Below are 243,793 nucleotides of genomic sequence, written 5' to 3' on the forward strand. Positions count from 1 at the left end.
GGTTGCCTGGCGGGGAAAGTAAAAATGATGCAGCCTATTAGAAGCTGGAACTTACTGTGAACTGTTTGCTGTAATTACATGGCAAGAGGGATATGTGTTAGTTAGTAAGGAACCATTTATTTCTACAGATTAACGTATGAGTCGCCTACAAAAGAAAATAGTGTTTAGCCAATGGTGCTTTTTGGTGATTTCATACAGTGAAGTTTGAAAACATGAAATGTTAATGACTCAGTCTTTCAGCTAATAACCAGGGGTTGGAATCTTTTTGAAAAGTTAACAGTCTCTATGGAGATCGTAACACTGGGCAGACCAGGGCTTTAATACTGTGTTTAGTTCTGGTCATCCCAGAGCACAGCACAAACATTCAAGCATTGGATGCAGCGTAGAAAACAATTATAAGGTTAATTCCTCATACTAAAGATCTGAATTATAAGAAAACACTAAGAAATGTATGCTAATCATTCTGTAAATGGTTATACAAGTTAGTAAATTAGATCTGGAAAAAGTAAATCAGTATATTACTTTAAAAAGTGCCAAATGTAAAATGAGGAGAAATATTTTAAGTAGTGAGTTAATATGATCTTAAATTTACTATCTGAAAGGGTGGTGGAAACAAAAAGGGATTGAATAAATACTTGAAAGGAGGAAAGATGCAGGGCTATGGGGAAAGAGCACAAGAGTAAGACTAACCTTTCAAAGAACATGGACATGATGGGCCAAATGGACTCTTTCTGTTTGCAAGATTCTGTGATCCAAAAGACAAGGGAAATAAAGACACAATGAGCTAAAGCTAAGTTTAAGACTAATATCAGGAAGATCATCTTTACACAAGGAGTAATTGATCCATGGTAAATGGACTTTTAGGAAGACAAGTGGAGGGAAATGTTGTGGTATAACTTTAAGGGCGTATCTACAACTGCTGTGGAGCACCAGACAGGATGTACTGTATATACTCATGTATCATCAGGCAGAAGATAGGAGCAGTCCTAGAGATGTTACGTTTGTATCATATGCCCATGAATGAACAAAGGCAACGAGCATTTTTTACTCTTTAATGGAGCATAGAGCATGGACAATTTACTGTGACAAAATGGAGTCCAACAGTGGGATTTTCTGCACTTGCCCGCCGCCGTCTAGTCAATGGGCTTCTGGCTGGGACGCTGCCTCGCCCATGGCGGGTCCTGCCTGCGAGGGGCCAGAAAATCCTGGCCCAAGGGTCAGGTGACTTCCTTGGTGTTTTCTGTACAGATAGAGACAGACATGTCCGAGCATATCTCTTGAACGTCACTTAAAATGCAAACTACCTACCCAGATGTTGATGACTGCCCTCTCCATTTCAGTTGAAGAACTTTAATGTAACAATGCCTATTAGATGTGTTAGCCCATGAATTTAGGATTACAAATAAAGATGTTTCAGAGGCTGTTCATAGCTGGAATGTTGATGAGATATCAAACATTCTTCATTGTGTGACCATTTGCTTAACCATCCACCTATTTGTGTGGATAATAGAAACATCGATACTGTGGTCACATGTCAGAAACTGGCTCATGAGATAAAATACCCTACTCATCCACAAGAGCAGCCCAGAAAAGCTAGTCTGGGATAAAAATATCAGAGGGGAGCTAACTCACCCAGTAAAAAGAAGGGCCTTGCTTCTAAATTCTACTCTAGGCAGAGAAGTGGGGAGAGTTAATTTTACCTACTAGATATAGCCTCACTTCAGAAGCTCATATACATCTTCAATTGGGGCAAAACCAGGAGCCTACTATTGTGAGTAATAAACCATTGTTAGTTCATCAGCAGAAACTTTCAACCTCCATTGTCTTTAGTGAACCAAGACAGAATTCTCAAGATGCAACGCTTTCACCTACCATCTTGTAGACTTAGAGTAATAGTGACTTCTGAACTCTTTTTAAAGATATCAGTACATGCTACGTCTTTAGAAATCATCTTTTATTGTGTTTTTGTGTGTGTCTATATGTGTGTGAATGAGGAGTGAATGATTGTTGTGATTACATTCCAGGTGTTATGAAAGTAAATGTTTATCCTTTCTTTTGATTTAAGCCTAGCAGAAAGCCTATTTTGTGTCTGTTCTTAAAAATTATAGCACTCAAGGGGTTAAAACACTCCTTCTTAAAAACACATCAGCCAAGAGGTGGGAAAAAGGGGAAATTATCCCATATCTTCTCCCTGTCCATCACAAAGATCAGATGTGTTAAATAATCCTCCCTAATATTGTTGTATATAATTTCATATCTTCAAAGAAAAGAACCAGCCTAATTGAGTTACCAATCCTCTCCATGTGGCTGGTGTGTATATGTATGGTAGAAAATACACCAGGAAATATCCCAGGAACAATTTCAGAAATTAGTAGGTGACATGATTGGGGAAAGTAAGTTTTAGCTGGATGGGGTAACTAAAATGGATGGTATGGCCTTCATTCTCATCTTGTGAAAGAGAAAGACAGGTTAACATTTCAAGGAGTATCATCTGTCAAGAATGGTTACAACATGGAATGGTTCTGATTATATCTGTAGATAGGATCTATAAGAGCTTTTTTGGAAGGAAAAGTGTAGCTTAAGAAAAAAAATAAATGAGGTCAGTCATTTTCTACTTCAGAACTCATGCAACAAAGTCTGCAGTAGGGTAATAATAAGTGAGACATTTTATGACTTCAGCCACTGCGTTTTCCCTCTATTTGCCAGGCTGAAGCATGAGTTATTATTTTGAAGATACTTATCTCATTTTTCTTACAAGAGCTCATATTGCCTAGGATTATTTACTTCACCACAACCCACAAAGGCAATCTGTTAAACAGGTCACTGTTATGCCTGTCTCAGCTTTCCTACCTCAACAAAGATCCCAAAAAAACAGGCTATCTAGTGATTCAATATTTTATTGTTTGAGAGGCCTTGCTGTTCACAAATTGGCTGCTGCTTTTACCTGCATAAGATCCACAGGTTGGATTTCAAAACTGGTTGATTAGTTGTGGAGTGCCTTTCAATATTCTGAGGGCAAGAAGGACATCAGATAATTGTCACTTTTTTATCATTATTCTCAGGGTAAACACTCAGGGTTGCATCAATGAAATTCTTGCAGTAGTAAAACGGACTTTGTATCGCATCTGAACGCATCTCCAAATGATCACACAGTAAATTACTTTGATGTTCAACACTTCCTCAGTATTACAATGGAATGGCAGGCTAGATTCAGGCCCTGGAATTCCGTGAGGTAGGGAGTTCTCCTGGTTTTTCACTGTGATTCCAAGTGAAATGGGTGTAAGTTGGCATTTCCAGCTGCCATGCCATCTTCATGGTTCCACCAGTCTCCCACTGTAACACTGAAGAAGATTCCAAAGGTAAGTCTGTCATGGTGGCACTCAACTTCAGCTCGGGCTTGTTCTCATCAGCCTCAGCTCCTCTCCTCTTCCTCCTCCTCCAGGGACCTCCTGGCAGTTATCACTTGTGTCCCAACTAACTGCCATCTCATTGTCCAAAACCACAGGCAACTCGTTTGGAGACCAGAACTCATAAGGTAGGTAGGAAAGGCCCACGCCTCAAAATCACTGGTGGGATGTTCACCCCTGAAAATCAAAACCTACCCTATTGGTTTCAACCATTCCAAGGAGCTGAAACAAATTCTGGAGTAGAATGCCACCCAACTACCGTGTCAACTGAAGTTCAAAGTTTGAAGCTCATGGGTCCAAAAGTTCAAAGACTTATGAACATATGAACATATGAATTAGGAGCAGGAGTAGGCCACTCAGCCCTTCGAGCCTGCTCTGCTATTCAATAAGATCACGGCTGATCTGACTGCAACCTCAACTTCACATTTCTGCCTAGCCCCAATAACCTTTCAACTCCTTGCTTATCAAGAACCTATTTCTTCTGCCTTTAAAATGTTCAAAGAACCTGGATGGAATTTTCCATGCCCGGTGGCATCAGGTGTGTTTGGCGGCATGAGCGGACAATGTGGCAATAAGGCCGAAGATTGGTTTCACAACGTTGTGAATTGTCCGCTCTGCCCGTCAACAGTGGGCCATATTTTCCGCTATCGGAGATTCGGAACTTCATTGTAATACACCTGCATATCATTGCAAGCCCGGCTCACCGGAATCAACCCCCCACGCTGGATCATCCGAGTACGTCGGCGGGAAAGCACACCGGCGCAGAACACGTCTTGACAAATTTGACGTGCAGAAGTTGGAAGGAATGTACATGGCATGCCGGGTGGATTCTCATGGACGTGGCTTTGCCGCAAAGCAGCTCATGGAAGGTGGAAAGTCACCGTTGAGGGTCTGCTCACAATGGCTGATGGTTGACAGGGTGGAGTGGAAAGCCCAGCTGTTTTTGGGAGAGGAAGATGTACCAGGGGGTGGGAGAGGATGCTCTAGTTTTGGCTGGGAGAGGAAGGTGTGTCGGGGGGATTGAGGTTAGGAAGGGGGGAAAGGAAGGTGTCAGGGAGAGTGAGGTTGGGAGGAGGGGAACAAACATGTCAGGGGTTGAGGTTGGGACGGTGGGAGGGAGTATGGGAGAGGAGGGGTTAACGGGGGAGAAGACGGCAACTGGGGAGGTAGGTGTAAATGGGGGAGGAAGATGAAAGGGAAGGAGTTTGGGGGGGGAAAGATCTGTTGAGGGGAAGGTGTCTGGTAGGAGGAAAGAGTCCGGAGAGGGGTAAGAGTAAGGACGGTGGAAGAAGGAAGGGTAGAGGAAAGAGTCAGGAAGGGGGAAGGACTAAGGGGGAGAGGGGAGTCATGGCAGGGTGGGGGGAGGGAAATCCGGGGGTGGTGGTTGGGGGAAAAGATAAAAACTGTAGCGCTACCAAGCTTGCTAAATCGAAAGTCAAATGAGAGTCATGGTGGGCGAGAACAGGTGCTGCATGGGAGTGGGATCAGTGGATGGACGGAGATGCAGGTCAGTTCAGATGGACAACTGAAAGCAAACCCCAGCAGGCCGGATTTAAAAAACTCAGGACATTGAGATGAGTGTGATGCAGAAAAGATCCGCGTGTGTGGGAGAGTGCTTGCACAAGGCTCCTAAAGGCCCTGCCACACACACACCTCTCCCTCCATAATCATTCATGGGCTGGTTGTGTGCAGCTAAACTGCTAGCTGGGGGGGGGAGGGGAGAGAAGCAGTGGGAGAACACACGGAGCCTGTATAATGAAGCTGAAAGACACTGCTACACACTATTCAGTGAAACTGAATATATTTTCAGATTGCAGAGTAAAAAAATGTGTTCACCATGCAACCAACTGTGATCAGAATTTCTTAACTTTTGACTGTCTTAGATTTCTGTTGCTTCCCTGACATCTGCAGGAGGGGTGGAGACAGCCTGTGTAATGCTTGGCCCGGCTCCCTCTGATGACTTTGGCATGGGTCCTCTGGAGAGGCCTTGGGGGTCCCGGCTTGCTTTTGCTGTCTTCCTGTGGGCCAGCTGCTCCTTCTGCGGTGATAGAGGATGAAGCTGAGGGGCTAGCAGGAAAAGGGGACTCAGAAGGAGAGAACAGCCTCTGAGGTTCCTGAGTGGATGGCCCAGGGGTGTCCAGCTGCTGCTCCTCCTCCCTTCGGGTGCCCAAGGGCCCTGTCCCAACTTGTTGAGGGGAAGGAGCACCTGGGGAGGCATTGAGGTGTCCCGTTTCCCTCTCACATTGCCACTGCAGGAACTCACACATGGCTGCCATTATGGAGTGCAGGTCTGCGCGTATCTCCGCGTTCTGCTGGGCCAGGATCTCCATGGCATCTGCCATCTTTCCCATAGAGACCTCCATATGTCTATATGTGAGCACCACTTCATCGGAGAGCAGGCAGACACACTCCTCTGACTTGTGTGCCACTCTGTTGAGGGCTTCCAGCAGCTCCACTTGATATTCCCCCATCTTCTGCTTACTCTTCACGCTGAGCTGTAAGGCCAAATCCAGAGGCTCATCACCTGACTCGGACCTCACAGGTGCCTCTTCCCCAGCTGTCCTCCAAGTGCCGAGGAGCTTGGCTGAACCTGCCTCCTCCTCCTCCTGCAGACATAAGTCCATTCGGTGACCACCAGCTTGTGAACCCGAGCCTGCTCTGGACCTGGGTCCCACCGAGGTGTGTGTCTCTATGCTGGTGGATGTTGTGCGTGACAGATCTTCCAGGCTGCTTATCTCCAGCTCTTCAATGGAGGAGGAGTCCTCTTGTCTGGAGGTGAGGGCGTCAATGGAGCTGAGGGACTAGCTGGCTGAGGGTGTCGGTTGCTTGGCAGAGCTCCGTGTGAACCAAAGAAGAGATAAGTAGTGCATGGCAGATGAGTCAAAAGCAGGAGAGAGAGCACTCACGGTTGTGTTGAGAGAGGGATGTTGTGGTGCAGGATCCTCATGAGGGTGTTTGCCTCCGACATCACCGTCACTGTAGCCACAGTCCACAACCTTACCAATCAGAACAATGGCACGCTCCTCAAAGTGAGTGAAGGGACGGATATGGGCCACTCCACCCTGGGTCTGGGACCTCTGCTGTTGTGAGCCAGCTTCGCCTGCATGAAAACAGATGGAGAAAGTATGAGCAGGACACATGGCACTGACTGGAATGTTTGTTTGGTGAGCTGAGCCATGGATGCAATGAGGATGTGAACTCGAGAGGGTATGAGCCTGATGGAGATGTGAAGGTGTGTGTGAGAGTTAGTGGTGTTGTCCCTTGAGATGTCAGATCCCTGTGGATGTGTGATGGGTTTTTGAGTATATGAGTTGAGAGTGATGAGGAGAGCGAGTTACCCTGGTGGAACGGATGAGACCATTCATCCTGTAGTGGCACTGGGTGGCTGTCCTCTTTTGCTGGGCATTGGCGCTGACCACTGGTGCCATCACCTCCCATTCTGGATTGGTGATGCTACTGCCCCTCATGTGGCCAGAGAGGTGGTACAGGATATCACAGCAGGCCTCCACTGTGTCCAAAAGGATGTGTCATTAAACCAGGGACTGTGGCCTGCGCGCCTTTTGGGACCATGTCTTCCTTGAGGCAGTCCTGGGCTGGAAGCACTGAGTGATGTTCACAGGGCTGCACTTTAAATATGGCGCCCAGAGTGATGAAGTAGCAAAGTGATTGCATGGCAGGCAAATGAGAGCCGACCTGGCCACCGTTGACACGGCATGTTTCCCAGGAATGCATGATTAATGAAGTGGGATTGGGACAAAAGCAAAGCAAAAGCTGCCATTGCGGCCAGTGGCTAAAACGTCCATTTTCCCTTCCGCCACCACACTTAGTGCAAATCTGGGATGATTCTGCCCTCTGTTTCCATTGCCTTTTGAGGAAGAGAGTTCCAAAGACTCACTACATTCTGTGAGACAAAAGTTCTCCTCATCCCTGTCTTAAGTGGGCAATCCTTTATTTTTAAACAGTGACCCCCTAATTCTAGATTCTCCCACAAAAGGAAACATCCTCTCCGCTTGAGCATGCAACCTAGGTTGGCAGCACAGCGCAGTACTGAGAGGGCAGTGCACTGTTGGCGATGCCATATTTTTGATAAGCCATTGAAATGAGACCGTGTCTCACCCAACAGGAGGGTGTAAAAGATCCACGACACTAATGGAGGAGTTGTGGAATTCTTCCTGGTGTCCTGGCCAATTTATCTCTTAATCAACGTCACCAAATTAGAATATCTGGTCCTTATCACAATGCAATTTTTGGGAGCTTGCTGTGCACAAATTGACTGCATTTCAGCAGCATCTATGATTCAAAACTACTTAATTCGCTAACATTGTGAAGGGTCCTAATTAAATGTAACTCTTGCCTTTTTGCAAACTTCTGACTAAGGCTTACTGACGCTAATTGAACCAATACTTTACTGCATCCTCCTATCTCACAATATTATACTCTGTAACTTGCTTTTTTATTTTCATTCCTACATAACAGCCAATAAAACTGCTCTATAATTTAAAACATGCGGACAAAAATGGGCTCACTCTGCACTGGAACGCAGCACGTTAAATTACACTCTTGTTTTTTCGTGTCACCTACAAAGTTATGCAATTATAAATGAATAGCAGATCAGTGCAGCACTGAATAATCCAAGTGCTCAGTGTTGGAACAATTATGCCATCAATGGGAATTGTGCGTATGTCTTATTTCCTTAATCTCTGGGGCAGTGAGAAAGACGGTAATGTGAAGCAGCCTAGCCATTTTGTGAACTCGCTATTCATTCATCGTTTCCCCCTGAGCACCTACCATCGTGACATAAGCATTTCCCAATTAAAGCAACATCATTGCTCGGAGGATTTCAGGTGAGATCTGGAACTTATTTCATGTGACCGTTTAAGACCGGTTCCCAGACAAAACCTTTTCCCATGGACTCCAAGCACATTTCTTTTTAAGCATTTCCCATGAGAAATGTACTAAATTGAAAAGCAACGCACATTCTGAAACTAAGTACCATAAAGATAAAGTCAAGTCACTTCACAAATTGTGTTTTTTTTTTATCTTACAATGAAGTCATTGAGGTTCGGCCATTTTTGTTTTCTTTATCCTTTGATGCCAATCTGATCCTGCCCATTCCTCCTTTGAAGCCTTATCAAAAGGATAATTTTGCTCTCCCTTGTCACCCCCATACTGGCTGTCAGGATGGCACAGCTTATCCGAAGCATGCTGGAGTTTCAGAAGCACCAGAAATTCCTGTCACATTCCTGCGCGGCAAGAGGTGAAGGGAGGGAGTGGGGAAGCCTCGAATGTCCAGCTGTGCTCACTTAATCCAAAGAGATATGGCCAAAGTATGGGTGAGTGGGACTACATGGAGAGTACTCTTAAAGAGTCAAAGTATAAACAGGATGACCAAAATGGCCTCCTTCAGCGCTGGAAGATCAATGAATCGATGATTATATAATAACTTGGCCTGGGTTCCCTTATCTCCTGGGGTAGGCCTGCCTTCCTACATCACAAACCATTCTCCCAACTGACAGGGCTTGTAAGGCCTATCATAGCACTCCTGGCTGTCAGCCTTTGGACCATCTTCCTGCAGCATCCAGAAGACCAGAGGCCTGTAGTTCATACGGGGGAGGGAAGACAATGAAGTTACCTGCTACCATTGACATCTTAGGTGTAGTATATTGCAATACCTGAGAATTTTGTTATATTGCCCTCTCAGTTGGGGAGTTGTAAATAAAGTTAGTTTAATAATGGCTGCCTGCTGCGGATCCACATTATGAGTTTTTCTCAGTGCAATATATAACGGAGAGATGATGACGAGGCTGGGATGGAATTTTCTTCTACATTTCATTTGAGAAACTCAGGATTGAAGAACATTGGGACACATTTTTGCTCCCGCTGCTGCTTAAATTGTCCAATGATTGAGCTGCCTCAACTCAAAATCTTACCTTTCGGGGGAGCTGCTGCTGGTAATTTACTCGAAGTGGCAAGCACTGTATGTGGGTCACAGGATGAGCTTTTGTAGCTTTTTGTTTAAGTTGTGATTGGTTTATTTGTGTGCCCATGCAAGGTTACAGACACCAAAATGGGGCACTCGTTAGCCAGCAGTAGAGCTTCTTCTGAACTGTGTCCTAAACCCGACCTCCCTCTTACAGCTTGTGTGTGGATTCATTCCTGGGTCACACCAGCCGTCTTTATGGCCTCTCCTGAATGGCCCTTCCATTGGCACATCATTGGCACATTCCGCAATTGTCACTTGGCTGCGAGGCACCGGGTTACGAATGGCCAACTATGTTTCCCATAAGAGTTTAACAGCCTTCGGAGAGAGGGAGTTGTTTTCATCAGTCGAGACTGGATTCATGCCCAGATCCCACGGTTGAGAGGTCAGTTTGCTAACCCATTATATTGCCTAGTCACCAAACAGACAAGCTTGCAGCCGAATCATTTTTAAGCAAACAAATATGAGGTTTTTTTTTTGCTTTAGAACAGCATATTGTTGCAATGAGGCTTTACCATCTGAATTTAACCCATTAAACAAGTTCTGTTGGTGCCACAGCCTTATATATGCAGTTATCTGCACAGAAGGTGTGAAATCATTATAATTTTTGCAATCCATGGGGACATTTTACACAGAGAATTTCTCATCTTATGAAATGCTGCTGCCTTTTATTCTCACGGCCTGAGAGTTATTGTCAAATATAATTACCGGGGCCATATTGATTGGACACAAAAGGCAATGGGGGTGAAAATCAACTTCAGCAGCAATGCAAAATTATAGATAACAAATGAGAAATCCTGCTGCACCTCATGCACTCAATTGTCTTTTCAATTTATCTCAAATCAGATGACATGCAAAATGGCTGCCCATTTGCCATTGTATATTATGATCTCCAGTCCAAAACCACTCCTAGCCCCAGTAAGTAGAAATTACTATTGCCAATGTTATTGTACAGCTGTTTAACTTGCCTCATCTAGAGAATTGTGTCCATTTCTGGGCATCGCATTTCAGGAAGGTTGTGAAGGCTTTAGAGAGGGTGCAGAAAAGATTTACAAGAATGGTTCCAGGTATGAGGGACTTCAGTTACGTGGACAGATTTTTGAAGAAACTGGAGTTGAACATTTTAGGGAAGTGAAGGTTAAGAAGAGATCTCATAGAGACATTCAAAATTATGAGAAGTCTAGACAGAGTGGCGAGAGAGAAAGCGTTCCCATTGGAAGAAGGGTCAAGAGCCAGAGGACATAGATTTAAAGTGAATTGAAAAAGAACCAGCGACAACATGAGGAAAAGCCTTTTGGCAATGCAGCTAGAATGTCATGCCTGAGAGTGAGGTGGAGGCAGATTCAATCTTGGCTTTCAAAAAGGATTTGGATAAGAACCTGAAGAGAAAGACTCTTCAAGATCACAGGGAAAGGGCAGGGGGGAATGGTCATTCTGGAAGAGATTTAGCATGGATATAGCAGGCCGAATGACCTCCTTCTGGGCTGGAACCATTTCACAATTCTACAATTTTGTGCTTGTACTAAATTAATCTCATTGCTGATCGAGGCACTAACATGAAGCACCTCAGTAGCAATTGTGGAGAGTGGAATTGGCTAAGAAGGCATTAAACATAACTTCTTCCCTAGTATACCACTAGGTTAACAGGGAAATGACCATATCACCCTAAAGCCCGCCACACACTTTACAGCGTAGATCTTGCAAATACACTGGATAAAATGTGAGAAACACAGGCATTCGCATGAGCAGGTCTGCTGAATTTCTTTTGTAGCACACAGGAGATCAACTGAGGAGTATTATTCCTATCTATGTTTAGTCACCATTTTGCTTTAATATGCTGATCCAGCAGATGGCACCTACTTTAATGAATCTACGGTTGGTCTCAGTGCTGGACTCGAAACTCTATATTGCTAGTGGCATACTCGAACAGAAATGATTCAGTGCGGTCTAATTGTACAGTCCACCCAAACACAATGGTTCTGAAAATCAGTGACCATTCTGTTGTGCTTTGACAGTACTTCATCAGTGGCTGACTGGGATAGGAAATTAGACCAGTACTAGCTTATGCTGGTTCAATTCCCACTTCAGCATCACCAGTTATGCCTGATACTTGGAGTTGGTCTGTTGAGGGTGAGCATTTTGATTTCTGGAACCCCCATTCCTGCCCATGAAGCTCACTGTCCCACCCCATACCCATCGAAATCAGGAAATCTCCTATGCTCGTCAATGAGATATTTTAATTCTAGCTTAGCCAGCAGGCGAGGCCTCGGTTTAATGTCTCACCTGAAAGAAGGCATTTCTGATAGTGCTGCACTCCCTCACCACTGCATTGGACTACCAGCCTGTGTGTTTCAGTATTGAATCCACAATCTTCTAATTCGGGGGAGAGAGTGGGGGCACCAGCAAGCCAAGCATACAGCATAGTGATGCCCTCCAAGGCCAAATAGCTTACCTTCGCGCACACAAGAAGAATGTACATATATCTCAGCAAGAGTGAGGAGGTGGGGAAGGCAATTGTCATGCCAGAATCAAAGATTCATCCCTTTAATTGTAAATATGTGTCAACAAACAAGCCGTAGAAACATGGATTTTTAACTGAAGTACTATCGTCACGATATTTCTCAGGGTGAATATTATTATCAAAGAACCTTATGTATATTAAACATTAGTTTCATAATGCTCAATGATGCCAGCAATACTCACTAACTTGGAAGCTGAATGTGTTCATGATTTGCTATCATGAGCATCCTGTAACTTTGAGCAGGCTGAACATTCAAAAGCTCGCAAGTTGCAGTTAAAAAAACATATTCTGTTTTTCTGGCCTGCGTCATTCCAATATCCACTTGCCAGAACATTCTTTCATCAGCAGTGACTTACTCTGTTAGTAACAATCATCATCCTGGTAATTGAGACAAATTCACACAGCCAGGATCTGGAATTGCTTCAGGTTCTAATTGCAGCACTAACGTTTTTTTGCACGTCTATTTGAATGCATTATAATCCAGGAATATTACAGGTACTAGCAAATCATTAGGAAATAACAGAAGCCATCAGTTCTTGTTGATAGGCATACACAGTAGGTGTCCTTTACAATTGATATGGCATGTCCAATGTTCAAAAGGTACCCTATTTGGGCCAAGGTTCCTATCTGTTTAAGGGTGGGCATTGGACTTTTGGCCACTCCACTGTTGATCCTGCTGTGACCCTGTCAATTATGCAAGGTTGGGCTTCCAGTGGGACCTCTGCTCTGCAAGACGAGACTGCCACAGTGGAGGGGGTGTGGGTTGGTGGGGTAAATGGCTCTACCCATTACTGTAATGTGTTTCAGCACTTTTGATTTTTGTTAACATTTCAGAAGCTGCATGTCTTAAGGATTTACAAGTTTCCAGGAACATTTCACAACCTCGAGCAGGCTGAACATGTTGAAGGCCTTAAAAGCTATAGTAACAAAATTATATTCTGTTTTTCCACCCAATGTCAGTCAAAGGTTAACTTGCCAGAGCATCAAGGGAGCACCAGTGCTTTTCAAAGCTTCAGATCTTCTTCTCCTTCAATAGCTTTGAAGGAAATACGGGCTTTGTATCATCCCACAGGCCTAATGTAACACCATATTGCTGTCAGAGGAGCTTCTCAGTTGGTACCACTCTTGCCTCTAACTCAGAAGATTGTGGGCTCAAGTCCAACTCCATAGGCCTGAGCACAAAAATCTAGGCCAACAGTTTAGAGCAGTACTGAGGCAATGCTGCAAAGTCTTAGACACCAACTTGAGATGTTGAACCAGTTCTTTCCCAGCTCTCTCAGGTAGACATAAAGATTCCAATGACACTATTTTGAAGAGCAGGGGAGTTCTCATGTTGATGGCCAATATTTGTCCATCACTCAACATCACTAGACCGCATCATCTGATCATTGCTGTTTGTGGGATCTTGCTGTGTAAAAAATTGCTGCTGCATTTCCTAAATTGTCAACACTTCAAAAAGCACTTAGTGCACTGGAACATCCTGAGGTCATGAAATGTGCTATGTAAATGCAAGTCTTTCTTTACTTCTGTCCTGCCACTGAATGGGCTGAATGGATCCACCATGTCAAACCAGCTCCAGAGAAGACCATATGCCAGTTAGGATTATTGCTCTTTGCCTCATTCTCCACCCCATCAGAACTCACCCATTTATCAACATTTGAGAGGCTAAAATTTGGCCCCCCTGCCCCTGGGTGGCAAAGAATTTGCATTTATATAGAGCCTTTTATAACCTTAAAATGTTCCAAAGCACTTTACAACTGGGAAAAAAAAAAACACTTTTGAAGTGCAGTCACTGTTTTAATGTTAAAAAAAAAGCAGCAGTCAGTTTGCACAAAGCAAGCTCCCACAAAGAACGATGTGATAATAGGATAAATATTGACCAGGACACTGGTCTTCTTCAAAATAGTGCCTTGGGATCTTCAACACCCATCTGAAAGGGTGGACAGGGCCTCGGTTTAACGTGTCATCCATGATACAGCATCTGCAACAGCACAATACTTCCTCCATATCACACCAGCACACCAGCTAAATTGCAAATTCAAGCCTTTAGAGTGGGGCTTGAACCCATAACATACTGACTCAGAGACATGAGTCAGTGAGCCGGTGTCAGGTGAAAATCAGCTTGGTTTTCTATTCCTGATTTACTCATTCCTGCTCAATGTTTATCCCCTCAGCCAACATCGCTAAATTATTTGATAGTGGTTACATAGTTTTACCTGGAAGAACAGGATGGGGGTGCATAATCTTTCCTTTTCTATTTTTTCATGGGATGTGATTATTGCTGGGAAGGCCAGCATTTTTTTCATCCTTAATTGCCCCTGAGAAGTCCATTTAGTGTCGATCCACCCGCAGTGCTGTTAGGGAGGGAGTTCCAGGTTTCTGACCCAGCAAAAGGGAAGGGATGACATGACTCCAAGTCAGAATGGTGTGTGACTCAGGGGGGAACTTGCAGATGATCGTGTTCCCACGCCTCTACTCTTGTCCTTCTCTATGGTAGAGGTCAGAGATTCAGAAGGTGCTATTGAAGAATGCTTGATAAGTCATATAAAGAGGTTTAACATCTTTTATTATAAGATGGCAGAGAGCCAAACAGATGCTGCTGATGCTCCAAACTGCCAACTCAAAGAGGACCATTCAGTTGGGCACAATATGTGTCTATCCTGTGCCAGGAAGATTCTGGAAATGCCTACATGCATGTTCACATTTTTTGGCGAGTTTTCCATATGATGCTTGGAGGAGAGTTCACTATATACACACCCTCCATGGTGCTCATTCAAAACTCTGCTGCCCTAATGTTAATTTGAACCAAATTCCATTCACACTTTCCCCTCTGTTTGTTGTTCTATGTTGGTTGTCAAATCGGCAATGCCTCAATTTTCAAATTCTCACCCTTGTTTTCAAATCTCTCCATGACCTCATCCCTCTTTGGGCAGAATTTTATGACAGCGGGATTTTATCTTCCCTCTGAAGTCAATGGGGTTTATAATGGCTCGCTGCCTTTTACAGCCCCGTCCCTGCTGAAATGGGGCCATAAAATTCTGCCCTTTATCTCTGTAACACTCTCCAGCCCTATAAACCTCCAACATCTCTGCATTCTTTAAATTCTGGGCCTCTTGAGCATTCCTGATGTTTATGTACTCCCCCCACTGATGGTCGTGCTTTCAGCAGCCTTGACCTCTGAAATTCTGTCTCGAAACATCTCTGCCTCTTGACCTCTCCTTCTTCAAATGAGACAAACCTTAAAACCGACCTCTTTGACCATGATTTTGTCCACCTGTCCTGATATCCTTTCCGTGGCTCAGTGCCAAATTTTGTCTGATAGCACTTGTGTGAACTGCCTTGGGATGTTTAAGGAGCTATATTAACGGAAGTTGTTGTTGGTCTTGTTGTTGTTTTAGCGGGGGCTCAGACTCATATGTGCCAGTTTCTCTCACGATCACCTAGTGACTGTACTCCTTGAGAAGTAAGTAAACTGCTCCACAAGTCAACTCCCAGTGGCAGACTTGGTACTTCAACCAGGCAGGTTTGCAATACTCCAGTGCAATGTTCATGATAGATCAGGCTCCAAGTGACCCTAAATGTCAATGCCCTGAGGGGTACATTAGCCTTAGTTGTACGAGCAGCTGGATGCTTTTACACCAAGACGGAGCTCCATCTTCATGATACAAATGCAGTTACAAAGATGTGGCCCAAAGCAATTGTCGTCAGCTGAAACACAGCCAGCAATGCACTCTCCAGAGGCCCAGGATCAGCAAGAGGCCTAGGCTACATGTGATTGAGGGCAGGGTGGGCATTGTGGGGAGGAGGTCGCCAGCTGTGGGGGGCAGGGAGTCAGAAGAATGGACAGGGGGCTGGCTCTCAGTGGGACACCCCCTGCATTCCCGATGCAGAGTCCCTCGATCAGGTTAAATAGCATGTTAACATTCATGACCTAAGGTCACACTTGAAGGATGGTAACTTGGTGAAGCGAATTGAGGATTATCAGTGGTGAGAGAGGTACTTTATCGAAACATGGAGACTCTAAGGTCAGTACTAACACCCCAGCTGGCTAACACAAATCACTAAATTAAAACCTGACATGCTCTGGCCACTACCACAGCAAGTACCAGCCAGAGAGATTAGTTTTAAAGGGAAAGGAAGTTATTTAATAAACCACAAAGTTTATAAGGTCAGTGACCCTCATGTCCTGGTTACCTCAGAGTTTGTGGCTGCAGCCTGGGGTTCTTTCTTGCCTGCCAATTTGAAACTCATTGAGCTTTCTAGTTTGCTTCACTTAGCCAAAACATTGGGGTTGCAAAGGTCAGCCAAAATGCCCAACCCAATGTGGGAAAAGTTCCCATTTGTACATTGAACGTCACCATTCTAAAGGAAACGAGTAAACAGGGGGAAGCAAATGCTGACTCTTCCTGGATTTCATAGTAATGTGGCTGGACCTAGGAGTCATCGCAGGTTTTTTCTAATAGACACCATCTGCTGCTCCTAACTAAAACCACTTCAAAGGATAGATATGAATTAAATTTAAATGGGAAGCTACACAGTTTTGATATTCTGTCAAAATGAACCCCTTGTTAAAACAAAACATTTAGAAGGAATGATCGTAACAAGGTTTCGATTTAATCCTTTGAGGTTGAAAATTCCCTTTGCAGGTTGGAATATATATTTTGTGAACTTACTTTCCGTTCCCTCATTACAGCGAGAGATGCTAGTGTCTACATTTCGCAGAGGGCAGATTTTAATCCAGGCGATGGGGGTTCTGCCCGCCGGTTGGAGGGTCAGCGAGAATCCCACATCGCCTCCTTTATGAAGGCCTACCTTATTAAGTGCCAGTCAGGCACCTAAATGGACAGCAGTGATCCTTCCCGGGATTGAGGATCCCTGGGGGGTGATGGGGGTGCCCAAGAGCTGCCAGCCCAGCTGAGGCCAGCAGCTCTCCGTTGCCATCAGCGTCATCGGGAGTGGTGGCAGCTGCCAGCAATGCACCTACCAGAGGCCCAGGATCAGTGAGGGACATAGGCCACAGGTGAGTTAGGGATGGGAGGCATGGAGAGGGAGTCGCTCGCTAGCTAGCTAGGGCAGGAGGATCAGAAGAAAGGAAAGGGGGGTGGCTCTCAGTGGGACCATGCCCCCTTCCCAATGCCAGGTGCCTTGGTCAGGCGCTGAGCACATTTTAATGAGGGACTCCCCCATGAGCCCACAAGAAAACCTGAGAGGGTTTACATTTCGAGTTCACCACATGGCGACTCTCATCGGCTACTGGTTGAGCACCAGTGGCGATGGAATGAGGCCATTAAGGTGGCAATTAATTGACCAATAAAAGACCTCAATTGACACCCAGGCAGGAAGGCCATCCACTTGCCTTCTCACCCTGGACTTACTCAGGGCAGAGCTGGGAAGGAGACAAGGTCTCCACCCCACATCCTCTAGCCTGGTTTAATGCCCCTCCTACCTCCAAACTCACCTAGGTGGAGGGCACTAATTTCCGTCCAGACGTTAAAAGTAGGACCTCAAAGGTGGTAAGTTCTGGATTACTCGCATTGGTGCTATTGAAGATAGGGAGGATATAGCTTGAGATATGGTGCAGGAGGGAAGGTTTCAGATTATTGGAGAATTCGGACCAGTTCTGAGGCAGAAGGCACATATTCAAAAGGGGCAGTATGCACTTCAACCTCCTCATGGGAAGGTTCACTAGTGTGGCTGAAACTAAATTGAAGGGTTGGGCACAGAGCCTTCAACATATAAAAGTAGAAAAGAGGAACAAGGCACATTAAGAAGTGAGAGTGTTGGATTGTATCAGAAAAGGAAGTCATACCATGTCAGAATGAATCAGACAACGGATACAAGAAATAAAAAGGCTGAGTTAGAATGCATATATGTGAACACACAAAATGCTGTGAATAAGGTTAGTAAGTTACAAGCAAAAATAGCTGTGTGGTAATATGATGCAGTTGCAATTCCAGAAATGTGGCTTAAAACGGGTGAGGGCTGGCTGTTTATTATTCACAGATGCAAAGTGTTCAGAAACGATAGGGAAGTATAAAAGGGGCGTAGAGTGGCAACAATGACTAGGAAAGAAACTGTACTGTTGGAAAGAGAGGAATTCTTTGAGGGGGCAGAAACATAATCCATTTAATTACAGCTGAGGAGCAAGATGGTACGATCATGCTACTGAGCTCCAAATAGCGAGTGTGTGAGACAGACAGACAGACAGACAGACAGACAGACAGACAGACAGACAGACAGACAGAGAAGCAAATCCGAAGGGAAATCACAAAGATGTGCAAGAACTATAGCATGGTGACATCAGGGGACTTTAATTACCCACGTAATGATTTGCATAATGTTAGAGTAAAGGGTAAGGAGGGGAAGGGATTTCTGAAATGCATTCAGAAGAGCTTCCTTGGCCAATATGTTCTTGGTCCAAGGAGGAGGCGTTGCTGGATTTGGTACGAGGGAATGAGGAGGCCCAAGTGGACCAGATGTAGGTGGAGTCCACTTGGGTAAGAGTGGTCATCGGATTATTTGAATAGTATTGGAGAGGAGCAAGGTACAAGCTAAAGTAAATTGGAAGAGGGCTCATTTCAGTACAAGGAGAAGGTAAAATGGAAATGGAGGTTGACAGGAAAAATTATAACTGAACAATGGGGGATCTTTAAGGAGGAGATGTTTAAGGTACATGATAGGTGCATTCCAACAAGAGGGAAAAGGCAGGGGAACCAAAGCCCAGTCTCCTTGGATGATGAGAGACACGGAGCAGGTGATGAAGCAAAAAAAGGTGTATGATGTGTCAGTTGAATTCTTCAAGCACGAACCAAGCCAAAAGAAATAAGTTGAGAGAGGAAGTGGATGAAAATAAGACTGGAAAAGAAAGAATATGAGAATAGAATAGCAGATGCAATAAAAGGGAATGCAAAACATTTCTACCGCATATAATTAATAAGAGGATAGCAAAACCAGGAGGGGGCCTATTAGGAACAAAGAGGGTGATAAAAGCTTAGGGGCCCAGGGCTAGAAGGTTAGAATATTCAATTAATGCTTTTCGTTGGTGCTTGCTTGAGACTGCCCAAACTGTAGAAGAAGCATCTACGACAGTGCAAACGATTTTGAGTATCTTCGTCAGACCCAGATGGAGGCCAAACACAAACAGCAGAAGGAGCGCACCAAAATCCGAGAATCCTCCCCACCCACCTCATCAAACACTATCTGCTCCGCCTGTGGCAGGGTGTGTGGATCCAGCATTGGACTTTTAAGTCACCTCACGACCCACAACCCTGGAGTAGAAGGAAGTCATCCTTGGTCCCGAGGGGCTGCCTAAGAAGAACTAAGGAAGAGGCTGTTGACAAAGTGTCAGTATAAATGGAGATGGTAGCTGTAATGGATGGGTGAAAATTGATAGACAGGATCTACTGGAAAGGCTGAGAGTGGATAACTCATCTGGTCCAGATGGCTTGCATCCCAGGTTGCTAAAAGAAATGGGGTAGAGATAGAAAAAGGGCTTTCCCTTATAATATTCCCAAATACCAGATAGGTATCAGAGGATTAGAAAGCAGCAAATGTGACACTCTTGGTCAAGAAAGAGTGTAAAGACATTCCTAGCAACTATAGGCTGATCGGTTTAACATAAGTGATGAGTAAGGTTTGGAAACATTAATCAGAGAAAAAATTAGCATGCGCTTAGAGAGGTCTGAGCTAACTAAAGAGAAGGAGCTTAGATTTGTAAAAGGCATATCGTGTTTGCCTAACCTAACAGAATTTTTTGACGAACAGAGAAGGCAAAGGTAATGCAATGGATGTTGTCTTTATGGATTCTAAGGAAGCGTTTGACAAAGCACGATGTAAAAGGCTGGTTGACAAAATTGACACTCATGGAATAGGAGGGTCATGTCATCTTGGATGAAATATTGGCTTCAGAACAGAAAACAGTGAGTCATGGTAAATATATATCTTTCAGGCTGGCGGATGGTAGATAGTGGATTCCTGATGGTCAGTGCTGGGACCACTGCTTTTTTAGATATGAATGATTTGGATATTGGAATACAGAGTAAAATTTCAAAATTTGTCAATGACGCCACTCTAGGAAGTGTGGCAAACAGTGTGAATAATACCAAATGCACACAACAGGATGTGGATAGGCTTGCAGAATGGGCAAACAAATTGTAGATGGAATTTAATACCGTCTGTGGTGGGGTGATCCATTTTGGACAAGAGCGTGCAGAGACTGAGAAACCTGGGGGTTCATACATATAGAATTTTGAAGGTGGCAGGACGTATTGAGAGAGTAAATGAGATCTCAGGCTTCACTAGTACAGCTATGGAGTACATAAGAAGGGAAGTTGTGCTGAATCTTTATAAAGTTCTGGTTAGGCCACATCTAGAGTATTTTGTCCAGTTCTGGTCACCACACTTTAGGAAGGATGTTTTGATCGTTGGAAGGCTGCAAAGGAGATTTACCAGAGTAGTTCCAGGGATGAAGGATTTTAGCTACAAGGTTAGGCTGGAGAAGCTGGGGTTTTCGTTGGAGCAGAGAGATGGAGAGGAGATCTGACAGGGGTGTACAAGATTATGATATGTTTAGATAAGGTAGACAAAGAACAGGTGTTCCCATTGGCTGATGATACAAGGACTAGGGGAGTCACGGATTTAAGGTTTTGGGTGGGAGATACAAGGGAGTAAGAGGAAGAGCTTCTTTATACAGTGAATACTAATGACCTGGAACATACGTCCTACAAGAGTGATGGAAGCAGAGTTGATGAATGATTTCAAAAGGAAGTTGGATGGGCACTTGAGGGAAATAAACTGGCAGAGCTATGGGAATAGAGAGAAGGAATGGGACTGACTTCCACAGACTGGATTGCCTTACAGAGAGCCTGCATGTGCTCAATGAGTCAACTGATCTTGTTCTGTGCTGTAATGACTCTATGGGCTAAATTTTCCCTCCACTGGGGGAAGAGGTTGATGGGTGCAGCACCATTTTACATGGGCAGACCAATTAAGGCCCGCCCAGCGTGACGTCCGCAGGAAAGCGCTATGCGCCCCCTGTGCAGGTGGGGGGAGAATCTCAAAACCGAGAGTATGCTTTTTCGCGCATGCACATGAAAGAGCGCACTCATCTCCCTGAAGCTAAGTGCAGCCTCAGGGCGATCAGCTGTACATGTAAAAAAGATAAAAATAGAAAAATAAAATTTCCCTTACATGTCCCCTCTTGTGACAATGTCACATGAGTTGGGACATGTCCATAATTGTTACACAATCTTTATTAAAAAAATTTTAAAGCCTACATGAAACCTCATTCTGTCCGTGGATGAGGTTTCATGTTTTTTCTAGTTCCCGCCGGGGCTCCTGGCCTGCTCACCAACCTTAAGATTAGAAGGGCGGGTCCCTTAATTGCTTAATTGACCCTGTCAGTGGCCTCAGTTGGCCATTGACAGTTCGGCGGGCGCACAGCTGATTTTGCTGCGCTCCTGCCTTCCTGAAAATTTAAATTGAGGATGGTGACATCAGGAGTTCCCCCCGACATCATCCCGTGTGCCATTGTATGCTCGCCAACTCGTAAAATTCTGCCCCATGACTTTATTCATGTCAATATTTCAGCAAAAATAGCAGAGTCAGGCAAATATACTCCAGTGTCATTATGAAATATTGTCATGAAAGGGCAGGCATAGAACGACCAGCTTCAAAGTATAGCCACTGATAATCTGCTTGAAGAGTGAGTTAACTCTCTTCCTACTTCCAAAAGCTTCCTAAAGATTAAATTATTTGAACCCGCTTTTCCAACACTTCCCTAAATTCCATCTCTCATCCTGCTTTTTGTCCTTTAATCACTTCATAAAGTGTTTTGGGATGCATTATTATGTAAGAGGCAGGAGTGAAAGTTGTATTTATTACAACTTCGCAATGATAGAAAGATTGTGTGGATTAGTGAGGAATGCCTGAGGCACTAATAACACTGCATCTGACCTTTAGGAATGACGTCTTTGAGAAAGGAACAAGAAAAAGAAAAAAAGAAAAACTTGCATTTATATAGTGCCCTTTTTGACCTCAGGACACCCAAAAGCAACTTAGAGTTAACTGAGTACTTCTGAAGTGCAATCCCTGTTGTAATATGGAAACATGGAAGCCAATTCACAGGCAGTCAGGTCCCACAAACAATGTGAGATAGCGGTCAAATAACCTAATTTGGTAAAGTTAGTGAAAGAATAAGTATTGGCCAGTACACTGAAGAGGATTCCACTAATGTTCTTCAAATAGTTTAGTGGATACATCCATCAGAGGGCACAACAGGGCTTCAGTTCAACATCTCATGTGAAAGACAATACCACTAATAGTACAGCACGTCAGTGGGGTATCAAGTGTTAATGTCTTGTCAATTACATTGTTAAGGTTTGTTAATGTCAATTATATTTTTATTGTTAAGAGAAACAGGCAATGGGTATTAATTGCCTTTGAGCACATGTAAATAGAGGATAGCTGGGGCACTAGGTTGTGTGGGAGGAGACCTGTGAGTTGAACAAGTTTATAAACTCTCTTAATAAAGATATATTTTGCGTCTTGCTTTTGGTTTCAACAACCAGCTTGGATCTGGTTAACATCAAACTGAAATTTGTTCTGCAGTCACTGAAGTGGGGCTTAAATCCACAACCTTTGACTCAGAAGTGAGAATGTAACAACTGGGCTAAGAACCGTAGCCCTTTCTAGTTCAGTCCTTCATTGTTGTTGGGTCAAGATCCTGCATTTCCTCACCTGGCACACTGCGGAATCACAGACAGCATTCGGACTACTCAAGAGATAGATCCACCATCACCTTCTCAAGGGCAACAAGCAGTGTCAGCAATGCCCATAACTCCAAGGCTGAACAAAAAGGAAATCAGAGTCGGTGCTTTCAGAAGAGGAGATGGAAATTTGGGCGGAAAAGACACTAATGAAAGTATTTGCATGAGTGAATAATAGTGTTTGCAGTGGTGAATCAGTTAGCAATACAGAATGTGCAGCATGGAAAATGTTAACAAATTGAACATTTTGAAAAAAAAAATGCTACAAAATGGAAATAAGTTCATTGAAACTAACAAATTCAATTCTTCAGGATTTCCTGTACCTTTTTTTGAAAAAAAATCTACTCCCAGTTTGAATTCCCAGTGAGATATTTGGCATTTACAATTAGTAATCCAGGATAAACTTGCCACCCTCTCTGAGCTCCCAGCTGTGACTTCCTGCATCCCTTCCCTTGAGTTGTGATCATCTCCAACACATAACGTCCACTCACACACATTAACCATCTGTGATATGAGGTTATGGCTGTGCAACCATTCACCCACTGCTATGGGAAATGACTGATGGAACTCAGGAAAATTATGAAAATACCCTCACCACTGTGCAGGAAGGAAGCATGTATTAACCATTACTTCTAGGATTAGATCAGCCGCAGTCTGACAGGATTTCCTCTTGGATTTAAACTCAACTTTTTTTTTTCCCCTCATACTTCTCAGTATAGAGGATTGCTGTACCAGAAAGAGCAGAGCAAAGTGGCCTCTCCAGCCTTTCGTAGGCACATACCTTACTGTAGTTCCCTGATTATAAACAGCATTCTGAATTTTCCAATGACACAAACACTGAGCATTTAGCCTTTAAGTTAGTTTTGCTGATGTGCATGAAACCTCTGGGATATCCATATGTAAAAGAAAAGAACTGGCATTTAGGTCAGGCCTTATCAAGTCTGTCTGAAACATCTCAAGACATGTTGCATACAGGGGACTCCTTTCAAGTTTGACCAGGGTACTGAGTGTTCAAAAACAAAAGATAAGATGATGGAGTTAAGATGATCAAATTGTTGTTTGGTAGTACAGAACTTGAGTATGAAAAAAGAGCCACATCAAAGCTTTTCATCTTGCACTCATCAGGACACTTTGCAAGAATACCAAAATAAGGGGAAAACAACAATTTATACTGTATGTGAAGAGAGTGCTTTGACATGTCTCTTTTTTCAGCAATGATCACGTTGATAAGTAGAACTGGGTTGAAGGGGCTGAATGACCTGCTCCTATTCTTATATTCCTATGATTTATGTTAGGTAGAGAAAAACATTTATTACACCCTTTTGCTGCATCCACCAAGATTCCATCATTCAGCATTGAGATGACCAGCCGCTTAATTTTGTTATGGTACTATTGGTTATTGGAGAATGTTAAGCAGAACAGCTTTATGTCCTTCTTCCAACCTGACCATGTGATCAATAATATAGGTAATATGGTAGATTTTGGTTTAACTGTTTTGTTTATGTTCTATGCTGAAGTGCCAAACTGTAAGTGCTTAATATTTAGAATGGATCTTAAACCCATAGATCTTAAAAGGCCAGTGTCTGGACCATGGGAAATTATTCTGTGGGCCGCAGTTGTACATTACCTGTGATTTACTTACATTCACTGGAATATCATCTGCGAGGCACTAGTCATGGCCTCAGAGGCAGCTCGCTGGTTGATAGGGGGAAATGAAGTGACAGCAGGTATATCTGGGGGGTATGTATGGAATGTAGAGATCACAGGCAGTATTGGTATAAGAGTTTTGAGTAAACTACTCAATGTTGTGACCAATGCTACATTGTGGAATATGTACCTGAATTCTCAGCGTGAATCATGACCTCAATAAAGGCTCATATATATGTAATGTATCATTAGAAACCTGATTCAGCGGTTGTTACAATTGATTCCTGTGAACTCCATTGTTTAAGGTAACAAAACAAATTAGAACAACTAAAGCATTCCTACTAGCAGCCACCAACGGTTCTTTTAAGGCACGCTGGGCTCAATCGCGGCTCCATAAGAGAAGGGGATGCTGAAGTGATAAGGCCTATGGCCCATTTCAGTAGGTGTACTGGACAACTAACCAATATGACATTGGCACACTTCCAGCAAAGACTGAGCACGTGCAAGCTGGATCCACATTTGACCCTTAATCTCCCAATTCATACTCAGAAAAAATCCTTCCAACCCAGAGGTAAGAGGAGGGGGTTGAAACTTCACTGATTTCCTTAATTAGGCCCCGCTCAAAATATCTTTTGTTTGCAGTGTGGCATCTCTTCCCTTTGACATGTGGTAACAGAATGTGCTCAACAGAACACATACATGCTCACACACAGCAACAAGAGCTATTGAAGGATTTCTGGATATCTGTCACATCAGCAGGCTGACACATCAGAAGTGAAGCTCAGCAGCTTTGTGCTGTAAATCAGATTTCCTGAACACAGGCTCCAGAGTATTGAAAGCTTCCAGTGTTACACCTCCACAGATCCACACAAATCATCGGGCTAATAAAAATGACCACAGCATCCTTTCACTGAAGGAGCAATGTCCCAGTAATTATAAAATTCACTGGGGACGGAAGAAAGGAAATTAACTAGTAGAAAAAAAGGTTTTCTTGTACATCTTATTTTTTTGCAAAGGAGCATATGCTTAAATTGACCTTTTCTATAATATTGACTTAAGCCTTTTCCACAAACAACATTAAGAAGCTGATTTCTCTAGACTGCTTTTATCTTCTGCTTCAGGTTGGGTCTGTGGGTTTATATTCTTTTTTGGCTCCTCTGTCGAGGGTAACTCAATGGAAGAACTCTCTTCTCTGAGTTTGAAGATCATGGGTTCAAGCCCCACTCCAGGGACTTGAGCTGTCTGATTTTCCAACTTCCAAATGATGCCGGCCATTTTTTTATGGCATTACCACCCTTCCGTAAGCTTCCTTACCTTGTTATAATTACATTTAGTGCTGCCTTTTCCTGGATGGAAGGGATAATTAATACAAGGGTCATCACCATCCTTCCATCTGTGTAAGATGATGGACATGCAGCAAATCCATTGGGGTGGGGTGGGGGGCGGGGGGGGGGGTAGCTTCATGTGGTGCACTTTTGCTGTTGGCTTAAGACACCAATCCATGAGCTGCAGGTTGTGTTACCTGTGCCACATATGAAGTGGTTATCGGGTGTCGTTATGGGTTGTTGTTTTGAGTGTTGGCACCTGTTGCTAAACCACTGTAGCCACTGATCGTCAGGGTGGCACAGGTCATCCCATAGGTGATGTCGCCATTTCCCGGTTGTGAAAATCGATGCTTAGGGCCTCCATGTCACGTTTGCAAGCATCCTATTGGCCTGGCTCCAGCTGCCTTGCCACACAGAAAATCTTTGCGTATCCAACCATCTTTCACCCTGTGAATGCCTTCGAGACAGCGGCGCCGCCTCTTCTTGGTGAGCGCCAATGTACTCAGGAGGTTTGCCTTTGAGAGGACTGCCGCATTCGTGATTTTGTTCATCCATGAGTTACCCAGGATGTGCCTCAAATAGCAAAGGTGAAAGTTGATGAAAGGGGTAAGGGAGCAATTCAGTAACCCCTGAGCATCTCGACGGCTCAGTGGGGGATACGTCTCTCATAAAGGCATAAACGGCACATAAGGTGGAACAGGCCAAGAGTCAACTTCTTGGGCCTATCAGAGGAAAAATGCAAATGGAGACAGTGCTTCTTTGGGCAAACTACTGTAGGCTTCCACAGCCTCTTGCAATGGGAGCTGAGGGATACTTGCTGAGGGAGGAGTGAGTGAGCATGCTTTTCCAGTAGCTCTCAAGGTCATAAGAGGCCTTTGTGTCTTTCACAGCTGGACTCTACAGGTGACACGGAGGTAGGGGTAGCCAACCCTCCAGGATTGCCCTGGAGTTTACAGGAAGCATCTCCAGTATCCCAGGAAAAAACACAAAGACCTGAATTTTGCCTTTGGTGGGAGCACGCAATCCTGGGAGCGACTGGGAAACAGACCGCGATTGGCCCCCGACTGCGATTTCATGTTGGCTGGCCAATTAACAGCCAGCCAGCATGAAGTGCACAATGAGAAGCTCAGCCGGAGTGGGGGCGGGGAGAGGGTGGGCGATGACATCACCTAGGGCATGGGTAAGCATTGCGAGGGAGCTCACTGAAGACAGGGAGCTGCCTCAGGGAGCTGCAGACCTTCAAATGATGAAATAAAGTTTAAAAAGCTGCAAAAAACAATGTCCATGTATCACAATCAAACCCCTGAAAATATACCTCAGATATTTATTTTTATTTTATTTCATAATGGAGATTTCATCCTGAACTTGGATGAGGTTTGGTGAAAAAAGTAAAAGGCGTCTGGCCGATTTGCCCATCCCACCAACCGTTAGGTTGGATGGGACACAGAAATTCGGAGACAATCGCGCTGTTAATGGGCTTAATTATCCTCTTCATTGTCCGCGGGTGTGCTTCCGACTTTTGCGCTCCCGCCGAGCGAAATATCGTGTGAGCGAGGGACGATGTTGGGACGCTTGCCTGACATCATCTGGCGCGATTTTATGCCCAATTGGGTCAGGCACATGCCCGCCCCAAAGAGGGCATCCGCCCACAGAGGCATTAAGGAAAAGAAAAGCTGTTAGTCAACTGGCTACAAACTATTGGAAAAGTGTAGGAAAAGCTGTTCAACCAGAATCAGGCAACAAAGACTGTTCAGCTTAGTGTGACAGGATGGCTTGCCATGAAGTTTGACATGTCAGACAGTCAATGGCGGAAGCATAGGGACGAGGTGTGAGGTCATGTGATGAAGGCTCCTGGAATACAACCAACTAGAGTTGACAAGCTCCAGGTAGGGCATCGTCATATTGAAATCAGGCCTGGGCCATTAAAAGGCCTGGGCTTCAAACTAAAAAAACGCCTTGAGGGTTTGTTGCCTAGCCCAAACTCCACCCACCTGATTCCTGCCCTTAGTAAAAACTGAGTTTAATTTTGCATCAAAGATCTCAAACTGGACCAAGACCTTCATTGGGTGAAGTTTCTTCTGGAGGGAGGTTTTGATTCCACCCAATGAAGTGGAAGATTTCCTGCTGAGGTCTAAATCTACCTCTCTCCTAGGTTCTGGTGCTAGCAGCAGTGGTTATTTTCATATATTGTGGCAAAGGCAGCCAAAGCTGATGAGTGCAAGACAAAAAACTTTGGCATCATGTCTCTCCTTTCAGCAATATTCAAGTTCTGTGCTGTAAAGGGTTAACATCAGAAGCACATGATGCTGATGTAATGAAGATGGAACACCACATGATTGAGTAACAAAGATCTGAAGGGAGGAGAAGTTCTAAGTTTGTACAGAGGCCCTAATATGTATATAGTAGCTGTAAATAAAGAGCAACGGTTTGAAAAAACTACAATTTAAAGCAGCTTACTTAGGGAGAATAGACAAGCCCCAATGTTCCCTGTATAGAGCCCGAACACATGACAAAACATGTACTACCAGGTGATTATTATTGTGTGCTTTATAGCTCGGATCTATACAGAAATGACTCTAGTTTCTATGTGTGTAACAGGTTTTATTCACAGTGCTTTATAATGTCTACTCCATGCTTCAGGTCTAGCTTCCAGCTCTTTCTACAGTTTTGTTTATTTTTCCTTGAGGCCATACTCAGGCTCAACCAATCAAGCACAGTGAGCATCAATAGTAAACAGACTCACACAATGAAACACAGAACAATTGAACACTACAGCTATATAGGTGAATAGGGTGACTTGTCAATGTTGATGAGGCTTCTCTGAGAATGCTGCACCGATGTGGCATAAATACCAACACTGAAGAGTGTAGGTGGCTACAGGATGCAGTGGGGGAGTTTGCGGTTCTTTCATCTCGAGAACTTGGTTTGAGTCCAGTCCTGGGGCAGCCAAATGTTCCACTAATAGGCCTGACATCCAAGAGAAAAAAAATCACTAAAAAGTACATGTTAGTTAAGAAAAGAAACTGCCAAAGCAAAGCCTTTGAACTTCTTTTGCTTCAAAATTTACTTAAGTGTTGGACCAGATCCTGGCCACCAATGCGCTTTGCTTTTGTTTGACTCCTCGGTATCAGATTGCAGTGGCTGTGCAGTGAATTTGAATGGATATCTCAGATGTTGAAATATACCTTGAGGGACAATCAGACACAGTTTCAGTTCAGCTTGAGGGATTCATAAACTATAAAAGCTACAATAATGATTAGAAAACTGAAATTCAAGACACAATCTTCTGTGGTATAACATACAAGGAATCCATGGTGACTAAAGATCTGAAATCGGGGCATGTTAATGAGCGGGGCCAAACTCCAAATGGCTCAGCTAATGGTTGTGTTTATTTATACAAGGGCTATAAACTATGTTGTAAAATCCAGCTGCTTAGAAGAGACAGCTTCTTTTAACGACTATTTAGTGTCACTATCAACAGGAAATGAAAGATTTAGGTGAGCCTGTGTTATAGTGGTCACTTATTGAAGCTTCCAGCATATTCTTTTTAACCTTCCTGCTTCCTGAAGGTCTTGACTGTTCTGTGGCCCTGGCAATTTTTCCTGCATCTTGCCCAAGATAACCTAGACAGTAACATTTATTGACAAGGTTTTAGGAGCACTTCTGAATCAGATATTTGTGGGATTTAATCACAACTCCTCAGACTTGACCAGATAATCTAAGCTAACGCCTAAAGTGTAGTACTGAGGGAGCACTGCGCAGTCGGAGGTGTCATCTTGAGGCATTGAATTAGGTCTCCATCTGCTCTCTCAGGCAAAAGTATAAGGTTCTACAACAATATTTTGAAAAGCACAAGAATTCTTCCAGCATTCTGGCCAATATTTATCTCTCAATCATGAAAACAGATTATTGGATTGCTGCCATGTAGGGGATCTTGCTGTGTGTAAATTGGCTATCACATTTCCTACATTACAACAGTGACTACCCTTCAGAAAGCAATTCATTGGCTATAAAGTGTATTGGGACATCCTGAGATCATGAACGGCGCTATATAAATGCAAGCCTTCCTTTATTTATTTCTTTTCACAGCGCGGACTAAATGTCTGTCAGATGTCAGAGGTGTCATCTTTCAGGTGAGATGTTAAACCAAGACGCTGACTGATCTCTCAGGCGTATGTAAATATTTTCAAGAAGAACAGGGGTCTACTACTAGTCATTATGAGCAAAATGTATTTGTCAACCTTATCCTATTCACTAAAACTGTTTATTTGGCCATCAACCTTATCCTATTCACTAAAACTGTTTATTTGGCCATCACCACATTGTCATTTGCTGCAATTTGCCATGCACAAATTAGCTGCTGCATTTCCTCAATTACAACTGCTTCAAAGTACTAGATTTATTTTGCAGACTGGCAGGACCCTGTAAATGGCGTTTTATGAAAGCAAGTTCTTTCTTTTGATTTGACCATCGATGACGCTAATGCTGGTTCTGAAGCTGTCCTCGCCTGACCTTCATCATGAGCACTTTCCAGAGGGGAGACACTCGATAGCAGATGAGAACAAAACACTGGGTGTTTTTTTTTTGCCTTCTGCGCCAAGTGACACTTGGGCCAATTGTAACACCCAACTCAGGCAACTTATCACAGACAGGGGACTGGTCATTCTGGTCCATATGAGTTCGTCCCACCCCTTGAGGTACGTTTACCTAATAAACACTGGGAGGACAAATAATCTATTCTATTCAGTACAGGTTTAAAAAACATTATATGGAACTTTCCTTCTTTTTCAGCATTAATTATCAGATATACAAGAGCCTCCAACTAAGCATTTCAAATGGAGAGAGAAACAAGAGTTAACATTTCAGGTCCATATGACCTTTCTTCAGAGCGCTGAAGAAAGGTCACATGGACTCGAAACGTTAACTCTGTTTCTCCCTCCACTGATGCTGACAAACCTGCTGAGTTTTTCTAGGATTTTTTGTTTCTGTCTCAGATTCCCAGCAGCTGCAGTATTTTGCTTTTATCTAACCATTTCAAATAATAGTTTGGTAAAATAATCATCAATCATGTTCACCATTTAAATTAGCTTCATTTCAATTAATAAGTTTCTAGTTCAAGCAGGTGATAATTTGGTAGAATTGATTCAGTTTGGGTTCCGCCAAGGCCACTCAGCTCCTGCCCTCATTACAGCCTTGGTTCATACACGGACAAAAGTGTTGAACTCCCGAGGTGAGGTGAGAGTGACTGACCTTGACATCAAGGCCACATTTGACTGAGTGCAGCATCAAGGCACCCATACAAAACTGGAGTCAATGGGAATCAGGGGGAAAACTCTCAGCTGGTTGGAGTCATACCTAGCACAAAAGAAGATGGTTGTGGTTGTTGGAGGTCAATCATTTTAGTTCCAGGACATCAGTGCGTGAGTTCCTCAGGGTAGTGTCTTAGGCCCAACCGTCTTCAGCTGCTTCATCAATGACCTTCCTTCCATCACCGATGATTTCACAACGTTCAGCACCATTTGCGACTCCTCAGATACAGAGGCAGTCCATGTCCAAGTGCAGTAAGAACTGGACAATGTCCAGGCTTGGGCTGACAAGTGGCAAGTAACATTGCTGCCACACAAGTGCCAGGCAATGACCATCTTCTACAAGAGAGAATCTAGCCATCACCCCTTGACACTCAATGGCATTACTATCCCTGAAACCCCACTATCAACACCCTGGGGATTACCATTGACCAGAAACTGAGCTGCACGAGCTGTATAAATACTATGGCTACAAGAGCAGGTCTCTCTCCATTTGCCTGGATGAGTACAGCTCCAATAACACTCAAGAAGCTTGACACCATCCAGAACAAAGAAGCCCGCTTGATTGGCACCCCTTCCTGAAACATTCACTCCTTCCACCACTGACGCATAGTAGCAGCAGTGTGTACCATCTACAAGATGCACTGCAGGAACTTACCAAGCCTCCTTCGACAGCACTTTCCAAACCGATGACCACTACCATCTAGAAGGACAAGGGCAGCAGATAGATGGGAACACCACCACCTGGAAGTTCCCCTCCAAGCCACTCACCATCCTGACTTGGAAATATGTTGCCGTTCCTTCACTGTTGCTGGGTCAAAATCCTGGAACTCCCTCCCTAACAGCACTGTGGGTGTACCTACACCACATGGAATCGAGCAGTTTAAGAAGGCAGCTCACCACCACCTTCTCAAGGGCAATTAAGAATATGCAAAAAATCCTGGCCTAGCCAGTAATGCCCCCACCCCATGAATGAATAATTTAAAAATGGGCAAAGTAAGTGGGTCCGTATTTTTAGGGCTTGGCTCGTAGTTTCCCCATCTGGAAATGGGCAGCCCTATTGTGTTAAAACATGGGGCTGAATTTTGACCCCAATTAAGGCCTGCCCAGAAGCACTGAGCACTCGCTGTACGGGCGGGGGGTTTCCCTGAGTCAGGAGTGCGCTCTTTCGCGTATGCGCACGAAAGAGCGCAGAGGTTCCTCAGGGAGATTTATTTAAGTTTAAAATTTCTAAATGAACTATTTGAAAACTTTTAAAACATGTCCCCTCATGTGACACAGTCACATGAGCTGGGACATAGCAATGATTTTTTAAAGAAATTTTATTGAATTTTTAAACACTTCATGAAACCTCATCCCGCCCGTGGATGAGGTTCCATGAAAAATGTGAAGGCCGCCTGGGCTCTTCGCCTTCCCCCCCGCCCCCACCACCGGGCAGCTCAGTTAATTGGTTAAATTAGTGCTTAACAGGTCTTAACAGGCCTTTGACAGTTCGGCAGGTGTGCAGCTGAGTTGGCAACGTGCCCGCCGAACTGAAAATCTAAGTGACGCTCGGTGACATCGGGATGCTCGCCTGACATGACCGCGCATCATTTTATGTGCTGGTGAGCAGGCCCCGCCTTCACTTTCCGACTGGAGAATTCAGCCCATGAAAGAAGGGAATACATTTCAATAGGCGCTGACTAGGTTTGCCCACGACACTATATCTTATGACTTTCTCAGCAACATCTTCACAATGAATTACTTGGGTGAATTTGGCAGCCATTTTTTACACAGTAAGATCCAAGATTAAAGAAATGAGTGACTGCGAAGCTATTGTTGTTGGTTGCATTGATTGAGATTGGCCGGGAGGGCCAGGGCAACTCCCTGATCTTAACTGAAGAGTGGCAATTTGAACTTCTATCTGGCCAGTAAGACTCATTCGCAGCTTAGTACTTCCAACATTGTTGCACTCGCTCAGTATCTCACTGGAGTCCCAGCCTGGGATATGCTCTCGTCCCAGAATGGAACTTGAATCTGCAATCAACTCAAGAGGTGTTTTGGCTTAAAATAAACTTCCATTTCCAACTTTTATTTGTGACGGGAGAGCATTAAACATGTGCTTTAAGGCACAGTTGAAGTGAGGATGTAATGCTTACTTCATTGTCAGACCAACACATAATCATAAATCTGCCATATATACTCTGCTAAATATGAAATTTCTATGATCTATAGAACTCTTGGGATTCATTCAGGGAGACCACAATGCAATTACAGAGGAGTCTTAGGTTTCAAGTCCAGTGTATGGTATTGAGAATCTGTGCACAGTGATTGCATTATATTTTGGCTTAAAAGAACAGTAGAAAATAATACATAAATAAAAATTGCTCTCCATTCAACAATTTCAGTCAGTTGCCTGGCACAAGTTAAGCAGGAATCTAATGCAAAATATCAAAGAAAAGGACCAACTGGATGAAAAAGACACAAGTGCCAAGCCATTTTAGAAACTGCACGTGTAAGGACAGGATCACCAAACAACACACCTCTCTGGGTTTGGTCCTCTCATTTACAGGCTTTCAAATGCCAAGGTAGATCTCACCTAATCTCAGCTTCACAGGAACTTGATTCCTCACCCAGCTTGGACGCAAAAGGGCTGGAATTTTTTAGGGCTTCTCTCAATCTTCTATCGTAACTTTGGCAGAGAACAAGTGGAAAACCCAAGGTAATGGTGTAAATGGCCAATTGCACCATTTCTCTTCTGTTTTCCTACCACAGTTACATCAGTAGATTGGGACAACACATTCAGGATTTATTGGGAGGGGTGACTGAAAGCTTGGTCAAAGAGCTGAGTTTAAAGCAAGGCTTTTTAAAAGAGGAGAGTGAGGATCAGAGGTGGAATGGTCGAGGTGAAAGGGGGTGGTTTCTCCGGAGCATGAGACTTGCCAGGTGAAGGCACAGCCTAGAATGATGGGCTGAAGGAAGTGAGAGGATTGATGCACAAAGCCCCAGAGCTGGAGGAACAGCGAGTTCTGGGGTTGAGCAGTAAGGCCAGAAGAGGTTACTGGGTTCGGGAGGAGCAAGGCCACAAAGAGATTTAAATATTTCAGAAATCAAAGTGATAGTACTGAATACTTTCAGATTATAATTTCAAATGACAAGCATTTATTCTCAGCTGACCCAATACAGAAAGGCCCCCTTTGTCTATTCTAGAAGTAATGGTCTTTTTTATTCATTCATGGATGTGGGCTTCGCTGGCTGGGCCAGCATATAGTGCTCATCCCTAGTCGCCCTTGAGGAGGTGGTGGTGAGCTGACTTCTTGAACCGCTGCAGTCCATGTGGTGTAGGTACACCCACAGTGCTGCCAGGAAGTGAGCACCAGGATTTTGACCAAGCGACACGTTTCCAAATCAGGATGGTGAGTGACTTGGAGGGCAATTTCCAGGTAGTGGTGTTCCCATCAATCTTCTGCCCTTGTCCTTCCAGATGATAGTGGTCATGGATTTAGATGGTGCTGCCTGAGGAGCCTTGGTGAGTCGCTGCAGTTCATCTTGTAGATGGTACACACTGCTCTTCTGCGAGTCGGTGGTAGAGGGAGTGAATGTTTGTGGATGTGGTGCCAATCAAACAGGCTGCTTGTTTAGCTAAAATTGCATCACTGAAGAATAAGGAATGCCCTGGTCAATATATCTCCCTCAACCAACAACTAAAACATATTAACTGATCATTCATCGTATTGTTGCCCATTTGTTGTTGCACGCAGTTACAGATTCCAACTACTTATGAGTGAAGAAGTGCTTTCCAACACCAAACCGAATGGCCTAGCTCTCGTTCCAATATGTTCGCTTGTTCTGGTCTCCCCCGCACCAGAAGAAATCAATATTTCTATCTAACCTATGAACTCATATAATTGTCCTAAACACCTCAAATAGATTACAAAAACAGAATTGTCTAGAAAAACTCAGCAGGTCTGGCAGCATCGGCGGAGAAGAAAAGAGTTGACGTTTCGAGTCCTCATGACCTTTCGACAGAACTAGGTGAATCCCAGGAAGGGGTGAAATATAAGCTGGTTTAAGGTGGTGGGGGGGGGGGGGGAGGGGGGGGGGGGGGTGGTTGGGTGTGGGGGAGAGAAGTGGGGGGGGTTGGTGTGGTTGTAGGCAAAAGCAGTGATAGAAGCAGATCATCAAAAGATGTCACAGACAGCAGAACAAAAGAACACATAGGTGTCGAAGTTGGTGATATTATCTAAACGAATGTGCTAATTAAGAATGGATGGTAGGGATGGATGGCCCTACCATCCATTCTTAATTAGCACATTCGTTTAGATAATATCACCAACTTCGACACCTATGTGTTCTTTTGTTCTGCTGTCTGTGACATCTTTTGATGATCTGCTTCTATCACTGCTTTTGCCTACAACCACACCAACCCCCTCCACTTCTCTCCCCCCACCCAACCCCCCCCCCCCCCCCCCCCCCCCCCACCACCTTAAACCAGCTTATATTTCACCCCTTCCTGGGATTCACCTAGTTCTGTCGAAGGGTCATGAGGACTTGAAACGTCAACTCTTTTCTTCTCCGCCGATGCTGCCAGACCTGCTGAGTTTTCCCAGGTAATTCTGTTTTTGTTTTGGATTTCCAGCATCCGCAGTTTGTTGTTTTTTTTTGGGGGTTTTTTTGTTTTTTTTTTATTTTTACCTCAAATAGATTGCCTCTTGATCTTCCACACTCAATACTTTCCATATCTTGAGACTTCATGCATTAGTCTGCTAGAGACAAATGACTAGTTATAGACAGGAACAAAAAGACAAACATAGCTAGGTTTGATCATTAGTTTCTGTTTTATTAGCTGGATTCAGATGGGATGCCATTGCGAGTTGAAAACAATTATCTGCAGCTAGAGGGAGCAAAAATAAAGGATCCAGTGTTTCAATTCCCGATGGCTAGCCAATGGTCTGCTTCTGGTTTGTATGTGTGAATATTGGATGGCAAGTGCAGAAAGGATTGGACTGTGATGTCACATAAACAAAAACATATTGCCTGCATTTCCTACCCAGGCACTCATGCATGACGGGCAGTATGTGGGTAAGATGCTGGAAGGCTTGATACGCTTGAAAGCAGAAAGAGAAGCAAACAATCAGGACATCCCAAAATACAGTAAAAACAACAGCAGCAGCTTATATTTATATAGCACCTTTACCATAATGCAACACCTCAGGACTCTTCAGGGGAGCACTATAAAACAAAATATGACATTAAACTACATGGGCAAAGATGAAGCCAGATATCCAAAAGGTTGGTTAATGGGTTAGGTTTTAGGGAGCGCCTTGAAGGAGGAAACATGAGGTAGAGAAGAGGAGAGGAGTAGAGAGGGAATCCCTGAGCCTAGGGCCTAGGCAACTGAACAACCAAGGAAGGACTTTTGATATCCAGATGCTCTTGTAATGTAGGAGACGGGGCAAACAGTTTGTGCATAGCAAGCTTCCTTGAACAGCTATTTGATAATAACCAGATAATCTGATTTTTGGTGGCATTGTTTGAGGGATTCACATTGGTTTGGGCACCAGGGAGAGCTCCCTGACTCCTTTTTTCATAATGTTGCCTTTTATGTCTACCTGGGATAGTAGGCAGGGCCTTGTTTTAAGCTCTCATCTTCCCTTAGTCTGCACTAGGAGTGCCTCAAGACTAGATTGTATACTCACCTTTCTGGAATGGAACTTAAGCCAATTCTGACTGAGACGTGAAAGGGCTACCCATCGAGACACAACTCATACATCAGGTGGTCAGGTCTATCAGAACAGAGAGTGCAATAGAGTAAAAAGAAAGCATTGTTTGATTTATTCACTCTGAGTGACTATGCTGAATAAAAACTGGGAATGCCAGATATTGTTGGAAATGGCGTCATAAAAGCTGACGGAAGGGCAGCCCTGCTCTTGATTCATCAAATGATCGCTACATGGTCAGCTCCAGATGCCCCCATTAAATATCCACATCAAAGATATGTGAGTTTCTTAAATCCTAACACTTCCTGAAAGCCACAAATCAAAGCTCCGCTCGTCCAGGATGTTCAGTTCTGTACTCCAACATCCTGGCTGCAATTGCCTGCTGTTTGTCATTGGGGAGCTGCCCCTCAGGAATCTGTGACTAATTTTACAAAACGTCGATGTTCTCTTATTTTCAGGTCAGATGCCATCTCAATTTGTTGAATGTAATGTGAATCATTCCGAGGTACCCGCTTCCAATTGTTACCACACCCTATGAAAGGAAAACACAAACGCAGTGTCGATCTGGTCAGCGATAGTCAGCTTTCACATGACATCCTCTTCTGGTGCATAATCGAGTGTGCTACCCATTTCTGAACCTGTGTGGGGAAAATAGATACTTAAGCCTTGCTTATTTTGTGTGTTCCTATGAATGGTACTCAGGGACGGAAGGTTGCTACTTGTTACTGTGCATGTGCTGACATCAACTTCCACATGGTGTCAGTTATGAAGAAATTTGACACTTCACCTTCAATGTAATTAGGTATAGAGTCAAGTGGGCCTACGTAATGCAACCAAGTGATCTTTTGACATGTCATCCCAAAAAATCATTCAGCAACCCTCATGCACAACATAGTAACATTGGGTGAAAATATTTTACTCTTTGTACACAAAACACTTGTGTTGCTTTGCCATAATCAGTATCATTGCCAATATTATTATAGAGGGAGGTGGAGGAGCAATGTTATATAGCACAGGATCTTGTTTCAATTCAATTTGCCTCTAAATTCTGTCTCCCCATTCCTTCCTTTATCCCACATAATTGGCTTCTGTGTTCATGCTCACAGTCCTAGACTCACTGGATTAGCTTTGGTTAAGTGTAATGGCATGGCCAAAGTTCTTGGAGGTCTCACCTGAGAACATTCTTATGCTCTTATTCAGGAGAGAGATCTTGGAATGAAAGAATATTCCAACCATTTGAGTCTTAACTCTGCATTGGTGTTTTTGCCCATGCTAGCCATCCACTGTAATCCTGTTCTCCTGCTCAATCCCCATACCCTTTAATATTCCTTTTCTTTAAGCAGTTGCTTACATAGGGGGAGATGGTGACCTAGCGGTAACATCACTGAACGAGTAATCCCGAGGCCCAGGTTAATGCTCTGGGGACACTGTTCAAATTAAGAATAAGAAATAAGAGCAGGAGTCGACTACAGGGCCCAGTGAGCCTGCTCCACCATTCAATATGATCATGGCTGACCTTGGACATCAAGTCCATTTTTTCACCCACTCCCCCTGTCCCTTAATTCCTTGAGACCCCAAAAATCTGTCTATCCCAACCTCAGATATATTCAATGATGGAGTATCCACAGTCCTCTGGGATAGAGAATTCCAAATATGCACAACCCTTTGAGTGAAGTAATGTCTCCTCATCTCAGTTCATAAATGATTGGCGCCTTATCCTGAGACTGAACCCCTGTGTTTCAGATTTTCCAACTAATAGAAACAATCTTTCAGCACGGCAGCTGATAGTAGTTAAATTAAATTAATTAATAAACCTGAAGTTGAAAGCTAGTCTCAGTAATGGTGACTGTAAAACTTTTGTCGATTATTGTAAAAACCCATCTGGTTCACTGATGTCTTTTAGGGAAGGAAAACTGCCTTCCTTACCTGGTTTGGCCTACATGTGACTTCAGAAATATGGTTGATTCCCTCTGAAATGGCCTAGCAAGCAGCTCAGTTCAAGAGTATTTAGAGATGAAGTAAATGTTGGCCTTCCCAGCAATGCCCACATCCTATGAAACAATAAACAAATTTAAAAACTCCCCTTTCGAGGAATCTACAGACTCGCAGAATGTACCATTGCAGCAATAGTTTGTGGCAGAGAATTCCAATTTCTAATAAAGAGAGGTGAGGAGTTCCACAGTTTTGAGGCCATGAGAGGGAATAGATTTGAATTTCTAACTTCTGTTTTAATTCTTCTTGCAATTAACTTAAAGTGCCCCACTGATACCATCTCGCAAAGCAGTGAAAGTAAGGATGTGAATTGAAAAGTCCTTTGTTAATGACTATAGAATGTCCCAAGGTGCTTTACAGTGAATGATGTGCTTCTGCACTGTAACCACTATTGTTGTGTAGGAAAGATGGCAGTCAATTTACGCCTAACAGGTTTCTACAAACACCGATGCGATAGTGACCAGATTAACTGTTTTAGTTATGTTGGTTGAGGGTTGAATATTGACCTGGACAGCAGGGATAACTCCTGCACTTCTTTGATATTGTATCACAGGATCTGTTACATAAATTTGAGAGACCAAACATGATTTAACGACGAATCTGAAAGAAGCAACCTGTACCTAGTTATCTAAATACCAACCTTCATGACTTCTTAAATTTGAGACAAAGGTTATTAAATGATTTGGAAATAGTTCAGAGGAAGTTCACTTGACTGATGCCTGGGATTTGGTGGTGGGGGTACCGGGTGGTGGAAGAGGATGGTTATTTTTTGAGGAAAGGTTGGATAGGCTGTGCCTGTATCCATTGGAGTTTATGAGAATGAGAGGTGATCTTATTGAAACATATAAGATCCTGAAGGGACTTGTCAGGGTGGATGCTGAGAGGATGTTTCCCCTAATGCGGGAGACTAGAACCAGGGGCCACAGTTTAAAAATAAGGGGTCTCCCATTTAAGATGGAGATGAGAAGATTTTTTTTTTCCCTCAGAGGGTAGTGAGCCTTTGGAACTCGCTTCCCTGGAGACCAGTGGTGGTTAGGTCACTGCATGTTTTTAAGGCAGAGGCAGATAAGATTCTTGACTATCAAGGGGGTCAAAGGTTACCAGGGTGGGGGTGGTGATGGTGGAGGCAGAATATGGAGTTGAGGCCACAGTCAGATCAGGCTTGACCTTGTTGAATGGCAGAGCAGGCTCAAGGGACCAAATGGTCTCCTCCTGTTCCTAATTTGTATGTTTGTATGTTTGTTTGTATGTAAATTTGAGACATAGTGCAGGATAACACTTAAATCAAAAAGGAAAGGCATTTCAAATCAGTAAGCAATAATTACACTATGCCAATTTGATTTGATTATGGAAAGGAGAGTCTGAGTTGGTGAGGAGTTCCATAGTTCTGAAATTGTTGGAATGGATGAGTTAGAGTAGGTTATGGTGGCCTGTGGTGAGAAAGTTTACTCCCCGCCCAACTCCACTCCTGCTTTATCCTATCTCAAGAATTCCCATTTGTCATGGTACATCATAATGGGTTCCTTACTGAAGAGAGATGCTAGAGAAATGTCAAGTTATAATTTGTGTGTTTAGTTAATATGTACCCCTACCCAAAGCTATGCATGGGCTATATAATACATTCAAAATCACCACATATGTTAATGAAGAATAATACAAAACAAAACTCCCTCCTTTGTCCAGAAGGAAAATAGAACTCCACATCTCCCAAACGTAAGGTTTGTTAACACTGAGAAAGCCAAAAGCATAGGAGCTAACTGCCTAGCTATGTATTTTAAAACATTTTGACAAACTTATGTGTAAATCCTATTAGGAGGAAAGTTTTTCTCAAAAACCAAAACAGTTGGACAAAAGCATCATTACTCAGTGCTTTCCAAGAACATGACACATGTTTGGAACCTGTTTAATGAAACTCCAGATATTATTGTGATAACAGATCATCAAAACTAAAACCCCCTAAGGAGCAAAGCTCTCATACAATCCTCACAGTTGAATAGGAAAGATCATGGATTCAAGACCCATTCCAGAGACTTGGGGTGGAAACGTCCGTGCCCGCTGGAGTCAGGTGTGGTCGGCGGTGTGAGCGGGCAATGTGACACGTAGGTCAGAAATCGGTTTCACGACATCCTGAAACCAGTTTGCTATCATTCGCACAGCCCAGGGAAGGTGGGCCGCGTTTGATGCCATCAGATGTTGGGAGCTTCATCGTAATATGTCGGCATTTCAAGGCCAGCCGGCCAGAATAATCCATTCTCCCCTAGCAGGATCATCCGCCCTCAGTTTTCCTGAGGAAGATTGAAGCGCTCTTTCTCTTGCATGGGCGAACTGCGCGCTAAAGCCGACTCTCCCTCCTCACCCCCCCCGCCCGCACAGGTAGTGCTGAGCGCTGCCGCTTGCAATCCACGCAGGGCAGGCCTTAATTGGAGTGAAATCGCGGCTCAGAGCCGATCGTGGGGGGGCGCTCGAGTCCCCGATTGCCCCCCACCGAGCCCACCCGAAGTGGGAAAAATTCAGGCCCTGGAACGATAAGCCTGATGATGACCATGAACCATTGCCAATTGTCATAAAACCCATCTGCTTCACTAATGTCAAGGAAGGAAAACTGCTGTCCTTACCTGGTCTGGTCAACATGTGACTCCAGCCCCACAGCAATGTGGTTGACTCTTAAATGCCCCCTAAACAAGGGCAGTTAGGGATGGGTAAATAATGCTGGCCTAGCCAGCAATGCCCACATCCCATGAACGAATAATAAAAAAGCTGCCATGCTTTAGGGAAATCTTATATAAAGTGACCAATCCTCTGCAGCTGAGACAGTTCAGGTGCAGCCACATTGACAAGCATGGAGTCGGGTCTCTAGCTTATCTGCCCACTCAAGCAATGCAGAGGTATCAAAGTGCCACCAACTGCTCTGGAGCTTTTCATCCCTCGGGAACTGACTGCAAACTAATGAACATTTTAGTGGACTGCAGAGCAGTTGAATAACTGCACTCGTTGTGCAATCTCCTTGCTAACGCTGGATATGGAGCAATCACTAGTGGAGGCGCTCACAGCCCCTTGCAATGTCATTGTCCCGGTTTGGACTTGTCTCCCCCATGGTTCAAGATGACAGAGCAGACTTGCAGCGCAGGATAGGAGAATGCCTGCTCCTGAGTGGGGAGCACGGCATGCAGTCCAATGGCCAAAGGTGTCGCCAATTGGTCAGGTGGAGTGGGGCGGAAGAGGGTGGGGTTTCAGGCAGCCATGCAGCGCATTAAACTTTGGCCATCCAAGTGGTGGCCAACTCTTTCATCCTGTAGGAGGATTATATCTAGAGCATGGAGCCTGGTGAACTAACTGTATACCTCATGGTGTACAGAGAGCAGAGACAATGGAGAAGAGAGCAACAGAGGCTCCTGGCTGTGCGGAGACAGGAGCAGTTCTCTGGAAGAAGGGGCAGCTGGGGCTCCTGCACACACTGCCAAAGAGCTACAGTGAGCCATCGCTGGTCGGTGCCTAGCGACACCCAGGGTCTATAAACACCGCCTTTCATTCCTGCAAATGACCAACAACCAGTGTTGCCGAAGACGGAACCGGTCAGTTACATTTGCCAGCTATTGCAGGATTTGGTGCCACGGGGACAATGAGGGCATCCACTGCCAGTAGCTGTGAAAGTGACCACAGCGCTCAATTTCTATGTCAGTGGCTCCTTTCAGGGCTCCATAGGTGACCTCTGTGGGGTATCACAAGCCTCCACCCACAAATGCATCCATGAGGTCAAGGATGACATCTTCATGAGGGCACACAGCTCTGTGCATTTCGCTCAGGGCCAAGAGAGCCAGGGTGCAAGGGCCATTGGATTTTTCCAGATCTCGGGTTTCCCACAGATGTAGGGTGTGTTCAACTGCACTCACGAGGTGCTCAGATCTCTGTCACAAAAAGGGGTCAACTATGTCAACCACAAGGGATTCCATTCACTGAATATGCAGCTGGTGTACGACCACCACAAACTCATCCTGCAGGTCTATGCAAGGTTTCCAGGAAGTGTCCATGACTCCTACATTCTAGGTCAGTCACAGATCCCTGACATCTTCCAGGGTCTACAGAGGCTTCAGGGATGGATCCTCGGGGACAAGGGCTACCCACAGAGGTCATGGCTGATGACACCCGTGCGGCAGCCTCAGGCTGCAGCAGAGTTAAGGTATAATGAGGCTCAAGCTGCAACTCGCACCTTGGTGGAGCAGACCATTGGGATGCTGAAGATGAGGTTCCAGTGCCTGGACTGGTCTGGTGGAGCCCTGCAATATAGTCTGCAGAGGGAGTCAAGCATCATCATCGTCTGCTGAGTCGTTTACAACTTGGTACTGCAACGGGTAGGGGAGCTGGCTGAGGAGGAGATGGGGGAGCTGGAGGTCTCCTCCAGTGAGTAGGACATTAATGGTGATGAGAACAAAGATGTCCTCAAAGGCAACAGCGATGAGGACCTTGCACTGGCCAGACGAGTTAGGCATGCATGGGAGGCCCTCCTAACTGCTCGATTTGTGGAAGATGATGACCACATGCAATTAGCAGAAACTATGGATCCTCACATTGCATCTATGAACTTTTGACTCTAGTCTGGCCTATGGCAACGCACATACCCTCTGTGATAATGTTCCTGTTATGGAGATGCAGTAGAGGCCCTAATAGTTGCTCAGTTGCAGGAGGATGATGATGAAATGCAGTGAGGACATTCCACAGATCTTTACATAGCCTCTGAGAATGTCTGATTCCTATATGGCCGAAGGCAGCTCGCTTGCGCTCTGTGATCAGGATCATATCATGAAGATGCAGCCAGGAAACTTTAAAAGCATCTGATCCTGTGTCCGCCTTCAGCACCTGACTTTTTCAGGAGCGCAGTGTCACTGGTCACAGATGCTGAAGAGATGGGGGCCAGCGTTATGGCACAGCCGATGGTAAATGCTGAGCTGCTCAAATCCAAAATGGAAACTTGAAACAACTGCCACAACTGTTTTGCAATTTGTATTTATTTTGAGATGCAGGTCTTGAATTCAGTAGTAATAAGACCACCGAGTCTTCTAGATTTCTTACAAAACTAAATAAAAACCTTAATTAATAGAAGAAATGATTTTGAGTATACACTTGGATCTACAAATTACTACTATGATAACTTCTAAATCCTTTAATTAATCTAATTCCCAGTTACATTTTGTTAAGGCAAAACTAAGACACATAAATTTTAAAAGACTCCGGCAAAGAAACATGATACTCCGAACAATCCAATTCAAAGCGAGTTTTCTTAAGTTCAGTTCTTTGAAGACAGCAGCTTGAGGCTTAGATGTTGAAGGTGTTTCACACTTTTTAGATCTTAGAACACCTGCCCTTGCACACAGCCATCACTCCTTTATACATATTTTCCCCTTTGAATGTAAATTCCCATTGTTTTAATTTGCCTTTGGACTTTACCTCTATGATAAAAAAAATCTCTCATAGTACCAATATTACCAGGAACCTTTGTAAAAAAAATAAACACGCTGCTTCTTACTTCTCCAGGCTGGGTGATACATTTCATCCCTCCTTTGACATCAAGCTGGTCTGGTTTATTTAAAAATGCAAATATTCCCTTTACCCCCTATGTTTACCTACTCAACATTTCAAACCTAACTTATCTTCTAATACATCAAAGCCTTCAGACCAGCTGCCTTTAATTCAATTAAGTCACCCACACCAACACACAGACCGGGTTTTTCTCGCTCCGTTGTGGGTGGGACCCACCATGGGTGAGGCAGCTCCCCAGCCAGAAGTCCATTGACTTGCGGTGGGACTGGAAGGTCGCAGCAGTGGGCTGGTGTGGAAAACCGCGCCGACAGGCATAGACTCATGGACACAGGCCTGACTATTGCTCTACTTTACAATAAATTCCAATAACACTATGATAATTATAATATATTCCTGACAGCCAGCCCCACATTAAAGGTGCTGAGGGCACACAGACAGAATCATGGAACTCTGTGACGCCTGCCCACGACATTCTGGCAGCAATGACCAGCATCGAGACGTGGGCAGCGCTAATGTGTCCAGGGAGTGTGAAGTCAGACCGTCACTTTGGTCTGAAGGCCGCACAGAGCCCAGGGAAGAGGCCCTGGACTGAGACACCCACATTTATCTTGTGCAGAATCAAGGTTTCACATCTGAGTGACACAAACACTGTTCATCAGAACAAGGAGCCATAGGCAGGGAGACCTTCTTGGGAGTTTAATGACAATAGTGAACAGTAAGCACCAGTGATTAACCCCCGTGCCCAGGCTGTGCAACTAATTCTTCTTAACTGTCCTAACCCTGCCGCTATGTCTTGGTGTTTCCCCAGAGGAGGTGGAGGCAGCTTGCAGACTGCTACGTCCTGTCTGTGATGACCTTGGCAGGCGTCCCCTGGAGGGCCGAGATCTGGAGTGCCCCAGCCTGATTTTGAGGTCCTGCTGTGTGGCAGTGGCACCCTCCACAGCCGGTGGAACTGGGGCTGCTGAGGTTACAGGAAGAAAGGATTTGGATGGCCCGGACACTCCAGAGTCAGCAGGATGGATGATCCCGGTGGGGTGCACCTGCTGATCCTCCTCCCTATGCGTGCCCAAGGGCTTCTGGCTGACTCCTTGAGGAGAAGGCTTAGCTGGGGTGAGGTCAAGCTGCCCTGCACCTCTCACACATACAAACTGTAGGAGGTCTACTATGGCATCAGCGAGGAAGTTCAGCCCATGCAACAGTGCAGGAGTGACATCCTGGACCAAGGTCTCCATGGCAGCCACCATCCGGCTAGTGTTGACCTCAATGCATTGGCATGCTGGTGCTATCACCTCAGCCTGAAGGCTGATGGACTCCTGCATCATGCCTGGAAATCTCAGGAGTGCAGCGGACCTCCTTTCCTGGTGTTCCTGACCTTGCCTTTGCAGCTCCAGAAACTGTGACATGACTGAGTCCAGAGGTTTGTCGTCTGTCTCAGACTCAGCAAATTTCTGGCCTCCAGCAGTCCCCCGAGCGCCGGGGACCTGGGAAGCCCCTGCTGCCGCCAGCTGTGGATCAGAAAGTGCGATGTGCTCATCAGATTGTGATCCTGAGGCTACTCTAAAGCTAAGTCCCACTGAGGTGCGTGTTTCTGCAATGGTGGAGGGTATGGGTGAGCACTGTGACGGGATTTCAAGGAGGGTGCCTTCAGATTCCTCTTCAAAGATTTTTTCAAGGCTTGATTGGAGACCCTAGGTCATGGAATCCATTGGCTGTTTGACAGATGTGCCTATGAAAGCAAGAGGAGATAATTAGTGCATGGCAGTGGCCTGTGAAAGAGGACACATCACTCACAGAATAGTTGTCTGATGGATGTTGCACTGCTGGATCCTCACTTGGTAGAGCGGCGCTGACCTCACTGTCAGCACAGGACTGGTCCAGATCCTTGCCAGCCAGCTGGATGACTCTGTTTTCAATGTCCGTGAGGACCCTGATTTCAGGCATTCCTCCACCAGTCTGCAACCTCTCCCTCTTGTGTGCCAATTTGCCCTGCATGGATAGGGATGGAGAGAGTGTAAGCAGGACACCTGCCAGGCCAGATGATAAGTATAAAAACAAAAAACTGCGGATGCTGGAAATCCAAAACAAAAACAGAATTACCTGGAAAAACTCAGCAGGTCTGGCAGCATCGGCGGAGAAGAAAAGTGTTGACGTTTCGAGTCCTCATGACCCTTCAGCCTGGCATGTGTGGATGTGCTGTCTTTTGTATGAGATGTTAATCCAAGGTCCCCACCTGCCTTCTCAGGTAGATGTAAAAGATTCCACAGAACTACATCGAAGTAGAGCAAGTAATTTTTCCCATTGACCTGGCCAATATCTATCCCTGAACCAATGTTACTAAAGAAGATTATCAGGTTATTATCACATTGCTGTTTGTGGTACTTTGCTCTGCGTAAATGTTAGCTTCCGCATTTCCTACATTACAATAGTGACTACGCTGTAATGTACTTAATAGGTTGTAAATCATTTTGGGATGTACTGATATCATGAAAGAAAATAGCAGAAAATGACACTACAAATCCAAGCAAGGGTGAAGATGATGATGTAATTTCCACCATCAATCATACCTGTAGACTACACTACTGGAAGTGCCTAGGATTCATTTCACATGCATCGGTTTATTAAGTACTTTTCCTCTGCTCACTGCATTTTGCTTGAATAAATAATTCTTTTATATTGTGTATCTATCCTCCACTCACTTCATTTTGCTGCAAAAATAATCCTGCTTTTATTGAGAGACTTTGCTGTATTTTCAGGCATTGGTTCTGTTTTGCTGTAGTTTCTAAAGACTCTTTTTTGATTAGACTCTGCTGAGTAAATACATAGTTTGCTATAGTGTGCTGCTTAAATAGACTGGAGCATGGGGACTGTTTGCTGTCAATCCTGCTGTTAGCCCTGCTTCACCTCTAATTCATTGAGTGTCAATCCTCACTTCAATGAAAGACAGCAGTGAGAAAAAGAAAAAAGAAAATGCTTCGAAAGAAGAAATAGGTTGCAACGTAACAGCAGCACAAATAGGCATCAGCCACAAACCACAGGACATGATTCTTTACATTAAGCTGAGTACATAACATGCCGCCAGTGTGTTACATACCTTCAGTCCTAACATGTAGAAATCTAACCACAATTACTGGCAACGAAAACGACACAGAATCCACAACAAAGGCACAATACAATTTGTTGTCTGTAAGTAAGAGACCTCTTGCTTTGGGGATTAGATTAGGGAGCCTTTTAAAGTGCAAAATGCAGTGATTGAGAAAGCAGAAGGAAGTCATAACCTGTTGAATTAATTGAGAGTACATGAAGGTTTATTATTTCCATAGTGACCAGGACAAATAACCTCACACAGTCACAGAGGACTCCAGGATATTCTTTCCCACTGAGATCCTATCAAAGAATAAGTAAAGCTAAAAAGGAAGGCACTTAATTAAAATATACACTCCGCTATATGTAAAGAATCTGTGCTATATTATCTGTAAGCTCCTGTCTGCTAAAAAACCCAGACCTATAAGTCAGTCAGGCCCCAGTGCAGAACTTGAACAATGTTGTCCCTGAAGATCATTATTCTTCCGCAGGAGATCAGAGACTTGGCAAAACATGGGCTTTGCAAGCCAAAGATCGAAGCCACTTCTGGTCCTATCAACACATTCACAAATCTTTCTCCCTCCATCCCCAAACCACTTCCTCCCTACACCCCCATCACCCCACCACCACACCCCCCCCCTTCCATTTTGAGGAAAGTGTATTTGTTCTTGAATTCTACCTGGAGACAACTAGGGTTCAGGAGGCCGAGGGAAAATCCCTTGACACATAATGTGCACTTAGCACCAAGTTCCCTTCTTTTTATGGCCTGTGCTGCCAACATGTGAGGAATGATGAATCTCTTGCTGTTCTTCCACTGGAGCAATTTCATTTTTCTCACCTCCTGAATAATGGGGCTGAATTTTTGCCATGGGAGGTGGAACAGGATTTGAGGTTGTCTTTGGGTCAGGAAGTCGTCTCCAGTGGGAAACTGAATAAAAGTCACAATTTTCACGGGGTTGGGGGTGGTGGGTGGACATTAATTCATATGGATATTTTAATAACTGAATACTTTAAAGGCAGACGTGGATAGATTCTTGATTAACAAGGGGGTGAAACGCTATTGGGAGTAGGCGGAATGATCTTATTGAATGGCAAAGCAGGTGCAAGGGGCTGACTGGCCTACTCCTGCTCCTACCTCGTATGTTCATATAGGGAGATGGGTTCCCTATCCAATTAGAGCCAGCAGGGTCAGGAATGGAGGTGGATCAGATGAAGTGTGGGCCTCATTTAGAGTTACCACAGCAGCCATCACTGAGGCTGATGGTTGTCCCAAAGGGAGATTAGCAGTTTGTGACAAAGCCTTATACTGCACCGGAGGGAAGTGAGATGTCACAAGGGCCTGAAGGCCTGGCATGCAGGGTACGACTGTCCCTCACTTCGTCAGTGCTGACGTGGTTGTAATTTTGGAGGCCCTGTGGGAGAAGAGGGAGGTTACATTCCAAGAGGGTGGCTGGGAGAGGCCACCTGCTGAAACCAAGGAGGCCGGGAGCCAGCAGCAGCAGGATCGAGACTAGAGGAGCCTGGATCCAGTGCCTTAAAAGGTTCAATGACCCCATATGCTCTGGAAAAGTACGTACAACCCCCAAGCCTCAGGACCGGTCATAGGGCCAGCACCCCCTAGCAGACAACCCATCTGAGAAGCATCTGGACACATGTTGGGATGTGCGCCCAGGGCCTTTACTGACTCCTCAGAAAGGTTCACAGACACAGTGCTGCTGACAACATGCCAGCACTGAGACATGCAGCTCCGAACGGATGTGGGCATTGATGGCATTGGACACAGAGGACAGCAATGCCTTATCTCGCTCTCTATCATCCTTGCAGGAGAAACGGGTGCACAATGTGAGGGAGAGGGAATAGAGGGGTGGAAGGATAATGTTCTTCAATAGAATTACCCCAACGGGTCAGGCAGTGACGGATATAGCCAGGATAGTGGAAGAGGAGGGCAGATGGGCCTGGCAAAACAAGAGCTCATGGTGGACTTGGTGATTATAGAGAGGGATGTGGTCATGAAAGAGGTGTACTGCATGCCAACCTGTTCAACAGCTTGGCACACAGAGGAGAAAGAAGGAGGTGAAGAAGAATCATCACATCTTACAAACACACCCCCCACCAGTGCAGATATTGTTACCTTGGTGAATCCTCATGCACAGTTAGACAGGGTGTCACTGGGTGATTAGCAAAGCATTAGTTTGCAGGAGGAGGTGCCAGAGATAGAGGCAGCTGTGGGCAGTTCCCCTTGGAGGATAAAAGACAGCTGGGCACAGACGCAGGGTCTCAGGAGTTACCGGAAAGGAGGTAGCAGAAGATGTGCTCCTGCGTGCCAGAGTTCCCTGAGGCAGCGCGGGCTCAGGGGCAGAGAATGGAGGACCCCATCCAGCCCATGTATGTCTCAATGTCTCAAGGCTATGAGTACATGAGTTCCTCGACTGAGAGAGTGGCCAACCTCTTGGAGGTCCATATACAGCAGCACTTGGAGTGCCTGCAGGAATTGCGCACTGATGTACACAGAAGGCATGAGATGCAGTGTTGCCTGAACCATTCAGTGGGGCTGCTGGCACCAAGGCTTTTGGAGGGGATGCTAATTGTGGCCCAGCGGGTGCCCCCTCCAGGTATCTGGAGTGCCAGGCAGGGGCTGAGGATGTCATCGAGGAGGATACGCTGCTACCTTTCATGGGTCACCCTCACCATCCTTGGCCTCCTTGACCCCTCCGTCTGAGGGACCATCTGTGCAGAAGGGCCTGGTAACAGATGCTGCTTATTGCTGAGGTGCAGTGGTCTCCGGAGATGCCTCTGAGATGAGGATAATCATCACATGTCTCTCAGCTAAGCCAAGTTTTCCTCTCTTTCCACTGCATGATTGATGACACTTTAAGTTGTGGTATAGGGTGATGAAAGGGATAATGTGATTCTCCATGCCAAAGGCAAAGCCTCTGAGAAGATGTCCTATCTTCATTGGTAGTAAGAAATGTGAAGTTCCAGGCCAATTCTTCATCAATGTGTTAGTATAGGTATCTCCAGCTGCCTTCCATGCAATGTCCCTCAATCTGGGAGACAGGGGCTCACTTGAATCAGGAGATCCCAGAAATTCATTGCATCCTCATGAGCTCTTCGCACCCCAAGCCATGCCTGGCCACCTTGTAGTGCAGCAGGGGCATGTTCCTCCACCTTCACTTCTTCCTCCTCTCTTACATACTGCTCCGACTCTTCCTCTGATGAGCTGCATCCTTTCAAGACCTCACCATCCTCAAGGTCCAGAACTCTCCACAGGGCCATGTGATGGAGAATGCAGCAGACCACCATAATGACCTAGATCCATGCATTGGAGGGTAGACTCCCAACCGGTCCAGGAACTAGGATTGCATCTTCGGAAGCCAATGGCCTGCTCAGTGGTTGTCCCAGTGAGAAGGTGGCATTGGTTGTAGCGCCACTGTGCCTCTGTCTGTGGCTCCCATGGAGAAATCAGTAGCCATCTCGACAAGGGATTTCCCTGCTCTCTGAGGATCTATCCACGCACTTTGAGGGTTGGAGTAAAGATCTGAGACCACATGGACTAGCAGAGGATGAAGAAGTCATGGCAGCTGCCAGGAAAGTGAGCTCACACATGGAGATAGCTCTTGTTGTGGTCACAGAGCAGCTAGACTTTGAGGGAGTAGGAGGCCTTCCTCTTGGTGGGTATGATTGGTCAGTCACTGAATGCCTTGATGGCCACATGGGTACAACTGATGATGCACCACATCCAGGCAAATCAAGCAATGGCAGCAAAAAGCCAATGCTCTCTATTCCAGGGAGGCTTTGTCTGCTGGTAAATTAATGCTCTGTCCAACTCTGGAAAAGAGGTATCAGTGACCAGTGAGATGCAGCGGTGAGCAGTTTCTGAGATTCTACTGAGCTCCACAGCTGATTCTTGGAAGGAGTCTGAAGTGAAGAATGTCAAGGCCATAGTGATTTTGATGGTTGCTGGCAGGTCACGGTGAGCAGTGCTGCAAGGGTAAATATCGTCGACAACCAGGGCACAGATGTTTATGTCTATTTACTTGGAGAGTCTCATTCTCCTACAGCACTGGATCTCATCATCTACATCATAGATCGTGTGTTGACGATATGCCCTTCATGCCCTTTCTGCATCTCTTTCCACTTCTATGCCCCACCCCCCCAAGATGTCTGGAATGTTGCCCCTCCTGTGGAGGGTGTTGACCCTCATCGCCATTGGATCCAAAATCTGACAATCTGCTACCAGGGAGCTGTTGGAAATCTTCAACTTGTCATAAAGAGATATTGATGTCTATAATGTTATTGGAAATTATTTTTTAAATAGAGATTAGTGATGTCTGTTTCTATGGGCAGAATTTTACGGCCCCGTTTTGGCAACGGCAGGGCCATAAAATGCGGTGAAACATTATAAATCCTATTGACTTCAGAGGGAAGGTGAAATCCTGCTGTCGTGAAATACTGCCCTGTGTGTGTGCATGTGTGTGTGTCTTAATTGGATTAAAGCCAGTTGGTATAGAGGCTTTGATGTATAGAAAGAAGTAGGTTTTAAATGGTAATTAGATAAACATGGTGGAGTTTAGAAACATCAGTGTCAAGGGGGCAATTTGCATTTTAAAACAAAGCATTCAAAAGCATGGGTGAAATCTTGCACCCAGCTAGAAGATGCCAAGCAATACCTTTTTTTTACAGCTTATTAATAAAATGGTGGAATGTTATTGTTAGAAGAGGTAAAACTAAAAGCCTAGTGATGCAATAGAAAATTCACATTCAAAGAGAGAGATATGTGTAAAGGAGAAAGGAGATTGTGAAATATAGAAGAGGCTTTTCTAAGATCCATCAAGGGTAAGAAGCCTCCAGCCTGTAAACCTCAAGTCTGTCAGCCAGGACCCAAGGCTGAAAGAAACTCATTTTGAATGTGACTTCCCAGGGTGTGCTCTGCCAGGTGAGTCTTTAAACCTATGAGTTTTACTGTTGCCTTACCAGGGGTGTAACTGGGAGTCAGATTAATTAGGGGATTTTTGCAGTTATTATAGTAGTAATTTTGTAGACCTATGTATGTGCTTACAATTTTTCATTGATTAATAAATTTTTAATTTAGTTTTATAAAAAACCCTTGAGACTCAGTGATCTTATTACTACTGAATTCAAAGCCTGCATCTCGAAACATACAAATTGCAAAAATGGGTTATGACAGTTGTTTCATGTTTCCCTCTGGGGTTTGAGAAACTCAGCCTTTAACTTCAGCTATAGCATAATAAACTACGGACTTAAATTTCCTCTATATTTCTTAATTCTGCCCATAAAGTATCTGCTGCATGCTTATCTTTCATTATGTCCTCACTTAAAATTGAATGTGCTTAGGATAGTAGTGCACAGAGTGGTGGTAAATAGGGTGGTGGTAAACTGAGCATAAAAGTTGGGGAGATGCTAAGAGTGGAAAGATGGCAAGAGTGGGAAGATGGTGAGAGGGGGAAAATGATGAGAGTGGGAAGGTGGTGAGTGTGAGAGGCTTGATTGAACAACAACAACATGCATTTATATAGCACCTTTAACATAGAGAGGGAGGGACCTTTCAGGAAGCTTGCTCACAATAACATCAACAGAATAAAAATTCTGCCCAAAATTTTTTTTTTATTTTTTTATTTAATTGTGGAAGCTTTACCTGCCTGTGGATAAGGTTTGCTAAAAAAATATATCAAAAGGCTGCGTGGCTAATTCGCTCACCTGCCAAACGTAAGGTTGGAAGGGCAGCAAAAAATATGTTTAAATTAATTGATGAAGGGCCTTAGTAGGCCTCTTAATTGCCGGCAGGCTAGCTGCCAACTCTTGCACGCGCCTGCCGACTGAAATATCGCGTGAGCCTCTGATAACATCGGGACGCTGGCCCAACCTCATCGTGCATTATTTTACGCCTGCTCGTGGGGTGTAACATCCTGCCCAATGACACTGGATAGTGGAGGGCAGGTTTCCCTCAGGTCAGTTCTTCCTGTGTGTCCAGCTAAGTTGTAATGGCCAAATTGGGATCAAATGGATGGTATATAAAGTAAGTGACCTCCCCGTGAGCAGAGAGCACACAGCCTGGTTCTTATGCTCACTGACCTGCATTGTCTCCCAGTCCAGCATCTCCTCTGTTTTGAAATTTTCATCTTAGCTCTCAAATCCTTTAATGCCCTTGCTCCCCCCACACCGCACCAACACCCAACCCCCATCCAGTCCCCACACCCCTACCACCTCATCTCTGCAACCTTCTCCAACCTCTCACATCTCTGCAATTCTGGTTTCTTGTCCATCGCCAATCTTACGTACCCCACCACTGATGGCCTTGCCTTCAGCTGCCTAAGCTCTAAGAACTGGAATACTCTCCGTAAACCACTTCACATGGCCACCTCTTCCTCCCCCTTTAAGTTGTTCTTTAAAACCTTCTTGCGTGAACAAGCTTCTGGATACCTGTCCTAATGTCGTCTTATGTGGCTGGTTGTTCAATTTTTGTCCGATAATGTTCTTGGGAAATACCTTGAGGTATTTTATAATGTTAAAGGTGCTATATAAATATATGTTGTTGTTGTTCAGTCAGGATTCTGAACTGCAGATTTATGGCGCCAGGTATTCACCCAAAATCAGAACTGGAAACCGGGAGGTAAAGGAGACCCTTATAGTGCTGACTCAGAGTGCCAAGACTGCACTTAATGGATTCAATGGCTTGTGAATACTTTCATTTCGTTGAGCAACTGGGAAGAGGTTTAAGAAATGGAGGACTGTTTGCAAAGATCAACTGGATAGACAAAAAGAACATTAGGTTAGATGTGAGGAAATTTCCCCACCCCTCACCCCACCAAGCAGCCACTCGCTTCTGAAACAGATGACCTGAATATGTCATGAGTTTTGGATTCCTGAGAGTCCATTCAAGGGAAACTTAACTGGGTTAGAAAGGCATGACTAGTCATAGAGGATGTGTTAATAGTCGGTTGCTTTTTGATGTTAGCGTCAGTGGCATGGCAGCAAATTGTTGGCCACCATTACTAGTCCTTTGACTCAACAGGATACAGTTAGCATCACGTATGAGCTCTTATTCCTGTAGGTCATTAATGAGCCAGTTGGGTTTTAGTCACCAGTAATTTATGCTTCTATCTCTCAAATTTCCAAAAGAATTGACCTTCAAAGCCTTGCTGGGATTTGAACTCACAACATTTGGGTCACTAGTCCAACATCATAACCATTAGGTTTCCACATCCATTGTGGCTGGGTGACACCATGGGTTACCACATCCCATAATGGCCTGACTAATTTTCCCTTAGCAAGTCAGAAAATTGTTTCCCAGACTTTTTTTTCCCCAGAATTAGCGGCAGGATTTGTTTTTCCCGGAGGATGTGAGGTTGGGAGGTGGAGGTATGTGGGTTTCACTGTCTGTGATGAGGAGTGGGGTGGAGATGGGATTAATGGCATTTAACCAACCAATACGATTGGTATTGCTAACAAAAAAGATATTTTTTGTCGAAGCTTTTCACCTTGTACTCATCAAGACAATTCGCAAGACTACCAATATAAAGGAAACGACAATTGTATACTGTATGAGAAGAGAGTGCTGATTGGTAGGCTAGTGGGCTCTGATTGGTTGAGGCATTGCCATAGAGAATGCACCAGTTGATGGTAACTGACAGTTTACTGCCAAGCATTGTTCAAACTTTAAACCAGGCAGTTTGATCCTGATTGGTCAAGGCATTACCAGCTGAGGAAGGAATCAGCTAATGACTGACACTTATTTCTTTTAGCTGAAACAGGCACAAACTTGTTGTTTCTTTTTGTTGGCCATATAGAAGGCCAGGTCCTAACAATATTACTCTTGAGCTAACCTCAGTTGGTGATTGGTAGCAATTGATCATATGTATTAAGCTGTATTAAACCTTTAAATTAATCTGTGCAAAATCATTTAAGTTACTCATGAAATTCCATTGATTCATTAAGTTCCTTATATTAAAATGATGGCTAGACTTTAGAAGTAGGCCATTGGCTGTAAAATACTTTGGGATGTCGTGAGGTCATGAAATACAAGACTTTCTTTCTTTTAGGTGGTATCAGTTGAATCATTTAAAGTGGGTTAAAAACTCAACTAAAATAATGAAGAGAGAAGTGTCCAGCAAATGTGTTAAGCCACCATCCATACATAGTCTAATATCCCGTGCTTTGTGTTCAAAATAACACTCCGCACTCCTCCAAGTTCAGATCGAGTTCAGAATAGTTGGCTAGCCAAGGAGAAAGCTCTTTGTTGTCATTTCTCTCTTCATGTGACAGAATATAGATTGTATTCTGCTGATAGTTTACTGTTTAAATGATGCGCACATGGTTTGACAGGTTTTAGATCACACTGATGTTACAGAACTGCTTCAAGTGGTTATCTCACAGACTTGGCCACTCATGCTGTGGAATTAATTCCATTTACAGGCAAACTGCTGCCCACACACAGGACAGGATATAGGTACTCATTGAATGGTTAGACAGTGCAGCCTGGAAAATCCCTGTCAGCTCTCCGAGCGAATAAAAGTTTGAAGTGCTTAAACAGCACTATTAGCAGAGATTCATTCATTCAAAGTAACCGAGTTAATGTTGGTGTTAAAATGACAAACAGGAATTGAAGAGAATAATGTAGACTTGTGACATTTATTTTAACATTTGGTTCTTTTCTACTCTAGGCTGTCCTGGCAGTGATGGGATGTCCCATTGCTGGTCTATATGGGCATCAGCAGATGCTCAGGTAGTTGTGTGAAATGAATTAACTGAAGAAGACCATTTCTGCCCAAAGTAGAATATCCTGGGGAATCTACTGTGGTAATTTTGTGTAGTGAAATCTCAGCCATGTTCCTTTTTGGATGTGCTCTCTGTACAGTTACACACACTGCCTACACTGATTCCTCCCTCACACACTTTATCTCAGCCTACAGCATCATTCAATGTTGCTCCCTTGATTTTTGCTCATGACACACTGCTGGTTTGTGAACGTTCATCACATTCAGAATGATTCATTTGCAAATTACATCAAGTGTTTGACTCTCATGACTTCATTTATTTGGGAGCGAAGCTGGAAAAGTAAAGTTGAAATATGTCCAGCGAATACTTACAAAGTCTCCCACTCTTACCGCCTGCCATTGGCATATACCGAAGGATTTGCAGTTTGATACTCAACCTGTTTGGCCACATTATGCAGGAAGGACACCTGAGGGCAGATCAGCCTCTGGCTTTCCTTGACTTCTTTTTGACTGGAGCAGTGGAACTGACAGTGACCAGTCTCCCTTCATCCAACTTCAAACCTGTCCCTGTCGCCTGGATAGGGAAAGGACCATTTTGTGGACTGGCAGACCCCCATTTTATATGGCAAAGTCCGCCAGTATAGTGGGAAAACATCACCTGTACGCTGTTTCTGACTCTGAAGAAGAAATGATTAGTGATGTTCATTTATGCATAGGCCTGCATGCAGAAGGGGATCTTTTGGAGACGGCTGGCAGTTTTCTCCGTTTCTTTAGGATTTTTCTATTCATTGGGTGAGGAATGTGAGTGAATGGAAATGGACCACTTTCCATTTCAGGCACCAGTGAAAACTGTCTCAACAACGTGCAACCCAGCTGCAGTAGTGTGGCATTTTCATATTTTCCGCAGCTCTCTGAGTTAGATAGCCAATAGTGTTAATTCAAGACTGGTTGTATACTTATGGAAGTCTTGTGGTGCATTGGGTAGTGTTCCTGCCTCTGAGCCAGAAGCTCCAGGTTCAAGTTCCACTTCAGGACCCGATGTGGCCAAACAGGTTGAGTATCAAACTGCAAATCCTTCTGGTACATGCCGATGGCAGGTGGTAAGAATGGGAGAGATTCCTGGTCAGCTATGTGATGGAAAGAAAATTGGAACCTCTGCTGTCACGATCCATAGTTCTGGACTACAACATGCATGGAAAGGTTGGGGGGGTGGGGAGGGAGGGGAGGGCGGTGATTGGCTCAGCTGGCTGGACACTCAGTGTGGGTCAGATTGATGCCAGCAGGACAGGGTTCGATTGCCGTTCAGACTGGGGTGGGTTCGGGACCTGTCTCCTTGTCCTACCCATGGAGGTCATGGTGCTGTGATATGCTTATGTCCCAGAGGATCTAATCTACATGGACCAAGTTCACTTCAACTGGGACATTGGCCATCCCACTCCATCTATCCTATTGGAGGAAACTCTGAGCTCATCAATCATGATGAAAAAGCCATGCCTACCTTCTTAAAGCACCAGTCACATCCAAACTTCTTCATCTAGTTAGCTGTTTAACATAACCAGGCTGGCATGGGTGCCACTAGAATAAGTATATGAGAACAAAGGAAATATGAGCCGGAATCGCTCATATGGCCCCTCAAGACTGCTTCACCATTGAATACGATAATAATTGATCTTTTGCCTCAACTCCACTTTCCTGTTGCTCTCCACACCCCTCGATTCTTTGAGAGAGCAAAATCTGTCCATTCTAGCCTTAAGTGTGCTCAACAATGGGGTGTCCATAACCCTCTGAGGTAGAGAATTCCAAAGATTCACAACGTTTTGAGTAAAGAAGTTTCTCCTCATTACAGTCTCCCTGTTGGCCCATGATCCTGAACTTCAATTTGGCCCTTTTTATACAAAGTTCTACCATGCTAACACTTGGCCCTTAACTGCAGTCATTAGTAAAGCAATAGCAACCACAATGGTCACTCTCCATAAAACTGCATCAAAATGTGCCTCGCGTCTGGCCTCCAAGGACTAAGCACTGACTGGCAGTGTTTAACAGCCCTCTGTCAAAATTGCATACTTTAAATATTTCCCATTGGAAGACTCGTCAATAGAACCATAAGGCAGGAGCAGCTGTTTCCTGGGAGCATTTATTCTCACAGAAACTCTTTCATGTTGGAATGTTAGGATGGATTTCAATACAAGAACTTGGAAACTTTAACTTTCCAACCAAATGAAATGTGCTTTGCTTTCTGTAAGAGTCAGAGGATTATAGGAAGGCGCAGCAAACCTCAGGCCTGGGATTCCCAAGTTGCTAAAATAATGCAATACCTTGCCCCTAATATACCCAAGAAGTGAGAGTAATGTCAAAATAAAACCAGGGAGTGATGATCTGTGTGCATGATCTGAGATTTTATTCCTGGCTCTAATTAACTCTGCATTCTGTTGCTGTGCCAGTCGATTCATTTCCTTAAGGAAAGTCCCTGATGCTGAACTCAGAAGGTTTCAACATCAGAATTGAAGCTTGTATATTGTCAGCCATGAAGGGCGTCCAGATATGAGTTCCAATTACTGACTCTCTCATCTCACCCACAACAACAATGCAAGCAACATGGAGGGGCCTCACTAGAAACAGTGAGGCTCCTGAGAGTGGGAGAGGAAGGGGAGGTGTGGCTGCAGCTTTTAAAGGGCCGCTGATTTCTTGATGGACGGACAGATTGTCTTAAAGTGAGAACAAAGCCTTGGGGTGTTGTGGGGAGCATTTGCCCCTTGTCGGAAAGAGATATTAGAGATGCCCCCACAGGACAGGTGGGTTAAAGGATCTTACGGGTCCTGAAGTGAAAGCTGAGTTGAGGACCTCCTGAGTGGAGGGATTAGTAAGGGTCACACAGGATATGGGTAAAAATAAAGAAAACCTTTAAGTGGGGATGCTAAAGGAAATGTTAATATATTTGCACCGTTCAGTGTTAATTGGGTGCTCTACACATTTCATAAAACAAGATCCTGGCTTGAACCAATCTCAGAAAAGACAAACACTTTCCTAGGCAATTGATAAGTTGTATGGGACAGTTAATTTCTGCGATGCACAAATAGCTTTCACAATAATTGATCATCTCTAGCTCCCACAAAAATTAATCACATAAATGGTTTTGGGGCAGTGCTTTTTTGCGTGGTCCCTTTAAGAAACGTCGATTCAGCTGTTGAACGATGCTACAAATGGGAAGAGTTTGCGGTGCAGATGCTCCACATGCTTGTGTCTCAATGTCATGATCGATGCCCCATTCCCTGACTCCCATGTTTAGGAGCAGCCCCCTGCCTGAACCCAGCTGGCAATCTGACCACCATCGAAAGGAAGCTGACCAACAGGGCAGTGGCCAGAGTGCGCCACCTAAATGGCCGGTGGGTGCCCTAAAACTTAGGCCACTCCATGCAACCATCCTCTCCCCACTCCTCCGTTCACACCCTCGAGACACAGTTAAAGTCGTCTCCAGTCTTGTGATGGCCCTTTAAGGAGCTTATCATAAACTGCTGCCTATTGCTATCCACCGAGACAGGATGTGGTGTATAATCCCATGACTCTGTAGATAGAACATAGCAACAGTGCTATAGGTCAGATGTGTTTACATATCCTCCCTGTTCCTATTATCTGTACATCGTCACATCTTCAAATGGGAAACTCATATGGTTGCTCCACTAATCCCTGTTGTATGATTGGTGCGTTTGGATCGGTAAGAAAAGGGAGAAAAATGCAACAAATCTGCATCTGGAGAAGATCAAAACATTCAATTGACTTTGGGAATGATATCCTAACTTCGGGAATTTAGCTCCAGTAGACTAACCATTTTATACGAGTGTATGGCAGACTGGGGATGGGGGGAGGGAGCAGAGTGCGAGAAGCCTCATTATCCTAACTCCACCTCCACAGGGAGGCTGGCGCTGTTTAGCAACAGAGTCTCCCTGTGAGCCTGGATTTTATTTGCTATGATCTTAAGCGCACGGTGACTCCGATGGACATAGAATTCCTGCTGGCATTGAGAGTCTCGTGATGTCTGAGCCACAGGTTGAGAGGGGCCAGTTCTTGTCTGGTTACACCTCTGCGGCCAGCCGCCTCTTAATATTTTTACTCGCAGTTTCAGAGGAACGAGCCCGTCAAATGATACGGTGTGTTCCATTTAAGATTGCGGCGCTTGGTGGTCAAGGGCAACCGTTAACTGTTAAGTTTAGTGGCGGGCACGAAAGCTTAATGGTGCTACAAAACCTTTTAGAATGTCCATGGACTAAGCGGTTCCATCTCTTGTTCTTAGACAGGTGCGGTGGTACTTTTAGGCTTTTCATATCTGTTAGTAGACGTTGATAAAATGTTTCCCCTACAATTATTTCTCAATTTTCTGGAGTTTAATTCACTTCAGGATCGACAGGGAGACGCCCGCAACTGAAGGTTAATTTCCTCGACGCTGCTGTGAGTGAAACCCGGGGAAATAACTATCATGGGCTCATGACCCAAAATTGTGTGGGGTCTTTTTGTTCCCCCCACCCCCTAACTTTTTCAGTCATTAATTTAAGAAATATTAGAGATGGGGGGTGGGGGGGAGGGGGGAAGAAAGGCTGCCTGGTTTGCAGTCAAGATTAACCCAGTTGGATAGCAGAGAGTCTGCTCGCTTTCCAATTGGCTGCGGGAAGGCAGTGGTACCTGGAGGGCGGGTGAATTGGAGAGTTGTGAGGTGGGTGCGGAGACATGAGATTGGGGCAGTTTGAGGTGAGAAGTCACATGACAAAGCCCCCAGGAATACATCCGATCTGGGTTGGCAACTTTACATTTAGCATCAATAAACATGGCAAGTCTAAGTCGCACTGGCGACTTATCCCTCTCACATCCCTCTCTCTCTCATAAGTAAGTCATCCTTTCTCGCCTCACTGTTAGGAAACACCGAGAATATCTCCCACAATATTTCCTCTGGTGGGCGAATTAACAGCAAGGGGACATCATCTTAAAAGTTCAGGCCGGGGCACTCAGAAGCGAAATCAGGAAGCGCTTTTCCTCACAGTGCAGCAGGAATCTGGAATTCTCCTCCCCCGTAGGCTGTAAATCCTGGGAGACAATTGGAAATTTCAAGAAGAGGAGATTGATCATTTCTCGTTGCCCAAGCGAATTAAAGAACATGGACCAAAGGCAGGTGAACGAAGCTGAGGTGCAAATCAGCCAAGGAAATGAGTTCTGTTCCTCATGTTCCTATCCGGCTGGGATTTAATTGGATTCTGATTGATAGTCAGTGTGGCAGAGGTTAAATGGACAATCTGCAGTCATTGCTGACAGGCTGGTGCCTTCACTTGTTTACGTGGTACTTTTCTGCCCTCCAGTGGGACCCGATTAGAATTGCAGGTTAAGGATCAATACGAAAAACACCTAAGACAGAATCTGGCATTGCACAGTTGAGAGTGGCGCAACATTAGCAATCCTCCTAGCACAGGGGCCAGGAGGCTCAATCCACCCACAGGCGGCAAATATCTACCACACTTAATAAGCTGAATATCTACACCTTCAACAGAATCAAAGAAGAGTTACAGCACAGATGGAGGCCATTCAGCCCATCAAGCTCTTGGTCGGCTGTCTTCAAGAGTAATCCAACTATAGTCTCACTGTCCACGCCATTCTCCATAGCACTGCAATTATTTTCCCTTCAAGCATTTGTCAAATTCCCCTTTGAAAGCCCAGGGATGTACCTGGATAATGATCAGTGTATCTGTACCTTTAAAGACGCGGGCATCTGTACACCAATGTCCATTTATTTGGCCATTCAATTTAAAATCTGGTCATTGATGAGGTGTTTCTTGGTCCTAACATGTATTCCTTCTGCACTGAATTGCACCTGTGACATTGCTGCCCACCTTGTTAGCTTATATTCCTTGTCAGATTTTAGTCACTCCCCATCAGCCCTCCAACTTGCTGCCATATGCAAATTTCAACATTGTTTCTACAATTTCTGACTCCAGAACACTTGTTTATGCTCCTGTGGAACACCATTTACCACATTAAGGCCCAGAAACAGACTGGGCCTCAGGGCTAAAGATGATATACCAATTTCCTGATTCAAAGAGGTGAAAGGACGAGGTCCCAACCCAATGCGTCATTCAGTCTCCAGTGTCCTTCTGTTATTAATCAAACACCACACATTAAAGAAAAACACCAACCCAACAAAATGTGTTTCTGATATTGTGTCTATTATTCACACATATAGAGCCCTGCTCTGCATAAATATAGACCTGGTGTTAATATGGAAAAATAGCAACGGCTTGACTTCAACCCGCTGGGACCGTAGTTGGCTCATTAACCAAGATCATTCTTGAACATTAGTAATGCGGTTGTCTTTCCTTCTATCCCTGATTGTAGTCATATGTAAACACACGCAAGGTCTAAAGAGCAGAGCAGCACTGAATGGGACCTGTGTTTGTTTGTACCCTGGGGAAAGAGTGACTTTGTCCACAGTGGCTCATCTCATTAGGGGCCACTGTTTGTCTCATCTAGTCATTCTCAGCATTTGGGTGTCGTATTTATTGCTCGTCCCTAGTTGCCTTTGAGAGTGTGATTGTCAGCCACCTTCCTGAGCTACTACCATCTGTGTGCCGAAGCCACAAGATATAAGAACTGTCTGAGCTGAACCAGATGGTTCACAAGCTTGAGGCAAAGTCTGACCCGGAGATGAGCTTCTAACCGCAGATCCACGCTGTCAATAAGGCCACCACAGTATTTATGTAGCTAGTCCAGTCTGGTTTCTGGTCAATGGTAACCCCCAGGATGTTGATAGTGGGGGATTCAGTGATGGTAATGCCATTGACCATCAAGGGGCAGTGGTTAAAGTCTCTCTTGTTGGAGATGGTCATTGCCTGGCACTTGTGTGGTTTTCACCCTGGGGAAAGAGTAACTTGTCCTGTTTCCATCTTTGTAACACCGCCCGACTCTGCGCATGGAGTCAATGGGAATCAGGGGGAAACCTCTCTGCTGGTTGGAGTTATACCTAGCACAAAGGAAGATGGTTGTTGGAGGTCAGTCATCTCACTTCCAGGACATCACTGCAGGAGTTCCTCAGGGTAGTGTCCTAGGCCCAACCATCTTCAACTGCTTCAACAATGACCTTCCTTCCATCATAAGGTCAGAAGCGGGGATGTTCACTGATGATTGCACAATGTTAACACCATTCGCAACTCTTCAGATACTGAAGCAGTCCATGTCCAAATACAGCAAGATCTGGACAATATCCAGGCTTGGGCTGACAGGTGGCAAGTAACATTTGCATGGTACCAGCAGTAAATCCCCAACTATCAACATCCTGGGGGTTACCATTGACCAGAAACTGAGCTGGACTAGCTATATAAATACTGTGGCTACAAGACCAGGTCAGAGGCTAGGTATCCTGCAGCGAGTAACTTACCTCCTGACTCCCCAAAGTCTGTCCACTATCTACAAGGCACAAGTCAGGAATGTGATGGAATATCCTCCACTTGCCTGGATGAGTGCAGCTCCCACAACACTCAAGAAGCTCAACACCATCCAGGACAAAGCAGCCTGCCTTGATTGGCACCACATCCATAAACATTCACACCCTTCACCATCGACACACAGTAACAGCAGTGTGTACCATCTACAAGATGTGCTGCAGCAACTCACCAAGCCTCCCTGGATAGCACCTTCCAAATGCACGACCACTCCCATCTAAAAGGACAAAGGCAGCAGATAGATGGGAACACCACCACATGGAAGTTCCCCTCTAAGCCACTCACCATCCTGACTTGGGAATATATTGGCGTTCCTTCACTGTCGCTGGGTCAAAATCCTGGAACTTCCTTCCTAACAGCACTGTGGGTGGACCTACACCACATGGACTGCCCACCACCTTCTGAAGGGCAATAAATTTTGGCCTAGCTAGCAACACCCACATCCCATGAATGAATAATTTTAGAAAATGATTCGACTCTTTGAAGCCTGAAACCCTCATTCATGCCTTATTACCTCCAGCGTCGAGTATTCCAATGCTCTCCTGCCTGCCCTCCCACATTCTACTCTCCATTAGCTTGAGGTCATCCAAAGCTTTGCTGTGCATGTTCTAACTTGAAGCAAATTCAACTCACCCATCACCCCCGTGCTCACAGACCTACATTAGCTCCCAGTTAAGTAACGTCTTGATTTCAAAACTCTCACTTTCTGTTTTCTCACCCCTCCATGGCCTCTCCTTCCCTATTTTTATAACCTCCTCCAGCCCCTGGGCTGCTCTAGTTCCAGCCGCTTGAGCATCCTAGCTTGGTCCCGACCTCTCCACCCTGCCTTCAGTTCCCTTTAGCTCCAAGCTCTGGAATTCCCTCCCTACGCCTCTCCGTCTCTCCACCTCGCTCTCCTCCCTGGAAAGCGCACCCCTTCCATGAGAGGTGATAAATAAAACCTGCACGCGGTTGCATTTTATGGGTGCAGTGGGGAAGTTCCAGGCGCCTGCTGACATTATCTCTGTGAGCGTGGGTTGAGCGTCAGTAAAACACACCCACCCATGTGAAGAGTCAGGACACGGGGCTCGATGTTGGCTCAGCAGCTGACAGGGTGAACCGGTTAGCTGCCCATTCCCTCAGCTCCAAAGCACCATTCAGCCGATCCCCTGCCATTTTGTGACCCCCGGCTCATTTAACATTGGCTGGTAAGGGGCAGGCCCACCTTCGGTGCTGCATAATCCTACGGGTTCAGTCAAGCCCCTGACAGGTTTGTTATTAATAATCCCGATTTTAGTCCAATACTAATTAACTCAAACCCCTGCCCCACTGTGGGAGGGAGGGAACAATCAATTCTCTTCACCGAAACCGGTGGGGGGCAGAGTTTTACGCCCCGTGGGCGGGCGTGTGCCCAACACAATCGGGCGTAAAATAGTGCACGATGATGCCGGGCGAGAGTCCCGACCTCATCCCTCATCGCACGCTCGCGAGATATTCCGCTCGGTGGCTGAGCGCAGGTGCCAGAGACACACCCACCATTAATTGACAGGCCACTTACAGCCACTAACAGTCCAGTCGATGGTGATTTTTCGTTGCCTGTGAGGTTTTGCGCTCGTCACCCGGGCAGGCGGCCGACATGCTAAAAAACCTCATCCAAGGGCGGGATAGCAAGGGTCAGCTGCATTGCCAGTGTGAGCGGGTGAGGGGTTTGGTAGGTAGTTTGCTGCTGGTGATTGCTGGTACTTGGCAGCTCCATCTCTGTTTGGGACTACGTTGTTAGCATTTCCAGGCTGCAGTTTAGGACTCACTGGCATCTGCAAGGGCCCTGGAGGATTCAGGCCATGTGGAGCCTTCCCGGTATCAGGCAGCCTTCCATTACCCTGGTAATGGGGATTGTGGTCTCCGCTGGAGGCACCTCCTCTGAGGAAGAGAGGGGCAGAAGGGAGAGGGGTCCAGATGTCCCAATGCAGCTTCCTGGGGAGGGACCAATGGGAGGAGAGGCGCAGGCACAAGGGGTGCAGGGCCAGCAGGAAGTCCAGGGCGGAAGGGGCTGCAGAAGATGCCACTATCCTGCTGCCTGAGTTTACAGGCGGCGAAGCAGCTACCTCAATATGTCTGAGGTGCAGTGCCGAAGGAGTCTCCGTCTCTCAAGGGAGACAGTCACCTCTATCTGTCAGATGATAGGGCCTCAGATCAGCTGCAACTGTGTGGGTGGACACCCCATGCCAGTGGCTCTGAAGGTCACAGTGGCCCTCAAATTCTATGCCTCTGGCTCTTTCCAGGGCTCAATGAGGAGTCTCCCAATCAGCTGTCCACAGTCACATCAAGCTGGTCACAGAAGATCTGTTCAGACGGGTACTGACCTTTATTCTTTACCGTATGGATGAGGGCAGCCAGGCTGAGCGACCCAGAGGCTTCACAGCCATTGCTGGCTTCCCCCATGTCCAGGGTGCTATAGACTGTACACATGTGGCCATCAAGGTGCCAGCAGGTGAGCCCGGTGCCTTCATCAACAGGAAGGGCTTCCACTCCATGAACGTGCAGATAGTGTGCGATTACAGGATGCTGATTCTACAAGTCTGTGCAAGGTACCCAGGCAGCTCCCACGATGCCTACATCCTCAGACACTCCCAGGTGCCGGGGCTCTTCAGTGCTCCAGCCCGGCTGGATGGATGGCTGCTGGGTGACAAGGGCTATTTATTGGAGAGATGGCTCATGATGCCTCTCCGCCACCCAAGAACAGAGGCCAGCAGCATTATAGTATGAGTATTGGCTCCACAGAGTGGTGGTACTGAGGACCATAGGTCTTCTCAAGATGTGCCTCTGATGCCTGGACCATTTGGGGGCACACTCCAATACCCCCCCAGAGTGGGAGTCACTGATAGTGGTTGCACGCTGCACTCCACACAATCTGGCACTGGCAAAGGGGGGGGACTCACTGGAGGAAGAGGATCTTGACACAGCTGCGCAGGCCACAGAGGATGAGTCCAGTGGTGATTCAGAAGAGGAGCACGGTGAGGCCAACAGTGAGGGCTCTCTCACTGAGAAAGCAGCCAGGGCTCACCCCCTTAGCCAGCTCTGGCATCATTGACACTTGGCACTCAGACTCTGACACCCCTGAGCTCCACAGAGGGGGTGACCACACCTTAACAACTCCTGCACACTGACCCATGCCAACGTGGCACAACTCACCCTTCCTGAGGGTAGCAGGTTGTTAAACTGCTTCTGGCGCTGCACCCAGATGCGCCGCACCACGTCGTGGCTGCTGACCAGCGCTGCCCCCTCCTCCCACATGCCCTCTTGCTGAGGTGCGGTGCCCTCCTTCTCCCATCTCTGGGGACAAGGTGTTCCTCCTGGCAGGAGGGTCATGAGGATTCGAAACGTCAACTCTTTTCTTCTCCGCCGATGCTGCCAGACCTGCTGAGTTTTTCCGGGTAACTCTGTTCTTGTTTTGGATTTGCAGCATCCGCAGTTTTTTTGTTTTTATCCCTTGAAAGACAGTTTGATTCTGGTGAGTAGCTAAGATTGCCAGAGGCAGACTTCATTTCCTCTCTCCTATGATGGACCTTTTCAGTTGGCTTTCGACACTGACCTCCTCTTCTTTAAGCCCTCCTTAAAACCCAGCTATTTGACCCAATTTTTGGTCATGTCAATATCCCTTTTTATTGGTTCAATACCCATTTTTGTCTAAATTTGCCTCCTTGAAGTGGCTTTGGGAGAGTTTCTCCATTAACAGTGCTTAATGTTGGTCAATATTTGGAAGAGGTCTCTGGGCGTGTATCATTCTTGCAGGAAGCACTCAGGAGTGTGTTAATGTCCGTAGGATGTCAATGTGACATCCCTGGATAGACATCCCTACATAGAAAAGTTTGGAAGGCACTTTCCTATAATAATGTCAGACATGGAACCACAGTGTAACACTCCAGGGATTATTCAGTTGAATCAATGATGATTTTCCCACACATTTGGCCCATTTAATTGAGAATCGATGACAGAATTAATCAAGGTAATGTCTGACCTTCATTGTTAACCATTTAAGATGCCTGCACTTACTGTTAAATCTTATGGTAGATATGCACATATGAGTTTGATCCAATCTCAGGAAAAGTAGTCTCTAGTAAATAAGGAAAGATATACTTGCCATAGAGGGAGTGCAACAAAGGTTCACCAAACTACTTCCTGTTCTGGAGGGATTATCCTATGGGAAAAGATTAGATAATCGGGGTTTTTATTCTCTGGAGTTCAGAGGAATGAGAGGTGATCTCATTCAAACATACAAAACTATTTCACGGCTCGACAGGGGAGATGTAGGAAGGAAGTTTCCCCCCTCCCCCCTCTCGGGCTGGGGGTCTAGAACCAGGGGACACACAGTCTCAGAATAAGAGGTAAACCTGAGGAGCCTTGAGAAGAGGAGGAATCTCTTCACTCAGAGAGCAGTGAATCTTTGCGATTCTCTCCCCCCAGAGGACTATGGAGGCTCAGTCATTGACGATGTTCAAGACAGAGATTGATAAGGGTTTCCTGATTCATTCATGGGATGTGGGGCCAAGGGAGTGATGTAGGAGATCAGCGATGACCTCCTTGGCCAGAATGTCATGCCCCACAGGTGTCTGGTCGGAAAGGGTGTAAAACCACACGAGGTGAGGCCAGGCCAGTGTCCCGGCATTATCGCCCACTCGAGCAATATTTCCCTTGGGTGGCACCTGCAAAAGTTGGAAGAGCAGCTGCCAACAATTCAGCGGGCGGTTAAGATCATTAAGGGCCCGATTGTGAACAAGTTTCTATGGCCCGCCCAACCTTACAGCTGGAGGACAGGCCAATCGGCTGGGTGGGATGGAATCTCCATCAGGAGATAAAATAAAAAGAAATACCCGGGGCAGCATCTTTATGAGGTCTGCTTTCAGGCGCTTGATTGTCCTGCGTGGACATTTTTCCACAGCTTTTTTGTGCTCCTTTATTATTCAGAGGCCCGCAGCTCCCTGGGGCAGCTGTCTGCCTTCAGCGAGCTCAGTGGAAGCGCTCACCAGTGCCCGCGGTGACATTGGCATCCGCCCTCTTCCTACCCTCCCCGCCCCCCCCCCCCCGCCACCGCCGGCAGTGCTGAGCCTTTCTTGGTGCACGTTTCACGCTGGCTGGTTGTTAATTGGCCAGCCAGGGTGAAATTGAGGTCAGGGACCGATCGCGGCCGGGGGGAACTCCTGGGCCCGCCGATCACAGCCGATGACGAGTACAAAATTCAGGCTCTTGAATGGCAGACAGGGCTTGAGGGGCTGAATGGCCTGCTTCTGCTCCTGTTTCTTATGTTCTTATGACGTTTCATTGACAATCCTGACTATTTATACTGTTGAGCTATTGAATTAAACAAAAGCATGGAGGGCAATAGTTCCCTAGTGCATTCCCCATGGCAACACTTTGACCAATCAGGGTTGACTTGCCAGCCAATCTGCACCCTTTTCTCATGCAGTATAAATTGTTGCTCCCTCTCTTGCATCTATCCTGATAAGTGCAAGGTGAAGCACTTAGACAGCATGTCTCTTTTTTCAGCAATATGCAAATTTCTCAAAACTTTTCTCCCTTAGTGGATCGAGGCTTCTCTTCTCGCTTTTTTTCCCACTCTCCTGGTTGCGAAGCAGATCCACAGAAAATACACCTTCAAGGTGACAGCCATTGCTCAATGTTAATGCTCTCACCCCCTTAACCAGAGTTAATGCTTCCAATTCCACTTCAGAGATTCGAACACACACTCTAAGCTGACACTTCATTGCAGTACTGAAGGGGATGCTGCATTGTCAAAAGTGCTGTCTTCTGGGTGGGATGTTGAACCACAGCCTTTTCTGCCGTCTCAGGCCATGTAAAGGATCCCATGGCACTATCTTGAAGAAGAGTAGAGGAGTTATTGCTGGTGTCCTGGCCAATATTTATCCCACAACCAGAATTATTAAATTCCGTTATCTGGTGAGAGTTTGTTGGCGGGAATCCTCCCAACCCCACAAAGGGGGGGTGGGATTGAAGGCAGGAAGAGAAGGAAAATTAGATACGAGGGAATTGGGTCAGTGGTTCAACATGTTCTCATCTCTGGGCAACTTTACAGCAACATCTTATCGGTCACCGCCACCAACCTGCTACCCACCCAGCGATGGCAATTGGTGAAATTGAATAAGTAAGTTTCCGACTGTGGGCTGATTGGGGACGCTGCTGGGGTCTTCCCAACAGCAGGTGGGTTCCGCTCTGAAGCCAAAGCCCGGGAGGCGCCCGGAGGCTCCTTGCCGGCGGATGGCCAAGGTAGGGCTGGGCAGTGGCCTCCTATCCTCCCACTCCACCGAAGCAGCTCGGATCGGCAGGCCGTCCTGTGGAGGGTCTTCACCTTCACAGGGGGGGAGCCTGGCAGCTGTGGCCAGAGGTAAGCTTGAAAAGAAGAGTCACAAACCCCTTCACTGGGCACCTCAAGATGGGCGCGCCCTCCCGGTCCCCTGCCTGCAGGGGGCAGCGCCCACCTCTGGCAGCACAGCTGCCATCCTTCCGAGGCAACAGGGTAGGTCTCCCCAGGGACTTCCCTGGCCGACCTTAGTCTCTCAACCAACATCACTAAATTAAGAGCGGTGGTGATGTTGCATTATAGTTCACTCAGGGGAGTCTGAGATTCTGCAGTAATATGCATTATTCCATGCGTGTTGTAGCCTGGAGCTATGAATAGTGATGGTGGAGGTTGCAATGTCCTTTCACATAGCTGACCAGGCATCTCTCCCGCTCTTACCACCTGCATTAACACCGTGGACATGTGTTGGAAAGACGTGTAGGTCGACGCTTAACTGGTCTGATTGCTTCGTGACGCCATCTTCCTTGGCCATCGAGTCCTCGGGTGGGACTTAAACCCAGAGCTTCGGGTTCAGAGACAGGGACGCTGGGCACAATTGCCCCAGGTCTGCACAGCGTGCAAAGGACATTTTCCCTGCCTGCCACAGTGGAGGGTTGTCGTGCTGTGCCGTCCCATTCCCAGAGCGTCCCGCCTCATTAATAACGCAGGCACATGAAACACGCTGAATGGCTGGTGGGCCGGCTGTGATTCACCCACCCCCCCCCACCCCCCACCTTGACATCGGCGCTTTCTTGCTCCGGACGCCATATTTAAAGCACCAGAGAGCGCGGCCTACTTCATGTCTTCAGACCAGGACTGTCCCAGGCGACAGATGGCCTTGAAAACAAAGAAGGTGGCAGCCCCCAAATTTAGTGATGTCTCTCTGGGGCACCTGCTGGACGCAGTGGAAAGTCGTCGGGATGTCCTCCACCCCCCGGCCCAGCTGCAGGAGGTCCATCAGACTCACCAGTCCAACCTGAGAGATGCTGGCAGCTGTGGTTAGCACTACTGGAGCACTGGAGAGATCAGCCGTCCAGTGCACAGAGGATGAATGGTCTCATCCGTTCCACCAGGGTAAGTCAACCACCTCATCACTCTCAACTCGCACACTCACAAACCCATCACACATCCACAGGGATCTCACACCTCAAGGGACAACACCACTGACTCTCACACGCTCCCTCACATCTCCATCAGGCTCATACCCTCTCGAGCTCGTGTTCTCACCCCGTCCATGGCTCCATTCACCACACAAACATTCCACGCAGTGTCATGTGTCCTGCTCACACTCTCTCCATCTGTCTTCATGCTGGAGAAGCCTGATCACATCAGCAGGGAGAGGTCCCAGACCAGGGGTGGAGTGACCCACGTTAGAAGCCTCCCCCACTTTGCCAAGTGTGCTATCGTGCTGACGGGTGAGGACATGGGCCGTGGCTACAGTGACGGCGAGATGGCGATGAACACCCACCTGAGCATTATCCCTCTCTCAACACAACTGTCAATGCACTCTCTCCTGCTTTTGACTCTGCTGCTGCGCACAGATTATCTCTGGTTCACAGGGGAGCTCTGCTGAACAACTGATGCCCTCAGCCAGCCAGTCCCTCAGCTCCACCCAAGTCATCACCTCCAGACAAGAGGTCTCCTCCTCCATTGGAGAGCTAGAAATAAGCAACCTGGAAGACCCAGCACAGTGTGAGTGTTCACTCACGCCCTCCACCAGCGCAGAGACACACACCTCGGTGGGCCCTAGGTCTAGAGCTGGCTCGGATTCACAATCTAGTGATCACTGCAAGGACATTTGTCAGCAGCAGGAGGAGGCAGGTTCAGCCGAGCTCCCCGGCACTCGGAGGACTGCTGGGGAAGAGACATCTGTGAGATCCGAGTCAGGTGATGAACCTCTGGATTTGGCCTTTGTTGTAGGGTGGCTGAGTTGCTGTAATAGTTGATCTGCAGACACTTCTTGAGTGGAAACATTAAGTTTATTTACAATATACACAGCAGCAACTACACATGTGCTTTCAACTCCAACTCTATCGCTACACCAACTGCTAAGGTAGCCCGCGGTACTCTCCTTTTGGTTACTACAGATCATGTGATCTTCCCTAACAAGTATTATTCTTAAAGGTACATTACAAACTAAATTAAACCATAATTACTACATTCCTCCCCATTTAACTCAGCCATACATATTACATCCACATGTACATATTTTTCAAGACAGCATAATAATTACACTGGGTAAGGAGTTTACACGTTCAGTCTTTCAGCTGGTTTCCTGGTACATGTGGAATGTCGCCGCTCCACAACATCAGATTCTTTTGTCAGGAACCTCCTTTTCTGGAATTGCCTGAACATCAGGTGCTTCGGTGAACACCTGCAGTTCTGTATCCTCAACTCTTACAGGAACATCAGACATGTCTGTCCTGGGTTGAGTATCCACAACAAGAAACACAGACCCGGTCATGATTACCGGTGGAACAATATCTTGGTGATTTGTCCCTCTCTTCCTAAAATGGTCCACATGTTTATGGATGATCTGGCCTTCCACCTCCACGTGATGAGAAAGGGGTCCAGTCACTGCGCTTATTTCACCCGGTAACCACTTTGGTCCTTCCCCAAATTTTTTCACATATACCATCTCTCCCATGGTAAATTTCCTCTGGCGACTATGCCAGTCGTGTCTAATTTTCTGGCTTCCCTGACTCCTTTCCAGCTTCCCCTCTAAATTAAGCTCAGTCTCATCCTGAGATGGAGTTTCAACAATAAGTCCATGGGTGTGACACCTGTTGTTGTGTGAGGGGGAGTCCTGTAATGAAAAAGAAAGCGTGCTAGCTGGGTTGCCAAGGAATCACCAGTTAGCTTTCTCATGCCTGCCTTGAACATTTGAACCGCCCTTTCGGCCAGTCCGTTTGAGGAAGGGTGGGTACAGTGCAGTTTTCACATACGTGACGCCATTGAGGCTGATAAACTGTTGAAACTCAGCACCCGTAAATGCCGTGCTGTTATCAGAAACGATTACTTCTGGCTGTCTGTGAAAGGCAAAACTCTGACATAGTTTCTCAATTGTAACATCCAACGCTGGTGACTTCACCTCATATATGTCCAACCATTTTGAATGGGCATCGACAATGAGCAGAAACGTTGTTGCCAGGAAAGGCCCAATGTAGTCGATGTGTAACCGCACCCAGGGTCTACTGAGCCGCTCCCATGGATGTAATGAAGCTGTCACTAGCAACTTATGCAGTGGCTGCCATTGCCTACAATGCTTTACCATACTCTATACCATACACCATGGCCAGAATTTTCCGTTTAGTGGGCGGGCGGAGCAGGAGCGGACGCAAGCGGGCACAGACCCAGTCAGCACCCACGATCGGGGCCGCGCCGCCATTTTGCGCGGGCGGGCTATTTCCGACTCCCGTGAATAGCAGGAGTGTGGGGGCTGTGGCGGGCGTGCACAGACCTCCGGGTCCAATGGCGACCCGGCCGTCTGTCTAAAAGAAGGCCTGGCAGTCTCCTGTAGGCTGCTTGTGATGGCCACCTGGAGATACAACCACAGGGGGTCTGGATGGAAGGGCAGAGGAGCAGGGCAGGCTGCAGGGTAGGCTAGCGGGGGCCAATGTGTCCCTCGTTCTTTGGATGACTGCCTTGCTGCCCTCCTCGAGGAGGTAGAAGCCCAACGGGAGGTGTTGGTTCCCCAGGATGGGAGAAGGAGGCCCCTCCACATTATAAGACATGCCTGGGAGGAGGTGGCGGGGATGGTGAGCTCCTGCGACATGGTGAGGCTCACCTGGATCCAGTATCGTAAGTGCTTCAACAATTTGTTGCGCTCTGGAAGGGTGAGGACCATATTGGCATTGGGCATTTAACCCAGCAGGTAGCCTTATCCTTTGAGGGCACCCCACCCCCCCAAGTCTCACTGTCATGACTGCATTGAATTATGTTGGGCATTTCTTGTATGCTGGGTTGGCAAGCAGATAGTGCCCATGCTTACATCAACCTGAGTGGTTCATGAGGGGATGGGTTCTCCCCCGCACCATGTGTTGCTCTCAGTCACACATGACTAGGCTGGGGGCAACCTGCAGGAGATGCAGCTCGGCGCATACTCAGACCTCCAACACATGTCCTATTCATAGTGATGAGATTGTGGAAGGGGAACCTCAAGGTCACATAGCCAAGAGCCATCTGTTGCCCTCGACACCACACCCATTTGCGCCTCCTTGCCATGGGAGTTAAGACCGTGTGTTTCCTAAAGTGATGGACGCAGAATGTGTCCAAGGTGGCCGTTGGGGGGGGTGGGGTTTGGGAGCAGGCGTACTATCTTTGTGTGACTGATCAGCAGTAGCGGGGAGAGGAGGCACTGGAGGCCTGAGATGGGCCACAGTTGTTTGGGTGCAGTGTGCGCATGCAGAGTCCATGTGCGATTAGCCGCAATGAATGGTCTTCTCTGCTTTTCAGGAGAAAAATGCTCACAATGCCTGAGGACTGGAGGTGGCCAGACCCAGCTGATGATTTTGAGCTGATTCAAGCAGGAGGCCCTGGAGCTTGAGAGGTGCCATGCGCCCAGGTCCACAGGTGTTGGTGAGGCTGGGGTGGAATGGCCAGGTATTTGAGGTCAACAGTGAGATCCGCTCTGTCTTCCCACCATCCATAGCACCAATGATTGTTTGAATCGTTAATATGGCAACGTTGCTCATTCACACATTGATAGAGTCAGATTGTGGGTCATAGCCAAAGATCCCTCGGCCCTTTGAAGATGTGCGTGTCAACCACCTTCCAAAGTCACCTTATCCCATTTCTGGCCACTATCCCCATGGCCTTGTATGCCATGGCATTGCAACTACACATCCAAATACTTAGTACATGTTAGGAGGGTTTCTGCATCCACCACCCTTTCAGGCAGTATGTCCCACATTACTGTGTGCATCACCTCACCTGTCAACCTCATGCCCCTTATCTTAAATCAATGCGACCAGGTTACTCTTCCCTCCGCCAAGAGGAAAAGTTTCTTTCTATCGACCCTATCTGTGCCCCTCATAATGTTATAAAGCTCAATAATGTCCCCCCTCAATCTCCTCTGCTCCAGGGGAAATATCCCCAGTCTATGCTATGTCTCCTCATAACTTCAACTCTCCAGCCCAGCCAGCATTCTGGTCAATGACATCTGCACTCTCTCCACTCCAATCACATCCCTCCCATGAAGCACATTTCAGAACTGCACACAGAACTATAGCTGTGGCCTAGGCAGTGTTTTCTGCACTTGCAACATGACCTCCCTGTTCCTATATTCTATTCCTCGGCTAATAAAGGCAAGTATGGCATTTACCTTCTTAGACACCTTATGTACCTGGCCCACTACCTTAGCCTGTTGACATGCACAACAAGGTCCCTCTGATCGTCCTTACTTTCCATAGTCCTATAATTCCTCGGGTATTCCCGGACCTTGTTTGTCCTGCCCAAGTGCATCTCTTCACACTTATCCACATAACATTCTATTTGGCATTCCTTAGACCATCTGACCAGCCCATCTGTATCCGTCAGTAATGTTTGGGTCTCCTCCTGACTATTTGCCACCCCAACCAATATTCGTCTCCGTTGGTTCTGGAAGGTTGAGCACATAATGAGCCGGGGGAAAGGGATGAAGCGCATCACTGACCATTGTCCTTGTTATTTTCAGCATCATCAGAGCCTGTCCACTAGAAGCAATTGCAGATGCCCCCTCTCACACCTGAGGGCCCTCAACTGTCACCTGAGTCGCACCATTTCTGCGAGGCAGGCACCAGCGCAGGTACTAGCACATTGGTGGGAATTGCAACACCGGCTAGTGTCCCGGGGCACAGTGGAGAGAGCACTTCACAATCGCTGGAGGAGCTGGCAGAGACAGAGTGCCGATGGTGCCAGCAGTCGGAGGACTGCAGGGGACCTGGCACATGATGAGTTGCTGCCTGATGATGTGCCTCTAGAGTCATCCGTGATGCAGCAGCTGCAGGAAATGCAGCCAGGTGTGCGGGAACATCTGGGAGTGATACATGAGGCTGTGCTTCGCTTGGTGTCCATGGTGGAGGAGTCCACGTGGAGAATCAGTGATGGAAGAGGCTCATGGCAGAGCGTCAGGCTTCCTCCATGGAGAGAGTGGCGACTGTCATGGAGAGGGGCTTCCAGGAAAACAAGCAGGTTCTCCGGGGGTTACGCTCCGTTTGAGGGCAACAGCTCCTCCGCCCCTCTCCCAGTAACTGCAGTATCCGGTGAGGCTGCGACGACTGGGGAGATGCCAGCTGTGGAACTGGCAGCTAACTCTCAGGTGGGCCCAGCACAGGCTCCACAGGCCAGAGGACGCCCGCCAAGGTCATCAAGGTCAACCGGACAGCAGAGTCAGCAGGATGTCTCAGATGCCACTCCCAGCAATGGGGCAGCACCAAGACGTAGCACCCGTAAACAAAAGCACGGGTTTCTCACTGCTGCTTTTGTGTTGGCCCGAGATTAGGGAATTATTATTTGTTATGGTTGAAAAACGTTTTGCTTTCATTTTATGTGACCTTATGATGGAGAAGCTTAAATCCAGATGTGTTACCATGGCTGAGGGTGGCTCCTTTGTTCTGCATTTGTATGGTTTACAGACATGTCATGAGTGTTTGAATGGACATTGAGGTTTATGTCCAAAGCCCTTAGTTGCAGCTGATGAAGTGGCAGATGTAGCACTTAAGTGTCGTGTATGGAAGTGCCAGCCAAGGCTGGTCCTCCTGATCCATGTGTGCGGAGCTAGCTGAAGATTCATTGGATTAAAGTGTCCCGGGCATCCCTGCCTCTTTGATGTATCCCTGGGTCAGCGTTTAGCCCCTCATCATTCCCCTGTGCCTCATCATCCTCAGAATCAGAGCTGGACTCATCCACTGTGTCAACACCTTCATCATCCACCGCGTCCCCCCTTTCCAGCGCAAGATTGTGGAGAGCGCAGCCATGCATTCACCATCACCAAGACACGATCTGGGGGGTACTGGAGTGCGCCCCCTGAGCAGTCCAGGCATTGGAAGCGCATCTTGAGAAGACCAATGGCTCCCTCCACCGCAGCCCTTGTGGAGACGTGGTTCCTAATGTACTGCTGCTCAACTTCTGTTCTTGGATGGTGGAGAGGTGTCATGAGCCACCTACTGAGGGGATAGCCCTTGTCACCCAGCAGCCATCCATTCACCTTTCTACCTTGGACTACCTCTTGGCCCTGCGCCCCTTGTGCCTGCGCCTGTACTCCCAAAGGTGGCTCCCCTGGAGGTTGATTGTCCACTCCTGCCCTCCTCCTTATTCTAGCCCTCCCTTCCTCCTCAGAGGAGCTGCCTCCAGTGGACACGTCAGAACCCATACCCAGGCTAAGCAGTGGCCTCCGGAAAGCTGCAGGCCCGATAAAGATCACTGACTGCAGGGTGCTGACCTGAAGGTTAAAAGTACACAGAAAGCTGCTGGAATTTGTTCTCAACTGCTACAGATCACCCAGGCAAGTTTACAAAACTTTCTGCAATAAATACTCGCAGACCAGATTGACAACCCCACTGACCCCTCTTATCCCGCCCGTGGATGATCTTTATTAAAAAGTCTCTTACCCGCTGCCCGTTGCGCCCGGGCGCTGAGCCAAAGATCGCACGGGCGTCTGAAAGTCGGCGTCGATTGCCAATTGAAGGCCCTTTACTTAACGTCAAGCAAGCAGCGAACTTCATCGCGCGCCCACACAGCAAGATATGGCAATGGCGCATGGTGATGTCACCGTGCATTGTTTTACGCGTGGACATGGGCCCATCACCCCCACGTCAAGCACAAAATTCTGCCCCATGAATAGCTGCGTGCTATGGTCCACACTCAGGAAATTCCTGGATGGGCACTGTGCAGTTCAACTAAAAACGCTCCTTGCCCTTTGGAGGAACCATCACTCGCGCCCCCTGCAATAAGATGCCATCCTGACTGGTTATTTCATGTTCTTCTGTTGAATTACGGTTTCAGTTCATCAGATACAGGCTCCTGGGACTAACCACGAAGCGCTTGTTCTCGTACTTGAAATGGGACTTGGTACCGATTTGTCCAGTCTCTGATCTTTCGAGCAAATACTTGTGAGGAATCTAAGACATTTCACAATAAAACAAACTCCTGCGGAACTGGGACATGCTCAACATTTTCCTGTAAAGGCAAATGACTAAGGGCATCGGCGTTTGCAATTTGATTGTCTGGCCCACGTATGAAAGTATGAATTAAAGATCTATTAGTATTCCGGTATCTTCTTTCTACATACCTTCTCCTTTCTAGCATAGATTTTAATCTCAACCTTCTTTTTGACTTCACTATTGGCCAGACTTCTCTCAGATGCCAACTCAGCTCGTCTGAGCTCACTGGCTAAGTCTCCCAAAATTTCATTATCTCTCTTGGAAAATGGTGTGACTTTTGCTTCCAAAGCCTCTTTGGTTTTATTTAGCTAATTCTTCAGCTGTTCCGTCTCTTTTTTGTGTTTGTTTGCTGCCCCCTGGAAAATTGAACATTGTTGTGTCTTCTCTGCCAACTCATCCTTCAGTTTGTTCAGAGAAGTGCTGAATTCTTTCTGTTTCTCTTCATACTTTTTCAGAGGTACAAACTTTGACCTAAGGGAATCTTGTCGTGTGCGAAGGTCTTTCAAAAGGTTTTCTTTTTCCCTGCAATGGTCACTCACCTCACCTCGAACTTTGTCATCAAGCAGGGTCTCCCTGCATTCCTTTTGCTGTTCTTCCAGATTTTGGCTTAAGACAGCCTACATTTCTTCAGGTTGTTGAGTCCTTACACACTCCTTTTTCAAAACTGGAACACTTCCAGCTTCCTTTGGGAATCTCAGTGGCCAATTAAGGTTGATTTTCCTTAGCCAATTTCACCCTAGGAGGTTTGGTCCTCTGCTTCTTAATATCAACACTGGTAGCTTTGCCAATTGGCTTCCATAATGGACAGTTGTTCTGCTTACGTCTTTTACTTGAATGTCTTCATCTGTATACATCTTTAACTTGCCAGCTGTTCATTCCAAGCTTAATTGATGTTCACCATAATTCAAACATCTGTAAGTCTGTTTCCCAATTACAGTAATGGGAGCTCTCGTGTCTACTTCCATTTTAACAGGTTTGCCATTTACTTTCACTGTGACAAATATTAGTTCTGTCTTTCCAACTTTCAAATTAACCTATGAGTAAATGTCTGAATTGGTTGTTTGAGGCTCTTCTACATTGTAGAGTTCATTGGGCTTCTTCTTTTATCTACAAGCCTGCTTGAATCTTCCCTCCCACTGCCTCATCTTGTGTCCATTTCTGTGGCAATAGTATCGTTCATTTTTTTTAAACTGCCAACCGCTAAAAGACTGATTGTTTCCACTTCTATTAAAATTATTCTTCTGCTCCTCGAATGTCCGTGATTGGAGTAAGACCCTAAAGGTAAGTCCCAAATTCTGCACACCACACTTGTCCAGCCCGTGTTCTGGTCCAACGTGTTTTCCTGCCAGTGTAACAGTAAATATTAAAATTCGGGTCGGGCCTTACATTGCGTCCCACTCGCCGGGTACAAATCTGGCTCATGCCAACCTCCAGCGGGATTGGCGTTCTACCACGGTGGACACCATCGGATGATCCCACTATGCTTTCACGCGAGCGCGAAACCAATTTTCAGCCTCCTTGCCATATTGCCCCTCTGCCCCCGCTCCACCCCCCACCCCCCCCCCCATTACCCCCCCACCCCACCACCCACCTCTTAAAACAAGTTTACCTGGTCAATATCACATTGCTCTTGTGAAAGCCGGCAGCTGCATTCCTACATTGTGACAGCAACTACATTGCAAAAATACTTGATTGGTTGTAAAGCACATGGCAGGGATATCCTGCATAAATGCCATGCTCTTTCTTTGGAGTAGAACGGAGAACAGAAGAAAGGAGATGAACGTGTCTTTCCATAGAATCCTTCTATGTCTCAGAAATTTCCTAAAGAAATTATTTTTCTAGTATAGTTACTGGTGCTCTATGGATAACTGCAAGAGGCCTTTAACTCATGACAAGGCCTCACGGAGAGCAACGAAACGAAAGATCGGTTCATCTGCTTTTCCTCAATGATATGTTGAAGAAAGGAATATTCGCAGAGGCCGCTGAGAAAGAGAGAGAGAGAGAAAGAGAGTGAGTGAAGGGTGGTAAACTACAATAGAAATGAAGGAAGGACAAAAAAAAAGGGTAGAAAAAGAGTGGCAAATGGAAAGAAAAAAGTCAACTGACATTTCTGTGGAGATTCCCTGAGAGGAGGTCTGTAGAGAAACAGGATAAGGGTGAAAATGAAAAAAAATATAAAAACAAAAAAAACTGCAGATGCTGGAAATCCAAAACAAAAACAGAATTACCTGGAAAAACTCAGCAGGGTCATGAGGACTCGAAACGTCAACTCTTTTCTTCTCCACCGATGCTGCCAGACCTGCTGAGTTTTTCCAGGTAATTCTAAAAGGGTGAGAATGACCGTTTACACCGTTTCTGTGGGGTTTATACTGACTTTGCAACAAAATTATGCCAAAAGATCACTAAACTCGACAGAAATTCAGTGGCCTGTGCCCACAGCCATGGATTAAAATGTTTCTGCCTGAGGAAATGTGGAGGGAAACCTGAATCAAAATGACAGGAAAAACAGAGCGGAAGAGACTCTGATCATCATGTGAGAGCCGCTAAGTATTCTCCAGTGGACTTTTCACCCTCAGTCACAGGACATCGGTCTGACTGAAACACGCCCTGATTATATTATCATCTGTGGTAAGTACACTGCTGGCTAAAAAAAACAACCCACTGACATTTCATCTCGAATATTTCATCCAACACATCGAGTATTGAAATAAATTTACAGAAGCATTTTATGCTGCATTTATATTGTGCTTCATGTGTAAAAATGATGCTCTGAGCACTGTGCGAGAGGAAAGGGTAGTCAATTTAAGCAGGGGCGGTAATACAGAAAGCACAAGGAAAGTGTTTGATCGAAGATCTTTGAAGGCACAGAGGATGATAAAAACATACAAGAGCCGGAGGATCATTGCTCAGAATGTTTCATAATCAACCACTGAAATATTTTTAATAATTTCAACATGGCTGCTCCACTAGTGATCTTGTTGCCTAGGATACATACTTCGAAGATTTTGGGGGATTGTCCGCCTTTGTACACCAGGCGTCTGCCATCGAGCAGTTAGAGTTGTTGATAAGGTGGCTTACCTATTACCTATTACCTATTACCTAGGGACCTCAGTGTATACAGACGTAGGTCATTGAAGATGGCAGTGCATGTTGAGAGACCAGTTAATAAGGCATATAGCATCTTAGGCTTTACTAATAGGGGCATTGAATACAAGAGTAGGGAGGTCATGTTGAACTTATATAAGACACTAGTTAGGCCTCATCTGGAGTACAGCATCCCAGTTCTGGGTGCCATTCTTCAGGGAGGATGTGAAGGCATTGGAGAAAGAACAGAGGAGATTCATAAGAATGATTCCCAAGGTGAAGAACTGTAGCTATGAGGATAGATTGGAAAGGTTGGGACTGTGTTCCTTGGAGAAAAGAAGGCTGAGAGGAGACTTGATAGAGGTATTCAAGATCCTGAGAGGTATGGACAGGGTAAATAGTGAGAAACTGTTTCCACTCAAGAGAACATCAAAACTAGAGAGCACAGATTTAAAATAATTGGCAAAAGGAATAAAAGTGATGTGAGGAAAAATTGTTTCACCCAGAGGTTGGTTGGAGTCTGGAACAAACTTCCTGAAAGGGTGGTGGAGGCAGGTGCGATCAAGGTATTCAAAAGGGAATTGGATTACTATCTGAAAAGAGAGAATGTGCAATGTTATGGGAATAAGGTAGGGGAGTGAGACTAGGTGGAATACTCTTTCAGAAAGCCAGTATAGACTCAATGGGCCAAATGGCCTCCTTCTGCTCTGTAAAAATTCTGTGATACTATGATACTGTGACCCATGGTCTTTGCTTGTTACCTTTGTCCCTCTATCCCTCTCACTCACAAGAGTTGCCAACTCTCCAGGATTGACCTGGCTTCCAATTCCCTAGGAATTGTAGAGTAGTTACAAGAATATTACTGCCAGGAGCCCAGGAGAGAGAAAAAAAGAAGGGATTTTCTTCATTTTCTTTGAATATTTGCACCAATCACTATAAAAATATTGGAGATTGGGGGCAAAGGGCTGTTTGACTGAGAAGCAAAAATCATCTAACCCAGGAACCAAATGTCTTCTCATTTCCCGATTGGTGTGAGAAGACAGGGTGCCATGGTAATGGATATGTCAGGTGACCAATGGTGGGAGCATGGGAGAGGGGTGGATGGAGCCAGGAGGCCATATGGTGAAACCTCCAGGAATATGTCCAATCAGAACCGGGAACCCTATCACAAACACACAATTCCAAAAAGCCACGCGCTTTCCAGCACAGTCCCATTGTAGCTCAAGCAGGCACGCAGCTGGTAATCTGCCATTTATCGCGATCCTTGGGCTGGATTATACGCTCCCTCACCAGCATGTTTGAAGGCAGCGGAGGCTCATAAAATACCATGCGTGACTTCCCATTGTCTTCCTGCCCACCCCTGAACTGTCTATCGCTTTATGGGGGCAGTGGTGGAGAGATCAGGCAGCCCACCCGCAGCCCACCCGCCCTGGGCCTTTTGAGGCCTTTACGTCACCAATTAAGTGCCTCATTAACGTGCCACTGCTATTTTACCCTTGGCAGGGAAATGTCAAGGTGAAGGGGGCAGCACAACAGCTTTCACTTCACAGGTAAAAAGTGGGGTGTTTGATGGACATGCTAGATCATGTATCTCATGAAGAGAGACTGTAGCCTGACACAGGTTGTTACTTAATACTGGCTTATTTACACTATGAACAATATATACAAGATGGGTAACTGAGTAGGCACATCTCCTCTGAGTGCTGCCTGTCTACAGAATCTCTAGCACATGACTGCCGATGTCACAGATACATCATAGTCTATATCACTCGTTAGCAGATCTATTCAATTAACTCATTACACTAATCTCCCTAACATATACTATCTACTTTTTAGTAACAGTGTTAACTATATCCAAGCTACTTATATCACATTTACTTTAAACTATTTACATTGGCACTGCCAACGCGTCCCATCCCAGAGTCCCCCAGCTAGACGTTAGGTCTCTGTGGAGCCTCCATCACTCTTCCAGACTGTGTTGTTGTGATGGTCCCACAAGGCCGGTAGTCTGGAAGTCAATACGAGGGTGCATCAACATCTCTTAAGGCACTCAAAGTATTGTTAGGGCCTTCATCCCACATCGTGTGGTAACCAAAGACCAGTAGTCTGCTGGGTGAAATGAGAGCTCTCCTGTTGTGTCGGTAAGTACCAGACGGTGCCTGGGCCAAGTATGATCACGGGTGCTCCATTCTGGTAAGGATGGCACCTTCTGCTTATGATCACAGATCCAAGTTCTCTGGCCTGGAGTTAAAGGCGATAGCGTCTTGGCCCTATGTCTGGAATTACACCACTGTTGTTGTTTCTCACAGGTACCCGTCTCCTTATTTCTCGCCCTCTTGTGGTCAGCAGGGGTAACATTAGGTTGGAGGGTCCAAGGCAGTAGAGGAACATACGTCTCTAGACATTGGCCCATGAGCCATTCAGCCAGAGAGAATCCGTTAGTTAGAAGTGTGGCTCGATAATGCAACAGAACTGAATGCCAGTCAAGGTTCTTAGACATCAGGGTCTTGCTAGGCCTGACTACTCACCCAGCCTCCCCATTAGCTTAAGGATGAAGAGGGGAGCTGGTGATATGGGTGAACCCATTGTCAGCAGTGAGTTTCCGAAAGTGGTCATTAGCAAATTGTGGACCATTATTCGAGATGATTTCCTTGGGGAAGCTATGGGAATGGAAGATAGCCTGCAACACCTTGATCACTGGCTATGCTGTGGTGGTGTGGAGTCTGACTACTTCCAGCCATATAGTGTTGTAATCTGTGGCAACCAGGTGTGTCTTGCTTTGATGGTCAAGGAGGTTGAGCATCAATTCCTGCCAAGGTTAGTGTGGAAAATTGGATGGCATCAGATTTTCCATGGGTATCTTGAAGGGAATTATAATCTTAGCCCCATTTTGGGACTGCTCCGTATCAGGTATAATCCTCGGATCATCATTCTCACTTAAAGTTGAGAAAGACACTTAAATGGGTCTGAAGAATTAATCTAACTCTCCCTGCTGAGCAGGAAGCACCAGAGAATATTACCCTGCTCCAGATAGACTTTTTAACAAGTTTTAGCCAGATCAAAGCAACCCCCATATTATAAGTGTCCAAGCCTCTCTCCTCAACAACGTAGCTCTTTACAGCAAAGAGATGGGTTCTCAAGTTTGGATACAAAAGACTGTATGAGACAATATGTTTTCTAAATTATATAAAAGTTTATTAAAGAACTGAACAAGCTATTCACTTTTGATGGTAATTGCAACATTGATGGTTCTAGGAAAAGTAAATATAATCTTTCTTCTAATAGAGAATTCAAGCTTTATTAATGCTACAGAGAGATACTTAAGATCAATATTTAAAGGAGCATTTACCTTAAATCCCCAAGTAGAAAGCTATTGGGTCTAATGAGATGCCTCCGTTCTAATTGTGGGAAAAACTACCATCGCTGCACTGTAGCATCTACCTTTACTTTGAGAGATGCTGGAGTGAATCAAAAGAATTTTAAAATCCTACTATGAGGTTGAAATATTTATACCACAAAAGAGCTGAACCAGCAGAAAGTATAAAAACAAAAACACTGCGGATGCTGGAAATCCAAAACAAAAACAGAATTACCTGGAAAAACTCAGCAGGTCTGGCGGCATCAGCGGAGAAGAAAAGAGTTGACGTTTCGAGTCCTCATGACCCTTTGACAGAACTTGAGTTCGAGTCCAAGAAAGAGTTGAAATATAAGCTGGTTTAAGGTGTGTGTGTGTGGGGGGGGGGGGGGGGGGGGGGTGGAGAGAGAGAGAGAGAGAGAGAAGTGGAGGGGGGTGTGTGGTTGTAGGGACAAACAAGCAGTGATAGAAGCAGATCATCAAAAGATGTCAGCAACAATAGAACAAAAGAACACGTAGGTGTTAGTTGGTGATATTATCTAAACGAATGTGCTAATTAAGAATGGATGGTAGGGCACTCAAGGTATAGCTCTAGTGGGGGTGGGGAGAGCATAAAAGATTTTAAGATATTTAAAAATAATGGAAAAAGGTGGGAAAAGAAAATCTATATAATTTATTGAAAAAAAAGGAAGGGGGAAACAGAAAGGGGGTGGGGATGGGGGAGGGAGCTCACGACCTAAAGTTGTTGAATTCAATATTCAGTCCGGAAGGCTGTAAAGTGCCTAGTCGGAAGATGAGGTGTTGTTCCTCCAGTTTGCGTTGGGCTTCACTGGAACAATGCAGCAAGCCAAGGACAGACATGTGGGCAAGAGAGCAGGGTGGAGTGTTAAAATGGCAAGCGACAGGGAGGTTTGGGTCATTCTTGCGGACAGATCGCAGGTGTTCTGCAAAGCGGTCGCCCAGTTTACGTTTGGTCTCTCCAATGTAGAGGAGACCACATTGGGAGCAACGAATGCAGTAGACTAAGTTGGGGGAAATGCAAGTGAAATGCTGCTTCACTTGAAAGGAGTGTTTGGGCCTTTGGACGGTGAGGAGAGAGGAAGTGAAGGGGCAGGTGTTGCATCTTTTGCATGGGCATGGGGTGGTGCCATAGGAGGGGGTTGAGGAGTAGGGAGTGATGGAGGAGTGGACCAGGGTGTCCCGGAGGGAGCGATCCCTACGGAATTCTGATAGGGGGGGTGAAGGGAAGATGTGTTTGGTGGTCGCATCATGCTGGATTTGGCAGAAATGGCGGAGGATGATCCTTTGAATGCGGAGGCTGGTGGGGTGATAAGTGAGGACAAGGGGGACCCTATCATGTTTCTGGGAGGGAGGAGAAGGCGTGAGGGCGGATGCACGGGAGATGGGCCAGACATGGTTGAGGGCCCTGTCAACGACCGTGGGTGGAAAACCTCGGTTAAGGAAGAAGGAGGACATGTCAGATGAATTGTTTTTGAAGGTGGAATCATCGGAACAGATGCGACGGAGGCGAAGGAACTGAGAGAATGGGATGGAGTCCTTACAGGAAGCGGGGTGTGAGGAGCTATAGTCGAGGTAGTTGTGGGAGTCGGTGGGTTTGTAATGGATATTCGTGGACAGTCTATCACCAGAGATTAAGACAGAGAGGTCAAGGAAGGGAAGGGAAGTGTCAGAGATGGACTACGTGAAAATGATGGAGGGGTGGAGATTGGAAGCAAAATTAATAAATTTTTCCAAGTCCTGACGAGAGCATGAAGCGGCACCGAAGTAATCATCGATGTACCGGAGAAAGAGTTGTGGAAGGGGGCCGGAGTAGGACTGGAACAAGGAATGTTCCACATACCCCATAAAGAGACAGGCATAGCTGGGGCCCATGCGGGTACCCATAGCCACACCTTTTATTTGGGGGAAGTGAGAGGAGTTGAAGGAGAAATTGTTCAGCATGAGAACAAGTTCAGCCAGACGGAGGAGAGTAGTGGTGGATGGGGATTGTTCGGGCCTCTGTTCGAGGAAGAAGCTAAGGGCCCTCAGACCATCCTGGTGGGGGATGGAGGTGTAGAGGGATTGGATGTCCATGGTGAAAAGGAAGCGGTTGGGGCCAGGGAACTGGAAATTGTTGATGTGACGTAAGGTGTCAGAGGAATCACGGATGTAGGGAAGGCACTGGACAAGGGGAGAGAGAAGGGAGTCAAGATAATGAGAAATGAGTTCTGTGGGGCAGGAGCAAGCTGAGATGATCGGTCTACCAGGGCAGTTCTGTTTGTGGATTTTGGGTAGGAGATAGAAGCGGGCCGTCCGAGTTTGGGCGACTATCAGGCTGGAAGCTGTGGGAGAAAGATCCCCAGAGGAGATGAGGTCAGTGACAGTCCTGGAAACAATAGCTTGATGTTCAGTGGTGGGGTCATGGTCCAGGGAGAGGTAGGAGGAAGAGACTGCGAGTTGACGCTCAGCCTCCGCGAGGTAGAGGTCAGTGCGCCAGACAACAACAGCACCAACCTTGTCAGCGGGTTTGATGACAATGTCAGGGTTGGACCTGAGAGAATGGAGTGCAGTAAGTTCAGAGAGAGACAGGTTAGAATGGGTGAGAGGAGCAGAGAAATTGAGACGACTAATGTCGTGCCGACAGTTCTCAATGAAAAGATCAAGAGAAGGTAAGAATCCAGAGGGAGGGGTCCAGGTGGTGGGAGAATATTGGAGATGGGTAAAAGGATCCGTTGAACTGGGAGAGGATTCCTGCCCAAAGAAGTGAGCACGGAGACGAAGGCGGCGGAAGAAGAGTTCAGCATCATGCCGAGCCCGAAATTCATTGAGGTGAGGGCGTAAGGGTATGGAACTAAGTCCTTTGCTGAACACTGAACGTTCAGCATCGGAGAGGGGAAGGTCAGGGGGTATAGTGAATACACGGCTGGGGCTGGGATTGGAAGATGGGGTGGGGACGGAGGGACGGGCAGGGGTGGAGGGTCCTAGATGGGTGTTGGTGTCGATGAGTTGTTGGAGCTTGCGTTCCTTAGCACTTGAGAGAAAGAGAAAAAGTTTCTTGTTGAGGCGTCGGATGAGCCGAAGAATAAAATGAAACTGGGGGCACGTGCAGCTTTGAAAAAGGGTACGGCGGTGCTGCTGGAGGGAGAGGTCGAGTGTGTTCATATGGCGACGCATGGCACTGAGTGTGGATTTCAGAATGTGACGGGAACAGCAGTTCGAGAAACGTTTTATGTCCCAGAGATACCTGTAATCCTGGGTGGGTTCGAAACATGAGGGGTGGAATTTCAGTTGAAATCCACGTGGGGTAAGTCGGAGACGGAGACAGTCACTGAGAAAGGAGATATGGCTGTGAAAGCAGGTTTTAGTAAACACCTTGTCAAACACCAGGAGGGAAATGGAAAGCAATGAAGGTGAGCAAGGTAAAAGAGAGGAACGGAAATCTTGTCGCAGAAAAGAACAGAACTTCTTCAAGGAGGTATGCATTTCTTGAAGAGCAGTGGCAGTCAATTAAACACAGAGATAAAAACCAAAAAACTGCGGATGCTGGAAATCCAAAACAAAAACAGAATTACCTGGAAAAACTCAGCAGGTCTGGCAGCATCGGCGGAGAAGAAAAGAGTTGACGTTTCGAGTCCTCATGACCCTTCGTCAGAACTTGAGTTCGAGTCCAAGAAAGAGTTGAAATATAAGCTGGTTTAAGGTGTGTGGGGGGGGAGCGGAGAGAGAGAGAGAGAGAGAAGTGGAGGGGGGGTGTGGTTGTAGGGACAAACAAGGAGTGATAGAAGCAGATCATCAAAAGATGTCAACAACAATAGAACAAAAGAACACATAGGTGTTAAAGTTGGTGATATTATCTAAACGAATGTGCTAATTAAGAATGGATGGTAGGGCACTCAAGGTATAGCTCTAGTGGGGGTGGGGAGAGCATAAAAGATTTTAAGATATTTAAAAATAATGGAAATAGGTGGGAAAAGAAAAATCTATATAATTTATTGGAAAAAAAAGGAAGGGGGAAACAGAAAGGGGGTGGGGATAGGGGAGGGAGCTCACGACCTAAAGTTGTTGAATGCAATATTCAGTCCGGAAGGCTGTAAAGTGCCTAGTCGGAAGATGAGGTGTTGTTCCTCCAGTTTGCGTTGGGCTTCACTGGAACAATGCAGCAAGCCAAGGACAGACATGTGGGCAAGAGAGCAGGGTGGAGTATTAAAATGGCAATCGACAGGGAGGTTTGGGTCATTCTTGCAGACAGACCGCAGGTGTTCTGCAAAGCGGTCGCCCAGTTTACGTTTGGTCTCTCTAATGTAGAGGAGACCACATTGGGAGCAACGAATGCAGTAGACTAAGTTGGGGGAAATGCAAGTGAAATGCTGCTTCAAACACTCCTTTCAAGTGAAGCAGCATTTCACTTGCATTTCCCCCAACTTAGTCTACTGCATTCGTTGCTCCCAATGTGGTCTCCTCTACATTAGAGAGACCAAACGTAAACTGGGCGACCGCTTTGCAGAACACCTGCGGTCTGTCCGCAAGAATGACCCAAACCTCCCTGTCACTTGCCATTTTAACACTCCACCCTGCTCTCTTGCCCACATGTCAGTCCTTGGCTTGCTGCATTGTTCCAGTGAAGCCCAACACAAACTGGAGGAACAACACCACATCTTCCGACTAGGCACTTTACAGCCTTCCGGACTGAATATTGAATTCAACAACTTTAGGTCGTGAGCTCCCTCCCCCATCCCCTCCCCCTTTCTGTTTCCCCCTTCCTTTTTTTCCAATAAATTATATAGATTTTTCTTTTCCCACCTATTTCCATTATTTTTAAATATCTTAAAATCTTTTATGCTCTCCCCACCCCCACTAGAGCTATACCTTGAGTGCCCTACCATCCATTCTTAATTAGCACATTCGTTTAGATAATATCACCAACTTTAACACCTATGTGTTCTTTTGTTCTATTGTTGCTGACATCTTTTGATGATCTGCTTCTATCACTGCTTGTTTGTCCCTACAACCACACCCCCCCCCCCTCCACTTCTCTCTCTCTCTCTCCCCCCCCACCCCCCAAACCTTAAACCAGCTTATATTTCAACTCTTTCTTGACTCGAACTCAAGTTCTGTCGAAGGGTCATGAGGACTCGAAACGTCAACTCTTTTCTTCTCCGCCGATGCTGCCAGACCAGCTGAGTTTTTCCAGCAGAAAGTATGTTGTGTGTGGATGCTGGACAACATGCTTCACTTTAGTAAACATCCTTCAAGCGAACAAGTAACTGAAATGTGCAGATGGTGGTCACTACAGTCAGTTTCCAGGATTCAGTTGACAAGTTATTGAGGGGCATCCTTAATTTTATCCATTTTTAGATTGTGGTATCTTACAATTTGTAAATGCCTTGCAGGGGTGATGTGGAGGCTAGTTCCTGTTTCTTCAGGAACTGCCTTGTGTTAGAGTATATGACACAGGAAGTTAGTGTCCTTGAGCACATAATTATGCCCAGGCATGTTTATAAGCTTCTGAAGTTGGATAAGTTCAGTGCCAAGGCCAGTGGGGGAAGCATCAACAGCCATTACAGTGGGTAATGTTGGATTGTAGTGTGCCAGCACATCTGAAGAGACTAGCCTGTCTTTAATAGATTGAAATTCATTGCGTTGTTCAATGCTCCAGGACTATGCTCCTGACCTTTCCATAGGAGATCGCATATAGGTGCTGTGATGCTGGGTAATCTGGGATTAACTTGCTCACCTGGTTTACGATCCCTAGGAACTTTTGGACATCTGTAATACAGGTCGGTTTGGGAAAGCCGGTTAGGACCTTTATTTTATGAGAGTCCACCATGATACCCTCTCTTTGGATGGTGTGGCCTAGAAGTTTAATGGTGATCTTGGCAAATTCACACTTGTCATTCAGCATAAGACCTGCTTCCTGGAGGGCCTTAAGAACTTCTCGGACCCTGTGGTCATACTCTTCTCTTGTGGAGCTGTGGATGAGGATGTCATCCATGTGGCAAGTGACTCCTTGTTTTCCTTTTAGGATCATGGACATGATGTGTTGGAATGTCTCTAGGGCTGATGAGGTGCCGAAAGGCAGGCGATTAAAACAAAATCGGCCAAACGGCCTGACAAAGGTTGGATACCTTATCGAGAGGTAGTTGTCAAAAGCCACTACTGGCATCGAGCTTGGGGAAGGGGTGCTGTTAGCATGCTTCACTAGACTGTTGTCTACAGATGCCATTGGGTGGACTTCCCTCTGGACTGCTTTGTTTAATTGCGTGAGGTCCACGCACAGCCTGAGCTGACTGTTCGGCCGCCGGGTTGATTATGTGACCAGTGAAATGACATCCCTGTGTGACATGCGGCCAAGTTCCTCCTCCTTGACCTTCAGTAGTAGAGGGTCTGGTACCGCACCCCCACCCCCCCGGCCCCGGGGGGTGAGCAGGCAGAATCAGCATGGCCCCCACCCCTGGCCCCGGGGGGTGAGCAGGCAGAATCAGCATGGTGTCTGGGAGCAGCAAAATATGATATTCATTTTTTTTAGCTTACCCAACCCCTGGAAGAGTCATGGAAACTCCTGGCAGAATTCAGTCCTGTTCTCCAGCGGAAGGACCTTATCTACTTTCATAGGATGCCCAGTTGTGTACACACATTCCTGTTGGGTAAAGAGATACTTTGATTACACAGAATATAGAGAGTCTCTGTGCTCTGTTACCCCTTGTGGCATAGAATGGCTGTGATCTGACCCTTGATGTGCAGATAAGTTCCTTCCGGACCTTGGAGATTAATAGTTGACGGCTGGACTGGAAGTGTGTTGAGCCATGCCAAATAATCAGCTGATACCCCAGCTCCAGTATCGAGCTCAAAGCGGGTTGGAAACCCTCTGACTTTTAAAGAGACTGACCAGAAGTCTTGGCAATGGTCTCAGACAGGAGGTCTGAGATGGCATTTGTCTTTTTGTGGTCTATATTCCGGGAGAGTTGTGAGCTGCAGTAACTCTGTTGTTTTCTCTGCTTATTAGAGATTTTAAATGAACGGAACCACTGGGAGTGTCCTGTCCCCCACATCAAAAGCATTCTGCACCTCCTGCTGGGCAGTCTTTCTGTCTATGTTGTCTCTTTATGCTGCCTCGTGAACACTTCAAGATGGCGGTGGTACAGGATCCCATCTTTTTGGCCAGTTTGAAGGGCTTCAGCATGGGCACGGCTATTGCGTTGGAGCCTAAAGAATGAGTGGACCTTGCTGACGGTGGGCGGTGTCGGTGGGTGATGGGCTGAATTCATATGCTTAGGCCAACCTGATTAGTGCCATGAAATGGTCGGGCAGGAGCACACACATCTGTCACGGCTCCTGTTCGTGAGGACTACCTATGGTGTGTGAAATAGGAAGAAGAGATTCCACCAATTCCCTTGGTTCATGGGACCCGTGGTTGTAGCATTTTCGCCCAGCAGCGGTATTCCAAGGTGAAGTAAAATGTGTCAAAGGCTTTTAATGTGGAGTCAAGGTCTACAACAGAGTGCTAGGAGTTTGGTGAGCTGAGGCAATCTTAAAACTCTTTCTAAAAATCTAATTTTGTTTCTATTTAACACAACATTTAACTGCCAAGTACTGTTTAATTCTAAATCACATTCAAGGGTCCAAGCAGGGAAATAGAAGCTATCCACTGAGGAGCAGCTGTAGATAGTTAATTAAGGAAACTAGCCTGAACTGGTTTTTGTACCTGGGCTCAGGTAGTGCCTTTAGTTTCAGACATTTCACTTAGCACTAGAATGGGACCTCAATGGGACGCTGGGTGTCTTGTGTGTTGAGGGAGCCTACTTTAACAAAGCCAGCATGAGTTAATTCTAAATAAGTTAACACTGGATGAAAGAATGGGTTGTGACTATTTCAGTGAATGGTCTCTTCATCAGCAGCTTCTCATCCAGAGGTCCGGTTGCAGTTTCCATAAGTGGGTCATACCTTTTATGATCTGAAAGCATCCCCCTTTACTCCGTTGTGTTACCATTGCATTACACCCGAATTGTCCATTGCCTGCAAAGATCTGAACATGGCTGGCCCAGATCCAATTGGAAGTGGAGTAGGTAAACTCATCACTGCTGTAAACCTCAGAGACCTGCAAGACCCAAAATCACCAACCATTGTGGTGCCAGCCTTCTGCTTGCTGTCTAGAAGCAATAGCCAGCCAATCTGCTGTCCCTCTGAAGTGAGTTGACGGAGTTCAGTGAGGAGGGGAGGAAGATGCTCCTTTTCCTTTTCTAACTTTTTCACGCTGTAGAAATGTGTTCTTGCTCTAATACAGGGGAAGAAGCCATCTGTTTGGCAAGTATCTAATAAGTATCTGGTGAGTGGTTAAGGTCTGTTCTTCATGCTTAATGTCAGGGACAGTATGTTAATAGGCATCTTAGGACATGGGAGTTAAGGTAGATTTGCAAATAAAAAGAACTAAGACTTTAAAATAAAAATAAAATAAAATGATTAAAACAAACACCTAAAACACATAAATGTGTATTTAAGAAATGTGTAACTTTTAGTTGTCAGTGGAACAAGCATTTAATAAGCATAGTAAATTGTAACATACATAGGAATTACTCTGACTTAATTAAGAAAGTAATTAAATTAAATTCACTAAATAACATAAATAACAATTGCAGGACAGGTTTCGTCTTACAGCTGTGAGATGTGGAAGCTTTTGGACGACAAGACGATCCAAGACAAACATGTCTGCAGAAAGTGTAAGCAGCTAGAGAAATTCCGGATCAGCATTATTGATCTGGAAGCTGAACTGCAGAGACTGTGCACCATACGGGAGGAGGACAAAGTAAAAGAACAAACTGACCGGGAGTTGCAGCGCTTTGTTAATGAGACCCGAGGCTGCTCGCTACTTCAAGAAGTTATCGCACCACATCTTCCAACAGCAGCCTCTGTGCGGACACTCAACACTTTCAAATAGGTGGGGTAGGGGCTGCCATCGCTACACTTGTTCAGTTAGCTTGTTGCTTAGGCGCACTTGTGGGATGTCAGTCTGCCAAGGATTATTGTTGTCGTGGGCTGTATATGTTCCTTCAATGGCACCATCTTTTTCTTAAATCAAGGAATTCAAGAGTACATTAGATGATTATTTAAATAGAAACAATGAGCAGAGTTACGGGGAAAAGTCAGGAGGATGGCACTGAGCCATAATGCTCATTCGGAGAGCCGGCGCAGACACAATGGGCCGAATGGCCTCTTTCTTCATCATAAACATGCTACAATTCTGTGAACCTGGTGTTCCTACTGCTGCTTCCATGTTTAATGGATGTGGAAGGCCATGTTTCTTATGAAGACGGACTGCTGCCTGACTCAGCTAATTACTTAAAACTAGTTTATTTACACTATGTACAATATATACAAGGTGAGTAGGCACATCTCCCCTGAGTCTCTAGCACATGACTGCCAATGTCACGGATACATCATAGCCTATATCATTCATTAGCATATCTATTTAAAGAAGTTTATCTGCCAAGCCACTATCTTCTCCACTAATGCACCAATTTAACAAGACTTGATGCAAGCCCTGAAGGCCTACTTCTCCTGAGCAACCCTCCAAATGGGGGCCTGGTTGGCAAAGGGATGGGTGAGATGGAAATTTTTTTATGACTTGGCAGAATACAACACCAACGTACTTCAAATAATTAAAACATCTACACCAGTATCTCATTTACTATGTCACCTGTAAGGAAGTGAGTGAAGCCTGTATGTGTGTGCATGTGAATGTGTTAGTAGTTGTCACGCACCATGGGTTTAAACATGGAGGGTTATGCTTCTCAGTCTTTGAACAACTTAAAGTGGAAAATGGCTCGAATTCAAGGTTCACAATATTTATTAACCAACCCAAACATCTTATATGGCCAAAAATTGGTGTGCCTGGCCAATGATTAACCTCCTCAGTTAGAGCTACCCTTGCCTGTTTAATGTTGAAGATATTTTGCTCTGCAAGTTGCAGGAAGTGGGAGATGGAAATGGCGTGGTACCCTCGAGAGGGCATCTGGAATCTGAATAAACTACATACCTCCTCCTTAACCAATCAGTTTGAAGGATCGTGAAATGAGAGTGTAAGGTCAGAACTAGGAAGTGTAAATTAGAATGTGTGAATTCAATGTCAATTCAGGTACAGAAAGAGAATTACAGAGAGCGAAGGAAAGACTAGATTAAAAGAGAGAAAAAAAAGACCAAATGAGAAAAAAAAATATTTTTAATCTTCAACAACAAAGAAAGCCTGTAAGAATGAGACTTCACACTTGCAATAGTTTATTTTCAATGCCTGAGAGGTTGACTGGCTATAATTAGTACTTATCATGCTGTTATAAGTGCACTTAGACTTGAACTGACTTGACTTAACTTTCTGTAACATGTTTAACCTATATCCACCGTGCAAGTGCAGGAACTTCACCTGCTTAATTAATTGAATGGGGTGCCAGGCAGAGATACCATTTTTAATGAAACAATGACAAAGTGGATAATTTCCAACACCATTTGGTTTCTATGATTAATTGTGCATCTGCCCTCGCTTGAATTTTCTATGCTATTTGCACTCAAATGTCAACCAGCACCATTAGCCTCACCATTATTTTGACTGAACTTTTTGAGTCAAAGTAAACCCCTCTTTTTTTTATATGGTGTTTTAAAAAATGGTTTGATGTGGGAGATTCAATTTGCTGTATGCTCAGCGGATGTACTTCATTCGTTTAGCTTTGAGTCGTCTTCTCAGTTACAACAATTGTTAATATTAGTGTTTTGTAAGATACATAAACATTTTCTGCAAGAATGGAAGGGATAAAATTATAACAGGGTGTGAGATTTGGGAACAGTTGTGTGCAACATGGGCACTTGGAATGTAGCTTTCCACAGGCATTCTGAAGCACACATTGTGTTAAATTCACGGGTCAACCACGAAGTGGTGTTGGCTTACCATTTGATTCTGATCATAATGAAGAGCGATGCAGCACTGCCTGGTATCCATAGCCACCTGCTCAGTGGAGGAGCAACCTGATAGTCACCGTCAGCTTTTCGTTGGTTCTCTCGGCTTTCATTGTTCCTCACACAGGGATTATCAAACAACCGGCTTTGGCAACAGTGCCTTTCATTGCGATTTCTTCAAGACCAGCGGTCCTGCTGGATTAAGTCATGTACATGCTCTGAATTGGTTTTATAATCTGTGTGAGAAATGTCTTCCACAGAGGTAAGCTAAAGAGAAATAATTAGGTCCTTAACAGTTTGGCCTGATGTTCAATCATTTATGGATCTGTTTTTTTTTTTGGCAAAGCTTTATGAGACATCTAAGAAATATTGGTTGACCAGTAATCTTTAGTTCCCCTATTTGAGATAGAACTGTTAAAGAAACAAAAGGCTTGCATTTGTAACAGCACCTCTCATGACTCAGGACATCCCAAAGCGCTTTACAGCCAAAGAAGAACCTTTGAAGTGTAGCCGCTGTTTTAATATAGGAAATGCTGCAGCTAATTTGTGCACAGCAAGCTCCCACAAACAGAAATGTGATAATGGCCAAATAACCTGTGTTATAATGACGCTGTTTTTGGGGGATATGTTTATTGATTAGGAAAACTCCACAGTTCTTCTTCAAAATAGTGCAATGGGATTCTTTATGTCTCCCTGTGAAGAGCCGACCTGGCCTTGGTTTGACGCTTCAGCCAGAAGACAGCACCTCCAGCAATGCTGCAGTGCCTCGGTGCTGCAATGCAGTCAGCTCTGCAACTGGCAGGAGATACTGAATCCTCAGGAAACTTAGAGGAAAAGCCAAGACCCATGTTTTAAGACACCATCAAAAGTTTTAGACTTCAGGAGGAGAGGGGGAGCTTGGCAAGGTGAACAGTTTCAATTTTGAAATTCCCAGAAAGAATGAACAGAACATGGTGTCTCTTGGCATGAATAAACTAGGGAGGGAAGAGTATGTCAAACTTTGTATTTGGAACTTAGGAAGAATTAAAGTGCTTCAGAAGAGAGAGGACTGTTGTTGCTGTCGACTCTGCGCGGACCTCATCAAAACCCCGTATGTATCCCAGACCAGCTAAATCCTATTGACAGCAGCCCTGCCAACTAACTATGGCTCCCTCTTCCCGAGAACACTGGGTTCAAGGTCCTTGTCCACGTTTACAGGTCCTTTCACATCACTCCCCACCCTACTCCTGCATCCTCCTGGAAGTGGATAGCTCAGATAGGCTAAAGTCATCACAAATTAAAGAATCAGCACTACGATTAGTTAGCCAAACTTCAAATCAAACTCCTTTGAAGTGTGATCCCCTGCTGGGGATTTTAAGATATATTTTTAGAAAGCTCGATCTTTGATGTTGCCCGGTTCTACTGTCGAGCAGTAGCATGTGTCTATTTTAATTATTTTTTTTTTAACTTAATGGACTGCAGGTGCAAGCTGAGGCAGCAGGGAAACCAGATAGCACAAATTTAGAAATAGTATCAGTCACCGAAGATGAGCTGCCTACCATCGAACTTCCCCATACCGCACAAAGAATCTCCAACATTCTTGAAGCTAAAGTATTGCCAGTCGAGGCAGGTAATGTGCTTGCTTTTCTGTCTCTGTTCTTGTGACAGTCACCATGAGGGCCCGACTTTAAGCGTGTATTTAAGAGGATTACGTTGCAGAATCAACACACAAAGCAATTGGCAAATATCCACTGCTACAATACGGCCATAGGTTTATGCTGATTTTAGCCCCCTGTTTGTTTGCAGAGGAAGTGAGGGGGTGATTGTCCTCCACATTTCCAGGTGGGAATCAATTTGCAGTTTGGCAGCAATTAGGTCTCTGGACTTACTGCCCGGTTCTTGCTCCTGGTTTGTCTACTGACATTTCTGTTGAGGCCATCGGGGGGCAGCCAAGCAAGAGCCTAACTATAATATCCAATAGAGTTCTATTCCAGCGGTAAGGCTCCCAATGCACTATGTAGGCTCCACCCATTGGCACTAAGCACTGAGCCTCATAATCAGCAATTGTGAAATGATGGCCACAGGCTGAACCCTCCCAGGATTTTTTTTTCAGAGTTTTATGTGACCAAAAGAGGCACAAATGCTCCTCCTGGCCCTGCAAAAAGCTTCACCACCACCCCACCACCCCACTCCCCTCCCCCCACTGATTGGCACCCCCTCTCTGATTGCTGAATGTCAGGCTTGGCTGCACCTCCAAGTTGTTGCATATCTCATCCCACCCCCCAACACCTACCCTGTCTCTAAGGCAGGAGAACTGCCTCTGAGTGCTGGTCGCATGCTCAAAGTTAATAGGCATTATACAGATGAGGGCCAGCTATCAAAGAGGTGTGGGCCTGTTGTTAAGGAAGTGGGACAGTTGGTGGTGCAATCACATTGCTTGCCGCCTACGCCAATGTAAAAATTGGCTGCACTGAGTTCGGACTAAGTTACAACTAACACTTACTTCTGTACAGCATGATGATTTTTATCATTTGTGCAATGTGAGTATTGCTGGCTGGGCCAGCATTTATTGCCAGTCCCTAGTTGCTCTTGAGAAGGCGGTGTTGAGCTGCCTTCTAGAACTGCTGCAGTATATTTGTTGCAGGTACACCCACAGTGCTGTTAGTTCCAGAATTTTAACCCAGTGACAGTGAAGGAACGGCGATATAGTTCCAAGTCAGGGCGTTGTGTGGCTTGGAGGAGAACTTGCAGGTGTTGGTGTTCCTATGCATCTGCTGCCCTTGTCCTTGTAGATGGTGGAGGTCGTGGGTTTGGAAGGTGCTGTCGAAGGAGCCATGGTGAGTTGCTGCAGTTCATCCAATTGTATGGATTATGTCTCACTCTTAGTTACAGTGAATGTAATATATACAATTGAAGTGGAAAGTTTCCTTTAGAAAGCAAAGCTGGAAATATATTCTATAGAAATATATGTATCACTTCACTACAGCTAGCGGTCTAGGTCATTTCATTCCCATGCTCAGTACTTTGTAGATCATATAAGTAACATCTGCACTTGGATCCCAGTCGATGTTTCTGTCTCTGCTACAATGCTCATGCTAAACAAACAAATATATCTCAGTGACGTACTGTTTATTTAATTTCAAATGGGCAAGCTCTCAGCAAATTGTTGATCTCACACGTCAACCTTTTGAAAGACATGAATCATTCATCTTTCAAACAATACACTCATTACTAGATAAGTTCATTGGCATCAGCAACTGACTATCTAAGGTTGATTAGTTAACCCTCGACCAAACTTATGACCAGCGCAAGGGTAGCAGATATACAGGAACACCCTCATGTCCAATTTCCCCTCCAAATCATGCACAATTGTGACTTGGGTACATATTGTCATTCCTTCATCATCTCTGGGTCAATATGCTGCCATCCTCCACATGAACACTGCTCCTCATGCCAGGGACCCATCCAAGTTCTGTAAATCACTTCCCTTCAATTATCAACGCTATTCTTAAATGTTGACATGGGGGAAGGCATGAATTTTTACGGGGGTTCACCTAGCACGTACCCATAACATCTGCGGAAGATCTAAAGAAACAGGAGAAACCATTTATGCCATTTCTCTTCGGTTTCTGCAGAGCTTACAGCAGCGGATGATGGTGAGCCTTTTAAGGGAAAGGCAAAGCCATCCGTGTAGATGACAGACACATGGATGTGAGCAAATGCCTCTCCATTGTAGCTGGCCTAAATGGAACTACCTTGGGTAGGAAGGAAGGTCGAGTGTGTTGGATTTTTAGATGAAGAGGACATCAATCAGTGCTTGGTCAACCTGTTGATGATATTGGTCTTTCTGGATCCCTGAATAGAGAGGGTCAGGTGAAGTTTGCCATCTTCCTCTCCAACTTTCTGATGGATTCTACCCACTTAACGCCATCCAATGCTGAATCAGAAGATCAGAAGCAGCTTTGGATTGTTTGGCTGCATACATCAGATATCACCTTGAAACTGCCCAAATAAATTCACTTATGGCCCTGGGGAGGGGGCCCACATATTTTAATCCAGGCGGAAATTGAACAGTTAAAATTCACCAGATTACTTACCCGTGTCCAGTCGTTTTTGGCAGTGTCCTAATTTGCATAACTAAGGCTCCATTAGTTCATCGGGACCTGATAGAAGCTTTAACTTCGACCTCTTCAAGACCCTAGTGAAGAGAATTGAGAAGATGAAGATCAGACACCTTCAGGTACATTCAGGAATGAGACAAGGTTTAAATAAACACTTTGCTCCCATGTTGTAATTTATCCGATTATTGCTGTTCCACTGTAAAATGCAAAGTCTACTCACTCTCAGATCTTTTCCCACCTCAACTCAATTGGTTGAGAAAGGTGCAGATTTGCGTCTGATTCCATAGTTTAACTCAGTGTCACCCAAAACAAAATTCAATATTTCAATTGCTTAAGGGAGTTTCTTTTTCTAATCTCTTCAGGAAACCAGGACATAACCTCCTCAAAGTGCCATTTTCTTACATCCAAGAAGCTTCTGATTTTAGTTGCAGTAGGTGTGATCGGTGTGGTATTAATTATAATCACCATCGCTGTGGGTGGTGAGTACAATGTCTACACTTCTCAGTGTTTGAGATGTATGCTTTTAGTGCTCTTTTCTGAATTGAAAATATCTTTTTTTATATAGGTTCTAAGGGTCTCAATCCTCTTTTGAGCCATTCCACCACCACCTCCCCCCACCCCCCCCCAACCCCCCACCCCAGTTGGGAATGGAGATGGAGACAGGGTGGTGGGAGAAAAGCCCAATATTACTATTAGTGAAGTCATTACAGTACTGTATAAAATTTCTTATGTTTGCTGGCTTGAGTGAGATCTTGAGGCCATTTTTTGTGGCTCTCTTGCCCGTGTCAAGAGATTGCATGTTCAAGCTCCGTTCTAGGGACTTGAGCCCATAATCTAGGCTAACAGTCCCAGTGCAGTGCGGAGAGAGTGCTGCACTGTCTGAGGTGGCAAATGAGATGTTAAACTAAGGCCCAATCTGACCTCTCAAATGGATGTAAAATATCCTTTGGAACTATTGGAAAAAGTACAGTGTAATTTTCCAGCCTGTACTGAATAAATTTATCCCTTAACCAATATCATTAAAAACAGATTACCTGGTCATCATCACATTGCTGTTTGTGGGAACTTGTTGATTGCAAATTGGCTGCCATGTTTCCCAAGATGGAGAATGATTCCCGAGATGAAGAACTGTAGCTATGGGGATAGATTGGAAAGTTTGGGCCTGTTTTTCTTGGAGAAAAGAAAGCTGAGAGGAGACTTGATAGAAGTATTTAAGATCCTCAGGGGTATGGACAGGGTAAATAATGAGAAACTGTTTCTACTCAAGAGAACATCAAGAACTAGAGGCACAGATTCATAATAATTGGCAAAAGGAACAAATGTGATGTGAGGATTTTTTTTTTCACCCAGAGGTTGGTTGGAGTCTGGAACAAACTTCCTGAAAGGCTGGTGGAGACAGGTTCGATCAAAAGGGAATTGGATTGCTACCTGGAAAGAGAGAATGTGCAAGGTTATGGGGATAAGGCAGGGTAGTGGGAATGGGTGGAATGCCTTTTCAGAGAGCCAATGCAGACTCGATGGGCCAAATAGCCTCTTTCTGCACTGTAAAGATACTGTGATACTGTGATAAGTTTTTTTATGTTACAATGGTGACTATACTTCATGGAGTATTTTATTGTCTGTGAAGTTCTTTGGGATGTCCTGAGAATGTGAACAGCCTTCAGGGATGGATATCTGCTGTCCTTACTTGGTCTGGCCTACATGTGACTCTAGACCCACAGCAATGTGGCTGACTCTTAAATGCCCTCTGAACAAGGGCAATTAGGGATGGGCAATTAATGCTGTCCTAAGCAGTGATGCCCACATCCTATGAACAAATATATATATTTAAAAGTTGTACTCAACCACAATCTGTAACTTCATGGCCCGGCATATCCCCTAGTCAACCATTACCACCAAGCCAGGGGATCAACCCTGGTTCAATGAAGAGTGCAGGAGGGTTTGCCATGAGCAGCACCAGGCATACCTAAAAATGAGTTGTAAACCTGGTGAAGCTACAACGCAGGACTACTTGCATGCCAAACAGCACAGTCAGCACGTGATAGACAGAGCTAAGCGATTCCACAACCAATGGATCAGATCTAATCTCTTGCAGCCCTCCTACATCCAGTCATGAGTGGTGCTGGACAATTAAACACTGGAGGAGGAGGCTTCACAAATTTCCTCATCCTCAATGATGGGGGAGCCCAGCATGTCAGTGCAAAAGATAGGACTGAAGCACATGCTACAATCTTCAGCCAGAAATTCTGAGTGAATGATCCATCTCAGCCTCCTCCAGAGGTCTCCAGCATCACAGATGCCAGTGTCCAGCCAATTCATTTCACTCCATGTGATATCAAGAAATGGCTGAAAGCAATAGATACCGCAAATGCTATGGGCTCTGACAATATTCTGGCAATACTACTGAAAGCTTGTGCTCCAGAACTTGCCGTGCCCCTAGCCAAGCTGTTCCAGTACGGCTACAACACTGGTATCTACACGTCAATGTGGAACATTGCCCAAGTAAATCCTGTGCACAAAAAGCAGGACAAATCCAACTCAGCCAATTACCGCCCTATCAGTCTACTCTTGATCATCAGTAAAGTGATGGAACGGTCAACAACAGTATCAAGGTGAACTTGCCTAGCAATGATCTGCTCACTGACGCTCAGTTTGGGTTTCACCAGTGCCACTCAGCTCCTGACTTCATTACAGCCTTGGTTCCAACATGGACAAAAGTGGCTGAACTCCCGAGGTGAGGTGAGAGTGACTGCCCTTGACATCAAGGCAGCATTTGACCAAGTGTGGCATCAAGGAGCCTTAGCAAAACTGGAGTCAATGGGAATCGGGGGAAAACTCTCCTCTGGTTGGAATCACAAAGGAAGATGGTTGTGGTTGTTGGAGGTCAGTCATCTCAGCTCCAGGACATCACTGCAGGAGTTCCTCAGGTTAGTGTCCTCCACCCATCACATATTTCATCAATGAACCTTCCTTCCATCATAAGGTCAGAAGTGGGGATGTTGGCTGATGATTGCACAATGTTCAGCACCATTCGCGACTCCTCAGATACTAAAGCAAGTCCATGTCCAAATGCAGCCCCTCCCCCACCAACACCACCAACCACTGCCGCCTCCAAGCCCCCAGTTCTTTCCTCAATGCCCTGTCATTTATTTTTTCTTTTCAACTAATTAGCCAGTTCTCTTTTGAAAGTTAATATTAAATCTGTTCCCACCACCCTTTCAGACAGTGCATTCCAGATCACAACAACTCGCTGTTTAAAAAAATTGGGTCACCTCTAGTTCTTTTACCCATCACCTTAAATTTGTGTCCTTTGGTCATGAACCTTGCTGACATTGGAACCAGTTTCTCCTGAGTTATCAAAAGCATTAATAATTTAAGGCAGTCCTTCAAACCTTCTGTTAACCGTTTATGCTCTAAAGAAGGAAATCACAGCTTTTCCAGCCTCTCCACATAGCTGAAGTCCCCCATCTCTGGTACTATTCTGCACTCTTTCTAAGGCCAAAATATCCATCCTAAAGTGTGGTACCCAGAATTGATCACAATGCTCCAGCTGAGTGAGAACCAGTTGTTTTATAAAGCTTTTCAATAGCTTACTTGCTTTTTGTGCTCTGTTTTCCTATTTGTAAAGCTAAGGATCTCATATGCCTTTTTAACAGCCTACTCAACGTGAACAGTTCCCGGGCAAGGTCCCCCAGTTTGTTAACTTCCTGAACAAGACCCCAATTTTGGTTTGCTCCTGGGTGAGGAGGAATGAGCAGGCTCCCCTTTCTTATTCAACGCCCGCTCGGCTCAGTTGATCGCGACAAGGTTAATTTAGAAGGGACCCCTTTTTCCCCTTGGATACCTTTTCCTAATCCAAATGTATTTATATTTTAGAGGGAGCCAATTTAACCAGTCTCTCTTGAGTCAAAGAAATAATAAGTTTATTAGTTACTAAAAACCTGAGGAAAAAATAATAAATAATGCATCACAAATACACAGATCAGAAATGAGAAGCTGAGTCCAAAAGTAAAAGTTTAAAACTATACGAATCTGTCTTTGGCTTGTCTGTGAGGCATAGATGGTGATACGTTGTGTACATTAAGTTGGGTGATTATGGTAGAGTTGACCTTGACAGTTTAGCAGTTGGTTTGGAGACACTTGGTTCTACAGGTTGGCTGAAGAATGCTATATTTCCTCTTTGATTGCGGCTTTGCTGACTTGCCTCCAGCAACAGAGAGAGGGAGAGAGACTTTGCCTGTAAGCTGCAGTGGTGCCTAATTGATCTTCTTCTGCTGTCACTCTCACAGCATACTAGCACACTAGCACACATAGATCAGGTCTACAGCTAGTGTTTTAGCCCATTTCCTTGTGTATTCCTGGAAGGGAAAAACAAACATGTCTTTCAGCCAGAGTCTGTTTCTTTCAGCTCAGACCATTTCCACATTCTAAGATATAACTCAACAGAGGATGGGTTTTGGATGTCTGATGAGATGTGGCAGTGAGTCTCCATTTTCCCGCAACTACAGGCGATTAAAGTTCAGAATTTTACATTTCATTTCTTCCTTTCAAATGTCTTTTCCTTGGATTATTGGCCTGGCCTGTAATTGTTGACTTTATCCCCTCTCCTGTTTTGAACTAGAGTGTAAAATTATAGATGTCACTTGCACGAAAGTGTTTTAAGGTATCTGAAGGATATTGTAAGGGACCACCTTTGAGCTAATCAAGACAATCTTCATAGTTCTTAGCAATGGGAGATAATGTTTGACTAATTTATTGGAGTTATTTGAGAAGTATTTTTATTCCTCTATGGGATGTGGGCATCATTGGCTAGGCCAGCATTTATTGTCCATCCCTAATTGCCCTTGAGAAGGTCATGGGTGGCTGCCTCCTTGAACCACTACATACAAAATAGGCCTTGGTGCCTTTTTAGGTGCGACATTCCATGTTCTCTCAGGACTAGTTGGTCAAGTATTATCCACATAGGAATTTTCCAGAAAGTGTTTACTTTACATTCTCAGCCATCTTTTGCTCAATGCCTTCACTTTTATGTCTCTAAAAAAAAAACACATGACTTCCATAAAAAGTTCAATGTGCCTATAAGTAATTCAGGCCTCTAATCCACTGTTGTGACACCTGCCATCTTCAAAGATTTATGTACATACACCACGATGAAGCAATGGAAAAGGCTAATGATTGTTCTTACACCCTCTTTAGAATTGTATTACTTAGTTTGTGCTGCCTCTCCTCATTTTTCCTACCAAAACGTATAACTTCACGCTTCTCTGGTTTAAATTTCATCTGTCATGTGGCTGCTTATTTTACCAGTCTTCTCATGTTTTCCTGAAATCCGTTACTAACCTTTTCATTGTTTATTACATATTTGAGTTTTTTGTCATCTGCAAACTTTGAAATTATAACCTATATTCCCAAGTCCAGCTCATTGATATATAATAGAAAGAGAGTGACTCTGATACTGCTGCTCTGATATTTCCCTCCATCCTGGACGAGAATCGTTCACTACTACTTTCTGTCCCTTAGTCAATTTTGCATCCATGCTGCCATTGTCCCTTTAATCTTCTGGGCTTTAATTCTGCTAACAAGCCTATTATGTGATATTTTGTAAATCTCCTTTTGCAACCACATGACCATCATCAAGCTTTTCCATTACTTCATCAGATAGCTCAAATAATTTAGCCAACTTTTTCCTGGATTATTGGCCCGGCCTGTAATTGTTGACTTTATCCCCTCTCCTGTTTTGAACTAGAGTGTAAAATTATAGATGTCACTTGCACGAAAGTGTTTTAAGGTATCTGAAGGACATTGTAAGGGACCACCTTTGAGCTACTCCAAGACAATCAGCATGGTTTTTTGTAATGGGAGATAATGTTTGACTGATTTAGTGGAGTTCTTTGAGAAATTTATTTTTATTCATTCACGGGATGTGGGCATCACTGGCTAGGCCAACAGTCATTGTCCATCCCTAATTGCCCTTGAGAAGGTGGTGGGGAGCTGTCTTCTTGAACTGCTACATACGAGCATGCAAATTAAGAGTAAGTGTAGGCCACTTGGCCCCTCAAGCCTGCTGCACCATTCAATAAGATCATGGCTGATCTGAACGTAACCTCAACCCCACGTTCCTGCCTACCCCGATAACCTTTCAGCTCTTTGTTAATCAAAAATCTATCTAGCTCTGCCTTTGAAATATTCAAAGACTCTGTTTCCACCACCTTTTGAGGAAGAAAGTTCCAAAGATTCACAACCCTCTGAGAGAAAAAAATTCTACTCATCTCTGTCTTAAATAAGCAACCCCTTATTTTTAAACGGTAGCCCTCGTTCTAAATTCTCCCACAAGAGAAACATCCTCTCCATATCCACCCTGTCAAGACCCCTCAGGATCTTAAAGGTTTCAATTAAGTCACCTTTTACTCTTCTAAATTCCAGTGGATACAAGCCTAACCTGTCCAGCCTTTCCTCAAAATGCAACCCATCCATTCCTGTTATTAGCCTAATAAACCTTCTCTGAACTGCTTCTAATGCATTTCCATCTTTCTTTAAATAAGGAGACCAGTACTGTAGACAGTACTCCAGATTTGGTCTCACAACTACCCATACCAACTGAAGTATAACCTCCCAACTTTTGTAATCAATTGCCCTCATAATAAATGATAACATTCTACTAGCTTTCCTAATTACCTGCTGTTCCTGTACTAACCTTTTGTGCTTCATGCACAAGGACACCCAGATCCCTCTGAATATCAGAGCTCTGCAATTTGCCACCCTTTGCATAATAATCTTCTTTTTTATTCTTCCTGTCAAAATGAACAATTCCATCTTTGCTCACATTATACCCTATTTGTCAGATCCTTGCCCACTCGCTTAACCTATCCATGGGGAGAATTTTTCCAATGACGGGTGGGCTGGGTGAAAGTAGGAGGGGGCAGGCACAGAGCCGATCGCTGACTACAATCGGCTGGGCACTGCCACCTTAAGTGGGCAGGCCAACTAAGGCCCGTCCAGCGTAACGCGCGGCCAGTAGTGCTCAGTGCTACTTGTGTGGGTGGGGGAAGGAGGGAGAGTTGGGACATACACAATAACACTTTTTTTAAAATAAAGTTAAAAATTATTTAAACATGTCCCCTCATGTGACATTTTTTTTGAAGTTTGCATAATTTATTAAATTATTTTATAAAACCTTCAGGAAACCTCATCCCGCCCATGGATGAAGTTTCCTGAAAAATGCAAAGGCTGCTTGGGCTCTTTGCCTGCCTGCCAACCTTAAGGTTGGATGGGCAGCGTTGTTAATAAGTTAAATTACTTTTTTAATGGCTTTAATAAGCTGTTGACAGCTGGGTGGGCACATAGCCACTTCTGGCACATGCCCGCCGAATGAAATATTGAAATAACATGCAATGATGTTGGAATGTACGCCCGGAATCATCTCACGTCATTGTACACGTCAGTGTGTCAGGCCCGCCCGCGCATGCCAATAGCAATATTCTTCCCTGTGTCACTTTGCAGCCTCCTTACGGCCTCTTCACAATTTACATTCCTATTTATCTTTGTGTTGTCAGCACACTTCGCAACAATTCCTTCAGTCCCTTCATCTAAGTCATTTGTATAAATTGTGAAGAGTTGAGGCTCCAGCACCACTCATCACATCCTGCCAACCAGAAAAAGAGCCATTTATGCCAACTCTCTGCTCCTGGTTAGCTAGCCAATCTTCTATCCATGGCAATATATTACCCCCCCACACTCTGAGCTTTTATTTTCTGCAATATCCTTTGATGTGGCACTTTATCAAATGCCTTCTGGAAATCTAAGTATAGCACTTCCACAGGTTCTCTTTTATCCACAGCACTTGTGAGTCCTTCAAGGAATTCCAATAAATTGGTTAAACAGAATTTCCCTTTTACAAAATCATGTTGACTCTGCTTGATTACCTTGAATTTACCAAAATGCCTAGCTTTAAGGTCTTTAATAATAGCTTCTAACATTTTCCCTATGATAGATGTCAGACTAACTGGCCTGTAGTTTTGTGCTTTCTGTTTCCCTCCCTTTTTGAATAAAGTAGTAACATTTGCTATTTTCCATCGAATGGAACCTTCCTTGAATGTAGGGAATTTTGGAAGTTTAAAACCAATGTATCAAGTATTAGACTAGCCACTTCTTTCAAGACCCTAGGATGAAGTCCATCAGGACCCGAGGGCTTGTCAGCCTGCAACTCTTGCAATTTGCTCAATACCACTTTCCTGGTGAGTGTAATTTTCCTGAGTTCGTCCCTTCCTACCATTTCCTGATTTATAGCAATCTCCAGGATATTACTTGTGTCCTCTATAGTGAAGGCCGAAGCAAAATACTTGTTTAATTCACCTCCATCTCTCTACTTTCCATTATCAATTCCCTAGACGTACTTTCTATAGGACCAACGTTCACTTTGTTAGCTCCTTTCTTATTTAAATATATATAGAAACTCTTACTATCCATCTTTATATTACTAGCCAGCTTTCTGTCATACTCTAATTTCTCCCTCATTAATCTTTTTGTCATCCTAAGCTGTTCTTTATATTCTTTCCAATCTTCTGACCTGCTACCCGCCTATGCGCAATTATATGCTTTTACTTTAAGTTTGATATTGCCTTTAACTTTTTTAGTTAACCATGGATGGTGGGCTCTCCCTTAGGAATTTTTCTTTCTTGTTTGAATGTATCTATTCTGAAAGATTACTTTAAATGTCTGCCACTGAACCTCTATCCCTTAGCCACATTTGTCAATTCACTTTAACTAGCTCTCTCATGCCCTCATAACTGCCCTTATTTAAGTTTAAAATACTAGTTTTGGACACATTTGTTTATCCCTCAAAATGAATGCAAAATTCAATCATATTATGATCGCTGATTTCTAGGGGTGCCTTCACTATGTGGTTATCAATTAATCCTATTTTGTTGCTCAATAGTAGTTCTAATATCGGCTGATCTCTAGTTGGCTCCAGAACATGCTGTTCTAATAAACTATCCCGAAAGCATTCTATGAACTCCTCACCTAAGCTACCTTTGCCCATCTGATTTTTCCAGTCTATATGTAGATCGAAATTCCCCAGGATTATTGCAGTACCTTTCTAGCAAGCTCCCTTTATCTCTTTTTTTATACTCTGTCTTACCTTGTAGTTACAATTAGGGGGCCTGTACACCATTCCCACAAGTGACTACTTGCCTTTATCATTCTTCATCTCAATCCAAACCGCTTCTACACCTGGTTTCCTGAACTTAAGTCACCTGTCACTAATGTGCTAATACTATCATTAATTAACAGAGCTACCCCTCCACCTTTTCCTAACTTCCTGTACTTCTTAAATATCACATACACTTCAATATTCAGGTCCCACTGTATGTCACTCTGTAAGCATGTCTCTGTAATGGCTATCAGAACGTATTTATTTATTTCTATTTGTGTTATCAGTAAATCTGTTTTGTTTCAAATGCTATGTGCATTGAGATACAAAGCCTTTAGTTTTGTCCTTTAATTATTTTTGTAGCCTTATCTGCTGATTTACTCTTAGATCTGTGCTCTCTGTCCCTTCCTGTCACAGTCTGTTTATCATTTCCCATATTAACACCTTCTTCTCTTGTCATGTCTCTACTCTTTGGTTTACCACATCTTTCCAAACTTGACCCCTTGCCCCCATTATTCAATTTAAAACCCTCTCTACTTTGTTAGTCATGCAGCTTGCAAGGACACCCACCCCAGCACGGTTCAGGTGTAGACCGTCCCAATGGTACAGACCCCACTTTCCCCAATACTGGTGTCAGTGCCCCACAAACTGGAACCCACTTTTGCTTCTCCCACATCAGCCATGCATTCATTTCTTTGACCTGGCCTATGCCAATTTGCAGGTGGCTCAGGTAATAATCCAGAAATGATTACCTTTGAGGCTCTGCTTCTTAATTTGGTGCCTAGCTCATCATACTGACTTTTTAAAAAAATAATTCATGGGATGTGGGCATCGCTGTCTAAGCCAGCATTATTGTCCATCCCTAATTTCCCTAATCTGAGGGCATTTAAGAGTCAGCCACATTGCTGTGAGACTTGAGTCACATGTAGGCCAAACCAGGTAAGGACAGCAGATCTTCTTCCATATTGGACATTAGTGAACCAGATGGGTTTTTATGACAATCAGCAATGGTTTCATGGTTATCATCTAGATTTTTATTGAAGTTAAATTTCACCATCTGCTGTAGTGGGATTCACAACTTGGTCTGCAGAGAATTACCCTGGGTTTTCTGGAATACTAGTCCAGTGACAATACCACGATGCCACCACCTGCCCCATATGTGGAGCCTCCTTCCTCATCCTGTCTCTGTCATTGGTATCTGCACTGACCACGGCCACTGGACACCCCCCTGTCCCACTGCAAGTCCGATGTAGGGTAGGTATACCCACATCGTTGTTAGGGAGGGAGTTCCAGGGTTTTGACTCAGTGACAGTGAAAGAACGGTAGTATAGTTCCAAGTCAGAGTGGTGTGTGGCTTAGAGGGAAACTTGCAGGTGGTGGTGTTGCCATGCATCTTCTGCCCTTGTCTTTCCAGGGGTTAGAGGTCTTGGCTTTGAAAGGTGCCTATTAAGAGTCTTGGTGAGTTGCTGTGGTGCATGTTGTAAATGGTACTCAATGCTGCCAATGTGCATTGGTGGTGGAGGGAGTAAATGTTTAAGGTGATGAATGGGGTGCTAATCAAGTGGGCTGCTTTTTCCTGAATGGTGTCAAGCTTCTTGAATATTGTTGGAGCTGCAATCATCCAGACAAATGGAGAGTACTCCATCACACTACTCACTTGTGCCTTGTAGATGATGGCCAGGCTTTGGGCAATCAGAGGGTGAGTTACTTTTCGCCGAATTCCCTGCTCTTGTAGATACAGTATTTATATGGCATGTCCAGTTCAGATTCTGGTCAATGGTAATCCTCACATTGTTGATAGTGAGGGCTGTAGCAATGGTAATGCCATTAAATGTCCAGGGGTGATGGTTAGTTTCTCTCTTGTTGAAGATGGTTATTGCCTGGCACTTGTGTGGTGTGAATGTCACTTGCCACCTATCATCCCATGCATGAATGTTGTCTAAGCCTTGTTGCATTTGGACATGGACTGCTTCAATATCTGAGGAGTTGCGAATGGTGTTGAACATTGCGCAATCATCAGCGAACATCCCCACTTCTGACCTTATGATTATAGGGAAGATTATTAGTGAAACAGTTAAAGATGGATAAATCCAGTTGGGCCTAGGACACTACCTTGAGGAACTCCTGCAGCAATGTCCCGGGACTGAGATGATTGATCTCCAATAACCACAACCATGTTCCTTTATGCTAGGTATGACTCCAATCTGTGGAGAGTTCCCCCCTGATTCTCATTGACTTCAGTTTTTCTAGGGCTCCTTGATACCACACCTCGTCAAATGTGGCCTTGATGTCACCTTCATCTAGATGGGGGAGACAGTGGATATTATCTACATGGATTTCAGGAAGGCATCTAACCCCAGTCTACACAACACGCTATTACATAAGACCCAAGCCCAAACAAGAATCTTAAATTGAAAGAAAACCAATTACATAAATATGAGGAGGGATCTGGCTAAGGCAGATTGACTCAAAAGTATGGCGATAATTAAACAACGGGAACCTTTAAAGAAATTATACAAAAATACAAAAACAGGAAACAAAAACTCAGCAAGAAATACCTATCACTGGCTCACTAAGGAAGTTAAGGATTGTTTTCGATTAAAAGAGGAGGCTTATACTGCTGCAAAGGGTAGCAATAAATCTGATGATTTGAGTATTTTAGAAAACAGTGAATGTGACCAAAAAGGTGATAAAAAGGGAAGAAATGGAATATGAGATTAAACTAGCTGGGAATATAAAAAATAGATGGTAACAGCTTTTGCAAGTGTCGAAAAAAGAGTAGCTAAGTTAAGCATGGTCCCTTCGAGGCAGTTAAGAGATATTATCATAGGGAATGAGGATGGCAGAGACGTTGAATAAGTATTTTGTGCCTCTCTTCATAGTAGAACACACAAATTGCATATCAGAAATAGAGGGAAAACAAGAAGTTAATTAGAGTGAGGAATTTAAGGTAATTAATATCAGCAGTAAAAAAGTATTGGAGAAATTTAGGGGACTAAAAGCTGACAAATCCCCAGGACCTGATGCTCTATATCCTAAGGTTCTCAAAGAGGCAGCTGCAGTGATGGTGGATGCACTGGTTATGATTCTCCAAAGTTCCCTAGGCCAGAATTTTACAGCCCCTCCCACCCAGCAGGATATTACAGTCCTGCCAGGGTGGGGGTGGGGGGGTGGGGGGGAGACTTGCTGCAGTGGGGCCGTAAAATCCTGGCCCTAGATTCCGGAATAGTCCCAACAGATCAGGGGGAGGGGATGGCGTAGTGGTATTGTCGCTGGACTAGATGCTCAGGGTAATGCTCTGGGAACCTGGGTTTGTATCCTGCCACAGTAGATAAAAGTTTGCAATTAAAAGGCTGATGCATGACCATGAAACCATTGTTAATTGTTGTAATAAATCCATCTGGTTCACTGATGTCTCTTTAGGAAAGAAACTTGCTGTCCTTACCTGGTCTGGCCTACTTCTGGCTCCAGACCCACAGCAATGTGGCTGACTCTTAAATGCCCTCTGAATGAGGACAATCAGGAATGGGCAATAAATGCTAGCCTAGACAGTGACACCCACATCCCATGAATGAATTTAAAAAAATAAAGCATCCGGAATGCTTTCCTTTATTGGATGGAGTATAGAATATAAAATCAGGGATATAAAGATGGAATGTATAAAATGCTGGTTAGGCCACAGCTGGAATTTTGTATACAGTTCTGGTCGACACATTACAGGAAGGACATAATTGCTCTGGAGAGAGTACAGAGGAGATTTGCAAGGATGATGCCAGGGCTTGGTAATTGCAGCTATGAGGAAAGATTGGATAAACTGAGAGTTTTTTTTCCTGGGAACTGAGGAAGCTGAGGGGTGACCTGATTGAGGTGTACAAGATTATGAGAGGCCTAGATAGTGTTGATAGGGATGCCCTGTTTCCATTAGCAAAGAGGTGAATTATCAGGGGGCACAGATTTAAGGTGATTGATAGAAGGATTAGAGGAGACATGAGAAAGGTTTCTTCACCCAGAGGCTGGTGGGTGTTTGGAATTCCTTGCCTGGTTTGGTGGTGAAGGCAGAAACCCTCAACTTATTTAAAAGGCACCTGGATCTGCAGCTGAAGTGCTATAACCTGCAAGGTTATGGACCAGGTGCTGGAAGGTGGGATTAAAATGGGCAGCTAGTTTATTTTTTTGTTTTTTTGGCCAGTGCTGACACGATGGGCTGAATGGCCCCTTCCTGCGCTGTAACTTTTCTATGGTTCTGTGAATACACCCAAGTCCCTCTGTTCATCAGCATTCACAAGTTTCACACCTCTTAAAAATATTCTGCTTTCCTATTCTTACCACAGAAGTGAATAACTCCACACTTCCCTACATTAAACATCTTGCTGCCACTCACTTAGCCTGTCTATATCCCTTTGTAGCCTCTTTGTGTCCTCCTCACAGCTTACATTCCCTTCTTTTGTATCATCAGCAAATTTAGATACTTTATTCTACGTTCTGTCTCTTCATCTAAGTCATTAAAATAGGCCAGAATCTTCCAGCCCTGACAGTGACGGTCATCATTATGAATGAGACTGGAATATTTGGAGAGCTGTTGATGCCCACTGGTGTCATGGCTGGAAAATCCCACCAATACATTGTAAATAGCTGAGGTCGCAGCATAGATCCTTATGGCACTCCACTAAATACAGCCTGCTAACTTGAAAATGCCTTGTTTAACCCTACTCCTTGTTTCCGCTCCATTAAACAATTCTCTATCCATGCTGATGTATTAGCCGCGAACCTATGAACCTTTACCTTGCATATTAACTTTCAACCTTTTTGAATATCTTTTTGGGAATCCAAGTATGCTGCATCAATTGGTTCCCCTTCATCAGTTCTACCAGTAACATCCTCAAAAACAGTCTAATAAACCTGCTTAACATACCACCTTATCCATCGGTCCTGCCGCCTTCAGGGGCCTTTGGACATGCATGCCAAGGTCCCTCACTTCCTGTACATCAATATCCTCTCCCATGTATTGTGCATTCTGTAGCTTTGTTTGCCCTCCCCAAATGCATTACTGGACACTTTTCTGGATTGAATACCATTTTCCACTTCTCCGCCCATCGAACCAAACCATTGTTTTCATTCTGGAGACAACAGCTACCCATTTCAACGTCAACTGCATGGCCGATTTTGGTGTCATGAGCAAATTTCTCAATCATTCCACCCATGTTTAAGTCCAAATCATTAATATTTACAAAAAAACAGCAAGAGAGCCAAATCTGAGCCCTGTGGAAAGTCACTAGAAAATATTTTCCATTTGCAAAAGCATCCATCAAACATGACCATAAAAGGAACATCGAAAGCTAGCAATAAAAACAGAAAATTCTGGGAATATTCAGTAGGCCTGGCAAAATCTGTGGAAAGAGAAACATCTTAGGTCAATTACCCGAACACAGAAAGTTAGCATGCAGGCACAGCAATTAAGAAGACAAATAGGTGTTGGCCTTTATTTTGAGGGTTTTTAAATTATTTATTCATTGAAGGGATGTGGGCTTCTTGCCCATCCCTAATTGCCCTTTAGAAGGTGGTGGTGAATTGCCTTCCTGAACTGTTGCGGTCCATGTGGTGTAGGTACACCCATGGTGCTGTTAGGAAGGGAGTTCCAGGATTTTGACTCAGCGACAGTGAAGGAATGGCGATATATTTCCAAGTCAGGATGGCAAATGGCTTGGAGGGGAACTTCCAGGTGGTGATGTTCCGATGTACATGCTTCTCTTGCCCTTCTAGATGATAGTGGTTTTGGATTTGGAAGGTGCTGTCTTAGGAGCCTTGGTGTGTTTCTACAGTGTATCTGTACACACTGTACAGTGTGTATGGTACACACTGCTGCTACTATGGGTCGGCGGTAGAGGAAGTGAATGTTTGTGGATGTGGTGCCAATCAAGCGGGGTGCTTTGTCCTGGATGTTGTCAAACTTCTTGAGTGTTGTTGGAGCTGTATTCATCCAGGCAAGGAGGGAGTATTCCGTCATCCTCCTGACTTGTGCCTTGTAGGTTGTGGACAGGCTTTGGGAAGTCAGGAGGTGAGCTATTCGCTGCAGGATTCCAAGCCTCTGACCTGTTCTTGTAGCCACAATATTTATATGGCTAGTCCAGTTCAGTTTCTGGTCAATGGTAACCCACAGGATATTGATAGTGGGGGATTCAGTGATGGTAATGCCATTGAACCTCAAGGAGTGATGGTTAGATTCTCTCTTGTTGGAGATGGTCATTGCCTGGCACTTGTGTGGCATAAATGTTATTTGCCACTTGTCAGCCCAAGCCTGGATATTGTCCAGGTCTTGCTGCATTTGGACATGGACTGCTTCAGTATCTGAGGAGTCGCAAATGGTGCTGAACATTGTGCAATCATCAGCGAACATCCCCACTTCTGATCTTATGATGGAAGGAAGGTCATTGATGAAGCAGCTGAAGATGGTTAGGCCCAGATGCAGGACTCCTGCATTGATGTTCTGGAGCTGAGATGACTGACCTCCAACAACCACAACCATCTTCCTTTGTGCTAGGTATGACTCCAACCAGTTTCGCTGGGGCTCCTTGATGCCACACTCGGTCAAATGCTGCTTCGATGTTAAAGGCAGTCACACTCACCTCATCTCTGGAGTTCAGCTCTTTTGACCATGTTTGAACCAAGGCTGTAATGAGGTCAGGAGCTGACTGGCCCTGGCTGAACCCAACTCTGCGTCAGTGAGTAGATTTTTGCTCAGCAAGTGCCGCTTCATACCACTGTTGCTGACACCTTCCATCATTTTACTGTTGACCGAGAGTAGACTGATGGGGTGGTAATTGGCCAGGTTGGATTTGTCCTACTTTTTCTGTACAGGATACACCTGGACAATTTTCCACATTGCTGGCTGGACACCAGTGTTGTAGCTTTACTGGAACAGCTTGGCTTTGGCATGGCAAGATCTGGGGCAAAAGCCTTCAGTACTATTGCTGGAATATTGTTGGGGCACATAGCTTTTGCAGTATCCAGTGCTTTCAGCCATTTCTTGATATCACGTGGAGGCAATCAAATGGACTGAAGGCTGGCGCATGGAATACAAGAATAATGAAGAGTTGTTATCATTCTATGGGGCATTGATGAGCCCACACCTGGAGAACTGTGCATAGTTTTCATCTCCATATCTAAGGAGATATCTACTTGCCTTGGAAGCAGTATAGCAAAGGTTCACTGGGTTGGTTCCTGGGATAAGAGAGATACTCCATAATGTAAGGTTGAATAAATTTGGTCTATATTCTAAGGAGTTTAGAAGAATGAGAGGTGACCTCATTGAAGCATGCAAGTTTCTAAAGGGGCTAAACAGGGTCGACACTGGGAGGCTGTTTCCTCTGGCTGGGGAATCTAGGACATGGGCACAGTCTGAGGAATCAGGGCTGATCACAAAGGACAGAGGTGAGGAGAAATTTCTTCATTCAAAGGGTTGTGAACCTTTGAAATTCTCTACCACAGAAGCCTGTGGATGCTCTATTGTTGAATATATTTCAGGCTTAGGTAGACAGATTTTTTGTTTCTCAGGAAGTCAAAGAATATTGGGAGCGAGTGGGAAAATGGAGTTGAGGTTGATAATCAGCCATGATCGTATTGAATGGCGACGCAGGCTTGAGGGACCATATGGCCTACTCTTCCTCCTTAAGTTTTTATGTCATTATCAGCAAGATGGGAATGTATTGAAATGAATTGACATGATTTTTAAACAAAAATGAGTTGTCCTGCATGAGCAAGCATGTAGTCAGCAGCAACTTGCCAGTGGAATGCCACAAAGCTTAGTATTGGGACCACTTTCATTTAATTACTTTCTAAGTGTTTTAAGGGAAAGAAATGTGCCAAACCAACTAGAGTGATAGGGTGGCATTATTACAGTTTTGGATCATAACCTCTGCTCCCATGTAATTTTGGTGGTTTGTTTTTAGATGGCAGCTGTTAGTAATGATTCTGCATTTTCCATTTGCACTCCTCTTTACTCGTCCATTCCCCACTTCCACCCCCCCCCATTCATCTCTTCTGTTATTTCATTTCCCTTGTCTTCCACCCTATCACCAGCCTTCCCTTTTGCTCTCTTCCTCCCCTTCCCCCTTTTCCTGCATATGTATTTGTTCCTCCAGCTATTCCCAGCTCTCATGAAAGGTCATTGCCCTGAACGGTTAACCCTCTTTCTCTCTACACAGATGCTGAGTATTTCCAGCACGTTCGGTTTTTATTTCTGATTTACAGCAGTATTTTGCTATTTTGTTAAAGAAAAGTATGTTAGGTTGCATAGCAAGAGTTATAATTTATAAATTGAGAGAAGTCCTTGTAAGTTTGATCCTGGTGAGACCCTATCTGGGGTACAGTGTGTAGCCCTAATCTCCCTGTTTCAAAAATGGTAACTAGTTGTTGTGGGGGATATGGAGAAGATCTACACAGAAGATTTCAGAAACTAAGTTAATAGCTTATATGGAAAGATTTCTTACCCTGGATCTTTTCTCTCTTGAAAGAGGCCAAGATACTATAGAAGTGTTGAAAATGATGAATGGCTTTGATGAATTGGATCCAAAGTAAGTGCTAAGACCATGTATAGAATTTATATACAAGGGGCCATATTTACAACAAGAACAAATAAAAAATGAAGGAGGAGCTTTTTTATAGAACGGCTGGTGATGATGTGGAGCAGATTGACATCACAGGTGGCGAAACAAGAAACGTTAATGGCCAGAACCTTCGGGTCAGTGAGCGGGGGTGGGGCCTGCTCGTCGCTGTCACGTAAAATGACACGCGGTGATGTCAGGCCGGACATCTCGACGTCACCGCGTGTCATTCTGATCCTCAATTCTGCGGGCGTGTCGCCGACTTGGCTGCAAGTCCACCGAACTGTCAAAGCCCTATTAAGGCCATTTAAAAACTAATTAAAGTGAGCATCCAAACTTAAGGTTGGCGGAGGGGTGGGGGGCAGGCGAGGAGCCCAGGCGGCCTTCACATTTATCATGAAACGTCACCCACAGGCGGGGTGAGGTGTCATGAAGTATTTATAAATTGAATGAAAGTTTTTATTAAAGTTCGTTGACGTGTCCCAGCTCGTGTGACACCGTCACAGGAAGAGACATGTCTTAATTTTTTTTTAAATCTTTATTAAAGTTTTTACAAATCAAATCAATCTCCCTCAGGCAGCTCTGAGCCTCAGGGAGATTTCTGGGACCTTTCCTGCGCGTGCATGTGAAAGAGCGCAGGCCCGGACTCAGCCTACTCCACCACCCCCCTCCCAACCCCCCCCCCCCCCCCCACCCCCCCCAACCCGCACAGGGAGTGCTCAGCGCTTCCGGGTGTGCGTCACGCTGGGCGCGTCTTAATTGGCCCAGCCATGTAAAAGGGCAGCGCGCAGCTGATCGCGGGCGGTGACCTGCTGCATACCCGCCCGCGCCCATTCCCACCCAACCCCCCCCCACAATGGGGAGAAAATTCTCCCCAATGAGTTTCAAGAAAGAACCCAACAGATTCTTCTGAACAACTGGGTTTTAATGCACCATGGGAATACCGTGGATAGGTGAACTAGTTGGAGTGAATTCCTCTGCTGATTGAAACTCTTACTATGTTACTCAAGAATCTAGACACCTTCCAGGACAAAGCAATCCACTTGATCGACATGCCATTCACCAACTTAAACATTCAGTCCCTTCAGCGCCGATGCACATTGGCGGCAGTGTGTCCCATTTACAAGATACACTGCAGAAACTTGCCAAGGCTCCTTCGACTGCACCTTCCAAACTCATCACCTCCACCACTCAGAAGGGCAAGGGTAGCAGATAGATGGGAACACCACCGCCTGAAAGTTCCCCTCCAAGCCACACACCATCCTGACTTGGAATTATAACCCCGTTCCTTCACTGTCGTTGGTGCAAAATCCTGGAACTCCCTTTTCTAACAGCACTGTAAGTGTGAGTCAGGAACATCTAATAATTCTCATAATGTTATTGAAATTTATTATAAAATAGCGGTATCTGTGTCATGTGTGTGTGTGTGTATGTGTGTTTGTGTGTGTATGTCGTATGTGTGTGTTTGTATGTGTATGTCGTTTGTGTGTGTGTTTGTGTGTGTATGTCATATGTGTGTGTGTTTGTGTGTGTATGTCGAATGTGTGTGTGTTTGTGTGTGTGTCTTTGTGCATGTATGTCGTATGTGTGTGTGTTTGTGTGTGTGTGTCGTATGTGTGTGTGTTTGTGTGTGTATGTCGAATGTGTGTGTGTTTGTGTGTGTGTGTATGTCGTATATGTGTGTGTTTGTGTGTGTGTCTTTGTGCATGTATGTCGTATGTGTGTGTGTTTGTGTGTGTGTGTCGTATGTGTGTGTGTTTGTGTGTGTATGTCGAATGTGTGTGTGTTTGTGTGTGTGTGTGTGTGTGTGTCGTATGTGTGTGTGTTTGTGTGTGTATGTCGAATGTGTGTGTGTTTGTGTGTGTGTGTCGTATGTGTGTGTGTTTGTGTGTGTATGTCGAATGTGTGTGTGTTTGTGTGTGTATGTCGAATGTGTGTGTGTTTGTGTGTGTGTGTGTCTTGTGCATGTATGTCGTATGTATGTGTGTTTGTGTGTGTGTGTCGTATATGTGTGTGTTTGTGTGTGTGTGTGTGTGTGTGTCTTTGTGCATGTATGTCGTATGTGTGTGGGTTTGTGTGTGTATGTCGTATATGTGTGTGTTTGTGTGTGCGTGTTTGTGTGTGTATGTCGTATGTGTGTGTGTTTGTGTGTGTATGTCGTATGTGTGTGTGTTTGAGTTTGTGTGTGTATGTCATATGTGTGTGTGTTTGTGTGTGTATGTCGTATGTGTGTGTGTTTGTGTGTGTCTTACGTGTGTGTGTTTGTGTGTGTGCGTGTTTGTGTGTGTATGTCTTATGTGTGTGTGTTTGTGTGTGTGTTAAGTGTGTGTGTTTGTGTGTGTGCATGTTTGTGTGTGTATGTCGTATGTGTGTGTGTTTGTGTGTGTATGTCGTATGTGTGTGTGTTTGAGTTTGTGTATGTCATATGTGTGTGTGTTTGTGTGTGTATGTCATATGTGTGTGTGTTTGTGTGTGTCTTACGTGTGTATGTTTGTGTGTGTGCGTGTTTGTGTGTGTATGTCGCATGTGTGTCTGTTTGTGTGTGTACGTCGTATGTGTGTGTGTTTGAGTTTGTGTGTGTATGTCATATGTGTGTGTGTTTGTGTGTGTATGTCATATGTGTGAGTGTGTGTGTTTGTGCGTGTGTGTGTGTGTATGAGACTTACTAGGATTAAAGGCAGCTGGTCTGAAAGCTCTGATGTAGTAAAAGATGAGCTAGGTTTGAAAGGTTAAGTCGGTAAACATAAGTGTAAAGAGAACATTTGCATTTTTAAATAAACCAGGCTAGATTGTTTTCAAAGGAGGCATGAAAGGTACCACCTAGCCAGGTGAAGTTCAGAAACAATGGGCAGAGATTGTCCCTCGTCAGGCGGGTGCACGCCCAACCCAAACGAGAGTCAAATCGTGCACGATGACGTTGGGCTAGCTTCCCAACGCCATCACGCACTCTCTCGATATTTCATTCAGCGGGCGTGCTCGAGAGGCGGCAGCACACCTGCCGACAATTAAGAGGCCTATTAAGGCCCTTAATCAATTAATTAAATCAGACTTCTCACTGCCCGTCCAACGGCTTGGTTGGCGGGCGGGTGAGTAGGCCAAGCGGCCTTTGCATTTTTTGCAAAGCCTCATCTACGGGTGGGATGAGGTTTCGACTAGTGATTTAAAAAAATAAAAACTTTAAAAACTCATTCTTAACATGTCCCTGCCCATGTGGTAGAGTCACATGGTGGGGGGGGGTGCATGATTTAACATTTTGAAATTCTTTATTTATGTTTTTAATATTCTTCAGCTCCCTAAGGCAGCTCAGTGCTTTCAGGGAGCTTTCAGTCCGAGCACCCGCACGCATGAGCAGACTTCTGTGCTCGCCCTCCTTCCACCCCCACCCTGGTACCACTCAGCGTTGCAGTGCGTGATTCACACTGGCTGGTCGTTAACCAGCCAGCCATGTGAAATCGGAATCAGGGCCCGATCACGGGCAGCCATCGGTTTCGTGACCGCTCCCAGGCCCGCCTGCTGTCTCTGCCTGTCGAGGTAAAGGTCTTGCCCAATGTGTTTATTTTTTCCCAAAGCTTACTGTCTAAACTTAGTACTATGAGAGATTTTTATTATCAGGAAGGTAAAATCCAAAGATATAGTGAAACAATGGGAATTTACATTCAAAGGGAAAAATATATATACATAAATATATATATATATGTATATGTATATATATATATTTATATATTTATATATATATATATATATATAAAGGAGCAAAGGCTATGTGTAACAGTAGGCATTTTAGGATCTAACAAGTGTGAAAAGCCTTCAGCAGCTATGACTCAAGCTACTGTCTTCAAGTAACTGAAGTTAAGAAAACTCACTTTGAATTCGACTGGTTCAGGGTATCATGTGTCACCTTGCCTGGGTCTTTTAAAATCTGTGTGTCCTACTGTTGCCTTAACAATAGTATAACTGGGAGTCAGATTAGTTAGGGGATTTAAAAGTACAGGAGTAATTTGTAGATCCATGTATGTGCTTAAAAATCATTTTTCTTGTTAATAAATGTTTAATTTAGTTTTGTAAAAAACTATATGACTTGGTGGTCTTATTAATACCGAATTCAAAGGACACCTCTCAAAATTTATACAGATTGCAAAACAAGTTGTGACAGCTGTTCTAAGTTTCCCTTTGAGATTTGAATAACTCAACATTTAACATCTGCTATGCCATAACAGTATACCTATGCCATATGGACTGCAAAAGCTGAAGAAGATGGCTCACCACCACCTTCTCAAGGACAATTAGTGATGGACACAAAAATGTTAGTCTTGTCAGCGATGTCCACATCCCACATAATATGTAAAAAATGGTGTAAATCTATTAGAAATAAAGAACTTGCATTCCTATAGCTCCTTTCATTACCTCAGGTCACCCCCAAAGTGTTTCACAGCTATTGAAGCACTGTTGAAGTGTAGCCTCTGTTACAATACAGGGAAGCATGGCAAAGAATTTGCACATAGAAAGTTGCTGCCAATCAAGGTGAATGGATAGCTTGCCCTGATGATTCAGTTGGTGTGTTGCTGTGCCCAGAGGTCCTGGGCTCAATTCCTGATCAATGCTGAACTAGGTGGCTTCACAGTTTACACAAAGGTGATACGGTGACTCTCAGTGGATTTGCACCAGGGAGGTGAAAACATTTCTGTGTCTCAATTTTATAATGAGCTCTGCTGGAAGTGGTGTTGTGATGGCCCACATGGTAAAATACCACACTACTATTGTTTACACAACGGTTGCAGTTGGGATTGTTTCCACGCAGAAACAAAATCAAATTTCAAAATAACCAATTGTTAGACATAAGGTTGTTTTGGTAATTGCTAAACTTGATCTCTGTTCTCATGACAGTAATATATCATTGATCAGTCATTCTGTGTAGCATTACCTTTCTTACTGTCATTTGATCTCTCACACTCATGTTTCTGGAGAGAATCCATCATCTTATTTTCAAAGCGTGCAAGCAAAAGTACACTATTGGTGTCATATTCCGCTGAGGAGCATTTACTAACGTAGTCTTTACTACCTTCCAGTTAGTTTCAATACTATTAGTTTATAATCCTGGGTAACATAGGACTAGCTATGGGCTTCTGCAGATCCATATATTCGAAAGTCAGTGAAGCAAGGTGTGTACACATTCATTTATAGGGGAACATGCATAGCTTAAAAACCTTCGGCTTTCTCATAACTCTATTTACCTGTGTTCACAGCAAGAAGTAGCTCCATGAAGAGAAAACCTCCCATCAATGTAAGCTTGAACATTCATGTGTGACTTAACTGGGTTTCCAGGCCAGGGAATCACCAATTACACCTGTCATGTTGTATAGGTTACCAGGAATTCTTTTTTTTTATTCTTCCTTCATGAGATGTGGGCTTCGCTGGCTGGGCCAGCATTCATTGCTCATCCCTAGTTGCCTTTGAGAAGGTGGTGGTGAGCTGCCTTCTTGAACCGCTGCAGCCCATGTGATGTAGGTACACCCACAGTGCTGTTAGGGAGGGAGCTCCAGGATTTTGACCCAGTGACAGTGAAGGAATGGCGATATATTTCCAAGTCAGGATGGTGTGTGGCTTGGAGGGGAACTTCAAGGTAGTGGTGCTCCCATCTATCTGTTGCCCTTGTCCTACTGTAGTGGTCATGGGTTTGGAAGGTGCTGTATAAGGAGCCTTGGTGAGTTCCTGCAGTGGACCTTGTAGATGGTACACACTGCTGCTACTGTGCATCGGTGATGGAGGGAGTGAATGTTTGTGGGTGTAGTGCCAATCAAGCTGGCTGCTTTGTCCTGGATGGTGTCCAGCTTCTTGAGTGTTGTGGGAGCGGCACTCATCCAGGCAAGTGGGGAGTATTCCATCACACTCCTGACTTGTGCCGAGTAGATGGTGGACAGGCTTTGGGGAGTCAGGAAGTGAGTTACTCGCCACAAGATTCCCAACCTCTGACCCACTCTTGTAGCCACAATAGTTATATAGCTAGTCCAGTTCATTTGTAACCCCCAGGATGTTGATAGTGGAGGATTCAGTGATGGCAATGCCATTGAATGTCAAGGGGAGATGGTTAGATTCTCTCTTGTTGGAGATGGTCATTGTCTGGCACCTATGTGGCAAGAATGTTACTTGCCACTTGTCAGCCCACTTGCTGCATTTGGACACGGACTGTTTCAGTATCTGAGGAGTCGTGAATGGTGCTGAACATTGTGCAATCATCAGTGAACATCTTCATTTCTGACCTTATGATGGAAGGAAAGTCATTGATGAAGCAACTGAAGATGGTTGGGCCGAGGGCACTGAGGAACTCCTGCGGTGATGTGCTGGAGCTGAGATGACTGACCTCCAACAACCACAACCATACTCCTTTATGCTAGGTATGACTCCAACCAGTGGAGAGTTCCCCCCTGATTCCCATTGACTCCAGTTTTGCTAAGGGTCCTTGATGTCTCACTCAGTCAAACACGGCCTTGATGTCAAGGGCATTAACTCCCACCTCACCTTGGGAATTCAGCTCTGTTGTCCATGTTTGAACCAAGACTGTAATGAGGTCAGGAGCTGAGTGGCCTTGGCGGAACCCAAACTAGGCGTCAGTGAGCAGGTTATTACCAAGCAAGTGCCGCTTGATAACACTGTTGATGACCGCTTCCGTCACTGTACCGATGATCTAGAGTAGACTGATGGGGTGGTAACTGGCCAGGTTGGATTTGTCCTTTCTTTTGTAACTAGGACATCCCTGGGTAATTTTCCACATAGCCGGGTAGATGCCAGTATTGTAACTGTACTGGAACAGCTTGGCTAGGGGTGCAGCAAGTTCTGGAGCACAAGTCTTTGGCACTATTGCCGGAATATTCTCAGGCCCCATAGCCTTTGCAATAAGCAGTGCCTTCAGCCATTTCTTGTTGTCATGTGGAGTGAATTGAGTTGACTGAAAACTGGCATCTGTGGGGCTGGGGACCTATGGAGGATCTGAGATAGATTATCCATTCAGCACTTCTGGCTGAAGATTGTAGCAAATGCTTCAGCTTTATCTTCTGCACTGACTGGGCTCCCCCAGCATTGAGGATGGGGATACTTGTGGAGCCTCCTCCTCCAGTGAGTTGTTTAATTGTCCAGCACCATTCACGACTGGACTGCAGATCTTCGAGCTGATCCGTTGGTTGTGGGATCGCTTAGCTGTCTTTCACTTGCTGCTTATGCTGGTTGGCACACAAGTAGTCCTGTGTTATAGCTTCGCCAGGCTGACACCTGATTTCTAGGTACGCCTGGTGCTGCTCCTGGCATGTCCTCCCGCACTCTTCATTAAACCAGGCCTTTGGCAATGCTAGAGTTGGGGATATGCTGGGCCATGAAGTTACAGATTGTGTTCAAGTACAATTCTGCTGCTGATAAAGGTCCACAATGCACCTTCGATGCCCACTCTTGAGTTGCTAGATCCGTTCAAAATCTACCCCGTTTAGCATGGTGGTAGTGCCACACAACCTGATGGAGGGTATCCTCAATGTGAAGGTGGGATTTCCTCTCCACAAGGACTGTGCAGTGGTCACTCCTACCAATACTGTCATGGACAGATGCATCTGCAGCAGGCAGGTTGGTGAGGATGAGGTCAAGTATGTTTTCCTCTCTTGTTGTTCCCTCACCATCTGCTGCAGACCCAGCACACTAGCTTTGGCCTTCAGGACTTGACCAGCTCAGGAAATAGTGGTGCTACCAAGCCACTCTTGGTGATGGACATTGAAGTCCTCCACCTTACCCTTACTACCCTCAGTGCTTCCTCCAAGTGATGTTCAACATGGAGGTGCACTGATTCATCAGCTGAGGGAGAGCGGTACATGGTAATCAGCAGGAGGTTTCCTTGCCCATGTTTGGCCTGATGCAATGTGACTTCATGGGGTCTGGAGTCAATGTTGAGGACTCCCAGATCAATTTCCTCCCAACTATATACCATTGTGCTAAGTCCGTCCTGCCGATGGGACAGGACATACCCAGGGATGGTGATTGTGGTTTCTGGGACATTATCTGTAAGATATGATTCAGTGAGGATGATTATGTCAGGCTGTTGCTTGACTAGTCTGTGGAGACAGCTCTCCCAATTTTGGCACTAACCCCCAGATGTTAGCAAGGAGGACTTTGCAGGGCCAAGTTTGCCGTTGTCATTTCTGGTGCCTAGGATAATGACCAGGTGGTCTGTCTGGTTTCATTCCTTTTTGAGGCTTTGTAGTGGTTTGATACTGCTGAGTCATTTAAGAGTCAACCTCATCTGGAGTCACATGTAGGCCAGGCCAGACCACATAAGCACAGCAGGTTTCCTTCCCTGAAGGGGCATTAGTGAACCAGGTTGGGTTTTATGACAATTAACAGTGGTCATCATTAGACTTTTAATTCCAGGTTTTTATTGAATTCAAATTCCACCATCTGCTGTGGTATGATTCAAACCCATGTCCCCCCAGAGCATTACCCTGGGTCTCTGGATTACTAGTCCAGCAACAATATAACTATGCCATCACCTCCCCGCTTCTATCCACTCTGGAAGGCAATATGTATCATATTGTAAAATCATTACATTATGGCCAGAAATAACAGTGAAGTTTATTGAGAAGTCATACAATTATACAGAATCAGGAAAGTATACCAAAATACTGATGGCACAAATATTGACAAAAGAATAAAGGTAGCATAAGCCTATCAGGGAAATAACATTTCTTCTTTAAAATATATTTCTTTTGCAGCCGACTAATCATAGGGGCTTATGGTGCAACCTTCAATTTGGATTGGTACATCAAACGGGCAGTAAAGATCAGGTTCCCATTAAAAACACCATTTGATTTTAAATTCTGCTGAAATGATAATTGCCACAGAATAAATGTAAATAGCTGTCTTTTCAACTCAAAAAAACTGCACTCAGGCTCATGTCTGAACAAATCATGAGCATATTTGGATTTGATTTGAATCTTGGCTCCTCCCTGAAACGAACTATCGAGCAACCAACCAAACAAAGTGCTTTCACTTAAGCTGGGAGACAATTTCTGTGAGTGAATTTGACTTACAGCCCTTTGTATTATGGAAATATTAAAGAAACTCATACTAATACAAATTTCACACTTAACTCTTGTTCCAGCCTCGTTTACAGAAAGGCTTGAAATCTATTCAAAATGTTTGCACCTTGCATCAATGCTAAAATATAAGGAATATTTTTATGAGGCTGTGCTGCCAGTGTTCAAGTTTAAAGAGTCTCTGCACCCCAAAAATGACTTCTCCAGTGTAAACACTGTATTAGGGTCCAATTTGACTCCATAGTGAAATAGAGACACCCTGAAGGATGGATCTTTTACACTCATTGTAGTGTAAATATGACCTGAGTCATTACTTTCAGATGAGAAAAAATATTAGACGCAAAAACAGTTTAACCAAAATGCAGGCATGAAATAAATCGTGGGGAAATGGTGGCATAGTGGCAGTGTCACTAGACTAGTAATCCATGTGCCCAGGTTAATGTTCTAGGGACACAGGTTCACAGCAGCAGCTGGTGGAATTTAAATTCAATTAAGCCTGGGGACTGAAAGCCAGTCTTGATAATGGTGACCATGAAGTTCTCATTGATTCCCATAAAAAACCATCTGGTGGTTCACTCCCTATAGGGAAGGGAATCTTCCATCTTTACCTGGCCTAGCCTATATGTGACTCCAGACCCACGGCAATGCAGTTGACTCTTAACTGCCCTCTGAAATGGTCTAGCAAGGCAATTAGGGGTGGGCAATAAATGCTGGCCTTGCCAGCAACAATCATGTCCTATGAGAGAATTAAGAAAAATCAATCCTGTTGTTTTTTTTAAATTTATTCTTAAACAAAGCTTACTGTAAGACAACAAAAGTTAAAAGCCAATAATAATTACATCACCAATTAAAATTCTTTCAGTCACACGCAGTTGCATCGGCAAGTTCCAGTGTCACACATCCTCATCCTGTATATGGCACACAGCTCGATGTGATGGTACCAAAGACTGCCCTTCAGGAGAAGATGAACTGGGATGTGGTAAAGTAGAAAATTAATTTATTTAAATGTTCATTTTCTTAATGAGCCAAGTTTTGCTGGAGAGATAACAGCACGTTAATGATACACACCATTATACACGCACAAATTGGCCAGCAAATGCCGGGGATTAAGAGATACGCTGGAAGTAGCTAATCTGCAGAATTTGCTGATCGATTTACATTGCTTGTTTACACAAATGACATCTAATCCTTAGCCTTCATTATTGACACAGAAAGTTGGTAATTAATAGCATACATATCCTTTAATGACAGGATGATTGTTAATGCAATGCCAAACAATCTCTCTGGCTCAGGAAGGGACCAATTTAACCTGTTCAACCTCATTCCTGCAAATAGTGAATTATTCTCTGGGTTTTCAAAAATTTCAAACCTTAAAGTTCAACATGGTTTCCCTATTTTTTTCTCTGTACCTTTTCTCTCTTTGTCTAATCCTCCTTCCCCTCTCTTTGTTTCATTTCTTTACCTGATTTGACTCAGATTCACCTTATTTCCTTCTCCATTCTTCCTCTGTTGCTTTTCTGATCTTCAAACCTCAGCGATTAAGGAAATCGGCTCCTCATACAGTAAGGTCCTTTGCTCTCTCTGCGCCATTATCAGCTTGAACTTCCAGAATGTCATGGCGCAGAGGACGTTTGAGCTGATGGGGCCAATAAAAACACTTACCTAATGGTGCACATCATGAGGATAGCCCACTTCAGAAAGACCTGGCTCAATGAGTTTTTGTACTTTACACAGCGCAAGATTTTTATTGCTAGGGAATGGAACATAATTCCACAATTCAAACGATGAGCAGACCCACTCACATGACAACCAAGCATCAGACCTTCAGGGTGATGTCATGCCTGCTAGTTTTGAAGAGTTCGGCAGGGGAATGCCTACTGTTGACTGCTTATACTGTCGATTTGGGAGGTGTACCTGCTCCAGCTGTGACCTTACCCTCTTTTCCTTTTCTGTTTGGCTTTGTCAGTGCGAGTCAGTGGGAAAAGTTCAGTGGTGCAGATTTATACAGCTGGTACCTGGCGGACGGTGTGTTGGGAGGGATGGAATGCTGTGCACGGTACCTCTGCATGTAAGCAACTCGGATACAGCAGGTAAATTCAATTTTTAAAATAAAATTATATTCTTTCCCTAGCCTAATCTCTTAAAAACTGAAGGACGTGTGAGCTTCACTGTCGGAGCTGCCATCTTTCTGATGAGACATGAAAACTAGACCTGGTCTGCCCTGTCAGGCGGGTGTAAAAGAAGATAAGAACAAAAAAACTGCGGATGCTGGAAATCCAAAACAAAAACAAAAACAGAATTACCTGGAAAAACTCAGCAGGTCTGGCAGCATCGGCGGAGAAGAAAAGAGTTGACGTTGCGAGTCCTCATGACCATGAGGACTCGAAACGTCAACTCTTTTCTTCTCCGCCGATGCTGCCAGACCTGCTGAATTTTTTCTGGGTGTAAAAGAAGAGCTGGGAAGCTGAGCAGTTCTCCCCGGTGTCCTGGCCGATATTTATCTCTCAATTAACATCATCAAAACAGATGATTTCCTTGTTGTAAAGGTTGTTTGGTGTTTCACAGAGAGGCCTGAAGGCTTGTATGGTTAAACATAAACTGTTTTTGGTAACCCATAACTATGTACATATCCAAGGTACTGCCTCGCATGGGTGCTGTTCCATGCTCCTTCTAGACTCTACTCCACAGACACTCTACTATCACATGATTCTCTGCATCACTATGTAGTCCGTACTCTTCTCCAGTCCTTACGCTGCCGAACACCCTTATCCTACACCGTCCGCCCCCCAATTCCTTACCCAACTACAGTCACAATACAAAATTTATTTTGCTTGTTAACCTTCTCCCCCCGTTGCCCACCACCCCCCTCCCCCGCCTCAAGTCTCTGACTTCATAAATGCAGATGGTCTGGAGACTTGACAATTCTTCCAGACCTCATCCTGTCACATTTGGAGCAATGGTAGTCTCAGTTGCTTTCAGTTGACTTTGTCGGTTTGACGTTTAAACTGTAGTAATCTGTGTTTGCAGTACTTGGTTACTTTGAGCTCCTTCAAGTTGCATTTCTCTTTATCAACAGCCCGTCTACTTTGGCACCATGGGCTTGTCCCATTCCTTCTGAAGGGAATGTGCACTCTGCTCATTCCTAGAGTGGACTCGATGTTGACATTTCAAAAATGGAACCTTCATTTCCACTCGTTTCACAATTTCAGCTATGTCATTTTTCAACAACTCAATGGATCGCGGCACATTTGAGGCATCCTGTGCTTTCTTTTCTAGTTTCTTGAGCTTCAGCATTAGATTTGTATTTTCCAATCTTATTTTTGTCTTTTCTTTCTCTGTCTGCAGCAGAGCTTTGTCCTTGTCCTTCATTTTGGTCTCCCTGTTAGCCAGGTCTGTCTCCAGTGAAGTTTTAACTTGTTTCAGCTCTGTAATTGTGCTACTCATGGCTTCATTAGCCACTCACAACTTGGTAAGTTCTACAGCTTTTCCTTTCAATGCTTCCTCTGTTCCATTCAGCTGGTCCTTCAGCTCTTCAGTCTCTTTCTTGTGCCTCTTGGCTTCCTCATTTTGCTTCCCTTCGTAATTGTCCAGAGGAACAAACTTTGACCTTGTAACATGCAAAGGTCCTTCAACAGGCTTTCATTTTCTTTGCGAAGCTCAATAATTGCATCGTCTTGAGTTTTCTTGTAATTCAACAGAGTCTCCTTGAGTTTCTACTGCTGCTCTTCCATTCTGCTGTTCACAACAGTCTTCATTTCTTCATACTCCTTTTGCATTTGATCTTGAAGGACAGTCAGCTGTTCTTTCAACTGTTTATTTTCTTTTTGACCTCTACATCACTAGGTGGGTGGGTGTGTTCTCCAGTCCCACATTAACCCTTACTCTGCCGAACATCCTTATCCCACTGGTTAGTCATCTCACCTGCTCTTTGTTGGAGCTTATGTGAAAATTAGCTGCCACATTTTACTACAGCAGAGACTATGCTTCAAAAAGTGTTTAACTGGCTGTAAAACATTTTGGGAGATGTTCAAGGGACAGCGTGAAAACCGCTAATGAAATGCAAGTTTGTCTTTCTTTTTTATAGTTCTCTGCCAAACAGCATTCTCTGGGGCTTTGTCCAAATGGTCTGAATAGTCATGAGAAACTTGACTGTGAGCTCCAGCTGCCACTCAATCGATGAGGTCACGACAGAAGAATCCAGACTCACAATTGCCCAATTTGTACACTCAATGGGGGTATTTCTGACTTTGGCTGACAATGTATAATGGACCATATTGGATTAGCTGCCCATTGTACATCAATCCCATTTTTTGCTTCAATCGAGAGAGATGTGCTCTGGCCTGCGTGCATTATTGCCCTGAGCCACGATGACCCCCAACAGCTTCAAATATGAGACACAGCCTAATAATCATGAAGAGGGAAGTCTGTTTTAATTCCACCCAACCCCCCACCTGCCCACATCACCCTTCCCTACATCAGGGATGCTGTACTGTTTCTAGCACCATCACTGATGAACTTAGATAACTCAGCACAGAATCTAGAGTGAATGTAGGACCTTCTAGCTGAAGTGTCTCGGCACAGCATCCTAGAAGGGCAAGCAATGCTCACTGAGTTTTGTTTTTCACTTGCTGTTGGGATGTGACTGGAGCTGACAAGGCCAGCATTTATTGTCCATCCCTGATCGCCTTCAAGTTATGAATGTTGAAGAGTTTCTGAAGGAGCTGAGTGTGTGACACAGGCAATCTTACACCTGAGAGTCAATGGAAGGAGTAACATTAGGAAAATAAACACAAAGAGTGCCCCAAAATGTGAGGAAATTGTCAACATGTCGTTATATAAGTGAAATCTGGAACGGTCTCCTCAAAAGGCCGTGGTCATTGAGTCAATTGAAACTTTCAAGACTGGGGTCGATTGATTATTGTTTGCTGAGGGATATCAAGGGGGATATGTGTTAACAGTGGTTAAATATAGGTGAGGTTTGCGATCTAATTGGATGCAGAGCAGATCCATGGAGCTCAATGGCCTCCTCCCTTACCAAACAGCGTGACATTCTCACATAGCATGATTTGTAGGGCAAATAATTGACTGATGATTAGATTCACTCAGAAACTGGAACTTGCACAGCCTCTGATGTGCAATAGATGCACAGCAGATCTGATAACTCAGATAAACGGTAGGCAATGCATAAAACTATCAGGACCAGAGTGAACTAGTTGGAGGCAGGGCAGGGAGCCAGCCGGAGAGGCTTGCATAGACATGATGGGCCAAATGGCCTCCTCCTCTGCTTTAACTATTCTAAGATTGTATGATTTTAAATTGTGTTGTCCGTTTTTAATCTGTTTCTTTCCACAGCTCTCAAAAGGTCATGTGGTTTTGAGTGGGGTAGAGAGTATACACTGTAACCCCTCTAGCCCAGAATACATGGGACCAAGTCATTTCTGGATTTCAGAGTTTTCTGGATTATACAATGACATTAGAACACCTAACCACAAGTGTGTGAACCAGAAAGCCATGTAGATATAAATATCGATTTGAAACATAAAGCTGTGATGAAACATTATAAAACTGTAACAAAAATTGCTTTATTTATCCAAATCTCGTATCTTCCATGTGTCTGCTCCCAAAGTCCTGAAATAAAATGATGCCATGAGTTGCTTGGATCTGCTCAAAACATTTCCGGGTAACTGGTGTTTCCGAACAATAGGTTTCCAGGCTGGAGAGGTTAGCGTGTACTGTGATACATAAGATATCACACTCGCGTGGGGCAGCCTGAATGGAGCAGCAGGTCTTTTTCTGTCTGCTCTTTGTTCCTACGTTTGTGCGTGCAATAAAATGGGGAAATTCCCTGGATTTTCCTCAGGAGGCCATGTGATGTCAAGTCTCTTGCCCAAGGCATGACTTCCCAATTTGCATATATAACTTAGCATATTTTACATATCATTGGAATACTTATTTGTATGTTGTAAAGCGCTGTTGGTTTTGGCTTTGCAATCAGTGAGGCATCTTCCTTATGTCTCTGATTTCTGTCCCCCAGTTACATCAACTCCACAGAGCTCCCTATCGCATCCATTGAGGAGAAGCTGAAGCTTAACTTTGTGGAAGTAAATTTTAGCCAGCACAGAATCCACAGCCCCAAGATACAAATGGTGATCCCACTGAGGTACCTAAACCGTTAAAAATTAGTAGCTCTGATGTGTTTTACAAGCTTAACACGTTCACATAAATTGTTTTGCTTTGCCATGGCAATTTAACACTTTTCAAATTCAGTCACATTCCCAGGCAACAACTTTTGAAAATATTGTAGGAAAGAAATTGTGCAATCCAATAATCAGCTTAATGTCTGATGGTATTACTGTTGGTCAGATGCACACACAATGATTTATTATAATCACTGCTTTTTGCTTTAACATTGATTTTCTTCCCAATACACTACAGGCTCCAGACAAGAGTTTATTGCAAGTTGAGAGATTCCAATGTGGTTTTAAAGTTACTGTAATAATAACGAGATCTAAAGGTCACAGGAGCAGTTTTGATAAATAAATTTCTAAAGCTCATTTGATCTCAATTTGGCAGGATATCAGAGCATTACAGTATCTAACTTGTTTTTAAATATGTTGGAAGGGATTGTGCAGTGTATAATTTGAGGTCAGAGATGAACCTAATGACCTGTAATAAGACCAGTTATTTGAACAGCATATGGAGAATGTGGAGAGTAAATGAACACCCAGCAATGATTGCAAAAGTATTCGGAGCTCACTTCCATTGGAATAAAACAAAGAATTGAACCTTAGCAAAGCTCAAAGACCTTTTTATCACCGTGTTGGTCACCATTTTAAGATGGATATACTTGCTCAGTTTTGATTTTTTTTTTCTGATTGTCTTTTCTTGGCAGCACCGAGTGTAATTCAGGCAAGGTGACATCACTAAAATGTTTAGGTGAGTTTCATAGAAAGAAGATCCTGTTCGAATTATTTGATTATTATTAAATTGTTGTTAATGTAGAAAAGTTTCCCAAAGTGCTTTGCATACCAGGTCACACAAGCCACATAAGGTGATATAAGGGCAGATGACCAAAAGCTCGGTTAAAAACCTATGTTTTAATGAAGGTCTTTAAGGAGGGGAGAGAGAGAGAGAGAGAGATGGAAAAGGTTATGGGGGAGCAGAAAGGAAAGTGGAGCTGAGGCCACAACCAGATCAGCCATGATCCTATTGAGGGGTGGAGCAGACTCAAATGGCCTTCTCCTGTGTTCCAATGTTCTGGGATTATTTATTTATTTTTATTCATTCATGGGATGTGGCCATTGCAGGCTAGGCCAGCATTTGTTGCCCATCACTAACAGCCCTTGTTCAGAGGGCATTTAAGAGTCAACCACATTGCTATGGGTCTGGAGTCACAAGTAGACCAGACTAGCAGATTTCCTTCCCTAAGGTGGGTTTTCATGACAATCAACAATGGTTTCATGGTCATCATTAGACTTTTAAATCCAGATTTTTACTGAATTCAAATTTGACCATGGAAGGATTCAAACCCAGGTCCCCAGAGCATTAAACTGGGCCTCTGGATTACTAGTCCAGTGACAAAACCACTGCGCCATCGCCTCCCCCATTTCCTGTGTTTAGCTGGTTTAAGGCATGACCACTGTAGTAGTATGAAAAGGTTAATGTGGGATTGGAGAAGTAGTACTGTCCACATAGTGATGTAAAGGGAGTCACATGACTATAGTAGTAGTTCAGTCATAGTGTGTAGTAGGGTGGAAGTTTGCATTGAGGTAGCCAGACTGAACACTGTACATAAGTATATAATTGTGTTTAAGAATAAACAGTTACTGTTCTAACATACAAACCTCTAGACCTCTTCATGAGACAACAACAGACAAACCTACAACATCCACCAATGGCTCAGCAAAGGAATGGGAGGGCACCAGAGACCAGAGTTGAAGAAATGGAGAGTTATAGCAGGGAGCTCTAATGTTATAAAGAGTGAGATAGAGTGAGGGAGGAACCTAACACAAGGATGAGAATTTTAAAGTGAAGTTGTCACTGGACCTGGAGACAAGGTAGATCAGCAAGGGTAAGGGCAGAACTTGCTGCAGCATAGGGAAGAGGCAGTAGAGTTTTGCATGAGCTGGAGATTAATAAACCTCCTCCTTTCTCATTCAATGCTACATTTTTATGAAACTGTGAAATTAATACAAAGCGAGGCAGGACTGGTCTGATAGGAGGGCACACAGAGCAAGGTGGTGCTGTGATACAGCTCAACGAAGCACCAAGAATGCATAGGAATTAGAAAAGTGGAACTCAACAGTGGTAACTGCACGTATTCTCCCTCCCTCCCGTCAATCACGGGTCATGTGATATGTTGCAGGGGCTTTGACCAGTGAGCTCTCCGTGCGGCCAATCCAGGGGGCGGGGTCTTTCGGACGAGGGATCGGGTCTAGGCGCAAGCATTCTGAAATGTTGCTGTAATAAAAGTTTAACCGTTTCTTGACGAAATCTGTCTGTTCCATCGAGTCGTCACATTTGACGACGAGGGTAAAATCGACTTTGACTGTGCACCTCGCCCTGTTACTGTGAGTAAATTGGATTTTAAAAACTCCTCACCTGCCATGCCGCTGTTGGGAAGAATCGATCCATATGATGCTAATGAAGATCGGAGCCAGTATGCTGAGCGCCTCGAACTTTACTTTGTAGGAAATGCTGAAGAAAAGCAGAAAGCGATCCTCTTAAGTGTGTGCGGCAGTAAAACATCCAACCTGATTCACAACCTGACTGCCCCGAGCGCGCTCAATTCCAAATCATATTGTGAATTAGTGGACCGAGTGAAAACAAGCTTCCAGCCAACACCATCCGTGATAATGCAACACTTTAAATTCAATTCACGACTTCGGGCCCCGAGAGAGTCCATTGCAACCTATCTGGTGAACCTAAAGCAGTTAACGGAATACTGTGACCTTGGGGACGCATTAAGCGATATGCTGCGGGACCGATTGCTATGTGGAGTCAAGAACAATGCCATTCAGCGCCGCTTGCTTGCCGAGGCCAATATCAATTTTAAACATGCCCTAGAAATCTCCCTCGCCGTGGAAAGTGCTGCGAGAGACTCGCTTTGCAACACATGGATAATGGCGCCGTACTTCTTGTGGGGTGAGAACCTGCCGCTGAGCCTGGTGCAGAATCAAAGCACGATTCAATGTCCACTGTGAGAAGCGTTAAGAAACCTAACAGGAACGCTTCATCAATGACTTCAAGACAAAATTGCTATAGATGTGGAGGTGACCATGGAGCAGGTACTTGTAAATTCAGAGAGTCAGAATATCATTATTGTCATGAGAAGGGACACGTGGTTAGGCAATGCTGGACAAAGATGAGGCAGCCTGCAAGACAGCAAACAAGCATGATTGAGTTAGCGGGTACAGCAAAGGCTAAAGCTGCTGATGCAAATGTGTACTCCCTGTATAATATAACCGCTGTGAAAACTGAGCCTATTACGGTGACAGTACAAGTAAATGAGAAGCCCCTGTATATGGAAATGGATACTGGTGCCTCAACTACAGTGGTAGGAGAGCAAACTTTCAGGTACCTTAATGAAGGAAGACAGCCAATAAACTTGGAATGGACAACTGCTAAATTAAAAACTTACACGGGGGAATCTGTTCACTCAAGGGCATCACCACCGTCCCAGTCTCTTACAAGCAACAAAGAGCCCAACTGCCTGTGATAATCGTAAAAGGGGAGGGACCCAGTTTTTTTAGCTTGAGATTGGCGACAGTAGACAAAACTCGACTGCTCCGAGATATTTCATATAAAATCAGGTGGGATCCCAGGACTTCTGGAGAAATACAATATGGTTTTTCGGGATGAATTAGGAAAGTTGAAAGGCACACACACCAAGATATATGTCAATCCCCAGGCAACGCCACGTTTCTCCAAGGCCAGAGTCAAGCCTTATGCACTGGAAGAAAAGATGGATGCAGAGCCATGCAGGGTGGGTGTAATTCAACCGGTTCAATCCTCTGAGTGGGCCGCACCCATAGGTCCAGTTGTCAAGCCCGACCAGACCATACATATATTCGGAGGCAACAAGTTGACATTAAATAAAGTAGCAAAAATAGACGAGTACCTCATTCCAAGGATAGATGAAGATGACTTAGCCAAGCTAGCAGGTTGCCAGTCATATACAAAATTAGATATGAGCCACGCCTATCAACAATTAGGATTGAATACCACATCAAGAGAATACATTACTATTAACTCAAACAAGGCTCCCTACCAATGCACTCATTTACCTTTTGGAGACTCGACAGCATGCATTATTTTTCAGAGAACAATGGAGAGCTTCTGCAAGGACTTCCACAAGCGATTGTATATTTGGATGATGTTCTTATCACTGGGTTAACTGAGGCTGAACACTTAGCCAACTTGGAGGAGGTGCTGAGAAGGTTCCTGGAAGCCGGCATATGGTTAAAGAGGGGAAAATGCACGTTTCAAGCACCAGAAGTCACTTATCTAGGTCACAGGGCGGATGCCATGCGTTTGCATCCTGTAGAAAATAGAGTTCAGGCAACAAAAGATGCACCATCACCATCCGATGTAACAGAACTCATGTCCTTCCTGAGTATGATCAACTACTATAACCACTTCTTACCCAACCTGTCAACTGTTTTGGCGCCATTACACTCGCTGCTAAAAAAGGAGCATTTTTGGTCATGGGGCTTACAACAGGAAGAAGCCTTTGTGAAAACAAAGAAATTGCTGCATTCGTCGTATTTATATGACTCATCAAAAGAGCTGGTATTAGCATGTGATGCGCCTCCTTATGGTGTAGGAGCCGATTTATCACATAAAATGGAAAATGGATCAGAAAGACCCATTGATTATGACTCAAGAACCCCTTCTCAAGCCAGAAAGGGCTATTCTCAGCTAGAAAAAGAAGGATTATCAGTAATATTCAGTGTAAAGAAGTTTCATCAGCTCTTACATGGGTGACCTTTTACCATTGTGTCAAACCATAGACCATTAACGGGATTATGCAGCAAGGATAACACCATTCTGCCAATAGCATCAGCAAGAATACAACGCTGGGCTCTGACATTATCTGCACATGAGTATACTTTTATGTACCACCCTGGCCCACACATTGCAAATGCAGATGCAGTCAGTCGTCTCCCATTATCAGATAGTGTTGCAGATATTCCTATTCCACAAGAATTAGTGCTATTATTGAATTTCTTAGATCCTTCACCTGTGTCTGTGTGAAACAAATTAGGAATTGGACAAACAGAGATCCAATATTGTCAAAAGTCAGAGACTTTGTTTTGCAAGGATGGCCAAACTCACCTGTATCTGAAGAATTGAGACCATTCCACGTCAGAAACACGGAATTAAGCTGTCAAGACTGAATTGTGTTGTGGGGTCCAAGAGTTGTTGCACCTTCTCAAGATAGAGAGCCACTCTTGACAGAGCTCCACAGTGCACATCCAGGCATAGTAAAGATGAAAATGCTTGCGTGAAGCTATGTCTGGTGGCCAGGCATTGACAGTGACATTGAAAGCACGGTCAAGCACTGTCTCCATTGTCCGCAACAACAGAAGTTGCCTGTTTCGGCTCCCCTGCATCTGTGGGAGTGGCCTGGTTGACCCTGGTTTCAACTACATATCGATTAAGTAGGTCCATTCCTAGGTATTGTGTTCTTGATAATTGTAGATGCACATTCAAAATGGATGAATTTATACAAAATCAAATCGCCAATGTCAAACGCAACTATTGAGAAGCGATGTCACTGTTTCAGCATTCATGGCCTGTCTGAAATTGTCGTTTCTAATAATGGTACAGCCTTTACCAGTACCAAGTTTCAGAAATTTACAGATCTGAATGGAATCTGACATACTAAAACTGCCCCTTGGCATCCCTCATCGAATGGCCTAGCTGAGAGGGCTGTACAAAATTTTAAGTCTGGTATGAAAATATTATCGGAAGGCACTCTGGAATCTCGATTTTCCCGGTTTCCCTTAAGTTATTGTACAACACCACATTCGACTATGGATTCAACAGCATCGGAGTTACTCATGAAACGCTGTCTGCCTACATGTTTACACTTGGTGTTTCCGAACTTAGAGGGGAAGGTATTGCGGAACCAGAGTAATCAGAAATTTAACCATGACATACACAGTAAAGCTCGCACATTCAGTGTAGGTGACACGGTATACATGCGAAATTTTGACTTTGGAACCTGCTGGGCTCCGAGAGCCATTGTTTCAGAGACTGGTCCATTACTTTTCCAGGTACAAGTGGGGGTTAGAATCATCCATACCTATGTAAATCATATCTGTGCTAGAGAGAATTCCAACAATTAACTGATCAACCTGCGATTACCGTTAAACCGTCAACTTCTGAGGCAGCATTTTCCGGTCGGCGAGAGGAGGTGGGGGTAGGGCCCACCGGCCGACACGTGAAATGAGGTGGGGTGACTTCAGGTCTGCGTCCCGATGTCACCCTGCGCTAGTTAGATTTTCAGTTCGGCAGGCGCGCAGCCGTCTCAGCTGTGTGCCCGCCAAACTTTTAACAACCTATTATGGCCATTAAATCACTAATTAATGAACTTAATGGGGCTCCCCGTCCAATCTTAAGGTTGGCGGACAGGCCAAGAGTCCAGGCGTCCTTCCGAAAAAGCATGAAACCTCATCCACGGGCGGGATGAGGGATTTAAAACGTTCCGAAAAATTTTTAAATAAAAGTAATGGACATGTCCCGCTGTCACATGAGGGAACATGTCAGAGAAATATTTTCAAACCTTTAATAACTTTTCAAAAGTTCAACCGATCTCCCTGAGGCAGCACTTTGCCGCAGGGAGGTCTGTGACCTCCTCCACATGCATGCACGAAAGAGCACACGGACCTGCTCGGGAAAGGAATCCCCCTTCCCCTCCCACGCCACACAGGGAGCGCTCATCACTTCAGGGCGAACGTCACGCTGGGCAGGCTTTAATTGGCCCGCCCATGTAAAATGGCGGTGTGCCCCCAACCGGGGGTGCCAATCGGGAACCGGACAGCTCCCACCCGCTACTGCACACCCCCGCCCCCCACCCAACAGGCAGAAAATTCTGCCCCTGAGGTGTGTGATCAGACATTCCAGATGTTTCAGAGGAGATGCCAAATCCTGAGCTGCCCAGTTTCGACGATGTGTCTCATGCTGCAGTTCCAGACCCTGTCGATCCTGTTGGGGAACCTCCAGTGGTAGGGCTACCCTGCTCTTGCTGTATAAGAAGAGCACCTCAGAGGCTTGATTTATAATCACCTGAAATTTTATATATGTTTGTTGGGTGTTCAATTGTATTCTGTAAAGAATATTTGTAAGAAACTAAAAGGGGGGGAAATGGGGTTAATAGATGTATTGTCCCTCCCTCCTGTCAATCACAGGTCATGTGATTATGCTGCGCTGGTTTGACATGTCAGCTCTTAGCGCAGGTGATCCGGGGGGGGGGGGGGGGCGGAGACTTTCGGACGAGGGGTCAGGTCTAGGTGCATGCACTCCGAGATGTCTCCGTAATAAAATTTTACAGTTTCTTTACGAAACCTGTCTGCTCCATCGAGTTATCACATCAACCAATCTCTGACAAATCCCTGACCTCTGAACTCTGACCTGCCATTACAGGAATCTTTGGGGTCAAGCCGCTAAAGGTGAGGCAAAACAGGAGGAAGTGGCAATGGGAGACCAACAGAAGAAGAAACGAATTTATTAAAATAGATGTGATAAGCTCACTTGGTGCAACAGTGATTTACATATGAACATACAAACATACGAGATAGGAGCAGAAGTAGACCATTCAGCCCCTCGAGCCTGCTCCACCATTCAATAAGACCATGGCTGATCTGTTTGTATTACTAATTCAACGTTCCCATCTACCCCCGATAACCTTTGACTCCCTTGCCTAACAAGGATTTAACTACCTCCGCCTTAAAAATGTTTTATGACTCCGCCTCCACCCACTTCAAACTCACACAACCCCCTGAGAGAAAAAAAAATTCCGCTCATCTCTGTCCGAAACGGGCAACCCCTAATTTTAAGACAGTGCCCACACCCCCACCACCCCCCCCACCCCCCCTAGTTCCGGCATCACCCTCAAAAAGAAACATCATTTCTGCATCCACCCTGTCAAGACTGTTCAGGATCCTCAATCAAGTCACCCCTCACTCTTCTGAACTCCAGTGGAAACAAGCCCAGTCTGTCTAACCTTTCCTCATAAGACAACCCACTCATTTCCGGTATCAATCTAGCAAACCTCCTCTTAACCGCCCCTAATGCATTAACATCCTTCGTTAAATAAGGAGACTAAAACTGCACACAGTATTCGAGATGCGGTCTCACCAATGCCCTGTACAACTGAAGCATAACATCCTTACTTTTATGCTCAATTCCTCCTGTAATGAAGGATAGCCTTCTGAATTACTTGCTGTACCTGCACACTAACTGTTTGTTAAACTCTTGTGAGATCCTTTTTGATTATTTTCTTATTTTCCGTTGAAGTAGCAAACTGAGGAATTTAGTGCAAACGTGTTAAGAGAAAACATCGCCCACCACAATTTTACCCTCCAGCCAATACAGAAATTCCCTTTAAAATGGAGAAACTTGCATTCAAATAGCAGCCTGAACAGATTCATAGAATCAGGAAATTGTTACAGTGCAGAAGGAGGAGGCTATTCAGCACATTGTGTCTGCGCTGGCTCTCGAATGAGAAATTCACCTCGTGCTCTTCCCCGTTTTCTCTCCATAACCCTGCACATTCTTCCTTTTCTTATAGCAGTCTAATTCCCTTTTGAAAGCCTCAATTGAATACCTCCACCACACTCTCAGGTTAAAAGACACCATGCCATTGGCGACCATATAGGATGTTGGTGGAGACTAACAAACAAAATATTGTGAGAAGGTGATAGACAAATAGAAATGTAACACACTGTAAATCTCATAAAACAAACACCCAACACTTGGTAAATTAAATGAGGCTGCTAGGATGCAGTACCGCTAGTCTTCCAGTGGCACTGCTGAGACCATGTCATTGAATGGTACAACAGCACCACCTGCTGGGGGGTAAGTTGAAGTGTTGACGTTTGCAGATTTGGAGTTAAAGATGTGCATTTGCCAAGAGAGTTATTTTTTATCAGCATTTTGCTGTGGAAATGGGGTGGGCAGCAGGCTGAAAATTTAACACACTACACAACCGCTCCATAACAATGAGCAGGCACAAAATCAGGAGAGCAGCATCCCACCCGAAAGAGACAGCAGCCTCATTATATTCACAAATCGAGGTGAGAGCGGAAAAGAGTGGGAGTTGGATCTAGGGTGGGTAGGAAAAGGGTTAAAAAATTAGAACAGAAGGAAGTAAACAAGGGGCGAGTGGGTAGAGGGAACAGGAGCTGATATAAGGAGTGAGAATGGGGATGTGAAAGTGAGGAATGGAAGGAGAATATTCCAGGAGAAGGAGTGAGTTAGGGAGAGGGAGTATGTGTATATAAGGAAAGGAAAGCGCTCAAGTGAGTGTAGGAGAAGGTGTGGGGGAGGGAGAAGCAAGGGAGCTAGAGGGGTGAAGGTGTGAGTGAAGGAGGGAGAAGGAGTGAGGGATGGATATTCTTATCACAGGAGGAGTGAGGAGTGAGGAGTGTGTGTGAAGGGGATGAAGTGAGAGGGGTACAGGAAGGGGGAGAGGGAAGAAGAGACAGCAGGGATAGGGAACGGAAAAGGAAATATCGAATTAATGGCAGAGACCTAAAGAGTGTGCAACAGCAGAGCGACCTGGGGGTGCATGTGCATCAACCTTTGAGGATGGCAAGCCTTATTGAGCCAGTGGATAATAAAGAAATGGGATCTTGGGGCTTCATCAATGGAGGTATTGAGTACAAAGGCAGGGAAGTTATGTTGAAACTTTATAACGCTCAGGTTTGGCCACAATGATCGTATTGCGTCCGGCTCTGGGCGCCGCAATTTAGGAAGATTGACCCTTGATAGGATCCTGAGGAGATTTATCAGAATGGTTCCAGGAATGAGAGGTTTTAGCTGCAAGGTTGGATTGGAGAAGCTGGGCTTGTTCTCCCCGGAGCAGAGGAGATTGACGGGTGATTGGATAGAGGCGTACAAGATTGTGACAAGTTTAGATAACGTGGAGAAAGAACAACTGTTCCCTTTAGCTGATGGGACTAGTGGATGCAGATTTAAGATTTTGGGCAACAGGTGTGGGGTGGGGGTGGGGAGGTGGGATGGTGGTGGTGTGAGGAAGAACTTTTTTTCCTCAGAGTGTTAATGACCTGGAACTCTCTGCCTGTGAGGCTGGTGGAAGGTGAGACGTTGAAAGATTTCATAAGGATTTTGAATGGACCCTTGAAGGAAATAAACTGTCAGGGCTGCAGGGGTTGAACAGGGGAATGGGGCTGACTGGATTGCTCTACGGAGAGGTGACATTGTCCCGATGGGCCAAATGGACTCTTTCTGTGCCATAAGTGACTCCATGACTCTCAGGTGAAGGAAGAAACAGGCAATGAGGAGGGAAGAGAAGAACAAAACCTCTAAAATGTGCAGTTTGCCCTGAAATTTGCGTGACTTTCCTTATCCAGAGTGTGGCACTCGGCCGAGGTACTCGCCCCGAATTGTTGGTGGCAATCTCTCGGTGGTAGGCCAGTGGCCATGGCAAGCAAGTCTTCACCTGGATGGACAGCACCTATGTGGAGGATCCATCATCGCCTCACGGTGGATAGCCACAGCTGCACACAGCGTTGTTGAGTAAGTCACATCGCGTCTTCTGCGGCAGAATTTAATGCACCCCCTCCCCCAAATTCCCACCCTGGTGAGTTCAGAGATTGGGGGACTGTGTGATCAGGTGGGACGTGTGGGGTGGAAATCCCTCTTGCTCCCTGCCTTCCTCTGATCAAGGTTGTAGGCAACCTTCCCACCCAGAGGCCAATTGTGGCCGTTAAGAATCACGTAAGAGCTTCATCCCATCATTGCTGATATTCAACTAATGGGGGACTTGCCATCCAGTGAGGGAGCCCAGTAGCTAGCTGGCAGGACTCTCGTTCATGGGCGCTCTGTGCCCAATGCAGAGATCTGGTACCAGGGACTGGGGGCCCAGCAGTAAGTCACACCCCTTGCTTCCAACCTTCCTACTTCCCCCCCCTCACAGGTGACCCTCCGCCCACAACCCCAATCCTGCCCACACTAACCCCTGTCTTGGATCAATCACCGACCCCTGCTGAAGCTTCGAGTGCAATACTGGCAGTGGCCACGGCTCTGGGTGGCGCTGCTGGTGTTGGGGGTTTGCCAGCCTCTGATTGGCTGGCAGCTCTTGGGGGGGGTGGGACTTTGATCCATCTGGGGGCTTAAACAAATGGGGAGCCCGACTCTGCCCGGGTAAGTGCCTGTTTCAAGTCCCCCACTGCGCACATTGAATTCCGGCCCTGACCTCAACCCAGGGTGACCCTTGATGGAAAGTGGATATCCATCAGGGAGTTCTGGATTGGCCTAGCTGGAATGGCCTGCAAATATGAGTCATTTTGTATAACTTGTATATATGTAGCGCTTTTTATGTAACACAACATCCAAAGTTTCCTGACAGGAGAACTATCGGAAGGAAACCAGACTCGGAGCTGTAGAAAGTGATATTACGATAGACGATCAAAAATTTGGTGAAAGACGCTTTAATAAACATGCTAAAATTGAAGAGTGGGAGATGGAGCTGGAGAGAGATGGGGACAGAGAGAGAGAGAGATTTAGGACTTGGGCAGCTAAAGACACAGACACCAGTGGTGGAGCAATAGAAATCGGGGACCAAATCGGATGAGCACTGAGGGTCTCTGAGGACTGCAGGGCTACTGATAGTTACAGATACAGGGGTGAGAGGTGAGGCCCCGTGCAGTCCTGAACACGAGGATGAGAAGTTGAAAGTTGAGGCATTGCCAGACTTGGGGGGGGGTGGGGGGGGGGCAATACATGTCAGTAATCTCCAGGGGTGGTGGGTGAATGGATCTTGGTGCAGAGTCCTGGAATGAGCACATGTTTCCAAAGGGTGGAAGGTGGAAGCATGGTCAGGGGAACATTGTGATGGTCAAGGCCGGGCTCATACAGGCCATTGTTTTGGCCATGCTAATGGAGGATAGAGAGCATCTGGGAAAGGTGTACTTGGATCAACACCTGAAAGAGCAGAGGACAGAAAACTAAGATAACCCATTAAAAACCCTCTCCCACATCCAGATTTTGACCCTGTGGGACTAATGTTTCAAACTTACACTTTGGGTAAGTGCAATTTCTCACTTGGGAAAGGGTAAGGGTAGCTTGGATCACAGAATGAGCATTTCCAAAATGCATCGCCTAACTCAGGACTGTCCATTCTGGCCTCAGGTTTATATTTCTCTCCTCGTGGAAAGTATATGTTGGAATTGTAAAGCAGCCTCTGACTGAAAGTTCATCCTACATGGTGGAGAAGATCATACACCACAAGAAATACAAAGGACAGAGCTACGATTATGATATTGCTCTCATAAAGCTGGAGAGGCCACTGATGTTTAATGGTAACTTCATCTCCCACTTTCCAAGCTCACGGAAAGACCCTTAACTTTAGTTTTTGGACCCATTCTGAAACATGAAAGCAATGGCAATTGTTTAATGGGCACATCAGCAAGCTGCCCTTTCAGTTGTGACCTGGATCAAGATATAGTCCAAATGGATTGGGTAAAAGCTTTTTCTCTTCGCTAAGCTATAACATTGCTATCTGAAAATGAATCTGGGCACACTTTCAATACAATTCCCCCTGAATCTGAGCCCATAGCACAAAATCAGTACATAATTATCCACCCGTTGGCGTAATACTGACACAACACTCCGACTGCCCACACAAAAGACCAGTGTTCCAAACAGACATTTCACAACATAGCCGTTCTCTTCTGAGATTGAAACTCCTTTAAAATGAACTACCTCAACTCAACCAAGTCTAGGTTTGGTCAGAGATTAGCAGGATTGCTGCTCTGGGATATGGAAATGACACTCAAGTGCAACAGGCTGACTTTTTTTGCCAAGGATGGCGTTGAGTTGTGGTCAGAGTAGAGGGAGCTTTACTCTGAACCAGGCTCTAATCTGCTCGACTATGTATGGTGAAAACCTCACTCCATTCTCTGCGACTGGCACCATTCAGCAGGCCGAGCGTTCCCAGAGTGACCCCGGGCAAGATTCAGAGTGCCTGTTACAGCCTGGAGCCCAGCAGGATTCAGGGAAAACTAAGGAAAGATCATCTGATATCACAGAGAAGCCTAAAGGGAGATAAAGAATTGGATCCTGTTCCAAAAATGTCTTGATTTTAAACCTCCCATCCTTGTTTTCATGCCCCACCATGGCTTCAACCCTCTGTTATCTCTGCGATCTGCTCCAGACCTACAACCCTCCAAAAACTCTGCCTTCCTTCAATTTTATCCCCTCTCACATCCCCAGTTGTCATTGATGTGCCATTGGGGGCTGCACCTTCTGCGGCCTGGCCTCTAAAGAGAAAATAATTCATTCACTGTCATTCTCCAGACCCCGTCACCCCTCAAAAAGTGTTCATCAACTCTTGGAAATCCAAGACGTGTTTTACTTTCAACTTGTGCTATTTTAGGATTTTGTTTTGAAGTCTTTTAGTTTGGGAAAGTGCTTCCAGGGAATGACTTGCAGATTTTTTTTCAACACAGTTTGGATTCAGCCTATCTGTCTTCCTAATTCAGGCCAGGACTTTGCAGAAGGTACAGCCTGCTGGATTTCAGGATGGGGTCTGACCAATGAAGGAGGTAAATAGAGTTTTTAGAAATGATTGCACAATCGCAACCAGTCAGAGCCGTACAACTGGGCTCCGTGTTGCTGGGTCAAGGAGGTGAAAGGTCATCCAGGGCCCCTGCTCCCGATGATGAAATGATCCCTGCTTGGAAAACGCACTTAACGGAGGCTTTAGATTAAATCCGCCCCCGTGTTCAAACAGACTTACTTTACGAGGAATGGCCAATTGAGTGAGCTGCTGGTGGGATGTTCTGTCTACAGAGCTGCCCCACAGAAAGGGTCAATCCTTCAAAAGAAGAGCGGAGTAAGTTTGAGAGGGATAAATGGGTAACATCCTACAGTGTCACCCTGCATTAATGCTCAAACATGCATGATCACAAAGCAGCAGGCTCTGAAAACACTTTGCGACTTCATATGTCATGTCAGTTGTAAAGTTCCTTCCTTACCTGGGGCTATACTCTGCCTAACTTCTAGTCTTACTCTGGGTATACGACGGCACAGAACAACCGTGTGGATTAATCAGACTCCTTCATTGGGTATCCCAAGTCACTCACTTGAGAAGTATACTCACAAAATGGCAACTGACATTTCCACGTTCCAGGGTCCCATTCCAGAGTGGTCACTCTGCTGAATGAACCCACTCCACGTCTTCAGTGGCTGATGAGGTCACCACTTCCTGACGAGTGCCCTGACCCTCTCGGGCTCCAGATGTTTACAGTGTGAAGTCTGTCACTCACACCGATGCCCACACCCCCTCCCGGAGGTCAGACCCTGTTCAAGTTCATAAAAGTTCAACTTGAGCCAAAAAGAAACATTTCAGAACAGATCCTCCCTTGTCTGCAGGACTTTCTTGAGGGTAAACAGTCTCAGTCCTTATCTTATCGGGCTCACAGTTTTTGCAGGTGGGCTATTTTGTCTGTTAAGCCAAAAGCAGAAAAATACATTTTATCAATATACTTTGTCAATTGAGCAATCAGGTACACTCTTTGTTCCCATTTCTTCAGTTAGACAGTCTTCCTCTGTTTCACCTTTGTCCATCTCTGCACACAGGACTGCAAAGTGCCACTTACAAGCATGAGTATCGTATCTAAAGCAACCCCACCTACAAACATTCATAAAAATTATAGTAAAAGAAAGCGTGGGTTAAAAAATGGGATTAAAATGACTTAAAAGAAAATAGGTTGACCTTAAGTCTAACACAGTCTTAAGAATAGGCGAGAGAAAATCAGCCAGGGTTGCCGTTCCTGATCCTAATCCATACTGTGAATATGAGGTTTGACTATGACACTGTTCACTGAGTGATGGTGTGTCCAACGATACTTGCCGTCCAAGCTCACGCATAAACAGTGCTCAATTGAGTGAGACATTGAGAGACAGTCGCCTATGGAACTAAAGCCCAGTAAGGAGTCAATAAGTAGGATTTTCCCTGAATTGCACTAAGTGTGGTTTCGGGCTTAAAAATAAGAGAACTTTCCCACCAGTGGCAGTATTTTGTGCTGCATCATCTGCTTCCCACCTCATTAATTATGCAGCCACAGGGAACAGGCCCTATTGCTCACAGACAGCCTCTGAATCACCGCCACACCGTTATCTCATGGTTTCCTAGCTCCAGGTGCCAGATCAAAACTGCAACCGCGCACACAGTTCTCAATCCTTGCAGCCCAGGGTGCCTCCCAGTGAAGATATGGCCCAAAAACCCAAGAAGGGTTCAGTGACCCTTCACCTTTTGGAGGCCCGATATGATGCCCTCTTGCCTTGCTCTGGCCGCAGGGATGTCCAGCAATCTCACCACTCCAGCTTGGGTGGTGGTCAGTGCCAGCGCTGCACAGGAGAGGTTGGCCATCTAATGCAGAAGGGGATGAATGATCTCATCCGTGCCACCAGGGTAAGGCAACCATCTTATTTCTCCAAATTCACACACTCACAAGCCCATCACACATCCACTAGCATCTTACTCACTGCCAGCTAAAGGGACACCACCACACAGTCTCACACAAACCCTCACATCTCCATCTGGCTTCACCTCCTCTGAAGACAGCCTCCTCAGCCCTCACCACCTTGCGGCCACTTGCACAGATCAACATGTGTCTTCATATATGCTCTGGGATGCCCCCCTTCCCCAGTACAATCCTTTGCAGCCATTGAAAAGCCATCGCCACCTTACTGCTGGTCTGGTAGGTACAGACTTGCCCGTGAGCCCCCTTAAAAGAGAAGTGGCGCTGCCTGTGAAGTCTAGCACTGATAACCATTAATGCTGCATTAAGGTAGGCAAACAAGCTTTGAAGTCCCAAGTCAGGTGCAGCTCGTGAGGTGCATGTTGCTTATGTAAGTTGTGAAACACATCGGTATGTAATCAATGTCCAAATGCAGCAATTCCTGGACAATATCCAGGCTTGGGCTGACAAGTGACAAGTAACGTTCATGCCACACAAGTGTCAGGCAATGACCATCTCCAAAAAGAGAGAATCCAACCGTTGCCCCTTGATGCTCAATGGCATTACCATCACCGAATTCCCACTATCAACATCCTGGGGTTTACCATTGGCTAGAAACTGAACTGGACTAGCCATATAAATACTGTGGCTACAAGAACAGGTTAGAAGCTAGGAATCCTACCGCGAGTAACTCACCTCCTGACTCTCCAAATCCTGTCCACCATCTGCAAGTCAGGAATGTGATGGAATACTCCCCACTTGCCTGGATAAGTGCAGCTCCCACAACACGCAAGAAGCTTGACACCAGCCAGGGCAAAGCAGCTCACTTGATTGGCACCACATCCACAAACATTCACTCCCTCCACCACCGACGCACAATGGCAGCAGTGTGTACCATCTACAAGATGCACTGCAGGAACTCACCAAGGCTCCTTAGGCAGCACCTTCCAAATCCACGATTGCTACCATCTAGAAGGACAAGGGCAGCAGACACATGGGAACACCACCACCTGGAAGTTCCCCTCCAAGTCACTCACCATCCTGACTTGGAAATATATCGCTGTTCCTTCACTGTCACTGGGTCAAAATCCTGGAACCCCCTTCCTAACAGCACTGTGGGTGTACCTACACCATGTGGACTGCACCATCCAAGAAGGCAGCTCACCACCAGCTTCTCAAGGGCAGTTAGGGATGGGCAATAAATGTTGGCCCAGCCAGCGACACCCACATCCCGTGAAAGAATTTTAAAAACGTTGTGTGCTCATGATCCAGCGTGGTGGGATGATTCCACTGAGCAGGGCTTATAATGAGATGCTAATATATTGAAATTAGCTCTCCAATGTGCTGCGGTGGGGCACACAGCCTGCCATTGACAGGCGGAGCGGACAATCGCAAACTGGTTTTACCATGAGGTGAGACCAATTTTGGCAACATCCCGATATTTTCCACTCCTGCCCACTATGACACCCGCTGTAAACAGGAGCGGAAAGTCCCGGCTAATGGGTATAATCCTCACTTTAAGCCGTAGCGTGAAAAGGTTTATATGAGATGATTGATGCCATGTCAATGAACAGAAATGTTCCACAGGCCAGCTTACACTATCACTCAAAGTCAAATTCTACCCTCCATTGTCTACATGAGAGGAGGCGAAGGGGAGATATTAGGAAGGACGAAAATATAGTCAGTTTCGGATTGGTGTTAAACAAAGCGGCAATAAATTATTAAACATTATCAAAAACTGTAACTAGGGGCATGGACACAAGCTCAAAGTGGGGAAAGGTCAAGGAACAGTTTACATTTGACAGTTCACAAAAATGATCGTGACTGTATGGATATTTAAAAGGGAGCTGGGTAGATTTCTGGAGGGGGCAAGTGGTCAAGTGTGTAATATATTTTGAACTTTGGGACCAACTAGATTGATTGTAATGAGCTTTTCCAATCCTGTACATCCCTTGGTAAATTAAAAGTAGCAGTCCAGATGTTGCTGGAGCAGTGTATTTTGCAGCCTGACCCCATTATTTAGAATTCTTCCCTCACCCTTCATCATTTTCATCATCATGATAATTATTTGACTTGTAAGTTACTGGGAGTGTGAGTTAATAGTGAAGGCAAGCTTAGTAAACATCGGGGCCAATGGATCTTGTGTAGTGTGATTTAAGAACAACAGAGGAGGAAATAGGGTGAATTAGAATCAGTCAGATGGAGAAAAAGAGAGGGAAAGATTGAACTGAGAGGGAGAAAGGAGAGACAGAAAGGAAAAGAAAGAAAAAATAATAATTTTGAATTTAAAAAACCCCTAACAAACAATTTACTACCTGTAGGAATGAAACTTAATGGTTTAAATTGTTAAAAACAAAAAAACTGCGGATGCTGGTTTAAATTGTTCCTTTTCTGGGTTGGACAACTTGAGTAACATCATCGCTCCTCAGAAAGCTACTTACGCTGGTAAGTTCCAGCCCTAACTTTCTCAAAAGAGTTGAGTGGACATTAATAGGTAACTGCAGTCACTTCATAAAATTCACAGGGAGGTTGAGGGCAAGTTGCAATTTTTGGCAGGTGAAATCATCCAGCAACTTTTGGTGCTGTTTAACCCACAGGGTATCTCTTCTTCACCCACAGGCTGCTGGCTGATTTGCACATTAATAGCGTCAGATGCCCTTAAACTCACCATGACCTTGCCAGCTAAACCTGGGCCAATGCTTTTTTGAATGTCTTGTCCCATTGAGTGAAATATGTTAAATGATGTGCATTTGTAATCCAGCAGATGAAATTTCTTTCAGTCTGATGGCGGCCCAGGTTCACCTAATATCCAATCACGTGTGCAACCGGCCTGAGGTTTACCACAAGAGGATAAGCTCCAGAATGATTTGCGCTGGGTACCTTCAGGGAGGGATCGACTCCTGCCAGGTATGGTCCCAAAATGCACCGCAAGCCTTGGCAATTGGTCACTCACGAACACTTCTCACCATCAGGGCTCCTCCCAATCATGATTAACTTTGGTATTATATGTTCTTTATAACCGTGCTCATTACTTATGAAAACCTATTTCTCTCAGTGAATACTCATTTCCAGGCCTTTCAATGGTGCTGTAAAAAACGTTGGCTCCAAATAGGAAGGATGTGATTGCACTGGAAGGGGTGCAGAGGAGATTCACCAGGATGTTGCCTGGGATGAAACATTTAAGTTATGAAGAGAGGTTGGGTAGACTTAGGATGTTTTCGTTGGAGCAGAGAAGACTGAGGGGTGACCTGATCGAGGTGTACAAGGTTATGAGGGGCATGAACAGGATGGATAGGGAGCAGCTGTTCCCCTTAGTTGAAGGATCAGTCACGAGGGGACATAAGATCAAGGCGAGGGGCAGGAGGTTTAGGGGGGATGTGAGGAAAAACTTTTTTGCCCAGAGGGTGGTGACGGTCTGGAATGTGCTGCCTGGGAGGGTGGTGGAGGCAGGTTGTCTCACATCCTTTAAAAAGTACCTGGATGGGCACTTGGCACGTCATAACATTCAAGGCTATGGGCCAAGTGCTGGTAAATGGGGTTAGGTAGGTAGGTCAGGTGTTTTTCAGGTGTCGGTGCAGACTCGATGGGCTGAAGGGCCTCTTCTGCACTGTGTGATTCTGTGAAATGTTCTCAGGGCCATGGACATACTTCTTCAGTTCTCTGCTCGAACACAACTCCGACTCACCGCACCGCAACCTCCAGCATGGTTACGGAGAGGAGGCAGGTCCCAGCTAGAATGGGGATCAAACCCCATACTTTTGGCACCAATCTGATCCACACTGGCCTTCCAGGCAACAACTGACTCCCCAAGGAGTCCACGTTGCTGTTACAACGTGCACTTTTCCATGCATGTTATGGTCCGGATCTATGAATAGTGTTGGGAGAGGCTCCGATATTCTTTCCATTACATTTTAGAGCAGTGCATAGGAGAAACAGTTCTATAGAATTATAGAAGCTCACAACGCATCGGATTGCTATTCTGCTCCCACTTTCTTACCTTAGACTGAGCTCCATATTTCTCACTGAGAAATATAAAACGTACCCACCCCTGGAGTCCTTCCCTCTGAGACAAGGATTGTTGGGCAAAGCAAAGCCACACCCCCATTTTATGGCACAGGTTGTCGTATTCCACTAAGTTTAAATGTCCCAGCTATCTTGACAAGCTTAAAAAGAAGATACGTTTATGAGGTAAGCGGTGAGGGGGTAGGATGTGTTGCGGGGGGTTGGGGTTTGGGTGGTCAGTTGGGGGAGTCGGATGATCGGGGGAGGGGTCAGTTGGTCAGCGGGGTTTGGGTAGTCAGGGAAAGGTTGGGGGTGGGGTATAGTCAGGGGTCAGGAGGGCAGTAGGGAGGTGGGGGGGTAATCGGGGTATGGGGAGGTAGTCTGGGTGTACTTGCAGTGTCTGGGGATATTAGCAGGGGGGCCAGGAGGGAGGGGGCTGTGTCAGGTGGGGGAGGGTAGGTAGGGGGTCAGGAGGGATTAGTCAGGAGGTCCAGTGGGGAGTTGGGGAGAATCAGTAAAGTAGTTACCCAGGAGCTAGAAATGATTTTAATCCTTCTAGCATTTCTTGGGTAACTATTCAGCTAAGTTAACCATCTGAAGCCTCCGACTTTAACTCAGGGTTTCGGAGGGTTCCAGACATAAGGGAGTTGCCCAACAGAAGTTGAACCTTCCAGGCAATTTTCAAGGGGTTCCCCAGTGCATATTCCAGGGTACGACCATCCAGAGAACAGAAGATCGGGGAGGGGGGGCCATTATTTTTTAGATTGCTTGCATTTCTACGTTTGTAGGTTAGTAAGAAAGTTCCAGTTCCCCTTGCTCCCAGGATCCACCCCATTAGTCCACATGGCTCTGCCATTGCAGAAGGTGAGATGTGCCCAGTCCTGCTTCCCAAAGCTTCACATGTTTACAGGTTGATGACAAGTATCCGTGTATATCAGCCTTTGTATTTCCATTTGTTGAGATCCCCTGCGTTTTTGCCCCATGTAGGGGTGGATAGCAAATTGGGCAAGTGTGAAAATACTTGCTGTTGTCCGGTGTGAGTTTTTGCCAGCTCCATTCTGTTCCCAGGCCATTTTCTTGGGCACAGGATGAGGGTTCAAAGTACACTCCACCAGCAAGTGGCAGGTGGCAAATTAAGGATATTTAAAGGCCTGTTAAGCCCTGTTGTCAGAGGCCGAATGGAATTTCCCAGTCAGCCTGGGGGCTCTATGAGTCATGCTAGGACTAGGCCAGCTGCCTGGAGGAGGTCTCCTAATGGTAGACCAGGAGAAGGGGAGCAATGTCCCAGGCAGGCTTTGAGACCCTCCCTACCTGCCTGGTCACAGCTGCATCCACAATTGTGGCCTCCTGGCAGCTGTGGCCATTTCTAAATTTAAAAGCTTTGGAATTTGCTGAGGGATGGGGACCCTCAAGATTGAGACACCCTCTCTCTTCCTGACCTGAACTGCAGGCCTCCTATTGGCCCTCCATCTTTGAGGGTCACCTGGGCAGTGAGCGCACCCTCTAGCCACTAATTGGCCAATTCAGCGAAAATATCCCTGCCGGGCGATTGTTCCCCACCCAGAGTGGGGTCATGACCCCGATGTGACCCTGACGCCAGTGTCCCAACCCAAAACCTAAAATCCTGTGTATCCCATGTGCACTTGCACTTGTGTGAGGTGTACAGGTATACTCGGAGGGGAATTTATCCGTGGTTTTCTGTTCATCTTTGAATTTTTCTCTTTGGCTGTAAATAGGGAGACAGTGGAGGCCCACTTGCCTGCAATGAGAACAACACTTGGAAGTTGGTTGGAATTACAAGCTGGGGAGCAGGCTGTGCAAATCAGAACAAACCCGGAGTGTATGCTAGGGTCGCCGAATACCTAGACTGGATCCACGAGCACATGGAGGTACATATGGAGGAACTTGGACTCCATGCTCACAAGTTATATCTGCTATGTCTTCCTCATCCTACAACAATGTCTGTTCCCTTCTCCCTGCCTTTCACTGAACTGAGGAGCAAAACGCTGTTCTTTGACACCTGGGCTCTACCATTTCCAACCTGTAATTAATCTGTTGCCAGGGTATGGGTGCAATATAATTGCTGGCCAACTGACTTTGCCCTGGACAGTTTTTGATTGTTCCATTTGAAGACTTTTGGACAACAAAGGTCTGTTATTTTAAAATATGTATTTTACCCCGTTTACTTTTGTGTCTCTCGTGATCAAGGAAGTAAGAGCCCATAGGATCCAAGACAAAGTGGCGAGTTGGATCAAAAATTGGCTGAGAGGCAGGAAGCAGAGGGTGATGGTAGAGGGGTGTTTCTGTGACTGGAAGTCTGGTTCCAGTGGGGTTCCACAGGGCTCGGTGCTGGGGCCCTTGCTGTTTGTGGTGTACATAAATGATTTGGACTTAAATATAGGGGGTAGGATCAAGAAGTTCACGGATGACAAGAAAATTGTTAGGGTGGTAAATAGTGAGGAGGATAGCCGTAACCTGCAGGAGGATATCAATGGACTAGTCAGGTGGGCAGAGCTGGGGCAAATGGAATTCAACCTGGAAACGTGTGAGGTAATGCACTTGGGGAGGGCTAACAAGGCAAAGGATTACACTATGAATAATAGGATCTTGGAAAGTACCGAAGATCAGAGGGATCTTGGTTTGCATATCCATAGATCCCTGAAGGTAGCAGGGCAGGTAGATAAGGTGGCTAAAAGGCATATGGGATACTTGCCTTTATTAGCCAAGGCTATGCAAGAGCAGGGTGGTTATGCTGGAATTGTATAAAATGCTGGTTAGGCCACTGGAGTACTGCATGCAGTTCTGATCACCACAGTATAGGAGGAATATGATTGCATTGGAGAGGGTGCAGAGGAGATTTACCGGGATGCTGCCTGGGCTGGAGGGTCTGAGCTGTGAGGAAGGATTGGATAGGCTGGGGTTGTTTTCCTTGAAGCAGCGAAGGTTGAGAGTGGACCTGATAGGGGTGTATACGATTATGAGGGACATAGATAGGGTGGATAGGAAGGCACCTTTTTCTTAGTAGAGGAGTCAATAAACAGGGGGCATAGACTTAAGGTAAGAGGTAGAAGGCTAAGAGGGGAATTGAGGAGAAACATTTTCACCCAAAGGGTGGTGGGAGTCTAGAACTCACTGCCTGAGAGGGTGATTAAGTCAGAAACTCTTGTAACATTTAAGAAGTATTTAGATACTCACTTGTGTTGCCATAGCCTCCAGCGCTATGGAAAATGGAATTAGTGTAGTCAGATCTTTGTTGGCCAGCATGGGCACGATGGGCCAAATGGCCTCCTTCTGTGCTGTAAACGTCCATGAGTCCATGAGTCTCATAAAAGTATTGTTGAAGCTTGGACTTTAAAGGAGCAGTTTTCAGCTTCACCTCTTCTTTTCATCAGGCAGGGTTTGCAACAAATCGTTCTACAACAGGCAGGCATCAGATTACTGCCCAGAGGGCAGAGTTGAAAAACCGATAGGCATCTTCCCATCTGTGAGAGAGGTTGGGAATGTAACCTCAGAACTTTGGTGAGGTCGGATGAGATCATTTGCTGTACTTCTTTAGATGGCTGAACAAGCTAATTCTGGTGAAACAAAGCTTGTCACAGGTGAAGTTGCCCCTTCCCGGTGGTGTGGGATGACCCCTGCTGATGCCTTGTTGGCAGGGTTGGCATCTGCTTTGGAGCTTCTGAAACCAAATGTCATTGTGGTGCCAAACTCCTGGCCGCAGCTGTCGCCATTTGCATCGGTCGTCAGCTGGAGTTTCCCACTTGTCATGATGGATGTTGGAGGCTTTCGTGTCTCTTTTGATAGCATCCTTGAATTGGAGCGTTGGGTGCCCTGCTGGTCTGTTCGCACTGACTAGCTCCCCATAAAGCATATCCCTGGGAATGTGGCCACCTTACACCCTGTCAACCTGTCCAAGCCAGCAAAGCCTTCTTTGGTTGATTAGTGATTTTAGCAAGTTGACGCATTTGCCCTGGACTTAAAAACTCCCCCCAGTAACTATACTATGTGTGAATACAAATGGTAATGGCAGAGTTCTGCCTGCTCTGCCCAGAAGATCGACAACAACCGTTATGTTTAACATGACACATGAGACTCCAAGTCCTCCATATACACTCTTTGCTTCCCTGATACAAGTATGCACCTTCCATTCCATCACTAATGGCCACTTAGTAAGGCTTTACATGTGTTCTGCGGACCTCCTCTCCCTGATCCCTCTTTCTTACCACCCTTTTTTTTGTACCTTCATCACCTTCAAACCCATCAATATTCAACTTTGACATCTGCTGGTATCCACTTTCCCTTTCTCCATCCAGTAAACAGTCTGCGATTCTCTCCCACCACCACCAGACCCTTTCTCTCTCTCTCTCTCTCTCTCTCTCTTTCTCTAAGGAGCATTGTTAAAAAGGCAAGTTGTTGTCGCTAACTGTGCTTTCACTTTATTTTTATTCCACAGAAAGAAGAGTCAAACGGCTGAAGACAATAAAATATTTTCATAAGTTGATGCCTACGCTTTGTTCTATTTATGAATGCCATTGTCTCGTCAGAGGCTCCACATCGATAGTTTAAGTATTTTCAGTGGGTTCTCTTTTACTACTTGTTCATGTTCTTCCTTTGGAGAATAGTGTGAAGAAGTGGAAAGAGTAGCAGTTTTAATAACAAACTACGACATGAACAATCTTTCCAGGGCCCCAATCATCTTTATATGAGCCGAAAGGGCTTTTAGCCTGCAATAACATAAATCTTTAATGGGCTTCCACAAGCTCAGCATCCTGCTAGGTGTCAGTACAAAGCTGGATGGGAATTTTTTGTATTTAAAAACAAACATACTATTGGGAATTTAAGGGAATTATCGACCCCTTGCTCGACAGATGCCACATGTTGAGTGAGTTAGATTATGGGTGCAACTTAAGACCATTAAGGCTTTTGGGAAAATAGAGATGTCAAGGTCACCTAATTGACATCTCAAAGATTGTAATCTCTACCCAAAGAGCCTGCAGTGGACCCTGAAAAGGTGTAAGGAAAATTCCCAGTGGCAGAGAGCTTTGGAAATTACGGGCTGGATTTTCATCCCAGAGGGGGGGAAGTGGGAATCGAGAAATTTCCAAGTTTGGCCCATTCCCCTCTGGAGAAAGTGCCTGTAAGGATGGGATTTTCATTCGATGGGGGTGGCGGAGGGGTTTCGGGGGTGGTGGCCTGATCCATGCCAACTCATGCCACCTCATACTCTTCTACCCACACCCCCATAGCCCTTCATATCTTCTGTGCCAAGCTATGGCACTTCCATGCCCATTCACCCAGTATACAGAACCAATGAACTCTATAGTGATAACAGCATTTGTGGAAAAGCTCTAAAACCCAGTCATTCATTCATAACTTTCTACTTCCTTAAAAAAAAACTGCTTTTACTACAGCCGTATAAAAGTGTCAATTATTCTGACATTTAAAGTCTCAATAGCAGAAACTACAGATACTTGACACCTCGTATTCTTGTGTAAATAAACATTGTTCAATTGACAGACTAGATCACAGAGAAAGAGCAATCAAGCAATGTTTCCCTTTGGGCACAGCTGTTTCAACAGACTATTGGATGCCTGGGCTTTCAGCTGGGAATACATAATGAGGCTTGGCTGTGAACTAGGACCCTTCAAAAAGCTGGCCCTATTCCACAAAAAATTGCAGAAGGATAGGCAACGCTGCCATGGAGCCAACCAATTCAGGAGTGCAGGGTGCAGACTTACGACCCATACCAGCCAACACCTTTATCCCACCTTGACGAATATTGGGAGCACCAGGAATGGGGCTGGAAATCCCAGAATCAGATTCAAGCGATGTTTTTTCAAGAGCCATGACTCCTTGAAAATCCAGCCTTGTAGGTTTAAAGTCACCCGTTACTCCCAAGATAATATAATTACCACATTATGTCTCAAAATAATCATTACCTCAATCCCAAAATGTTATTTGCAAAAAGAAATCTAATTTGAATTTGCTGGAATCAATACTGGCTGCTTTCATCATCTCCCCAAAGATCCTGCCCCTTGGGTTTACCAATTGTTCCCTGAAATATTGGCTCTAATTTAATAGGCATTCTGGAAGGATACAGTGAGATGATAATAGGTGGCATCAATCAAAGAAAAAGGGGCAATGAATGGACTTTTCCTCTTCTGAAAATGCTCAAGTTCTTATCATATTTTACAGTATTGTAACTGTAACAATGGCATCTCTCTGCCCTCAGTCAGTGAAATGCTATTGCCACTATTGTTGCACAGAAGGAAGGGAGAATTTGCACAAAACCGGCTGTCTCCAAGGAGACATCTTACTAGCAGTTTCAATATATAAAATATACAATTCTGACAGGGCTCAGCAGGCTGGATTCAGAGATAATGTTTCCTCTGGCTGGGGGTCTAGAACAAGAGGTCACAATCTCAAGATATGAGGTGGGCCATTTACAGCTGGGATGGGGAGAAATGTCCTCACTCAGAGAGTGCTGAACCTGTGGAACTCTCTACCACAGAGGGCTGCAGAGGCCAAGTCACTGAATATATTTAAGAAGGAAATAGATAGATTTTTAGACTCTAATGAAGTCAAGGGGTATGGGGAGGGAGCTGGAGCATGGCGTTGAAGTAGAGGATCAGCCACGATCATATTGAATGGCGGAGCAGGCTTGAATGACCAACTCCTGCTTCTATTTTCTATGTTTCTGGGAGAGGTGGCCAGAAGATAATTATATAAATATCTCTCTTCATAGTATCTGAGATAACTGCAGTTCCTCTCCACGCTTTATCATGGCATTTATTAGAATGGCTAGAACTGAACCTGGAGATGGAGAACAGAATCATTTTTGCACAATTCACCCAATGGTAACTAGATCAGAAATAAAATCAACAAACTAAAGGTCAACTGATACTTCTGAAATTGAAGTGCAGTTATGACTAAGAGTACCCTGAACCACTACTGTAAAATCTCCTTTAGAAAGTAACAAATGGGTTTAATTTTCCATTGCTTAAAATCAAGATGGGACAAAGCCAACATTGATCATTGTATGGTGCATGTATGATTTTTTTGTTGTTGGAAAGCCTGCCTAAATGAAAACAAGTGCTTGGGATCCAAGGACCTTGGCTTATTTCCACCATTTATTTAATAGAGTGCCCCACTTACAATGATGCACTAGCTGATAATCATGTTCTCTGAGTCAGTCTATGCTCTTCCATCAGGTGCAGTTGACTTCGTGTGAAAACCTTCACCCTTGGGAATGAGCTGTGCACTGTATTTCTGTTTAAATGATCTTTCCTAGAAAAATGCTTTAAAAGCTCTCTTAAGCCATTCGATTGTAATCTAAATGGATGTTGGAGAGTTGTCATGGCAACACTCAGCTTCATATATGCACATTTAAGATAACTCCACTTTGATTTATTTCATTTCAAGGTATTTTATTATTTCTCTGTTGGTCTTCCAACTGCTTCTGACAGGTAGAGAGCAAGCAAGCAAACTATCACCAGTCTCCTAGCATCAACTCTGTGATATTGGCCTGTAGGTATTTGAGAGAGTGTTCTCCTCTCTTCTGACATTATTTTCTCTACAATTCCTTTCCTGTCTGAGAATATTAATTTGGTTTATGGTATGGTTTCTTTTTTGGCAACTTCCCCAGAACTTCAATGGGCCTTGATGATGAGTGTAAGCCATGGTAAGTCAGGAAAAAAATTCATCTTGCTCTGAAGGATACCGCAGCAGAGCCCACTCCTATCTTTACCGCAGAATCAGCTTATGTGCACACCTCCCAAGAGTTTGTGTCATAGTCAAGGTGAAGCTCTGGAAGACTTTCCTTCCTCTAACTCAGAGTACCTTAAGCAATTGAACGGCGTCAAAATAAAAGGAGGTCTAGTAGATTAAGGTTTTAGTAGATTGGGATCTCAATGCATCCAATCAGTATAGAGAAGCAACCAGAACAATAAATAGGATGCTGAACTATATAATCAAAATTACAATACGAGTCGCTCTTAGGTGTAGATATCAGCATTGGTTCAATGGTAGCTCATATGCCTCTGAATTGCAAGGTCATGGATTCAAGTCTCACTGTTGAGACTTGAGTACATGATCTAGACAGGCACAGCAGAACATGACTGTGGGAATGCTACACTGTCAGAGGTCCTTCCTTTCAGGTGAGACATTAAATGGAGACCCCTCCAGCCCTCTCATTGTACAGTCAGCCAGTTAACTTTTCAGGTCTGTGACCTTTCATCACCAATTCTGATGAAAGGTCTATTGACCTGAATCGTTAACTCTGTTTATCTTTCCTCAGATGCTGCCAAGCTTCCTGTGTACTTGCAACATTTTTTGTCCTTATTTCCAATTTCTAACGCCTGCCGTATTTTGCTTTTAAGCACTGGAATAGTTGAGAATGGAGCTGACAGCTGGGCAGATGAGGGGTTCAGCCGAATATGGGCTGAAGTAGGGGTGGGGACAATGTCACAAAGGTGGCATTAGCTATCAGTGTGATAAAGATGACATGGGGTCGGGATAGCAAGCATCCGCAGCTCCTATCTAAATGAGGCCTAAGGCCCAATTTTGAACAGGCTCCAGGTCTATTTATCCTCTGTGCTCAGACTATTCCAACACCAACCAGTTTCTGTCTGCCCTTTTAAGGACCCCTGGTTTAGCAGCTGTGTGCCTGACAAAACTTTATGGTGCACGCTGCAGTCCGCTGCACACCAATTTCAGACAGGGGCCTGCAACAGACGTTAGGTCCCAGATTTGTATGTGTCACAGGCCTAATCCAGCTTCTGACTACTACAGTGATCCCAAACCAGTGCGGCACGAGACACTCCAGTGCTTCAGACTGAGCCTGAACAGGCTGTCTGCCATGTTGAATTATTCAGTATCCATTTTTCACCTGGAGAAGAGGCCTAGTTAAACGAATTTCAAAGCCAAAATGCATAGCATGGAATACCACTAAATCCATATAAAGTAGAACATTCCATGATTTATCATGCCTAATGCTGTTGGTTATGCAAAGGCCATGCATTTATTTTGCCTCATTAAAAAATATATGTTCCTGAAATGTGGTTGCTTTTCTGTCAATGCAAATTAAGGATCACAGCAGGTCTAGATTGCAGTGCGAGTTTCACATCTTCCCAGAATTAAACAGTATCATGTTGCTTGCCTGCTGTTTCAAGGGTTCCTGATGAATTACAATTAAAGCTCGCCCTGTGTACAACTGGCAATCTTCACAATTCTTCTGACTCTGATGTGATATTAGTTTATTATTAATTCATACATAGCATATAGATTCAATATTCTGCGCTCCTTGTATCATTTATAACTTTACTTACTTTGAATGAAGTTCTGCTACTAAATCTTAGGTTAGCTGCATTCAAGGTAAAGCTGGGGAACGGATAAGAATGTGGCTGAAGGTTAGGAAGCAGTGGGCACTTATTGGAGAGTTGAGGTAGTGATGACAGAAGTGATCTGGGTTAGTGACGGGGCCTCAAAGGTTTCTAATTTACACCAATGAAGCACTTTCAGAGGTTCAAATTCAAATTTAAATTAGATAAAACACCTAGAAGAAAAATTAATTTAATTCTGAGGAGACCAGGAATAAGCAAACTATGATTCAGCATAATATTTAATTGCGCAGAATAATGGTATGAAATACTTTGCATTAGGAGAAAAAGAAACAAATTAGGATGAGGAAAGATCCACTGCCTTTCTCTCAGCTTAATACGCCCATAAAACAAAAACTACAACAGATGTATAATCAGTAGTCATTTTTTTCTCTCTCTCTCCCACTCTCTCATATACACGCAAACGCACACATATGTACACACATCATGCAGAGCAGACAAAGGACATTCACGCTACACAAGTGCCAGGCTCTAACAAGAGATAATCTAACCATTTCCTCTTGGCATTCAATAATATTATCATCACTAAATCCCTCATCATCAACATCAGGAACTAGGTTGGGTACTTACCATTCACCAGAAATTTAACTGGACTAGCTATTTGGATGCTGCAACAAGAGTAAGTTAAAGGCTGGGAGTTCTGTGGTGAGTGACTCACCTCTTGACTCCCCAGAACCTGTCCACCATCTCAAAGGCAAAACTCAGGAATGTAGTGGAATGCTCTCCACTTGCCTGGATGAGTGCGACACCAACAACACTCAAGAAGCTCAACATCATCCAAAACAAAGCAATCCATCTGCTTAGCAACCCATCCATCAGCTTCAACATTCACTCCCTCCAACACTGATGCACAATAGCTGCAGTTTGTACCTTATGGAAGATGGTGCAACAACTCACAAAGGCTCCTTTGAGAGCATCTTCTAAACCCGCAACCTCTACCACCTAGATGGACAAGGGCAGCATATGCACAGGAACACCACCACCTGCAAGTTGCCCTTCAAGTCACTCAACATGCTCATAAGCCCACCATTTATTCCTTCACAGTTCCTGGGTCGAAATCCTGGAACTCCCTCCCTAAAAACTTTTTTTTTATTCATTCATGGGATTTGGGCATTGCTGGCTAGGCCAGCATGTATTTCCCATCCCTAATTGCCCTCTTGAAGTTTGTGGTGAGTTGCCTTCTTAAATCACTGCAGTCCATGTGGTCTAGGTACACCCACAGTGCTGTTAGGAATGATTTCCAGGATTTTGACCCAGCGACAGTGAAGGAACAGTGATATATTTCCAAGTCCGTATGGTGAGTAACTTGGAGGTGAATTTCCAGGTGGTGGTGTTCCCATGCATCTGCTGCCCTTGTCCTTCTAGATGGTAGTGGTTGTGGATTTGGAAGGTGTTGCCTAAGGAGCCTTGGTGAGTTTCTGAGTGCATTTTGTAGATGGAAAACAGTGCTGGCACTGTGCGTCGGTAGTAGAGAGAGTGAATGTTTGTGGATGGGGTGCCAATCAAGTGGGCTGCTCTGCCCTGGGTGGTGTCAAACTTCTTGAGTGTTATGGGAGCTGGACTCATCCAGGCAAGTGGATTACACTCCTGACTTCTGCCTTGTAGATGGTAGACAGGCTTTGGGGAGAGGAGGTGGGTTATTCACCGTAGGATTCTTAGCCTCTAACCTGCTCTTGTGGCCACAGTATTTATATGGCTATTCCAGTTCATTTCTGGTCAATGGTAACCTCCAGGTTGTTGATAGTGGGGCAGTTAGCAAAAGTAATGCCATTGAATGTGAAGGGGCGATGGTTTGCTTCTTGCTTGCTGGAGATGGTCAATGCCTGACACTTGTGTGGTGCGAATCTTACTTGTCAGCCCAAGCCTGGATATTGTCCAGGTCTTGCTGCTTTTGGACATGTATTGCTTCAGTATCTGAGCCGTCGTGAATGCTGCTGAACATTGTGCAATCATTAGCGAAGATCCCCACTTCTGACTTATGATGGAAGGAGGGTCATTGATGAAGCAGCTGAAGATAGCTGGGCCTAAGACAGTACCCTGAGGAACTCCTACAGTGATGTCTGGAGCTGAGATGATTGACCTCCAACAAGTACAACCATCTTCCTTTGTGCTAGGTATGACTCCAACCAGAGGAGAGTTCTCCTCCTGATTCCCATTGTCCGGTTTTTCTAGGACTTCTTGATGCCACACTCAGTCCAATGCTGCCTTGACGTCAAGGACAGTCACTCTCACCTCACCTCACTGTGGGCATACTTTCATCAGATGCACTGCAGTGGCTCAAGAAAGTGGCTCACCTCTACCTTCTCATGCGCAATGAGACAAAATGTGTCCTTACCACTGATACTCACATCCCATGAATGAAAAAAATGACATTCAGCCCATCATGCCTGTATTGACTCTTTGAAATTAATCCCTCTCACATGCTCTTCCCTCTGCATCATTTTTTAATTTTTTAATTGCATCACTTCCCTCTACAAAATGACTACTGAATCAGCTTCCACCACACTTCCAAGCAACGCATTCAAGAACATAACAACTCACTGGGTAAAAATAATTCCCATCAGCCCCTGGATTTTTGTTTCGCTAATTATCTTAAACCTGTGTCCCTTGGTTACCGACCCTCCTGCCAGTACAAGCAGTTTCACATACTTTATCAAAACACTTGTTGAACACTTCTATTAAGCCTCCCCTTAAACTTCTCTAAGGAGAGCGATCCCAGTCTTCCAGGCCTGAATTTCATGCTTGATGTGTGTGTGTGAAATTCATGGGCCCGGGGACGGGTGTAGAATCCACTCCCAGATGAGGTCGCGTGCTCAACGCAGTTTCACGCTGGGTGGCCAATTAAGGCCGGCCCAGCGTGAAACGCGACTTCAGGTTGGCCTGACAGTGCGGGTGGGGGTGGGAACGAGTCAGGCGCCAGGCCCAATGATATCCCCCGTGACTTTGGTAAGCTCAATTAAACTTCCAGTAGAAAAACAGGTAGGCCCTACAACACGGGAATGAATTTAGCATTAATACTGCAGCTTTTCGGCCTCGAACTGATCCTGACTAAAACCTTCACCGACTCAATGTATTTGTATGTAGTAGCTCTGAAACATGCTTTGAAAATCTATAGGCTGTGCCCAGCTTCTCTGCGGCAGCAGTGAAGAAGCTGTGGGTGTGGGGAGGGGCGCAAGAGTTACGGACGGGTTCCCTTCATCTACTTAAATCAGTGAAGAAAGAAAAAATAATGAATAAGCATTTCTTCAGCAGCTTTCATGTCTTCAGGACACCCCAGGGTGCCTCACCGCTTTTAAAGTGTGGTCACTGTTATAATGTGGAGAATATGCCGGCCAGCCAATTTGCGCACAGCAAGCTCCCATAGACAGCAACGTTGGATCTTTTACATCCATCTGAGAGGGTAGATGTGGTCTCAGATTAACATCTCATCTGAACGCTGACACCACAGGCCGTGCAGCACTCTCTTAGCACTGCGCTGGGACTGTAAGCTCACGTGCTCAACTCTCTGGAGTGGGAGTTGAACCCATATGCTACTGAAATCCAAAGAGCAGAATGCTCTAATGTGGCAGATGCCCATGCCATCAAGGGTGCATCTGGTCTACCTGCTACTGCAGCAGCTCTGGGCTGTCCGGTTGAGGTGGCATAGCTCTGAAGCTAATGGGCGTGATGGTGGGCAAAGTGAGGGATGGGGTGCTGGGGGCTGCAAACAAAGTGTGGTTGTTCCCTTTAGATGGGGAACCCATTTTAAAATACTATTTTTAATTATGCAGGGACCCGGTCATATTCCACATCTACTGCTGGGTCAGTTGAGACACCTCCAATGCCAAACCTGCAGTTTCTGTACGCTGGGTCATAATGAAGGCCTGAGTCATGGGGAGTCTGACGTTCAGAGAGCCCCTTCCCTCAGCTCAGCCCCTACCCTTAGCTCAACCCCTCTCCCCCTATAATTACAGTGGCAATATGCCAAATGACCATGGACTTTCAAGGCCAATCTCTTCCGTAAACAAAATTGTCCCCCATGGTTTGTGCAGGCTGACCTATTTTGTTAGAGCGTTGGCACAGATCTGTAGACAAAGCAGCTTGGAAAGCCTGCGCAATTGAAAGAAATCCTGGCAAAAACTCAGAGATGTGACAGCAGCAACATCACAAATGAAATGAAAGTGCTTGTGCTCTGGATGCCTCTTATCCAGCCCCTGGATGACAATTTGATTAAAAAAAATGTGCTGCCCTCCTGCCTGTGGGACAAAAGCAAAATCACGCGGGCAATATATAAAATCTCGGTCAAGAGGCTTTTTAATGGCCTAAATTGGCCTTTTAGTTGTCGGCGGGGGCAGCTCCGACTCCCTCGCACGCCCGCCAACCTCAGTATTGCACACGTGTGCGATGACATCATCGGGCCGCACGCCTGACGCCATTTTGCGAAATTCTATGCGCATTGGGGGTTGGGCGGGCATCTGACCTTGGAACATAAGATTCCTCTTTTTTTTTTTTCTTTACGCTTTCATGGGATGTGGGCATTGCTGGCAAGGTCAGCATTTGCCGCCCATCCCTAATAAACAAGCCTCTTTTAATTAAGAAAAAAAATCGCCACAAAAACCTTTGAAGAAAAGCTGCTCTTCGAAGTAACTGAGCAGGAAACGCTCGAAAGATTGAAGAAAAATACTCCAGCAGTTTCTCTGACTAAATGATACTGGCTAATGCTGCAAGCCTCTATACATTAGCACACGCTCAGGCTGCACAGTGATGATTCCCAATGGAGAGATGAAGAGATGAAGATAATTAAAAGTGCTCAGATACTCTGAAATTAACATTAAACGCTGGTTATACACCCCACCCTGGAAGCAACTGAAAAAAGAGAAATGTTGCATTCGCAAGTCTGATGTTGCCACTGTTAAATTGCATATTCATGCATATGGTCTTGAGTTCTGACAGAGCATGCAGCGAGCAGAAAGCCAGTGCTGTAAAGAAAAATGTTTTTTTTTGTTAAATAAAAGAGACAAGTTTCTTAAAAATATTGAGTTTTATTTAATCATTCCCATTTGAAGCAAACAGAAGTGATGTAACTGCCCAACATCAGCACATGTATCCATTCCCCCCACCCTAACCAGAGCATATAAATTGAGTACTGAGATACACTAGACATCTCAAAAAGCATCAAAACATGTTTTGTTCTAAAATTGTTCACATGGGTGTCTAAAAGTCGAGACAGTTTGGTCACCAGGTCTGTTCTAGCTGTTTGGCAAAACAATACAAACTTTAAAGTTAACGGATGTGATATCTAAATGGCTGGAACATTCCAAAGACCCTGGGTGAATAATCGCTTTGAAAGAAGCAAGCTCATGGCTCGCAATTACTGCCCAAGTGGCCCTCGACTCAAGTCATATTTCAACATCCCATCAAGTTTTCTGAGTGACATCAGCAGGTCCTGTGAGGACTTTTTTTTTTTGGCAAATACAAGTGAAGACTTGGAGAAGAAATACTGCCTTTCATTAACTTATGCTGTTGCCGTGACAACATTTGTGACCTAAATTGACCAAACGGCACTAAGCCCAAAGATGACTTTGAACGCTTGTACCTCGATCTCTAGGTTGCCAACACTCCAGAAACCTACAGGAATTGATGATTGATCTTCAGGTTCGCACTGCTGCGAACAACCTTGGAGAAAAGTCATCAGGGGTTTTAAAAAAGTGTTCTCTTTTTCGTATTTTGATTTATTAGTCATAAAAATATACAGGACTCTTTACTGATCGATAAAGTAGTCAAGTATCATCCAATTGGGTAATGGAGAATTTTACTTTTCAAGCTGCCTTCAATTTCAAATAATGTTTGGCAGTTAACTGTCAATCACCATCACAGGTGCATTCTCCTTTCCCAGTCAGAGTCCACTTGCCAACCAGTCAGCACTCCCTTCTTATACAGTATAAATTGCTGTTTTCCCCTTATATTGGTATTCTTGCAAAGTGTCCTGATGAGTGCAAGACAAAGCCTTGGACATGTCTCTGTTTTTCATCAATAATGGAGAATCTGTTTGCCATCCAATTGCTGTGGGGATGTGGTAAGCTGTAAAGATGGGTATTTTAGGCGGTCAATTGATGGCAGCAGTCTTGGGGGAGGGGTGGCTGGATGCAGGTCACGTGATCAAACCTCCAGGAATATGTTCAGGAAGAGTTGGCAACATCAGCTCTCTGTTGTTTTCTTTCTTTAACTCACAAAATAATATATTTATTTCTTTGTGACGTTATGTCACATGCATTAAAAAAACTAAACTCTGGGTTCGTGTGTAAGTTGCAACCTCAGCACATTGAAGGCGGAACAAAGTTCATGCGAAAATGACGGCAAATCATTTTCTGTTTTGTATTTGTTTTCCAGCACATCATTATGTCACTCGTGCTTTGTGACAAAGCGGGCTCAAGATTCTTCTAAGTTTAACCATATTCAGAGTTTACGGAAGGAAATAGCAAACACTTTTTGATAGTAATTTCTAACAAAGGCAGTAACCATTTCGACTTTGCCCAAGGGAGATTTCATAAATGATAGAATCTTAAACTGTGAGATAATCCCCTGAGGATGTGGGTCCAGGAGACATTTGTGGCGTGCTTTTAATTCTAAGAGCACTGTCCTGTTGAAGCTTGTGCTCACTACTTGCCGGGCTTTGACTCTAACTGGCCACCAATTGATGTCTATGGGACAATGGTCCAAAGATATTACTGCACATTGTGACATTGAAGAGGAGGGGCTGGGTGTTTTTACTGGACAAGTGACCATCGTGTAGTATGAAAACTTGAGTACCATTGAAAAAAAGCTTACACTCTTCAGGGCAGAAGCAAGAATACCCAATTTCAAAGGAAGCAGTGATTTATACTGCATGAGAAAAGAATGCTGATTAGTTGACAAGTTGATTGATTGAGGTTTTGCTATCGATTGTGCCTCATGCTTTTGTTTGATTCAAATAAAGGCATAATGCCTAGACACATTCCTTCAGATGGCTGCATATAAATATATGTAATTTCTAGCAGGTGTAAGTGAGCCACATTGCCAGCCAGGCTAATAATCTTAAATTGGCTGTTAGCAATATTCAGCACACTCAGGGTTGTTCAGCAACTGCTGTCCAATCACAGAATCATATCCAGTATTAAACATTTATGTTCTGAGTTTTGCAAGCAAGTGCTGATTCTCAGTATGAATTGTAGCTCCCTTTGAAATCTGGCATTCTTGCATCTGTCCTGATGAGTGCAAGATGAAGGACTTTAACAACATCTCTCTTTTTTTCAGTAATACTCAAGTTCTTTACTACCAATTGACCATAAAAACCTGTCATTGCAACCTTTCCTTGGTTAAATCCTTTGCTTCTGGGGGGTCTATGAGAGGACACCACATCTCCACATGGACATGACAGTACTTTTCACAAAGGTTTCAGCCTGCCATCAGTAGCAGATTGGTGGGCAGCTAGTGACATGTCCACATTCATTACATCAAAATTTATATTATTTGATTTGACTTAGTGGAGTCTGTCCAAATAATTTATAGAATTTCTGTTGGCTTTCTTTCTTCCAGAATAGGGAACTGCAAAATGATACAGGCATTTTTATCTATAATTATAAAATTGTCCACATTTACAATATTCCTGTTAGGTACTGAGTGACTGCACCAGTATGACTTCTGCTGGACTTCCACTTCCCCTCTCAACTTTGTCTCATAATACAATCAACCTAAGCAGGTACAGCTTTATCATGAGACAAGGCAGCAAGCCTCTGACAAGACAATGCTCTGTCTACAATGACACGCCTGCATTGTAACGTGCAAAGAGGTTCAAGTAACATATATTGCATTCTAAGTGCCTAAAATATTTACAGTCATGTAATAGTGCCCCTCTTCAAAGGGGAGGGGCAAGACAAAGAATATTTCCGCAATGTCACACAAGTCATGAAAAATACAAAGTACATTTCACCTTACATAAATGTTTTACTTGCATTGATTTTTGCTTGCTCACTTTTAGCCATTTTCACTCATTCTCAGACACATGAGCAGTGATGGCAGATTGGCCTACAGTCAAACAGGAGGAGGGTTGTTCTGTATTTGGCGTATGCACTATGGCTCTTCCCAATGTTAAATGCTGACTATAACTTTACCTTGAAAGTGTAACCGGCCCTTTCTCAGCACCCCGTGCTCGCCCATTTGATCCCTTATGTTTTCAAAGTACCGCTTCCGCTGTTTAGTTGTTAAGGGGGAGTTAGAGAAGGGGGGAAGGAAACAAAAGGGTGTGCTAAAAGGGTTAGGTGAGGTAGAGTAAGGTGGGGCGAGCTCATGTGGAGGTTAAATACCATTGTAATATGGGATTTAAGCACATAGTGGTTATAAAACAGGGTTGCTTAATTCCACTGGCATTAAAGCTATATAAACTCTCAAGAAAAAGCTTAATTTAAAGGAACAAACTACAGACCAGTTGGGCTAAATGCTGGTTTTCTGTGCTGCAAGTTTTACATAATTAAATAATAAAATAATAATATAAGAACCACAGAAGTTTCCACCACAAAAGGAAGTCATTCAGCTCTGCGTGGTTATGCTGGTTCTTTACAACGATCCAAAAGTTAATCTCACTTCTCCTCTGGTGGCGGCCTTAAAAGTGAAGGTTAGTGTTGGTGCTATTGGCACCCAATGTTAGCCTCAATCACCTCTAGGGCTGAGATAAATGTGGAGTGATTAACTCTGCAATAATCCCTAATGCTAAACTGAGAACGGTGCCTTCTATTTTCTATACCAGCTGGTCCCACGGCCCCTCTGAGTAAAAAAAAAAACAGGAAATGCTGGAAATTCACATTCTCTTCCTCAAAGGGGCAAATAAAAAAATTACCTTTATACAGCAGCTTTTGTGTTCTCAGGATGTCTGCAGACAATTAAATATTCTGGACCATGTTGTAAGCAGCCATTTTGCATAAAGCAACATCTACCAGACAAATGAGCAGTTCTTTAATTTGGTTAAGGGAGAAACGTTTGGTCGGGACACTGGGAAAATCTCCCCTGTTCTTCAAGAAGTTCCAGAGGATCTTCAACATTCACCTGGACAAGCACCAGCTTTATACTAAATCCAAAGGATAACACCTCCAGCAGTGCAGCATTCCCTGAGTATTACACTGACGTATCAGCCTAGGTTACAGGATCACAACGTGGAACAGGTCTTTTAAAATTCATTTACAGGTATGGGCTTCGCTGGCTGGGTCAGCATTTATTGCTAATCCCTAGTTGGTACACACTGCTGCTACTGTGCGTCGGTGGTAGAGGGAGTGAATGTTTATGGATGGGGTGCCAATTAAGCAGGCTGCTTTGTCCTGGATGCTGTCAAGCTTCTTGAGTGTTATGGGAGCTGCACTCATCCAGGCAAGTGGGGAGTATTCCATCACACTCCTGACTTGTGCCTTGTCGATGGCAGACAGGCTTTGGGGAGTCAAGAAGTGAGTTACTCAACACAGGGTTCTTAGCTGGATGCTGGAAATCCAAAACAAAAACAGAATTACCTGGAAAAACTCAGCAGGTCTGGCAGCATCAGCGGAGAAGAGTTGACGTTTCGAGTCCTCATGACCCTTCAAAAGAACAGATCTGTTGAAGGGTCACGAGGACTCGAAACGTCAACTCTTTTCTTCTCCGCCGATGCTGCCAGACCTGCTGATTTTTTCCAGGTAATTCTGTTTTTGTACAGGATTCTTAGCCTCTGACCTGTTCTTGTAGCCACAGTATTTATATGGCTAGTCCAGTTCAGTTTCTGGTCAATGGTAACCCCCAGGATGTTGATAATAATGGATTCAGTGATAGTAATGCCATTGAATGTGAAGGGCTGATGGTTAGACTCTCTCTTGTTGGAACCCATAACCTTCTGACAAGGCGCTGCTCCTCAATTTCTGGTTGCACTATTTATTCCCATGCTTCAGATCTTTGGCCACCCAGTGTTGAGGGAGCAGGGCAGGTCAGGAGACCTCTTCATGGGATTGCTCCTAGGCCTGACCCAGGTGACCATCAACAGACCCAGACATCAAGAGGCTGAAAGGGTTGTTCAGCCTGACTCCCTGCCTCTCTTCAGTGGTTACATCCACATCCAGGTGTCCCTGGAAAAGGAACACGTGGTGTCCGCTTGAGGTGTATTATTATTATATATATATTAATGATCTAGATCTTGGTATGCGGGGGACATTTTCAAAGTTTGCGGAAGATACAAAGCTTGGGAGTGTTGTGAACTGCGAGGAGGATGGTGTGGAACTTCAAGAGGACATAGACAAGTTGGTTGAGTGGGCCAATAGGTGGCAGATGAAGCTCAATGCAGAAAAGTGTGAGGTGATGCGTTTTGGTAGGAAGAACATGGACAGACAATATAAAAGGGGTGAAATTTTGAAGCGGGTGTAGGAGCAGAAAGACTTGGGTGTATATGTGCATAGATCATTGAAGGTGGAATGGCAGGTGGAAAAAGCAGTTAATAACGCATATAGTATCCTGGGCTTTTTTAATAGGGGCATAGAGTACAAGAACTTATATAAGACATTCGTTAGACCTCAGCTGGAATATTGTGTACAGTTCTGGGCACCATATTATAGGAAGGATGTGAACACATTGGAGAGAGTGCAGAAGTGGTTTACAAGAATGGTTACAGGGATGAGAAACTATGAGGATGGATTGGAGAGGCTGGGACTGTTCTCCTAGGAGAGTAGAAGGTTGAGAGGAGATGTGATACAGATGTTCAAAATTATGAGGGGGCTGGACCGAATAGGTAGGGAGAAGCTCGTTCCGCTCGTAAAAGGATCAAGAACAAGAGAGCACAGATTTAAAGTGATTTGCAAAAGAAGCAAGTGTGGTGTGAGAAAAAACTTTTTCACACAGCGAGTCGTTCGGATCTGGGATGCATTGCCTGGAAGTGTGGTGGAGGCAGGTTCAACTGAGGCATTCAAGAGAATGTTAGATGATTATTTGAACAGAAACTATGTGCAGGAGTACGGGGAAAAGGCAGGGCAATGGCACTATGTCATAATGCTCATTTGGAGAGCCGGTGCAAACATGATGGGCCGAATGGCCTCCTCCTGTGCTGTTAAGATTCTGTGATTCTGAGTTCTTCTGGGACCAGTGGGCACCAGAGAGGCTGGAACGGATCTTCGACCTGGAAATATTATTTTAATTTAAGGCATTAAGTTTTCTTTAAAATTTTGTTTGTTTTTGTTATGGTGCCTGTTTCAAATGGGGCACTGAATTGGTAATGGATTTACAAAAGCAGTATAACATTCTGACTCAGAACCGTGAGGAGTTATCACTGAATACAATGACATTATAACCAAAACATTAATGTTCCTCTTTTTCTTTTCAAATGCCAATGTGCATTTCCAACATTTTCTGTTTTCTGTTCAGACATACCATTCTTATTTTTATTACCGTCTCCCTGAGTGAAACAGTTGATTTAGTTCCTCAGACTTGTGCTGAAGATTTACTCTAGGTTAGACACATTTGACTCAGGGCCCTAAGAGAGGGAGGCAATTTTCTTTCCAGCTAATTGGGGCCGTTATAGAATCTGGGACCCCAGCACTCAAGAGGCAATACACGATGCCACTCTTGCACACAGCTCCTCACGACCTAACAAGAGGTAACACCTTTCCTGACTCTCCCCTTTCGCACTGGCAATCCATAAGCATTGTACTGAACCCAAAATAATTGCCTACTTCAGCACAGAGAGGCTCTAATTTTGAAGTGTTGTGTAGACAACATAGCAGCCACTATATTGTGACAGATGCCCTGAGTTACTCCACCTGACGGATTCGGAGGACACCTCCATGCAGACAATACTTTTTTAGTCAGCCTGTCACACAGAAAAACTGGTCTTTTAGATTCTCTACACCAAACTCTTGAGAAATCCATGGTTTCCCTGTGCCTGACTTAAGACTAGAAAAAATGGTAGCAACTTTATTGTGTGAATGTGCTTGTCCAAAATTCCTCTCTGTTAACCCAATGTACACTAATACAATCTCTAAATGCCTTCATATTATGGAAGGCACGTTCTCTCTCAAAGCTACCTAAGGTCAAGAGCCAAGGCCTGGGGACTCTCATTTCCCCTAAGTTACATTCATTCTACAAGAGTAGGTCATTCAGCTCCTCAAGCCCTGTTTCATCATTCAGTGACACTATTGCTGATCTGCTAAATCCATCCTTGGTTCTGTAGCTCATAATACCCTTTCTTCTAAGACAAATAAGCACAGTGTGGAATCTAGGAACCTTGTCCAATTTCAAAATGCTTTCTTCCAGTCAGAGAATTGTCACTGCTGTGCGATTAAAAAATGTTCATTTTCAAAAACCACGTTTTAAACAGAAGGAATTCAGTGTTGAGAAACAGATTGCAGCTTTAGTCTAGTACTTGATGGTGCTAGCAGAGATTGGAATCATTCAGCAGGACATCCTCCACTGCAGGAACTGCTGAAGGGCTGACTTTGACAGAAAGGGAAATCAGAGGGGATAAGGATGGTGTGTGGTCTGTCTGACAGGCAGCCAATACGATCTGGACCCATTTTACACAAAGTTAAAATGGCCACTACTCAGTTTGGCCAAATGCTATTGAAATTCTTAAAGTATCAATTCTTTCAGGTGCGGGTTCATGGAATTTAAAATAAACTCAACAGCTCAGTTGCTGTTAAGTGATCAGCCAGTGGTTCAAAATGGAGATTGCGCCTATTATGGGATGTTAAGAAGTCAGGGTCTGGTGAAGGCAGCTAAATTATAGGCTTTCACATTTCAATTGAAAAATCTTTCCCTCTCCCACTTGCCCCCATGTTCCTCACTCCTTACTGGCCAAGAATTGACCTCCTCAGGTGATCTTCACTTACCCAAGTCTAGGGAGTATTGGTACAGGTTGGCTTAAGGGCACCCAAATGTGCACAGGGTAGTGTCTCTAGAGTTTGACCAGGTAAAACTACGTCACTTACAAAACTCAGAATCTTTCCAAGTTTCCCACTGTTTATCTATGTAGGACTACTTTACCCATTAGGAGATTGCCTTGTGGGCTGAACAAAAGTTTGTTTGAATTTGAGTGTATTTGCAGAGCCATAATACACCCTTCCCCCGCATGAAACTCTTTCAGGCCCCAAGTTCGAGGTAGACCTGTCCAGTCCAATTAACAAAAGAGAAAGGTGGAGTGAAGAACAGAAAACACAGGACCCTGCCTTCCCATCACATCACCAACTTGTAGAACTGAAAAATTAATGCAAGTGTCTAACCCGCTCAGCAGAAACCCGATCGATTAAGCTCAAAGACAAATGGAAAGAGCAAAGGTCACTCAACCCTTCTAGAGACCATGAAGAATCTATAGCGTTTTCTAATGTGCAGTCTCATGTAACTCTTTTGAATATAGAAGGTATTAAGGTGAAGATTAAATAGATACAGAAACTAATGTACACTTCGCCACACACCTCCCTTGGGAGAAGTTGAACCCAGCAGGTAATTTTAACACAGTGGGAAACTGGACTGATTGGGTCGCCTGTCCGGTTTAGCACTCTACTGATTTCAAATCCTCTGTCTACACATTGGGAAATTTAGACAAAGAATTCCCAACTTGGGACTAAACCTTTCCTCTCCTGGAGTGAGTTGAATCTCTGTGCTTGTTCCAAACAAATTCTAAGTAGGCTCACTAGGGATTGCCAAGTCCAAAACAGTGGTGGCGGAGAAAGCACACTGGATGGCAGAAGCTGCAAAGAGACCCAACTCCCAGTTGAGAGTGGTGCGCAGTTGCACTGGTCAGTGTTAACCTGCTGCTGTTACTAAATGAGGTGATAACTTCTGATTTCCACACCCACACTCCCACCCCACTACCCCTGAAGCGAAGCTGGCCAGCAGCTCTTCTCCCGAACTCAAATTTTACCCTGACAAAACAACAAAAGATAGACAATTTTGCTCTCGACCTCCAGAAATGTATACTAATACTGTTGGGTGCTCTCATGAGGCTGTGCTGCCCTCATGTGACTGAAGGGCCAACTGCCAGAGCATGCCGTGTGCCGAGAACATTTGGCACAATGTCAAAATCAAACAGTTGAAAGCAGGACTTTGGCCATCAGAGTGGATTCTTTTTTCTGTTATTTGACTGCGGAAATGATCAGGTAACCAGACCCAAAACCGGGATCTGTCGAATGCTCAGTACCAGAGGGGGTTTAGCCATTTTAATTCTACGGTGGAGTTTCCCTGAGGTGCAAGTGTTACTGCAGTGAGACAACCTGAACTGCTCAATATCCGTGTCCAATGACATCAGCCTGGTTTACCTCTCAGCCCGGATCTTATACCTTAATACAAAATAGGCTATGAGGCGCAGGGAGACAAAGAAGATCCCGAGGACGATGAAGTCCAGGTAGAGTTTGCCGTGTTCTACGTCGAGCTCTTTCAAAATGGCCTGTGACTTCTGGAAGTGGCATGTTTCATCTTTCTCGCAGTGGAGATCTTCACGGTCAAGACCATAGATGGACAGGATGACCCCTTCAAAGCCATATCTGTGGGAAAGACAATGGTCCTATCAGTGTCTAAGTGAACAAAGGCACTATAAGAACTTAGCAAAAGCAACAGGGAAGGGAAATGGTCATTCAGCCCATTAAGTCCACTCCTTCTACAGAGCATGAAGAATCTGGCTTACATAAGATTTTCCACAGCCTCATGGTGTCCCAAGGCACTTCACCGTCAATGAGAAGTCACTGCTGTAATGCAGGAAGCATGGCAACCAATTTGCACACAGCTAGTTTCTACAAGTAGCAATGTGATAACAGCCATATAATCTGTTCTAGTAATATTTAATGAGGGATAGGTATTAACCAGGACACCAGGGAGGATGCCCCTGCTCTTTGAAGTCATGCATGGGATTTTTTACATCCACCTAAGAGGGCAGATTTTTTTTTATTCATTCACAGGGTGTGGGCTTCGCTGGCTGGGCCAGCATTTATTGCCCAGCCCTAGTTGCCCTTGAGAAGGTGGTGGTGAGCTGCCTGATGAGCTTGGCTTAACATCTCACCCAAGAGACACCAGCTGATAGTGCAGCCCAGTAGGGTACTGGATCATCAGCTTAGATTATGTGCTCTTGTCTCTGATGTGATTCAGAGGCAAGTATGCTATCACTGAGCTACGGATGACACTCTGTCATGACGTGGCTATAATGGAATCTATCCCACCAATTTGAACTCCCAGTGTCCTTGAGTAACCAAGTCAAACTCTCCTGATCACAAGGGTAATTGAGTGAAACTGCAGAATATTTATGTATCTTCATATGACCCTTGTTCAAGCTTAGCCTGTCATCCTCAACCCACACAGGAACTATTGTATCCAGTGGAGCATTTGGTTATCTCAAACTCTACCTGTCCCTAGAGTTGCCTTACTAATCAGGCACTTACAGACAATATCTCACTTTCAGCATCTCATCTATAGAGCATTCTCAATATTCAAGCCCATCTTATAGTGACAGTCCTGCCTCAGGGCTCCTCTATTCGACAGTCTCAGCACTGGGGCTCATCTTATTGTTTCATTATTAGGACTTTTGTTTAACCTTCAAGACCCCTCCCACAGAGGGAACCACAGAACCAAACCCAACGCTGGACTCTTAAATAAATCTACCATGCCTGCAACAGTTTGGTTTGTAAAAAGGGGTGTCAGTGGTGATACTCCCCCTTTTATGTAGGAAGCCTCATTCTGTGTTAATATGTTTGAGTTACCTGACATAAGATATGTACGACATCCACTGGAGGTACTTGGGAATAGTGTCAAAACTGACAAAGAAACCGGAAAACAGCAGCACCGGAATGGCAGTGACTGGACCTACAAATGTTGCCACCTGTGGACAGAAGGAAAAGCGTAGATTTACAATATCAACACACTGCTATATCTGGGGCAACATCATCACCCACAGAGGATGTCAACAAAGATTTGGTTGTGTGACAAACATGATGGAGGTGATGAGAAAAAGGACATCACCTAGTGTAGGATCATATAGCACAGAATGGGGTCCATCAGCCCATCATGTCTGCACCAGCATGGTGCAAGAGCTACCCAGTTAATCCCATGCCCCCATCCTAACCATATGTCCCAGCATTTTCTCCTTTACAAGTCTATAACCTATTCTCTTTTGCATGTTACCACTGAAGCCGCTTCCACCATTCTCTCACACAGTATATTCCAGATCACAATAACCCCTGATTTCCCCACTGGCTTTCTTGCCAAATGCCCTCTATCTGTGTCCTTCCTACAAGCTTCACCCTAACTACTCGATTTTGCATCATTTTGATCACCTTCATCACATCACCCTTACCCTTCTCTGCTCTAAACCTTTGCTGTTTTCAAATGTTCCAGCAAGTGCTTGACCTTGGTCCTGGATCCAGTTGGACTAAGAGTCTTGCATGGGTCATGATCCTCTTGGCTGGGGTTACTACTGAATTCTTTCTTTGCTCCTCCCTTTCCTTGGCAGACCACTTTTCCCTTCTGGGAAGGCCTGCACATTATGGTTGCCAATGCTGGTTGGTATTCCCGGAGGTTTCACCACATGATCTCCCGACTCCTCCACTCTTGGTCACTCTTCGCAGCCAATTAGGAAACAACCAGACACTTGATTACCCAATCGGATGCTTCTTAACTCTGTCAAACAGCTGTTTTTTAAAATCTGTTCATCAGATGTAAGCATCACTGCCAAGTTCAACCTGTTTGCCCATCCCTAATTGCCCTTGAGAAGGTGGTGGTGATCTGTCTTTGTGAACTGCTGCAGTCCCTGGGGTGTAGGTACACCCACATTGCTGCTAGGGAGGGAGTTCCAGGATTTTGATCCAGTGACAGTGAGGGAATGATGATAGTGTTCCAAATCAGGCTTGGAGGGGAGCTTGCAAGTAGTGTACCCATGCATCTGCTGCTTTTGTCATACCAGGCGGTAGAGGTTGCATGTTTGGAAGGTGCTGTCGATGGGACCTTGGTGAGTTCCTGCAGTGCATCTTGTAGATGGTACACACTGCTGCCACTGTGTGTCCAGGATGGAAGGAGTGAACGTTTAAGGTGGTGGATGGGGTGCTAATCAAGTGGGCTGCTTTGTCCTGGACGGTGCCCAGCTTCTTCAATGTTGTAGGAGCTGCACTCATCCAGGCAAGTGGAGAGTATTCAATCACACTCCTGCCTTGTGCCTTGTAGAAGATGGACAGGCTTTGGGGAGGCAGGAGGTGCATTACTCTTTGCAGAGTTCCCAGCCTTTAACTTGTTTTTGGAGCCACAGTATTTATGTGGCTGATCCAGTTCATTTTTTGATTAATAGAAACCGCTTGGGTGTTGATAGTGGGGGATTCAACAACAGTAATGTTGCTGAATGTCAAGGGGAGATGGTTAGATTCTCTCTTGTTGGAGATGATCATTGCCTCGCACTTTTGTGGCATGAATGATACTTTCCATAGCCTGAATATTTTGCAGGTCTTACTTCAATACCTGAGGAGTCACAAATGGCAGTGAACATTGTGCAATCATCAGCGAGTGACCCCACTTCTGACCTTTGGTTGGAGGGAAGGTAATCGATAAAACTTGCTGGCTCTCTCACTCACCTGCCCTCCCACTTGCCGATGTCCCCCTCACAGACCCCACTCACCAAAACTACTTCCGCTCCCAACCCCCCTGTTCACTAACCTCTCCCATCACTAACATCCACTCCCGACTACTCCAGCTCACCGGGCCTCCCATTCACTGGCCCTCCTGCTCACCAACACACCCAACTGTCACCTCTCCCGCTCGATGCCCCTCCTACTCCCCAAGCCTCCTGACCTCCTGTTCCAAGCCCTTCCCACTCCCCAACCGTCCCACACCCTGACCTTCCCTCTCGTAGATTCTCCCACTCCCCAGCTCCCTCACTCACTGGTCCCTCTGATCCCTATCTCTCCCACTTGCCAACCTCCCCGCTCCTCGACCCTCCCGAACACCGACCCTCCCGCTCACCGACCCTCTCGATCCCCGACCCTCCTGCTCACCGACCCTCCCGCTCCCCGACCCTCCCGCTCCCTGACCCTCCCGCTCACCGACCCTCCCGCTCACCGACCCTCCCGCTCCCCGACCCTCCCGCTCACCGACCCTCCCGCTCACCGACCCTCCCGCTCACCGACCCTCCCGCTCCCCGACCCTCCCGCTCACCGACTGTCCCGCTCACGACCCTCCCGCTCCCCGACCCTCCCGCTCACCGACCCTCCCGCTCCCCGACCCTCCCGCTCACCGACCCTCCCGCTCACCGGCCCTCCCGCTCCCCGACCCTCCCGCTCTCTGACCCTCCCGCTCACCGACCCTCCCGCTCACCGACCCTCCCGCTCACCGACCCTCCCGCTCACCGACCCTCCCGCTCTCTGACCCTCCCGCTCACCGACCCTCCCGCTCACCGACCCTCCCGCTCCCCGACCCTCCCGCTCACCGACTGTCCCGCTCACGACCCTCCCGCTCCCCGACCCTCCCGCTCACCGACCCTCCCGCTCCCTGACCCTCCCGCTCACCGACCCTCCCGCTCACCGACCCTCCCGCTCCCCGACCCTCCTGCTCACCGACCCTCCCGCTCTCTGACCCTCCTGCTCACCGACCCTCCCGCTCACCGACCCTCCCGCTCACCGACCCTCCCGCTCCCCGACCCTCCCGCTCACCGACTGTCCCGCTCACGACCCTCCCGCTCCCCGACCCTCCCGCTCACCGACCCTCCCGCTCACCGACCCTCCCGCTCCCCGACCCTCCCGCTCCCGGACCCTCCCGCTCACCGACCCTCCCGCTCCCCGACCCTCCCGCTCCCCGACCCTCCTGCTCACCGACCCTCCCGCTCTCTGACCCTCCTGCTCACCGACCCTCCCGCTCACCGACCCTCCCGCTCACCGACCCTCCCGCTCCCCGACCCTCCCGCTCACCGACTGTCCCGCTCACGACCCTCCCACTCCCCGACACTCCCGCTCACCGACCCTCCCGCTCCCCGACCCTCCCGCTCACCGACCCTCCCGCTCACCGACCCTCCCAATTGCCAACCTCCCCGCTCACCGACCCTCCCGCTCCCCGACCGTCCTGCTCATTGACCCTCCTGATCCCCGACCCTCCCGCTCACCGACCCTCCCTCTACCGACCCACCCGACCCCCGACCCTCCCGATCCCCGACCCGCCCGATCCCCGACCCTCCCACTCACCGACCCTCCCTCTACCGACCCACCCGACCCCCGACCCTCCCGATCCCCGACCCGCCCGATCCCCGACCCTCTCGCTCACCGACACTCCCAACCCCCGATCCTCCAACTCATCGACCCTCCCGACCCCCGACCCTCCTGATCCCCGACCCGCCCGATCCCCGTCCCTCCCACTCACCGACCCTCCCAACCCCCGACCCGCCCAATCCCCGACCGTCTCGCTCACCAACACTCCCAACCCCCGATCCTCCCGCTCACCGACCCTCCCGACCCCCGACCCTCCCAACCCCCGATCCTCCCACTCATCGACCCTCCCGACCCCCAACCCTCCTGATCCCCGAGCCTCCCGATCCCCGACCACCCTGCTCACCGACCCCCCGATCCCAGATCCCCAACTCTCCTGCTCACTGACCCTCCTGACCCCCGACCCACACGACCCCCGACCCTCCCACTCACTGGCCCTCCCGGTCCGCGACCAGCCCGACCCCCGAACAGCCCGACCCCCGACCTCCCGCTCACTGATCCTCCCAACCCCCGTCCCTCCCAATCACCGACCCTCCCGACCTCCGACCCTCACGATCCCCAACCCTCCCACTCAACGACCCTCCCGCTCACCGACCCTCCCAACCCCCAATCCTCCCACTCACCGATCCTCACGAATCCTGACCCTCACGATCTCCGACTCTCCCACTCATTGACCCCACCTGCTCACCGACCCTCATACTCACCGACCCTCCCGCTCACCGACCCTCCCGCTAACCGACCCTCCCGATCACCGACCCTCCCAATCCCTGACACTCATAAACCCCGACCCTCCCTGTCCCCGACCCTCCCGCTCACTGACCCTCCCGCTCACTGACACTCCCGATCCCTGACCAGCCTGATCTCCGACCCTCCCGATCCACGATCCTCCCGATCCACGACCCTCCCACTCCCTGACACTCCCGCTCCCCATCTCTCCCTCCTGTTCACAGCCCCTCCCGTTCACCGATCCTCCAGCTCGCCAAGCATCTTGCTTGCTGACCCTCCTGTTCACAGGTCCTCCAGTTAACCTTCCAGCTTGTGACCCACCCGCTCACTGAGCCTCCAGACTGCCGGGGAACAGGACGTTCGGGAGAGTGGGGTAACGGGAGCATCGGCAAGCAGGCTGCAGGGAGGACAAGTGCGAGTTGCAAGCAGCGTAAGGTCTGTGGGTAAGTCTTGGTGGCCTAGAAAGACAAGGGCTTCAGATGCATGGTAACCCCACTATCTGCAAGTTCTCCTTCAAGCCACTCACCATCCTAACCGTTCCTTCACTGTCGCTGAGTCAAAATCCTAGAACTCCCTCCCTAACAGCACTGTGGGTTTACCTACACCACATGGACTGTAGTGGTTCAAGAAGGCAGCTCACCACCACCTTCTCAAAGGCAACTAGGGATGGGCAATATATGCTAGTCTTGCAAGAGAAACCATATGCCAAAAAAGAATTTAAAAATACATTGCTTCAGCCAGTATTTGAAGTTTCAACAGGACATGTTGCATGTGACAGCAGTACCACTACATTAATCCAGGTAACTAATGGGTCTATTATTAGTCATGCTTGGCTCAACTCCTCAGGTAACATTCTAACACATTAGCTACTAGCCACATAAGAACATAAGAAATAGGAAGAGGAGTAGGCCATTTGGCCCAAGAACTTGCTTCACTGTTCAATAATATCATGGCTGATCTCCTACACCAACTCCCCTTTCCCTCTCTATCCCCATAATCACCTGGTTCCCTTCATGCCAAAAATCTATCAATCTCAGTCTTGAATATACTCAATGACTGTGCAGCTACAGCTGTCAGGATAGAGAATTCCCAATGTTTATAACCCTCTGAGTGATGACCTCCCCATCACAGTTCTAAATAGCTGACCCCTTTTCCTGAGACTATGACCCCTGGTTCTATGCTCTCGAGCCAGGGGAAACAATCTCTCAGCATCTACCTTGAAAAGCCCTCTAAGGATTCTATAAGTTTCAATGAGATTGCCTCTTATTGTTCTAAACTCTAGAGAATATGTGTACATTCCACTCAATCTCACCTCATCGGGCAGCTCTCTCAGCCTAGGAATCAATCTAATGAACTTGTGTTGCACCGTCTCTAAGTTAAGCATATCCTTCTTTAGGTAAAGGAACCACAAGTGTATACAGTTCTCCAGGTGTGGTCTCACCAAAGCCCTGTATCTTTGCAGCAAGACCTCCTTATTCGCTCCTCCCTATCAATGTAACATCATCCAGACCTGCACCCTTCCTCTGTCCTCTTTCAACTTTGGCCTCTTGGGCATCCCACATTTCCTTCTCCCTGGCACTGATGGCCATGTCTTCAGCTATCTAAACAGAGAGAGAGGAAGAGAGAGAGATAGAGAGAAACAGAAAGAACAGTGAGAGAGAGTATGAGAGAGAGAAAGAGAGAGGGAGAGAGAGAGAAAGAGAGGCTGAGATATAGACAGAGAGACAGACCGATAGGGTCTTCCAAATTCAGAAGAGTACACTGAAGGATTTGGCAGTTGTAAGGGATCAAACAGTGACCTCTGACCTGGAGGGACGTGGATGCTGCTCCTATCAGGAGACCCAAAGATTGTGCCACCAGTGATGTCATCGTTCCCAAAGCTGCAAATAGAATGAAGCGAAGAGCATCGCACGGTTGTGATGTCATCCAGTATACGATACTGCAGTAGGCTACAGGAAACATTACCTACAAAATCAAATCAAAGCAGTTAATTCTCAACATTACTCCATTGTCATGAGTTAGTACCTCCATCCATTGCTTTTAGATAAGTGTAAAAACTCCACTCATTTCCTCCACCCCATGATTTCTTCTTTTCTCTCCCCTTCCAACAAGATTCAGCATTATTTCTGCTGAGAAAGAACAGAGGGGAGACATGGGAAGCAGAAAACTGAGTTACAAGGACAAGCTGGAGAAATCTGGCCTATTCAGCATTGAGGTGGGTTTATACAGATGTAGATGGTATCAAAAGATAAAGCATTGCTTCAAATTAGAGTGATAATAGAACTAGGGGAGAAACAGGTTCAAGTAAGCAAAAAGGTAAAGTCAGCACTGAGGTCTGGAAGATTTTCAACAAAGAGTGATGAATGTGCATAATGATTCCTGGATAGTGCAGTGGGACTTCTTTAAGAAGCAGCTGGCTGCTATGGTGAGAGGGCTCTTCATTCTTCCTTTGATTAATGAGCAAAGGTGGGCTACATCCTGCTTATTCCTCACATCTGTACTTTGAAAACTAGGAGATACAGTGGCTTGCTCTTGCTTTTCCCTCCTTAGCCTCTGCCTCAGTAATGGAGGGTGGTGGGTGTGAGCCTCACATCCTGTAATTCTCTGGACCTAGCCTTTGGCCAATTCAACTACATTCACAAATGTTAACACTTTTCCTCTCCAGATGTTTTCTGGCACCAGATGACTGCTCTTCACATGTGGCTGGACAGTAATCGGCTACAGGTACCCTGATGGAAAGATCCCAGCTAATGTCACTACCACTGTCCTGACTGTGTTCAGCACATAGCCCTTGGATCTTTCTGGTAAGCCTGGCACCACAACATAACTGCTGTTAACCTGGCTCAAGGATGTAAGAGACAAGCTAACAGAATTCTTGATTTATCTCAGGAGGTATATGTCTATCTCTCCCTCAAAAATATTCCCTCCTCCACTGCCTTCTGAGGCAGAGAGTTCCAAAGCCACACAACCCTCTGAGAAAAAAAAATCTCCTCATCTCTGTCCTAAAAGGGCGACCTCTAATTTCAAAACAATGCCCCCCAGTTCTGTACTCACCCACAAGAAAAAACATCCTTTCCACATCCATCTTGTCAATACTGTTCAGGATCTTATATACTTCAATCAAATCACCCCTCACTCCAGTGGCAACATGCCCAATCTGTCTAACCATTCTTCATAAGACAACCCACTCATTCCAGGTATTAATCTAGTAAACTTCCTCTGAACTACCTCCAATGCATTTACATCCTTCCTTACATGAGGAGACTAAAACTACACACAATATCTGAGAGGTGGTCTCACCAATGCCCTGCAAAACTGAAGCATAACATCTTTACTTTTACGTTCAATTCCTCTCGTAATAAAGGATAGCATTCCATTAGCCTTCTTAATTACTTGCTGTACATGACTCATGCACTAGAACACCTAGATACCTCTGCACCTCAGAATTATGCAGCCGTTCTCCATTTAAGTAATATTCTGTTTTTTTTATTCTTCCTGCCAAAGTGAACAACTTTACATTTTCCCACATTATCCATCTGCCAGATCTTTGCCCACTCACAAACCTATCTATATCCGCCTGCAACCTCCTCATGTCCTCTTCACAACATACTTTCGTGCCTATCTTTGTGTCACCTGCAAATTTAACTACCATGCCTTCACTCCCTTCATCTAAGTCATTGATATAAATTGTATAAAATGCTTAACAGTATAGAGTATGAAAGCTGAGTAGTAATGATGAGCTTATATAACATCTTATATAACATCAGTTTGTTGCTTTGCACTGCATATAATCAGAAGGATTTTGAGATTTTAGGAAGGGGGTGCAATGTGAATTCACTAGGATGTTGCTTGGCATGAGAAAATATAATTATAAAGAAAGACAAAGAAAAGTGGAGTCTTTTTCATGTGAACAGTGCAGATTATGGTGTGCTTGGACAGAAGTGCTTAAAATTACACAAGGGTGAGGGAAGTAGATATGAGGAGAGTATAGTAGCGTAATGGTTATGTAACTGGACCGGCAACCCAGTGAACCTTCATGCTGTGAGGGAAATAGGGTTTCACCAAGAACCAATGCCTCTTTCCTCACCTGGAAGGGGACATCCGCCATTGTCTTAGCCAAATAGTAGGCCTTTAAGCTGTACCAGTAGTTTAGGTGCTCCCGAAGGAATACTCCCATTTCCAGTGGAACTACAAGAAAGGAATAGCAACACAATCAGATTGACCCGGCTGCCTCACCCAGGCTTTGAAACCACTTACAGCCAACTGACTCTTCTCCTGTTAACGTTGGCACCACTTTGAGTCTCTGGGCTGTGGGATGTTAACCATTGGGCTCAGGGCTGAACTTCTTCTTATGACAGTAAGAGTTGGGGGGGGGGAAATTCCCTCATAGTGACACACTAACATAACCAGCAGAATGCGCATCCATACAACTTCATCATTACTGGTGGAGGAAATAGGAATTCTCTCCGAGGAAGAGGAAGTTCATCAATTCCCCTTCCGCAGGGAACTGACAGCCTAGTTTTGAAGATGGAACATCACATCATTCAAGAGTTATGCCTCTGAATTGGAACAAAATTAATGTAAGATAATTCAGCCCCCAACATCTAATTCCCTTTGCAGAAATGTTGTAACCTTTTTGAACTTATCTAATTTTTTAAATTGGTGTGTATTTTACAGCTGATCAGGGGAAGTGGAGAATTGCAGCATAGTGGTTATGTTACAGGATTAGTAAAACAGAGATCCAGACTAATGAGGTGGGGACACAGGGCTCGATTTTGCCACAGCGGTGGGTTAGGTGGTGGGTGGGCTGGCATTTTTGCGCAGGGCATGTAGTTGCCCGACATGTTACTGCCTCCACTGAATTTTTCAGGAGGCAGAATCTTGGGGCGAAGGGCGACCCACCAGGAAGAGGCAGGAAATCAATTAGTCTCATTATTAATTCAATTCAAAAGGAGGGTGTATGATGCATGTCAGGCGAATTCTTCAAGTGAAAACCAGGTCAAATACAACAGGTTGAGAGGTGAGGTGACAAGGAAAATACAAGCGGCAAACAGAGAATATGAGAATAATAGCAGTTAAAGTAAAAGGGAGCACAGAAATCTCTTATCAGCATGTAAATAGTAAGTGGGTAGTAAGAAGTGGACTGGACATGTTAGGGACAAAGAGGGTGATATATGCTTAGAGATGCAGGGAAAAACTAGAATAATTAAAAACTACGTTGTATCGGTGTTTACTAAAGAAGAGGAATCTGACAAAATATCAGTTGGAGTGGAGGTAGTAGAGGCAATGGATGGGGTGAAATATTAGATAGAGGAGGTGCTAGAAGGGCTGCCTATGCTTAAGAGTGAATAAGTTGGCTGGTTCGGATGGTTTGCTTCCCAGGTTGCTAAAGGAAGTGGGGGTGGAAATTGTGGAAGGGCTTGCTTTAATCTTTCCAACTTCCCTGGATGTGGAGGGGATGCCAGAGGATTGGAGAGTAACAAATGAAACACCCTTCTTCAAGAAAACGTGTAAGGACAGCTTGAGCAACTACAGGCCAGGTAGCTTCACATTAATGGTGGGTCAGGTTTTCAAATCCATAATCAGGGAAAAAAAATCAAGAGGCCCTTGGAAAGTTTTAAATTAATTAAGGACAATCATCACGGATCTGTGAAACGCAGATCATGCCTGACTAATCTAATTGAATTTTTTCATGAAGTCACAGGATGGTTGATGATAGGGATGTGATGGATGTTGTCTATATGGATATTAAGAAAGTGTTCGATAAGGTACCACATAAAAGCTAGCCGGCAAAATTCAAGCTTATGGAATAGGAAGAGCAGTGTGTAATTCGATAAAAATATTGCTTTAAGGACAGTGACATGGTAAATGGCTGTTTTGGAGGATGGTAGACAGTGGTGTTCCCCAAGGGTCAGTGCAATGGTTTTGGATGCCATAATCAGGGAAAAAAATCAAGAGGCACTTGGAAAGCTTTAAGTTAATTGAGGACAACCAGCATCGATTTGTAAAAGACAGATCGTGCTTAACTAATCTAATTGAATTTGTTCATGAAGTCACGGAGATGGTTGATGAAGGGAATGCTTTTCTTTTGCTATTTATAACTGACTTGGATCTTGGAATAAGGAGTAAAATTTCAAAATTTGTTGATGACACTAAACTTGGAGGAATAGCAAACAGTGAGGGTGACACAAATTGCCTGCAACAGGACAGAGACAGGCTAGCAGAGAAAGAGGACAAGCGGCAGAAAGAATTTCACACAGGGAAGCGCAAGATGATGCATTTTGGCAGCGATAATGAGAGGCAGAGTTCTAAAGAGTGTGCAGGTCCAGGGGGATCTGGGAAGGCATGTGCATCGATCTTTGAAGTGGCAGAACAGATTGAGAGAGTGGTTACCAAAGCATTTGGGATCTTGCGCTTCATAAATAAAGGCATTGAGTGCAAAAGCAGGGAAGTTATGCTGAATCTTTATAAAACTCTGGTTAGACCCCAACTGGAGTACTGCATCCAGTTCTGGGAAAAATGTGAAGGTCCTTGAGAGGGTGCAGAGGGGCTTTACCAGAATGGTCCCAGGGACTGGGGTGCTGGGGCTGGTGGAGGGGGGGGGGGGGGCAGTGTGGTTAGGTTGGAAAGACTGGGGTTTCCCTGCATGAAGCAGAGGAAATTAAGGGGAGATTTGTTAGGGGGTACGAGAATGTGAAAGGCTTAGATAAGGTAGACAAGGAATCTTTCCATTAGCTGATGGTACAATGACTAGGAGACACAAATTTAAGACTTTGGGTAAGAGGTTCAGGAGGAAAGTGAGCAAGAACTTCTTATGCAGCGAGTGGTAATGACCTGGAACTCTCTGCCCTTGAGGGTGGTGGATGTAGAAGCAATCGATGATTTCAAAAGGAAATTGGAAGGGCAAGAGAAACAAATAAACTTGCAGGGCTATGGGGATCGACCGGGGGAGTGGAACAGACTGAAATGCTCCGCGAGGAGCCAACATGGACTTGATGGGTCGAATGGCCTCTTTCTATGCCGTAAATGACTCTATGGGCTGGAGCTTTGCAGCGTTGGGCCAACTCCAGAGGTCCTTAAAAATGGCAGGTGGGCCCAGATCCCAGGACGCTCTCAACCTGGCCAATTCCATTGTGGGGGTAGGTATCTCATACCTCCCGGCAATCTTCGTGGAGTCACTCCAGCTTCTCAAAGATATTTGGTTCACGGCCCCTCAGAGGAGTCGTGAGCCAGAGTTTGAATTCAGGAACCTTTTGAAAAGTATGTTTAAATGGTCTTACCCTTGCCCTTCTCATGCAGCCTCCATGACCTCCATGCCTCTTCCATCCCCCCCGCCCGCTCCACTCACATCCTCCATGCCCACTCACCCAGTATGTACAATAGAACCAGTGAGCCATATAATAGTGGTCAGTCTTGAAATTCATTTTAAAAAAATACTCATTAAAAAATCTCCTTTGAAAAAAACTGTTGCATTGCAGCCCTATAGCTAGGACTCCTTTGAACGACCTCCCCTCCCAGTGTCCCTCCACGGACTGACAGCATTTGTCTCACTTATGTTTTAAAATTTGACCTATCTTCAGAGGCACCCTTATGGTCACCCACCTACATTGGCAGTATCCACCTCTCTTGGTGAAGCTCCTAGCTGCCCACAGCCCCAGGCACTCCGACTGCCACTCTCTCCTGTGCAGCCCACCCACTGACCCTAATTGGGTGAGAGACCTGGTAATGGCCTATTAATTGACCACCTCTGGGAAAATCACATAGGCAGACGAGACTCGGACACCAATCAGGGTCAGGATCGATGTATGGTTCTGACATCAGGGTCCCAGTGTCTGCTGGAAAATTCAACCCATACGTTTAGAACACCCCACTAATTAAGTTAATTAAATAATTATGGAACTAAAAGCAAAAGCTAGTATGAGTAACAGTGACCATGAAACTGCCAAATGGTTGGAACTAACCAGCTGACCCACTAATCTCCTATGGGGAAGGAAATCTGCCATCCTTACCAGGTCTGGCCTACATAAGACTCCAGACCCATAGCGACATGGTTGACTCTTAACTCCCTCTAAAGTGGCCCAGCAAGCCACTCAGTTGTATAGGGATGGGCATTAATTTGCCATGGACACCCACTTTCCATGAATGTATACAACAAACAGGTAGCACAAGCCTCAGAAGTTCTCACCTAGCTAAAGTGACCACACCTTCAGTGAAGAGGTACTCACAGGTAAGGACAGTTGGCATGAGTGCTGCGAACATCAGGAAGAGCATGGAGAAGAAGAGGAAGCCAGAGTTGCTCAGGACCTTCTTTGCCTCGTTCCCAATGCCCAGGTACAGCAAACCTATCAGCAACCCAATCCCAATATGCGACGTGATGCGGAGGTGAGTCAGAACCTAATGAGAATAAAGAACAGACCTACTTTGGAAAAGAAATCATTAAACACAGTGTAACTTCTATTACCATAAGAAGTTCTAATAGTTTCATGAGCTTTCTACAATTTTAGTCCCAATTTTGGGACCATAACTCTCAATTTATAAAGTGTTGAAATTTCGATCAACACTTTGTGTGTCTCTCCGTAGAACGAATCCCTTAATGAATGGGTGGCCTCCACTCTTTCTCCTCTCTTCTCCCACCTCCCCTAATTTCCTCCTCATTGACCATAATTACTCTAGGCTGAGATTTCACAGATGCTGTGGAATATATAACTCATTATTAGTCCAAAGTCTACAAAGACCCATTGTTCGAGTTATATGTTGGTCACAATGCTGTAACACCTACTCTATTATAAGTTATAATCACCACATACTCACAACCTAGCACACCTTCGCTGGGTCAGTGATGGTTGTCTGTTCTCCGCAGATGATGACTAGCTGATCTTATCCAAGTTTGTGTATAGGTTGTGCTGATACATTGAGTGGTATTTAATCCAGATTTTTACTTTAATTCGTTCATCGGGTGTGGGCGCCACTGGCTAAGCTTTTATTGTCCACCCCTAATTGCCTTTGAGAAGGTGGTGGTGAGCTGCCTTCTTGAACTGCTGAAGTCCATGTGGTGTAGGTACACCCACAGAGCTATTAGGGAGGGAGTTCCAGGATTTCGACTCAGTGACAGTGAAGGAACGGCGATATATTTCCAAGTCAGGATGGTGAGTGACTTGGAGGGGAACTTGCAGGTGGTGGTGTTCCCATGTATCTGCTGTCCTTGTCCCCCTAGATGGTAGTGGTCATGGGTTTGGAAGGTGCTGTCTAAGGAGTCTTGGTAAATTCCTGCACTGCATCTTCTAGATGATACACACTGCTGCTACTATGCGTTGGTGGTGGGGGGAGTGAATCTTTGTGGATGTGGTGCCAATCAAGCGGGCTGCTTTTTCCTGGATGGTGTCAAGCTTCTTGAGTGTTGTGGGGCTGCACATATCCAGGCAAGTGGGAAGTATTCCATCATACTCCTGATTTGTGCCTTGTAGACGGTGGACAGGCTTTGAGGAGTCAGGAGGTGAGTTACTTGTCACAGGATTCCTAGCCTCTGATCTGGTCTTGTAGCCACAGTATTTATATGGCTAATCCAGTTCAGTTTCTGGTCAATAGTAACCCCCAGAATGTTGATAGTGGGTATTTCAGTGAAGATAATGCCATTGAACATCAAGGGACAATGGTTTGATTCTCTCTTGTTGGAGATGGTCATTGCCTGGCACTTGTGTGGTGTGAATGTTATTTGCCACTTGTCAGCCCAAGCCTGGATATTGTTCAGGTCTTGCTGCATTTGGACATGGACTACATCAGTATCTCAGGAGTCGCGAATGGTGATGAACATTGTGCAACTGTCAGCGAACATCTCCCCTTCTGACCTTATGATGGAAGGAAGGTCATTGATGGAGCAGCTGAAAATGGGCCGAGGATACTACCCAGAGGAACTCATTACCAGCTAGGTGCTAGTGTTGTAGCTGTACTGGAACAGCTTGCCTTAGCTCTGTCTATCACCTGCTGCTTATGCTGTTTGGCACATAAGTAGTCCTGTGTTGTAGTTTCAGCAGGTTGACAGCTCATTTTTAGGTGTGCCTGGTGCTGCTCCTGGTATGCCCTCCTACACTCTTCATTGAACCAGGATTGATTCCCTGGCTTGGCAGTAATGGTAAAGTGGGGAATATGCTGGGCCATGAGGTTAGTGATTGTGGTTATACTTACTATAGAGGGAGTGCAGCAAAGCTTCTCCAGACTGATTCCTGGGATGACAAGATTGTCGTATGAGGAGAGATTGGGCTAACTAGGCCTGAATTCACTGGAGTTTAGAAGAATGAGAGGGGACCTCATTGAAATGTATAAAATTCTGACAGGGCTGGACAGACTGGATGCAGGGAGGATGTTTCCTCTGGCTGGAGGGCTTAGGACAAGGGTTCAAAATTTCAGGATATGTGGTACGCCATTTAGGACTGAGATGAGGAGAAACTACTTCACTCAGAGGGTGGTGAACCTGTGGAATTCTCTACCACAGAGGGTTGTGGAGGCCAAGTCACTGAATATACTTAAGAAGGAAATAGATAAATTTCTAGACTCTAACAGCATCAAGGGGTATGGGGAGAGAGTGAGAGTATGGCATTGAGATAAAGGATCAACCATGATCAGACAGAATGGTGGAGCAGATTCAAAGGGCCGAATGACTTACTCAGCTTCTATTTTCCATGTTTCTGTAATCATTATGGTTTTATTTAGTGTGTAATGTGCCTTTAAGTATAATACTTATAAAGGAAGATCACATGATCTGTAGTAACCAATATGAGAGTAGCACAGGCTACCTCTGAGTCAATGGAGAGATAGAATTGGAGTTGAAAACACACGTGTAGTTGCTGCTGAGTATATTGTAAATAAACAGAATAAACTCAAGAAGTGTCTGCAGATCAACTACATTACAAATATGCAACTCAGCCACCCTACAACAAACTGGTGATGAGGATAAAACAGGATTGAACAGAAGAAATCAAGTTAAAAAGAAATTGGCACTGTGCCTCTCCCAGTGATTGTAAGTAGCAAGCTCCGTTAGATTTGAAGAAGTTATCCTCTCTCACAATTTAGGAGAACTGATCCTTTTGAATCAGCCACAGGTGACTGGTCTCAAAACATAGAACTCCTCACATTCTTTTTACAACAAGCAAGATTACGGGGCAAGAGAAGAGGTGAGCAATCGTCTTGAGTGCTTGTGGGAGCAAAACCTACGGTTTGATTCGACGTTTGACAGTACCCAGTGCCCCAAATTCAAAGAATTTTGATGAATTGATGGACCTCGTGAAGGGTCATTTTCAACCTAAGCCCTCAGTCACAATGCAGAAGTTCAGGTTTAATTCACAAAATAAAGCCCCGGGTGAGACAATTGCATGCTACGTTGCAGATTTGAAGCTGTTAATGGAACATTTTGAGTTTTGTACGCCTCTGAACGACATGGTCAGTGATCATTTAGTGTGTGGTGTGAAAGAGGACACTATTCTGAAGTGAATCTGGCTTTCAAGAAGGCGCTAGAGATAATGTTGGCCATGGAAGGTGCTGCAAGAGATTCACAAGCAATACAGGGTGCATAAAATTGTCCTCCACATTGGGTAGGAAACCTCAGCCAAAATTGGCGTGAAAAAAGCAAGACTCTGCCGAGAAGTTGAAAACAGCCCCCCTAGCTGAAGAATAAAGAAAAATAACTTAGCAGTGAAATCGAGAATGATTTAATAGAGGTGGAAACAATCAATCTTTTAGCGATTGGCAGTTTAAAAAAATCGAATGCTGCTATTGTCACAGAAATGGACATATAATGAGGCAGCGTAAGGAAAGATTCAAGTAGGCCTGTAAACAAAAGAAGAAGCCCAAAGAAATCTACAATGTGGAAGAGCCTGAAACAACAAATTCAGACACTTACTCGTTGATTAACCTGAACGTTGGAAAGACAAAACCAATATTTGTCACAGTGAAAGTAAATGACAAAACTGTTAAAATGGTAGTAGACACGGGAGCTTCTACTACAGTAACTGGGGAACATACTTTCAGATATTTGAATAATGGTGAACATCAATTAAGTTTGGAGCAAACAACAACCAAGTTAAAAACTTACAGAGGTGAAGAAATTCAAGTAAAAGGCATAACCATTGTCAATGATGGAAGCCAATTGGCAAAGCTATCAGTGTTGGTATTAAGAAGCAGAGGACCAAGTCTTCTAGGGTGAAATTGGCTAAGGGAAATCAGCCTTGATTAGCCACTGAGATTCCCAAAGGAAGCTGGAAGCGTTTCTGTTTTGAAAAAGGAAGGTGTAAGAACTCAACAACCTGAAGAAATGTAGGCTGTCTTAAGCCAAAACCTGGAAGAACAGCAGAAGGAATGCAGGGAGACCCTGCTTGATGACAGTGTTCAAAACAAGGTGAGCAACCTTCGAAGGGAAAAAGAAAACCTGTTGAAAGGCCTTCACACACGACAAGATTCCCTCAGGTCAAAGTTTGCATCTCTGAAAAAGTATGAAGAGAAATAGAAAGAATTCAACACTTCTCTGAACAAACTGAAGGATGAGTTGGCAGAGAAGACACAACAATGCTCAATTTTCCAGGAGGTAGCAAACAAATACAAAAAAGTGACAGAACAGCTGAAAAATCAGCTAAATGAAGCCAAAGAGTTGGAAGCAAAAGTTACACAATTTTCCAAGAAGCAGAGAGATAATGAAATTTTGGGAGACTCAGCCAGTGAGCTCAGACAAGTTGAGCTGGCATCTGAGAGAAGTCTGGCTAACAGTGAAGTCAAAAAGAAGGTCGAGATTAAAGTCTGTGCTAGAAAGGAGAAGGCATGTAGAAAGAAGATACCGGAATACTAATAGGGCCCTCATTCACACTTTCATACATGGGCCTGGCAATCAAGTCGCAAACGCCAATGCCCTTAGGAAATGATGACCAAGAAAATGATGAACACATCCCAATCCTACAGGAACTTGTTTTACTCATAAATTTCTTAGATTCCTTGTCGGTATGTGCTCAATGGATCAGCGACTGGACAAGGCGAGACCCAGTCCTATCTCAGGTATGAGAACTAGTGCTACATAATTGGTCCCAGGAGCCTGTATCTGATGAAATGAAACTGTACTTCAACAGAAGACAAGAAATAACCAGTCAGGATGGCATCTTATTGTGGGGAGCATGAGTGATAGTTTCTCCAAAGGGAAGGGAGCCACCTTTAGTTGAACTACACAGTGCCTATCCAGAAATTTCCCGATTGAAGACCATAGCATGCAGCTAGTTATGGTGGTCTGGGATGGATGGCGAAATAGAGAGTTTGGTAAAGCACTGTGTGCAATGCCAGCACCTGCCAGTGACAGCTCCATTTCACCCTTGGTAGTGGCCAGGTAGTGGTGTGGTTATGCATTGATTATGTTGGATCTTTCATAGGAACAATGTTTCTGCTCATTGTTGATGCCCATTCAAAATTCAACATATAGACGTTGAAGGTAAAGTCAACAACGTTGGGCGCTACAATTGAGAAACTATGTCAGAGTTTGGCCATTCACGGACTATCAGAAGTAGTTGTTTCAAATGATAACACAGCATTTATGAGTGCTGAGTTTCAACGGTTTATCAGCCTCAATGGTATCACTCATGTGAAGACTGCAGCATACCACCCTTCCTCAAACGGAACGGTCAATAGGGCGGTTCAAACGTTCAAGGCAGGCATGAGAAAGCTAACTGGTGATTCCTTGCCAGCCAAGCTAGCATGCTTTCCTTCTCATTACAGAACTACCCCTCACGCAACAACAGATGCCACATCTGTGGAGTTATTGTTGAAACGCCATCTCAAGACAAGGTTGAGCTTAATAATGCTGAATTTAGGGGGGAAGGTGGAAAGGAATCAGAGAAGCCAGCAAACTAGACATGACCGGCATAGTTGTGAGAAGAAATTTACCGCGGGGGAGCCGGTAAACATGAAAAACTTCAGAGAAGGATGAAAGTGGTTATCGGATGAAACAAATGTGGTGACTGAGTCTCTATCTTACCACGTGGAGGTGGAAGGCTGGATCATCTGTAAACATGTGGACCATTTCAGGAAGAGAGAGACAAATCATCAAAATATGGTTCCAACAGTGACCATAACTGGGTCTGCATTTCCTGTTGAAGATACTCAACCCAGGACTGAAATGTCTGATGTTCCTGTAAGAGTTGAGGATACAGAACTGCAAGTGTCCACAAATCACCTGATGTTCAGACAACTCTGGAAAAGGAGGTTCCTGACAAAGAATCTGAATTTGTGGAGCTGCGACGTTCCACATGTACCAGGAAACCACCTGAAAGATGCCCACATCCCATGAATGAATAAAAAAAAATTGTACTCTCTCAGCCCTCATATCATTCTGCTGAAATTGTACTGCCCCCATTTCAAGATTATTATGGCCCAGACCTTCTATTCCTTGGAAGCACCCCAGAAGATGCACTGGGGGAACCACCTAGAAGTCCCCATGCAAGGACTCCCCTCTAACCCCCATAACCACCTGACTACACACCCGGCCTTGACCCCACCCCAACTACCCCCCCCAACCCAACTACCCCCGCAACCCTCTGAGCATCCAACCCCCACCATCCCCCGACTACCCAAGACCCCCAACACCCAACAATACTTCCCACCCACCTTGAGCTATCGACCCCTGCCCCGACTACCCCACTGACCATCCACTACCTCTTCCTCCAATTACCCCTCCAGCCCCCTTGAGCACCCAACCTCCCATCCCCAATCACCCCCCCGACAACCCAACTATCCTCCATACCCCCGACCACCTCCCTACACCCCTACCCCGCCAAACGCCCGACTACCATTCACCTCCTGATAATCCAACCCCCTTGACTATCCCCCAGCTCCTCCCAACCACCCTACTACCTTTCTACGCCCAACTACACCCCTAACCCCTGACCACCCGACTACTCCCACCTCCCATCTACACCCCCGCTTATCTGACCACCCCACTATCCCCATCCCCCTAACTACACCCTTGTCCCCCTGGCCACCCAACTACCCACACCCCCTAACTAAACCCCCAATAGCTTACCAGCCAACTAGCTCCCCACCCATGACTACAGGTCCAACTCCCCAGAATCCAACTACCCCCCACATTTGACAAGTTCAGTAGGTAATAGGGAAGTCAAATGGAATGTTGGTCTTTATTTCAAAGGGAATGGAGTATAAAATTAGGGAAGTCTTGCTAAAACTATACAAGGCACTAGATAGACCACACCTAGAATACTGTGAACATTTTTGGTCCCCTTATCTAAGGAAATATATACTGACATTGGAGGCAGTCCAGAGAAGGTTCACTAGGTTGATCCCGGGCACAGAGGGATTTTCTTATGAGGAGAGGTTGAGTAGGTTGGGCCTGTACTCATTGGAGTTTAGAAGAATGTGAGGCAACCTTATTGAAACATATAAGATTCTTAGGGGGCTTGACAGGGTAGATGCTGAGAGGTTGTTTCCCCCTGTGGGAGAGCCTAGAATCAGAGAATATAATCTCAGAGTAAGGGGGCACCTATTTAAAACAGAGATGAGGAGGAATTTCTTCTCTCAGAGGGTAGTGAATCTGTGGAATTCTTTACCGCAGAGGGCTGTAGATGCTGGGTCATTAAGTACATTCAAGGCTGGGATAGACAGATTTTTAATCAGTAAGGGAATCAAGAGAAGGCAGGAAAGTGGAGTTGAAGATTATCAGATCAGCCGCGATCTCTTTGAATGGCGGTGCAGACTTGATGGGCCGAATGTCCCACTTCTGCTCCTACGGCTTATTTACGACAAGCAGCAATGGCTTCATGGCCATCATCAGGCTTTTAATGCCAGATTTTTATTGGATTCAAATTTCACCATCTGCCCTGTTGGGGCTCAAACCCAGGTCCCCAGAGCATTATCCTTTGTCTCTGGAATACTAGTCCAGGGATAATACCAATATGCCATCACCTCCCCTAATGAAGGCAGGTTGTATAGACAAGGCTTATACCGCCTTGAATAAAGAAGATTAAGAGGTGGTATAATTAAGGTGTTTAAGATGATCGAAGAAGCTGATAGAGTATACAGAAAGAAACTATTTTCTCTGGTTGGGGAGTCCAGAACAAGGAACATAACCTTAAAATTAGAGCTGACCATGAAGAGTTGATACCAGGAAGCACTTCTTCACACAAAGGGTCACGGAAACATGGAACTCTCTTCCCAAAAAGATGTTGAGGCTGGGAGTCAATTTAAATTTTCCAAACTGAGATTGTTGGATTTTTCCAAAAGCCAAATACTACAGAATCTGGACACCAGAAATAAAAACAGCAAAGAATGCTGGAAATACTCAGCAGGTGAGGCAGCATCTGTGGAAAGAAACAGAGTTAATGTTTCAGGTTGATGACCTTTCACGAGAACACCAATTCTGATGAAAGGTCATCGACCTGAGATGTTATCTTCGATAGGCCAGGGTACTGAAGCAGGTAGATAGGGTTAAGAGACAGAGAAGTTGTGATCCAACTGGATGGTGGAACAGACTTGAGGGACTGAAGGCTAACTCCTGTTCCTATCTGCCTTATTAAATAAGAGTATTGTTATTCACTAGTAATATTATTGATGAACTGAGACTGTTGTTATACGCAAGAACACGAGAAATAGGAGCAGGAATAGACTACGTGGACCACCAAGACTGCTCCACCATTCAATACGATCATGGCCGATCCTGGGCTTCAGCTTCAGTTTCCTGCCTGCTCCCCCTGAATCCCTGAGACACCAAAAATCTGTCCATCCCTGCTTTAAAAATATTCAACAACGGAACATCCATAACTCCCCGGGGGCAGAGAATTCCAAAGATTCACAACCCTTTGAGTGACGTAATTTTTCTTCATCTCATCCTAAATGATTGGCCCCTTACCCTGAGACTGTGCCCCTGTGTTTTAGATTCCCTGGCCAATGGAAACAGTCTCTCAGTGTCTACCCTATCAAGCCCATTCTGTATCTTATATGTTATAATAAGGTCGTCTCTCATTCTTCTAAACTCCAGAGATTTACACAGCCTTTCATTGTAGGACAACCCCCTTCATCTCAGGGACTAATTTAGAGAATGCTTGCTGTACTGCCCCCAATGCAAGTATATCCTCCATTAAATATGAAGATCAAAACTGCACACAATATCCAGGGGCGGTCTCACCAAAGCCCTGTGCAATTGTAGCAAGACTTATTACCCAGTATCTTAGAGCACTGCTTTTATTGAATATTGGAGAGCACTGTTGTTACTGGGTAACAGAGGGCACAGTAATTACCCAGTGACTTTGAGTTTAATAACAGTCACTTTGTTATTACCCATGAAGTGGAAGCAATATTATTACCGAGTCTCTCATGATGCTGAGAAAGGTCCTTTTGAAGAGAATGCAGAATTGGGTCAGGCAGCTGGCAGAGAAACTATGGCAACCTTCGGAGGGAGAGGGATCCTGTAAAATAGAAAGAAGAACCTCAGTTGTGTTTAAATATTACTCCCTGCCACATGATCTGTTGGGGGGTGGGGGGTGCCCTCAGAGATCCTCCCCACAATCAAGCTCATGACACCAGGTTCACAAGTGTATGGCTTGAACAGAATGACCAGCGAGACAAGTTTCTTCCGATAATTCACAATCGCTTTATTGAGTCACCCACAGCCCCAAGAGATGGGCTTCATTCAGCAATCACGAAATACAGTTACAATTACAGTTACCTGGAACGCTGTCCTGTCAGAGGCTAAACCCCCACTTTGTCCTAATTTAATACTTACAATCATCCCTCGGTTGATCCCTTAGTGGAGTTGACCAGACTCTACTGACTTCCTTGACTCCTGCAGAAAACTGCAGTGTCCTACAATTTCTGACCCCAACCAACAATTTCTGACCCCAATTAAACCATTTCTGCTGCTGGCCGGCCAACTCATTCCAATGTCCAGTAGTTAGCACTCTTAGTTTGTTCTACGCATCGTTCAGACAAATATGATCAGCTCAAAAGATAAAAACAAAAAACAAAAAACTGCTGGAAATCCAAAACAAAAACAGAATTACCTGGGAAAACTCAGCAGGTCTGGCAGCATCGGCGGAGAAGAAAAGAGTTGACATTTTGAGTCCTCATGACCCTTCGACAGAGCTAGGCGAATCCCAGGAAGGGGTGAAATATAAGCTGGTTTAAGGTGGTAGGGGGGTGGGGTTGGGTGGGGGGGAGAGAAGTGGAGGGGGGTGGTGTGGTTGTAGGCAAAAGCAGTGATAGAAGCAGATCATCAAAAAATGTCACAGATAGCAAAACAAAAGAACACATAGGTGTCGAAGTTGGTGATATTATCTAAACGAATGTGCTAATTAAGAATGGATGGTAGGGCACTCAAGGTATAGCTCTAGTGGGGGTGGGGGAAGCATAAAAGATTTAAAAATAGTTTAAAATAATGGAAATAGGTGGGAAAAAGAAAAATCTATATAATTTATTGGAAAAAAAAAGGAAGGGGGAAGAAACAGAAAGGGGGTGGGGATGGAGGGGGGAGGTCAAGATCTAAATTTGTTGAATTCAATATTCAGTCCGGAAGGCTGTAAAGTGCCTAGTCGGAAGATGAGGTGTTGTTCCTCCAGTTTGCGTTGGGCTTCACTGGAACAATGCAGCAAGCCAAGGACAGACATGTGGGCAAGAGAGCAGGGTGGAGTGTTGAAATGGCAAACGACAGGGAGGTTTGGGTCATTCTTGCGGACAGACCGCAGGTGTTCTGCAAAGCGGTCGCCCAGTTTACGTTTGGTCTCTCCAATGTAGAGGAGACCGCATTGGGAGCAACGAATGAAGTAGACTAAGTTAGGGGAATTGCAAGTGAAATGTTGCTTCACTTGAAAGGAGTGTTTGGGCCCTTGGACAGTGAGGAGAGTGGAAGTGAAGGGGCAGGTGTTACATCTTTTGCGTGGGCATGGGGTGGTGCCATAGGTGGGGATTGGGGAGTAGGGGGTGATGGAGGAGTGGACCAGGGTGTCCCGGAGGGAACGATCCCTACGGAATGCCGACAGTGGGGGTGAAGGGAAGATGTGTTTGGTAGTGGCATCATGCTGGAGTTGGCGGAAATGGCGGAGGATGATCCTTTGAATGCGGAGGCTGGTGGGGTGATAAGTGAGGACAAGGGGGACCTTATCATGTTTCTGGGAAGGAGGAGAAGGCGTGAGGGCGGATGCGTGGGAGATGGGCCGGACATGGTTGAGGGCCTGTCAACGACCGTGGGTGGAAAACCTCGGTTGAGGAAGAAGGAGGACATGTCAGAGGAACTGTTTTTGAAGGTAGCATCATCGGAACAGATGCGACGGAGGCGAAGGAACTGAGAGAATGGGATGGAGTCCTTACAGGAAGCGGGGTGTGAGGAGCTATAGTCAAGGTAGTTGTGGGAGCCGGTAGGCTTGTAATGGATATTGGTGGACAGTCTATCACCAGAGATTGAGACTGCGAGGTCAAGGAAGGGAAGGGAGGTGTCAGAGATGGACCACGTGAAAATGATGGAGGGGTGGAGATTGGAAGCAAAATTAATAAATTTTTCCAAGTCCTGACGAGAGCACGAAGCAGCACCGAAGTAATCATCGATGTACCGGAGAATGAGTTGTGGAAGGGGGCCGGAGTAGGACTGGAACAAGGAATGTTCCACATACCCCATAAAGAGACAGGCATAGCTGGGGCCCATGCGGGTACCCATAGCCACACCTTTTATTTGGAGGAAGTGAGAGGAGTTGAAGGAGAAATTGTTCAGTGTGAGAACAAGTTCAGCCAGACGGAGGAGAGTAGTGGTGGATGGGGATTGTTCGGGCCTCTGTTCGAGGAAGAAGCTAAGGGCTCTCAGACCATCCTGGTGGGGGATGGAGGTGTAGAGGGATTGGATGTCCATGGTGAAGAGGAAGCGGTTTGGGCCAGGGAACTGGAAATTGTTGATGTGACGTAAGGTGTCAGAGGAATCACGGATGTAGGTGGGGAGGGACTTGTCAAGGGGAGAGAGAAGGGAGTCAAAATAACGAGAAATGAGTTCTGTGGGGCAGGAGCAAGCTGACATGATCGGTCTACCGGGACAGTTCTGTTTGTGGATTTTGGGTAAGAGGTAGAAGCGGGCTGTCCGAGGTTGGGCGACTATCAGGTTGGAAGCTGTGGGAGGAAGATCCCCAGAGGAGATGAGGTCAGTGACAGTCCTGGAAACAATGGCTTGATGCTCAGTGGTGGGGTCATGGTTCAGGGAGGGGTAGGAGGAAGTGTCTGTGAGTTGACGCTCAGCCTCCGCGAGGTAGAGGTCAGTGCGCCAGACAACAACAGCACCAACCTTGTCAGCGGGTTTGATGACGATGTCAGGGTTGGACCTGAGAGAATGGAGTGCAGTAGGTTCAGAGAGAGAGAGAGATTAGAATGGGTGAGAGGAGCAGAGAAATTGAGACGACTAATGTCGCGCCGACAGTTCTCAATGAAAAGATCAAGAGAAGGTAAGAATCCAGAGGGAGGGGTCCAGGTGGAGGGAGAATATTGGAGGTGGGTGAAAGGATCCGTTGAATTGGGAGAGGACTCCTGCCCAAAGAAGTGAGCCCGGAGACGAAGACGGCGGAAGAAGAGTTCAGCATCGTGCCGAGCCCGAAATTCATTAAGGTGAGGGCGTAGGGGTATGAAACTAAGTCCTTTACTGAGCACTGAACGTTCAGCATCGGAGAGGGGAAGGTCAGGGGGTATAGTGAATACACGGCTGGGGCTGGGATTGGAAGATGGGGTGGGGACGGAGGGACGGGCAGGGGTGGAGGGTCCTAGATGGGTGTTGGTGTCAATGAGTTGTTGGAGATTGCGTTCCTTAGCACTTGAGAGAAAGAGAAAAAGTTTCCTGTTGAGGCGTCGGATGAGACGAAGAATAAAATGAAACTGGGGGCACGCGCAGCTTTGAAAAAGGGTATGGCGGTGCTGCTGGAGGGAGAGGTCGAGTGTGTTCATATGGCGGCGCATGGCACTGAGTGTGCATCTCAGGATGCGACGGGAACAGCAGTCCGAGAAACGTTTTATGTCCCGGAAATACCTGTAATCCTGGGTGGGTTCGAAACATGAGGGGTGGAATTTCAGTTGAAATCCACGTGGGGTAATTCGGAGACGGAGACAGTCACTGAGAAAGGAGATATGGCTGTGAAAGCGGGTTTTAGTAAACACCTTGTCAAGCACCAGGAGAGAAATGGAAAGCAATGAAGGTGAACAAGGCAAAAGAGAGGAACGGAAATCTTGTCGCAGAGACGAACAGAACTTCTTCAAGGAGGTAGGCATTTCAGCTCATGCTGGTTGAAACAATAGTCTATCCGTGGAAAATATATCCCAGGCGATTATGATCAGCTCTCACATTGTTTAAACAATTCTCCTGCTGTTTGAGGCAATACAGCACCTGGCTCCAAGGTCGATGAAGGTTTGAATAGTATTGGCCTGTTCCTTGTGCCATTGTATCTGGTAATCAGTCTCTTAGTTGCATTAGTGAATGGCAAATAATGGCATTCCCCCGGTACCACTGCTCCATGATAACAATCAGTCAATGTTCAAACTCTTTTGATGAGCCACTGTCCTTTACTAAAATGTCTGAATAAACCCCTTGCTGCACTCTTTCTTGGACTCGAACTCAAGTTCTGTCGAAGGGTCATGAGGACTCGAAACGTCAACTCTTTTCTTCTCTGCCAATGCTGCCAGACCTGCTGAGTTTTTCCAGGTAATTCTGTTTTCCCTTGCTGCACCACCCTGTGCTGTTGGCTGCAGTTTGGTTTCTGTATTGTGGTTTAAAAAAACACGAGGTCAAAACTTATCCGTGAGTTTGAGTTTTATACTCCATAAGTTTCCCAGTTGGAGGGGATTCCAATCCTATAGATCCTTGGTTCTTACCCTTCATTGGAAAAGGGACTGTTTATCAAGACACAAAATAATGTGGCTCAGGAATGGCATCCCGTCCAGTCTCAATATCTAACATGCCCGGGGCAGGTACAGAGGTAGGTCTTGTGATACAGTATGTTAAATTACACTGTGATAACACCTATTGATTGCTATACTTACCACAAAGTTGTCTGAGTCCAACACACAGTGAAATGTTGGTTTTCGAAGCAATAAAAATAAATCTCTCACTCAACGAGTAAAAATGTAGAAGTTCCTTCTATTCTACCTGCAAAATGTACCTCAGCCCAAGATCAGGGCATCTCCCTCCACATTACAAGCTATTTCTCAATTCTCACACCAGAGGGGGAGTTTAATGGAGGTGACGGGGGTTTCAGCTGTCGGCTGGAGAGCTGGCGAGAGAGTCATTTTGCCTCCTTTAGGGAGGGCCCACCAAATTATGGGTCAGTCAGACAATTTACAGGTCACTGGCAGGGCTTCCGTAGGGTCAAGATGCCTGGGCTGGGAAGTCCCCACTCGCCAAAAGCTGTGGCCAATCAAAGGCCAGCAGTTCTTTTGCTCAGCAGTGCCACTGGGGAGGCGGTGGCTGCTGCTAGAATGACACCTACCAGAGACCGAGGATCACAGAGTGACCCAGGATACAGCTAAGTGTGGAATTGTCCGAGATTTGCACTAAGCGCGGTAGTGAACGGGACAAAGGACTTTTTACCCGCCAACCGCAATGGCAGGTTTTTGCGCCGTATCGTCCCATTCCCGGCACGTCCCAACACATTAATAATGCATTCCCGGGAAACACACCAGCTCGCTGGCAGGGTGGCCTCTGATTTGCCCACCCCACCATCACCTCAGGCCTTCAGTAATCCGGGTGCCATATTAAAAGGGTGCCCTGCACAGTGTAATGCTCGGTCACAGTGGTCTGAGAGCCCTTAGCTTCTTCCTCGAACAGAGGCCCGAACAATCCCCATCCACCACTACTCTCCTCCGTCTGGCTGAACTTGTTCTCACACTGAACAATTTCTCCTTCAACTCCTCTCACTTCCTCCAAATAAAAGGTGTGGCTATGGGTACCCGCATGGGCCCCAGCTATGCCTGTCTCTTTATGGGGTATGTGGAACATTCCTTGTTCCAGTCCTACTCCGGCCCCCTTCCACAACTCATTCTCCGGTACATCGATGATTACTCTCTCTAAGGGATCAGAAGCAGCTGCAAAGTCATGGCTGCCAAAGAGGAAACATGCTGTCCCCAAATTCAGTGACACCTCCCTTGGGCATCGACTGGACACGGTGGAGGTCCACCACGAAGTCCTCTACCCCGGCTCTGTGCGAAGATCAACAAACAGATTAAATCCAGCATGGGAGGGGGTGGCAGCGGTGGTCAGTGCCCTGCAAAAGAAGACAACCACCCAGTGCCAAAAGAGGATGAATGATCTCCTGTGTTCTGCCAAGGTAAGTCACTTTGCTCATCACTCTCAACTCACGCACTCACAAACCCATCAAACATCCACAGGGATCTCATCACCGTCAGTTCAAGAGACATCACCATCCACTTTTTCGCACACACCTTCAACTGTCTTGTGGGGTGTCCTCACCCTGTCCAAGGCACCACTCACCATCCACACATGCTAGGCCTCCCTCTCATCTGGTTTGGCAGGCATCTTGCTTACGTTCTCTCCATCTTTATTATTGCAGGACAAACTGTCACACAGCAAAAGGGGGAGGTTGCAGACTGGTGGAGGTATGCCTGACATCAAGATCCTCACAGACTTTGAACATAGAGCCAATCAGCTGGCCGGTTATGACCTGGACCTGTGCTGACGGTGAGTTCGGTGGTGAGGGCCCAATAGTGCAAATCTATCAGACAACGATGCTGTGAGTGAGTTCTCCTGTTCCGCAGTTCCCTGCCATTCACTAATTATCTCTCCTTGCTTTCACAGGCAAATCTGGGAAGTAGCCAAGGAGGTGCATGATCCAGGTCCTTGACTTATGCCCCGAAGACACCTCGAAAGAGGAATCTAATGACACCCTAATTGAAGACCTGTCACTGCGCCCATCTCCACCCTCCACCAGCGCAGAGACACACACCCTGGTGGGATTGAGTTCTAGGCTAGCCACGGGGCCACAATCTGGTGAGCACATCGCATTGTCTGATCTGCCCGCAGTGGCGGCAGGGACTTCCCAAGTTTCCTGCACTCAGAACACTGCTGGAGGCCAGAAATCTGCTGAGGCTGAGTCAGATGAGGGGCCTCTGGACTCGGTCATACCTCAGATGCTGGAGCTGTAAAGGCAAGCTCGGGAACATCAGGAAGGGATGTCCGCTGCACTCCTCAGATTGCAAGCTACGATGGAGGAGTCCGTCCGCCTTCAGTCTGGGGTGATAGCACCGACATGCCGAGGTCAACACTGGTAGGATGGCGGTTGCCATGGAGACTTTGGTCCAAGACTTATGTCCTGCACTGCCTCGCAGGCTTAACTCCACTGCTGATGCCACTGTTGGCCTCCAACAGTGTCAACACGAGAAGGGTGCAGGGCAGCTCGATCTCACTCCAGCTTCCCTTTCTCCTCAAGAAGTCAGCCAGACACCCATAGGGAGGAGAATCAGCAGGTTCGCACCCCGGGGCCATCCACCCAGGTGACTCCAAGAGTGTCCGGCCCATCCGAATACCCTCTTCCTGTGACCCCGGCAGCTCCAGCTCCACCGGCTGAGGAGGGTGCCACTGCCACACAGCAGGATCCTGAAAGCAGGCTGGGGCCCTCCAGAGGACATCCGCCAAGGTCATCACAGACAGGGCATAACAGTCAGCAGGCTGCCTCCACCTCCGCTGTAGATGTAGGGGGAGCACCAAGGTATAGCCGCAGGGTTAGGAAGGTTAAGAAGACGTAGTCACACTATTGTAACCAAACTCCTAGGAATAAAAGCAAAATACTGTGGATGCTGGAAACCTGAAACAAAAACAGAAAATGCTGAAAAGCTCAGCAGGCCTGACAGCATCTGTGGGGAGAGAAACAGGGCTAATGTTTCGAGTCCGTATGAGTCTTCTTCAAAGCTACAGAGAAGTAGAAATGTGATGAAATTTATACTGTTTAAGGGGGACTGGAGCAGGTGAAGCTGGACAGAAGGCCAGGTGGGGACAAAGGAAAGATTGACAAAGGTGCCATGAACGAAAGGACCAAGGGAGTGTTAATGGTCGTGATAAGGGCTGAAAAAGGTGCTAGTGGAGGTGTAAAAGTAAGAAAGCAGAGTGTGATAATAGCAGGACAAGGGTCAGCACTCCGTGAAAGAATAACATGAACAAGTAATAGATGGACCTTTCAGGGCTGGGGTGGGGAAGTGGCGATGGTGGGGAAAAGGATAGAAAATGAAAAAAAGGGGGGATAAAAAAGGGGATAAAACAATGAATAATGGAATAAAAATGAAAATAAATAAAAAAATAAAAATAAGTGGATAAAAAAGAAAAAACAATTTTGAAAAAAGGATTGAAAAAGGGGTGAGGATAGAGGAGAGAGTTCATGATCTGAAGTTGTTGAACTCGATGTTAAGTCCGGAAGGCTGTCAGGTGCCTAGTCGGAAGATGAGGTGCTGTCCCTCCAGTTTGCATTGGGCTTCACTGGAACAATGCAGCAAGCCAAGGACAGACATGTGGGCATGAGAGCAGGGTGGTGTTCTTATGCTCTCTCTAGCTCTGAAGAAGGGTCATAGAAGAAGACTCGAAACATTAACTTTATTTCTCTCCCCACAGATGTTGTCAGGCCTGCTGAGTTTTTCCAGCGTTTCTTGTTTTTGTTTCAAGCTCCTTAGAATGTCTCTGCCTATGGCTCCTTGTTCTGATGAGCAGTGTTCATGTCACTCAGATGTGAAACCTTAGTTCCTGCACAAGATGAAGACAGGTGTCTCAGTCCAGGGCCTCTTCCCTGTGCAGCGTGTGACTTTCAAACCAGACTGGCAGCCCAAATTAACACTCACTGGACACATTAGTGATGCCTGCACCTCGACAGTGCTTGTCATTGTTGCCAGAATGTCACGAGCAGGTGTCACAGAGTTCCGGTATTCTCCCCGTGTGCTCTCCGCACCTTTAAGGTGAGGTTGGCCCCCATCTCTTCAGCATCTGTGACCAGTGGCGCTGTGCTCATGAAGGGGACAGGTGCTGAAGACTGACAAAGGATCAGGTGCATTTAAAGTTTCACAGCTGAGTCTCCTTGATATGACCCGAATACAGAGCACAAGCGAGCTGCCCTCAGCCAGACAGGAGCCAGGCATTCACAGAGGCTATGTGAAGATCCATGGAGTGTCCTCACTGCATGTTGTCATCATCCTCCTGGAATCTAGTGATTCTGCTGCATCTCTGTGACGTGAGCCTGAGCACTGAGTGTATGTCACAGGAGTCAAAATCTCACAGATGCAAGGTGAGGATGTCAGTACTGCCTTCGCTGTATCTCATCATCATCATCCAGGAATCTCACAGCTGTAAAGGGCTCCCGAGTGTGGCTGCCTCGTCTGGCAGTGCGATGTCCTCTTCGCTGGCATCCTTTCAAGGACCTCATCACCTTCAGCTCCTTTGACATCCTCCTCATTGCAGCATACATGCAGTTCCTCCATCTCCTCCTCAGTTAGGTCCTCCCTCTGCTGCAGTGCCAGATTGTGGAGCAAACAGCAAGTGACAATGATGCGTGACACCCTCTGGGGACTGTATTGCAGGGCTCCACCGGATCTGTCGAGGAACTGGAAACTCACTTTCAAAATGCCGATTGTTTGCTCCACCTCGATATACCGTCGCTCTGCAGCAGCCTGAGGCTGCCGCTTGGGCGTCATAAGCCACGTCCTCTGTGGGTGGCCCTTGTCCTCGAGGAGCCAATCCCGCAGCCTCTGGGGACCCTGGAAGATGTCAGGAATCTGCTAAGGATGTTAGGTGTCATGGACGGTCCCTGGGAATTGAGCATAGACCTGCAGGATGTGTTTGCGATGGTCACACACCAACTGAACATTCAGTGAGTGGAAGCCCTTCAGGTTGACGTAGTTGAATGCTTGTTGCCATGGAGATCTAAGTGCCACATGAGTGTAGTCAATAGCACCCTGGAAAACGTGGGATCTACATTAATCCCAGCGCTTTTGCGTCCTGGCTTTCCTGATCCTAGGTGAAATGCACAGAGTTCTATGCCTTCACAAAGATGGCATCTGTGACCTCTTGGATGCACTTATGTGTGGAGGCTTAAAAGACCCTGTACAGGTCACCTGTGAAGCCCCGGAAGGTGTCAAAATTGAGCACTGCAGTCACTTTCATAGCTATTGGCATTGGATGCCCTCCATGTCCCCATGGCGCCAAAACCTGCAGCAAATGGCATATGTGACCAACCAGTTCTTTAGGCATGCACAGTACTTTGGCGACACTGGTTCTCAGTCATCTGCAGGAATGACAAATGCCATCTATAGACCCTGAGACTAACAAAATGCCTACAAGTGACAGCTCTCTGTGGATCTTCAGCTGCAAGTGCAGCAGGCCCTGCCACCCCTTCATCTTGAGGGAGGTTCTCCTCACTTTGTGGAGCCAGGTACCTTTGCCACTCTCTTCTTCTTCTTCTCTGGTCTCTGTGAGCCACGCGATATACTGCTATATCACCAGGCTCCATGATCCTGATGTTCTCCTGCAGGGTCAAAGAGAGCGACACATGGTTTAGCACAGGTGTCCTAAGAACATCTCTTGATTAAGTCTGAAGGCCCCTTCATGCATGCAGGAGAGCGCTGAGCACCACTTGAGTGGCCAGTGTGTAGAGCACTCATTGGCTGTCAGAAACCCCACCCACTTCCACTTGACCGATTGGCAGCAGCTTCAGCCACTGGACTGTACGTTGTGCTCTCAGCTCAGGCGCAGGCATTCTCCTAACCCAGACGGTAGGGCCTCGCTGTAAGCTTGAACCATAACCGATACTGGCCCAAACCTAAAATAGACATTGCAAGGGGTTGTGAACACCTCCATCTGTCAAAGCGCCATGACCACCTTTCGCAAGGGGATTCTACAACTTGCCCAGTCGGCCAATTGCTCTGCTGCCCCCTAAAATGCACATAAATTTGCAGTCTGCACCCACGGGGTGAAAAGTTCTGGAGCATTTGGCGGCACTTCCATGCTTTTGCGTTGCTTGAGTGGGCAGAAAATCTTCAGGAGCCCGACTCCAAGCGTGTCAATGGAGCTGCTGCTGAACGGTCTCAGCTGTGGAAGAATGCTCACTTTTGACAAGCTCTGCCAAGTGCGAGACCGCTTCCCCCAACCCCCTCCCTACCACTCCTTGGCGTGTGCTTGAGTATTTCCTTCAGTCTGTCTGTGCTGCCTTGCCCCCAGCCCCCTTCCCCCTCCCGGTCTGACCCGCACTGGAGTCCCTGACCTGGCACCGCACTGTAAAGCCAGCCGGGAAAAAGCGACTTGCCTGTGCCCCCTGTGATGGTCACGAGTGCTGCGCAAGCTTGTGTGCACTCACCTCCAAGATCCCCTCAAAGTTCAGCTCGCCAGGTGCATGCCTTGTAAAGGCAGCGGTGAAGCATTCTGAGGTCAGACTGATGTGGGATAAATTTGATGTGGGGGAATGATTCCGGTGAACAGGGCTTATAACTAGATGCAAATGTATTGAAATGACGTTCCCAATGTGTGGCAGCAAGAAACACCGCCTACCATCTCCGGGTGGAACACGCTCTGTACTGTCGCTCTGACAGCGTAAAACCGATTTATTTATCTTCTCACTATATTGTTGTCCCCCCCACCACCACCACCCCCCCACCCCCGCACTGCCCACCATGATGCCCGACGCCAACTGGGCCAGAAAATTCCAGCCAAGTGACTGCGGGAGGGGTTTCACTGGGTGGGAGTCAGAGGCTTGTGGCAACGCCTCGGCCAATCACAGTCAACATGCCAACCAATCAGCACCCTTTTCTCCAGCAGCATAAATTGTTGTGAGCATTTAAAATTTGGCATTCTTGTGTTTGTCCGGATGAGTGTGAGACAAAACGCTTCAGGAAAATGTCTCTTTTTTTTTCAACAATATTGAAATACTTAATTGTTAAGGGTTACCTTACCTCAACTGATGGCCTATGCCAGAGGAAAGGGTTCAGATCCTTGTCTTCATTTTCGTGTGGTTTGCAGTCAGTATCGCACTTCCCATCCTGCACTGCTTTCACCAGTCTGGGGTTCTGCTCCCCATACTCACCGGATGCGATCTCCATCACTATGGAAACAAGCATGATGTCTTAGCATGTGTAATCATCATAGCTCACGTGAGATAATTTGCAGCTACTGCAGCTGTTCGAGAGACAGCTGTGAAGCCTCTGTTGCCAGTAACCTAAATTTTATTTTCCAGAGGTTAACTTTTTGCTATTAATAATTTTAGTGAAAAAAAGCCATCATATGTACTGAGTGGGATTTTGTTTCCTAAATCTAGCTAAACTGCGTTTGCTGGGCTCCCTATCAATTGAGAGATCACCTTTAAAACTCCCTCCAGCATGTTCTTTATGAACACCTAGACAACGATAATTACAGCAATAAGAGGGGCAGAGCAGGGGCCGACCAAAATCTGCCAAATACCCTGATATGGCGGGGGCTGGAGAGCTGCTGCCAATCTTAGCATTAACATTTTTTGCTCTCTGTTTCCTGCCTGGCAGCACTGGGCAAATGGACAGTTTGGCTACTGGCCAGGAGGGATTAGAGGGGGAGAATGGCCATGATCGGATGGGAGAGGTCAGGACAGAAGCTGGAGTTTGCAGCTTGGGAGATGGGAGGCTGGGGACCGGCACTGAGGAAGGGATTGCAGATTGCAGGGTCTGGTGGGTAGGTTAGAGAATGAGGCTAGGGGTGGAAGGTTGGACAGTGGGGCTGTGTGAGCGGAGGTTAGAGATTGGAGCTGGTGCAGCGATTGGAAATTGGGGCAGGGTGGGAGTGTGGGGTTGGTCACTGGGGCTGTGTGAGGGGAGGTTAGAGATTGGGGCTGTGGGGGGGAGGCTGGAGATTGGGGCTGGGAGGGGAGATTGGAGATTCAGTCTGTGGGCGAGGTTAGAGATTTGTGTGGGGAGAAAAGTTAGGGATTGGGGCTGTGGGGTGAGGTTAGAGATCGGGGCTGTGGGGTGAGGTTAGAGATTGAGGCTGTGTGAGGCAAAGTTAGAGATTGAGGCTGTGGGGTGAGGTTAAAGATTGGGGCTGTGGGGGGAAGTTAGAGATTGGGTCTGTGGGGCAAGGGTTGGGAGGGTGGTGGGGAATGATGGGGGTTGGTTAAGAGAAAGGCTTACGAATCCAGATATGGCTCAGTATCTCAGAGTGAGAAGATTTTGGGTTCAAGTCTACTCCAGAGTCTTGGGCACAAGTTCAAGGCTGACACTCCAGTGCAGTCCTGGAGAGGACTACACTGTTGGAGGTGCCCTCTTGCAAATGAGATGTTCAACTGAGGCCTTATTGTCTGCCCTCTCCAGTAAAATATCCTAAGGCACTATTGTGAAGCAAGTCAGCATATTCTATGCACAACATCAGTTCATACCAAAGTCAGCAGGGTTGTGGTAGGTTGGACAGTGCAGGCCAATCTCCTTGAGATATGGGACAAGACCACAAACATTTCCACGGTAGATGCACTGCCCCTGACTTAGGACGTAGAGCTGAATAAAAATAAAAGGAGAATACCACATGAATAACAGTATTATCCACCATGTCAAGTCTCAAGTCAATAGGACTGATCATTACTCAGTTTGATATAAAAAGTATAGCCTCTTTTGTTCCACCTCACTCCAAGTATCTTAGAATCACAGAATCATAGGATGGTTACAATACAGGAGGCCATTCAGCTCATCTTGTCCATATCAGCTCTCTGCAAGAACAACTCACATAGTCCCATTGCCCAACCCTTCTCCTTAGCCCTGCAATTTTTGTCTCTTCAGATAATTATCTAATTCTCTTTTGAAGGCCATGATTGAATCTGCCTCCACCACAGTCTCATTCGAGATCCTAAACACTCACTGCACAAAAAACTTTGTCTCATGTTGCCATTGCTTCTTTTTCCAATCACCTTAAATTGGTGCTCTCTGTTCCTCGGTCCTTCCAACAACAGGAACAGTTTCTCCCTACTTACTCTTACCCAAACCCCTCATGAATTTCAATACCCCTATCAAATCTTCTCTCAGCCTTCTCTTCTCCATGGAGAAAAGCCCCAGCTTCTCCAACTTATCCACATAACTGAAGGAACACATCCCTGGGAACATTCTCATGAATCTTTTCTGCACCCTTTCTAATGCCTTCACAATCTTCCTAAAGTATGGTGCCCTGAACTGAATGCAATACTCCAGTTGAAGCTGAACCAGTGTTTTGCACAGATTCATCACAACTTCCTTACCTTTATGCTCAATGTCCCTTAAATATTGTGAGATCTTTGTTGGTTTTGTGGTTCATGAATCAACTACACTTCTCCACAAATTGACAGTTCCATATAATGTTGTTTTTAATGCTTCAGACACTGGTGCAGCAAGGCTATTCACAAGAGCTGGCTTCCACCTTAATCTAGCTCATTCTTCCTTGGTTCCTCAATCCAGTAGAGATCCTTCCTTCTTCCAGTTTTTCCTTACTTTCTATGACCTTGAGGTATTTTAAACCCAATCCCAGGATTGAATCTTGGATTTGCCTGATCTTCTCTCCTCCATTCTCCCGCTGGGGGTCCTGAAACTATGGACAGTTGGGCCTTCATTGAGCTTTCTCAATTATGGAGCAGCAGAAGCCAAATCGCAGTGATTTGTTGAGGAGTGTAATTTATTCTAACAAGGTATGAGACACTGAAACACAACACTGCTATAGAATTCAGCTGCCAAGTGTAGGTGCCACCTGCAATACCAGCATGAGTCCCCTGTTGCTGGCACCAGCATTGGCAGCAAATCAGGGAATGAAGCCAGGAACAGCATTTAAAGCAAAAGTACTGAGCTCATCAAGTTCACTCCTTGCTCTCCTGTAAGGAAAGATGACTAGTCAGCAAGTGGCATCTTCGGAGGCGAAGGGTCTTTTTTTCGTCACAAGCTTGTGTCAGGTGGCACCTGTCTCACACTGTCCCCTGGAAAGGATCCCAGTTCTCTTGCTGGTTTGCTCGCCTTTGGCAGGCAAGGCTGCCAGTAATATACATGGTCGTCCCCATTGCTTCAAAGGGCTTTGCAGACGCGTGTGTCACAAGGAGGATTATCACTGGTATCTAGAGTTAGCCCCGGGGCAGATGCGGCAAAGCAGTGTCTTGGGTTCCAACGGGACAATGCTGACTGAGGTGGCTTTGTTGTTTTCAGCCAAGACGAGCCATTGTCACGTAATGCCTGACAAGTGTGGGGGCAAAGTCATCGTCAAGTGAGATTACAAACTGGGATTGTTCTCCTTCAAGCAGCTAAGATTAAGGGGAAATTTAAATCAAGGTGTTCAAATTTACGATGGGTTTTGATAAAGCAGATGTTTCCAGCAGCAGAGGGATTGGTGACCAGGGGACACAGATTTGAGATGATAGCAAAAAAAAAAACACTAAGGAGGGATACAAAGAGGAATATTTTAATGCAGCAAACAGCACCAGAACACACTTCCTGAAGCTGATAAGTGGCAATCAATCAGTCACATAAAATGTTGGGGTAAGGTCGCTGGAATTTCTCTATCCAATAAAGGGAGGGAAAATACATTTCTTACCTTGTCAAACAGCTCAAAAAGTTTGGCACTGGGCTGGTGAATGGTGCAGATGACAGTTCTCCCACCCTGAGCCAAGGACTTCATCTGAGAAACTACCTGGAAGCAGGATGAACTGTCCAGGCCACTGCAAGCAAAAGAATGGATGATGAGATTAGACAAGTGAAAGGGTAAGTTCTGGATTATCGCTGTGAAAGAGCAGCATGCAGTGCCCCATGGTGACCAATCTCCGATACAGGCTTACATGCCACTCTTCTGGGGCTCCTGCCAAATCAGGGGTATGCTGAGCAAGTTTGCTTTGAGCCTGCCGATAAGGAATCCCATCTTTGCATCCATAGTTCCAAGCATTTCGTTGGTTACTCATTCCGCTACATTTAACCCTTAACTTTGTAAAAGAAAGAATTCAGCACTGTAGCACATCTCTCAGGAGGTCCTAAAGCACTCTGCATCCAAGTGAATTTGTTAATTGCTTTCCACAGCAGCCATTTTACACACTATAAAATCTCGCAGATAGCAATGAAATGAATAATCAGTTAACTGAATTATTTCAGTGAAGATGGTCAATGGGAAGAATATTTGCCCCTGCTAGAAACACCATTCAGCTTAAAGCGTTTCTTCACTGCAATGTCTAACAACTTCATGATAGTGTTTGGACCACAGCCTGGATTCTCAGTATCAGTGTTAATTCAACGGCTGCAAATTTCACAACCAGTTCAAAAATGCCAGATCACGCCTCCACCACAACACACTTTGTAGACTGTTCGAGCTCACCAGATGCCTGTGTTAAAAGTTAAGAGAAAAAGCAAAGGTACCTGGTAGGCTCATCAAAAAACATGACAGGAGGGTTGTTCACCAGCTCGAGGGCAATGGCAAGACGCTTGCGCTGGCCTCCAGAGAGACTGCCAGTCCGAGTGTTAGCACATTCCAGCAGATTGAGAGCCGTTAGAATCTCCTTCACCTAGCAAGAACAGATGTGAAATCACAAGAGGTCAGATCACAAGGTCAGCTGTTCACGTTACACATCTCCTCAGTGCCAGTTTTGAAATCAAGATCATATGGTGAGAATGGATCAGGAAAGGCAGTCTTAGCTGGACTAGATGGTACATGGAGAAGTTCCTGTTAATCGCTCTGTAATCTGTCGAGTAAAATAGTGCAGCCACTACACAGAATTACCTCAAATTACAGCTGATAAGCAGGCCATTTGGCCCAACAACTCTATACTAGTGTTTATGCACCACACAAGTCTCCCCCACCCATCTTAATCTAACCCCATCAGCATAATCTTCTATCCCTTTCTCCCTCGTGCTTATCCAGCTTCCACTTAAATGTATCTATGTTTTTCACCTCACATTAGCCATGTGGTAATGACATTCTAATCATTATAGTGCAAAGAAATTTCACCTGAACTCTCTAATTGTGATTATTTTATATCGATGGTCTCTAGTTTTGGGTTTTCCCAAATTAAAAGCAGCTTCGCTACGTCTACTTTATCAGATCTTTTCATAATCTATCAGGTCACCCCTCAGCTTTCGCCTTTCTAGAGAAGACAGCCCAGCTGGTTCAACCTTTCCTGAAAGGTAAACAACAAGTATGTTCAGAATGCAGCAAGATGCTTAACTGATTGGCGTTGAGTACTGCAGGGGTGAGTTATAATGGGCCGAATGTCCTTTCCACATCTTTGACCCTCTTCTTCTATTCTTTCACCATCGCAGTGAATCTGCTGCTCTGTTGGTAGGTTTGCGAAGCCTCTTTAGCACCGAAATAAAAAAAAAAGAAAAACAGTCCGAGAACCTGCCTCAAAACCTCAGACAGGACTCACCATTTCTTTTCGACCTTCGTCTTTCTCCTGGAGCTTCAGGTTAGCTGAGACCTGAAAGACAACAAATACAAAATTACATTAAGACTTAGGCAACATGTAAGATCATCATCAGCATTATCAGCAACTGTAAGGAGCCGTAACAGGCCAACAGACTGAAGCTATATTGTAGAGGGTGCAAACTCAACTCAACGTAAGACAGCTTTCAGGTGGGCCCTGGCACGGCTTCCCATTAGTCTGCTCAACTACATCAATCCACCTACCCGCGTCATTGCAAAAGTGGCAGTGTAACTGCAATCTTAGAATCAATATATCGTAAAGCAAGAGATGAAAAGAATGAGATTCAACAATAACTTGCGATTGTATAGAGCCTTCAAGGTGGAAAAATGTCCCATGGCTGCCTGAAGGAAAATCAGTATTGCAGCAGGGCAGTGAGACAGGCTTCACATATACATATGGCCCAACACTTGCTTCAGGCAGAGGCACTTGTGGTCCGCTCTTCCTGCCACATTTTAGGGCGTTAGGAGACCAGGTAACACCTGAACAATGGGCATTATGCAGTCTAATTTTAGCCCCCAAGAAATTATATCCTCTGGTGGGAGAATGCAGAACATGGAGGCATCTTCTTAAAGTTGGGAATTTCAGGATTGAAATCAGGAAGAAGTTGCTCCCTAAAGGTTATGGATGCTGGGGACAATTGAAATTGTCAAGACTGATACGGATAGAGCGTTGGAGCGACCACACCTGGGGTATTTTGTACAGCTTTGGTCTCCTTACCTTAGGAAGGATAAACTGGCCATGGAGGGTGTGCAATGAAGGTTCACCAGACTGATCTCTTGGATGTCAGGATTGTCCGATGAGGAGAGATTGAGGAGACTGGGCCCATATTCTCTACAGTTTAAAGGAATGAGATGCGATCTCATTGAAGCATAAGAAGTTCTTACACAGCTCAATAGGTTACGATGCAGGGAGGATTTTTCCCCTGGCTGGGAGGGGTCAAGAACCTGGGGACACAATCTCAGGATAAGAAGTAGGCCATTTAGGATTGAGGTGAGGAGGAATTTCTTCACTCAGAGGGTGGTATATCTTTGGAATTGTCTATAAAGGCTGTGGAAGCTTAGCCGTTGAGTATGTTTAAGACAGAAGTCAATAGATTTCTAGAATTTCAAGGCATCAAAGGATATGGGGATTATGCGGCAAAACGGCATTGAAGTAGATCAACCAAGATCAAATTGAATTGTGGTGCAGGCTCAAGGTGCCAAATGGCCTACTCCTGCGCCTATTTCCTATGTTTGTTCCTAAGTTTTTCTGTAAAGATGTTGAAGGATATGAAACAAAAGGGATACAAATGGAGTTGAGATTCAGGTCAACCGTGATTTAACTGACTATATAGCGCCTTTAACATAATAAAGCATCCCAAGGCACTTTGTGGGTGCATTATCAAACAAAATGTAAAACATGATATACGAGATATCCATAAAATTGAATAATGGCACTCATATCCCATGAACGAATAAGAAAAAACTTTTGGCTGGATTTATGCCAAGGGCGGGCTCCCTGAACCCCAGTATAAATTTCGGGGCTGAGCCCACTTCCGCTGTGCCAGCTCACCCTGCTCTCATTTTTCAGGCAATGGTCCTTTACTGAGTGTGAGGTGGGACTTCCATCCACCTCCAGGAGGATGTCCCACCTCATAGAGCTGTCAGCCAATCCCGAGGCCAGGGCCTTTACATCCAGGCAGCACCAAGCAGGAGCGGTGACCACTGACAGTACTGCAGGCAGGCCAAAGCGGTGTTCAGCAATGCACCTGGACCTTCCAGTGAGTCCGAGGTTTCGCTGGAGCCTGGCCGAAATTCCCCAGCGAGCTGAGGGGCTGGGGGGGGTGGGGGGGTTGGGTTTGGGGTGCATGTCGGACAGGGCAGGTGGGGTGGATTGTCATGAAGCTATTAATGTATGTAATATTGGAAAATGTTTTTCTTTTAAAATAGAGGTTTAGACTCTGGGTGTGTCTTAATTGGATGAAAGCCAGCTAGTCTCTGGGTGCTCTGATGTGTACTAGTTTTGATATGTAAGAAAGATAGCGTGCATTTGCAGTTTTTGAACAGAGCATTCAAGAAGTAAGGTAAAAACTGACACCTATGTAGCAGCTACCAAGCAATATGTTTATATTACTAATAAAATTGGTACTATGAAAGGGGTTTCATTGTTAAAAGATGAATTTCAAAGAGGCTGGTGAGGCAATAAGAATTTGAATTCAATCAGTGGCGCTAGGTATAACTTCAGGGGAAGAATTTTTCAAGTTGGCTAGCAGGGACGGGCCCACTCACCAGCACATAAACTGACGCACAGTGATTTTGAGGGGAACTCCTGGCATCACCACGCTGGATTTAAATTTTCAGGAAGGCGGGAGCATAGCAAAGTCTGCTGCGTGCCTGCTGACCTGTCAATGGCCAATTGAGGCCATTGACAAGGCCAGTTAAGTAATTAAAGAACCTTAAGGTTGGTGGACAGGCCGGGAGCCCCGACAGGAACTAGAAGAAACATGAAACCTCATCCACGGGCGGGATGAGGATTCATGTCAGCTTTAAAAAATTTTAATAAAGATTTTGTAACATTGTCAGATGAGGGGACATGTAAAGGAAATTTTATTTTTCTATTTTTGTCTTTTTTACATGTACAGCCCATCTCCCTGAGGCTGCAATTAGCCTCAGAGAGATAAGTACACTCTCGATTTGGGATTCTCTCCTGCCCGCACAGGGAGCGCACAGTGCTTTTGTGCGGACAGCACGCTGGGTGGGCCTTAACTGGCCCGCCCACATAAAATGGCGCCGCCCCTCCAATCGGGGGCACCGATTGGAAGCGCCAATCGGAAGCACTCCCGTACGCGCCCGCCCATCAACTTCCCCCACAATGAGGGAGGTGGGTAATTCAGCCCCAGCAGTTTTGTGTGTGCAGGGCAGAGGCAATGAGATCAGAAGTAACTGTGAGCTTCCAACTCTCTCCACAGGAACCAAAGTGAAAGGATCTTATTTTCAATTTGTAAGATGAAAAATGCTTTGCCTGGTGTTTGGTTAAGTCTATGGGTTGATGTTGCCTTAATGGAGATTAGTTTGGGAATTTGTTAAAAATTATGATAGGAGTAATTTGTAGCCTTGTGATTATATATTTTTTAACCTGTGCAAATTAATAAAATGTTTCCTTTAGTTTATGTAAAACCTCAAGAACTGATAGTCTGATTCCTGAATTTAGAGTTGCATCTCAAACATAACATTTAAAATTAAGGTTATGACAGCTGTTTAAAGTTTCCCTTTGGGATTTTTAAATAACTCTGCGTTACCAACTGCATAGGTCATAACAGGATGGACGTGGGGAGGCAAAACTGTGGGAGAGGAGCCCCAAACTGACACAGGGGGCCTGGGAAGGAGGCACCCCCCCCACCCTCACTTTCACTGACCAGCCCACAGGGTTCAACATGCCAAGCTACATGTTGGGCACAAGCCTCTCCCACTGCCCATTATATCGGAGTTGTGACAGGATGGGGCCCTTAAGCTGGCATTAGTTGCTCACTTAAGGGTCTCAATGGACCATGAGTGGGTGACCCGCCTGATGCCTTCCCCACTGCCCATAAAGCCGTGGCGGGGTGGGTGAACCAGCAACAGATATGCTGCCGATTGCATGGCACCCAAATTTATAGGTCTACCCGCCTGTGTTCCCACCTGTGGGTGGTCCATAAAATTCAGCCCTTATAACAGGTAACCAAAGAAGGGGAAAGAGAGTTAGAGAAGCAAAAACATTTAGTGGAGAATTCTAGAGCTTAGGGCCTAAGCAATTGGAGGCGTGGCCTCGAATGTTGGAATGAACAGAACTGGGCATATGCAAATCGCCAAGTTAGGAAGAACACAGAGGTATCAGAGGGTTGTTAAAGGTAGAAAGGGGTGACACCAGGGAGGAATTTGAAAATAGGTCACATCTAGAACAGGATTGAGGGGCTGAATGGCCTACTCCTGTTCCTATGTTCTGAAGTGCAGCTTTCAGCCTAGGGAGCACCTGCACTACAGGTAGAATAAGCACTTTTAGCCTCATTTCCTCATTTGTGTATCTCAATTAAAACAAAAGTACATTCAACAGGCTCTGTGAAAACATTCAATAATTACAATTCCTAATTAGTGCAGAGTAAAGAAGTAAAGCCTAGGGGAGCGCAGAGATACAATTTGACATTGGGGGAGGCTAAATAATGTGCCTCATTCTTACTCTCCTCTGCTCCAAGATGTAACCTGTTTTCAACTCCATCCATGGGGTCACCTCTGCCAAATTCTAATTTCCTCCAGCCTACAGAGTTATCCTCTGATTTCTCTGTGCGTCTCCAATTCTGGCCATTTGCACATCCCCAATTTTCATCACTCATCATTGACAGCCATGCTAACAGTCGCCAAATCTCTAAGCATGGAATTTCCCCACTAAATCTCTTTGCCTCTTTGTCTGTCTCTCTCTCTCTCCTTGTAGTAATTATGGATTTGTTTAGTGTTACGTACCTTTAAGAATAATTGTTAAGGAAGATCACATGATTTATAGTAACCGATAGGAACAGTTAATAAATTTAACATTTCCACCCAAGAGGTGTCTGCAGATCAACTCTGTCTATAGTACCAACTCGGTCACCACTCACAACAAATAGGCAATGAGGATCCACAGGATCCAACACTCTTCCTTTAAGATGTTCCTCAAAGACCAAGCTTTAGTCATTAGTCCTAATATTTCATATGACTCGGCATCAAATTTGGTCCGACACTGCACGCACAAAGTGCCTTGAGATAGTTTATGTAGTGCTTTTAACGCAATTTATGTAATTTATTTGTTTTGTTCCTGTACAGAACCACATCACAGACCTACCATCATTGCCTCCTGGACAGTGAGGTGAGGGAGCAGCATGTCATCCTGCATGATGTAACATGATACTTTCCGGAAGGATCGAAGGTCGCGAGGGTGTCCATTGATCAGGAGCTCGCCTTTCATTCCAGTTTCTCTGCATTAGCCGCAAAAACAAGGTAGATCAGCAAAAAGAGTAACCACTGAACAGATCATTTGCAATAAATATCTTTTCTCACAGGGCCTTCAATCTCATCAAAATGAGGAAAGTCAGTTCCGGGAACAATGTTCTTTTACTTTTTCATCCGGGGCCAGGGACAGCAGTGACTAAATGCAGAATAAAGCTCTCTCAACTTCCCTCTAATAAGCACCTGAGTTCTTAATATCACCCCAAAAAATAACTCCTCCCCTGTCAAACGCTAGGGTTGTCAAACCTCCAGGATTGACCAGTCTTTTCTGGGAATTAAGGACGAATCTCCTGGACACGGCTGTGAACAAGGCCAGGAGAAAAATCAAAGGAGCCTTAAAAAGAACATTTCAAGACTTTTGTTTATCAGCTCTAAAAATATGGGAGATGGCAGAAAGGCTGTTCGACTGACAGCCAAGTACTATCCAATCGGGGCAACAAAGTGTCCATTCACTTCCAACTGATCACGGCACATGGAGGGATGGGCGTGTTGTGTGCTGAAGCATGATATGCCAATGGTGTGAGTGTCAGGGAGGGTGATTGAAGAAGCAAGGTCACATTATGAAACCTCCTGGAAAATATCCAACTAGAGTTGGCAACTCTACCATCTACACCAACCTAACTTCGCCATTTCCTACACCAGACATCGTTGTACCCTCTCTGAAATTGGTAACCACTCCCAGGAGCTGGACAAGTGTTGCAAACCCCATTTCATGTTACAACCTTCCTGGAGTCAGGAGGCCTTCACCCCAGAGGTGAAAGGCCAGTGGAAGGGTTCGGTGCACCATTCGACAACTCAACATAACACATCTACTAACCAGTAGCATGGGTCCATCTATAGTCAAATGTAGTTTGTAAGTCACACCTCCTTAAATGTTTTATCTATCCTCTCATAAATAAAGGGATATTTTGTGTTGGCCCAATTGGAAGGCAAATTGAGCCAGAGTCATCCACTATAAAAAAAAATCATGCGTACAAGCTTTCTCTTCAGATCCGCATACTTTTTACACTGATAGCATTTTTAATGCACTTTAATAAAAGCCATGGCCCGTGCATTAATATGACGGCATCACCAGCACCCTCAACCATCTCCAGGCCTTTGTCCACTTTCTCCCTCTTTTGAAATTTCTGCTTACTTCCCACTGTGCAGCCTATACAGGTGCTGACAGTTCTCAGCCAAGTGGCTATTCCTGATTCGTGAACCCAGAGAGTGAAGGCTGGCAAATTACTCTGGGGCATCACTGTCTATTCAAAAAGCATACACTTTCTGACAGGGTAACTGGATAGTCATCAGAATACAGGTTTTAAGTGTGTTGAATATTTTAAGGGAAATATGGTAGTTGTAGCATTGAGATAGTTGCTGGGCTTCACATCAGTTGGCCTAATTTCTTCTTACCTGTAACCTGCCAGAATATTCATGAGCGTTGACTTCCCAGCTCCCGAAGGACCCAAGATAGCTATGAGCTCTCCACTGCTAAATTTGCCTGAGATGCCCTTCAGTAAAGTCTTGTAACCTATTGAGGCAAAAATATATGGAACAGGAATGTTAATGTACTTCAATACTTTAAAAACATTGGTTGATTTGTTTGTTATCAAAGTGACAGACATCAGTCCTGGTGAATGGAACACTTTTCTACGATTGATACAGGATTTTGCCCTGTGGGTTGGGACCCCGATGTTAGGGTCAAATGGGAGTCACAACCTCACACCCCCAGCAGTGATTTTCAGTGAATTGACCAATTAGTGGCCAGCAGGCCAGTTCGCTGTTCAGTCAGGGGTCAAAGCTGGAGAGCTAAGAGGAGGCCCACCAACTCAGAAGAAGCAGCAATGCAGGTAAGAGGAAGAAAGAGATAGAATACCTCCATTCTGAGGCACCCTCTCTCTAACCTTTTAAACTTTTAAATTTAAAAGTGCCTTCAGTAGTCTTGCCAGTGTTGTGGGGGGAGGAAACCCTTCTACAGAGTAGCCTGTGGCCACAGCTGTGGGTAGGTAGGTGGGAAAGCCCTTTAAGTCTGCCTAGAATGCTTCCACCACCACCCCCCCCACCATGGTCTACAACTGGGAGGCTGCTTACAGGCAGCTAGCCGAGACCTTGATGTCTCAGGGGTCTGCGGGCTGACTGGAAAATTGCAACAGGTCTCGATTAGGCCTTTCAATATCCTTAAACGGTTGCCTGACCTTTGCAGGTGGGTAGCCCTGCAAATTCCAATCCCACCCCCGAGAAAATAATCTGCGCCTGCCCAGCTGCATGCTCATCTTCATATGGGATTGAAAATCCTGTCCCCAGTACCTGTCTCAAGCATTTCCAAATCAGGTAGAACAGTGGTCAACTGCAAAGTACAAACATACAAAATTGGCAGGTACGAACAGACCAGGTGGTCTATTGAATCTGCTCCGCACCCATGATGCCTGGCACATCCTGATTGGGCTCTTTCAAGTTACACTTCCTGCAGCACTGTCTCCTGGGACAGACAAAACAGCAGATAAAATTCCATGACATTTATAGTGGAAAATATCTGGAAAATCTCCTATCCCCCATCAAGCTTTCAAAAAGTAAATCTCCCCCTTCCCTCCACCAATGGAGGGTAAGGATATGCTTTATGTAGCAAAGTTATAAAATTATTCCAATACTGCTGATGATGGAAATCTGAAATAAAAACACTCAGCAAGTCTGGCAGCACGCGTGAAAAGAGAAACAGAATTAATGGCCTGGAGTTTCACAGAGCCAGGATAAGAAATGACAGGTTCCTGTTGGGTTCTGATTCCGAATTGATCAGAGAGCTAGAGCTGTCAGTCAAGCAATGTTTCCTCTAGGGCTCAGGTATTTTAGTGCTCTAATGAATGTCTGGGCTCTCAGGCTCTGGTGTGCTAATCTCTGCTGCCAATTTAAAAATGTTTGTTTACACAAGATTAAGAGGTTTCAAGATTCAGCTATTGAAACTTTAAAAGGTCTAGCTGTTTGAAATTTTTATTGCCCTGTAGTAAAAAGGATTTTTTTTTAAAGAAAGTGGAAAATTATCATTGACTTTTTAAAAAGCTTTCTTCTACACAACCTACTGTCCCAGAGCACCGAGGTGAGCCTTTTAAACAGTCCGTCTCCACAATCCGCAGCCCCCAGTGGCTGTCTCCGACCTCTCTCCCAGGTTGGCTGGCCAGAATGCAGCCCACACCCCAGCAATGAGCCTTTGCGGATATTTTCTCCCAAGGTAGGCAGGCTGAGCCCGAGATTTTCTTGACTTCCACAACCTGCCTCAAAGATGAAAAGCCAGGCCAATGACCTTTCCTCAAAACTAATAGACCTTGCAGATCTTAAACTTATTCCTCTTTAAGCGGATCATCATTTCATAACACAATCAAAAGCCGAAGAAGGAAGACTTGCATGTACATGGCACTTTTTACAACTCAGGAGACCCCAAAGTGCTTTACGGCCAATTAAATACTTCTGAATGTCGCCACTTCCTAATGTAGAACGCTCAGCAGCCATTTCATGCATAGCAAGGTCCCACAAACAGAAATAAAATAAAGACAAGGTAAACCGCTTTAGTGATGTTGGTTGAGGAATAAATACTGGTCAGGGCACTGGGTAGAGCTTGCTCACCTTTGAAATAGTGCTATGCAATTTTTTTACATCCATTTGAGGGAGCATACAGAGCCTCAATTTCATGTCTCATGAAAGTAGACAGCTCTGACAGTGCAGCACTCCCTCAATACTGCACTGGGTTATTCAATATCAGGGGTAAGGCTTGAGCCCACAATCAAATTCAGAGGCAAGAGTACCATCCACTGAGCCATGGGTTGCACCAGGTTAATGCTTACATGAAAGTAGCTGACAGGGAAATGTCGTACAAATGCATCATGTGTTTGACCAATAGAATCAGCAGCAATTTGCAGGTTGTACCGCCAACAGCACACGCTCAGAATCCAACCTCCATATTTAAAAAAGGACCCCACTGGGTGCCCTTGCTGCTGCTGAGAAGAGGCAAGTTAAAATAGAAAACTGCAGCAGGTGACTGTGTAAATTTCCAAGCTGATTTTAATCCCTTGCCCGCCTGGTTTCTGCTGGGAATGCTAAGCTGAAATCGCCCTGCAAGTGCGTGCAGCCCATCCAAACAACATGTCTTCCGGCCCACCACCCACCCCGCCCTCCTCAACCCCCTAAAAGTCAAGATCGGATGTCTGCTGTACAGGATTTATGCGAACAAAGCTGTGTTTGTAGGTGTCAGCCATGGCTGAATTGGTAGCACTCTTGCCTTTAAATCAAGAAAGCTGTAGATTCAAGACCCATGTCTAGAAATTTGAGCACATACTCTAGGCTGATGCTCCAGTGCAGTACTGGGGCAGGCTGCATTGCTGGAGATACTGGGTCGAATCGTCCCAGATTTGCACTAAATGCGGTAGCGGGCAGGTAAAACGATGTTTTACCTGCCAGCCGCAAAAGTGGCTCCTGACGCTGTATCATCCCAAACCTGCCGTGTTAACTGTGCATTCCCGGGAAACATGCTGTTCCCATGGCGGGCAGGGTCACTGCTTCATCAAGCCAGGCGCCACAGCTGTGTGCACAACTCTCAGTGCTTCCAGGCCAGGTCTGCTGCAAATAAGATATGGCCCCAAAAGGCAAGGAGACTGCAGCCCCCAGGTTTACTGACGCATCCCTCGAGCGCCTTTTGGACATCATGGAGGCCCACCGTGATGTCCTCCACCCCTGTTCTGGACAGACAGTTAAATTACCATTCCGGCCTGGTAGGTGGTGTCAGTGGTGGTCAGTGCCAATGCTGCACAGAAGGGGTTGGCCATCCAATGCAGATAGAGGATGAATGATCTCATCCGTGCAGCCAGGGTAAGGCAACCATCTCATCTCTCCAAACTCACACACTCAAGCTCTTCACACATTCACTGGCATCTCACTCACTGCCAGCTCAAGGGACATCACCACTCATTCTTTCACCCACACCCTCACATCTCCATCCGGCCTCATCTCCTCTGGAGACTGCCTCCTCAGCCCTCACCATCTTGAGGCCACTTGCACAGATCAACATGTGCCCCCACACAAATCCTGGGATACCCTCCCTCCCCAGTACAGCCCTCACCCTGCAGCCTCTTCCCTTGCCTAAGGCCACTTCTCCCACTTCCCCAAGCAAGCCTTAGCCTTACAAGCTACTCCTGCCTTATGGCTGGCCTGGTGGATAGGGACCTGCGCGTGAGTCCCCCTAAAAGTGATATGGTGCTGCCTGTGAAGCCTGGTGCTGATGACTGTGAGTGCTGCCTGAAGCAAGATAAGCAAACAAACCTCGAGGTCCCGAGTGAAGTGCAGCTTGCCAGGTGCATGTCACCTATGTGCAGTGGTGAAACATGTAGGCACGGTCCAGCAGGCAGGGATGAGTCTGGCAGGCTGGCCTTATAATGATATGCAGATGTATTACAAGGAGGTTCCAGACGCCCGAAGGTGGGAAATGCGGCTGGCCATCAACGGGCTGAGCGGACGATCGCAAACTGGTCTCACGGCGCCATGAAACCGATTTTTGTCCACTCAGGCCAGCGGGCACGGGCGATTCCACCCACTGTCTTTCAAAAGAGATCTTAAATCGATGCCCTGTTTGCCCTTTCAGGTGGACATAACAGATCTCATGACACTATCTGAAGAGAGGCAGGGGAGATGTCCCTATTATCCCTCAGCCAACACCTATAAACAGATTATTACATTACTGTTTGCGGGATCTTGCTATGTGTAACTTGACTCCCACATTTCCTGTGTTACAAGAGTGACTGCGCTTCAAAAGTACTTGATTTGCTGTAAATGCTTTGGGATGTGCTGAGGTCATGCCTGATGACCTATACAAATAAAAGCCTTTTATTGTAACCCAAGTCTCAATGGCAGGTCAGTACTCATCAATAATATCTCCTGACTGCCAGAATACCACAGCACCTTTGAAATTCCTCACAATGAAGTTTCCATGTGGAGATGCAAGGGGAAAGATAAAGCCAAGGTTCTCCTAGGGCAAAGTAAATGGAAGACCATTTGGTGCTAGAGGAAGAGTCTGAGGAACATGAAGGAGCTACAAACACAATTTTGGCAATCTCGTGGGAAATGATAAAAGACTGTCTTATGGGAATGATAATAAACAATGCCATAAACTCCTTCAGCAGCCAGAGATGCACAACTGTTTATATACTGGTATACTAAGCTATAGATTATACTGAAAAAATCCAATTAAGCCATAACATCCTTTAATCTCTAGGCTTCAATCAGGCAGCTACAGGTTTATTACAGTTCATTGACCTGGTTGTTTCCAGCCTGTGTGCTAACTTGTTCACACTGCACAGTATAGAGGAATAATCCAGTGACTCACACAGTTTACCCAGCGAGTTTTTGCACCATGTCATTCAAGAAAGTCCCAGATTTGAGCCTCAGTTTGTGTAGGGTGGCTGATTGCAGTGAGAGTGAAGGCACAAATAAACAAGAGCTTCAGCTTGCCTCAGATATGGAAGAGAAAGTAGTCTAGAGTTCTCCCCCTCAGGCTGGAAGGGTAAAGGTATAGAGATTAACTGAAGAAATTGGGCTCTGCTGTGATGCCCCCCCCTTAGGAAAATAGCTGACCAATCACGGTTAAGACTCGCAACTACTTGGGGGAAGATCAGCATCCATAGCATGGTGCACCAGCGAGGAATCAACACCCCCCTCCCCACCCCCCCCACCCCCACCACCCCCCCACCAGCCCCCGGGGAATAACTGGTGGAAAAGAACTGCAAAGGGATGAAGAAAATGGACTGTGAACTTCAACTGATATTATTGGGTATTTCTGGAGGAATCCTTGTTCTATTTCATGTCTTAGTTATTTCTTCATGCTCCAGCACACATCCTGCTCTACCTCCTTCCTGTCACAGTGATGCATGTATTTACTGGGAGCAATGCCACGGGACATCTGTTAATAATTATATATTGTTTCCCAGTGAATGTCTGCGCTGCAGTGTGCAGGTCGTTAATGCATGGCAATGAAACACCTTCCATTTCAGGCACCACGGGCTGGACTTTCCTTCCAGAACCAGGAAACAGGGATGGGCCTGTTTCCATGTCCCAAACCCATGCTCAGCCCCAACCCAACCACCCCTCTCCCCGCACCCCTGAGGGAGTAGTCACTTAATGTCCTTTTCACCTTGGAGGGGCCTTTAATTGGCCTGTAGGCAGGTTCCCCATCCAATTAAGGCAGGTCAGGTAGGCTGTCAAAGATGGAGGGCCAATCAGAGGCCTTCCAGCTTGAGATGGGCAGCAGGCTGCAATGGTGGGTAAGAGACAGAGAGAGGTGCTTCAAAGTGGCATCACGCTCTCACCATCTTTTATATGTTTTCAATTAAAAAATAGATCCAGAAGCCAGGCCACCACTGTGGTGGGAGGAGTCACTCTACAGAGCGGCCTGTGCCTGCTCTTGTACCCAGGCAGGCATGGAGGATTTCTAGGCCCGGGTGATGCTCTGGCCCTGGCAGAATGCTACAAGTTGCCCAACATCCAGGCACCTAAACTGGCCCTCGCCTAAGCGGGAAACTGGAGGCCAACTGGAAAAATCCAATCAACCCCTTTTAATTGGACTTAATTAGATTCTTAACGAACATCATCGGCTGCCCCTCCCAGGGGCCGGAAGTCCAGCTCCTGCTGTCACCATCAAGCACTCACGGGTCAGGCTCAGCAGAGTCTGATTCAAAAGTTAAATTTCCCTCTACTCTGTCACAATAAAATGCACTGAATTCCCAACCTCACATCAGCAAACTTTGCTGCACCAGCCACACCTTTCCAAATCTCACAGCATCATCTATATAACCTCTATGTGAAATTGCCATTTTAATACCTAGTTTGTTGTGCACTTACATCCACTGGAAAATAGACTGATTCACGCTCACTGAAGTCAGTTTTAACCTGGGGGCAGGGATTAGAAGGTGTGGTCACCTGGCTTGTGAGGCCGTGAAGATGTTGACCTCAGGCCTCATTTGAACTCCCAACCACCTAGCACCACCAGCAACAGCATGCACCCGCCCACACCCCCCGCGTCCCCACCCACCTCCCCACCCCTGCCCCAACCCTGACTCCTGTCTGATTCTGTCGGGAAACAGGTCACATGTCAGCATGGGAAAATGGGAAGTTATGGAGGGCCAGGCTTCTGCAGGGAACCCACAGAAACGCTTCACCTGACTAGGTGAGTAAGAACAATCACAGCTGAAGAGGTAGCGAGTGGGTGGGGGTCAGTGAGGGACCGGGAGAAGGTGAGATGTCATGGTCAGACCCATGAGGGTTTTCAAAATACGCAAGTTAAAATTGCACCATCGACCCACAGCATCAAGATTTAGACTGGACGCCGGCCTGCCTGTAGATCAAAGCCTCAGCTGACTTCAGTCGCTCTATCCTCAGGTGACTATGCATTAGCAGAATCGCTAAACTCTGGAATTCCTTCCCTAAGCCTCTCTGCGTCTCTACCTCTCTCTCCTCCTTTGACACACTCCTTAAAAACTTATACCATTGACCAAGATTTTAGTCACCTGCCTAATATGTCTCTATATGGATTGGTGACAAATGTTGTTTGAGAACGCTCCTATGAAGCACCAGGGGACTTTTGATTATGTTAAAGGTGCCATATAAATGCCAGTGATGTTATTGAGATAAGATCCCCTTGGGGATCTTAGCCCAGTATGTGGTCTCACCACCCCTGCTTCGCACCATCCTCATTGGGCAAGGAGGTTAAAATTCAACCCATTATATATAGAACCCTAATAGGCCAACAGAGAGAAGAAATTTTTAGCCCCATCAATTAGGATTACAAACTTAGGTCCCAAAGATAAAGCAGCTGGTAACATTTAAATTATTTTTTTTTTAAATCTGGAATGAAAAGCTAGTCTCAGCAATGGTGACCATAAAACTATCATCAATTGTGGTAAAGGCCATCTGGTTCACTAATGTCCTTTAGGGAAGGAAATCCATCGTCCTTACCTGGTGTGGCCTACAGGTGACTCCAGATCCAAAACAATGTGGTTGGCTCATAACTGCCTCTGAAATGACTGAGCAAGCCAAGGGCAATAGGGGTAGGCAATAAAGGCTGGCCTTGCCAGCAATGTCCACGTCCCATGAAAGAATAAATGAACTCCTTTTCTATTAGATGCAATGAATTCCAGGATCGTTCTCAACATGCCTTTGTTTTAGTCAACTCACGCCATTCAGTGTTTAACCCCCAGATACGTCACTTTATTAATTCAAAAATACCATCATCTGTATTATGTGAAATGCAGTGTTCACAACTGAATTTGCAACACACATACACACGCATGGACTTGTCAAGAAAGGACAGGAAATCTCAGGTAGATTCAGATTCCGAAGCAGCCTAGGGCAGCCTCCTCCACAAATGCTGTCACGATTTCACCTGCTGGAAATTCAGCCGGGAATGGCCTATGATTTGGAGAACAAAGCAAGTTGGCTGTCAGCAAGTATCAGAAATTTATGTGCACTGAATTTCTGAAATTTGCAGATGGTCCACTGAAAACTCTTAGGGCAGCACTGGCTTGTATAATCAGCTCTTTGAAAACAGAGGGAAACTTTCATTTGTATAGCACCTTTCACAACCTCAGGATTCCCAAAGTGCTTTGCAACCAATTAATTACTTTTGTGAAGTGCAGTCACTGTAGAAGAGAGCAGCCAATTTGCACACAGAAAGCTCCCACAAACAGCAATGTGAAAACAACCAGATTATCTGTGTTTTTATTGATGTTGGACGAGAGATAAATATTGTCCAGACACACCGGATGAACTCCCCTGCTCTTCCTCAAAGTCATACCTTTTGTGCCCAGTGTGGGGACAGACAAAGTCTCAGGTTCAAGTCTCATCCAGAAAATGTGTTTCCTACGTTACATTACTGACTACATTTCAAAAGCATTTAATTGGATGAAAAGCATTTCGCGAGTCCTGAGATTGTGAAAAAGGTGTTAAATAAATGCAAGTGGTGAAGAGAGGGATGCATTTTTATACGGAAGTCCCTTATATTTTTATAAGGACCTTTTTATCTCTACTTCTGCTGAAGGCTGATGTGGGCTTTGTTATGGCTGCCCAAGAACTGGTTTCCCTCCAGTATCTCAACCTTTCCTCAGTTGAGAGCCCTATAGTGCCAGCAGGCTATCCACCCTTGTGGGGGCGGGGTGGGGGTGGGGGGGTGGGGGGGTGCATCACAACTCAACTTAGGGCCGTTTGCAACCCATGTCCACACATGCATCCTTTCCCAGCAGGGGCTGCTCAGCTGGGATTAGGAGCAGGATTCGTAGATTGATCTCATATATTCCCTTCCTCGGATGGTCTACCCAATATTGCAACACCTCAGTTCAGAACAACTAACCCAGCACAGACCAAAGATCAAAGCTTGGGACCGCTTGATTTATCTAGATCAGTTACACATTGGCATTTGTCAAGGATGAGCATATCCCTTTCAGGAGGCAGGAGTAAGGTAAACACATGACACAAGGCTATGGGCCAAGCGCTGGTAGATGGGATTAGGTAGGTAGGTCAGGTGTTTCTCATGTGTCGGTGCAGACTCGATGGGCTAAAGGGCCTCTTCTGCACTCTGTGGTTCTGTGATTCTGTGATATGTCGCAGGTTTTCCCCCGGGGTGTGCGGGGGTTTTTGGGGCCTGTTATCTGCCTGTTTGTTTATTGTGAACAATCAATGTTTTGTGAACACGGATCAGTGTGAATAACCTTTTCATTTCCTTGTCTCAGCTGCTCTGAGTCGGTCTCAATGCTGCTTTATATGCTAATTCTACGACCCCACATTAAGCACGCTCGCTCCTGCTTTTAAGCCTATTGTGTGGTGGCCAACGCTCGGTTTGAATAGGTTCTGCTGATTTAATTAATAAGATTTCACACTCTGCCTGGACAACTTGGCGGCACTTGACGTGGTTCAGAGCCAGGGTCGAACAGATGGCAATTAAACCTATATTTCTGGCAGGTTAACAGGGCTGGTGCATATGTTACCCTTCTACTAGGCTATGTTATACTTGAGGGATGAAGGATGAGGTGTGCCCTATTTGTACAGCGGCCCCATGTACAATAGTGAGTTTATTGTGGAGGAAGAGTAATGGGGCAATTGGTGCTTATTGCGCTGAAGTGTAACGTGATGTGATGTGCTTTATCCTAAGGCCCACTTACCAGCCTTTCCACCTGATAATGGCTGCAAAAGTATAAAGGCCAGAATGGGTCTTGTTTGTCTTTAAATGAGGTGGGGGAGGGGTCCACCCCACAATGAAGCTGAAACATCTGAGCAAGGTTCCAGATGCAACACACTTCTTTAAAAGGGGCATCTCAACACACAGAATCAACCTCCCCCACCCATCCAATCTTAAAGTGTGATTTTTTGCCTTCTAGCACCAGCTTAAAAGGGTGTGGCAAAAGGTCACTGATCGAAAACATTAACTCTCTCCCTGCTGCCAGACCCGATGAGTGTTTCTAGTTTTCTCAGTTCATACTTCACATTTCCAGCGTCCGCAGAATTTTGCCTTTTCCGTTAAAGGAAAACTCGCCCTCGTGGCTGATCCAATCAACAATGGCACTTTACGGACACCTAAGAAACGTGTTCCCACACCCACTGCGGCATGAACAGCATTATTGAGTTTGAATAGATTAATGAGTTTTTCTTTAAATATGCGGATCAGGGTCCAATGACATCATTTTCTTGCCCCACTCCCCATCCCAGCTGCAATTTTAGCTGTGGCCTGTTCGAGTCACTGTGACTCCATCAGCTGAAGTGTGTTAGGCCAAGACGAGCTGAGGTTTGGAAACTATTATCAGTGCCACCACATACCCAAAGCCCCGACCCACCTTTGCATCATGCGAGAACCTCCCAGAGAAATCCCTCTCCTCCACGCCACTTACTTTCTCACTGGCCAGTTATTATCAGCTGCCACTATGCATTCAACTGCGGCCCGAATCTCTACTCCTACCCACTCGCCAATTGCCTCTTGAGGCCTAGAAGTTAAATAATGCCACCCAGGCCTCACCTGCTGAGGTCAGAGAGTTTGGCACCAGCCCAACCCCCTCAACGCCTCTGTCACCCCATCTGAATCCCACTCTCAGCTAATGGCCAGGACCTTACAGCCCTTCCTGCCCGGTGGGATATTAACGGTCCTGCCGAACTGAATAGAGATTTAAATGGTTCGCCTCATCCACCGGGGGGGGTGGGAGACACACCACAGATGGGCCGAAAAATCCTGGCCAATGTTTCCATGATTGAGAATCTAAAACAAGGGCACGTAGATACAAGATTAAATATAAGCGATTTAGGAAACAGGTTGCGAGGCTGTGGAGTGCAATGTCAGAGGTGGTGATTGAAGCAGAGAGCAGAACTGCATTTAAAACCAGGTTACGTAAATGGCTGAAGGAAAGGATAATAGAGGGATATGGGAATAGGAAGGACACATAGGATTAGGACCACTTGCATGGAGGATAAACACCAGCATATACTGGTTGGGCCAAACAGCCTTTTCCATCTTGTAATTTCATGGCTGTTGAATTAACCTCTTTTGAACAGACCAATTAATTTGGGATGATTCATAATCGCCTCATCCTTTATGCTGTCAGGTTCGAATCTTCCACAATACAATATCCTATTTAAAAACACCAGCGTACATAAAACAGGCACACGGGCTGATATGAAGAGTGGGACTGTGGTTCTAACGAGAGGCTTGAGACTATTCCCTTTGGAGCACAGTAAGCTGAGAGGATTTAATAAAGGTTTTTAAAATCATGAGATGCTTTGAATGGAGTAAATAGGGAAACATAATTTCTTCCTGTTTGGGCAGGCAAATACAGAGCAGGATCTCACTGACTGACAGAACAGGCTTGACAGGCTGAATGGCTAACTCCTGTTCTTAGGCTCAGCAAAATGGTCAGACAGACTGCTTGCTTGCCTGTCAGCTGCCATGTCACCCATCAGCAGATGCAGCTGAGGGTCATTTATTACAAACTGTGGCAATAATGTTCCTGAGGGCAAGACAAAGGCGTTGAAGGGTAATGAGTGGGCTGAAGTCTCAGGAGCCCGACTCAGAGAGAAAGTGAGGGCAGATGGTTGGCAGGACTGCGCGCAGACACCCATCACACCCTGAGGGATGCCATCCCATTTTACAAATACCTCTCATTTGCACCGCTATGATTTTAATGATTACACTTGGCGCAGTTAAAATTAAGACTTCTTTTATTACATAGGAGTGCATGCCAGCGGAACGTGGGTCTTGCTCCACTCTCTATTGTGCAATGAGTTGATTGGGGAACCAACAGCCCTTGTAGACCCACAGTAGACAAATTTCCAGGCATTCGAACTGGAACTCCTGACACCGGAATTTTCATGCCAATATTGGGGGCCAGGAATAGAGGTAGGTAGGGTGAGGAATTCTCTGAAACCGGTTGGCATGCCTTTTCCCCGCCACAGTCCCAACTCCTGGCCATTTTCTCCAGAGGCTATGGCTCTGGGTATGGAACAGCTACCCAGCCCCAAGCGGCAGGTAGCCGGTTAACTCGATTAAGGGCCTGTTTGGGGTGTTGATGAGAGGCTGAAAAATTTCAGTTAGCCTGCAGGCCCCCGGCCATGGCATAGTGAGTTTGGCAGATGCCTGGGTGTGGCATCAAGGTGGCAGACCAGGCCGGGGTGGGGTGGGGGGGGGGGGGGGGGGGGGGGGGGGGTTGTAGGCAGTGCTCCAGGATCACTCTGAGGCTACCCCCCGGCCCCCGGAGCCATGATACCTACTTGACCATAGCTTCATTTCACCTGCAAAGCGGTGGTCCAGCAGCTCTGACCATTTCCTTTCTTCAGTTATGCAAAAGGTACTGAGAGGGAGCCTCGGAGCGGAGGCGCCTTCTCTCTCCCTTATTAGAACTGTAGGTTGCAGCTACAAGGGTGCTGGAGGGCCTCCTATTATCACTCAGCTTCGAGAGCCCAGTCTCCAACCTTAATTGGACAGCAAGCTCTAATTAACTCTAATTGATCGATCCTTCCAAAAATGTGTCGCTGACTGTTGCCGCCGCACTGCAGGGTCAGGACCCTTATCTGATCCTGACACCAGGGCCTCAATCCCAGAAAGAAATTCCTGCTTAGCTGGATTGGTGAGGTTGGTATTGGTCGGAGGGGGAAGAGAGGGGGAGGCTTGTGTGCAGAGGGACAGAGAGAGGTATAACACTCACAGGAACAGCAATGCAGGCACATGGCCCATGATTCCCCACAATGCGCTCCCAGGTGAGAGTGGAACCACCCTCTCTGGTCATTGTGGGATAGTGCCCAGCCTAATTGGCTCCTGGCAGGAAAGTTAAGGAGAGGAACACGGCGTTCACTGTACTGAGACAGGAACGTTGGAAAACAGTGTACATAAATCTACCCCAGTCACTATTGCTTACCTCGCCTATATCTGTTTCTTACCCCGCTTTGTTAATTTATCCTCACTTCTCACTTAGGGCCTGAATTAACTTTACCGTTTGCAATTTTGTTCAAGGGGAAGAACTCTAAATACACTCTAAATATACATTTTTCACATATTCTCATGGTTTGCTGTGTATTCCTCAATTTTGTGGTTTTACTTCAGACTTCCAGTATTGTTATCCACAGTGTAAAAGAACTTTAATTTGATAGTAGCATTAGCAAAATTAGAGCTCAGATTTTCTTTAAATGAAAGAAACTGAGAGCTTGTCTGCTGTCTTTTAAAGTCTATAATTTACAGGTTACAGACAAAGGGGTGTTCTTTTCTCTCTGTCTAAAGTTAAAGGAAGATTGTTTCTTTAACCTGTTATTATTAATGGGCAGAGAGCAGTGTTTTTTTTTTCATTCCTTACCACCTCAGCTTCAAAACCATGAATCCTCCAAAATCAAACAGTTACAAAGCACATTATTTTGTGACATCTGTGAATTTCTACATCTACTGTGTCTAGCAGCATTTATGCCTGGAGACAGAGACTTTAAAAAGGATTCCCAAAGCTATAGAAACAGGAGTAGGCATTTCAGCCCCTAAAGCCTGTTCATCATTTTTTTTTATTCATTCATGGGATGTGGATGTCACTGGCTAGGTCAGCATTTATTGCCCATCCCCTAAATGTCCTTGAGAAGGTGGTGGTGAGCTGCCTTCTTCAACCGCTGCAGTCCATGTGGTGTATGTACACCCACAGTGCTGTTAGGAAGGGAGTTCCAGGATTTTGACCCACTGACAGTGTAGGAACGGTGATATATTTCCAAGTTAGGATGGTGAGTGGCTTGGAGGGGAACTTGCAGGTGGTGGTGTTCCCACGCATCTGCTGCCCTTGTCCTTCTAGATGGTAGCGGTCGTGGGTTTGGAAGGTGCTGTCTAAGGAGCCTTGGTGAATTCCTGGTGTGCATCTTGTAGATGGTACACACTGCTGCCACTGTGTGTCAGTAGCAAAGGGAGTGAATATTTGTGGAAGGGGTGCCAATCAAGCAGGCTGCTTTGCCCTGGATGGTGTCAAACTTCTTGAGTGTTGTGGGAGCTGCACTCATCCAGGCAAGTGGAGAGTATTCCATCACGCTCTTGATTTGTGCCTTGTAGATGGTGGACAGGTTTTGCGGAGTCAAGAGGTGAGTTATTCGCCGCAAGATCCTTAGCCTCTAACCTGCTCTTGTAAGCATAACCTCTACCACTAAGAAGGACAAAGGCAGCAGATCCATGGGAACACCACCACCTGCAAGTTCCCCTCCAAGACACTCACCATCCTGGCTTGGAAATATATCGCTGTTCCTTCAATGTCGCTGGGTCAAAATCTTGGAACTCCCTCCCTAACAGCACTGTGGGTGTACTTACACCACATGGACTGCAGTGCTTTAAGAAGGCAGCTCACCACCAACTTCTCAAGGGCAATTAGGGATGGGTAATAAATGCTGGCCTAGACAGCAATGCCCACATGAATGAATTTTAAAAAAAGAAAGTTGAATGAAAATTCAACGCCAGATTTTTTTTACACCCAAAATGAATTAGTTATCCAGCAATTCCAAGATATGCTCCCTAAGGGAAGTAGGAATTGAGTGCTAAAATAAATCATCCAAATTGTGGAAGTCAGTGTTAAGGTAGGAGAGTGCAACATCCTTCTTCATGAGAGACTTTATTCAGATAGCCAGTCGACATGCTAAAAATAATGGGGTCAAGTGCAGAGCTGAGCACAATAGTGAGCTTAAATGAACTCGTGACGTGCCTGACCTCAGCCACTGTAATGGAAATGGAGTTGTGCTACCATTGACAGGTGCAGTCACTGAGTCCCGTTGATCGTTAAAGTCGCATATTTCTCCCATTCTCTCTCTCTCTCTTTCTTTCTATACAGCAATATGTTTCCCTTTCCCTCACCGATGATGACGCCATGCATTTTTTGCTGTAATGTGTAATTTTATTTTAAAAACAGCAGCTCATGGCACCGCGCGCACATTTAAAAAAAATCTCAAACCTCTCGATATACATCCTCACTTCCCTTTCTCCCCGGCAACAGCGCAGCAGGAGCCAATCAGCTCCTGACTGCTTGCCAAATTTCATCTGGAGGTTACTATCAGGCAATGGCCAACAGTAACCGGCAATGAAAGCTTGTTATGTTACATTATGGTGCATTGCACCTGGTTACAGCACGAGTTCTCCCCATATTTCAGGACATTTTTCCCAAGTGATTTTTTTTAAATTGAGATTACAACTAGCTGTAAAACTAAAAGCTTACAGAAGCCAAATACAATTGTTTCACCGACACAGAGAGAAATCTTAGTGGACATGTAAACAAATCCTTAGATGTATAGATTATTAGTGCTGATAAACAGAGCAATAGAACATAAAAGTAGAGGTTGTACTAAATCATTATAAATTACATGTCAGGCTTCAGTTGTGGTATTGTGAACAATTCTGGGCATCACACTCCAAGAAAGATGTAAAGGCCTTAGGAAGGGGAGGTTTACCAGGCGGTTACCAGACCTAAGGGACTTCAGTTATGAAGAGCAGTTGGAAAAAATAGGGCTATGCTCCTGGGAACAGCAAGTTATGAGGTGACCCAATAGAGATTTTCAAGATGAAGATAGGTTTCAATAGAGAAAAATGATTCCCTCCGGTGAGTGGGTCATCAGCCAGAAGTCATAGATTCAAAATCACTGGCCAAAGGTCTAGCGGGAAGATGAGGAGAAATGTTTTGACTGAGAATTGTCAGAATCTGGAAAGCTCTGCCTGACAAAGGGGTAGAAACTGATTCCATCAATAATTTTAAAGGGGAGTTGGAGAGGTAATTGAGAATGTGAAACATGCACGGTTAAGGACCAAAAAGCATGATGTGGGTACAAGCATGACTATTCCTCCAAGGAGCCAGTGCAGGCATAATGGGGCCAAATGGCTTCCTTCTGTGCTGTACACATCTATGATTTTATAAGCAAGTGCCAACGGCCAAATCAAGAAATTCTCAATCTGCCAGCTAATTTTCACCAAGCTCACTGGGTGGGAAACCCAAAGGATTAGGTGGTACACCAGTTTTATACCTCATCTGATATCCCTTTGCACTGATTTCACTGGACAGTAAATTCAGGTGGGAGTGAAACCTGTGCAGCTCCCAATCCCAGCAGCCACCCTACCAAGAGCAGTAATCGGGATTTCAGGCATTGTAGGACTGGCAGCCTCCATTGGATTTTCTGCATATTAGAATTAAAGAAAAATCTGCAAGGTGGCCCTATCCAAATCCCTGATCAATGCATGGCATAGCTCCTTACAGACTCACCTTAGAAATATGACTGTCAACTCCAACCTTAGAAACAGGAGCACTTAAGGAGTCTGGGGACAGGCTGAGGAACGTGACTTTCTCATTTGACTTATAACCTGCCTCAGTCCCCAACATTACAATGGTGATTGCACATCAAAAAAATTTCCAATTTCTGAAGGATTTTTGGAGGTCTAAGGTTCTGACCGACACATTTTATCAGTGCATGTGCTTTCGTTCCTCGCTAACTAACTCTTTTGCATTCTTGCCCCCAGGTCAGAAGGCTCATGGCTCTGTGACACGGAGGGAGGTGGGGGTCGGGGATCGATTTTCACTCTGGAAGGTCAGTGCTAACAGGAAGTTAAGGGTCTAAGATTGAGGTCAGCAGCCTTGCCATCTGAGTAAGCTGGACCAATCAGCCCACTGTAACTTTGGCTGGGGGCCTTCTCCTGGTCAGTCAAATCACCTGCCTGAAGCAAATGATCAACCTACTGCCCCTTCAAATCCTAAAGATGTGGTTAGGATCTTAATTGTAATTTTAAGGAACACATGAGTGGAACACTCACACCATTCTCCTCAGGAAATGGCTACAAAAGGGGATTTTTTGTAAGCCAGAAGGAGCAGGAGTACCTACCTGACACTGCAAAATACAGTGGGGCCCTTCACTCGTCATGTCTCCCCACACCGAGCACCTCACTATGGGGCCTCCCCCTCGCCTCAACTCCCACCCCGCAGCCCAAGCACTTCTTTGCGGGATCATTTTCTCACCCAGTCTCCACCCCCCCCCCCCACCCCACCCCCCCACCAACAGCTCCCTAGCTCTCCTGACATCTCAGCCAGCCAACGATCCTCAAGGTAAAGAGGTGTGAAGGACAACTCGCACTTGTGGTCTAGAGTGACACTTCTGAGCTCTACTGAGGAGATGCATATTTTTCATTGAAACTTTTGAGGTGGGCATAAAACAAATAATCCCTTGTTACTCGTTGAAAGGGAGCTGCGAGCTTGCTAGGCCAGCATTATTTCTTTCAACCAAAACCATAATAACTGGTTAGTCATCATTCCCAGTTGCTGTTGTGGCACATTGCTGTGTGTTTGGCTACATAACAGCAGTCATTGTACCTCAGGACTAATGAACTGATTATGAAGTGTTTTTGGGAGGTCCCATGGGTGTGATAGGGTAATTGCTAGTGCTATCAAAGCTAGTCATAACATTGGGAAACAGTGTGGGGGTTTCAGTCAGGAATGTAGTAAATATATAAATAACATGCAAATACTTCCGTACTACATACAGGTACATAGATGTTGCACTATAACATTAATGCAGGCTCATTATCATTCAATGTCACCGACAATGTTTGATTTCCATTTGCCCAATGTGGAACTTCCACTAAATGTTTCCAGACAATGTTCTTTCTTACCCTTCTTCCTCCACCATGGGCCCTCAGAGACAGAGTATGAGAGGTCCTTGAACTCAATAGTGACTGAAAGCCGCCGTGGCAAGTAGGAGAAGCGGTGGGCCTCCGTCACCCCGTTCTCCACTTTCTTTAAGTGCATCTGAAACATGGGGGCATGTTGGGCAGCTATCCCATTCGAGACCACTTCGTCCACCGACACACAGACTGACTTGGGGTCCGCCATGGGTTCTGATCAGATAATGTTCTGGAACAACAGCAAGAAAACACTTGATCAGATTCAATATTTCATAAAAGTCGAGGGATTTTTTAAAAAAATTTCCATGTACTATATTTTTCCTTTTTGACAGGATGTGTGCACCACTGGCAAGGCCAGAATTTAATGCCTGTCCCTAATTGCACTTAAGCAGGTGTTGGCGACAACTGAGTGTCTTGCTAGGCCAGTTCAAAGGGCAATGGAGAGTCAAGCACATTAATGTGGGTCTGGAGTCACATACAGGTCAAACTAGATAAGAGCAGAAGGTTTCTGTCATGGAAGGACATGACTGAGTTAGATGGGGTTTTCACATCAATCCGATATTTCCATGGGCACCGTTACTCAGACCAGCATTTTATTCTAGGGGAAAAATTTTCCCCCCTTGTTGGGGGGGGGGGGGGGGGGGGGGGGGGGGGGGGGGCGGTGGGGTAGAGATGTACAGGACTGGGTGTGGGCAGGCGCGCCTCCGATTGGTGCCCCCAATCGGGTGTGCGCCGCCAATTAAGGCGTGACATCCACCAGGAAGCGCTATGCGCTCCCTATGTGGGTGAAGGGGGGGGGGGAATTCCCTCAGGCAGGAGGTGCATGCGTGAAAGAGGGCATTGATCTCCCTGAGGCTAAGCGCTGCCTCAGGGAGATTGGCTCCAAATTTAAAAATGTTAAAGAAACGATATCAAAATTTCCCTGACATGTGCCCTCATGTGACACTGTCACATGAGTTGGGACACGTCCATCGCTTTTACCTTTATTAATTATTTAAAAACCCTCATGAAACCTCATCCCTCCATTGGATGAGGTTTCTTGCTTTCTCTTAAGCCCGCCAGGGCTCTCGGCCTGCCCGGTAACCCTAAGGTTGGGCAGGCAGGTCCATTCATGATGTTAGGTGCTTTTTCAATGGCCTCGATTGGCCGTTGACAGGTCGGCGGGTGCACAGCTGATTCGGCTTCGCCCCCGCCAACCTGAAAATGGAAATGACGCGGGGTGCCGTCAGGAGTTCCAACTGACGTCATCCCACGTCATTTTACACGCTGGCGAGCGGGCCCTGCCCCCTCTCACCGACTGGAAAATCCTCCCCTACATTTATTTAGTTAGGTGAATTTAAATTCCCCAGCTGCCCAGAATGGGATTGGCACTCACATCTCTTGGTTTTTTAGTCCAGGGCTCTAGATTACTAATCCAGTAACCAATCAGTCATCCCTTCCCATTCATGGGTTGTAGGCCTTTGAATTGCCCACGCTCATGAACCTGGCACAGAGATGCACTCAAGAGCAATTTGACCAATTGCCCCTCCTTCCCTCAAGAAATATTCCAGCTCTTCCCACAGATACGCCGGCTGACACTAGGTCTCATTCTGTGGGGTAGACGTGAGCGGAGGTGGGGAGATGCCTCCCAATCTGTGTTGGCAGCACAGACATGCTTGCATCACCAAACCACCTAAGGCAATGTCCTTTTTGTATCATCCCACTTTTTAGGGAAGTCTTAAAAGCCTCATCACCTACCAAATATTTTTCCTCGCAGAAATTCGTGTGGCGAAATAGAAACATAACCAGCAACAAGGTTCATTAAAAAATATGTTTCAAATTAATTCTAAATACATTTGATGAAGCGTTGTTTATCTAAGGGACACTCATCTCTGTCCCGATAACTTTCAAATCTCTTTAAAGAGAGTTATGTGAAACACATGGACAGACGACACCAAATGTTGCTCCGCAAAATCCATCTCCATGTAGTTGGAAACGGCAAGATCTGCACAAGCAAATGTCAACATTTGTGGGTAGGTGCGAATTCCTCACTCCTGCCTCCTGGTGGAAAGAATTGCAATGACAATCCTCTCTTAACTCCAAAGCAAACAGGAGTGGGGTTACTATCGGTCAAAGCTGCTCAGGATGAATCTTCACGGGGTATGAACAGCCGGAATGACAGACGCATAACACCAGATGCAGCCTTCTATCCGATTACTAAATAATCGCAATATTTTTTTTTTAAAAAGATGCAGCCATGCATTCAATTATTATTCTTGCAATAAATAGAAAAAAAAACTTCAAAGGAATGAACCCACATCCATCAACGTAATGTCACAAAGCGTGTTTTAATTGGATTATACAAATGTGTCAACTTAAAAGCATCAATAATACTGTTTAATTAAATAAAGAACGAATCTATGCAGATATTTTCATAGTCTGTATCCACATTGGTGGGAGATAGGGAGAAATTAAAAAACAGCCCTCTCGATTGTTTACAAACCTATGCTAATTAAAATATTCAGTTTTAATTTTACTATTTCATTATTGTGAGAAACTTTTGGCAACAACTAAATATCTAACATCAGCTCGCTTCCAGTCTGTGTTTATGAGCAGGAATCAAAACGCAATTAGGCTACTTGATGCGCCACATTATTAAAGCATTTTAAATTGTCCTTTGCAAAACTTGCAGCCCATCGCGGTGAATTACTGCCTCCTGATGCTCAAACCCTTGGCTCAAACTGCAACACATCAACAATATTACACAACGTTATGTTAAAAATCTTAATACTTCGAGAGTTAAAAGAAATGCGCACAAACACACGGCAAAACTCACCCTTTCGACCGTTTGCTATTTTTTTTTTTCTTTCCAGAACAGTTGAAATACGCTAGCAATAAATTGAAAGCAGAGGATTGGAGTGTTTCACAGGGTCCCTGCAGCCTGAGGGGCGAGTGCCGGCAGCTTGCGCAGGGATGTTGCTGGTGTCAGTCTCAGCTCTCGTGTTTGGGATGCAGGGAGCCCAAGACGGGACTGGTACCCAAATGAGCCGGAGCTCTGCGTGTGCCTCTGACTCTGACTCCGACTCCGACCGCCTTTGTTTACTGCTCCTCAGCACCACGTCAACTCGAAACGTCAACTCTTTTCTTCTCCGCCGATGCTGCCAGACCTGCTGAGTTTTTCCAGGTAATTCTGTTTTTGTTTTGGATTTCCAGCATCCGCAGTTTTTTTTTGTTTTTATCTCTACGTTCACTCTGAGCCCTGGGCAAAAGGGGAGGAGACAAACCACCTCCTAATTACCCTCTTGTTTCCCATTCTTTTCCGCCACTTCCCTTCCTCTCTCGTTCCCTCCTTCTGTATCCACCTCCTCCCTCCTTTCTCTTTCTTCCTCTTTTCCTTCCCCTCGTTCCATTTTTTTTCTCCTTTACTATCGCCCCACTTTTAATTTTGGTTTCAATTCTGCTTTTTCTTCCATATGATTTGTTTCCGCCTCACTTGTATCCCTCGCCCTTCGATCTGTTTCCTTCCTCTTTCGCTTCTTATGTTTATTTTGCTCTGCAATTCTCAAGGAATTATAGACTAATCTCCAGGGCATTGCTGCCAACAAAGCGGGGAGGGGGAGAGGGGGTGGTTGTGTTGGGGGGGGGGGGCGGGGAGGGGGAGAGGGGGTGGTTGTGGGGGGGGGAGGGGAATCGTGGTTGGGGGTGGTGGCGAAGTATGGGGGAGGGGCTGGAGCGTGGGGTGGGGGGTGGGGGGGACATAACAGCATTAAAACAAAACTTTTTTTTTTAATTGTATGTTTTGTGCATCAGTTGAAAAAGTTGTTAACATGAGGGCCAGAGGAGAGGGCTATTTGTTTGGCAATTAAGAATCATCCAATTTGATAGTGAGGAGTCTATTCGCTTTCCAATTGGTGTACGAAGACCATACATTGTGAGGATGGACATGTCAAGTGACCAATGGAAGGAATATGGAAAGGTGTGGGGCAGTTGGAGGTACGACTTCA

At 45.6% G+C, this 243,793-nt stretch overlaps 2 protein-coding genes across 2 annotated transcripts; one reads left to right on the forward strand and one right to left on the reverse strand.

The window, feature by feature from the left end:
• Window positions 1-111,047: 111,047 nt before the first annotated feature.
• Window positions 111,048-155,428, forward strand: LOC121290411 (transmembrane protease serine 3-like). The gene is made up of 10 exons (XM_041210850.1): window positions 111,048-111,258; window positions 127,103-127,219; window positions 128,207-128,330; window positions 132,275-132,400; window positions 133,133-133,176; window positions 142,842-143,007; window positions 144,622-144,791; window positions 150,718-150,863; window positions 153,695-153,847; window positions 155,351-155,428. Exons 1-10 carry the CDS (start codon window positions 111,048-111,050, stop codon window positions 155,426-155,428), a joined length of 1,335 nt encoding a protein of 444 aa, XP_041066784.1.
• A 19,789-nt stretch (window positions 155,429-175,217) lies between these two features.
• On the reverse strand, window positions 175,218-242,837 carry LOC121290675 (ATP-binding cassette sub-family G member 1). The gene is made up of 15 exons (XM_041211433.1): window positions 242,626-242,837; window positions 239,799-240,039; window positions 222,056-222,173; window positions 220,497-220,629; window positions 215,610-215,660; window positions 214,603-214,748; window positions 213,794-213,917; window positions 211,635-211,749; window positions 210,187-210,335; window positions 198,600-198,701; window positions 189,486-189,654; window positions 185,348-185,448; window positions 183,067-183,225; window positions 177,058-177,176; window positions 175,218-175,851 (listed from the first exon to the last, which is right to left on the reverse strand). The coding sequence occupies exons 2-15, from the start codon at window positions 240,016-240,018 to the stop codon at window positions 175,623-175,625; spliced, it is 1,935 nt and encodes a 644-aa protein (XP_041067367.1). The 5' UTR covers window positions 240,019-240,039; window positions 242,626-242,837; the 3' UTR covers window positions 175,218-175,622.
• Between the last annotated feature and the right edge of the window lie 956 nt (window positions 242,838-243,793).

The sequence above is a fragment of the Carcharodon carcharias genome, chromosome 18, assembly GCF_017639515.1.
Source record: "Carcharodon carcharias isolate sCarCar2 chromosome 18, sCarCar2.pri, whole genome shotgun sequence".
Classification (NCBI taxonomy): domain Eukaryota; kingdom Metazoa; phylum Chordata; class Chondrichthyes; order Lamniformes; family Lamnidae; genus Carcharodon; species Carcharodon carcharias.

Coding starts and splice junctions, on each gene's coding strand:
- LOC121290411 (XM_041210850.1), top strand. CDS start 111,048: ATGGCGATAATTAAACAACGGGAACCTTTAAAGAAATTATACAAAAAT. Junction 127,220..128,206: donor AGAAGATGAACTGGGATGTG/GTAAAGTAGAAA, acceptor TGGCTTTGTCAG/TGCGAGTCAGTGGGAAAAGT. Junction 132,401..133,132: donor CAAATGGTGATCCCACTGAG/GTACCTAAACCG, acceptor TTTTCTTGGCAG/CACCGAGTGTAATTCAGGCA.
- LOC121290675 (XM_041211433.1), bottom strand. CDS start 240,018: ATGGCGGACCCCAAGTCAGTCTGTGTGTCGGTGGACGAAGTGGTCTCG. Junction 213,918..214,602: donor TTTTTTGATGAGCCTACCAG/GTACCTTTGCTT, acceptor TTTTGCTTGCAG/TGGCCTGGACAGTTCATCCT. Junction 210,336..211,634: donor CCACAACCCTGCTGACTTTG/GTATGAACTGAT, acceptor TTGTTTCCATAG/TGATGGAGATCGCATCCGGT.